This window comes from Cryptomeria japonica, chromosome 10 (assembly GCF_030272615.1).
Source record: "Cryptomeria japonica chromosome 10, Sugi_1.0, whole genome shotgun sequence".
Classification (NCBI taxonomy): Eukaryota; Viridiplantae; Streptophyta; class Pinopsida; order Cupressales; family Cupressaceae; genus Cryptomeria; species Cryptomeria japonica.
In genome coordinates this window covers 911,160,036-911,448,393 of record NC_081414.1, presented here as the reverse complement: position 1 = coordinate 911,448,393, position 288,358 = coordinate 911,160,036, and the positions used below count along the sequence as shown (strand labels likewise).

Below are 288,358 nucleotides of genomic sequence, written 5' to 3'. Positions count from 1 at the left end.
CTTAATGTAACATGTGGATTGGACCTCTAGATGTGTTTTCAGGATGTCTTATGAGTTGGATATTATTTGTTTGGTCTAAGGCCGACATATTTTGTAATTATGTAATTGGTTTATTGTCTGGTGGCCGACCTGATTGTTTATGGTCGAGGGTTTGTATATATATGATGTAAGATCTCATTGTAGATCATGGCCATGGAATGGGATATGGATATGTAATGTGCGAATAATGTAAACCTTAACACTACAGTAATAAATTCGAAAAATAAACTACTATCTTCGTTGAATTTTTAAAGTAACTATCATTATCATCTAGCTTAATGTATATAAAAATTTAAACAGAATTAAGCAAACCCTAACACTAAATCAAACTTAACTCTAACCCTAAACCTCAAACTAATTGAACCCTAACATTTATTAAATTACTAACAAGATGAAATCAATTAAACACTATCATAAATAGTGATCATAGAACAAACTCAATAATACTATAATTGTAATATTAAGAAAAATAGCATAAACTATATATTAAATCAATCATAAATTAACAAAATAAACCTAAGCCTTCTCGAGAAATATATGGTAGTTTATATATCCTAACCCTAAACGTAAAACAAAATCTACCCGAAACCAAATTGTAGTTTATATAATATTGTAATTAATCTTAACTTAATATAAAAATGTCAATTTAATTAAAAAAATATTAAAAGACAAATTTTTTAATTATTAATTTAGAGTATTTAGAGTATATAATACTAATATTAAAAATAACATAATACCTTATTTAACATATTTATATTAAATTAATATTAATACAGTTCTCTTACATATTTGAGGTGTCACTGCTATTAACATATATATCTTAATTTTAAGATATATAGATTACGCGGATATATATTGAGACATTTCATTCAAATTTAATATTGGAAGATCTTAAACCTTTCTGTCAAGATCTTGGTTTGTAATTAAACTATTTATTGGTCTCACACAGTCATGTTCTTTTGCAGGAGATGAGTGTCCTAACTCTCCCCTCCTTTGTTGCCAATGTTTGGATCTGGGTTGGGCATCGTGTTGAGGTTATTCATATAGTACAATGGAGCGTGTACACTAGTGTGAAAAAGGAAGATGATGTCTTCTGTTGGAAAGCTTGCCTTTCAAGTGTGGGGAGGTTCTCTGGGAATCTTGGTGAGCCTCCGTTCTCTTCCGGTCAAGTGAAGAGGCTTCTCTGGATCAAGTGAGAACATACACAGTACCATTATCTACAGTATATTGTTTCCCATGCATACAGTGGTCTAGCGTATTCATTCATGGTGTGCTGTAATACTTATGTTGCACTCTTAATGAAGCGTGTTGGGGGGTAATTGTAATTCTTAATGAAGCTTTATAAGGTTTTTAAATTAAACATGACCACTGACGAACCAGAATTTTTTTTTTCAAAGTGTTCCCAATTTTATTTCTTTGTTTTCTTTTATCATATTGCTTACCATTTAAAGAGTTTGAAGGTTTCATGTATAAATAAAAAAAAAAAAACTATAAACTTTATCAAGACCCATAATGAGATTTCTTTGCAGGTTATGTTGATGGAAGCATCCATGTAAGCATAGATGGACTACTCGTCAAGTTGCAAAAAAAACATGCAAGCATATTGACTTGGCGAGTAAACTTGCCATTAACTCGCCCAAAAACTCGCTGAACTCGACTCGCAAAAACTCGTTTGCATAGAAAAAGAGGCCCAAATGTATCAAAAAATAATGTAATTTTTTTTTTCTTCAAGTCAGTCTCATTCTCTTGATCATAATATATACATGAATTATAACATTTAAAGTATAAGAAAGGAAAAGGGCATATTCTTATACTTTAAGTTAAATTTAATGTATATATTGGCAAGATGTTTGAGAGTGGTTTCAGATCTCTAGGAGTTATAATGCAAATTCTAGGTTTTAAAGGATATTATAAATTTTTAAACTTAGTCAAATTTCAGTAATCAGTAGGCTCCTATCAACATTCTCTCGCTCTCTCTATCTCACTCATTTTATCTGCACTGAATTCTAGACCTATCCATCTTCTTATCACTCTTCCTCTATCCCCTCTCTCTACCGCTCTCTATCTCACTCTCTCCTCTCTCCCCCAAGATCTAGATCTATCCCTCTACCTCTCTCTCTCCCACCCTCAGACCCCGCGAGGGGTGCTACCCTCAACCTCGTTTTGGCGAGGAGGGGGAGCCACACCAAACTCCTAGGACTAGACCCTCTAATTCTACCTCTTCCCTTGTTTTCACTAGAGCTGGGAAGAGGAAGATGTAAGATGTTTTGATGTAGTATTTATATTTAGTTTTACAAAAGCAATTTGCTATTTTCATTTTGTTTTACATAAGGATGCCATTTTGTACCCAATCTGCATTTAAATCAATCAAATATATCTAGACTCGGCTTGTTTCTTTTGTGTACTCATTTATTGACTCAATGGATGCATCTTGTCATTGAATTTTGCCAAAAAAAAAATGCATTTCTAATTAAATTTAAATAAATTTTTAACTTTGCCAAGTTTTTTGCCAAATTTTCGCCGAATTTTTTTTCTGGATCTTAACGAGTTTTTGCTTTTGGCAAGTAGTTCAACTATGCATGTAAACATTTTTAAGGATTTTACAAGGAATTTCTAGCAAGAAACATCCAATCCCATTAACATTTCTACAAGGAAGCATAAACAAGAGGCAATTTCTTAGCTTCAGATCAATGCAAAGACTGGTTTTTAAATTATCATTTTGGCAATTAATATATAGGATGGAGATCCCATTAACATTTCTACAAGGAAGCATAAACAAGAGGCAATTTCTTAGCTTCAGATCAATGCAAAGACTGGTTTTTAAATTATCATTTTGGCAATTAATATATAGGATGGAGCTATTAACAGTATCATATCAATACTTCATGTTCTCATACACATTTGTGTAATCACGGATCACCCCTTCAAGCGTTGAATTGCACAAGAGAAATATAAAGTTCCTCCTAATAATGTTCCTCACCAGCTTGTATACAAATTGCAAAAACAGTCAACTACCATGTTCCTAAAACTTTGAATAGTTAAATAATTGTTGCTGTGAGACTCTTGAATGGGCATTCCACAGCTAATGTAAAGGGGAAAACTCTACTGCCTCTTTCACTCAATGTGGCCAAGAAAATTGCTTCTTGATTGAATAAAATCCTAGTGAAAAATTCACCAGGTACAAGACTCAGGCATTTCCTGAGTCTCAATGGAAACATTATTCTGAACCATACTATATGGTATAATTTTTTATCCTTAGATGAACATATTGGAAACAAAAGAATGTTTATAAATGTATAACTTTGACAAAGGATGAACGGTACATCCGAAGAGTTCCAAAAATTGAAGCAATGCCGTCTCTCAGCCAAACTTACCAATTTCAACCTTTTTCCTGATTGCACGTTGGCCATGGTAGACAAATGAATCTATAATACCGGAAACGGTGAATATTCCTGAACAGAACCACAGCAAATGGAGGTTAGCATTTAATAAATTTATGTATTTCGGTTTGTAAGAAAACATAGCTACTTTTATGTTTACATACACTACTGTAAGTTGAGGAACCAAAAGTACGGAAAAGACAAGAAGAATATATACTTAATAATGACACACACAGAGTAGATCGTCGAACAAAGATACAGGTTACAAACAAACCAAATAAACAGAGACCACATTATTCAATCTGGCAACAACTAAGGATAATCAAGCCTGGCAACAAATTGAGGTTAGCATTTAAGAAATTTATGTATTTCGGTTTGTAAGAAAACATAGCTACTTTTATGTTTACATACAGTACTGTAAGTTGAGGAACCAAAAGTACGGAAAAGACAAGAAAAATATATACTTAATAATGACACTAACACAGAGTAGATCGTCGAACGAAGATACAGGTTATAAACAGACCAAATAAACAGAGACCACATTATTCAATCTGGCAACAACTATGGATAATCAAGCCTAGCTAAAAACCAACCCCTGCCTAAGACCATTGATAAGCTTTTCAAATAATAATTACAAACAATAAATGGCAGGAAGAAGTAATATTGCATAAATTTTTCCTTTCAGGATGAACGGATAAAATAATAGCACATCCATAAATGACACAAATAACCAGCCTCATGGGCCTGCCTTTCAGGTCATAATTAATATCCTACGAAATTCCATGTTTAATGAGAAGAAATGGATTACCTCCAATTATTGCACAGATGTTTGTTAGAAAATGCAAGAATGATGCTCTTTCCTCTGTGAAAGTTACCTGCAACATTTATTGCCATTCAAAACCATCTCAAGTGGTGTACAAGCATATACAGCATTAATAATCATAGATACATATGTAGCACAACCTGATATATGCTGGAAGAGTAAATGAAATAAGTACGCTGGCATAACATTGGTAACATCTCTTGTCATCAATGTTGAGAGGAACATTGATTGTGTGTATAGAATAATGCAACTATCCAACTAAAGATTATGTGTATAGAATAATGCAAGGGTCTTGAGAATTATATGTAATGCTTAATGCCCTCTTGTTCGCATGAAGATAAAGAACAAATTTGTAAATATATTAATAATAAAATGAGTCTAAGAAGGATCGAGCATCGTTCTGAAATGGATAAAATTATCCACAAAAGGGTTCACAAAATAAGAATCAACACTTCTTAATCAACCATTTGATATCACAATAAGGAAAATAGAGATAAAGTGCACATGTCAGATCCCATTTAATTTGCATAGTTTAACTACTAAATTATTAATTGTTTAAAACAAACTATTAGGAAGACAATTTAATTATTATGATGAATAATTATGTGTTATGCTTCCATAAATATATTAGAGAGTGTATATTTGAGGAGAAGGTTCTAGCTGGTGGAAGGAACCTATAATTATGGAATAAACACACTCACTTAGTTAGGTTGCATGTGTGTCAATAAAATTATAATGCATGGATATAATTGGAACTTCACATTGGGGCAAAAGATTTTGAGAAGCCTTGTTTACATTTTGCCTCGCAAAACAATTCAATGTCCCATAAAGAAAGCATCATTGATACCATGATTAATGTCGTATATCCAAATTTGTTGGAAACCTCAACCAATCAAAATGATGTATATAGAATTTGGAATCACGAGTACGCAATTTCACCATCAAAATGGTCTGCGTGTATAACTGCATGGGAATAAGATCTTAAATTAAATAATCTGGAGAGCTCTAATCAACATTGGGCCACAAGCCAATTAGCAAAAGAGTACTATTTATTTGATATGTAGTTGTTATTAGACATTCCATCAAATAGGCCCCAAACTAAACAAGAATTTGCATGAGAATGCAAATTTCACCACTACAATCATATATGTATATGCATTGCCTAAAGTGGCTCAAGTTTTTTGTCAACATATTGTATGGAACTGTAGACATGCACTAACTTCTATAGCATGCATCCCAGACTTTATATGAAAGATCCCTGATAGATCTTTGCTGTTAACCTGCTGTAATTTTTTTATTTTTAATTTTGTTTTCCTGTTTATTTAAGTTTTTCTTACAGAACTAGACAGAAGTGCAGAAAGGGTTGTTTGTTTTTGTGTTTTTGATTGTTTAATAGCATAGGAAGGAATAGATAACAGCAAATATGAAGCAATACTGAAATAAATGAGGTATACAGCAAAAGTCAGAATTATTGCAAATCGTACCAGGCAGATTTGTCTGAATTACAAAGCCAAACAATGAATCCAATGTATTTCCCAAGCTCTCATACAAATTCAAAGTCAAACTGGAAGATGAAGAATGTTCTCCAACCCCACATACACTGGAAGTGAATACAAGCAATACCCTATACACCACGTGGTGTATTTGCTGCAAATGGCATTCCTCCAGCTGCAATGAACCACGTCTCCATTGGAAAGATGGTAGGCCACGCTGAAACCCTACTGAGAATTGATGCCTCTGTCCTTAATCACCACACACAATGCCTTATAAGTCCGGTGCCAAAGATTGCTGAGGGCTACGTCCCAGCCAATCCTAATCCTGGGGTTTGCGTCCCAGTCTAGAAATCGCTCTCCAGAGCAAATTCATACAAGTTGTCAAATATGCAAAAGATGATGATAGAATGAAGCTCCTATCCCCTTATAACCCCTCTCAATTGCAAATCGAACCCTAATTGTCTCCAAGTGGCATGGTCTAGTGGAAATGTTATAATTTCTTATTTTAAAGTGGTCATGTTACTAGAAAATGACCTTTTTCCTCATAGACAGAAATCCGCTCACTGAATTGCCCTGAGACCAAAGAGAAAGATTTAAAGAATTTCAAGATCTTTCCAACGAGCTATCACACAATAGGGTGCGCATCCAGATGAGGCCAAAAATCCCCTTATTACTCCAAAATGGCTAACAACTTAGCCTTATTTAATTATTAAACGCTAACTTAGGAAATATTAAAAATATAACCCAAATAGCCATAAAATGCCCAACTGACATTACAAACCCTAAAATCATCCTGTCACCTGTCTGTGACTGAAGTCGGAAATCAAGGATTCACTGGTAGTCTTATCCCTAAAATCTAGGGATGCTCCTAAAATTTAGGAAACAAGCCCAATCTCTCTGAAACTGAACCCAAAGAGGCATCTCATGGAGACCCAACCTTGGGCATGATCAAACCTCCTAAAAAGTAGGAACTGCCTCCTAAAAACAAGGAATGTCTCCCAACTGATCAATAACTGCTAGAATACCAAGTCTCCAACACTGAATAACCATACCGGGTCTCTGTCCAACCCTGTCAGCCTACAAGACCCCATAATAAGCTGACTCACATGTCTCTGCTAGACTGAGCTAGAGTGGGGACATGACAGTCCTCCCCTCTCGGAGATGCTTGCCCACAAGCAACTGTAATGCTGGATGCTGTAAAATGCTCTCACCTTCCCAAGTGGCATCCTCTATGGGAAGATCTCTCCATCGAACCAAATACTCTCGAATCACCCGGCTTCTCAGCCGTCGTTCCCTCACCTCAAGAATCTCATCAGGAACCAAAATCAATTTACCCTCCTCATCCATAGGAGGTAACTCGGGTGAAACTGTAATATGCAGTCCAAGGGCCTTTTTCAGGCAAGATACATGAAATACATTATGAATCCTGCTGCCAGGTGGTAACTCAACCTCATATGCAACCTCTCCCACTCGCCTGAGTACCCTGTATGGACCATAAAAACGTGGTTTGAGCTTCTCAGCTCCCCCCCTTTTTAGGGTGCTCTGCTGATATGGTTGTAAGCGCAGAAAGACCATATCATCCACCTCAAATGCTCTCTCAATCCTGTGCCTGTCTGCGTACATCTTTTGCTGATTTTGGGCCTGCTGTAAATTCTCCCTGAGAGATCTCATGACATCCTGGTTCTCCTGTAACCAACCCTGAGCCAAAGGAACTCTACTATCACTAATTGCCAAATCAGTGAAAGATAATGCCTCATATCCATAGAGAGCTCTGAAAGGCGTCATGCCAATGGACATATGGTGAGTGGTATTATAACAATACTCGCCCAAATACAACCAGCGTACCCATGCTTTTTGTTGCCCTGACACATAGTTACGCAAATATCCCTCAACCCACTTGTTGACTATTTCGGTTTGTCCATCAGTTTGAGGGTGGTAACTAGTACTAGGTGTCAACTCAGTGCCTGTAAGCCTGAAAAGTTCCTGCCAAAAGGAACTCATGAACCTGCTGTCCCTGTCACTCACAATGGTCTTGGGAAGACCATGGAGTCTAAATACCTCCCTGAAAAATAACTCAGCCACCTGTGATGCTGTGAAATCCAGTGCAATGGGAAAGAAGTGGGCATACTTTGTTAGCCTATCCACAACAACATAAATACAATCTTTCCCCTGAACCCGAGGAAGACCTGTAATGAAATCCATTGAGATCCCTGTCCACTTCTGTTCCGGTATAGGTAAAGGTTGCAACAACCCCGCTGGGTAGGTATGCTCCGACTTGTTCTGCTGACAAGTCATACACTCACGGACATGGCGTAAAACATCATCTTTGAGACCCTTCCAAGAGAATCTCTCACGAACCGCCCTGTAAGTCTTACCATATTCTGGATGTCCTGCTGTAGGAGTATCATGGAGAGCATGCAAAATTTGTTCCTTCAACTGAGAACTCGGAACAAGATAAACCCTACCCTTGTAGTAGATAATATCATCTACCACACTATATCTGTCATCCACTATCAAACCATCCATGATCTCACAAGCATGCTGATCCTTGGAATACTCAACTAAGAGTTGAGCCTTCCAATCTGCTGAAATCTCGCTCAATGAGCAAAGGGCAGCCAATGAAGGTTTCCTAGAGAGTGCATCAGCCACAGTATTATTCTTCCCCTTTATGAATTCGATATCGAAGTCATAAGCCTGAATTTTGCTAATCCATTTTTGTTGTCTATCATTAAGCTCTGTTTGATTTAGGAAGTATTTCAGACTGTTGTGATCAGTTCTTACCACAAATTTGCTGCCAACAAGATACTGTCTGAATTTGGCTAACGCATGCATGATAGCCAACATTTCCTTGTCGTAGGTAGAGTACAACCTCTCATTATTTTGCAACTTTCTGCTCTCATAGGCAATGGGATGTTTGTTCTGCATCAACACGGCTCCTATACCAAATCCTGAGGCATCACACTCTAGAACAAAGGGCTGCGAGAAATCAGGTAGTGCCAAGACAGGACAAGTGCTCATCACCTCCTTGAGTCTATCAAAGACCCCCTGCGCTTGTTCTGTCCATCTGAAGGCCCCCTTTTTTGTAAGATCTGTCAAAGGTGCCGCCAACTGAGAGAACCCCTTCACAAATCTCCTATAATAAGCACACAATCCAAGGAATCCACGTAACTCCGTAATGTTCTGAGGGACGGGCCAATTCTGAATTGCCTGAATCTTCTCCTCATGCACCTTCACTCCATCAGCACTGATCACATGTCCCAAATATAACACCTCCCTCAATCCAAACTCACATTTGGAAAGCTTAGCAAATAGAGACTGATCCTCCATTATGCCAAGTACCTCCTCAAGATGTCTGAGATGATCCTCCCAAGTACAACTGTAAATCAATATATCATCAAAGAACACTAGAACCGACTTCCTCAACTGCTTGTTGAAGATATGGTTCATACAGGACTGGAAAGTAGCTGGTGCATTGGTAAGGCCAAAAGGCATTACCAGGAACTCATAATGCCCATAGTGACAACGGAAAGCAGTCTTGTGTACATCCTCAGCGCGTACACGAATCTGATGGTAGCCTGAACGAAGATCAATCTTAGAGAAATAGACAGCCCCATGTAACTCATCCAACAACTCATCTATGCGCGGAATAGGATATCTGTTTTTTATTGTCTTCTTGTTCAAGGCTCTATAATCAATACACATCCGTAGAGTCCCATCCTTCTTCTTAACCAACACTACGGAAGAAGCAAACGGGCTAGAACTCGGTCGAATGAAACCCATATCTAATAGTTCATGAATTGTCTTCTCAATTTCATCCTTATAAGCTCTAGGATGACGATATGGGGTAGTAATCACTGGCTTTGCTCCCTCCTCCAACTCTATACCATGCTCAAAACCTCTATCTGGTGGCACTCCAGGAGGTATATCACCAAATACTCTACCATGGCGATCCATCACTGACTGAATGTCCACATGAAACACACGGCCATCCTGGGGTGTGGGTGTTTTGGACTTAACCAAACAATGCGTAGCCCAGAGTACATCATTATGCCTGAGGATAGTCTCCATCCTGCGAGAAGTCACTTCCCTAGGTCCACCATCTAAAGCTGCCCTCAAAATCACTTTCTTCCCTCCAGACAGAAACTCCAACTGCATACGTTGGTGATCAATAATGTAACGCCCAATACCCTGTAACCACTGCATGCCCAAAACCACATCATAATCCTCTATAGGAAGCACATAAAAATCATCAGTCAAAGTATAATTCCCCATCTGAATACTAAGCTGTGGAATCCGTTTGGTGCAACCCAAAACTGCACCATCTGCCACCTTCACTCCAAAACCACCAAACTCCTCATACTGCAAGCCACGCCTCTCAACTAATTTCTGATCAATAAAGTTATGCGTAGCACCTGTGTCTACCAAGCTGGTGACCCGCTTACCCTTAAGTGTACCTTTCAACCGGAAGGCATGAAACTTAGGATAACTGGAGAGAGTAGCCATAGCTACTTTGGCTGACGCCAACGGCTCAGGGATGTCTAGCTCCAACTGTGTCTAAACCTGCTCAACATCCTCTGTATCCTCCTCAATATCAATATCAAGAACCTCCTCATCTCCTAACTCAGAAGTCACCTCAATCAAATGAACCTTTCCTTTACCCATGCAACGGTGTCCTGGTTCCCAAGGTTCCTTGCAGGAAAAACATAACTTTTTCCTCCTCAATTCATTCCTCGTTTCCTGATTCATCCAAGGGGTTTTCGCTGAAGTCCCTTCTTTGTTCTGGGACGTATTGGCCTTCTGTGCAGGCCGTGAATCTCTAAATGGTTTCTTATCTGCCTGATAAGAAGTGGGAATAGTATCTAGTCTCAATGTCACCTCAATAGCCTCCTTAAGAGTTGCTGGTTGGAAAGCACGCACTAGTCCCTTTAGCCTATCCTGCAAGCCCTCAGTGAACAACATCACACTACGTCTCTGGGGCATATCCGGTACCATCACTGCAATACGTTGGAACTCATTAATATAGGCTTCTGCATGACCGGTTTGTCTAAGGTGAGCCAACTCCCTGTAATAAAGTTCTGTATCCTTACGGTCAAACCGTGCAATGAGACGCTCAGTGAACTCAGTATAGGAGTGAACTAAGGTGCGATCCTGGGTGACCAATCCATGGTGCCACCAATCATAGGCAATCCCCTCTAAATGCAATACAGCAAACTGAATAGCCTCACGCTCAGGCATGGGCCTCAATGAAAGATATATGTCCAGCTTGTGGACCCACGCTCGTGCGCTAGTGTCTCCTGTGCCATTATATGGGGCCAATGTAATCTTCCCAGTAGCTCTATTCAAATCATAATTCTGCTGCTGCTGGTGTGGTCTATTACCACGATCTCCCCTGAACCTGGTTGTATCTCTACACTGTGCACAATACTGGGGAAGAGGGAAAACGTCCCTAACCTCAGGGGGTAGAGCTCTCCACTCAGCTGTGGCTGCTAAAACTGACTCCTGGAACCCAACCTCCGGTGGTTCCACTTGTGCTGGTTGTTCACCTGGTATGAACTGAGGAAGCAATGGCCTATTCGTAGTAGGTGTACGATGGCGGTGCCTCCTGCTGGAATGATGGGAACTCCCAACTGAAGATTGGGACTGATGGCTGCGGTGACTACCAGCCACTGAAGGTGACCTACCACGCCTACCTCTGTGTCCATCCATATCCAAACGATCCAAGGTATCTTGTAACCTATCTAATGCCTGGACGATCCTGGGCTGAGTAGTGATAAGAGTCCTCATCATCTCTCTCTCTTCCTCATCCTGATTTCTTTTGTCGCCCACCTGTTCCTCAGCCATGACTGGATTCTGTTCTATCCCAAACTCACGCTCGTACTGAGCTCTTCTGCGTGTGTAATACCTATTTATATCCGCTCTAGCCGAATGCATAGAAATAAGGTCTGATTAACCCCACAGGCTGGCAGAATGCATGGCTCTGATACCACTGAAAGATCCCTGATAGATCTTTGCTGTTAACCTGCTGTAATTTTTTTATTTTTAATTTTGTTTTCTTGTTTATTTAAGTTTTTCTTACAGAACTAGACAGAAGTGCAGAAAGGGTTGTTTGTTTTTGTGTTTTTGATTGTTTAATAGCATAGGAAGGAATAGATAACAGCAAATATGAAGCAATACTGAAATAAATGAGGTATACAGCAAAAGTCAGAATTATTGCAAATCGTACCAGGCAGATTTGTCTGAATTACAAAGCCAAACAATGAATCCAATGTATTTCCCAAGCTCTCATACAAATTCAAAGTCAAACTGGAAGATGAAGAATGTTCTCCAACCCCACATACACTGGAAGTGAATACAAGCAATACCCTATACACCACGTGGTGTATTTGCTGCAAATGGCATTCCTCCAGCTGCAATGAACCACGTCTCCATTGGAAAGATGGTAGGCCACGCTGAAACCCTACTGAGAATTGATGCCTCTGTCCTTAATCACCACACACAATGCCTTATAAGTCCGGTGCCAAAGATTGCTGAGGGCTACGTCCCAGCCAATCCTAATCCTGGGGTTTGCGTCCCGGTCTAGAAATCGCTCTCCAGAGCAAATTCATACAAGTTGTCAAATATGCAAAAGATGATGATAGAATGAAGCTCCTATCCCCTTATAACCCCTCTCAATTGCAAATCGAACCCTAATTGTCTCCAAGTGGCATGGTCTAGTGGAAATGTTATAATTTCTTATTTTAAAGTGGTCATGTTACTAGAAAATGACCTTTTTCCTCATAGACAGAAATCCGCTCACTGAATTGCCCTGAGACCAAAGAGAAAGATTTAAAGAATTTCAAGATCTTTCCAACGAGCTATCACACAATAGGGTGCGCATCCAGATGAGGCCAAAAATCCCCTTATTACTCCAAAATGGCTAACAACTTAGCCTTATTTAATTATTAAACGCTAACTTAGGAAATATTAAAAATATAACCCAAATAGCCATAAAATGCCCAACTGACATTACAAACCCTAAAATCATCCTGTCACCTGTCTGTGACTGAAGTCGGAAATCAAGGATTCACTGGTAGTCTCATCCCTAAAATCTAGGGATGCTCCTAAAATTTAGGAAACAAGCCCAATCTCTCTGAAACTGAACCCAAAGAGGCATCTCATGGAGACCCAACCTTGGGCATGATCAAACCTCCTAAAAAGTAGGAACTGCCTCCTAAAAACAAGGAATGTCTCCCAACTGATCAATAACTGCTAGAATACCAAGTCTCCAACACTGAATAACCATACCGGGTCTCTGTCCAACCCTGTCAGCCTACAAGACCCCATAATAAGCTGACTCACATGTCTCTGCTAGACTGAGCTAGAGTGGGGACATGACATTATAAAATGAAACTACACCTTATGCTTTTGGAAATGAATTTGCATCTTATATGTGTGTGCGTGCATGTGTACGTGTGCGCGTTTGTGTAAGAAGGTATAGATATATGTGAATACGATATAGGATAAAAGTTTAAAGCTATCACCTTGTGTGGTGCTTACATGGCACAAGAAGTTTTAATTGAAAATGTTTTGTGTGTGCGCGTGTGCGCGTGTTTGGTAAGAACATATAGATATATATGAATATCAATATAGGATAAAAGTTTAAAGCTATCACCTTGTGTGGTGTAAGAAGTTTTAATTGAAAATGTTTATGCTAAAACATTTGAAACAAAACCCAAAAAAGGTCGATGCTTTCACATTTGCACGCATGGCTATCATGGCATTACCATTCAACATTGAACGAAGGCAAAGACTAACTTATGCACAGAAATAGGTGTTTGTGTTAAAAAAGAAGTTACAATCCTCCTACGATCACTATGAAAGGAGATGGACTGGCTATGTTATGGAGGCGAAGGCACTGGCAATAATATAATCAATCCAATCGGAGCCTCACAACAATTTAACTGTCATAGATGAAGCAGATGCTAAAAGGATTACAGATGGTCATGTCCAGTAATAGATCAGGTGTGTTCTGTTGACTCCATTGCATATACCTTGAGTTGAAACCGGTCTGGATTATAAAATCTGAGCAAGTTACTATCTATCTAATGTTTTATTAAAATTAGTCTAAGTGTTCTTTACTTTCCGACTCTTGAATTGTATGTGAAATTTGGGGTCTGTAATAGAAGTTTATTTTTTTGTGAATTTCATTTGGCACATTTGGGTTTTCAAGGTAGCAATCAGTCATAGTAGTAGAAGTGTGTAATGATTATAGTAACAGTTGCTTCTTTGAGTTGATGCATTAGGGTTGCCTACATTGTAAATTTCTGAGGCCTCCTAATCTGTTGAAGGCTTCCAAGTAATGCATTGGTTTCAAATCCTTTTGGGTCCGTCCTCCTTGAAGAGAGACAATTATAGAGTTTTGGTTGAGTACAAGGGCTTCTCCTTTGTCACAAGTTTTTATCATTTAATCGATAATGATAAGAAATTCATTTGCCCATTAACTTCAGGGTAATCTTACATAATTAACAATAAATATTACAAAGTTGTTTCGACTCTAAAAGCAACACATATATAGTGCCGTCCATTACTTCAAACAAATCTAGCAAGGGACTCTGCGAAGTGCTTCAACCATTGAATTTTAATTTATTTATATTTGTTACAATGCTGCTTTTTGATAATATATAATATATCTCATTTTGCAACACAAAACACCTCACCTTTAAATTAGAAGCAAAACTTACCTTACCATCCCCCATTACAAATGCTCTCGTAACCAAGATTTCAGTGCTTTAAAGAGCTTGTCAATCAAAGCTCATATGAAGTAATTATGATGGAAACTGTGACAAGAAGTCAGACTATTCAGGCTATAATACAAAAGTGTGGAAGACCATGAATTCATACGGTGATATGCTCTAAGGTTTATTTCTGATGTAATTTAAAGTCGACAAGTCTATGAGGACTAACAAATGCAAAGGCACCTTTTAAAGGATGACCATGCAAAATGCACCAGAGGTGTGAATACAGATTTTACAGACACTTTGCTTAAACATCAATATCTTTCTTTAAATAATATTTGTTATAGCCTGCATATTTGCTGTACAGCATGGACAGATCCAATTGTGTCACACTTTGCTAAATTGGTATAGCCAAATATTCATGGCACTGCCACTAGTTTGCCTATTCAAATAGCTGAATTTCTAGGACCATTGTTAAAATTATATGTATATATAAACATAGTTTAAGACTATCCCTTTTGTCCAGCTGTTGTTTCTGTAGGTTACTGGTCTTGGTACTGATTCAGGTTCGGGTTCAGAAGTTCAGTTGATGGATTCAATAAAAAAAAATATTGGTGTTGGGTTCATTTTGGGTTTGTATATATATACAAGTCTTATAAATATTAATAAAGTCCATATATTAAAGATAAAATTACAAATAAAGTAATAAAGTTAATCTTTATATATATATATATAAATTATCTTACATAACTACAATTTTTTTATTATTGATAATAATATTAATAATTTATTTAATTTATTTACATAAATTTTTATTATTATAAATTATTAAATACTATTTATCATTTTCAAATTTTGGACAAAATGAATTCAAACTATCATATATATTAAAAAATCTACATAAATTATGTCGAAAGATATGTGAAAATTTGATTAAATAATTATTATTATTTTAATTATATTTTATGTAATATTAATTATAATCTTAACTTTAGTAAAATAATATAATTAAACATTAGATTTACAATTCAAATTTATGTCTTCGACATGTAGTGTCGCGGTTAAAACACTTTGTTGTGCTCGTGGATTTGAACAAGTGAAATGTGAGGATGAAAAGTTTACCACGCATTTATAAAAAAATCAAATTTCTAATTTTAATTATAAATTATTATAGTAGTAAAATAATTCTAATATAATCCTGGTAGAGTACCCTAATTAAAATTCAATTAAAAAAAAAAAATGATAATTAAATATTAAACATAAGTTCTAACCTAAAACATAAAATAAAATACTTATAAAATAAAAAATAGAACCACTTAAAGTATAGGTGCGACAAGTTTATTCGAGCAAAGGATTTTTTTTACAAATGCATTACATCCGATTTGTGCTTGAATGGTGGATCAATATCAACCTCATGAAATATACTGATTGTTTTGTTTTTTTTTTATATTCAGAAAATTTGTGATACAAACGAACCCATAGTGATTTTCACCAGCCCTTCATGGACACCCTTCGGACTCAATCCGGATCCATATCTAGGTCAAATTGAATTCAAGGGGCCGAACCGATAACATAGTTTTCCTGTACAAATTTTAATGAACTGAATCACAAAGAGAACTACTCTTATATCGTTAGGATTCCTTAATAACACTCTCTAGGTTATATCCTTTGCTCTTTCACCTTTATAAAATATATTGAAGTTTTAAATTTGATCAAGTAATGAAAAAAATATGACTAGTTAAAGGTCGTTTTGCTCCAATTTACAAATCAGAAATTGTTAATTAAATTATATATTGTTATATTATTGAATTAATATCAGTGATGGATTTGTCTTCTGGGATATTTTATTATTCTTGTTGAATGTCAAGATATCATAGTGAGATGATCGTCGCATTTTAAACCATAGGCATTGATTGTCATTAATCTATATAACCAAATTTTATGAATCTATTAAAAAATGTATTGTTGAAAACTAGTGCACTTAGTACATCTTGTTTGATAACTTGAGGGATGAGTATGGACGAGTGGCATTTACGGGTACTTCGAGAATATCAGTTGTTCAACCAATGAAAAGATTCTATGACCATAGCATGAAATCAATCCCAAGTGTAGTGCTTTTTGATTTACATTCTCTTCGATAACATGTTTATCAATTAACATGCGCATTAGATATATTTTGCATGAGCATATAGGCATGCTACATTGTCAATGATTCCACTTAGCCCAACAGATTCCATCATGCATGTTGGCCACATATTGCTAGATCCTTTATGATGGGTTGTCCTTCTTCGATGGAATAGCACGTGGAAGCTTAATGCTTCATGATAGGATGAATATCTCCTTGATGATGCTCTCTCTCTTCTCTTTCGCTTTGCAGATCTTGAAAATGGTTTCAAGATGTATGAACCTATATTTGTAATACAAAACAATTTGAGTTTTGTAGTCATACCAAGTATTGTAAAATATTTTATACTGTTTGTAATGATTGTGGAACTATTTTATATTTTTGAAAAAAAAAATCAAATGCTTGACTCCTAAATTAGACCTACATTGTTTTCATTTTATTCATTAATGTCCCTACTTTATTAGTGATTAATTGGCCGGATCTTACACACCTATGGGAAAGGATATGGAAGATAGTGTCAACAACATTACCACATTCAGGGTTATACATGCTAGCATCCATTTGAGAAACCAAGTTAAAAGTCTAACATAAAGCCTTAGATTGCTGATTATCTAAGGATCCGCAAAAAACTAGGACTTCTCTAAAGGTCAACAAAGATAACATTAAAAATCTCTCTCCTCCAAAGCAACCTCATAAGACTAGTGTTATTACAAAAGTTCGCACCTTTGCTGAGCTATCAACTCAACAACCTTGTGAAACATGGAAACAACCCCAAAGTGTGGGACCTTGCGCAAGGGGGTTGAATCTCCGGAGAAGGCCGGCTTCCTTCTCAATCCATGTGTAGGTGTTGAACCAACTCAACACTTCAAAACTAACTCCTAGGCCTATCCTAATAAATTGCAGAGGTAAAGGGAAGAGAGAAATGCTTAAAACAAAAAGAGGTGATGCACCAAGAAGAGATTGTTTCTCTCCCTTACCCGAAATGACAAAAGAATCAACTGAAACACCCAGGAGATGCACAAACTTCAGTTGTATGAGTGACCCCAATGCATGTATGGAGGTTAGAATTCGTTGAATGTCAAGAGGGGAGAAGGTTTCCCACAAGTCACACTCAGAAATAAATTTAACACAACATATATGAGAGAAGAACCACAAAACATACACCTATGATGAAGGTAAGGAAACATACACAGCATATATAAGTTGAAAGAAGGCAAGAATGGTGATTTCAATTAATTATCAGGCCAATGGCCAACTTCTAGTTGCAAAATACAAAAAAATACAAGAGAAGTGAGAGAGCATAGAATAGCTCAAGCCAGCAAGAAGATAACCCTTTACAATGAGGCTTAACAACCTTTATATAGAAAAATGGTTACAAGAGTGATCATGACCCCTGTATGTCAGTTTGGGAGTGCAAGGAAGTGCATGCACTTGACTTCTGTACATGCAAGCAACCTAGCCATACCCTGAAAAGGCAACCCCTGAGAAGGGTGGATTGACTGACCTTCCAAAGTCAAAGCATGCAGGCATAACATAAGTCACCACAACAAGCATGGCCTCGTACCTCTCCTGATGGAAAGCCTACCAAAAACATTAAATGCACCCTTATAGCTCCACAAAAGAAGGTGCATAAGTTACAAAAGTTATCGAAGCATTTAAAGCTTTGAGTGTTGATAACGAAATCCGGAAGTGTCGCCAGTCGGAAAGAAGTCCGAGGACTTCGGAAACTAGGGTTCCTGAAGTGGGGAAGACAAGGAAAGAACTTCGAAACTTCGGGGTTCTAGGGTCCCGAGAAGGAGAAAAGAGAGCAGCAAAGAACTTCAGGACCTCGGGGTTCCTGTCATGTCCCCTCCTTAATCGTTATATATACATATGAAATGAAGCAATTATTATTATTAATTAATATAATACTTACCAATGAATAATTATTTAAAATTTATTAAATATCGATTGAATAAACATCGAAGGTTAACTATTAGTTATCAAATAAAAGAAGAAATAATTACCTTCATGAAGAGATACGATATTGATTAGTTACCAGCATGGGAATTAATCAATGGTCACAAGTTAATGGAATAATACAACTATATCAGATCATTTAGCATTACTCATAATAGCAATTAGTAATAAAGATGGTGCTAACACTAATCGATATCGTTAGTATAAGACGATTTAGTTATGAGGAGAATCGATTAGTAGGAGTTGTGTCTCCTCTAACATGAAAAGGTGCAATCTCCCTAAATACAAGATATAATGAGGAAGTCACGATGATTCCAAGAACGCGGGGGGGGGGGGGGGGGGGGGGGAGAAAAACCTCATCAAGGGATAACAAGGGAGAAGCTAGTAATAAGTGCCATCTCTGCAACGTATAACCCACGTGGAGGCTTCGTACTCCCTACAGACCATACTACAAGTATCATAGATTGATATTAGCCAGCCCCCGAGTTAGTAATGAGGAGTCAACACTAGCATCAAGCCATTGATAGTCGATGAAAGAATTACAATGAATACAATTATGGAGGTTGTGCGTAAATAATTACGTGGAAGGAATTGGATTAGAACATCTCTGCTATAAGCAACCTGTCGTCTAATACGACAATCTAGTAATATTCATATAGACCGCAGTATGTATGACAGATATATATATATATAATTAATGTTTGGTTAGACAAATAAAATTAGAGTATAATCAGAAAGAACTCCTAAGTTAATTAGTTAAGAAGAATAAGTTGTATATATGCAATGTCCCCATTTTGAAGCAAGATATAATAATAAATACTAATAATAAAATTAAAATATAAAAGAATAAAAATTAAAATAAAATAATTATAATTTAGTTAAGTTTAATGAATAGTTAAAAAGCATGAAATGAAAAGTTGTGACTCCCTCAAACATGAGATATAAAAGGGAGAAGAGAACCTCATTTGAGGGAAAAAAACATGGCAGATTTGTTTGTGAAAGTTTGTATCCCTTCAAAGGGCAGAATTAATGAAGAGTTGCACTCCTTCAAAGGGTGCTAATGGTGAAAGAGTGTATCTCTTGCCAAAGGGCATACATGATGAAAAGGTGTGTCCTCTCCCTCATATTGGGGGATATAAAAGGGAAGTGACGAAGACGTGAGGATGGAAAAATGGCAACTGCGAATTGCAACTGTGGGCTGCGGACTGCGAACAGGTAAGTGGTATTTACTGGCCACAGGGGTATATATGTGTGTGGGACGTGTGTGCCACACACACACATATATATTACTGAATATTCTGTCATACATAAATATATACCAATTCCTTTAACAAAGCTATAGTAGGATAGTGATATCATCTCATGTGTATGTAGCAATGAATATAGGTATGTATGCAGAATATTTATATGTATGTAGGATCATGTAAATGTAGGCATAAATTATGGATTGAAAAATGATAATGAATTGTAGAATGTTATGTGAATAATGTGGTTATATGATGGAGGCTATTGGGAGGAAATTCCCTTAGCCTAATTCAAGGATTATAATAATCCCTGGTAGGCAGTATATACTGTGTATGGATATGCATATATGTTATGGCTTGGATGTCAAAAGCTCACCCAAGAAGAGACGGATCTGGCTGGTCCTCTCTGGTAGACTTGGATGATAAGATGCATCATCCAAGGCAAGGAATTAATCATATATGATGGTCTACCTTGGTAGGCTTGGATGTAAGATGTTACATCCAAGATAGGAATCGAATTATCCCTCGTCTCCTGGTATGGCTTGGAACTAAGATGGGTTCCAAGGACGCGAGCATTACAATTGCCTAAGGGCATGTCCCAGTACTGCACTCGTGTCCTTTTTATTAAATAAGAATTGAGATTAGTTTTAATTAAGTAATTGAAGTTTAATTGCAAACTAGATTAGTTATATATATGTTTGTTGCATTCTAACAATCTGTTTTGCAAGACAATGATCTCTAACTAGTAGGGACATTACAGTTCCGGAGAATTGAGAAAAAGGGCCAAGGAAGGAACTTCGGAACCTCGGGGTTATGGAGTTCCTGGAAAGAATAAGGGAAGCAAAGGAAGAGAACTTCGGAACCTCGGGGTTCCGAAGTTCCAGAGAAAGAAAGGAAGAAAGGCTAGGAGGGACCTTTGGAACCTCGGGGTTCCGGAGTTCCAGAGAAGGCAAGGGAAAGGAACTTCGGAACCTCGGGGTTCCAGAGTTCTGGGGAACTGAAAAGGAGGCAAGGAAAAGGCAGGACTTAGCAAAGGAACTTCAGAACTTCGGGGTTCCGAAGTTCCGGGGAAGGGAAGAAGAAGAGAAAGGAACTTTGGAACCTCGAGGTTCCAGAGTTCCGAGGAAAGAAAGAGAGGAACTTCGAAAACTCGGGTTTCGAAGTTCCTGGAAAAGAAAGGAAACGAGGAGGGGGTTCCGAAGTTTTGGAGAAGGAAAACAAGAGAAGGCAAAGAGAAGGAACTTTGGAACCTCGGGGTTCCGGAGTTCTAGGGAAGGAAGAAAAGGCCAAGGGAGGAACTTTCTCCGGACAAGGCAACACCTTACACTTCATGATTCTTCTGCTTTCTCCTTGATCAACTAGGGCAGTGCTGGTCCATGGATCGTATCTCTGATCAGTTCTTACTGATGGACCAAGGGTGTCATAAAATGACAACAGCTAGGTTCCAAACTGTTTTCTTTGGTTATTGGTTTTGCTACAATCAATTTGGTCACAAAGCAATAGATTGTAGAATGTTTGCAATAAATAAGTTGGGTCAAAAGGCAATTGGATATAGGAACCACAAAATATATAATGTTTCACGGAAAAAAAGTGGAAATTCTTATGGAATAGTAAATAGAAACTACAATTCTTTTGCCCCTCTAGTAGACTACAATAATATATGCTATAAGTGCAATAATTTTGGGCACACAACACGCTTTTGTAGATCCTCACAAATAGTATAAGGAGGATACCATGGTAAAACAAAAGGAAGAAAATACAAAGATATGGAAATAAAACAAAAAATCCATGCTTGTGCAAATTGTCTTACATCCTCAAAATAAAAGAGACCAATGGTATATTGACAATGGTTACTCCAGCCACATGACTAGTGACAAGTGTAAATTTCTCACCTTGAAGAATGTGAATGGAGGAACAGTGAAATTTGGCAACAATGCTACGACAAAGATAGCTGGGAAAGGAACTCTTAGCCTGGACAATGGAAGAACCAAAAATGGAGAATGTTCTATATGTTGAAGGATTGAAGCACAATCTCCTAAGTGTGAATCAAATGTGTGACCAAGGGAACACTCTCACATTTCATGTTGAAGGATGTGACTTCAAAAAGGAAGGGAAATTGATAGTAGATGCAAGTAGAACAACCAATAATCTCTCCATCCTTAGTGAAACCAAAAGAGAAAAGTGCTATTTGGGAAAAGAAGATGGGAGTTGGCTATGGGATAAAAGGATAAGACTCATAAACTTTGACAATCTTGTCAAAATCAGCAACAAGCCAGTAGTGAGATATATGCCAAAAATTTCAAAGCCATTAAATAACGTTTACAAATAATGTCAATATGCGAAGAAAACGAGGGTAAGTTTCAAGAAAAATGAATATTCTACATCTAAATCTTTGGAACTCATTCGTATTGATTTATGTGGGCTAACCAAAACATATTAAAATAATGTAATGTTTCTCTAATGGTCATCTGAGTTAGTTTAGGTAGTTACTAATTTTGACTTCTGTTTATGTTTGTTTCTTCTAAAAACATCGTAATGTAATTACCTATATATGTAACTCCGTTTTTCTTTATTGAATATACATTTACCCAGAGTTCTGTGATTCGCGGCAAGTCATGCGAGTCAGCAGACCGGATGACCCCTGTCGGGTCATAGTGACCCTGACCCAAGCTTGGACGGGTCAAGAGGCGTGACTCGCCGAGTCCGAGGGTTGTGACCCGGTCGGCATCACTTAAAAAAGTGCAGTCAAAAAAAAAAAAAAATATAATATTTTTTAATGATTTTTTATGCCATTTCCCTTTCTTATAACCCTAAAAGGGATTGGCATTCACTTTTATGAGTGGAAGACATTAATGTTTTTTTCTTTTCCTTATCTCAAATAGATGGTGGCAAATGTTTGGGCCTTCAACCCCAAACCTTCAAAAAATTGCCATTTGCATATTGAGCCAGCCATCCAGCGCTTTTGGATGTGAGCGCAACTGGAGCATGTTCGAGCACATCCACTCGAAGAGGCAAAATAGATTGTCTGTGGAGAGGTTGAATGATCTAGTCTTTGTTCATTACAACCTCCGCCTCAGGACCAGACAGATTTTGGACTCTGAGTCCTCTCCGATCACTCTAGAGGAAGTCGACCTCGAGTCCGATTGGCTCACTGAGTCCACCAATCCAGTCTTCACTGATGAGGACCTTGAGTGGGTTGACCCGGCAGACAGAGAGGCTGGGGCTGTGTTGACGTGTATTTTGTACACTATCAAACACAGAATAAAATACCTAAAGGTACCTTATCCTCTCTTGAGTAAAGCCTCCGAATGCTGAAGATGTCGCGAAAAGGATCAATCGGGATAACTTCAAGGTTCTTGTATGTAGGGTCTCTACGTGTGGATAAGCTCTTTGTGGTATGATGTGATTTGCTGGAATCACAAGGGGACTTACACTTGATGCTTGAACTTCTGATTTGCTTTGAATATTGCTGGAACACAGGATTTCACTAGCTTTGATTTGAAAAAAGGAAAAAAGATGAGGGCGAGGAAAGGATCTAATCCTAACACTAAGAGTGTAAGAGCAATGATTAATCTTTGATGAAATTCTAACTAAGTCTTGTTTTGACATCACAGGACCATCTCTACAAGGCTAGTGCGATCTTCGAAGGAAAGCTTTATGATGTTCAAATCATCACTGCAGGCATAGACACCATCAGGTTGATGCATATCAATGAAGAAGCGACAATTGAAGTTAAGCTTAAGCTGAATGATTCCAGTTGACTACACAAGGCAAGTCTGCAATCAACAAACTGCTAGTAGTATGGATATACGAATTTCACCATCAATCAAGCACATTTCTTCCACTCATCTAATAACATGAAATCAAATACGAGAAGTATAAAGACCATGCAAATTGTCGAATCGACCCATAAATTTCACCATTTCTTCAATGATGTTACAAGTCTTTTACAACAATATCTTGGCAACAATCTTTGCCTTCTCTCTCTACTCTACTCTAATTGCTTCCAACTATATTCCAACTATTCTAACTCCTTTACAAAATGAAATGCCAGGGCTTATATAGTGCCCTCAATACAATTCGATGGCTTAGATCAATTCGAGATCAATGGCCAAGATTCAACAATGAAAACCCTAATTAGGGTTTGTTACAACCATTACATAACATTTAATGCTTGACCAATGATAAAATTGTATTGCTTGGACACATGTCCTCTCTAGAAAATTCCACCAATGGATAGCTGAGGTAGGTACATCGGAGTTTGTGCCACCTTCCATGAGTTAGGTACATTGAATCTGGACGTGCTGAGGTGGACCACACTGACTGGAGGAGTGATGACTGGGATGCCACCTCATCTGACACTTGTAACTTGGTAAATATTCAACTTGATGTTGTTGAGAAGCTAGCTTTAATTAATTCATCTGGAACTATCTGCTTCTTCAACGAACCCTTTGCTCTGACTTCTTGTGTCCTTGATTTGCAGGATGATGATGTACCTCGCCTTGGAATGCTGGATTGGAAGAGGTCGCCCTTATCTTGATGATGCTGGATCGAAGAAGGTCGTCCTTGTCAATGCTAGACTGGAGGAGGTCGCCCTTGTCCTTGCTTGATCGTCCTTGATGAGACCGTCCTTGATCTGGCTTGATTTTCCTTGATGAGAGCCTTCCGACTTGTAGATCCTTCGAGTTTGGGAGTCGCCATCTTGATACCTACACAACATTTCAAAATTAGTGATATATCTTGAAATCTAAAAATTAAACTTTAAAAGGAAGATTCAAGATTTTAATTTAGGAAACCTCATGATAAGTCTTGAGTTATCATTTCCTAATTTAGGATTTTCAAAGCAAAATTTAAATCTTCAAAAATGGTGCCAAGGTGATTACGCCATACCTCCACTCGGGAATTAATTCTTAAAAAATGATGCAAAAATAGGAGAATTCGCTAGGCAAAATGTAGATCAAGACTCCCTTTAGCAAAATGCGCCCCCTTTAGCTTGGAAAAGAACTCCATCTTCCACTAGCCTCTTCAAGATCTAGAAATTTGCCTTCAAATGTCTTCAAAAATCTGGAAATTATCCTCCAATCTAGCAAGAAATACGCCTCTCCAATGGCCTTCAAGATGAATTTCGCCTTCCTTAGTCTCCACACTTGGTAGAAATTTGCTCCACACAAGCCAGATTTCGCACCTCCTTCCTTGCTCCTCCAAATCGCATTTGAAATGATGAGTGAATGATGGATTAAAATTGCTCAACACACCTCTCTTATATAGGCGCTCACCATTTCATTATCCATCGGCCGACTTGGTAAAATAGAACCAAAAATAAACAAAATTAATAAAAGGAGAAGGCCGACTTTATAAAAACATTAAATAATACCCCAAGCGCCCCAATTTTGAATTTTAATTTAATAATTAATTTTAAATGCCTTTATAATTAAAATTTTGATTTTTTTAAAGGCATAAATTAATTACTAAATGTTTTGCGCACTTATTAAATGTCAATTTAATTTCAAAAATATTTCAAGGTTTTATCGAAATTGGCATTTAATGTGTCATAGATGATATTGGCGCCTAGGCATGGCAAGATAATGGACATCAACAAGATCGCTCTGGTCCTTGGGAGAGGGACATGAGCGCCCTTACACTTTAGCCTTGCAATTCTTGTTTTTCACATTCAACACTTCATCCTGGACGTCCAAAATGGCATTTTACTTGAAACCTTGAGTTTGATCTATTCAATTTTTGGAACGAATGCTCCTTAGAACCATTTTCGCCCTGGTCTCTGGGAGAGGGACAGGAGCGATTTTGCATTTATAAGCTCACTTGTGTTTTGCTAGCTTCGAAAATTATCTTCAACGGATCGATTGCGTCTTCCTTCACCCACCTCAAACGCGAAACTTGCCTTCCTTTTGCCAAAAACTTGTCTTGAGGGAAAATCGCTCTGGTCCCTTGGAGAGGGACAGGAGCGCCCTGGCCTTTATGAGCTCATTTATGCCTTGTTAACTTTCAAAACTATCTTCAATGGGTTGATTACGTCCTCCTTCATGCCTTTGATGTCTCAATTTGTCCAAACAAGGTCAGCAATGACTCCACTAAGCTTTTTCGCTCTGGACCCTTGGTGAGGGACATGAGCGATTCGCCTTGGACCCTTGGAGAGGGACAGGAGCGCTTTTCGCTCTGGAACCTCAGTGAAGGTCAGGAGCGAAATTTGACTTTTCGAACTCTCTATCAGGACAATTTTAATGGAATATAACATTTAAGTATAAGTGACATTTCCTTCTTATACTTTAAGTTATATTCCATATATACTTTCAGGATGTTTGAGAGTGGTTTCAGATCTCCAGGAGTTATATTGCAAAATCTAGTTTTTTGAGGTTTTTCAGTTTCCAGACTTAGTCAAATTTCAGGATCAGGACGTTCCAGACTTAGCCAAATTTTCAGAATCAAGACTTCACTCAAGCCAGACTTGCTATCCTATTGATCTCCCCGACAGCACTCAAAAATGCAAAAGCCAACTAACAAAACCCTAAAAGACCAAAAAACAAACCCTAAAAAGCAAAAAAAACATGGGTCCCCATTTGCAATGGGGCGATGTGTGAAAACGTCACAACAGGCTGTGGCTATGGCAAAGGAGGAGGATAGAGCACGATCAGGCACAACACCTATGGCTACTCAGACTGGCACATCATAGGCAGAGACTATGGCTACTCAGTCATCCAGGACCTACCTTAGACGCCTTTCTAGGAGGCAGATAGACGAGGCTGAGCCTGAGCCTGAGCCATAGACTTGTTTTTGTTTACACTTTACAATTACATATATTTTTGGGAAGATTTGAAGTCATGGATTTTATATACATTGGACGACATTTATAACTCTATATATCTATGTTTTCTAATTCCTTCAGCTACAATTTACATTTCTACGCATGTGATGGATGTATGTTTATGTATGTGATCAAATTAGCTTCTATTTGATGATGTTATAGTGTCTTTAAAATTAATTCAATAATGGGTGTATGAAACAAGTTTTAAATCGTTAAAAATCTCTAAATTTCAAGGGTTTTCTTATTTTCCCAAGTCATTGCCGAGTCCGAGCCGAGTCACGAGCTAAGTCAGCCTTGCCGAGTCAGAGTCGAGTCTGAGTTTGGGAACTTTGCATTTACCATTGCATGGTATGAGAGCGGGTCGTGGGGTTTTTAGAGTTTGGCAAAAAAATTTAAAAGAAATCAAGACTTCTACTTGGAATTCTTTCTAGAATTTTTTTCATTTTTTTATGAAAAAAATTGTTAGTACATTTTCGAAGAGGTTTCTTTCTACGTATTTCATCATTGGTTTTTGGCGAAAATTTTCGAGGGTTTCTCTCCAAAGGCACCATTTCTATGTTTTTCTACCCACACATCCACTTTTTTGGGCATTTTCTGCCCGCATTTTGCATCTGAGACTTTTGGCACCATTTTGCTACTTGCACAAAGGGCTTTATGTGTCCGTGGCATCATTTCTTATGACTCGCGTTTTTTCTTGGTTTTTGGGTGATGAGTGGTAGGCACAAAAATTTTCACACATTTTCGTCTATCTTCTTCAGTTTTGCGGTCTGTACGACCTGTTCATCTATGACCCGTGCAATTTCTGTCGATTTTATTTTCTACGCGACGGTGTTCAATCTATAGATGTTTTTCATGGTTGTTCTCCACGTATAGGGTCTTTCTGGGTCGTCTTGTAACTTTTTTCGCACATCGCCCCATTGATTATGACGACCCTCCCTTTTTTTGCTTTCTACAGTTTTTGTTAGAGCCTTGTGACCTTCCGGCATCAGTATTGCCAATTTTGTCATTTTTGAACGGTTTGAGTTTTGGAAGTCAAGAGTCAGTTTGTGCAAACCATGGTCAGAACAAAGTCTAGACGTCGTCAGAGTACCTAGAAAGGCCGAAGGACGAAGATTGCAATTGATTTGAATGGATTTGGACAACTTTCTATTTTTGGAAAGTTTCACCTTTTTTTGCTTTTCCTATTTTTTAGGAAGTTTTGTTTTTGGCACTTTAAGCACCATCCCCGAAATGGCTATTTTTAGAAAGATTTTCCTATTTTTTAGGGATGCTTGTTTTTTCTATTTTTGGAAAAGGGATTTAGGGTTTGCACTGTCAACTCTAAGTTACACTAGAAATGATCAACAAATTCCTACAAAATTCAAGTTTTGTTCGAAAAAGCCAAATTCCTAAATTTTAGGGATCATGAGGAATTCAAGAGATGATTGAAGTATGGTTTTCAAATTTCAAGGCAATCCGTGGAGTATTGTTCAAGTTATGAAGATTCGAAGTTTTGATCTCATGGTGCGTGGATTTCTTGAACTCCGCCCTCCTTGGTTCTTGAAATTCATGAAGTTCGTCTTGGAGGTGATAGCAATGGGTCATGAAGTTGAGAAAGTCCGCCCTTGTCTAAGTAAAGGTGCCTAAGATGATCCAACTTCACCCTCACCATGGTGTCAGGATTTATCCAGACTACCATCGAATTTCCCCTGGGAGTGCGGACTGGAGTGCCGACTGGAATGCAAGGATAATTCCATGCCTGGGTCGATTTTCCACTAGGATTTTTGTGACAACTAAGTGAGGGTTCTTGTCCGGATTTTTATCCGGACAGGGATCGAATTTCCCCTAAGAGCATTTGTAAGGATTTTTGTATGGATTTTTATCCAGACTGAGGTCGAAATTCCACTAGGGAGGTTTTTTCCAAGTTAAGTGAGTTTTGAGTGTGGATTTTTGTCCAGACTAATATCGAATTTCCCCTGGGGGTAATTTTGTACAAATAGAGTGGATTTTTGTCTGGATTTTTTGTCCAAGCTCATATTGATTTTCCCCTGGGAGGTTTTTGTGTGCATTTTGATGAAGTTATGCATGGATTTTTATCCAAGCATGGGTTGAATTTCCCTTATAGGGCAAATTTTGACATTTTAATGATTTTTGAAGGGATTTTTCAATCCCAACCTATATCGATTTTCCCTTGGAGGCTTATTTTGGGATTTAATTTGCAATATTTTAATAGATAACCCCCATTTAATTGCTTTTAAATAATTATTAATGATTATTTAAAATTTCAAAGCAAATTTAATAACTTGCAATAATCATTTAATATTTGAACCTTCTAGAAGCAATTTACGGTTTCACCAAGCAAGTATTTATACAAATGTTTTCTCCCACATTGCTTGTGTGGTGAAAGTGAGAGGTGAAAGCAAGTATATCGGAGGAGACTTAGCATTATTTTATTATTATTTCTATCAGGTGTCTCCATGAAAGCGAGTTTTGTCCAAGTTGGGCGAATTTTTTTAGCAAGGTGTTTTTGTGAAGTGTAGGATTGAGGATTTATTTTCCTCCATTTTTTCCAGTTTGTTGATCTATTCCTCTTGGCTGCCATTAAAAACCAGTTTCAAAATTTCGATTTTGCTAAGTTTGGCGATTTTTTCAAACTTTAGCATTTTTTGGTGAAAATTGGCAATTTCATGTTTGGAGACTTGGGCGATTTTTCCTCCACCATTTTTGTTTGTTGTTCAGACCTTCATTGCTGCAGATTGCTGCCATTAACAACATTTTTCAGAATTCTGAAAATTTCGATTTTTGCTAAGGCAATTTTTTGTGTTTGGGGTATCCAATCCCAACTTGGGCGAATTTTTAGATTGCTGCCATCCTTGCTACTGCAGATCAAGGCTGCCATTGACATCAATCTTCAGAATTCAGTTTAGCGCCATAGTCGGGAAAATTCAATTTTGCTAAGGAGGTGATTTGGTGCCACATTTCGATGATTTTCGTGCATGCTTGTTGGCTGCCATCATTTTCAGCTTGCTGATTCGCTCCAAATCTGAGGTTTGCTTCACATTTTGACCTCCATTAATGGTTGCCATTAATTTTCAGACTTAAGTTTTTATTGCCCAGCCAATTCCAACTTAGGCATTTAGCATTTGGAGGTGTTTTATGGAGTTTTCTGTGCATTTTTCAAACCATTTTATCGCTGTTGCAGATCTGAAACTCCATTGTTAGGCGGCTGTCCTCAAAAATTTTCATTTCCAGCCACCTAACCATTTTTGTCGAATTTGCTTGGGGCTGTTTCCTTAGCAAGTTTTCATCATTTTCAGGGATTTACACCACTTTGCAAAGTGCTGGTAAGTCTGAAGTATTCAATTTTCAAACTTGTCCTCAGAAAACTAAATTTTACCAGCCATACTTACATTTCAGAAAATGATTGTTTTGATCATTAGAACTGATTTTTATCAAGATTATGCACATTTTGAAGATTACAACATGTTTTAAAAGTCTGATTTTCAAGTTGTCTTCAGAATTGTTGACCTCCATTGTTGACTACGGAAGGTGTCTTCAAACATTCATTGTGTGAAAACACAACCTTTCACACTTTTCATTAGTCATCATCAATCCAGTACACTCCTTTGCATTTTAGCTTGCATATTTTCTAAGCATAAGGAGGTATTCAATGAATTTTATGGAAGGCTTCCATGCCTTAGTGTTGTCATATTTTGAACTTAATTGCTAAAATTTACCATGTGTATGGATTATTTTCCTAACTCCATGCTGTAAATCAGCTAAATCTTTAGAAAGTCGGGAATTTTATTACGAATATTTTCCTAAGTCTAACTTTGAGCTTCGTACAAGTGCGATGTCAAAGATCAGGTTCCTTCTTCAGCATATGCGAATATTATGAAGAGTGGCATTTTCCATGCCATTGGGTTTCCACAGTCCATACAGTGCAGTGAGTCTATCCTAGAGTGTGCACAATGTTACGATCCGCTCACAAGAATGATTAAGAGCCCCAAGGGTGTTGTCATCGCCTACCTTGCTGAGGATGCCATTGCTGAGGTGTTTGGAATTCCGCGCGGAACAGACATGAAGGATGTGACCAAGGAAGATTATGCAAACAGATACATGAAGAAGATGGGTGTATGTAAGAATTTAATTAACAAAGAGTGCATGATTGAGCCTAGGTCTCATCATTCCAAGGCTCCCAAGACACTCATGTGCATAGATTTTAAGGAGGAATATAGTGATTTGATATTCCTACTCAACAGAGTGATGGGGATGCCGCAGGGAGCAATATTTGATGGATGGATGTTCTACTTCATCCAGGATTGTCTTAGAGGAACACTAGTGAATTGGTCCAAGATTATAAGTGACAATCTGGATTTTCAGCTGAGGAATGTAGAGCGGTCCAAGTCATTCGCCATGACTTCTTACCTGGTGTACCTACTTGCACGATTTGTTTCATACAGAGGATTAATATGCAAAGGTGAAGTCAAGAATGGGCAAGGACAATTCAAGAGTTATGAATGCTACCCCCAGCTGAGCATGCACAGAATTGAAGACTATAAGAGAGTGAATGATGCATTCACTATGTAGATCACAGGGATGCTGCAAGGCAGAATCCACAGAAGATTGTCCAAGAAGGCAACAGAGTTGATAGAAAGATATAGATCGTGGTATTTACAGTTTCCCACTTTCACATACCTCAGGATTCATGGGTTTCAATCTGAACCCTACAGACTTCCTAGGTATCCGAACGACAAAATGATATTGTTGGAAGTGGTGAGACAGCTTCTAGAGTTCGATGTTATCCAGAGAGAGAAGCACATGACAAGAATGACATTCCCTATTTCAGTTGGGAAGACGTTAGAGATTTGCCAGTCCGCCATAGCCGCCAGCAATGCGAGTGAGGAGCTTGCATTCTATCGATTTGCTACCTATAAGAAGAGAGAAAGATTCGATCCAGACAAGAAGGTCGGAAGGATCAGAGGAGAGAAGTTCACTCATAAGATTGACAAAGAGGATTATTGGGCTAACCTGATGGACGAGCAAGCAGTGAAGAGAAGAATGTGGTCCAGAATGTCAGTGGGTTTCATGAGGAAGTGTGGACTTTTCCTCATTCCTGGTCAGGTATTAGATGATAGAGATCATACACATCCACAGTATGAGAGTGAAATGAAGAAGGCAATCATATTGCCTAATTGGTCAGAGTCAGAAGAGATTGACCTGAATATATTGATGAGAGAGGTCTTGAATTTCTCCCGCCTATGGGTGGATATACAGATGAATAAGTTAGTTGACATAGGTGTTCCCTTCACTTATGAAAAGATGAAGCCAGAAGAGTCTACTTCCGAAGATGATCAAAGGACTGTCAGTGATGTCAGGATTCATGCAGACGAGGAGAGTCAAGCTCCCAAGAGAAGGAAGAACACGCCAGGAGAAGTCAAGGCTAGAAGGAAGAGGATTGAGGAGGTGAAGAAGAAACAGAAGACTATCATTCCACTTATCATTCCTTCACCCCCTCTCAGTGTCTCATCAATCGAAGTGATTGAAGTAACAGAACAGAATAAGGAGACTCAGCAGTGTTCCAACACAGTGATACTACCAGAGAATATCCAAGAATTTCATGCCATAGCGACATCTGCACCTGCTGATGAGAATAATGATCAGTCGGAATCCCCTACTGTCCTTTTGGAAGTTAGCTTGGGAAATGAAATATATGATTGGACCAGGAATAATCCTGATGATAATGATGAAGTTATCTCGACATTAAAAAGGACTTGATCGAGAAGTATGTCTCGATGATGGTATGGAGATGGCCGCTATTCCTGAATGGCTGAGGAGTAGTATGGAGAAAAGTAAACAAACGATAGAGGTACAACCTATTGATGACATTGATAACTACCTAGCTAGGAGTACTAAGGGGAAGGAGCCCAAGAGAGCAGAGATTTTGTCGCACATAGCTAGAGATGAGACAGGAATGCGGATTGCGCAGATTGTTGTTCCTATTGCAGGCGTGACAGCGGACATTGCTACTCCTATGGATTTCCAAATCACTTCAGTTGCCCTTGGTCGTACATCCAGAGAACAAGAATTCTAGGAGATTGGTCACAACCTCCAGGCAATCAATTCAAGGTTAGATAGAGCAGTTGCAGAGAATGAAAGGTACAGAGAAGAAAATATTAGACTCAGAGAGTATATTGCAGGGACAAGGCGTGGAGATCCCACCCTTATTTCCCCTATTGCGGTTGACCATGGAATACATTCACACTGCGAGGTAGCGAGAGGTACACACTCAGAGGTGGAAAAATGGATTGAGAGCACAAGAAAGCAGGCAGATGATTTCCTTACTCAGTTTGTTCATGCATATGATAGGACAACAGGGCTTATATTAAAAATCCAGTATTTTGAGGGAGTTTGGGAAGAATTCCGGCCTATTCAAGACAAGACTATTCCACGCCTCCACGCATTGAAGAAGATTCCTAATTCCACCTTGGTTAGCGAGAACATTGTGCACAGTGGAGACAGATATGATATCCATGGCTGGTATTGTTCACTAGCCGTGAAGAAATCAACTTATGAGAACACCCAATCAAGTTGCATGGAGATGGAAGGATTAATTCAAGACATTCAGATGAAGATCCTTGCCTCGATTGAGGAATTATTGGGTGTTGATGTTAGTGATGCTAGTGGTTTACACTTAGCCGAATTAAGAGACAAGATGAAATTTATGTATTTTTGCCAGTTGGACTCTTTGAAGAAGAGTCAGATAGATGACTTGGTCTCTTTGTTGATTCATGTTCATAGTTTGCAGAAGCTCATGCCAGAATGGGAGAACACTTTGAATGCTTGCTCGGATTCACTGGACGTGATTGATTTACAACAGGATACCTTGCCTAGCATTTCCATGGAGAAGTTAGATTCAGTATTGGCTAGATTCTTGGAGTATGCTAGGAGAGAGAAAGAGATGCAGGGAGGAATCTTCTAGAAGATTCTCTATATGATGACTAGGTATCTTTTCATTGGGCCATATGTTGGTGGCGCCATTTTTGATGTAACCCTAATTAGGGCAATTCTAGGGTTTTGTTGGCATGATCTCGACCATTGATCTTAGATCAATCTGGGCCATCCATTTTTGTAAGAGACTCTATATATGCCTCCTTGTCTCTCATTTGTAAGACAGAGTTTTTGTAGAATTGTTGGTATATGCTGCAGCTATTTGAATCCTAATCATTGTTCAATTGTTGGTGATTTTGCTCTTCAAATGTTGTATTTGCATTCATGGTTCTCAATTCCTCCAAGTTAGATTAGAATTTAGATTAGAATTTATTTTCATGTATGTTAGATTGAAGTGGATGATTTGTTGAATTCATTTGTGTGGAATCCTTAGTCCATACCACTAGCCTCTTGCCGCTCGTAAGTGCGCCTTGTGTGGTCAACTGGAATTTGAGTAAGCATAACTTCAACTATTACGCGTTTGTTGACAAGCATCAACTTGGATGGTGTCTACGTTTGATGGTGATAGCCTAAAAATCTTTAAGTATACCTTAGATGATTGCACTAAGCTTGTGTCAATACCTGATTGTGAGACCTTGCCTGGTTTGATTCCACTAGATCCATTCATCATTTCCTACATTCCTAGGTTTAGAATAGATTTCCTGAACCCTATTCTTTTTCCCCCTTTTTAAGTAAGAAGTAAATCCAGAGCCATATTGATCAATCTTAAGTTGTCAGCACACCTATTCTGCATCATTCATGATAATCCAAACATTTGTGTAAGTCCCCCAAGTGAAACATAGCAATTCACATCAACCACTGAACTTACCCACTCGTCAAAACCTGACATGTAGAAACCTTGGAATCATTTTAGTTGATCTCATTCTTAGCATCTGAGGTGATTTTGTTCAAGAGAGGGTAAATTACTTTGGTAATTTATTTTGTATTGTTATGTGCATAAAAAACACATCAACAGGTATTAAGGTAGCATGAGAAAGGTTCCTAAATATCATGAAGTCTGCCTTAGGGTATGAAGCAATGTGGCATGAAGTAAGTAAAGTCCGCCCTCCTAAGATCATGAATGTGGCAAAGTCCGCCCTATCAAGAGGTTGAGTGCACAAACACAAGGAAGTCCTCCCTCCTTGGTCACATAAACAACAAAGTCCGCCTTCATGAAGCATAAGATCAATAAAGTCCACCATGAGTTTTGGTGCACAACCTTGGTGAAGTCAGCCCAAGAGAATAATCAAGGTGCACATTCTTCACCAAGTCTGCCCTACTTGATGCCTAACTTCAAGCAAGTCCGCCCTATGGATGATGAAGAAGTTCCTAAATGTGATGAAGTCAGCCCTACAACATATGAATTATGGTGCACAAGTTGTGCAAAGTCCGCCCAGCAACATTTTGCAAAGGGAAACAAAGTCAGTCAAGTCTGCCCTAGTGAGAAACATGCTAAATTTAGAGAGAAGGAATATTCCTATGTAATATCAGCACAATTTCTTGATCAAGTTCAAACTAAATGCAGATTTGGAAAGTTTTCGAAAGAATAATATGGAAGATCAAGTTCGATTTGCAGACTGAAAACCAAAATAGAAACTTCCATTCAGACTGAGATTTATAATTTAATTCAACTGAGATTTAATTTAGAAACTTTCTCTTGCACTTTGAAGAACTAAAGACTAAATAGAAACAAATTCAAGAGGATCTTCTATGTTTCTAAATGAAGAATTCAAACTCTATACAAATACTTCATTCATTTCTTTCATTTCAACAGTTCGAGTTTGGAGAGAAAGACACTTGAAGAGAAGATTATTTCAGGGCTTCAGGAACAGTTCAAGGATTTTTCTAAGGCATTTACAAGAGGGAGAAGTGAAGATTTTCACACCAAGCATCCTTTCCACTCATTCCTTGCCTAGATTCTCAAGCTGACAGGAGATTCAAGGCAGATTTATTGAGTTTTCAAACTGGTTTTCAAATTTTGGATGGAATTTTCAGGGACTTAGTCTGATTTTGACATATTTTCCAGGATTTGAATCTGATTTCAACTTTAATTCACATATTTTGGGGACTGAGTTTTTATTTTCAGGTTTCTTGAGGACCAATTTCAATTCCAAATTCTCAAATCAGATCAAGTTCTCTGAGTATTTCCAGATTTCTAAGAAAAAACTCTATTGGAAAATCAGAGCTCATCATGCCATCAAACCTTCGAAATTCACACTCAAAATGAGGATTCTAACTTGATTTCTTTTGGTTTTGCAGATCATGAATGACAGCCGAGGCGAGATCATCATAGAAAACACAAATGGAGTTTCAAGCCAAATTTAGAATTGAAGACAAGTCCACAAGCGAAGTTTGTTTGGGCATAGAGATGGCCAAAATTTGGCTAAGTATGAGAAAAACTTCACAAAGGGATTCTTCTCCAAATTTCAAGGCACTTGAATCTCAAAGCATCAAGAAAGAAAAGTTCTCAGACTTGGTGAAAATATAGAAAAGAATATCAGACTTCTTGGGAAATTTCATCTACAATCTTAGACCTATGGAAGCAATCAAGGCAACTTCTTGAAGGATTTCATCTCCTGAAGAAATTAAAGACAAACTCCCAATCGGATCAAATGGTGACAAGAAGAATCAAATTTCCATACTGAGACAATTTCTTCACACAAATTGGAGAATTGAGAGAGGACATCCAACACGCTGAGGTGACGCCTCGTCATCTTCCAACCAATCAGATTGTTCCAAGTCAACATGTCCAGGTTCAATGAACCTGACTTATCCACAGAAGCTTCTAGAGGGCACACTTCACAATGCAACAACCTTCTATTTTTATTGTTGGTTCATATTTAGCAAGAAGGACAAGTGTCCCCAAATGTAATTTTCTCATTGGTTGAGGGTTGGTTAGTTGTAACAAACCCTAATTAGGGTTTTGATCATTCAATCTGGGCCCTTGATCACTTTTCGATCTCGGCCATTCAAACTTTCAGTGTGCCTATATAAGGTTGTCTCCTCTCATTTGGAGAGTGTGAGGTTTTTGAAATATTGTTGCATGAAGGTCATTTTTCAGATAATATATTACATGTGTGCTTTCTCTTAAGGCTTTGTAATCCCTATTGTTTGAGTGATTAAGCAAGGTTTTCAATTTCTTCAACACATTAGTTAGAATTTATTTTACGTTGTTAGATGAATGAAATATCTGATAAGTACTAGTTTATAGTGTATCTCTGCTCCTACTTTTGGTGAATGGATGATTTCCATTCACTGTGCAAAGTTAGTCTGAGCTTTCCATTTTGTGTATGCTTAAACTTCCGATCATAAGCACATCCCTTGAAGATTGCATCCACTTTGCGTAAGTTGTCTTAAGTGAGGCGGAACAAAGTGTGGTTTATTGAGTTCACCGAATCAATACCGTCTCTGGAATTCATAGGAGTAGAGTAGATTTCTTAACCCTTATCCCTTTTGTCCTTTTTTTGAAAGTCTTAAACCCCGAAAATCCCAAATAGAAAGAAAGAGATAAAGCTTTAATTGATAAATCCATCTAAGTTCCAAAGTTGTTGACAATTCATTCAAGCATAAGTCCCTTTGTGTATTACCAGCAAATCACATTGCCCATTGAGCTTATCGACACGTCAAGACCTGACAAAAGAAACCTTGCAATCGCCATATGATCTTCTAGCAATCTTAGCATACGCGGTGATTTTGTTCAAGAGGGTAAATTATCTTTGGGTACTTTATTCTAATGTTTGGTAGATGATAAAACAGACACCAATAGGTCGCGACGTTCTCTTTCTGAGCGACGGTTGTCGTGATTTTCAGCGACCCGCGCGATTTTTTAATCTTATATGTGATCGCGGCCTTCCTGTTTCTTTGTTTCCTCTACATGCAATGTCTGTAACACAATTAGGGTTTTGGTGCAAATTGTATTTCCATTATTTTTTGGCTGAGGGTTTCAGATTTTGGTTTTTGCCCAATTTTTGAGAAAAAATGTGGGTTTTGTTTTTGACTAATTTTTTGTCTAAAAATCAGAGATTTCTTATGTGGGTTTTACCATTTTTTCCTCAAAAACGAAGCTTTGTATTTTGAGCAAATCTCTGCCTTAGATTGTGTGCTAGCTACTCGTCGAGGTTCTTTTTCCTGCACAATGTCTCTATTATGCCGTGCGCCATCTAAAGGGTTTTGCATGATTTTATCCTCAAAAAATCATGGTTATTTTTTCGTATTTTCCAAGAGGGTTTTTTTATTTTTTCCAAAAAAAATCATGATTGATGTTTTAGTGGTCTAGGTTTTGATCGATTTTCCTCCTTAAAAATCGTCTCGTTTTTTTTATTTTCTCCTTAAAAATCGTTTCTAGGTTTATAGCTTTTTCCTAAAAAATTATTAGTGGGTTTTTTTATTTTGCCCTAAAAAATTGTGGGTTCTTTGTTGGAGGGTTTTCTAATTTTTTCCACAAACAATTATGATGGGTGTTCCTGTTTTAGGGTGTTTATCGCTTTTTCCAAAAAAACAAAGATTTGTAACTTCATTTTTCAAGGTTTGACAGTTTTTTTTTCCACAAAAATCATGGTTTCTTGCAGTCTGTTTTGGGTCGCACCTAGAGTTGTTGGGGTGAACATCTGCAAAAGTTTTTGCAGTTTTTGACAAAATCGTGTATGTTGCTCTTTGGAGGGTTTGCTGATTTTAACTCAAAATTGTTTTTTCAGGTTTTTGTAGGTTTCGGTTTTATCCAACATCAAGTTGGACAAATTTTGGTACTCTTGGTCGTTAACATTATGCAGATTCAAGGAGGGTCTTAGCAACAGTAGAGTGTGTTATGCATATCGCACACACAGCCTAGTTTTTCAAACAGGGACCCCCCCCCCTTTTTCTATAGTCTTCCCGTGGGAGAAAGAGAGAGCAGAGGCTATGAATGCCGAAGAAAATACCACAGCTTGACCAACAGAAATCATAAACTTTGAGCCGCTTAGGGCATTTGTTGAGCAAAAGTTCGGTGTTTTGGAGTGGAATGTGTTTTTGTTATCTTGTTTTTTCCTCCAAATCCTCATGAAAATGCTAGTGGGGTCATGAAATCACAAGAAGTTTGGTGCTTTGTGAAAGGGAAAATCGTTTTTGTCCAAGGGCAAAAAACGTGATTTCCACATCACCCCTCTATATATTTCCTAAGAAAACCCCGATATTGGTGAGGCTTAGGCGTCAAAAGGGCTTTCTCGTGCCTGTGTGCCTAGAATCCCCTTGCATTCACCCGAAAAAACCCGAGCCTGCCAGTGAAAGAATATGAAAGGGGACCGATTAATTTAGAGTTTGAAGTCGTTTTCTCTCAGATGCTTGCAAAGGCCAATAAAAACCCCCGAAACAAATGCAGAGAGGGCAAACAAAGTATTAAATTCAAACTATTTCATAGCCCCCCTATTTCGTCGAGATTTTTGTCGAAGACTCCCACACTGTGTCCAAAGAGACGAAACAAAAGGAAGATGACGCTCGGGTATTCTAGGGACAAAACAATTTTTGCAAACCCTTTGTAATTGCCGAAAAGAACCAATGTTGCATTCAAAGCATTGAAGCTAGCACTTAAAATCAAATCAAAAGCAAAAGTCAACATTTTTATTAGTTTTACAAGAAATAAGAAAATCGCACATTTAGTCCAAAAAGGCTGTGAGACTTAAAAATTGTGCACTTTCTTTAGAAAGTCTGAATTTTCTTAAGGAAAAGGCGAAAGGGGGGGCAAAACTTAGCGATTTTGGAAGTTTTGCAAGAAGCAAGGGCATATAATCAAGTTCGCATTTCCTTCAAAAGGCCCGAGTTCCTCCATAAAGCAAACAAAGGACTTAGTGAAGGGCTAACAACTGAGAGTTCAACTCTTTTTTCAAATTCGCGAGTTTTGGCTATTGGTGTTGTCACAATTTTTTCCTAAGACCCAAGTTTCTTTCTCCCTTCTGTCGCGATGAGTCAAGTGAAAATTGAATTGCACAGATAGAAGAGTTTGGTGTTTTAGACGAGTTTGAAAATGTTTAGCAATAAGAGTATTTTTGTGCAATTCTCTTTATAAGCCCGAGTTCCTCCCAAAAGCAAGCAATAAAAGTGGAGGGGCGAAAACTGAAGTAGACGTTTTAAGTGAAAATCACTTTATGCCATATCTCACATTTTGCCTAAAATGGTCGAGCTTTTCCTTAGCATTTGACTTAAGAACGAAAAAAAAAAACATCTTCCACATTTGCCTCAAATGCCTAGCTTTTCCCCTTTAAAGTGGTATGATTTTTAAGTGAAAATGAAAAGAGGTAAAACAGTTCGAATTGTTTAAAAGGCAAACATCTTTCATTTACGAATCCCGACATTGCCTTGAAAAAATTTAATATTTGTTAAAATAATTTATATTTTTCGAGTTGATTGATTCGAGTCAAAATCGATTGTTTGCAGATCGACGTTGTTGGAAGGGATAAGGTGGCAACTTGAAGCGCAAATTGAAGATAGGGCTGCAATAGAGCCAGGTGATGAAGATGATAACTCACAAAGACTACCACAGGGCAGTGTCAATGAAGAACATGTTGTGGGGTAGAGGCAACCACAATGCAAAAGGACCAAGGAGATGATATTTCAAGTCTCTTGAGAGCAGTGGTATACACAGAATGCTACAAAGTTTGTGCCATCATGGACGAGTCAAGTTCATTGAATCCGTACATACTGATGTGGAATTCCTTGATTGGCGAGTGGTGATCGGGATGCCACCTTGATTTTGCACTTGTAAACTTGGTTCATCACCATGAAGGGATGTTGAGAAATATCTCTTGATATTCAACCTTTCAAGCTCGCTCAAAGTAGTGGTGAATGGAAACATTGAGGTAGCTGAGTCCTTCCTTCATCCTCGCTCGCTTGCCTTGGGATGATTGTATAACTTCTCCTTCAGCCTCCTTTGATCTCTTCATGTCTCCATAGTGTGGTAAGAGTTGAGATTCTTCCTTCCTTGATACGCTTGTGCTTGCTGATTAAGTTTTCTTCTTGAACTTGCATGGTGGCGGAGTCTTGCAATCTTCCCTCTCTCATTCCTTCAAGGTGTTGCTTTGCAATTTGCATCATCTTCCTTTCATATTTGCAAACCAAAACAAGTATGGCATCAAATACACATAATATATAACCTTGATAGTTCTTTTAACTTGATATATTCTTTGATTTTATGTGTTTTGCAGGTTTGCTAAGAGGATTTAGAGAAAATCCGCTCTCATGAAGGAGCGATTGAAGTGTTTTCGTTCCTAGAGAGGAGCTCTTGAAGTTCACTCCTAATGATGTGTACATGAAGTTCACTCCAACCTTGTTGTTCATGAAGTTCGCTCCAACCTTGTTGCTTATGAAGCTTGCTCCAACCTTGCTACTCATGAAGTGATCTTTGAACTTGCTTTAAACCATTCATTGATGAAAACATATCAAACTAACCTAACGGAAGGCCTATAGAAGAATTTCACTCAAGGAGTGGAACACATGAAGTTCGCTCCACAAGGTGAGCACATGAAGTAACTCTCTAACTTACCCTTCATCATCTCAAATTCAAAATTGTTCTCTCCTAAGCATGTTAAGACATCAAATCAGCTTAAGGAAATGATCTATTAGCAGTTTTGCATCTTATTTTGGGCAAATGAGACAAATTCGCTCCAAGGCTTATGCATATGAAGTTCGCTCCCATCACCTCAGCACATGAAATTCGCTCCAATATGGTGTTGAGACATGGACCAGCTAGGACTCGAACCTAGGACCTTCCATATGCTGCTAGAGTGCTCTACCACTGAGCTACTAGCCCCTCTTGGACCAATCCATCGTCGGTCCGGGTGTGGCTTATTTCTCACACCAACACCCCCCCTTAAGCCACACCCATCATGTGCTTGGGGCTCCTAGCCTGGACCTGGCTCTAATACCATGTTGAGACATGGACCAACTAGGACTCAAACCTAGGACCTTCCATACGTTGCTGGAGTGCTCTACCACTAAGCTACTAGCCCCTCTTGGACTAGTCCATCGTCGGTTCGGGTGTGGCTTATTTCCAACACCAACATATGGGAGCACATGAAGTAACCTTCTATCTTGCCTATTCATCTCCTTAACTCAAAATTACTCCTTCCAAGCATTAAATCGATTGAAAGCAATGTTCTCATAAACAATCTTGCAATTTCACTCTTGATCTCATGCACATGAAGTTCGCTCTACTTAGCTTCCACATGACGTTCACTCCCCTTGGCTTGAACATGAAGTTCGCTCCTCTACCTCAATTCATGAAGTTCGCTCCCCTTGCCTTGAACATGAAGTTCACTCTCCTTGCCTTGAACATGAAGTTCGCTCCCCTTGCCTTGGACATGAAGTTCCCTCTTCTTGTCTTACTCATGAAGTGAAAACTAAAATGAACTCTCCCTTCATTACTTCATTGTTTCAACAATTCAATCCTTAGGTTTCTCAAACTTTCATTCACAAAAACATGTCAAATTTTCCTCATGAAGGCTAAAAATGAAGCACTTGAGATGATCTCGAATCAAAATCATGCTCATTATCTTCATTCAAACGCTCTAATTCACATTCAAACAAGGCTTCTAAAGGAAATTTGCTCCAAAAGTGATGGTCATGAAGTTCGCTCCTGAGGCTAGGCACATGAAGGGAATTTCAAATCAGAACCCTAACTCGCCTTTGTTCACTTTCACTCACTCTCTCAACTCTAATGTGCTATATCATGTTCAACATGAGGTCTTAGGATGAACTTTCGCTCTGAAAGAGAGGCTCATGAAGTTAATTGAGATTTGGCAGTTAGTGTTTTCTCATTCATTCTTCGTTTGAACTCATAATGGGCTTTACTCCTCATGTGATCTAGACGTTACTAAAGGTTAACAAACTCACTCACTTCACCTCTCACACAAGGCTATCCACCTAACTCCTGGCTTCTTGACCATCTATACAACTCTAATGCAAAGGCTAATAGCTAAGGACTCTAACACTATCCTAGAAAGAAGAAAAGCGTGGGGGTCCCCATTTGCGATGGGGCGATGTGTGAACACCTCACAACAAGCCTGAACCCGACGAGTCCCGATGCTCAAAGTTGGCCGACAGACAACAATGAAAAAACATATAAAAAAAGTGTATTTAAGTTTGTTTTTTTCTTATATTGCCTCACTAACCCGAAAAGTGAGCTCATTTCATTGTATTGACAAACTAGGAGAAGAGTGAGTTGTGAGGAAAAGCAAGAGTGCATTGTAGGGCAACCGACAAGGAGGAAGACCAAATATTCATCAACAAATTGCATGGGAGCAACATAATACTCACATTTGATGCATCGAGAGCTCCATACAAGGATTGGAAAGAGGTTGCATTTTAGTTCAACTTTGTTCTAAGAGGTAAGAATGACTTATTTTGCTTTTTGTGTGTTTTCTAAGCAAAAATTTAATTTTTTTAATTTTTTTTTAAACATTTCTATTCATTTCCTTTCAAAGAAAGAGCAAACCCTACATTATTTTTTGAAACAAACCGTACAATTTTTTTTGTATTAGTTCATAAATGACAATGCACGAATGTTCATTTTTTTGTAATTATGTCATATTGCAGCAGCCTTCAACCTTTGAAAATCATATTTTTCACAACATCTAGTCTTAGAACAACCCCAGTTAAAACAGATCCAGCTTGGAAACATGCTGAAATTTTTCTCGGGCAAAAAAATGGGAGGTCAAATGTTAATAGCAAAACAATTTTTCATGGAGGCATAAGTAGATTGAAATACCATCTTGTCGGCATTTGTTGCCATGATGCTGAACCGTGCACCAAAGCACCTACTGAGGCTATTTGTGAGTGCCAAGTGCAACTACAAACATTTGAAGCACAAAAGGAAATGAAGAAGAGGCAAAGGGAGGAGTTGACGAGCATTGGTTGTGTTGGAGAGGCTTCTTCCATGCCTCCATATCGTCCTAGTGCTAATGCTATCGCTTCTACTAGTGGTTTTGTCAGTGGTAGTGGGAGTATTAGCATTGGTCTTAAAATTCGTAGATCAAGGATGGATTCATATGTTAAGCCACGCACTACTCCTGGTGCCCAACCATCGCTTAAGAGAATGGGTTGGAACAAGGAGGTACATAATACAACTAGACGTGCAATTGGCAAATTTTGGTACTATTGCACCATTCCATTCTTTGCAACCAAGTAGTTCTTTTTTATTTGATTGTTTTAAAATTTATAGCTTGCTTTGTCTAATGAATTTTTATTGGACATACTTATTTAATTTATTTTGACAGGTCTCCTTATTGGCAAACATGGTTGATGTCATCACTATTTGTGGGGCGGGGTTCAAAGCCCCTTCTAAATTTGACTTAAGTGGCCCAATTTTGACAGAATTGGTCACTGGTGTAAAAGCCACATTAAAGGACTGACATGAGATATGGAGCAAGAAGAGTTGCACCATCATGACCAATGGTTGGACCGATAGGAGAAATAGGATGCTCCTAAATTTTCTTGATTTTTCCATAGGTGATTGATCATTCTACTATCCTCAATGCGTTGAATAATTTGAATTTCATTTAGTGATTAATATTTTAAATTTATGATTTACTGAATGATCATTGATTATGCTTTATTTTCAAATTTTACGTGGCACCAAGTTCCTCAAGTCCATTGATGCTTTTGCACATTCAAAAAATGCAATATTCCTATGTGAGGCTATAAAAGAGGTCATACATGAGGTGGGTGAGGAGAATGTAGTTCAAGTGGTGATCGATAATGCAATAAATTATGTTGTTGCAGTAGACTTTTGATGGAGAGGCACCCATCTATATTTTGGTCGCCATGTGTCGCCCATTGCCTTGACCTCATATAGGAGGATATTGGCAAGCTTCCATGGATTATGACATGTGTAGATATGGCAAAAAATATTTGCAAATTTGTGTACAATCATTCAGGGGTCCTGTTGACGTGTATTTTGTACACCATCATACACAGAATAAAATACCTTAAGGCATCTTATCCTCTCTTGAAAAAAGTCTCTAACTGCTGAAGATTCGCATGAAGGATCAGTTAGGATGACTCCAATGTTCTGGTTAGTAGGGTCTCTACGTGTGGATAAGCACCAGTTGGTATGATGTGATTTGCTGTGTCCTCAAGGGGATCTTACACTCCGAAATTCCGAAATCTTACTAAACTAAGAAGCTTTTCAAAAAATAACAAAAGGGATAGGGTTTTGAAAGAAGTTTAATCTAGTCTAACCCTAAGAATGACTTCGTGTGAACAAGACTTGGCAAGATTCAACCAACTTCAATTTTGCCATAAGATAACAACTCAATTGAAATTGATGCGATCTTCTAAGGTAACAAAATGATTTTCAATGCATTAAAGATCAAAGACACCACCACGAAGGTACATATCCAAGACACAATAATGATTGAAGGTTAAGTGATTCAAGGTATTCTCCAGTCGACCACGCAAGGCGTTCCTACAATCAGCAAGAAGCTAGTGGTTTGGATTACGAATCCTACCAAAGATCAAGTCTCACACTATGTCCTTCAAATTAACACACTACTTTGATTGAGCATGATTCAAGTAAATTTAACAACCATGAAGATAACCAAGAAAGTTGCAACAAAACACCATAACTTCAATATTTCATTGATTTCAAAGTCATCATGTACAACAATTGCTTGAATTCCTCTCCTCAAACTCAATCTTGCTACAAAAGTAAAATTGCTTCTAATTTTAATCTCTCTAATCTCTCAACTATCTCTATTCTCTATTACTCTGGTTACAAATGAAATGAAAAATGAGGGTATAAATAGCATCCTCAATTACAATGAAAGGTCCAGATTGAAAGTAGATCAACGGTCAAGATCATGACACCTAAACCCTAATTAGGGTTTGTTACAAATGGCCTCCTTTTTACTGAACAATATTAAATGCATAGCCAAATATTAAATTTGGCACAAAAACCTAGGAGACATAAACCAATGACAAATAAGATGCCATGTCATCTATAACAACCTCTCATCTAGAATCTTATTCCCTTTCCAATTCTCTTTTTTAGCATATGCAATGAATCTTGATACGATTCCTTCGATCTCTGCAATTGGAATCTCGAGAAGATTCTTCATACTTTCTTCCAAATGGATGACTTGATCGAATGCATCTAGAAGAGCTGCGTCCCATGAAGATTCAAGTTCCTTTGTTCTTTCAATCAGGAGCATGGTAACAAACATCTGATCATATTGCTCATCTGTTACATTAGCGTCCTTGCAAAAGATGACCTTGATTCTATCCTCTAATTCCTGCATATCCACATCTGTCTCGACCTCGATCCTTCTGCCAAGAATGGTACGAAGTACCTCAAATACTCTGTCCTGGATAGGATTGATCACCTCCTCAACTTGGCTACATTTAGTACTGATGTCCTCGAAGAGAACACTCTTCATATGGAGTAAGGTTGACCACTGAAGCAAACTGTGAGGTCCTCCATCCATGATCTTTTCTTGCGCTAAGACCTTCCTTGATGTGTGTCTAATTACTTTCAAGACAGGAATGATAACATCTTTGGTATGGGCAAATGCGGCTACTGTTATCATCAAATTGTGGATTATCTCAAGAACCTGGATAGCTTGATGAATAATCTTCATCATCCTTGTTACAAACTCTATGGCCACTGTATGAGATTTATCCATCCAAGTACTTGTACGCTGGACCATATTCCTGAATCTTTCTGCCTCATTGATTGATTGAAGTGGAAGTGCCTGCACTGGTGATCTAGCTGGATCCTGACGTCCCAAAGGTTCATTGGTGTGACTGAAATATGTCCTCCATGCACCGACCTCTCTCTCAAGCTTTCTATTCTTCTCCATTTCTTCTCTAAGCTTGTCCTTCAATGCTTCAAATGAATCGGTGGCATCATCCAACGTCTGCTCTGTTGTGGATGGTCCTAGCTCAAAAGTCTGTATATCATATTCCTCTGCTAGGATCTCACCTTCATATTTGTCTACTGCCGGTGTAGCTATCTGCAGTTTTCTGGATCCAGTCTCATCTCGAATCATCTTGGACATCTTGGTAGCCTTTCTCTTCTCTGTTACTTCGTGAGAACGTCCAACAAGGCTCTCTAAATCAATTGCATTGTCCTCGTCCTCTACTACGATCACCTTGGTTAATCTTTCCTTCAACCAATCTGGGATAGCCGATCTTGTCTCTTGAACTTGAATTTCTTTATGCACTCTTTCCTCTTGTCTGGGAGGAGATGTCATTTCATTGTCTTCTTTATCTTCATCAAACTCATAATCTTGGAGAGATCCATCTGGTGACCCTTGCTGTGCCTGTCCTTCCTCCTGCTTGTCGTTCTGTACCATCGACTCCATGGATTCTTCCACTTGAAGTGTCCTTTTCTCCTGTTGAGAAGATGTGCCGGATGAACGATCTCGGTTGGCCTCTTGTTTCTTCTTGGAAAATTCCCTCTTTCCAGGTCTCTCTTTCCTCTTCGAACCTCTTGGATGGAGATTGCCCTCACTGGCACATCGAAGGTTACCTTCACTTGAATTTCTAGGATTAGGATTGCCTTCACTCACACTAGCTCCACCTTCGGCTGGTTTCTCTTCCAAAGTGAAAGTCATAGCTATACCTTGCTCTCTCAACTTCTGATGCTGTACGTCAACCCATCTGCGAGTACAAGACAAGACTGGAGCCATTGAAGCATCTAAATCCACGACCTCGGGCTCATTCCAATCTAACCTTATTGATTTGCTTTCTCGATCATAGGATGACTGGATATGTCTGCCACTGTCCTGTGCTTGGTCGGCCACTCTGTAAATCCTGCATTTCCTGATGAAATCCAAAGGCAATCTAGAATGCATTTTTCGTTTCACTTCAAGATCATCTAAGAGATTCATCATAAAATCTTCAATTTGGTACTCATGCTTAAATTTCCTACCGACTGTCTCCTCTAAATGTCCATGTGGATCAAAGCTTTCCCTCAAAGCAAAGGTTGAAAAAGAATACAAGGCTAACTCCTTCTCTGCGGCATCCATGGCTAAAGCATTAGGACATACCTCAACTGAATTGCCCAAAATGATAAGGTACTAGAACTCCATTCCCATGTCTGTGTCTGAATGCCTTCGCATACGCTGCCAACTGTCTTGTTACTTCAAGTAACACAATTCTGTCTGTCGGATATCTCGGCAACATGTATGGAGGTAAAGGACATCCATGCACTCTAATATAAGTAAACTTCAGAAATTGGATAAACCAAGCACCGTACCTCTTGACTAATTCCTGTGCATCTTGAGATAATCTGTTGTGAATCCCACCTTGCAACGTCCTTGTGATGTTCATCGTGAAGGTATCATTAACTAGCTTGTAGTTGCTTCCTGGCGGTTGATGCAAGTAGGCATAGGAATCACAAGCTCTGACCTCGCCGGGTCCTCTTCCAATCACTCCTCTGTGAGGTAGTCCTGCGTACTCAAAACTCCTGATCAAGGCATAGATGACGTATGAACTCATGTGGAAGGACTTGGTAGCCTTGAGTCTCCTCAACTGTACGTCTAAGCAATGGCTAATCATCCTAGCCCAATGTATCGTACCCTTTCCCTGAACAATCACCTGGATGAAGTAGAACATCCACTTCTCAAAGTAGAAGGCGTGAGGGGCTCCTGTAACTCGGTTGAGCATTGTAATCAAATCTCTGTACTCCTCCTGGAAATCAATCCTGTGCGGTGTGTTCGGGATCTTGCTCAGACGGGGACGGCTCTTAAGTAACCAGTTCTTATTGATAATGCTTAGACAAGCATCTGGATCATCTTCGTACATTGACCTGGCTCCTTCTATGCTCTTGTATATCATGTCCCTGTGTTCTGGAAGATGGAAAGCTTCACTTATAGCTTCCTCTGAAAGGTACGCCAAAGTGTTTCCTTCATTGGACACGATCGTTCTGGACTGAGGGTCATAATGACGAGCACACTCGATCATCAACTCATGGCACTGAACAGCTGGAGGAAAGCCGGCTGCCCTAATGATGCCACTCTCAATTATTCTCCGGGCGACAGGTGATGGCTTGCCAATGTAAGGGACCTCTCGAAACTTCCTCGTGCTGAAGTTACCCAAGTTAGTATCTCCAATGTTGCTCCACTTCGACACGATCTTAGTCTCCACTTCTTCGGTCTTCTGATCTTCTTTCATGAGAGCTGAACGACTGGTGGATGCTCCCGCCTTCGGGGTTGCCATACCTACACAACATTTCATAATGAGAAACTAGATCTTGCAATATATAACATAGATTAGAGAATATTTTAGGAAACTTCATGATAAGTCTTAGAGTTATCATTTCCTAAAAAAACGATTGAGCTAGGAATTCAAAATTCAAAATTCAAAATTTAAGCTATGACGATCTAAAACTTAAAACAATAAAACCAAATCGCCATACCTCACGAGAGAGCTAACTCTAGAATGCAAATGAATAAAATCGCCTAGGCAAAATTGACGTTAGATGGCCTTCAACGTGATTTTTTCTTCAAAATAGCAATTTCGCCACCTTTGGTATGTCCTTGACGTAGTCTTCCAATGCTTGACAGGTTCGCACAATTTAAACTTCAAGTTCGCACCTCCTCGGATAATATTTGCGCCTTCCTTTGGATATAAATTCGCACCTCCTAACTTGAAATGAAATTCGCACCACCTTGAACACAACTTCGCACTTCTCCCTTTGTCTTCCTTAAATCGCACTTGAGATGATAAAATGATAATGTGAAAATAAAAATCTTCACCACCCTTTATAGCGCCCACCTCATATTCACCTTGAGGCCGACTTGGTAATTAAATAAGGCAATTTAAACGATTTTTAAATAAATACAAGGGCCGACCTCCATAAAACAAATAAATACCAAGCGCTATATTTAATTTTTTATTAAAATAATTAATTAATTATTTGCCAACGTTTTTTAATTTAACAATTTTGATTTTTACAAGGCAAAAACAATTAATTAATACCAAGCGCAAATATTAAATGCCATTTTAATTGGATTTTCAAACTTATCGAATTTTCTAGCATTTGAATAATTTCAAAAATGTGTTTGAGCGCCAAAATTTGAAAATGAAATATACAAACCTCATCGCCCTGGTCCCTGACTGAGGGACAGGAGCGATCCATCATCTTGGTCTCGATCCTTGCACTTTTGACGTTCAAAGTCTTCATCTTCACGTTGAAGTTGGCATTTTCGTTGGGTCCTTCGATCTTAATTGACTTGCTTGTGCGAATGAATGCATCTCATGACCATTATCGCCCTGGTCCCTTGGAGAGGGACAGGAGCGATCCCTATTCTTTTACGTGAGATTCTTCGTTCTTGATATCAATTCCTCGTTCATTATCCTTCAAACAACGTTTTGAACCCTTTGCAAGTTTGTTTTGTCATGATCTTCGAAGGATGATAAGTGCTTTAGCAAATATCGCCCTGGTCCCTTGGAGAGGGACAGGAGCGATCCTCATAATTTCTCCTTGACCTTTGTAACTTTGAACTTCAATTTTTGTTGTGAAGGATAAACAATGCTATTCTTTCATTCCACTTTCGTTTTGCTTGAATTCCACAAGACACCTTGATGTTTTAGAAGATCATCGCCCTGGTCCCTTGGAGAGGGACAGGAGCGATCTTGAAGCTCTAGCTAGAATTTGCCACCTTTCAACCTTTGTACTTCGATCATCATCTTTCAAATGGCGTTCTCGATCTTGCCCATCCTTGTCTTGCCTTGATTTTAAAGGAATATGAGTGTTTTAATAAAAATCGCTTTGGTCCTTGTCCAAAGGACAGGAGCGATATAACTTTCTTATTCAAATTGGTATACTTTGACGTTCGACACCTTTGCATATCACCTTGTTAAGACGCCTTAGACCTTGTGTGATCCTACAAAACCTTGACTCGGCATGAATTTTACATGAATTGGCAAGTATAATAGATATCGCTCTGGTCCCTTGGAGAGGGACAGGAGCGAACTTTAAGATTTTGAGCTTGTCTTTGTTTCCATCCACTTGCCATCGCTTTCATAATGTAAGATGAAGTCCCTTGATCCTTCTTAATCACTTGATACTTGTTTGACTTTTGAAATCTATGCCTTTATGGAAATATCGCTCTGGTCCCTGCCTGAGGGACAGGAGCGAACCTAGGTGTCTTGGTGTAAATCCTTTAATGTTGCGACCTTTGATGCCTTGTGTTTGATTGAGATGCCTCGAAACGCCCTGTGCCACCTTGTTCTTCATCTTGGAGTGTCTTGAACTTAAAGAAAAGGCAACATTACCATTATATCGCCCTGGTCCCTTGGAGAGGGACAGGAGCGATCTTGCTCTTGTGGGCTTCATCTCACCTTGTTAACTTCAAAAATTATCTTCAACGTATTCGTAATGTTCCTTTCCACTCATCCATGCCTTGGGATCCATTGTAACTTGGCAAGAAAATCATCTAAGACAAAAATCGCTCTGGTCCCTGCCTGAGGGACAGGAGCGAACTTGGGCATTTAGGTCCCTTGTTGACGTTTCATAATCTTCAATTTATCTTCAACGGGTTTAACTCATATCTTTTCTTGCCTTCAAAACAAAAACTTGCTTGATCTTTGTCCAGAACATGCCCTATGAAGGACTTCGCTCTGGTCCCTGGGAGAGGGACAGGAGCTACAAAGAACTTCGCCCTGGTCCCTGACAGAGGGACAGGAGCGATTTTTACATTTTGAGTCATTCTCCTTCACGACGGCACTTCAAGTTATATTCATTTGGTAAAATGCATCTCCTTGGACCTCTTCAAATCATCAAGTCATTAAAATCCTGCAAGGACAAAGCAATATTTGATTTTAAGCCCCGGTCCTTCACTGAGCGACAGGAGCGATTTTCTTCCCTGAGGCATTTCCGTGTTCGTGAAATTCTTCAATTTATATTCAACGGAAAGATCACGCCTTCCTTCATCACTTTTAATTCGAAATTCATCTTGACTCTGCAGGGACAGTAAGATATTTGAAAACGAGCTCCGGTCCTTCACTGAGGGACAGGAGCGATTTTGCTCCTACAGGCCAAAATAACATGATTTCACAAGTTTAATCAATTCACGAGGCAAAAACAAATCATTCCCAATGCCCGGGATCAAAAATCAAAAAACTTCAAAATTTAGTCAAAATTACTCAATTGGACAAAAATTCACATTTCATCTTCAACACTTAGACAAATTTAAGCTCTGCACTCAAAATTTCCAATTGAAAATAGACCATTTTGGCGAATTCATTGCATTCAAAATCGCATCTTACGAAAGGAGGCTCAAAAAGCTCTCAAAACTGACTGGATTCTGGCCTGAAAAGACAGTAACGGAAACCCTAAGGCTTGACCCTAAATCCAGACAATTGACTGACTAACAAAACCCTAAAAAACGAAGCGAAAGGCGAGCGAAAAACGAGCAAAAAGAGGGGGTCCCCATTTCAAATGGGGCGATGTGTGAAATGGTCACAACAGGTCCTTAGCCTAATGAGGCAATACACTTGGAATCACTAGATTTGCCACCAATTTCATCATATTACAATCCTCGATTCGGATTAAGGTAAGCTTTGAGGCATATGTTTGTTGGTGAGGAGTGGACTTCCTCATCCTATGCTATGACCATTGCAAGCATTGATGTGGAAGATTGCATTTATGATGAGCCAAGCTTTTGGGCCTCTTGTGCAGAGATTGTGAAGGTAAATTTTTTATAAATTCTACATTATGTTTTGATTTTTATTCATACTTTTCTTTTATTTGCTTATTTTCATTCACATTTAAGTTAACTGATAATGTTACACAATATTTGTAGTTCATTGAGCCCTTTCTAGTTCTCCTACAAGTTGTTGATGAGGAGAAGCCCACATTGGGCTACATATATGAGGGCATGGATAGGGCAAAGGAGGCCATTAGATCAGTATATGGAGGTCATTGATAGGAGACGGCACCTCCAGCTTCACAAGTCCCTCCATGCATTTGCTTATTACCTCAATACGACATTCTATTTTTGCCTTGATTTCAAGATGGATGAGGAGGTTCTTAATGGGCTCTACTTAGTGATAGAGCAGATGTTGCCTAGTGATAGGAGCACTATAATCCACAAGATAGAGGATTATCTAATGCCCAAGGGGGCATCTTCTCTCATGAAAATTGCAAAGAAAATCAGACAAAAATGCAGCCAGGTAAAAATATATTTTAAGGGCATAATTTTAATTTTATATTATTCGATTTATTATTAAATGTATAAACTTGAAACTTAAAGTCTTAAAGTTGGAAAGGAGACTCTTGTTTTTTTTCCTCATCTCAAATAGGTGGTGGCAAATGTTTGATCCTAAAACACCAAATCTTCAAAGGATTGCCATTCACATTTTGAGCCAACCATGTAGTGTTTCCAGTTGTGAGTGCAACTAGAGTAAGTTTGAGCACATACAATCCAAGAGGCGCAATAGACTGTCTGTGGAGAGGTTGAAAGATCTAGTCTTTATTCATGACAACCTCCGTCTTAGATAGAGACAAGTTTTAGACCATGACTCCACCCCGATCACGTTAGAGGAGGTCAATCCAAAATTTGAGTGGATCACTCAGGCTACGGATCCTGTCTTTAGTGACGAGGACCTTGATTGGACAGACTAGGCAAATAGAGAGGCTGAGGCTGAAGCCATGGCCAAGGAGGAGATTAGAGCACGAGTAGACACAAGCACAACTGATGTTGGTGAGGGTGGCATGGAGTCACGGGAAGAGACTATAGTTGTTGAATCATCCAGGACCTCCCTTAGACGCCTTCGTAGGAGGGATGTAGGCTCCTCTAAGCCATAGACTTTTAGTTTTTGTTTTGATATATGTGTCAAACATTTGATGTCATGGATTTCATAGTCCATGAGTTTTGTATACATTTGACAATATTTATATATCTAAATTTGTTATTGCCTTCAACTGCAATTTGCGTTTATACTTGTGTGATTGATGTATATTTGTGTATGTGATCAAATTAGCTTCTATTTGATGGTGCTATTGTGTCTTTAAGGTTTCTTTAAAGAAGGGTGCATGAAACAAGTTTTAAATCCTTCAAAATCTCTAAATTTCTTGGGTATTTTACTTTGTCGAGTCTTGTCGAGTCCATGCCGAGTTTTTTTTCCAAGTCACAAGTCTCAAATCAAGTCACTCTTGCCAAGTCCGTGCTGAGTCCAAGTCTCATTTCTATGATCTTAATCAAATAAAAGAAAATTTATTTCACACACCAAGTACATGAAGGAAATGTTAAAGAAATTCAAAATAAAGAATTTTAATCCTGTGAGTACATCCATGCTGACAAGATGCAAGTTGAGTAAAGATGATGAATCTTTTGATGCTAATCATGTAGGACATTTTGTCATTGATGTCAAGTGTTATGAGCTAAGTTATATTGGATTGATTTAAAGTTCTTTTCAAGTTGCTGATTATTCATTAGATCTTCTTATTCTTGGTTGAGCTGGTTGGTCGTGTTCTCCAGCTGCCTACTTGCTTGCTTCAATTGCTTGAGGTGCCTAAGGGTCCACTTGAGCTATGTGAGTGTATGCTTAATTGCTTAAGCAGTGTGAGAGCTTGCTTGTCACTGTGTCAGTTGTTACATCAGCTTTCTTGCCAAATCATATGTCCAACTGGTCCTCTTTGGTTGACTCATCTTTGTTGAATATTTAATTTGATATTTGATGAATTTGTTTCATGGGTCTTATATTTTTTGTTATACACGTGTTCAACACGTGTTAAAAGGAGTTGTGAACCGATGCTAAATATATTTGGAGTAATGAACTTTGAAATAAATTGATTTATTCTTACTGATGGCTTCAGAATATTTCCTTGGATGTGGTGTTGGGTAGTATTGTAACATTTTGGGAGTTGTGGCCTTTGGTCAACGAATGTGAGTCGAATATGGAAGGTATGGACACACAATTATATTGAAGAAAGGTTAATATTGACAGGGACCTTAATGGTTTTGCCCTCTCTGTTCATGCTGGCAGGTAACGTTCTTGGCATGATATTCTTTAAAATCGTGGAGAGTATTTTTTCTGGAATGGACGATATATCTTTTTTACAAGGAGTTATGTGTATGGGCAGCTTCATATGGTGACGGTTTTTCCAGCACATAATCGCATTGTATATATTTATACAACAATGTGTTTCTTTTAAATCTCGGAGTGTTGAACGTGAAAAAGAGCTCTCAGTGGGTAACAAAAAGTATAAAAAGAAAAACCTTTAATCATGAGGACTATATATTTTCAGGCCGAGAAAATTAAATGTTTTTGACATATAGATTATCATGTGTGTGGATGCTAAAAATAAAAGCATCAGTTATTAATTCTGGAGCAGAACTTGGAATCGCATTTTTCAAAAACGTCGATTGCTCCAGTTTCTGAGCGAATATTATTCATTTTGTTGTTATCATGGAAGATTGGACCTGCCATCAAAATAATTCCAGCATGTATTGAGAGGTGTGTGGACATGAAAATTATCGCACACAGTCAGTGGTTGTTTCTTGTGAGTTGTAGTAGTGTGTGGATGGTATGAGTGGCTGAATTTTGTGCATAGTTTTTTTTTTGAGGGGGGGGAGGGGGGGCGGGGGGGAATTGTCAGATATTTTTGTGTGAGGTCGATTTTGAAGACTGCCGGCTACGAAAAATTATTATTTTGAGATTCCTTTGTGTGTGCGTAAAAAATCTCCTAGACCTCTAGCTCAGTTCTATTGAAAGAAAGTGGGCACATGCATCTTTGTATTTGAAAATCTGAAAATGTGTATGGAGGATATGTTTATTGGAATTCACATTACTTACTGCTAAGTATATTTGAAAATGGATCAGAATTATATCTTTGACGGGAGCAGGTCGATTTTGGCAACAGTTTAATTTTCTTTTTGAATTTCTGGGCGGTTAGGTGTTCTTCTATAAGAGAAGTGGTTATTCCTTGCATTTGGGATGTGGTTGTTGATATCAAAAAAGCATTTGAAATCTAAAAGTAATTTTGAATAAATATGTATGATGTCAAGTTATGAGGATACTCAGTCAAGATATAATTGAAGTTTAAGTGTATTTTGAGTTTGAGGATGGTGCCTCTTTTAGGTGGAATGGGTGCTTCATCTTGCAGGGTGTGCTCTTCAAAGAGTTGATGCTCTCAACAAACTGGTTGTTTTTGTAATTTGGGTTGGTGCCCATTTATGTTAATGAAAGATTTTTGAAGCAGTGGTTTTTTACCCGAAAGGGTTTTTCACAAGAAATCTTGGTGTTCGTGTCTTAATGGTTGCTCTCTTTATGCTTTATATGATAGATGCATTCATAGTTTTAAAAAGTTTTGAAATACTGATTCGCCCACCCCCTCTTAGTGTTTCCTATGTGCTTCTCAATTAATATCAGAGCCATTACCTTCAGAATAGAGCTTAAAAGCTTGGAGGTTAGTCCTGTTGAAATAGTAGCTAGCTCGGATACCTATCTATTGTATTTTAATGTTGTCAATGACAATTAAAATACACATGTATTATCTCTCATGTAATTCGAACTATTTAGGGTTGGGCCCAAACACATGTAACGTGAAGGCAAATGATCATGTATTATCTCTCATGTAATTCGAACTACTTAGGGCTGGGCCCAAACACATGTAACATGAAGGCAATGTAATCTGAATAAATTAATTAATTAATATGCAAGCCGACTTGGGTGTTTGGCGCCAAAGGTTCGATATAAATCAAACATCAAATGAAGTCATTATCATCATCTCATTCGAATGTAATCTTCTCTCCAATATTGGCGATTTCTCCTTCACTTGTGCGAACCTGTTCAAGTTCATTGTGCGAATTTATTAAGGCTGGTTGTGAGGCGAAGTTGTCAAGATCATCATGCGAATTTGATAAAGACTCTCCTTCTGTGAATCTGGTCAAGTCTTTCTCTGTCATCTGCTGCTGATCTTCCTTAGCTATCTGATGTTGATAAGGGCTGCAATCTTCATTGGTATGCAAAGAGAGATCATGATCTGCCAACTTGCTGATTGGACAGCAACCTGAGATAAGTTCATTGCCTTGTAATTGCCTACATTTGAGATAATACATATTGTATTTTGAGGTTGGATTTTTCACCTCCAAGAGGGAGGTTTTCTCAAGGTATTGGTGTGTTTTGTCTTGTGTTTTCATTGTTGTTACTGTTCATCTACAGTCTGTTATAATCTGATTGCTTAAAATTAACATCAGATTGCTTAAAATTAACAAGTCCTACCAGCACACAAGATTAATGCTCTTGAAGGACTTGCAACAAACAAATCACCTTTGTTTGATGGATCGAACTATGCCTTTTGGTATATTAGAATGCATGCCTACCTTATGTCACTTGGCTTTGATGTCTAGAACAACGTGGTGTTAGGCTTTATAGCTCCTCAAAATCATCCATCCACTGCTGAAGAAAAGAGAGCTTTTGTAAGCAATGCTAAGGCCATGAATGCAATATTGTGTGGATTGTCAGAATTTGAATTTGTAAAAGTCATGCATTGTGAGACTACTCAAGCAATGTGGGATAAGCTCAAGAATGTCTATGAAGGAGATGATAAGGTAAAGAAAGCCAAACTTCAAACTCACAGAATGTAGTTTGAGAGTTTGAGGATAAAAGATGAAGAAAATGTGATTGCTTATTTTCTAAGGGTGGATGAAACTGTAAACTCCCTTAAGGGTCTTGGAGAGAAGGTTGAAGATAGTGTAGTTATTTAGAAAAATTTAAGGTCTTCACCTTTAAGATTTGATGCAAAGATTTCAATAGAAGAGATGGTTGATCTTGATAAGGTGTCCATTGACAAGCTCCATGATATATTGACTGCATATGAGATGAGGACGAATACCGACTCTTCATTAAAGAAAGAAACTACCTTCAAAGCTTCAAAGAAAGGCAAACAAAAGGAGCAAGCTTCAAGTGACGGTTTGGATAAGAATTCTGATTCAGAAGAAGCCTCGTTTATGAGAAAGTTAAAGAAGGATTCTTTGCAAGCACAAGAAGAAGATGCCTCTCAAATGTTTTAACCATAGAAAGGCTAGACATTTTTCTACTAAATGTCCATTTGTTGATGGGATTAGTTATGAAAACAAGTTAAAAACAATGCCAAGAAGTATAAAGGAAAAGATAAGAAGTCTATACTCAAAAGAAGAAAGTGATTCATCAAAAGGAAGTGATGAAGAATCTCAGAGTGATGAAGTTCTATTTATTGCTATGGAAGAAGCACCTGCTGAAAATCAATCACTAGAGAATAAAGACCATGCTGGTGAAGAAGAGAAAGGAGTTGATTTTGAGATGGAACTGATAGTTGTTTTTGCTGAGATCAAGAAACTAAAGAAGAAAAAATAAGACTTGAAGTTTCTGCTCCCAAGAGAAAGTGAAGAAAAAACAAGAAAGTCCCATGCACTTGAAGACACTAAAAAACTTCTGAATGATTTAAAAATTCAGAATGAAGAAGCTAAGAAGATTAAAGAGGATCTTAAAAATCAGATCAAGCTGAAGAAAGAAAACTATGAGAAATTGGAATCTAAAATTGTCTCTCAGGAAGATAGGCAAGTCTTCAACATTGTTGAAGCATGAAAAGATAAATCAGAAAAGTTCTTTATCTTTGGATAATCTATTAGCCTTACAAAAACAGTCATCGGATAAAGGTGGAATTGCAGCCAAAGAAGGTCAATGTTCTAAGTTATCAAAAGAAGAACAGCAGGCTCTTAATGGTGGTGGCTAAAGGGATTCTCCTACAAAAATCAGAAATAATGGTTTCAAACAGCCTCCTACCTCCAGACAAGCACATTGTAATGATCCCCCTTAATTTTTTATTTTTTTTTTCCCAAATTACAATCAACACAACACTTGTTAGGGTTAGGAAATGAAAACCAAAAACTGTTGAAAGTATCCCTTCCACTTTCTGATCACCGAGAGCCCAATCTAGGAGTGTGAGAGCATACAGTGTTGAGGGGATCGTTAGATGCCAATAACTGAAATTGATTGCAATACTTGGGTGGCAAGCCAGCCCCTTCCACTTATACAGCGGGATATTGAAAACAATGCAATCACTTGGTGGTAAACCAACCAAGGAACTAAAGATGCAATCACTCAACCGCTTGTGCAACAGGAGGACTAGAAATGGAAATTACTATCAACTCCACCGCTTATTCAGCAGAAGGACAACATTACAATCAACTCAACCGCTTATGCAACAGGAGGACAGTATTACAAATTGCAGATATAGGCAGCAAGCTAGCCTCTTCCACACCTCTTCCACTTATGAAGTGGGAACAATGAGAAATCTAAGAGGATAGTTGTTAGTACTACTAATCAACTTTACAATTCATTACAAAGATTTCAAAATTTATGAAATATTGCTAATCTAAGATAGGCGGCCAAGCCAACCTCTTACACTCAAATAGTGGGACAGCAGAAATCCAAAATGTTGTTGTTAGTACTACTAACCGGCATTACAATGAATATAGAATTGGACAACCAAGTGTTGATTAAGAACTGACAGCTGTAACAAGAACTCCAAACATCCTCTAACAACCCAAACAATTCACACTCTCAAGAACTCACTCAAAATCCAACTTTCGAAAAATATGATATAAAGACAGGAGGCTAGAAATGCATAACCAACAACACCAATCCACACCAGAATGCTTCTAACTCATTAAAAACTCACTCAAATCTCCCCTCAACACACCCAAACTTACAATATGCATTAAGCGACCAAGTACAAACTGGAATACAGCAGCAACATGACCCCAGACAAACAACACGCATCCCAATGCACCCCCCTAAAAGTACAGCTAGGCTGAAAAGGTACGATTTGCATTTTAAAATTGAAGACTCAAAACTTGGGGCTGAAAACTTACAAATTCCATCGCCCAGTGCATAGAAATAATCAGAGCCAATACCCAGAATTAGCAGGAGCCCGCACAGAGACTTAGGAGTGAAAATATGCTTCAGCCATGACGCCATCCAGCAACCAAGAAACACACTCACACAGAAATCAGAAAACCAACTGATGCAATCCATTCTCAATATGATCTATCTATTCCTCTGAATGAGAAATAGTCTTCCACAGCTGGGTGTTATATCTCAAGCACGAAACTGACATAGGCTAGAAAGCTCGCAACTTCGAAGCACAAGTCGAGCAGGATTCCGGTAGCACTTCGTTATACAAAATTCACGGATGCTCAAAATGAGAGCCCAAGGCTCCAATTCATAACTTTTGCCAAGCCAAATTCAAATTCAAATCCCTTAACATGGCACCCAAATACAATTCATTTCATTTCACCTCCTACGCAAAGTTCGCCCAATGCAAATTTCACCACAAAATCGCCACTTTGGATAAATAATAGTTTATAACATAAAGTGTAAAATGGGCGCTCAAAAAAGACTTTAGAGGAATAATATAACTTAGGCACAAAATCGCCCCATTCACTTTAAGTTATATTTTTTGATTAAAATACCATGTCGAACCCCTTAAGTCAGAACACCAATTACACCTAGGCCAAAGATAATTAAAGTATTTTATTAAAAAATACTTTTTCCCTTCCAAATACTAATTACTGCCAAAAAAAGATGAGACTAAGTCAACTGACTTGAACAACTGAATCTGCCAAAAATAGAACTGTCTGATATAGTACTTACTAAAAATAGTAAGTCCAGGAAACTTCACCAAAAAGACTGTTCTTCGAACCCTGTGGCTCAGCTCGAGAAACCCAGTAATCATGACAACTGACATCAACTTACTAAAAATAGTAAGTTCTGCAAACTTCCCTAAACTAATTACATGTCATACCTCTGCGAAGCTTACATAAAACCCAGAAGGAAATCTCGATTCATCCTGCCAAACTCCAACCAAAACATCCCTTAAAACTGTGAGGAGCCCTCCTAGAAAATAGGAAACCCTAATTCTCCACTTCCAGTTAGCCTATGGGTCTCTGAGATAGGCTTATGGCCACTGACTTGCTTACTGCTGAGAAGGGGACATTACACACATTTTACGAGATCTAATAACACTTTCTTTTATGGTTATTGTTATACTTGTAATTACTTTGGACACAAGGCAACGAATTGTAGAGTGCTTATTAAAAATGATTTTAGATTTGTGAACAAGAACTCTTTTGCACCATTGAGGAATTATAATATTGTTTGTTATAAGTGTAATAACTTTGGACACAATGCAAGAGTTTGTTAAGGAAAGCACAAAAGTTTGGAGGAAGAAGGAGAAACATATGCAATGAAGTCTGTGATTGTGCAAACAGCCTTGCTTAAACAAAATGAGAAAGACATTTGGTATGTGGATAGTGGCTACTCCAGACACATGACTAGAGATGAGAGTAATTTCTTGACTCTCAAAAAATCTAGAGGAGGCAAGGTGAGGTTTGGAGGTAATTCATCTGCAAAGGTGGCAAGTAAAGGTACTTCTTTGTTGAATGATGGCAAAACAAAAGTTGAAAGTTTGTTGTTTGTAGAAGGTTTGAAACACAATTTGCTGAGTGTTAGTCAGTTATGTGATCAGGGACATTGTCTAACTTTCAGTTCAGATTGTTGTAAAATCAATAAAGATGGTGTTCATATTGTTGATGCTAGTAGGGCAACAAATAATTTATATATTCGTGATGATGTTAAGAGTGAGACTTGTTGTTTGAGTCAACTTGATGAATCATGGTTATGGCACAAGAGATTGGGCCACATCAATTTTGATAGTCTCGTTCAGATCAGCAAAAAGGAAATGGTTAGAGACATGCCTCAACTCACTAAACCTGTTGACACTGTATGCAAGGAATGTCAACTAGGCAAACAAACTCGGAGGAGCTTCAAGTCAAAGGAATATTCAAGCACAAAACCACTAAAGCTGATACACATTGATTTGTGTGGTCCCACAAGGACTGCAAATTTGCAAGGTGACAGATATTTTATACTTTTGATTAATGATTATTCACTTATGGCATGGGTTGCTGTTTTGAAGGAAAAATCAGAGGCTTTAAAAAAGTTCAAAGCTTTAAAGCTTTGGTTGAAAATGAGAAAGGTCTGAAAGTTAAGTGCCTACGTTCAGACAATAAAGGAGAGTTTACATGCAATGATTTCATAAGTTTTTGTGAGAAGTTTGGAATTAAGAGACAATATTCAGCTGCAAGAACACCTCAACAAAATGGTGTTGTTAAGAGGAAGAACAAATAAGTCCAAGAGATGGCACGAAGTATGATGAATGATTCCAAAGTGAGTGATTGTTTTTTGAAGGAAGCAGTTCATAGTCATACAACTGTCTACATTCAGAACAAAGGGGTGATTAGGACAAGACACCATATGAACTATGGAATGGTAAGACAACGACTATTAAGCATTTAAAATTTTTTGGCAGCCCTTGTTATATTAAAAGAGATGAAGACAAACTAGATAAATTTGATCCTAGAGCTGATGAAGGTATTTTTCTAGGATATTCTTCTAAGAGTAAAACTTATAAATTTTTTAACAAGAGATTGCATAAAATGGTTGAAAGTACAAATGTTAGAGTTCATGAGATTTCTAACTCCTCTGAAAAGTTGAAAGGTTGTGATGATGATTTTCAAAATGATGGAAGTTGAAAGTATTCATCAGCAACCTTCTTCTAGTATGCAAGTTGGAACAGCAAGTAATAATGCTAGAAATACTTCTTTAAATAGTCAAAATGAAGCAATTGATGCACATCTAGATAGTAAAGCAACAGATAATCAATTTGGAACAACAGATACATCAGTTGGACATACATAATCTCATGATCAAAATTGGACCACAATCAGAACATCTCTAAAGACTTCTTCAAGATATGTTCAAAAGAATCATCCAATCAACCAGATTTACAAAAGGACAAACCTAGAGCAACAAGAAGGAATGTCAATAATTATGAAGATGAAGACATCTCCTTGTTGTCGATGATTGAACCAAAAAGCTTTGAAGAAGCATGTTAATGGTGTTTTTTATGCACAATTGAACACAAAATAAAGTATTGAATACTCTATCCTCTCTTGAACAAAGACTTCTCAAATGTTGAAGATTAGCAAAGGATCACTTGAGACGACTTCAAGGTTCTCAATATCAGAAGAGGAAATGCTAAAGGTGCTCTTTGGAGGGGCCATTAGAAATGATCAAAATGCTTAGGTCATTGATTTGAGACCTCATTGGAAATTGTCATGCCTTAAGTCATGCTTTGGAGGGCTCACAGGAAGTGGAAATGCTTAGTTTTTTATTTAAGAGCTTCATCGAAAGTGATCAATTCCTTAGTTTGTGGATTTGGGGCATCAAACAAAATCCCATTCCTTAGTTTATGGATTTAAACCTTCATTGGAAGTGATCAATCGTTAGGTCATGGATTTAAGCCTTCATTGGAAGTGATCAATTCCTCTCCCTTGCTTGCTATCAATTAAGCTTTGTAACATCTTCTTAACAACGCACTTAGCAAGATCATGATCTCATTTCAAACAATGCAATGCACAAAGCTTAGTTCGCCGATTTGACAGGTCAAAGGAAGTCCCAAAGCTTAGTTCGTTCTTTTGATGCCATACTAGAAGTCTTAGTTCGTGTTTTTGAGGCCTCACTAGAAGTCCTCTAAAAAAGGCAATTTCATTGTCTTAATCCTTTCGTTCCAAGCTTCTCATGGTAATTTGAATTCTAGCCCTTTCTTTCCTTAGAATATTGACCCTTGAAACCAACTTGCCTTAGACAAATTTGCATTTCATCTCCATTAAAGTGAGTAAAAGATGTGAATCATTCATTCCCAAAATGTTGAGCATACAAATCAACTCAAACTTATTCATCCTAAAGGATCGCTTCTAGCAATCTAACCTAAAAACCCTAAAACTGAAAGCAAAAGAGGGGGTCCCCATTTGTGATGGGGCAATGTGTGAAATGGTCACAACAAAGCGGATGAAGATAAGCCTTGGGTAGCTACTATGAAGGAAGAGCTAGATCAGATTCAAAAGAGTGGAACTTGGGAACTTGTCCCAAGGCCTAAGGACAAGAATGTGATTGGTACAAAATGAGTTTTCAAGATCAAGTTGTGCAAAACAAGGCAAGGCTTGTGTGTAAAGGATATGCCCAGGTAGAAGGTATAGATTTCGATGAAACCTTTGCTCCTGTTGCTCATCTAGAAGCAATCAAAATGTTTTTAGCCTTTGCTTTTTGTTGATTTTATGGTAGTGCTTGTTAACCACAGGCAAACATCAGATCTGTTGCCTTCCCAACCATAGACAATAAGCTCTTATCGTCACCCCCGAGCACACTACATCTTCATGTTATTGAATTCATATCTATTGATGCAATCATGACCTTGCATATATATGAATCAATACCTCCTAATAGACCTCAAGTCGGCCATATACTTTTGGCGCCAAGGATAGGGTCAAATCTATATATCATAGTTGAAAATCTCGGACTCGCCTCGGACTCGGCAAACCAAAATTTTGGACTCGGACTCGGACTCGTGAAAGACTCGCGAAAGACTCGGCAAAGACTCGGCAAAAAAAAAAAACCGTAGTTTTACAAAAAAACATAAAGAAATTAATGCATTTAGAGAACATAAGTGCCATAATTGAAACATTACACATGTCATATGATCTACAAAGTACAAACACGCAATATTTGAAATTTCATCATTCATGGCAGCATATTCAAGTTTCAAGTTTCAACTCTAAAATGTATAATACTATAATGGCAGCATAAGTATATAAATGTTCACAAAATTACATATAATGATATGTCCAAGTCCAACTGCAAATGTGAAAAACAGCAATGTGAATGAACAAACCAAAGAGAAGACTACATCTTCCTCTTTGTATTTTTCCTAATATAGCTCAATTTTTCAGGCCTTGAGCTAGAAGTAGTAGCAGTGGGTGTTGTGGTATCTAAATGGTGAGATGAGTCTTCTTCAAAGTCATAGTCCTCATCATCATCCTCATCTTCATCCTCATCTTCATCCAATCTTGCTCCTTCTGCATCTTGTGCTGCTCCTCTCTCTATTTCTGCAATTTCTTCTTCGGTAAGGAGGACATCATCACCATCATTTTGTTCATTCATGGTCCAATCACCATATGGATCAATTTCATCCAAGTCAATGGCCTCATGTGAAACACCCTCCACCTGTCTAACTCGAAGGCGAAGGTTGTACCGAACAAATACTAGATCATTGAGCCGCTTTTGTGACAATCTATTTCTCTTCTTTGTGTGAATGCTTTCAAAGACACTCCAATTTCGTTCACACCCAGAAGCACTGCATGGCTGAGACAAAACAGGGATAGCTATCTTTTGAAGATTAGGCGTGCCGGCACCATAATTCTCCCACCATAAATCTACAAAAAACATTTAGAAATATTAGAATTGAGAAAAAAATGTAACAATCAAGTTTGTAGGTTTTTTCTTGCACTGTTGAACTAAGTTACTAAATGTTTTACCTGGTTGTTGTTTTCCTCTCCTATCAATTGCTAGTTGTGATGAGAAGAGTCTCCCCTCTGCACTTTTGTAGATCTTGAACAATGGAATGAACATTTCCAAATTCAGAAATAGATACTAGATAGTCAAAGTGTCAAACTCAAATTCAATAATGAACATTTCCGAATTCATAAATAAAGATAGAGCAATTGCAAATGTCAAATCTCACCTCCAACTCATCAAGAACCTTGTCTCTCAACTCAGGATCAGGTGTCATCTTATCAATGCATGTAATAACACCTGCCATGACCTCCTCATCAGCCCTAAATGAATCAGAGAAGTAGAATTTCGGGTTCAAAAAGTAGGCGAAGGCATGTATCGGTTGGTGGAGTTGGTTTGTCCACCTACGATCAATGATGCGCCAAAAGATTTCACATTTTCTTGCATTTCCACGATAGTAATGTGAAATGGCCTCTTTGGCCCTATCCATGGCCTCATAAATGAAACCCATTGGCATGCCCTCTCCATCCACCATACGAAGAACCCTCACCAAAGGTTCTGTCACCTAAAAAAATTAAAACAAATTTTAAATTAATACAAAATCAACCCCTAAAAAATAAAATCAGCAAATAGACAAGATTGTATAAACTTTACTTTTGTGTTTGTTACTTACCGCAGTCAACTCCTCTCCACTTTTATTGAACCCATCATCAAAAACAATGGTCACAATCTTCTCTGCTTCAGGTCTTTTGGAGTATGCAGACCCCAACCAAGCATCTGACACAAACATCTGCTTAAGATGAGGAATGGCACTAAGAATGCTCTGTAAAGTGATGAAGTGGCTAGCAAATCGTGTCACTCCAGGTCGCACAAGGTCCTTGCCATTTGTGTATTTTCTCATCAAAGCAAGCACCCAAGTATGGTTGTAGATGAATTTGGTGACACTTTTTGCATCTTCAACCACCTTCTTCACCCATCCAATCTTCCCAATGTCCTCTAGCACCAAGTCCAAGCAATGTGCAGCACAAGGACTCCATGTAATCGAAGGATGCCTCTGCATAAGCATTCTACCTGCAGATACATATGCAGCTGCGTTGTCCGTGATAATTTGGACAACATTCTCAACTCCAACTTCCCGAACCACACCATCCAACAGATTACACAAAGTCTCTGCATTTTTTATTTCATTTGAGGCATCAACAGACTTTATGAATACCATTGCACCATTTGAAGCCACCAAGAAGTTGAGAAGAGTCCTATTCCGTCCATCTGTCCATCCATCAGATAAAATGCTGCATCCTTTTCTCTTCCAATACCTTTTCTGATCATCAACCACACCTTCTGTATTTTTCACAGCTTTCTCTAGCAATGGCCCACTGAAGTCATGACCTGTTGGGGCCTTAAACCCCTTACCCGCCACTATACATGCATTAACAAAACTTTCCCAATACACATTGTTTGCTGCATTGAAAGATAGATTATTGTAAAACCAAAAGTTTGAAGCTGCTATCCGTGATTGTTCATGCTTCTCTTTATTCCATCCTGTACCTTCAAGTGAAGGTTGTGCACCTGGAACATTGCGTGGTACAAAAAAATTAGGGTCTGATCTAACAGGAGTGCCACTAGCCTCACCCTCATTGTCACCAAAAGATGAAAGTGACTGACGACCCCGACTATGACCAATGGGACCCGAAGTGGACAATGTGGGATTCATTGCAGCTGCTATGGCTTCTCTTGTTTTTTGCCTTTCTTCCTTATGCATATCATTCTCAGCAAGAATGGCCTTCATCTCTCTAATAATTTCAGGAGTTGATTTGGGGCATGCCTCCACACCATATCCAGGTATTTGTGCAAGGTGGTATTTTAATCTATTGATTCCACCAGTCATCCATCTTGTGCATTCGGTGCAAGTGACCTCCCCCTTTTTGCTTCCTGCAATCCCATATTTCCAAGCTTTATCTCTTTGTCTTCCTGACCTTGGGGTTGCCCTTGGAGTTGAACTTGCCATTGCTGATTTAACATGAAAAAAAAAAAATCAGCAGGGTTTTATGGAAAATCAACAAAAAAAATGACAATGAATCATTTGGGAAAAATAGCATTCAAAAACAAGAAAAAAAAAGAGGAAATAACTTAGGAAAGAAAATAGAAAAAAATTTGGCAGCATATCCCCTTGTTTTTCAAGATTTTTTTCAGTTTCAAAACAATGAAATGATTCAAATGAAAAAAAAAAAGAAGGAGAAAAATCCTTACCCAGATCTCTCTTGCTGATTTTTCCTTCTTCCCTCTACTCCTCCAAACCCTTCTAACCTGCTCCAGCCAAAAAAAACCCAAATTGAAGTCAAAAAATGAAAAAAAAATTGGTTTTAAGCCCCACGGGCGCGTTTTTTCTGGGCCCGCGAGTCCCTGTGAAAGACTCGCGAGTCCGAGTGAAAGACTCGCGCGAGTCTTTGCGAAAGACTCGCGAGTCTTTCGCAGGGACTCGCCTGGACTCGCCACGCGAGTCCTAGGCGAGTCGACTCGGCTCGCCAAAGGACTCGCGAGTCCGTGGCGAGTCCGAGGCGAGTCAAAGAGTTTTAAAACTATGCTATATATTACAAGTTACATATGAGTCTCCCTTAGTTGCAAGTTACATTTAACTTAATCACAAGTTACACACAAGTGGTTTGCCCAAATAGGGCCTACCCCAAATTAAACTCATACAACTGAGATATCCAAATGCCAAGGCTGACAGGCCACTTGGCATTTTGTGCACTAGGTCGGCCCTAGAAGGGATCTGACCTAGCTACACAACAACACTTCTTTTAAAGGTTTTAAAGTTTTCCAAATGGATGTCAAATCTACCTTTTTGAATGGTAATTTAAATGAAGAAGTTTATGTAGAACAGCCTGATGGATTTGTGTTATTAGAAAATCAAAACTATGTGTGCAAGATGAAAAAGGCTCTTTATGGCTTTAAACAAGTACCACGTGCTTGGTATGATAGGCTAGACTGTTATCTACAACAACAAGGTTTCAGAAGAGGAATAGATGACAACAACTTGCATGTGAAAGAAGGTAATCATATGCTAATTGTAGTTGTTTATGTTGATGATCTAATTTTTAGTAGTGACGGTCAAACAGATGAGTGAAGTTTTTGCTACCAACATGAAGATGGAGTTTGAAATGTCTATGTTGGGAGAGTTATCTTACTATCTTGGGCTGCAAATTCATCAATCTAAGGAAGGTGTCTTTGTTTCTCAAACAAAATACATTAGAGGAATGCTTAAAAGCTTTAGGATGGAAGATTGTAATCGTGTAAACACTCCTATGGCGATTGGTTGTAAACTTAGTAAGGATGATGAGTCTTCAGATGCTAATCGGACAATTTATAAGTCTATGATAGGAAGTTTATTGTATGTTACAGCCATTAGACCTCACATAATGCAAGTTGTTGGATTGTTGCTAGATTTCAGGCTACTCCTAAAGAAACACATGTTCATGCAATTAAAAGAATTTTCAAGTATCTCAAAGGTACTATGGGCTATGGGCTTTGGTTTCACACTTACAACCTATACGGATGCAAATTGGGGTGGCTCAGTTGATGATAGGAAGAGCGCAAGTGGAGGTGCTTTCTTCCTTGGAAATTGCTTAGTTTCTTGTCTAAGTAAAAAGCAAGCTTCTACTTCTTTATCTACAACGGAAGTGAAATATATTGCTGTTGTGTCTTGTTGTACACAAGTTCTTTGGATGAAGCAAACTTTGAGAGACATTAAAGTAGATTTCAATAACCCTATATCTATCTTTTGTGACAATACGAGTGCCATTAATATATCTAAAAATCTTGTTTTGCACTCTAAAACCAAGCATATTCCACTAAAGTATCATTTTTTAAGAGAACAGGTTAGTAATCAAGAGGTTAAACTTGAATATGTTTCTACTAAAGACCAGATTGCAGATTTGTTCACTAAGCCATGCCAAGAGATACATTTGAAAAATTGAGATAGAAGTTAGGAGTGGTTTCACTCCATCATTGAATAATTGTCCTATTCAGGGGGAGTGTTTATTGGTTTTATTTTATACCCCAAATTTCAATGTTTGCAGATTGGATTAGTCATTGATGTCAAAGGGAGAGCAGTATTGTTTTCTTTGTTTCAGAAGTTTGTAGTTAAAGATGGAGTTGCCATCAATGACAAAGGGAGAGTTTGTTGGACATTTTGTTATTCATGTCAAGTGATATGAGCTAAGTTATATTGGATTGATTTGAAGTGCTTTTCAAGTTGTTGATTATTCATTAGACCTTATTTCTTGGTTGATCTGGTTGGTTGTGTGCTCCAGCTGCCTACTTGCTTGCTTCAGCTGCTTGAGGTGACTAAGTGTCTACTTGAGCTGTGTAAGAGTTTGCTTAAGTAGTGTGAGAGCTTGCTTGTTACTGTGTCAGTTGTTACATCAGCTTTCTTGCCAAATCATCTGTCCAGCTGGTCCTCTTTGGTTGACTCATCTTTGATGAATATTTAATTTGACTTGTGATGAATTTGTTTCATGGATCTTATATCTTTGGTTCTACATGTGTTCAACGGATGTCTTAAAAGGAGATGTGAACCAATGCTAAATATATTTGGTGTAATGAACTTTTGGAGTAAATTGATTTATTCTTGCTAACGGCTTCAAAATATTTCCTTGTGTGTGGTGTTGAGTAATATTGTAACGGTTTGGGAGTTGTGGTCTTTGGTTAGCGAATATGAGTCAAATATGGAAGGCATGGACACGCAATTATATTGAAGAATGTTTAATATTGGTAGGTACCTGTTGTGACCATTTCACACATCGCCCCATTAAAATGGGGACCCCCTCTTTTTGCTCAGTTTTGCCTGTTTCTCTCTCTGCTTTTAGGGTTTTGAGTAGGTGAGTCAGTCGTCTGGACCAGGGTTAAGCCTTAGGGTTTCTGTTTCGATGATTTTGAGCCAGAGTCCAGTCCAATTTTGAGAGATTGTTGAGCTTCCTCTCATACGATGCAATTTTGAAATAAGATGAATCAGTCAGGAGGTCAAAAGAGTTTGTCTAGGTTCAGTCAGTTTTTTGGATGCAAGTCCGTTTTTTTGCCTAAGTGTTGATGATGGAATTTTGAAATTTTGTTTGAGTGATTTTGGCCAAATTTTGGAAATTTTGATAATTGATCCCAGGCATTGGAAATAACCTAATTTTGCCTTGTGAAGTGACTGAGGTCCTAAAAACTTGATATTTTGGCCTGTGGAAGCAAGTTCGCTCCTGTCCCTCAGTCAGGGACCAGGGCGAAAATGATATTTTATGCATCTTGGTTATTACTTTGTTTCATTTGTCTTGTGCAGGGTCGCTAGGAGATGCAGTTGAACGCGAATTGGAGGTTTTGAAAGATTTTTGAGACTCAAAATGGCAAATTTTTGAAGTTTAAAGTCAAATCGCTCCTATCCCTCAGTCAGGGACCAGGGCGAAATGACTTACCTAGACCATTTTGACCTCATTTTGATCAAATTGAAACGTCAAGGACGTAATGGAAGGTGAAATCAACATGATAGAGCGCCGGGATTTAGCCGTTTGCAACGAAAAGTTGAACTTTTGCCCTCAAGGACAAAAATCGCTCCTGTCCCTCACTGAAGGACCGGAGCTTGTTTCTCAAAATTTCACTGTCCTTGCAGGATCAAGGTGATTTTTGGATTGGAAGATATAAAGGAGGGCATGTTCTGTCCATTGAATATAATTTGAGGAAATTTGCAAACAAGGAAATGTGCCAGGGACAAAAATCGCTCCTGTCCCTCACTGAAGGACCGGAGCTTGAAATCCAAAATTGCCTTGTCCTTGAAAGATTTGAATGATTTCGCGATTTGAGAAGAACAAAGGAAGTACATCTTATCAGTTGAATATAACTTGAAAGTACCATAATGAGGAAAATTGGTCCTAGAAGCAAAATCGCTCCTGTCCCTCTGCCAGGGACCAGGGCGAATTTTAGTGATAGCTCCCGTCCCTCTCCCAGGGACTAGAGCGATTTTCCTTATAAAACAAGTTTTGGGCAAAGATCAAGTGAGTGTTAAGTTTGAGGCAAGCAAAGGAGGCGTAATGAACCCATTGAAGATAATTTTAAGATTGTAAAACGCCAAGTGAAGCCCATATTGTCCTAGGCGCTCCTGTCCCTCTCCAAGGGACCAGAGCGATTTCTTCCTTATACAAATTTCTTGCCAAGTTGAAACGAATTCCATGTCAAAGGTGAACGAAGAGGAGCATGGCGGATCCGTTGAAGATAGTTTTAAGTATTGGCAAAGAATGATTGGGCCTACAAACGCAAGTTCGCTCCTGTCCTTCAGTCAAGGACCAGGGCGAAATCTTAGTTATTTTGCCTTCCCTTCCGATTTTTGATGAATCCAGACCAAGGTACAAGGAGGCAATGATGTTTGGAATGCCTCGAAGAGAAGGTAAAGTGTCAAAGACCGCAAAAGTGATAGAAATGCCCAAGTTCGCTCCTGTCCCTCTCCAAGGGACCAGAGCGATTTCTTCCTTAGGCAAATTCCCCACGAAGTTAAAGTGAGTTTCATGTCGAAGATGAATGAAGGGGAGCATAATGAGTCCGTTGAAAACAAGTTTGAAGGTTGGCAAAGCACGAACAAGCCTACAAGTGAAAGTTCGCTCCTGTCCCTCTCCCAGGGACCAAAGAGAAATAGTCAAATATGCTTAAACTTTGAAGGCCACGTTCGTTTCAAATGTTCAAGAAGGAATAAAGAACATCATTTTACGCCTTGAAGACAATTTGATATCAATATGATGAAGGATTTGCACCATAGACTAAAAGTTCGCTCCTGTCCTCCAGTCAAGGACCAAGGCGATATTCACTAGACTGGTCATTTCTTTCAAGAAACCACGTCAAGGCAAGATCGCACAAGGTCGAAAATGTCTTTGAGAAGATGATAAGCAAGGAATCAAACGTCAAAAGTGACTAACTTGAGCAAAGAGGCAAGTTCGCTCCTATCCTTCAGTCAAGGACCAGGGCGATATTCATAAAATCAATCATTTTTCTTCCTAGATCACGTCAAGGCAAGGTTACACAAGGTCAAAAATGACTTTCGAAGGACGATGAACATGGAATTAACCTCAAGAATCAACAATTTTGAGCTCAAATGCAAAATCCGCTCCTATCCTTCAGTCAAGGACCAGGGCGAAAAATCCTTAGGAGGGCTCATTTGGTCTTGGAGAGACAAGTTTGGCATGCGTAGAACAAACAAGGATCATCAATTGCCCTCACAAGTTGATTTGACGATTTAAAAGACAAGGGCCAAGGAGGAAAAGCAAAAATCGCTCCTGTCCCTCACCAAGGGACCAGGGCGAAAATGGTTTAAAAGGCATTCATTCCAAAGATGGAATAGGTTAAACTCAAAATACCAAGCGAGAACCCCATTTTGGACGTAGAGGATGAAGTTTCAAACATGAAGAATGAAAGATGGAGGACCAAAATGCATGGGCGCTCCTGTCCCTCTCCCAGGGACCAGAGCGAATTTGATTAAAGTCCCAAATTCCTCCCATGCCTAGGCGCCAATAATTTTTTGAAATACATTAAATGCTAAATTCGATAAAAACTTTGAAATATTTAATTAAATTGGCATTTAAAAATAGCGCATAAGGTATTTAATTAATTAATTATCCTTTTAAAAATCGAAATTATTAATTACAAAGGCGTTTAAATTAATTAATTATTAAATTAAATAAAAAGGGAGAGCGCTTGGGGATACTATTTTAATGTTTTTTTTAACAAAAGTCGGCCTCCTTTTTATTTAAGTTTTGTTTATTATTTGCCTTATTTTCTAAGTCGGCCTATGGGCAATTAAAGAGATGAGCGCCTATATAAGAAGGGTATTTTGAAACATTTTAATCCATCATTCACTCATCATTTCAAATGCGATTTGGAAGGGCAAAGAAGAAGTGCGAAATCTAGCTGGAGTGGAGCAAGTTTCTACAAAATGTGGAGACTAAGGAAGGCGAAATTCATCTTGAAGGCCATTGGAGAGGCGTATTTCTTGCTAGATTGGAGGATAATTTCCAGATTTTTGAAGACATTTGAAGGCAAATTTCCAGATCTTGAAGAAGCTAGTGGAAGATGGAGTTCTTTTCCAAGCTAAAGGGGGCGCATTTTGCTAAAGGGAGTCTTGATCTACATTTTGCCTAGCGAATTCTCCTATTTTTGGCATCTTTTTTTAGAATTAATTTCCAAGTGAAGGTATGGCGTAATCACCTTGGCACCATTTTTGAAGATTTAAATTTTGCTTTGAAAATCCTAAATTAGGAAATGGTAACTCAAGATTTATCATGAAATTTCCTAATTAAAATCTTGAATCTTCCTTTTAAAGTTTAATTTTTAGATTTCAAGATATATTACTAATTTTGAAATGTTGTGTAGGTATCAAGATGGCGACTCCCAAACCTGAAGGATCTACAAGTCGGAAGGCTCTCATCAAGGAAAATCAAGCCAGAACAAGGACGATCAAGCAAGGACAAGGACGACCTTCTTCGATCCAGCCTAGCATTGACAAGGGCGACCTCCTCCAGCCTAGCATCGACAAGGACGACCTTCTTCGATCCAGCATCATCAAGATAAGGGCGACCTCTTCCAATCCAGTATTCCAAGGCGAGGTACAACAATCGTCCTGCACATCAAGGACACAAGAAGTTAGAGCAAAGGGTTCGTTGAAGGAGCAGATAATTTCAAAAGAGTTAATTAAAGATAGCTTCTCAACAACATCAAGTTGAATATCTACCAAGTTACAAGTGTTAGATGAGGTGGCATCCCAGTCATCACTCCTCTAGTCAATGTGGTCCACCTCAACATGTCCAGATTCAATGTACCTAACTCATGGAAGGAGGCACAAACTCCGATGTACCTACCCCAGCTATCCATTGGTGGAATTTTCTAGAGAGGACATGTGTCCAAGCAATACAATTTTATTATTGGTCAAGCATTAAATGTTATATAATGGTTGTAACAAACCCTAATTAGGGTTTTCATTGTAAAATCTTGGCCATTGATCTCGAATTGATCTAAGCCATCGAATTGTATTGAGGGCACTATATAAGCCCTGGCATTTCATTTTGCAAAGAAAATAGATAGAAAGAGTTAGAATAGTTAGTAAGCAGTTGGAAGTATTAGAATAGCAATTAGAGTAGAGTAGAGAGAGAAGGCAAAGATTGTTGCCAAGATGTTGTTGTAAAAGACTTGTAACTTCATTGAAGATATGGTGAAATTTATGGGTCGATTCGACAATTTGCATGGTCTTTATACTTCTCATATTTGATTTCATGTTAGTAGATGAGTGGAAGAAATGTGCTTGGTTGATGGTGGAATTCGTATATCCATACTACTAGCAGTTTGTTGATTGCAGACTTGCCTTGTGTAGTCAACTAGAATCATTCAGCTTAAGCTTAACTTCAATTGTCGCTTCTTCATTGATATGCATCAACCAGATGGTGTCTATGCCTGCAGTGATGATTTGAACATCATAAAGCTTTCCTTCGAAGATCGCACTAGCCTTGTGGAGATGGTCCTGAGATGTCAAAACAAGACTTAGTTAGAATTTCATCAAAGATCAATCATTGCTCTTACATTCTTAGTGTTAGGATTAGATCCTTTCCTCGCCCTCATCTTTTTTCCTTTTTTCAAATCAAAGCTAGCAAGAGCCTGTGTTCCAGCAAGATTCAAAGCAAATCAGAAGTTCAGGCATCAAATGTAAGTCCCCTTGTGATTCCAGCAAATCACATCATACCACAAAGAGCTTATCCACACGTAGAGACCTTACATAAAAGAACATTGGAGTCACCCTGATTGATCCTTTTTTGCGATATCTTCAGCAATCAGAGACTTTATTCAAGAGAGGATAAGGTACCCTTGGGTATTTTATTCTGTGTATGATTGTGTACAAAATACACGTCAACAGGACCTTAATAGTTCTGCAGTCTCTGTTCATGCTAGCAGGTTACATTCTTGGCATGATATTCTTTAAAATCATGGAGAGTAATTTTTCTAGAATGGACAATATAACTTTTTTTTAAAGGAGTTATGCGTATGGGCAGCTTCATATGGTAACAGTTTTCCAGCACATAATTGGGTTGTATATATTTCTACAACAATACGTTTCTTTTAAATCCCGGAGTGTTGAATGTGAAAAAGAGCTCTCAATGGGTAACGGAAAGTATAAAAAGGAAAACCTTTAATCGTGAGGACTATATTTTCAGGCTGAATAACTTAAATGTTTTCGACACACAGATTATTGCATTTGTGTGGAATTTGGATGCTAAAAATAAAGGCATTAGTTATTAATTCTGGAGCAAAACTTGGAATCGCATTTTTGAAAAACACTGTTGATTCCTCCAGTTTCTGAGCACATATTATTGGTGCTGCTATTATCGTGAAAGATTGGACATGTCTTCAAAATAATTCCAGCATGTATTGGGTGGTGTGTTGTGATGAACCCTTGCTGGTTCAACTCTTCAACCTGCTGTAATTTGTCGATCTTCTTTGTAATTTTTAATTATAAAGATGGTCTTTCATAAATAGACAGAAGTTGCAGAAGAGGGTTTCTTTAATTTGCAACACATATTGAATAATACATGAACTTAATCAATTGAAACAATGAATTGGAGAATTTAGAAGCATGCCCGTAGGTCCTTAGCCAATTTATTGAAAAGAAAGAATAAATCAGCAACTTACAAAGTTCTGATTATTATTCTGGAACAATTCAGATGTGCTCTTATTTAAATACTAAGACACCCAAACAATGAAAGATGGTGCCAATAATGAGCAAGCTGTGTGTTTGGGAAAAGAAGCCTCCAAACCATAGAAGAATCAATAACAAAACAGTAAATAGGAAAACCCTACAACAAATTTGCCTTGTAAGAAGCCAAATCTGCCCCAATTCAATTCAATTTGACTTCTGAATGAAGCCAACCAAGCTGCAACAATTCAATTGATCTTTCACAATCTCAAAGCTACTGAATTATGAAGAATGCACGCTCTCCAAAACAAGTCCAAACCCTAGCCGCCATAGCCAAGTGCTCAGAAGAAAATGTCAAATGCTCAATATCAAGAATGAGGTTTAATTTCCATCTTGGCTGCCTAAATACCCAAAAGGTGCGATTTTTGGCAATTAGGGATTAAAAAATAATAACTTGCTTTTAGGGTTCCCAACTTAACCCTAAAAGCAACGCCTAGCTTAGGAGAAAATAAATTTTAACTTAAATAAATTTAAGTGATGCACTTTATGATTTTATATTAATATTTCATTAAAATATTAATTGCCTGTGGAACCACTTAAAAATTCATCTCTCTCATTATTGCTCTGAAACTGAATCTATCAGAAGCTAGGGCCACGGTTCGCCATGCCAATGAAAATAGGACCATGTCTATTTTTAGCAATTTTTCCCTAAAAAATAGGAAATCCTCATAAAGTGTCAAAAACTGATGAAACGAAGACCAGAACTGAACTCAACACCGAATTAGAACAAATAGACAGACCACTCCTCAAGATACTACATTACTGACCCCTCCTCAAGATACTGCATTACTGACCCCTTTATCCATACTCTGTTAGCCTACAAGGGTCCAAAAATAGGCTAACTCCTCAATCCCAAGTCCCTGAATAGGATGGGGACATTACATGTGTGGACGTGAAAATTATTGCAAACAGTTAGTGGTTGTTTCTTGTGAATTGTAGTAGAGTGCGGATGGTATGAGGAGTGGCTAAATATCGTGCATGTTTTTATTTTTTATGGAGAAATTGTCAGATATTTTTGTGTGCGATTGATTCTAAAGAGTGCCAGCTACGAAAAATTATTAGTTCGCGATTCCTTTTGTGTGTGTAAAAAATCTCCTGTAGCGCTAGCTTTGTTCTATTGAAAGAAACTGGACCTATGTATCTTTGTATTTGAAAATCTGAAAATGTGTATGGAGGGTACGTTAATTGGAATTCACATTACTAACTGCTAAATATATTTGGAAATGTATTAGAATTATATCTTTGATAGTTGTAGATCAATTTTGGCAACAGTTTAATTTTCTTTCTGAATTTCTGCGTGGTTATGTGTTCTATAAGAGAAGTGGTTATTCCTTGCATTTGGGATGTGGTTGTTGACATGAAAGAAGCATTTGAAATCTGAAAGTGATTTTGAATAAAGATGTACGATGTCAACTTATGAAGATAATCAATCAAGATTTAATTGAAGTTTAAGTGTATTTTGAGTTTGACCAATTATGTTGATGTGTTTTTTGTACACATGCGAACACAGAATAAAATACCAAGGTATCTTATCCTCTCTTGAACAAAGTTTCCCAACTGCTGAAGATCTCGCCGAAGGATCAGTCGGAGAAACTCCAAGGTTTTGATATGTAGGTTCTCTACCTGTGGATAAGCTTCTCGTGGTAAGATGTGATTTTGCTGGAATCACAAGGGGACTTACATTCGACGACCTGAACGTCTGATTTGCTTTGGATATTGCTGGAATGTGGGATTTTACTGGTCCTAGATTTTAAAAAGGAAAAAAGGAGAAGGGTTGAAACGGGATCTATTTCTAATACTAAGAATGTAAGAGCAATGAATGACCTTTGATGAAATTCTAACTAAGTCTTGCTTTGACATCCCAGGACCATCTCCGCAAGGTTAGTGCGATCTTCTGAGGAAAGTTTTATAATATTCAGATCACCGCTACAGGCATGGACACCATCAGGCTGATGCATATCAATGAAGAAGCGACAATTGAAGTTAAGCTTAAGTTGAATGATTCCAGTTGACTACACAAGGCAAGTCTGCAATCAACAAACTGCTATTAGTATGGATATACAAATTTCACCATCGATCATACACATTTCTTCCACTGATCTAATAGCATGAAATCAAATTTGAGAAGTATAGAGACCATGCAAATTGTTGAATCGACCCATAGAATTCACCATTTCTTCAATGAAGTTTACAAGTCCTTTACAACAACATCTTGGCAACAATCTTTGCCTTCTCTTTCTACTCTACTCTAACTATTTCCTATTCTCTGACTATTCACTATTATCTATTCTCTAACAACCAACTATTAACCATTAACTAGCTATTAACCTTTACAAATGAGGAGCCAAGGCTTTATATAGAGAGTCCTTTACGAACAGACGACTCTGATTGACTTAGAATCAAAGGCTAGGATTACAAGATAGAAACCCTAATTAGGGTTTGTTACAACAAACTTCCTCTAGCCAATGAGAGAATTACATTCCAGGAGTGAGGACCACTAGGAAGCAGGGGTAGGTGCCTTGAAGTTTGTGTTGCCTCCGGTAAATTAGGTACATTGAATCTGGACACGCTGAGGTGGACCAATCCGACTGGAGGAGTGATGACTGGGATGCCACCTTGTCTAACACTTGTAACTTGGTTGATGTTCAATTTGATGATGCTGAGAAGCTAACTTTAATTAACTCTTCTGAAACTATCTGCTTCTTCAATGGACCCTTGCTTTGACCTCCTTTGTCTTTAATGTGCTGGATGGATGGTGTACCTTTCCTTGAAATGTTGGCATCGCCTTTCTTTGTCATCTTGTGGTTCCTTAGTGTGGCGAAGTGAAGGGCTTTGGAGATAGTTGGCAATTCCTTGAACACCTTGAGTCTTCCCTTTTGCATGTGGAACATCCTTGACGATGATGGACTAGAATTGGTCGTCCTTGATGATGCTGGACTGGAAGTGGTCGTCCTTGCCCTGGCCTGGTTTTCTCCATCTGCAAAATAAACCAAAAGGTGATTAAGTACATATGACATGTTCATTTCAACAAAGCATTTTCACCTTAAATCATCAACAAGAAGACTTTATAATAAAGTTCACTCAAAATCCTTCCCAGGGATAGGCCCTATAAGAATTTCGCCCTGGACCCTTTGGAAGGGTCAAGAGCGAAATTTGCTATTTTGCCCAATTTAGACTTCTTTTCATCATTATCTCACAACTAGCTCTTCGCTTGGCCTAAACAATGTGAAAAATAGGAGTTTCCAAGGATTTCGCCCTAGACCCTTTGGAAGGGTCAGGAGCAATTTCCTGGATTTTGTCTTAATTGCCTCATTTTTTCACTCCAAAATCCTCTTAAAGGTGAGCATATGCTAGTTTTAGTTCAACAAAGCCTAGGGATTCAATTCTTTAGCTTCTAACATGGTCAAATTAGGTGATGATGAGAATTTCGCTCTGGACCCTTTGGAAGGGTCGGGAGCGAAATTCACCTTTTAGGCTTAATTTTCCATCTCCTTCACTTCAACTCATCTTGCAAGGCTTAAATAACCTCACTCCAATCTCAACCACATTCTAGGAGTCAAAATCCTGACTTGACACAAGGAGGAAATAGTGGATTTGAAGAATTTCGCTCTGGACCCTTTGGAAGGGTCAGGAGCGAAATTCTTGTTTTGCTTGTCTTCTCCTAAATAGCTCCATTCTTTTCACTTTGTTTCCTCTAGGCTCCCTCATTTTGAATCTACTTCTTAACTTGGCAACATCTACTTAATCCTCAAAAGCCTTGAAAAGGAAAATTCGCTCAAAAACCTAGCCAAGGACAGGACCTATCCAGAATTTCGCTCTGGACCCTTTGGAAGGGTCAAGAGAGAATTTCATGTTTTGAGCTTAGTCCTCCATCCTTTCAACCTCAATCAAGTCCAAAAGGCAAGAAAACATTTCTTCACACTCACCCAAGCTATAAAAACCCAAAGTTTGACTTATCTTGCAAGGAAAGTAGGTGATTGTAGAATTTTCGCTCTAGACCCTTTGGAAGGGTTAGGAGCGAAAATCTTGGTTTTGCTCAATTCCTTCAAATTCATGGATTACTAGCAACTTTAAGTCATTCCTAAGGACTTCTCTAATCACAATTCACCTTAGTCTGCACTAGGCTTGGCATAAGATTGAGAAAAAAGGTAGTTCTAATCAAATTTCACCCTGGACCCTTTAGAAGGGTTAGGAGCGAATTTCCATTTCTAGGATAAAATCTCCACCTTTCATTGCTTTCAAACATTCCCAAAGGCAAAAACATATCCATTCTTCCTTTCAACATGCCTTGGATATTAAAATTTGATCAATCAAGGAAGAAAATGAGGGCTAGGTAGATTTTCGCTTTGGACCCTTTGGAAGGGTCAGGAGCGAAAATCTTGGTTTAGGCTTGATCACTCATCTTTTCAATCCCAATCTTGATTGCAAGGCAAAAATACATCACTCTTCACCTAAGGAACAAGGTTTGAAGCCCAAGCATGGAAGCAAATGAGGTTAATAAAGAATTTCTCTCTGGACCCTTTGGAAGGGTCAGGAGCGAAATTCTTGATTTAGGCAAAATCTTCATCTTTCAAAGCGTCCAACTACCTCTCAAGGCAAGAACATACCAATTCACCCTCCAACATACCAACGCCTAGCCAAAACAAGGAAGAAAATAAGAGCTATAAGGATTTTCGCTCTAGACCCTTTGGAAGTGTCAGGAGCGAAAATCATGTCTTGAGCTTGATTCTTGATTCTTCCAACTCCAATCCTCTTTGGGAGGAAAACATAGACCATTCTTCTTGTATCTCCACCAAGGTCCCAATCTTGTCTAAGGGGAAAATGAGTGTTTTCAAGAATTTCACTCTGGACCCTTTGGAAGGGTCAGGAGCGAAATTCAATTTTTAGGCTAAAATCCTCCATTTCCTCCACCTCTAGTCATTCCCTTAGGCAAAAAACATGTCAAACACTTCCATACATGCCTTAGAGACCAACACTTAGCCAAAATTAGGAAGGAAATGAGGGTTATGAGGATTTTCGCTCTGGACCCTTTGGAAGGGTCAGGAGCGAAAATCTTGATTTATCCAATTCTCTCTCAAACTTGATCAATTTCAAGATCCTTTCAAACTCTATTCATCATTTTAGGCAAGATAGAAGGTCAAATGGAAGATTTCGCTCTAGACCCTTTGGAAGGGTCAGGAGCGAAATTTCCATTCTAGGTTGATTTTAACCATTTTGTAGTCTTAAACCTTCTCTCCAAGGCAAACATGCATCCAAGTCTCCTCAACTATGCCTCAAAATCCAAAACTTGGCCATATGAAAGAGCAAAATAGAGGAGAAGGTGAATTTCGCTCTGGACCCTTTGGAAGGGTTAGGAGCGAAATTCATGCTTTAGACAAAATCCACACTTTCAAACATCTCAAATCACTTCCTAAGGCAAGAATATGTCAATTTGCCCTTACCATGCCCAAGGAATCAAGGTTTCCAGTGCAAACAAGGAGAAAAAAGGTGTCTAGGGAGAATTTTGCTCTAGACCCTTTGGAAGGATCAAGAGCGAAATTCACATTTAGGCTCAAATCTTGATTTCATTTCTCACATTTCTTCATCCAAACAAGTGTTTTGCCCTCAATAATGCCTGGGAATGAGTTAGTTCTAAGTTTGGGTCAAACTAGAATGTCTTATGGAGAATTTCGCTCTAGACCCTCTAGAAGGGTCAGAAGCAAAATTTGCTTTGGACCCTTTGGAAGGCTCAAGAGCGAAATTTGACATTTTGGTCTCTCCGTCAAGATTCATGTATGGAATATAACATTTAAGTACTTATACTTTAAGTTATATTCCATATATACTGTCAAGATGTTTGAGAGTGGTTTCGGACCTCCAGGAGTTATAATGCAAAATCTAGTTTTTGGAGGAATCTTCAGTTTTCCAGACTTAGTCAAATTTCAGGATCAACAAGACATTCCAGACTTAGCCAAATTTCAAGATCAGGAAGACATTCCAGACTTAGCCAAATTCCAAGTTTCAGGATCAGGAAGACATTCCAAACTTAGCCAAATTTCAGGGTATTTGAAGATCAGGATGACATTCCAGACTTCATCACTCACCAATTTGACCTAACTCAGACCTTCAAGGATGATACTCACTCACCAAGCAAGACACAATTAGCAACAAGAGCAAAACCAGGCCCTAAGGAAGACTCTCAAAGAAACCCTAATTTTGGGGCCCTGTGGACTCACACAGGCTCAAGCAGAGCCTGCCATCCTAGTGATCCCCCTGGTGACACTCAAAATGCAAAGGTTAACAGACAAAACCCTAAAAAACCTAGAAAACAAAGCCCAAAAAGCAAAAAGTAGGGGTCCCCATTTATAATGGGGCGATGTGTGAATACGTCACAACAGGTTGGTGCCTCTATCAAGTGGAGTGGGTGCTTCATCTTGCAGGGTGTGTTCTTCAAAGAGTTGATGCTCTCGGCAAACTAGTTGTTTTTGTAATCAAAGTTGGTGCCCATTTATGTTAATGAAAGCTTTTTGATGTCATGGTTTTTTACCGAAACAGGCTTTCCACGAGAATTCTTGGTGTTTGTGTCTTAATGGTTGCTCTCTTTATGCTTTATATAATTTTATGCATTCATAGTGTTGGTTGAAAATTTTGTACACCTGGGGAATGTACAAAATTGTGGTTTCAGCCATAGCGTGTGAGTATGCTACTCTCCTAATTAAGGGAAGACTCCCCTACCTATAAACTATTCTTAAACTAAAAACCCTCATTCCACGGGGATGCGTCCCCCCCCTTTTTGGGCGCGTCCCCCCGTCAGAAACGTCTCGGGGACGGGGGGACGGGGACGTGACGTCCCCTGCCATCCCGCCACCGCCACCCAAGTGCCGCCGGGACGCGGAGACGTCCCCGCGTCCCTGCGTCTCCCAGGGAGACGGGTAGATGTGGAGACGTCTCCTTGGGAGACGTCTAAGCGTCTCCCAAAGAGACATGGAGACGCCTCCACGTCTCCTTGGGAGACGTTTGGGCGTCTCCCCGAAACGTCTCCCCGTCCTTCGAGAGACATGCAGACGTCTCTCCAAGGACGAGGAGACGCCCAGACGTCTCCTGTCGCCCCCACATATATGCAATATTTAATATTAAAATTTTAAAAAAAAGTGACTTTTTAAGGTTTTTGAGGGTTAAGGGGTAACTCTAATTGGACGTGGGCCAAAAGAAAAATAACACCCGATGCCTTTAGAAAATAATAAAAGTATTTTTGGCCTCGCGGGGTGCTGCCCCTCAACCCCGCCCTATATCGCGACAGGGAACGCGCAAGGGGCGCTGCCCCTTGACCCCGCAAGGGGCGATGCCCTTTGACCCCAACTTGGGGGCGCTGCCCCCAAACCCCCGTTGAAAAATATAGGGGGAAACCACGCCGATAGAAGTAGGGAAAATCTAACCTCCGAGTCTGATTAGGCTCCATATTACAACACAACTTAGAAATCTTGGTATTTAGATTTAGTATTTCAAATTTCCTATAGTCTCATTTGAAATATAATTCTTACACTGTAATACTGTCATACATCTTTTCAAAACTAGTTTTTCAAGTACTATATGTATATGTATAACTATATCAGCACCACCACCCCCCCGCCACCATCCCCCCGCCGTCCCCAAACTTAGGCCCTTGGTCCCCCCGTCCCGGAAACGCGTCCCCGCGTCCCCTCGTCCCCAACGCCCGTGGAACACTGCTAAAAACGGATGAGACAACAGCTTTTTTTTCTTCCTTCAAGAAAAACTCTATCCTTTTTCTCTTCACAAAAAAGTGATAGCAATTGAAAATAATAGCAGTAACAACTTATAAAACAAAGTGAGAGAAAAGAAATGAAGTTTCCTGAAAGCACAAAGACTTCTGTCACTTCCTTCAGGACGCGACAGCAATATCAAGCTCAAAGTCTTGAATATGTGAAATCCTATCTACCCTTTTTTATATTAATGATAACAAGAACAAAGTATGGCAGCACAAAGTCTGAAATGTCTTCTTCTTCTCTACATAAAACAACAAGAACCAGTGTGAGCTCAAAGTCTCCCAACTATTTCTTATCACAAAATCTACTTCTACTGTCTCTCAAGAACAAGTGTAGACACAAAGTCCTACAGCTTCTCTCAGCAGAATATCTACTCTAACTGATATCAATCTCCAATACTTGCAACACAAAGTCTGCAAATCAAATTTGATTAAGCTCTTATAGAAACACTAGCAAGAAAGATAATATGTAATGTCCCTACTAGTTAGTGATCACTGGTCCTGGAGAACAGATTGTTAGAATACAACAAATATATATATATATATAATCTACTTGCAATTTAACTTTAAAATACTTAATTAACACTAATCACAATTCTTATCTAATAAAAAGGATACGAATGCCATACGGAGATATGTCCTTAGGCGGTTGTGAAGCTCGCCTTCTTGGAACCCATCTTGGTTCCAAGCCATCCAGGAAATCAAAGGTGAATTCGATTCCTGTCTTGGATGTAATTTCTTACACCCAAACCATCCTGGAGATCGAAGGTTAATTCGATTCCTGTCTTGGATGTAACTTCTTACACCCAAGTCATCCAGGAAATCGAAGGTTAATTCGATTCCTGTCTTTCTTACATCCAAGCAAGACCATATGTCAATTCCTTGCCTTGGATGATGCATCTCATCATCCAAGTCCATCAGGGGGACCGGCCAGATTCGTCTCTTATTGGATGAACTTAGTCAACCAAGCCATATATATGCATATAGATCTTCAGTATATACTGCCTTCCAGGGATTATCATAATCCCTCCATTAGGCTAAGGGAGTTTCCTCCCTATCATCACATTTATATTACATTTAACAATTCATAACTATTTTCCATTCCATAATCTACATTTACATATTCTTAGTATTCCATAACATATATTCAGAAAACTATTCATTAACATATATTCATATTTATTTATTAACGTATATTCCAAAATATTCATTACTTATATTCATTAACGTATATATTAAATATGCCTTAATTATATTCATTAACATATATATTAAATATACCTTAATTATATTCATTAGCATATATATTAAAATATTAACATATATATTAAATATGCCTTAATTATATTCATTAACATATATATTAAAGATACATTATATTCATTAATATATGTAATAACATGTTCATTATTTATATTTATTAACACATATAATAAAATATTCCTACATGACTTACCTGTGTGTAACCTGTTGTTGTAGCGTTCAGACCTTTCTCCTTAACTATGTAGCAGCCTTCTTATCCTCCCCCTTAAAACTGAAAGATATTCTAATAAAGATCTCTTCATTCACTCTACACGTACACCACTCTCACACAAGATCTTCTTTTATTATACACACACTTGGTGTATATCTCTAATCTGTCTTTCTTTTCAAACTCCGTACACCATATACACTTGTAGTTAATCTTCTCACAATTTTCAGTCCAATCTGCTGTTCATTTCCATATAAACTCTTCTTGTGGCTGATCTGTATGTGTTCAGTCTGGTCAACGCCTTTGTTCGAGTTCCCTTTGACTGCTTATTACCACTATCGGGTTGAATAGAATGCAGACGTGGCTGAGGCAGCTTACGTGGTCTCTTCCTATCTTCTCTTCCCTTTCTTTTCTTTCCTCCTCTTTTATCGTTCCCAAACCTTCCCTTTATTTCCCCTCCACGTCCTTAGTGGGGAGTCGTGTCCATTAGAATGGATTTGGGAATGGCGGTGACTCCTTGAGAAGTCACCGCTTCCCAATATTCATTACCAACCATTATTCCCCCCCCCCCCCCCCAGTCGCGTTTTACAAAGAGCGCTAAAGCTTATAATATTCGTTAATCGGTGTAAGTTAATAATGGCTTATTAATAATTTGTAAATTAACAATAAGTAAATATTATTATTTTATGGTTTATTATTATTTGTAAATTAATAATCTATAAATTAATAATTAGAAAAAATTATTTTCTTCTTTTGTATTTTAATTGTATTATTATTTATTATTGGATATATAAATTATGTTGATAATATATAATATTCAAATCATGTTCATAAATAATATTTAATTAATGAATTTTAAATAATCATTCATTGGTAATTATTATATTAACTAATAATAATAATTTCTTCATTTAGGGTCTCTCTCTTTCTCTCCGTATATATATAACGATCCAGGAGGGGGCATGACATAATATTGAACACAAGCTCAAGATATTTAGCACAAAGTCTCAATCCTTGAGCAATCTTCTTCTATTTCTTTCAACTTCAATTTACATATAAAAAGCACAAAGTCTTTCTTGCAGTAAATTTTAGCAGAGTTTACTTGCTTGCTTTTCAAAAGATAAAGATTACAATAGACCCCCTCAAGTATTTATAGGAGAGGAGTCTTGAGAAAAAGGTGGGAGGATCTCAACTAACTTGAGAAATTCTCTCAACCACCATGACTTATTCAAAATTACAAGTCCTATTCTAATTTGACTTGTAATCAGCCAACTTGTAATTACAAAAATGCAAGTAATGACTTAGCTTGCAATTTACAAAATTGCTTTTACAAGTAAGCTTGTCAACAAGAAAACTACAATACTGAAATTACAAATTTGAGACTACAACTAAGTGTTGAAAAACACTTATGTTACAACATGTTTGGCCATGAACCCTTCAAACTTCTGGATGATCATTTGCAGTTCATCAGGATTTGGTTCGTGAGTATTCTTCGCAACAATCATGGTTTTCACAACAACATCGTTGCAACGAAGGATTGTGATGTTGTTCTTCTCAAGAGAAGACTGGATTTCCTGCAATAAGATTTGGTATTTCACCAAAGCTTGAATCGATACAGCTGAAAATTGTTCATTCCTCCATTCATGGTGAATCTTCATCTGTAGATCTGAGAGAACTTCTTCTTCTGGCAACAATTCCCCATTCTGATCCATAATATTACAAGAGGCTTTCTCACAACAAGAAACAACATCTCGCAACGCTTCAGTGCGTAATTTCATGGTATCATCAATATCCTCAATGTTTTCCAAGAGTTCTTCAAATTCTAGATACATGACTCTGGAAGGAATAATGTCATGTTCTTGAAGAACATTCAACTTTTCTTAAGGCATCTTGTGCCAAACCGTCAAACATCAGAAGCCTGGTTCAATTTTTCTTCAATGGTCTCCAACTTGATCATCATTTAATACACATCTTTCAATACTTGAGTACATAAATCATGAAGCTGATTTACCCAAGAATCTAGCGCTTGTACCTTTTGAGCAGCTTTTTCAACTTGACGAAGTTGAAGGATTGTCCCCTTCATTAGAAGACTTGGTGATCCTTTGAATTGCGGCAACAAGTTGTACATTTTCCTCTTCTAGCTTATCCTTCTTCACTAGAAGTTCATCATATCGCTGCACCAATGAGGCTACAGAATGTTGAGCATCATGTTTGACCACTTCATGCGTTTGTTTGCCCAACTCCACCCTTGTGATCCTGTAATCAGCAGCTTGCATCTCTTCTTGTGGCTTGTCTACAATTGGCTCAACAATTTCAGCCACCTTCATTCTGTTACTATCCACTGTTACCCTTGAAATCATCTTAGCTCTTTTGGCAACTTTGGGTTTTGATTGCTTGAGATGTTGGAAATCAAAGATGTCAAGAGAAATTTCTTGCTTCTTTCTTTTAGGTGTAAAAGAACTAAGCCATGGAGGTAAAGCCATCAATTCTCCTTGAGCAATGGCTGAATGTGAGGGAGAAGCAGTTTCTGTTTGAACAACAGTCATCATCCTGGAAGAAGTTATTGTTTGAACAACAGTCATCATCCTGGGAGAAGTTATTGTTTGAACAACTATAGACTTCTCATTAACCAAAGGTCCTGATGATTGCATCATGAACTCATCAAAACTAGAAGTAGAAGTATCAATTTCTGACAAAGGGGCAAATGCAGGATTATCCTCAAAGATATTCATCAAATTCTCTTGAGGATGATCAAGAGATGGCTCTGCTGCTAAAATCGGAATGACTCTGTGAGGAGATTCACCTGCTGAAACAGGAACAATATGAAGTTATGAACAATGGAAAAAGCATCCACATTCGCGTCAAGAGAAGACATAGGTAATTCTAAAGGAATCTGAGGGGGAACTTCATGAGGTGACTTCGACTCAGGAGCATTATCTGATTGTAGTTCCTCCTCTGGATCTTCAACACCAATTACATAAATATGAAGCTAAGGCTTTTCTTTCCCTCGAACTGTCACTTCTTCAGGAGGAAGTACCATTGCTCTAATAACCTTCAACTTGATTCTCGTGCTTGAAGGTGATGCAACTTCCTTGTTGTCTACTTTGATTTCAGACTTGAGTTCGACAGGTCTTGTAGAATCATCTTCTTTTCCAATCTTGATCTTGATGAGTCTAACACCAATACCCTTGAGCCAAGTATTGGTATTAGCTAAGATAAGCTGAAATCTATCAAGAATGGAAATACATTCTTTATGTCACCATTGAATTGATGGAAGTGGTGCTTCATCAACTCTTTTTTCAACATTTTCAGGATCAAGTATCTCTACATCATCAATCATTCCTTCAGGAATGTTTACCAAGTTCTAGTCAACAATCTGCTCAAGACTGAGTTTGCAATAATCCATCTTACAAACCTCCTTTTCTGTACGGAGATCAACCCAAATGTCTTATATCCGATGCACATGCGTGAAGGACTTTTTGATCTTCTCCTTCATGCCTTGGTAATCAAAATCTACTCTTGGCTTGAATCTTTTGAGCTTCATTTCCTGCATTTCGATCTCCATGGCCTTGGCTTTGGTGGATGTAATGAGGGAATAATGGCCAATTTTCAATGGGTTATTTGTAGAAATTTTCATTCCAACCTTATGCTTAATAGATTGATGTGCATGAACAGCCATGATCTGTCTTCCCAACTCCATAAGAATGATCTTATCAGTTGGATATCTAGGAAGCATATATGGCTGGCCGCTATAACATCCAACTCTCATGTAAGTGAAAGTTGGGAATTGAAGGAATAAGCAGCCATATTCATTCACCTTCTCCCATGCGACATCTAACACTATTCTGTTTTTCAATGTCTTATCAAACAGGCACATATAATGACCAAAGGAGGCATCCTGGACCCTCCTGAAGTGCAATCTATTGGGTCTCAAAGGCAATTGGTCATAGTAATTGTTAAATTTGGATCAGATTTAATATGTGAGTAGTTTTAATTTTATTTTTATTACAGTTCACAACTAAGCTATATGACTATGAACTCTATGTGCAGGTTGCTACAAATATGAGGAGAACACAAATTAATTCACAAAGTATTTGTTGGACTCCAAATGAAGGATATCGATGTCTTATTGGCTTGCACTTTCGATTTTTGTACTTTTCTTTAAAATCGAAATCGATCATGATATATATAACATGGTTTAGGCATGTCGAGAATAGACATGCCTCCACGCACGTGGAGACATGTCTCTTCATCGAGATGCCTCTCTAAACAGCGATTCACGTAATCGTTTACTATTATTAACAGTAAGATAACGATTCACATAATCGTTTGTTATTATTAACAGCAAGGTAACGATTCACATAATCGTTTGATATTGATGATCGACCATAGTCGATTCAAATAGTAATTAATAATATCGAATTGTTTAATGTAGATGATCGATTATTATATTAATCATTCCATTTGATCAATATAATCGATACTTATGATCATTTAGCAAATGATAAATAATTCGGTGCTCATATTCAATTTGGTATAAACAGCATGATTATAAATTCAATTTGGTATAAACAGCATGATTATAAATTCAATTTAATCACTAGATTAATATAATCGATATTGCTTATCGGTTCAACATAAATTTAATCTCATTCATTTATCAACGACATGATTAATGATTTAATATTCCAATCATAAATTATGTATGTATAAATATTCATATATATAATAATAATAAGAACACTTATTATTATTACATATACTAATATGTATATTATATACATATTAACAAATCATTAATCATGCTGATGGTATAATCAGCATTACTTATACATATGATTTGATGGGATTACTCCGACTGAAGCTATAAATCATCAACACTCCCTCTTAGCTAGGGAGGAAGATCATAAGCTACTCATAGTAGAACTACACATAGTGTAGTAGATATCATCACATGATATCAGGAGCAATGGTCTACAAATATCAACACTTGTGATATTCACCAAAGGCTCACAATATCCATTATGGTATGTGCAATAGCATCAACCATATGATGCCTACCATAGGGATACAAAAGTTCATGGCATATCCACGGATATTAAGCACTTAATATCCACCATGACATATCTCAACAATCCAACCTATAGATATCAACCTTATGATATACAATCGATATTGTTTTAAGAGATATGGACTAGCATGACATTTTCACAGATATCAACCATATGATATCTATCGTGATAGACTATAGAGTGATTGTAAAGTCATCACCTTCCAATAACTAATAGAAGTACAAGTGATTATCATTCAGAAGTCGTCACTTCTCAATGATGCACACAAGGGCCCATAAAGTCATGAAATGACAAAAGGAGTTTATATTAAACATCTTTAGAATATATTAGTACAGTAATAATGCTGAGACTCAATCTCAGAATTTACATTTCAATCATACCAAGCTGACCTCTGAAAAGGTTCTACCTTTGTTTTGGCGAGAGGCTTGGTGAGAATGTTTGTTGTTTGATCTTCAGTACTAATATACCTCAATTGGATTACCTTTCTCTCCACCATGTCTCTAACATAGTGATAAGGTATTTCAATATGTTTGGATCTGTCATGAAATACTGGATTTACTGAAATCTTTATACAACTTTGGTTGTCACAGTGGATGATGGTAGGATCTAAGGATTGTCGTGCTCCCATAGATGCCGCAATGTACTCTGCTTCTGTGGAGCTCTAAGCAACTGAAGATTGTTTCCTGCTAAACCAGGATATCATAGCTGATCCTAAACTGAAGCAGCACCCTAATGTGCTTTTACGATTCACCACACTTTCAGCCCAATCTGAGTCTGTATATCCATATAAATTTAGATCTACATCTTTATACTTTAAGCCATATCCAATTGTTCCATGAAGATATCTCAAGATGTGTTTTGTTGCAACTATATGTAACTGCTTCGGTTCACACATGAACTGAGTGAGTGCATTCATAGCATAACAAATATCTGGTGTAGTATTGATCAAATGCATCAATGATCCAATCATCTACAGGTAGAGGTTGGAATCTACTGATTCAGAACTTGCAGCTGCCTCTCTTAACTTGTGTAAGTTTGTTTCCATGGGAGTGGACATAGGCTTACAATCCATCATTCCAAACCTTTTCAGAATGTCAATAGTGTATTTCCCTTGATTTAGGATAATCCCATCAGTTTGCTGCCATACTTCTAAACCGAGAAAATAGTGTAGAAGCCCTAAGTCCTTCATGTCAAATTTGGATGCAAGGTCTTGTTTACACTTGATGATGAGATGCTCTTCGCCTGTGATTAACAAGTCATCAACAAAAAGAATAAGAATTAACATATCTCCATTTATTACCTTGAAGTAAAGGTTCAGATCTGCATCATTCTTCGAGAAGCCAAGTCCTGATAGATAGTGATCTATCCTTTCATACCAGGCCTAAGGAGCCTATTTGAGTCCATACAAGGCTTTCTTCAATTTGCAAATATGAGAATGTTGTCCATGCACTACAAATCCTTCAGGTTGTTCCAAATAGACTTCCTCCTCTATTACGTCGTTTAGAAATGCAGTTTTTACATCCATTTGATGGATTTTCCATCCCTTTGATGCAGCAATAGCAATCACAGCTCTAACAGAAGTGTATCGGGCAACAGGAGCAAATGTCTCTTCATAATCAATTCCCTCTTTCTGAGAGAAACCTCTGGCGACAAACCTTGCTTTGTATTTTTCAATACTCCCATTTGCAGCATGTTTGATTTTGAAAAGCCACTTAGAACGAACTCGGGTTCTAAGGCAGCCACTGGAAAGGAAGAAGCATGGTGAATGTGGCTGTCCAACAGGCATTGCATATTGCTACCTTGGGATCCTCCACCCGTTTAACGAACTTTGACATGTCAACATGCCCTATTTCCGTATCTTTGATGTGCTTGATGGGAGTGGAAACTTGGGATGGAGAGATCTCGTTTTGGTACTTATCATATTTATATTTCATCTTCTTTTGAGAGGAAGATGACGATAAATCAGTCATTGAACAAGAACCTGGCACACTGTGACGAAGATCTAGAAGTGTCAAAGTAACATCAAGATCAGCCGAATGAAACATATCTCTTCTTTTCAATGGGAAAAAACTCTATCCCTTTTGAGAGGAAAATGGTGAATAAATAGAAACACTTGAAACTTGGCTTTTGGTCAATTTCGGATCTTGGGAGATGTGTTACAAGTATGCAAGTGGGGTAGAACATATTCGCAATCGGATTTGTAAAACCCAAATGCAAGTATACTTGTAATAAGAAAAATGGAAGAATGTATGAAAAATGGAATTTTGACATGGAAAAGATAATGGGAATGGAAAGTGTGAACAAGGGCAATGAATGCGGATGAATAAGGAAAGAATTTTGGATGATCATCTTCATTTTAACCTCAAGGGAATGGGAAAAACCTTCACTTGTAATTAGGTCTTTAAAACCCGAAATGGAAAAGACAAGTCTTTTACTACTTTGAAATTTGAACTTTTGGCAAAAGATGATGAAGTCTTTTCAGCCAAAGGGGAAAAACTCACTTTATTAATCTTACTTGCAATCAAATTTTAAAAACCTGAAGGCAAGTAAAGAGGGAAAAATGGAAGGGGAAAGACAATGCAATTTTTAAATTACATTCAAAACTTGGATAGAAATTGGAAGATCTCTCTCAAACCCGAATTGAAACAAAAACAAAACAAACAACTATCATGATCAATCAAGGAATTTCAAAACAACAAAAATAAAATAAAGACAAAACTGAAAAAAAAACATACCTTGCTTGATCAAGATGCCCTCCAAAGAGATGGAATAACTTTGAAAGAAACAATCAGCTCCTTAAATAGAAGGCAGAACCAAAAACGTTGAAACCTGTTGACGTGTATTTTGTACACAGCCTAACACAGAATAAAATACCCAAGGGTACCTTATCCTCTCTTGAGAAAATAGTCTCTAACTGCTGAAGATTCGCGTAAAGGATCAGTTAGGTAGACTCCAAGGTTCTTTGATGTAGGGTCTCTACGTGTGGACAAGCTCCAGTGGTATGATGTGATTTGCTGGAATCACAAGGGGACTTACATTGAACTTCCGATCTGCTTTGCTGGACACAGGCTCTTACTAACTTAGATTAAAAAAAATGGAAAAAGGATAAGGGCGAAGAGAGGATCTAATCCTAATACTAAGAATGTAGGAGCAATGATTGATTTTTGATGAAACTCTAACTAGGTCTTGTTTTGACATCAATGGAACATCTACACAAGACTAGTGCGATCTTCTATGGGAAGCTTTATGATGTTCAAATCATCACCGCAGGCATAGATACCATCCAAGTTGATGCATATCAATGAAGAAGCGTTGAAATTGAGCTTGAGCTGAACGATTCCAGTTGACTACACAAGGCAAGTCTGCAATCAACAAACTGCTAGTAGTATGGATATGCGAATTCCATCATCAATTAATCACATTTCCTCCATTCATCTAATCATCTACCATCTAAGATTGAAGACTTCAACAAGAAACCATGCAAATTGCAAGAAAACGACATATTTCACCATTACTTCAATGAAAATGGAGTTTGTTTACAATCAATGGCAACAATTTCTTGCCTTGTCCTCCTATTCTACTCTCTAACTACTTTCAACTATTTCTATACTATCTCTAATCCTCTAATCTCTCTAACTCTAATTCTAAATTATATTTTACAAATGAAATGTTTGGGCTTATATAGTGCCCACAATACAATTTGATGGCTTAGATCAATTCAAGATCAATGGCCTAGATTCAACAATGAAAAACCCTAATTAGGGTTTGTTACAACCATTACATAACATTTAATGTTTGACCAATGATAAAATTGTATTGCTTGGACACATGTCCCTTTTAGAAAAATTGACCAATGGATAGCCAGGGTAGGTACATCGGAGTTTGTGCCACCTTTCATGAGTTAAGTACATTGAATCTGGTCATGCTGAGGTGGAACACACTGACTGGAGAAATGATGACTAGGACGCCACCTCATCTAACACTTGTAACTTGGTAGATATTCATCTTGATGTTGTTGAGAAACTTGCTTTAATTAATTCCTCTAGATCTATTTTGCTTCTTCAACGAGCCCTTGTTCTAACTCCTTGCATCCTTGATGTGCAGGAAGATGATGTACCTCGCCTTGGAACACTGGATTGAAAGAGTTCACCCTTGTCCTGGCTTGATCGTCCTGGCGAAGACCGTCCTTGATCCGGCTTGATTTTCCTTGAAGAGATCTCCATTTGATGCCTCATCGCCCTGGTCCCTTGGAGAGGGACAGGAGCGATCCATGATTTTGTCATAATTCTTGCAACTTCAACGTTCAACTCCTTCATCTCCACGTTCAAAATTTGATCATTTTGTTAGGCTCTTCGAATTTGATTGCTTTGCATGTGTGCTTAAGTGCCTTTGAGTGTTCATCGCCCTGGTCCTTGTCCAAAGGACAGGAGCGATCTTCATATTTTCACGTTCACTATGCATCTTCGACCTCATTCTTTCATTGTAAAGTGAGTAACATCCTTGTTCGTTCCTTTTGCACTTGTTCCATTTGTTTGCATGAGGTGTTTGGACGTTTAAAGGGATCATCGCCCTTGTCCCTTGGAGAGGGACAGGAGCGATATGGTCTCTATGTTCAACTTGATGATCATTTTACGTTTGAAATCTTCGTGTATCACCTTCAAAAGACTCCATGGACCCTCTAAGACCTTGCAAAACCTTGACCTTACGTGATTCTTGCATGAGTTGATCAATATACCTAATATCGCTCTGGTCCCTTCCTGAGGGACAGGAGCGAAGTTCATCATTATGTGCTTGTTCTTGTTTTTACCAACTTGCAATCATCTTCATTACGTGAAATGATGTCCTTTTGACCCTCTTGGTTGCTCGAAACTTGTTTGTCCTTTGAAATTTATGCCATTCTGTAGATATCGCTCTGGTCCTTCAGTGAGGGACAGGAGCGAAATTGACCCTCTAGGCAAGAACTTCATCATTTCATGGTTTTTGATCAAGTCTGGATGTTCTATCATGCTCATTTCGTCCTTCACCATGCCTTTGATGTCTCGATTCGTCCAAACAAGGTCAGGAATGGCTCAACTAAGCATTTTCGCTCTGGACCCTTGGTGAGGGACACGAGCGATTCGCCTTGGTCCCTTGGAGAGGGACAGGAGCGCATTTCGCTCTGGACCCTTGGAGAAGGACACGAGCGAAATTTGACTTTTCGCACTCTCGATCAGGACAATTTTAATGGAATATAACATTTAAGTATAAGTGACATTTATACTTTAAGTTATATTCCATATATACTTTCAGGATGTTTGAGAGTGGTTTCAGACCTCTAGGAGTTATATTGCAAAATCTAGTTTGTGAAGGTTTTTTCAGTTTCCAGACTTAGTCAAATTTCAGGGTCAGGACATTCCAGACTTAGCCAAATTTCAGGATCAGGACCTCACTCAAGCCGGACTTGCTTATCCATGTGATCTCCCCGACAGCACTTCAAGTTATATTCATTTGATAAAATGTACCTCTTTGGACCTTTTCACATCGTCAAGACGTTAAAATCCTGCAAGGACAAAGCAATATTTGATTTTAAGCTCCGGTCCTTCACTGAGGGACAGGAGCGATTTTGCTCCTGGAGGCATTTCTGTGCTCATGAAAATCTTCAATTTATATTCAATGGAAAGATCTCGCCTTTCTCCATCACTTCCAATTCGTAATTCATCTTGACCCTGCAGGAATAGTAAGATATTTGAAAACGAGCTCCCGTCCTTCACTGAGGGACAGGAGCGATTTTGCTCCTACAGGCCAAAATATCATGATTTTACACATTTTATCACTTCACAAGGCGAAAACAAATCATTTGAAATGCCTAGGATCAAAATTCAAAAAAGTCAAAATTTGGTCACAAATATTCAATTGGACAAAAATTCACATTTCATCTTCAACACTTGGACAAATTTAAGCTCTGCATCAACATTCCAATTGAAAATTAGACCATTCTGGCGAATTCATTGCATTCAAAATTTGCATTCTAGAAAAGGAAATTCAAAAAGCTCTCAAAACTGACTGGATTTTGGTCCGAAAAGACGGTAATTAAAACCCTAAGGCTTGACCCTAAATCCAGACAACTAACAAACTAACAAAACCCTAAAAAAGCAAAGCGAAAACAAACAAAACGAGCAAAAAAAACATGGGTCCCCATTTGCAATGGGGCGATGTGTGAAAACGTCACAACAAAACCCTAGCCACGTTTTTAACAAACTCGGATTTCAAAAAAAATCACCAAAAAACAGCATCCAAGGAGGAGGAATGAGTCAAATCACCTAGTAGACCACGTGTTGAAGCAAGGAGAAGAAACGTTTAGGTTAATGAGACCAAAACGCCTCCATACAAGCTGCAAAAACGGTCATGAAGGGAAAAACGTGGCTCCAAAACCAGCAAAAACGCCTTGCAAAAAGGGAAATACGTGGCACATAAACCAGTAAAAGAGGGATAACAATCACCACTCCTCCTTCATGAATGCATTCTCCCGCAAAAATCGGTTTGCAATTCCTCGAAACTTCGAACTCCTTGGAGAAAAAACCAAGCCGGGTTCTTGGAGAGAAGGAGCAAGTTTAAATACAAGCAAAAGACATGAAATCGGGTTTTCAAATCCCCTTTACAAGTTTTCATTTACTTCACCTTTGAACTCATAAGGCAAAATCGGGTTTTTGAGAGAAAAGAACCAGAAAACATGTCAAAATTGTAAAGTTTTATTCAATTGCAATAAAAGAACATCTTATTTATGTGAGAATTTTATATGATTATATTGTCTAATAATCTGATTGTTTTGTTGCAGGCAGAAGGAGAGAGATCATTAATATTTTTATATGTCTTCTCCAAATGATTCATGTCGGGCTTTATATGTTTAGAAGACCTGTCAATAGATGTCTCGACCGGTCATGTCTTTTAGACATGACCGATCAAGGCACCTATTGATCGGTGCACATCCCGATTTCGGTTATGTTTGTTAACTAACATTTAATACTTAACACTCGGTTGAAACGGTGTTAGTTATGATGCTTTGTTAATGGCCCGAATAAATGTTTGTCCCGATAACAATAAGCATTACATATGCTATCGAGTTAATACCCCGATAGCATATTAATGCCGATTCATAAATGAATCGACATTAATATGCTATCGGGTTACTAGCCCGATACCATTTAGATCAACGCTTAACTATGTTAAGCAAGTCGTCAATCTTTATCCAATGTCAATATCATAATCATGATCAATGTTATAATCTGATAAACATATTCAGTTCGGAAAGCATAAATCAGATAATCTAATAACATAGATGAGTAAACCAAAATAGAATAGAGGAGATTAAAGGGTTAGGAAAGTCTTATCTTGCAGAAGCTACTAATGCATTAACACTCCCTCTTAGCTTTGGAAGATAGATAAGGGAACCTGCATCACATTTCTTTTCCATAATGTCAGTCTCCAAGAATATATATCATCTATACATATGATATGAAGTACCATCAGGACATAAGATACAAATATAAAACATCACTCTAAGTATGTGACATAGAGTATCACCTAACCATGTGATATAAAAGATTCATCATCTTATTATGACAAGATATCACCTAAACACGTGATATCAATATTGCCTAAACACGCAATACTAAGGATAAACATATGAGGATGGTTAGATTCTCATCTTATCCAGGTTGTGATATGTGCACAAACATTTTATACAAATGTTTTATCACAACACCATCATGGCACATCCATGACATACCAGAGATCCAACATGATAACTGGTTTAGAGAATCATAAAATCGTCACCTTATGATGTCTTCATACAAGTGTTCATAATCTAAGAGATCGTCACCTCTTAGATATGAATACAGGGGGTGAAACCCAGAATGTCCCAACATGACAAAAGAAGTTTACACATTAAACATCTTATTTACAAAGCAGATTACCTTTCTATCATACCTAAACCTTTTCTGAAGTGAGCAACCTTCACTCTGGAAAGTGGTTTGGTCAAAATATCTGCAGTCTGATCTCCTGTACTAACATATTCCAATTTGATCACATTTTTGTCTACCATGTCTCGTACATAATGGTATGGAATCTCAATATGCTTAGATCTATCATGAAATACTAGATTTATAGAAAGCTTTATGTAGCTCTGGTTGTCACAGTGGATAACAGTGGGTTTCATGGGTTCACCAAATAGTCCCACAAGCAACTTCCTAAGCCATACTGCCTCTCGAGCAGCCATGGAAGCTGCAATGTATTCGGCCTCGATGGAACTTTGTGCTACAGAAGACTGTTTTCTGTTGATCCAAGATATCATGGCTGATCCTAAACTGAAGGAACACCCTGAAGTGCTTTTCCTATCAGTCACACTCCCAGCCCAATCTGAGTTTGTAAATCCGTGTAGGTCTAGATCGACTTTCTCATATTTGAGACCAAGGTTTAGAGTACCTTGTAAATATCTCATAATGTGTTTTACTGCAATCAAGTGAATTTCCTTAGGCTCACACATAAACTGACTTAAGGCATTGACCACATAACAGATATCTGTACTTGTATTCACCAAATACATCAGGGACCCAATCATCTGTCTGTAGAGAGTAGGGTCAGTGGATTGTGACTCTGTTGATGCTTCCTTAAGTTTATGTAAATTTGTTTCCATGGAAGAGGTCATAGGTCTGCAGTTATGCATTCCGAATCTCTTCAAAATATCCAAGGTATACTTTCCTTGGTTTAGTAATGAAGGAGTCCCAAGTCCTTCATATCAAATTCTTTAGATAAATCATTCTTACATTGATCTATGAGGCGATCTTCTCCTGTGATTAGTAAGTCATCAACATATAGAATCAATATTAACATATCACCTTTATTTTGCTTGTAGTAGAGATTTGGATCTGCATCATTTTTAGAGAAGCCTAGTTTAGAGAGATAGGTGTCAATTCTTTCATACTAGGCCCTGGGAGCCTGTTTAAGCCCATAGAGAGCTTTCTTGAGTCTGCACACATGAGACTCTGCACCCTGAATTTCAAATCCTTCAGGTTGCTCTAGGTAGACTTCTTCTGAGATCTCACCATTAAGAAATGTTATCTTAACATCCATCTGGTGCACCTTCCACCCTTTTGCTGCTGCAATGGCTAGTACTGTTCTTACTGAGGTATATCTGGCTACAGGTGCAAAGGTTTCTTCATAATCTATTCCTTCGCTTTGAGAGAACCCTCTAGCTACAAATTTGGCCTTGTGCTTTTCAATACTGACATCTACAGCATGTTTGATTTTAAAAAGCCATTTAGATGAAACAACAGATTTCTTAGTAGGCCTAGGAACGATCTCCCAAACATCATTCTTCATAATGGACTGATACTCTTCAGACATGGCATCCTTCCATACTTGATGTTTAAGTGCATCTGATACATTGTTTGGTTCAGCTTTAGAGAGATCATTCATAAGAGCAACATAGCTGGTGAATTTATTAGGTCTTTTGCTTTCCCTGAAGGTTCCTGAAGGAGCAGCAAACTTCTGAGCTTCTGCTACAGTCTTGGTGGCCCATAGAGGTATTTTCTTGAGGTTTTCTCTAGGTGGGATTGGAGTTTCACATATAGTTTCCTCAAGATTGTCCCTCTAAAGCTCAGGAGTAGGATCTTCTTCTATGTTAGGAGTGGGGATATAGATTTCAGGCTCTATTGTACTTAGGGCTCTTTTGAAGGCTAAATCTTCTTCAAAGATTACATCCCTACTAAGTTCAATATTTCTCTGACCATGTATATATATTCTATAGGCCTTGGATGTTTCACTATATCCTACAAATATTCCCCTTTTTCCAGAAGGTTCTAATTTTAGTCTTTTCTCTTTAGGTACATGTATATAGACAGGACACCCAAATATCCTAAGGTGGCTGATATCTGGCTTTAGTTTGGTAAATACTTCCTCAGGAGATTTATTTTCAAGATGTGAGTGAGGACATCTGTTTTGTATATACACAGCAGTGTTAGTTGCTTCTGCCCAAAGATTGATATTTAGATTCTAATCAAGAATCATGGCTTTGGCAGCTTCTACAATTTTCCTATTTTTCCTCTCAGCTACCCCATTTTGTTGAGGATTATAAGGTATTGTTAGCTCCCTCTTAATCCCTGAGTTTTTACAAAAATCTCTAAATAATTTTGATGTGTATTCCCCCCCATTATCAGTCCTTAGGATTTTAATTTTATTTCCTGAGTAGTTCTCTGTCAGTGATTTAAACTCTTTAAACCTACTAAGGATCTCTTTTGATTTTTTACACTTCAGAAAGTAGATCCAAGTTTTCCTAGAGTTGTCATCAACAACTATTACATAATACAAACATCCTCCTAGAGAGGGAACGGACATGGGTCCACATATATCAAAATGAACTAACTCTAAAACTTTGCTTGTCTTCCTAGTACTATTATGGAAGGCACGCTCGATATTTTTACCTAGGGCACATCCCTTGCATGCCTCTGAATGATATTGCTGCAACTTAGGTAAACCTGTGACAATGTTTCCCATAGATGATAAAGCTCTATAATTCAGGTAGCCTAGTCTTCTATGCCAGACCTCATTTGCATTTGTTGCTTCATGAATTAGGGCTAGGTTGGGCTCTGTGCACAGCTCATACAAATAGCCTTGTCTTTGACAAATGACTTTAGCTTTCTTGATGGAAGAATTTCTTGGCCAAGCCAACACCTTGTTCTCCATGAACGTTACTCTGTATCAGTTATCTTCTAGGGCTGATATGGAGACTAGATTTCTCTTGATGTCGGGGACATATAGTACTCCTTCGAGTTGCAATGATATGCCTGTCTTCAGTTTGATGGTGCAGGAACCAATTCCTCTAACTGGATGTGAGGAATCATCTCCGATGGTTACTTCCTCATCATTATCCTATGTCATGGAGTTGTTGATGTGTATTTTGTACACGACCAAACACAGAATAAAATACCTAAAGGTACCTTATCCTCTCTTGAATAAAGTCTCCGAATGCTGAAGATGTCGCGAAAAGGATCAATCGGGATGACTTCAAGGTTCTTTGCTGTAGGATCTCTACGTGTGGATAAGCTCTTTGTGGTATGATGTGATTTGCTGGAATCACAAGGGGACTTACACTTGATGACTAAATGTCTGATTTGCTGGAATCACGAGCCCTACTAACTAACTGGAAGACAAACAAATGGCAAAAGATGCAAGGTTCAGGAAGTTTACTCTACTACCTAGAATGCGAAAAGATGGATGAATGACTAGGTGGAGTCCTACTGGGTTGGGTCTCACCATCAGGCTGAACAATTCAACACCAACTCAGTGCGATCTTCTAAGGGATGCTTCCAATATGTTTAAATCGTACACCATCTGACAATGATCACCATTCAAGAAAATGCATGAAATAATAGACGTGTAATGACTTATGATTAAGCTCATTTGTTCCAGTTGACCACGCAAGGTGCACTTACCATCAGCAAGAGGCTAGTGGTTTGGATTAGGCAGATTCCACATAGGTGCATTCAACAATTTTCTTCATTCAATCTAATCATCTACCATCTAGAATTGAAGATTCAACAAGAAACCATGCATATTGCAAGAAACGACACACTTCACCATAACTTCAATGAAAATGGAGTTTATTTACAATCAATGACAACAATTTCTTGCCTTGTCCTCCTATTCTATCCTAATTGCTATTCTACCCACTGACTACTCACCTTCTAACTATTGACTAACTATTTTCTATTTCCTATTAGCCTTTACAAATGAAGAGTCAGGGCTTATATAGTGCCCTTAATACAATTCAATGGCTAAGATCAATTTGAGATCAATGGCCAAGATTCTACAATGGAAACCCTAATTAGGGTTTGTTACAACAAACTCAATTCTGACCAATCAAATAATTGTATTAATTGGACACATGTCTTCTCTGAAAAATTCAACCAATGGATAGCTGGTGTAGGTACATCGAAGTTTGTGCCATCTCCCATGAGTTAGGTACATTGAATCTGGACATGCTAAGGTGGACCAACCCGACTGGAGGAGTGATGACTAGGATGCCACCTCGTCTGACACTTGTAATTTGGTAGATATTCAACTTGATGTTGCTGAGAAGCTAGCTTTAATTAACTCTTCTGAAATTATCTGCTTCCCCAACAAACCCTTGCTCTGACTTCTTTTGTCTTTGATGTGCAGGATGATGATGTACCTCGCCTTGGAATGCTGGATTGGAGAAGGTTATTCCTAATGATGTTTGTCCGAAGAAGGCCGTCCTTGTCGATGCTAGACTGGAGGAGGTCGCCCTTATCCTTGCTTGATCTTCTTGGAGGAGACCGTCCTTGATCTGGCTTGATTTTCCAACTCCGGGGTCTCCATTTGATGCCTACACAAAATATTAAAGTTAGTCTTTGAGCATCAAACCTTAAAACATGAAATTTAAGACCTTTCAAAGGTAAGATTCAAGATATTGATTAAGAAATTTCATGATAAATCTAGAATTCTTCATTTCCTAATTAATTAATCAACAAAATCAAACTCTCAAGTCTTAGACTTTTTTCAAAAATTGCTATGAAATTAAAACAAGCCTTGACAAAGAATATCAAAATGATTTCCATACCTTCTCTTGAGTACTTAACTCTAAGACCTTCGAAAATGATGAAAGAAGACTGGATTTTGCTAGACAAGGTTTAGATTATAGTCTTCCCTTGGATGAATTACGCCTCCATTAGTCTTCAAAAGAGCTCCACCTTCCACTAGCCTCTTCAAAATCTGGAAATTCGCCTTCAAATACCTTCAAAAATCTGGAAATTATCCTCCAATCTAGCAAGAAATTCGCCTCTCCAATTTGCTCCTCAATTTCGCACTTAGAAGGATGAATGAATGATTTGAAACTTAAAGCAATGCCCCCCTATTATATAGAGCGCTCACCTTCTTTCCTCCAAGGCCGACTTGGCAAAAGGGATAAATAAAAATTCTTAAAAAAAGGTGGCCGACTTGCCTATAAAGGCAAAATAATGCCCTTGAGCGCTCACTAACAAATTAATTTTAGATGCCTCTAAGGTAAAATTTCGATTTTTTCAAGGCTTAAAATTAATTTATTAAATGCAAAATGCCTTTTAATTAATGCGAATTTAAATTTAATTTTCCAAATGTCTCAAATTTAGCAATTTTGGCGATGTAATGCAAACTGGAGAATATCAATTTCTTGAACAAGGCTTAATGAAGCTTGCAAATAATTTCGCCCTGGACCCTCTCCAAGGGTCAGCAGTGATTTTCCAATTTTAGCCTTGAATATTTCGCATCTTGACTCCAAAATCTCCTGGAGGGTAAATTCATATCCAGTTAAGGTGTTGCACTTCAAATTTTGACATTTTGCATGAGGAATTTAGGTGGAAGTGTAGATTTCGCCCTGGACCCTCTCCAAGGGTCAGGAGCGATTTTTCAATTTTAAGTTGTAATCCACCTTGGCTTGATTGTTGAACCCTCAATGTTATCTCTAAGATCCATTTCCTTGCGCCACCAAGTTAATTCATCAACAATTTTGAAGGAAATAATGCCTTGTAGAGGAATTTCGCCCTGGACCCTCAGCAAGGGTCAGGAGCGATTTTTGCAAATTAGGCTCAATCCATTATCATTTTTCGTTGAAACTTTTACTCATCACTGGGCAATGTCCTTCCTTATCCATCCCATCCAAATTTGCTTTGTTGTTGCAAGGTAAAATGAGAGTTTTCAAAATTTTCGCCCTGGACCCTCAGCAAGGGTCAGGAGCGATTTTTCCTTCCTAGCTTAGAATCATCAAATTTTAGAGGCAAATCATTATTCATCATGTTTTTGAAGGTCTTTTCTACCTTAGCCTAACCTTGCCTTAGCACAATCTTGAAGGAAATATGTTGGTTTTATGATTTTCGCCCTGGACCCTCAGCAAGGGTCAGGAGCAACTTTTTGGTTTTAGGACAACTCCTTCATCCTTCTAACTTTGAATCACTTTCCAAGGCATTAGAACATCATCTCAAGCTTATTCATAGGCCTAGCTTTGCTCAATTCTGGAGGAAAAAGTCCAATTTTAGGTTTTTCGCCCTGGACCCTCTCCAAGGGTCAGGAGCGAATTTTTCTTATCTAGCTTGTTTGCTTCTTGTTCGCCATCCAAATTATCTTCAAAGGGTAAAACATGCCTTTTCACATCCATTCCAATCATAGAACATCATTTTGACTTTGCAAAAAAAGGTGTTTTTGAGAATTTCTCCCTGGGCCTTCAGAGAGGGTCAGGAGCGAATTTAGACCAAAATGTTTCAGTTTTTTGCCTTGAAACCCCTTTGACAGTCCAATACTAAGCAAAAACATCTCCCACAAGATTTTTGCCCTGGACCCTCAGCAAGGGTCAAGGGCGAATTTTGCATTTTCAACAAAATCCTTCACTTTTTCAAATTGACACTTTCTCAGGTGGGTAAAGGGAGATGTCCTTGTTTCATCTATGTCCAAAACTTGACTTTTTTCCATGCAAGATGAGAGCTATTCAAAATTTCGCCCTGGGCCCTCAACAAGGGTCAAGAGCGAATTTACCTTTGTTGCCCAAAATTCACCATTTTTCAAGCGTCCAAACCTTTGAATGATGTTCGACCTTCCTTCCAGGAGACCTTGCACATAAAAATTTAGCCAAAATTAGTGACAAATAGGCTCAAATAAGATTTTCTCTCTGGACCCTCAACAAGGGTCAGGAGCGAAATTCACAATCTAGGCTAAACTGCTCAATCCCCAAGTTTCAAATCACTCCACAGGGCAAGGTAAGATCGTTTTCAAGGCCAGGAACAAGGTTTCAAGCTCAAACAAGGTGGCAAATGAAGTTTATAATGAATTTCGCTCTGGACCCTCAGCAAGGGTCAGGAGCGAAATTCCTAATCTTGGCCAAAATTCTTCATTTACTCATTTTTCATCCAAACAAGTGTTTTGTCCTCAAAGATGCCTTGCAAGTCAAAATTTGGTCAAATAAGGCCAGGAATGAGTCCTAGGTTGATTTTCGCCTTGGACCCTCTGGAAGGGTTAGGGGTGAGATTCGCTTTGGACCTCCTGAGAGGGTCAGGAGCGAAATTCGCTTTGGACCCTCAGGAAGGGTCAGGAGCGAAATTTGACTTTTTGAACTCTCCGTCAAGATAATTTTATGGAATATAACATTTAAGTATAAGTTCTTATACTTTAAGTTATATTCCATATATACTTTCAGGATGTTTGAGAGTGGTTTCAAACCTCCAGGAGCTATATTGCAAAATCTAGTTTTTGGAGGATTTTCAGTTTCCAGACTTAGTCAAATTTCAGGATCAGGACATTCCAAACTTAGCCAAATTTCAGGATCAAGACATTCCAGACTTCATCACTCACCAACTTGACCTAACTCAAGCAGAGCCTGCTATCCAGGTGATCCCCTTGGCGACACTCGAAAGCTAAAGGCTAACAGACAAAACCCTAAAAGCCCTAAAAACAAACCCTAGAAAGCAAAAAGCAGGGGTCCCCATTTGCAATGGGGCGATGTGTGAATACGTCACAACAGGAGTCTAGCACTTCTCTCAACCCTGTAATGTGCCTGGATGAGCCACTGTCGATCACCCAGGAGTTAGACTTATTTGATGCATGGCTTGTAAGTGCTGAGTAGAGGACATAGTTCTGGGAGTCATCTTCTCTTTTAGATTTTCCTGCTTTGGCAAATGTGGCTTGTTTGGCTCTCTCTGGACATTTTGCAACAAAGTGCAAACCTCCAGGAGCTATATTGCAAAATCTAGTTTTTGGAGGATTTTCAGTTTCCAAACTTAGTCAAATTTCAGGATCAGGACATTCCAGACTTAGCCAAATTTCAGGATCAAGACATTCCAGACTTCATCACTCACCAACTTGACCTAACTCAAACAGAACCTGCTATCCAGGTGATCCCCTTGGCGACACTCGAAAGCTAAAGGCTAACAGACAAAACCCTAAAAGACCTAAAAACAAACCCTAGAAAGCAAAAAGTAGGGGTCCCCATTTGCAATGGGGCGATGTGTGAATACGTCACAACAAGAGTCTAGCACTTCTCTCAACCCTGTAATGTGTCTGGATGAGCCACTGTCGATCACCCAGGAGTTAGACTTATTTGATGCATGGCTTGTAAGTGCTGAGTAGAGGACATAGTTCTGGGAGTCATCTTCTCTTTTAGATTTTCCTGCTCTGGCAAATGTGGCTTGTTTGGCTCTCTCTGGACATTTTGCAACAAAGTGCTTGAACTTATCGCACCTATAGCATTGAATATGTGATAGGTCTCTCTTTGAAGTGTTCTTGCCTTGATGACCCTTCCTCTTCCTAAATTGCTTCTTCTTGGTTGTCTTATTTGTGTTAGTATTTAGAACATGAAGGCCTTCGTCTATGTTCTTTTGTTTTATTCCCATCTTGTTCAATCTTGATTCTTCTTGGAGACAATCGTCCCTTAATCTTTCAAACTTATGATACTTGGACCTTGCATTGATGCCTTGGACGAATGTACTCCATCCACTAGGCAACCCATCTAGAGCAATGAGTGTTAACTCTTTGCTTTAGATCTCGTAATCCAGAGTTGCTAGTTCATCTCTTAGAATTGATATCCGCATAAAGTAGGCGTTGATTGTCTCCCCCTTCTTCATGGTGATATGATTTATTTCTTGTTTTAATGCCAGAGTTCGACTTGCATTTGATATCTCAAATGTGCTTTCAAGTGCTTTGAACATTTTATAGGCTGTCTGATGTTTTCTTATGATGGGCATTATGTTGTTTCTCACCTCATCAACTATTATTTTGATGGCCTTTTCATTTCCCTCAATCCATGTTGTTTTGTCAGGTTCATTTTCAGGTTGATCATTTTTACTTTGAACAAATGAATCCACTTTGTTCTCCTTTAAGATCATCTGGATTCTGAACTTCTAGGCTGAAAAATCATCGCCACCTCCGAGTCTGTCTTCGAATCTGATAGCGCTGGCCGTTGGAGAAATGTGATGTAGTATATAACCTTGTTCTTAAATTATTCACAAAATTGAATAGCCTCAAGTTCGATCAATGTGGCTCTGATACCATGTAAAGTTTTATTCAATTGCAATAAAAGAACATATTATATATGTGAGAATTTTATATGATTATATTGTCTAATAATCTGATTGTTTTGTTGCAGGCAGAAGGAGAGAGATCATTAATATTTTTATATGTCTTCTCCAAATGATTCATGTCGGGCTTTATATGTTTAGAAGACCGGTCAATAGATGTCTTGACCGGTCATGTCTTTTTAGACATGACTGATCAAGGCACCTATTGATCGGTGCACATCCCGATTTTGGTTATGTTTGTTAACTAACATTTAATACTTAACACTCGGTTGAAACGGTGTTAGTTATGATGCTTTGTTAATGGCCCGAATAAATGTTTGTCCTGATAACAATAAGCATTACATATGCTATCGGGTTACTATCCCCGATAGCATTTAGATTGACGCTTAACTATGTTAAGCAAGTCGTCAATCTTTATCCAATGTCAATATCATAATCATGATCAATGTTATAATCTGATAAACATATTCAGTTCGGAAAGCATAAATCAGATAATCTAATAACATAGATGAGTAAACCAAAACAGAATAGAAGAGATTAAAGGGTTAGGAAAGTCTTATCTTGCAGAAGCTACTAATGCATTAACAAAAAATAACTTGTAATAGGGAAATAAAATCCCCTTTACAAGTTTTAATGACTTAACTTAAAAAAACAACTTGTCATAGGGAAATAAAATTCCCTTTACAAGAGACTAAAAATATTAAAACATGTAATTTTAAATCCACTTGTAATTTGTCCAAAAAGTTCCTACAACTTAAAAGACATAAAAAGAAAGGGGGAAATAAAAAGTAAGTTACAAGTTTTAAATAAAGTGCACTTCTAATTATTTTAAAATTTCCCTACAACACTAAAACAAGAGAAAAATAAAACTTGCAATCAAAGGAAAATTTTCCACCTGCAGTCAAACGAACTCAAAATGTGATGAAATTTGAAACGTAGATCGAGGATGGACTGAGGATTAAGCCAGTCCAAGGGCGAAGAAAAATGGTGCCTCGGAAAGCATACCTTAGAGTAATTTTTTCATTTTTTAACAAAAACTTAAAGGGGTTGTCTATTTTTGTGAATACAAAAATACAGACAACACAGTTTTAAAAAGTTCTGAAATACTAATTCACAGCCCCCCCCCCCCCTTCCCCCCCCTCTCAGTATTTCGTGTGTGCTTCTCAAATCAAACAATTTATAGATTAATGATTGGGAGTTTGTTATATGTAACAGTTTCAAGACCTAACATTATGCAAGCAGTTGGTATGGTGGCCAGATTTCAAGCTACACAAATGAAACTCATGTGTATGAGGTTAAAAGGATTTTTAAATATTTAAAAGGCTCTTTGGAGTTTGGACTGTGGTATCAAAGAGTTGAAGACTTCATGTTAGCAGCATACACTAATGCGGATTGGATTGGTAGTGTGGATGTCAAAAAGAGTACAAGTGGAGGTGCCTTCTTTCTACAAAATTGTTTGGTTTCATGGTTAAGTAAGAAATAAGCTTCAATTTCCTTATCTATAGCAAAGCCGGAGTATATTGTAGCAGCATCTTGTTGCACTTAGATTCTTTGGATGAAGCAAACATTGAAAAACATCAAGATAGAACATAATCATCCCATATCCATATTTTGTGATATTACAAGTGCAATCAATATATTAATGAATCCTGTGATGCATTCCTGAACCAAACAGATTCCAATTAAATATCATTTCTTAAGGAAGCAAGTGGTACACCAACAAATAAAGTTGAAATATATTGCTACACTAGAACAGATTGTAGACATCTTTACAAAACCTCTTCCAAAAGAGACTTTTGAGTATCTTAGATAGAGGCTAAGAGTGATAGCCTATTCAACAAGCCATTAATGAAATACATTATTCAAGGGGATCGTATTCAGGGGGAGCTCATCACTGCACTATCTTATAACTTTGAGGTTTCCTTTGCCATTGATGTCAAAGGGGGATAAGTAGAGAAAGGGGGAGCAATAAAGACAAATTATTTTATGTTGGGTTGTCATCAATGACAAAGAGGGAGATTGTTGGACATATTGGCATTGATGTCAAAAGAACTTAGATTTTTTATGGTAAAGATTGATGGCAAGCTCATTTCAATGCAATAAGCTGATTAAAGGAGTAATCAAGGGCATTGTAAGAGCAGACCTAAACCTCATTTTGGCACCTCTATTGTGTTAAAGGACTTCCATTAAATTTCTTTTATTTTGGGTTGAACCTCCTTAATTGTGGCACGCGTTTTTAGAAGATTAAAATAAATAAAACAATTTTATGTAGTGGGTCGAACCCTCTTTGTGTAGCACCCATGTTAGGAAATTTTAAAATAAAATAAAACTATATTTTGTAAGGGCCAACCTCCCTAATGGAGCGCCCAATTTTGATGTGAAAAGGTGCATATAAATTAAAAGTTGCTGCCCCTTCCAAATAGACATGTCCATTCACAAATTCACATCCTTTGAAAAAGAATAAATAAAGGTTGTGGAATGTGGAGAGGAGAAGTGTGTGAAATAAAAGAGATATCATACAAGCACAATCAGACTTTAAGAGTAGATAGAATAGAGGATATGTAGCAGATTTAAAGCGAGTTTACGAGTAATTGTTGGAGCATATTGCAGCTGACTTGTGAAAGAAAGCCATGAAGATGCATAAAGTGGCTGAATCCAACAAGAAGGTTGATCAAGAACCAGCAATAACTAAACCAGATGAAGTGTTTGATGATGAAGGAAATCCGGTTGCTGAACCTATCGACACTATTGATGTCGATGCTCTAGATGGAGAAGAAGTTGCTCAGATTACACCAGAGGAAGTTACAGGATAGGAGAAGCAGGCAGAAAAGGAAGTAAAGCTAAAGGAAACAAAGGACAAAAAGAAGGAAGCGAAGAAGCAAGCGGAGGAGAAGAAAGATGAAGAGGAGAAGAAGAAGAAAGATGAAGAGGAGGAGAAGAAGAAGAAGAAGAAGGAGGAGAAGAAGAAGAAGAAGAAGAAGGTAGAAGCAGAGAAGAAGAAAAAGGAAGAAGACGAGGAGAAATGGAAACAGGAAGAAAAGAGAAGAGTAGAAGAAAAGAAAAGAAAAGAAGAGGAAGAAGAGAAGAAGAAACAAGAAGATGCAAGGAAGAAGAAAGAGGATGAGGATGAGAAAAAGAGAAAGGAAGAAGAGAGGTGAAAGGAGGTAGTAAAGAAGAAGGAAGAGGAAGATAAGGAAGAGGAGAAGTGGAAGGAAACAGAGAAAAGGAAGAAGGAAGAGGAAGAGAAGGAAGAGGAAAAGAGAAGAGAAGCAGCAAAGAAGAAAACAGAGGAAGACAAGGTAGGAGAAGCGGCAAAAAGCACGCAGATGGAGACACCTAAGGCAACCGGTAGTCAAGCCAAACCAGCTGACCTTACCAGTCCTATTGACCTCTAGTCTGCAAGTGAAATGAACAAATAGAAGGCAGATTTTACGAAGGTTTACAAGCAGATACATGAGTAAATTTATGGCAGATCTATGAGTAGCATTATAGCAGATTTATAAGGAGATTTATAATAAATTTTTAGAAGATTTTTAGAGTTAGAGGTCTTTGCCTCTTATACAACAAGATTGGTGTCTTGTTGGGTTGGTGCTCAAATGTGGATATTGGTGTCTCCAATGGGTTGGTGCCTACAAATCATTAAAAAGGGGATGAGTGTCTCCTGCAGGTTGGTGCCTACAAATCATTAAAGAGGGGATGAGTGTCTCCTGTGGGTTGGTGCATACAAAATTTGTAAAAGTTTTATATAAGCAATATTTTGCCGTGGTTTTCTCCCGTAAGAGTTTCCACATAAATCGTGTATTCTACTTGTGTTGCATAATTGTTAGATCTTATGTGAATGATATTGTGCAATTGATATTAATGTGGTTTGTAGTTTGAAAAAAGTAAAGAATTGTCTTACACTGATTCACCACTGCCACCCCCACCCCTTTTCTTCTCAGTATAAACATGTGCTCATCAATAACAACAAAGTAGTCTTTAGGAAAAAAATTAGTATCATAATATTTTGCACCTATTATAGTGACAGTAAGCATATAAGATAATATGCATTATACAGTAAAAGGAAGGACTGGGTGACTTTTGGAACAAACATTGTCTAATGCCATGATGATCTGCTATGCAATGACATGAAATTATCACATTTTTATCTAAACTATATGGCATACAATCCCGAGTATTAAATTAGCTTTTAGTCCAAACTCATGTCCAGATTATGTTGACAGTCCCTCTCTCCCTGAGCGTGAGAATCCTTAGTGAATATACAAAGTATGCAGATGAGTTCAATTGCAAGTGCATTCAGTACTTAAATTGTTATCCTGCTATATTGATTCATAATATTTAAAGGTTGGTGGATATGGTAAGAGTTCTCAACTATAAGAAGACCATGCATGTTTTGTTTAACTTTTTCATAAAAAAAAACGAACCTTGATTGGTGAAAGGTCGTAAAAGAAGAATACTCCAGGCAGGGATCCACTCATACCAAATTCCATAGCTCTGAAGTGTTCAGTTACTGAGAACTGCACAAATTCATATTAAAATGGAAAATTTGCATTTAGCTACTACTTTGGCATGAACTATCATCATAATTATTGGGATTATAAACTGACCTGATTTGTCAGGATTTTATTCCCACCAATGTCACTATATACAGTGGGTACTACCTTAAGAAAATAACACAAGATACCGAAGTTAGATTACAGTATTTGCAAGGCAAACCAAAGAGCTTCTTTAGTTTGAGTAGCAATATTTTTCAACAGACTGCAAGACCTTAGAAGTTGTAATTATATGCTATAATAAAATCTTAACAGATGCCAGTCAGAAACGACTAATTTATTAGAAGCTTCTGTGTGCAAAGCTTTATTTTCTGACCTTAATAAAATATTGATACATGCCAGTTCTCATTTGCTGTGTCCACTGTACTCTGTAAGAGATTGGAACAAAATTAACCCTAAATTTGTCTAATCCTCCAATCAAGTCTCTTCATAAGCAGTACTCCTTTAAAAAACCTCCCTTCAATCAAGACAAGGCCCACTCACCCGTCAAGAGGATTTACAACTCCTGGGAAGTGTGCTCCAAATGTCAACTTGTGTATTGTATGACTCACCTGCAGTGAATTACCTCTCAATTATAAGTATCATTTAACTTTCAACGAGGAAAACTGTCATGGTATATTTTAAATAAAAGATCTGAACTCGATCGTTTTGTGCCTAATAAAATATCAAAACTACATTTAGATTGCCATTTCATTGTCTCCTAAAGACATGAGGAATTATTGGACAAATTTAGGTAAGCTTAAAATTATTTCTTACATTGATGTTTTCAGTCTGAAATGACATTAGATCATGCACATGCATTCCAGAATATTGAAAACTTCTACCAGGAGCAAAATGGAAATTCCCTGCCACTTTGTTTACTTCAAGCGATCCATATATGTTGCATCCTTCACCAGCTTCCTCTTTGATCTTGTTCAGAAATCCTTCCCTTTTGCACTATAGAAGAGATCAAAATGATCAACTGTTAAAACTACAATAGCAAATCTCCGCCCAATCTCTAGTTTAAAATTATCCAGCCTTTTATTTCCTACAAGATAATTTATAATGTCAGAAATATGTTTAAAATTTATTGATTAATGATTCAGTACCAGCAAATAGACCATGCTTATTTTTTATTTTACTACAAAAAATATGTAAAATTGCTTCTGTCCAAAATATTTGGAGGGATTGATGTGAAAAACATATACATTATTAACATATTCCTAGAGATATAGCAAAATTTCTTATTAAAAATCAAGAGAGGTGTGACAAACACATATTGGGTAAAAGTTGCTAATAAGAATTTTTCTGACCTTTGGAAATGCCTTAGGCATTTCTCTCTAAATACAACTAGCACAGCCTAAAACAAGAGCAATTAGGGACATGGCTAGCCAAATTTGTAAATAACACTAAGATATCTTAATAAATATGCAAGTAATTTATTACGTGATTTCTAAATGTTGAAGATTGGCAGCGTCGGTTATCACTTCCAGTCTAAGGAAGATGAAATGTTGATCAGATTCCTACAAGCTGACATAGATAACCTAAAGGTTGTGATAATTATTGTGATATAATAATTATATTGATAGGCATTATATTGGGATAATATTTGTGATAATATAATTATTATGACATAATAATATTAATATTATTATTATTATTATTATTATTGAGATTATATAATATAATATAATATAATTATCTTATATTATTGAAGATTATATTATATTATTATGATACAATAATATAATAATATAATTATGTTATATAATAACATAATATAATTATTAGGCCAAAAGTGGTGACCCTTAATGAAGGGACACCACCAACATATATATAATTGAAGTAATGAACACATACAACGTATGTATAGACAATATGTAGGTGAGCACCCAATTAACATATCTGATTGCTTACATCTCTGATCATCAAATTCAACATGGTATCAGAGCCAGGTCCAGACTAGGAGCCCCAAGCACACAAGAGGTGTGGCTTAAGGGGGGTTGTTGGTGGAAATAAGCCACACCCGAACCAACGATGGACGGGTGCAAGAGGGGCCAGTAGCTCAATGGTAGAGCACTCAAGTAGTGTATGGAAGGTCCTAGGTTCAAGTCCTAGCTGGTCCATGTCTCAACATGGTATCAGAGCCAAGTTGCGAAATTTGATCAGATTTGTTGAAGCAATCTAGACATCTCTTCATCTAAGTTGGAGCTTCTGTGGTGTTAGTTTCTTTCATCAAGTGGTAATCATGGATGTTTGGGAGTCATGGATGATACTCGAATTGTATCTTGGACCCTACATTAGACCTACATTCCATCATCCATGTGAAGGATTTTGAATGGCAGATTGGCATCCATCCATGACCCTCCCACCTGTGCCCTTGGTGATCAACAGACGGTGTTGTGCATCCACGCTGCGCATCTGACTGCTATTGTGTGCATTCACCCTCGACCCTCGACCCTCACCTTCATCTTTGTCATCGCTCATCCTCTAGGCGAGGTTTGCGTCTTAGCCGGCGGCTCTACGCAACAACGCATCACACCTCCTCCATGCAGGATACACAGAGAGGCGGAGGGGGTCTATGGGGGCTCCTCTGTGTGGCCTTTGCAGAGCGGCAATGAGCGAGGGTCTACAACACTCAAAAGAAACGCCTTGGCACGCATAGCCACCCTGCGGAAAACAAAAAGAAAAAAAAATCTCTCGGCCCGCCACAGGCAACGCAACACCCAGGGCTCCACGGCGGTCATGGGTCATGTTGTGACCTTTTCACACATCACCCCATTGCAAATGGGGACCCCCTACTTTTTAGGCCCTCCCGGTCTTTTGGCTTGCATTTTTGGGTCTTTTCGTAGCAGTCTCATCAGTCTCTCTCTAAGTTTGTGAGTGTTTGAGGGTCATATTGGTCAAGTATGCTTTTCGTTTGGGTGAATTTGATGAAGTCTAGGACTCGTTTTGCTAATTTTAGGGTTTCTGCCTTCAGTCCTAGATTTTAGGGATTTCTTTTAGGGTTTTGGAAAAACTGAACTGGGAACTGGGAACTGGGAACTGGAATCAGGACCCTTCAAGGAACCTCCCAATAAAATTTGAGAGAATTCTGAGCACTTACTATTTTTAGTAAGTTTCACTCCCTCCCGAATAGGTCTAATTTTGCCAAAAATCAAACTTACTATTTTTAGTAATTTCTAATTTTAGTAAGTTTCTGTTTTTAGTAAGTGTTTTCCTAACCTATTTTGTCCAAGCCCTAACATTTTGAAACACTTACTATTTGGGAAAATCTATTTTTGGCAGGTTCTTTACAGGAAAACACTGAAAAACTGAACATCCCTGAAGACGCTGAAGAGTGAACGTTCCTGAAGATAATTTCTAAATCCGGAAGAGTCAGAAGGCAGACAAGTTTGATCAAAAAAAAGGTTAAGTATGGAACTCATATTCTAGAAGAGGAAAGCACGCAAACTCATCCAAGTCTGGAAATTCACATCAATCCACCAATGTCATCCTAATCCGAAAATGGCCTGAAATTTCACTATCTGAAAATTATAAAGATCTTCCAAAATCCAGAATTTGCATTATGATTCTTAGGGACCTGAAACCACTCTCAAACATCTTGCCAATATATATGAAATATAACTTAAAGTATAAGAAAGGTCTTATACTTAAATGTTAAATTTCATATATATATTCTGGTAAAGGAAGATTCCTCCATGCTCAAAATTCCTTCCTCCTAGCAAAAATCTGCCCAAGACATTTGCATGGCGCCAAAGTAAGGTCAACGTGGAAAATAGAAAATATTGTGAATTCCATGACAAGGTAAAAAATCCGCCCAAGAATGTCATAGGGCGCCAGAATGAGGTGACCTTGGAATTCATTAAAATGCATTGAATCCTTGGCAAGCACAAAATTTTGCCCTACTCCTCAGGAGGGCGCCAAATGGAATTCATTGAAATTTCATATATATACATCACCTGAATTGGTAGAAAACATCAAATTCCTCTCCTTCATGGCCAAAATCCACCCAAAGCCAAGTGAGGGCGCCAAAATGGAGTCTCCTTGGAATGCATGAAATTTGATGAATTCCTTCCTCAAGCAAGAATGTCGCCCAAGCACTCAAGAGGGCGCCAAATTTGAAGTGTCATGGAAGGAAGGAAAAATAGAGAATTCCTTCCCCTAGGTAGATTTGCGCCCTAGCATGATGGAGGGCGCCAAAGTGGGGGTAGCATGGAAAGTGTGAAGAAAATCAAATTCCTCCTCCACTTGCAAATTTTGCCCAAGCATTGGTCAAAGCGCCAAAACCTAGTCAACATGGAGAGTGTTGAAATCATTGAATTCCATGGCAAGTGAAAAATGTCGCCCAAGCACTCAAGAAGGCGCCAAATTTGAAGGGTCAAGGATAGATAAAATTATGAATTCCTCCACCTAAGGGAAATTCCACCCAACACACAAGGAGGGCGCTAAAGAGGGGTAATGAAGGAAAATCCTCCAAATCATGAATTCCTCCTTCAATTCAAAAATCCGCCCAAGGAAATTGGCATGGCGCTAAAGGAAGGTCAACATGGAAGATGGAAGGAATTGTGAATTCCATGACAAGGTCAAAAATCCACCCCAAGCCAAGTCAAGGCGCCAAATGGAAGTAGGAATGGAAAGTATGAAAAAAGGATGAATTCCTTGCCTAATGAGAATTGTGCCCTAGGAAAGATTCAAACTCCAAAATTCCATTGTCATGGAAAATCAAAGAAAACCATAATGTAATGAAATCCACAGAGATGAGCCTCAAGACGACTAAGGCATGGAAGAAGTGCAAAATGATGAAATTCCACCGTACAAAGTGAATTCCCCCATGAATTCCATGCTTAAGCTGGAAAACTAAAAAAAATTGTCTAAGGCATGAAAATCCAAGGGTCGAGGAGGAATGAAAAGCAAAAAAATCCCCTCGAGAAATTTTTTGAAATTTCCATTTTTAGACACCAAATCTTATCAAAATCCAAGAAGTTTTGCAGATTTGGACTCTTGAGATAATTCTCTATCTCCTGGACCCAGGTCCTAAATTTTAGGAAAATTCCTAAAAAATAGGAAATGTGGCAAATTGGTCAAAAAGCTCCCTGCGGATGCGATGAATTCAAAGAGCACAAAAAAATTCCTTCCTCGAGAAAGAATTGTGCCCAAGAAAAAGAAATTCTTAAAAAATTGACTAAGTGATGGAAATTCCTTCCTTCACGACATAGTTCTTGGAAATCTAAGGCATGAAGATTTTCCTTCCTCAGGGGTAAGGAACAAATTTCTTTTCAAAGGAGAATTCTTTCACAACATGAATTCCATGCCGGAATGAATTGAAGGTGGAAAAAAAAAGGCAAGGAAGAAATCAAGGATGAATTGAACAAGAAATTTTCCCCCCAGGAAAAAATTTGAAAAATCCACTCTCGGGCATCAAGAATCATCCGAATTTCAAAATGATGGTAGACTTGGATTTGTGAGAGAATTCTCTCCCTCCTGGACCTGAAACCCTAATTTGTGGAGAATCCCTAAAAAATAGGAGATGATGAAAATTGATGAAAACCTTCTCCAAGCAAGGAAAGTTGAAGAGACTTCAAGAAAATTCTTCTTGAATCAAATTTTCTCTCTCCAACAATTCCAAATGTGCCGGAGTGGATATACGACAATGGGGTCCACTTGCATGGCGAGGATCTATTGAATGCATGGCAGTATGGTGGCACATTCATTGCCGGAATATTTGACGAAATGGCGACCCGGTCATTGCATGCTGAATTTATGGCACATTGTGCAAGAGCGGATATACGACAACGGGGTCCACTTGCATGGCGAGGATCTATTGAACGCATGGCAGTATGGTGGCGCATTCATTGCCGGAATATTTGACGAAATGGCGACCCAGTCATTGCATGTTGAATTTATGGCAGATTCCTTTTGCATGCAGCCACCGCATGTGGAAATGATGGAGCATTTATGACATAATGGGGTGATTTTTGCATGGATGAATATTCAACCCATGATGGGCGAATTTGAAAGAGGTGGTGCATTTAATGCTTTATGGGAGCCATTTTTGGCAAGATTGTAATTAATTGTATATGGGCTTTATGGGGTATTTATTGCTAATTCCCGCCTTGTTGCATCTTGAGTGGAGAATCTTTTGGGAAAACCCTAATTAGGGTTTTGCATGTAATCATGGCTTGAGGCCTATATAAAGGGGTGACCCCCTCATTTGTAAAAGGGGGGAGATTTGTATGAGATTGTTGTGATAAGTTTTTGAAATAATAACAGTGAAACATTGTTCTCTGATGGTGTCCACTTAAGTTATTTTCCAAAAGTTGCATGGTTTCACCTTCCTCACTTAGAGTAGAATTTTATTTTCTCACTTGTTAGATAAAGTGCTTTGATTTCAATAGAGAATGTAATGGTGTTCGATGAATTTTCATGGTTCATACTTTTTGCATCTTGCTGATTGTAAGTTGCAGTGTAAAGTTAGCTTGAACCCCCAAATTTGTGCTAAGTTCGATTGAGAATAGTTGTTTGGATTGCGTCGTGTTGGGTATTCAAATGCACATTCTCAATGTGAAAATCCTTCAACATACTCAAAAGATTGCACCGGTTCTTGCGGAGTTGTAGTTAAACTTGGCGAAGCACAGCTTGGTTGATTTGGAATTTGTCCACCAAAGCACTCTTCATCGTTATCATTGCCCTTGGGAGTAGATTTAGATCCTTCTAAACCCTTTTCCCCTTTACTTTCAATTCATTTTAGTCCATTCGAAGCAGCAGCATCGCAGAATTGCCATATCCGATGATGGAGTTCTAGCCACAACAAAGAAGTGAAAGAATGATGCAAACGTAAGGCCCCTTGGATTACCAACAATCACATCAGCCAACTGAGTCACGTCCGTAGCATAAAGGAACCTTGGAGTCGATTGTTTGAACTTCTTGCAATCTTAGCATGCAATCGCACTTTGATCAAGAGCGAGTGAAGTGACCATTAGGCAACTTTATTCTATGTTTGATGTAGTCATAAAAAACACGTCAACAGGTCATCCATGTCATGACATCCCTCAGCAGTGATAGAGATCGGATAGAGGTAGCAGCGGGGTGATCTACACAGAGCAACGAGCTCTCCTCCTGTTGATGTGTATTTTATACAGGACCAAACACAGAATAAAATACCCAGAGGTATCTTATCCTCTCTTGAGTAAAGTCTCTGAATGCTGAAGATATCGCAAAAAGGATCAATCGGAAGGACTTCAAGGTTCTGCTTTGTTGGATCTCTACTCGCGGATAACCACCAATGGTCGTTCTATTTACTGTTTTTTCAAGGGGCCTTACGTACTTTCAAAGAAAGCTTGCTCGTGCAACTACCTTCCCAATGAGGAAACAGGATTCTCCTGATACTAACAGATTTTCAAATAAGATCAATAGATAAAGGTTTCGAGGAAGAGATACTTAAACTAATCTTAAGAGTGACTTAATGAGGACTGGTCTTGATAAGATTTTACCAATTTCAGTATCGCCAAAAGATTACAACTCCACTGGAATTGGTGCGATCTTCTAAGGGGATTCAACGATTTTCAAATCACCAAGGAGATAGATACTATCAAGGAGATCCATATCAATACTTCTAATGATGATTGAACTCTTAATCAATCTTAATGTTTCCAATTGACACAAGGCTAGTGGTTTGGAATGTGAGTCTTATCGAAGATCAGGCACAACATTCATCCTTCAAACTTAAAATTTAAATGCTATCTCTACTAAGAGTGATTCAAGAAGATAAACAACCATGAAAGCAGCCACAAGGATTGCAACAAAACACCATAACTTCAATATTTCATTGATCTCATAGCCAAATAAACAACAATTGTTCAACTTTCTCTCTTCACTACTCAATTAGAAGTATATAGCACTCCAACTTTAAACTTGGTTCTCTCCAACTTTCTAATTTTTCTAACCCTTTTCTAACCCCTTAAAATGAAATGAGTGAGGGCTTATATAGCACTCTCAAATACAATGAACGGCCTGGATCAAAAGAAGATCGATGGCTGAGATTTTGACACCTAAACCCTAATTAGGGTTTGTTACAAAAAAAAAAGTCCCCATTTAGATAAACATTATCAATCCATAGCCGATAGGAATTGGCACAAATAACGAGGAGACATAGACCAATAGGAATTAAGTTGCCACATCATCTCATAATAACTTTTCATCTAGAACTTTGTTCCCCTTTCTATGCTCTTTTCTAGCATATTCAATGAATCTGGACGTGACCGCCTCAATCTCAGCAATGGGAATCTCAGGAATATTCTTCATTCGTTCTTCCAAGTGAAGAACTTGATCAAAGGCAGTGAGAAGAGTTGTCTCCCATCCAAGCTCCACCTCTTTTGTTTTCTCAATCAGGAACATAATAGCATGCATCTGATTTCGCTGCTCTTTGGTTACTGTGTTCTCTTTGCAAAAGATGATCCTGATCTTGTCTTCCAATTCTTGGATGTCTACATCCGTCTCGATCTCAATTCTTCTGCCAAGGATCGTACACAATACCTCAAATACCTTGTCTTGAATAGGGTGGATAGTTCCCTCAACTTGGCTGCACCTAGAACTGATATCTTCGAAAAGAACTTCCTTTATTTGGAGCAAAGTTAACCACTGCAGAAGACTATGGGCTTCTCCACTCATTATCTTCTCTTGTGCTAGAATTTGTCTTGGTGTCCTTCTTATCACTTGCAAGACCGGGATGACAACATCTCTAGTGTGAGCAAATGCATCCACAGTTACCAATAGATTATGGATACTCTCAAGAACTTGGATAGCACGGTGGACTGTCTTCATCATCCTTGTTGCAAATTCCATAGCTACCTTGTAAGATTCATCAATCCAAGAACTCATGAGTTGGACCAAGCTCTTTACCCTTTCCACTTCATTTATTGATTCAAGAGGAAGTGCATGCAAAGGAGATATTGCTGGATCCTGTCGTCTCAAAGGTTGATTAAGATGGCTAAAATAATTTCTCCAAGCACTGACCTCCTTTTCTAGTTTCTTATTCTTTTCCATTTCTTCTTTGAGTTTGTCATTAAGTGCTTTCAGTGAATCAGTTGCTTCTTCCATGGCTTGCACAGTGGTAAGTGGACCAAGATCAAATGTTTCCAGATCGTATTCTTCTGCTAAAATCTCATCTTCATACTTCTCTACCACTGGTGTAGCTATCTGCACTTTCCTAGAGCCTGTCTCATCTCTAATTACCTTTGACATCTTTGTGGCCTTCTTCTTTTCTATTTCTTCATGAGAATTTCCTATGAGGCTTTCCAAGTCAAATACTTGTTCTTCCTCTTCGACCACAACTACCCTTGTCAACCTCTCTTTTAGCCAATCTGGAATGATAGATCTCCTTTCTCTCACTTGTATTTCTTTAGGCAAAGGTCTATCTTCCCTGAAAGGAGATGTTGCTTCATCATCATTCTTTTCTTCTTGTTGCTCATTAGCACCAACCTGGGGAGATTGACTTGATGAATGCTGAGGCATCTGTCATTTTCCTTGTTTATCATTTTGTACCATGGATTCCATAGACTCATCAATTTCATACACTATCTGCCTCTGATCTTCTCCTTGACTTGCTTCCTTTTCATGCCTAGAAGATGTGCTTGGTGGGCGATCAGGATTCATTTTTTGCTTCTTCTTGGAAGGCTCTCTCTTCTCAGGTCCTTCTTTCCTCTTTGAACCTTTGGAATGAGAAGTATTCTCACTCACACTTGCCTCTCCTTCTTCTGGTCTTGTTTCCAAGGTGAATGTCATAGATACATTCTGCTCCTTCAACTTTTGATGTTGTATGTCCACCCATCTGCGAGTGCAAGATAAAACAGGAGCCATCAAAGCTCTTAGGTCTAAAACCTCGGGCTCATTCCAATCTACCTTCACTTCTTTATCTTCCTTCTCATAGGAGGATTGGAGGTATCTACCACTGTCTTGGGCTTGATCAGCTACTCTATAAATTTTGCATTTCCTGATGAGATCCAAGGGTAACCTGGAATGCATCTTTCTTTTGACCTCTACATCATCCTAGACATTCATCCAAAAGTCTTCCACTTGAAACTCATGTTTGTACATCTTCCCGACTGTCTCTTCTATATGACCATGAGGATCAAAATTCTCCCTTGAGGCAAAGGATGTGAATGAATATAGAGATAGTTCCTTCTCCGCATCTTCCACGGCCTGAGTATTAGGACACACTTCAACTGAATTCCCTAGTAGGATGGGTACGGGAATTCCATTTCCATGCTTGTGTCTTGATGCCTTTGCATAAGCTGCCAACTGCCTAGTCACCTCAAGTAGTATTATCCTGTCTGTAGGATATCTCGGCAACATGTAGGGAGGTGAAGGACATCCATGAACTCCGATGTATGTGAATTTTGGAAACTGAATCAACCATGCACCATGCTTCTTCACAAGCTCCTGTGCATCTAGAGACAGTCGATTGTGAATCCCTCCTTGCAATGTCCTGGTGATATACATCGTGAAGGTGTCATTGACTAGCTTGTAGTCACTTCCTAGTGGATGATGCAGTTGAACATAAGAATCACAAACTCTTATTTCTCCGGGTCCTCTTCCAACATCTCCTCTGTGAGGTAGTCCTACATACTCAAAACCTCTGATCAAGGCATATATAACATATGAACTCATGTGAAATGACTCGGTAGGCCTTAGTCTTCTCAATTGCACGTCTAGGGTGTTGCTAATGATTCTAGCCCAATTGAGCATTCCCTTTCCTTGGACGATCAGTTGTATGAAGAACATCCACTTGTCGAAGAAGAAAGCTTGAGAGGCACCCGTGGCCCGATTGAGCAAGGTTATCAAGTCCTTGAATTCTTCTTGGAAGTCGATTCTGTGTGGTGTATTGGGAATCTTGTTCAGGCGAGGTCTGCTCTTGAGTAGCCAATTCTTGTTAATGAAGTTCAAGCAGGAATCAAGATCATCCTCATAGATAGACCTAGCTCCTTCTAGACTTTTGTAGATCATGTCTCTATGTTCTGGGAGATGAAAGGCTTCACTTATAGCTTCCTCCAAAAGATAGGCTAAGATAGTTCCATCCTCGGCTACAATCGTCCTTGAGTGTGAATCATAGTACCAGGCACACTCGATCATCAACTCATGACACTTGACTGCGGGAGGGAAACCTGCAGCCTTGATGATGCCACTCTCAATTATCTTCTTTGCAACAGGTGATGGCTTGCCGATGTAGGGCTCCTCTCAAAACTTCTTCATATTGAAGTTTCCTAGGTTGGTGTCTTCGATATTGCTCCACTTGGACACGATCCTCGTCTCCAATTCATCATTCCTCTGATCCTCCTTGATGAGAGTCTGTCGAGTAGTGGATCCTCCGGCCTTGGGGGTCATCATTTGATACCTACACAAAAGCTTAAAGTTAGGGTTTGAGCATAATATCTTAGGGTATAGGATTTAAGACCTTTCAAGGAAATAACTAAATATTAATTTGAAAATGATATGATAAATCCTAGAATTATGAATTTTCAAATTAATATTAATTATGAATGGAAATCAGATTGCACAAGACTTAGATTTTCAAAGGATTGCTATGGAAATCAAACTAAAATCTTGAACAAACTTTCAAAAATCTGATTATTCATACCCATATGCGATGTTTTAACATATGCACGAACCTGTTGAACATATGTGCGAACCTGTGAACATATGCGCTAACCTGATTTATTTTCTGTCGTAAGTTTCTAAATATTTCGTCCAATTTAGGCATATTTAACATATGTGCGAACTTGTTGAACATATGTGCGAACCTGTTGAACATATGTGTGAACATGTTGAACATATGCGCGAACCTATTGACAAATGTGCTAATCTGTTGAACAGAAAAGCTAACTTGTTGAACAAAAGAGCTAACTTTTTGACAATAGCACGAACCTGCTGGGCAAATGCATGAACCTGTCTGATTTATGTGTTTTTCACAGTTTTGCTTATTTTAATTAATTTTCTCGAATTGATTTTTGTAGCAGAGGCTTTATTTGAGATCTGTTAATATTTTCCAAATTTGGCTTTTATCAGTTTGATGTATTTTGATGGTTTTACGTATATTTACTTCTCTACACCATCTTGGGTATTTTAGACTCTCTTCCATGTGGATAGGCCATGGATGATTGAGATAATTTCTATGTTGTTTTGGACCAGCAAGTGAGTAGGCCTTGTTGTGATGTTATCTTTTATTTGATGGCAGCATTTCATGGCTTGTTATGCCTTTGTTTATTGCTAGCCAAGAGGCTCGTTTTGTTATATTGATGTTGTTGTAGCCTTCCATATGTTGTAAGAGTATGTGTGGAAGTTTTTGGCTGCATTGAATATTATTCTCATGTATTTATGTTGGTAGAGCCTCTTGTGATTTATTGTTGGGCCATGTTAGGAGGAGTGGGCTTCCTTGTGATGACTGGGGTCACGAGAGATAGGCTTGCATGAGGTTCCTTGTAAGGATGCATGAAGTCTAGACCACCAGGGCACATTGGAGTTTTCCATGATTTGTAAACAAGTGATAACATTGAAAATGAATTAATTGGGATGGGTAATTATAACTCAATTAAACAAGATAATGAATAGTTTTGGAGCCTCATAGCTTAGTCCTAGGGAGGATGTTTTAGGATAACCATGAGAAGGCCGTGAAGACAGTAAGCTAATCTCCCTTAGTCTCTCATAGGTTGAGATGGCTCCACATGTCCATCAGGCTAGTGCCTTGTGTTATTATGTTATTATGTTATGAGGATGGCATGTGATGACACTCCACTCCTGCATGTGTTTCCCCTTTATGATTTATGATTATGCTTATTGGATGCATTTTTGTCCTGATGAGTTTTACGACTCTGGAAGTTTATTCTTGTGGTTCTGTGTGAGTTCTTGCTTGAGAGTCCTTGTGTGGTTAGTCTCATTGGTTATAGGTGCCAGCTTAGGTGTAGAGTGTGTGTTGGGACCTGTTGTGACGTATTCACACATCGCCCCATTGCAAATGGGGACCCTTACTTTTTTCCTTTCTAGGGTTTGCTTTCTAGCTTTTTAGGGTTTGTCTGTTAGCCTTTGCATGCTGAGTGTTGTCAGAGGGATCACTAGAATGGCAGGCTCTGCTTCAGCCAGGGTGAGTCCACGGGGCCCCAGAATTAGGGTTTCTTTGAGAGTCTTCCTTAGGGCCTAGTTTTGCTCTTGTTGCTAATTGTGTCTTGCTCAATGAGTGAGTATCATCCTTGAAGGTCTGAGCTAGGTCAAGTTGGTGAGTGATGAAGTCTGGAATGTCATCCTGATCTTCAAATGCCTTGAAATTTGGCCAAGTCTGGAATGTCTTCCTGATCCTGAAATTTGACTGTCTAGAAAACTGAAGAATCCTCCAAAAACTAGATTTTGCATTATAACTCCTGGAGGTCCGAAACCACTCTCAAACATCCTGACAGTATATATAGAATATAACTTAAAGTATAAGAAATATCTTTCTTCTTTCTTATACTTAAATGTTATATTCCATACATGAATCCTGACGAAGAGACCAAAATGTCAAATTTCGCTCCTGACCCTTCCAAAGGGTCCAGAGCAAAATTCTCAATAAGACATTCTACATTGCCCAAAGTCATGAACTAGCTCATTCCCAGGCATTTGTGAAGGCAAAACACTTCTTTGCAGTGAAGAAATGTGAAAATGAAGTTCGGATTTGAGCCCAAGGATGATTTTCGCTCCTGACCCTTCCAAAGGGTCCAGAGCAAAATTCCAAGAAGACACCAATTCTTCACCTTGTTTGCACTAAAAGTCTTGTTCCTTAGACATGTGGTGAAGGTTTTGATATGTTCTTGCCTAAGAAGTGTTTGAAAGCATTAAAGGATGAAGATTAGGACCCAAGACATGAATTTCGCTACTGACCCTTCCAAAGGGTCCAGAGCGAAATCCACTTTTCCTCCACTTTGTTCAAGGATATGACCAAGATTGTTGACTTTTGAGGCATAGTTGATAAAGTTTTGATGCATGTTTGCCTAAGAGAGGAGGTTGCAACTTTGAAATGGCGAAAATACACCTGGGAGGAGAATTTCGCTCCTGGCCCTTCCAAAGGGTCCAGAGCGAAATCCTCCATTTAGCCTTCTTTTGGCCTTAAAGACCTAGTTTGACCTTGCCTGGAGCCAGTTGGATGGTGGATTGTCTTGATTGCGATAGGAGGAAGTTGAATTGATCAAGTTTGAAGGAGAATGAGACAAACCTAGGTGAGAAACTAGCCAAGAATAGGGATTTCGCTCCTGACCCTTCCAAAGGGTCTAGAGCGAAATTCCCCTTAAACCTCAATTTCTCACTTGTCAAGACCAAATTCCTAGTTTCTAAGGCATGCTTGGAGGTGTTTTGAAATGTTCTAGCCTTAGGGGGTAATTAGAGTTGGGAAAGATGAAGGATTTTAGGCTAAAACAAGATTTTCGCTCCTGACCCTTCCAAAGGGTCCAGAGCGAAATTCTTGAAAACACTCATTTTCCCTTTAGTCAAAATCAACGGCCAGTAAAATCTCACGTTCCAGCAATATCCAAAGCAAATCAGACATTCAGGCAGTCAAACGTAAGTCCCCTTGTGATTCCAGCAAAATCACATCGTACTGCAAAGAGCTTATCCACACATAGAGAACCTACATATCAGAACCTTGGAGTTCCTCCGACTGATCCTTCGGCAAGATCTTCAGTAGTCGGGAAACTTTGTTCAAGAGAGGATAAGGTACCTTTAGGTATTTATTTTGTGTTTGGTCGTGTACAAAAGACACATCAACAGGACCTTGTGTCATCTCCTAGCACGGGGGGTGGTTCCTTTGGTTCCACATGGTCGGGTGGTTGGTGCTTTTAAACCATTGGGATGTTCCTAGCTTTGGATTCTTCTTGTGTGGTGAGGATGCTTCTTTAGATAGTTCATGGATAATAAGTACAAAAAGAATGTAAATGATGATGTGATTTATGTAATGAAATTCTTATGTAATGGTTGTAAAAGAAATCATGCTTATGAGAAATGATTATGTTGTTCTAGTTATAGTGATAGCTTTTGGTTATAGTATATGATTGTAATGATGAATCTTGAGTTGTATTGTAACGCATTTATATTAAATGAAATAGATGCACGAGATGTGAATAAGTATTGTGGGTTGGAATTAAATGATGCATTTGTATTCTTGATGAGCCATGTTAAAAGGAAGTAGTATAAATTTATGATAATGGTAATAGTTTAGAAATGATGTCTTTAATTAATTCTTTAAGTAGAAGAAATGCTATGCCTTGGTAGGTGTTGACGTGTATTTTGTACACTATCAAACACAGAATAAAATACCCAAGGGTACCTTATCCTCTCTTGAATAAAGCCTCTGATTGCTGAAGATATCGCGAAAAAGGATCAATCAGGATGACTCCAAGGTTCTTGTATGTAGGGTCTCTACGTGTGGATAAGCTCTCTGTGGTATGATGTGATTTGCTGAAATCACAAGGGGACTTACATTCGATGATTGAACGTCTGATCTGCTTTGAATATTGCTGGAACACAGGATTTCACTAGCTTTGATTTGCAAAAAAAGGAAACAAGACGAGGGCAAGGAGAGAATCTAATCCTAATACTAAGGAATGTAGGAGCAATGATTGATCTTTGATGAAATTCTAACTAAGTCTTGTTTTGACATCATAGGAACATCTCCACGAGGTTAGTGCGATCTTCGAAGGAAAGCTTTATGATGTTCAAATCATCACTGCAGGCATAGACACCATCAGGTTGATGCATATCAATGAAGAAGCGACAATTGAAGTTAAGCTTAAGCTGAATGATTCCAGTTGACTACGCAAGGCAAGTCTGCAATCAACAAACTGCTAGTAGTATGGATATACGAATTTCACCATCAATCAAGCACATTTCTTCCACTCGTCTAATCATAAAATCAAACATGAGAAGTATAAAGACCATGCAAATTGTCGAATCGACCCATAAATTTCACCATTTCTTCAATGAACTTACAAGTCTTTTACAACAACATCTTGGCAACAATCTTTGCCTTCTCTCTCTACTCTACTCTAATTGCTATTCTCTCTCTATCTTCTAACTGCTTCCAACTATTCCTAACTATTCTAACTATTGCTAAATTGCCTTTACAAAATGAAATGCCAGGGCTTATATAGTGCCCTCAATACAATTCGATAGCTTAGATCAATTCGAGATCAATGGCCAAGATTTTACAATGAAAACCCTAATTAGGGTTTGTTACAACCATTACATAACATTTAATGCTTGACCAATGATAAAATTGTATTGCTTGGACACATGTCCTCTCTAGAAAATTCCACCAATGGATAGCTGGGGTAGGTACATCGGATTTTGTGCCTCCTTCCATGAGTTAGGTACATTGAATCTGGACATGTTGAGGTGGACCACACTGACTGGAGGAGTGATGACTGGGATGCCACCTCATCTAACACTTGTAACTTGGTAGATATTCAACTTGATGTTGTTGAGAAGCTAGCTTTAATTAATTCATCTGGAACTATCTGCTTCTTCAACGAACCCTTGTTCTAACTTCTTGTGTCCTTGATTTGCAGGATGATTGTTGTACCTCGCCTTGGAACGCTGGATTGGAAGAGGTCGCCCTTGATGACGTTAGTCCAAAGAAGGCCGTCCTTGCCTATGCTAGGTTGGAGGAGGTCGCCCTTGTCCTTGCTTGATCGTCCTTGGAGGAGACCGTCCTTGATCTGGCTTGATTTTACAACTCTGGGATCTCCATTCGATGCCTACACAAAATATTAAAATTAGTAATATATCTTGAAATCTAAAAATTAAACTTTAAAAGGAAGATTCAAGATTTTAAATTAGGCAACCTCATGATAAATCTTGAGTTATCATTTCCTAATTTAGGATTTTCAAAGCAAAATTTAAATCTTCAAAAATGGTGCCAAGGTGATTACGCCATACCTCCACTTGGGAATTAATTCTAAAAAATGATGCAAAAATAGGAGAATTCGCTAGGCAAAATGTAGATCAAGACTCCCTTTAGCAAAATGCGCCCCCTTTAGCTTGGAAAAGAACTCCACCTTCCACTAGCTTCTTCAAGATCTGGAAATTCCCCTTCAAATGTCTTCAAAATCTGGAAATTATCCTCCAATCTAGCAAGAAATATGCCTCTCCCATAGCCTTCAAGATGAGTTTCGCCTTCCTTAGTCTCCACACTTGGTAGAAATTCGCTCCACACAAGCTAGATTTCGCACCTCCTTCCTTGCTTCTCCAAATCGCACTTGAAAGGATGATTGAATGATTTGAATTGTGAAACAACACCTCCAATATATAGAGCGCTCACCTTCCACTTACCCATGAGGCCGACCTTGCAAGTAAAGGCAAAAAAATAAATAAAATTAAAAAAAAAGAAGAGGCCGACTTGATAAAATGAATAAAAATAATACCTCAAGCGCTTCATCTTTTAATTTTAATTTAATAATAATTAATTTCAAATGCCTCAATAATTAAAATTTCGATTTTTTAAAGGCATAAATTAATTATTAAATGTTTTGCGCACTTATTAAATGTCAATTTAATTTCAAAAATATTTCAAGGTTTTATCGAAATTGGCATTTAATGTGTCATAGATGATATTGGCGCCTAGGCATGGCAAGATAATGGACATCAACAAGATCGCTCTGGTCCCTGGGAGAGGGACAGGAGCCCCCTTACACTTTAGCCTTGCAATTCTTGTTTTTCACGTTCAACACTTCATCCTGGACGTCCAAAATGGCATGTTACTTGAAACCTTGAGTTTGATCTATTCAATTTTTGGAACGAATGCTCCTTAGAACCATTTTCGCCCTGGTCCCTGGGAGAGGGACAGGAGCGATTTTGCATTTATAAGCTCACTTGTGTTTTGCTAGCTTCGAAAATTATCTTCAACGGATCGATTGCGTCTTCCTTCACCCACCTCAAACGCGAAACTTGCCTTCCTTTTGCCAAAAACTTGTCTTGAGGGAAAATCGCTCTGGTCCCTTGGAGAGGGACAGGAGCGCCCTGGCCTTTATGAGCTCATTTATGCCTTGTTAACTTTCAAAACTATCTTCAATGGGTTGATTACGTCCTCCTTCATGCCTTTGATGTCTCAATTTATCCAAACAAGGTCAGGAATGACTCCACTAAGCTTTTTCGCTCTGGACCCTTGGTGAGGGACATGAGCGATTCGCCTTGGACCCTTGGAGAGGGACAGGAGCACTTTTCGCTCTGGAACCTCAGTGAAGGTCAGGAGCGAAATTTGACTTTTCGAACTCTCTATCAGGACAATTTTAATGGAATATAACATTTAAGTATAAGTGACATTTCCTTCTTATACTTTAAGTTATATTCCATATATACTTTCAGGATGTTTGAGAGTGGTTTCAAACCTCCAGGAGTTATATTGCAAAATCTAGTTTTTTGAGGTTTTTCAGTTTCCAGACTTAGTCAAATTTCAGGATCAGGACATTCCAAACTTAGCCAAATTTCAGGATCAGGACATCACTCAAGCCGGACTTGCTATCCTATTGATCTCCCCGACAGCACTCAAAATGCAAAGGCTAACTAACAAAACCCTAAAAGACCTAGAAAACAAACCCTAAAAAGCAAAAAACATGGGTCCCCATTTGCAATGGGGCGATGTGTGAAAACGTCACAACAGTAGGATGTATGAGTATGAGTAATATTGGAAGATATCTTAGGACATGTTTATGAGTTGTGATTGAAGAATTTGAACTTATAGTATCATACTTCGTAGTCAGTGATCTAATGGTGGGATTGAAATCCAATAATGTTGGGGATGTAGTTGAATGTTCCTTATGAAAATATTGTATGGATGTTCTTAAAGAATGAATTACTAGTCTTATTAATGGAAATTACTAGTAAGTGTATGGTTAGACGGTAAATGAATGCTTGTCTTTTAGGAAAGGATTAGAATGTATCATGTGTTATGGTTTAAGATTATATATCCACTTGGTGGATGCTATTAGTTGTTATGGAATTAGGATATTGTATCTTAGTTTGTGTTGAGATGAATTACTGTAGTTACTTAATTTGTAATAAGATGATTGTTGGTTAATTGATATAGTGTAAGAGATTTTAGGAGTATAAAATGAGCTATGAGTTAAATGTTTAGGAAGACTGTGTGATTATTGCCTTTTGTACTTTAGGAATCATGATGAAGTAATAGGCATGCTAGGAGCATAGAAGCATAAATGATCATGTGGAAGTTAATTATAAATGGAAACTACGTTAATGCAATGTAAGGGTTAATCTTGGTATGTGAATGGTGATGTTAATAGTCGAAGGTTGGTTAATGGTAATAGGAACATTTGGACTTGGTGAATAAAATGAACCTAAGAGAAAAAGGGAAGTAGCTATGCATCGAAAGATAGAATCTCATATTAAATGAAAGATTAAGTAGGCTGCATATCATGAGTGTTAGGTATTGCTATGATGCACCCATGTGTGTATAATGATTAAGATTATGAGGTATTGATCTGGAAGAAAGTAAAAGCTTATTGCTTATGTAGGTAGACTAAGTAATGGCGTTGGGATACCCTAGGGAGTTAGTAATAATGATTTATTGTATTCCGCTTGCGTAATTGTTTGAATAGCTTGAGTGAAATTATTCTATGTTCATAACACTTAAATGTTGTTGTGTGCTTGCTGCATTGCTTAAGTGATGTTATGTGTTGTATTGTAAAAAAAAAAATTAAATTAGTGTGTATTTAGCTATATTTCTCTGGCGTATTTTGGCGGGCATTACATGTGACATGTGGCAGTATGTTTATCTCGAATTCGATCACGTCCAAGTCATCAGCATAGGTGGCAAATGAATTCTCCCAATCCAATTCTTGTTTCTAGAAGGCATCCCTAATGGAAAAGGAGGTGGCTGCCTTAGTCAAATGTTGCTTAAGGATCGATCCTATGAAAGTGAAGAATTTTCTTGAGCTTTGACCTTCATATTTTCCATGTTCATTTCATTTTCTCGAATTGCTTCTTTTCCAAGTGCATGAGCGGCCATAAGGAAAATCTTATTTTGAGTTTCTTTGATCATCTCTTCACTTTGAAACCATCAACCCTTACCTTTTCCAAAACTTCATTTCTTGCTATCAATGCCCAATACCACGTGTTAAAATCATAGATATCCCCAGCTACAATTACCTATCCATCTATTAATTCCTGCTTGGGAATTCCTTTCAACGCCTTCAAGCATGGGATTATTTTATCTTGAATATTTTGAAGATCCTCTCACATTTCTGCCATGTCTTGAACTCTAGATAGTAGTGAAGAATTTCCCCAGTGCCAATATCAATTCCTCTATGAATGTGACTACTTCATTATTGATGTTTGTCATTCATTCCTTAGTTTCTTTAGCTATCATCACCTTCATTTCTTCAAAGTCCCAATTGTTTCCTGTGGAAGAGTTAAGAGCGGAGGGGTTGTTGCATCTCCTTGAGCAATAGGATTGATCAAGTGCTGATATAATTCCTCAGCTGCTCATTTCTTTTTTAAATTCCTCTTTCTTTCCTATTTCTTTCTCTAGTCTTTTCTTGATTCTCTTAACTAGATCATCTAGTTCTTGAACTTCTTGCTCTTTAGTGGTTGGGCCCAAGTTGATAGTTGTTATTTCATAATCTCCGAGAGTAATATCTTCTATTGCCTTATCAACTTTTGGCACATCTACTTGAACTGAACGAAATCCTACATCATCCTTTTGGATCAAGGAATACTTCTTGGCTATTTTCTTTATTGTAACCTTTTCTAATCTGGTCAAGAAATTTGTTGTGTCATCTTCTTGCTAAATTTCAATAGGTGCTTTAACTTTCATCCTCTCTCTTAGCAAATCAGGAATTGTGGGTTGCTCAATACCTTCGTCTTCTTGATTGTTCTCATCACCTAGATTATCCTCAACTCCCCGAAGGGCGGAAATCATTCCCTCCTAAAATTCTCCATCTAGGATATCCATCTCATCATTTTCCAATTCTATTATTTCCGTATTTGAAACAAATGGTTGCTCTTGAACTTCCTATTGAATTGATTCCACGTTTCTTTCTTCACGAATTGAGGAAGGGATTTTCATCTCACCTAGTGGTTCATTCTCGGGAATTGATATATTATTCAAATTTCCAGCAGCTCCCTCTTTTACAATTTTCTTTCCTTTTAATTTTGCAAAACTTTCAGTTGTTTATTCTTTCAAGTGGTCCAACACTTTGAAATGCTTCATCATTATTGGAAGAATATGACTCCATAATGCCCATCGAATTGTAAGTAAGAGGCATATTTCTTCGTTTCAGCTCTTGGACTTGTTGATCAGCTCACCATTGTATATATTTAACAACTAGCCTCATCAGTGTGGCCAAATCTACAAGTTCAGGATTAGACCATCTTATTGTGGAAAGTGGTTAGTTCTCATCATATCGTGGTTGTGTATATTCTCCACCATCTTCTAACTAGTTAGGGACACGAAAAAGTTCAGTTGTCTTGATAAAACTCATAGATAATCTTGACCACATTCTTTCTCTGATGTCAAATTTATTCGTTGCATTGGCCCAAAAGTCTTCAAGATCCATTCTACATTTGTATTTTTCTCCATTCACTAATGCAATATAGTTATGAGGATAAAAATTAGCTCTGGATCATTAGAAGATAAACGGATACCACTGCATCTCTACCCTTGCACCTTCAACTACTTGTGTTGTTGAACAAGATTCTAGCATTTTTCCAATAGAAAATGGAAAAGGAATTCCAGCCTTGTTTTTTGTTCTCTGGAAGCTTTCGTATGTCTCTAACTATCTCAAAACTTCAAGCAGTGTCATTTTGTTGGTGGGATAAAGAGGAAGTCTGTAAGGACATCCAATAAATCCCCGAATTCTCAAATATGTGAATCTTAGATATTGAATAAACCAGGATCCAAATCTGCTTATCAAGTCGTTGGCTTCTTGAGTTAATCTCTGATGAGTTCCTCCTTGCAATATTCTAGTGATATACATCAAGAATGCATCATTTACTTGCTTGAAATGAGACTTCTCATGAAACTACAATTGAGGGTAACAATCATGTGCCTTGATTTGATTTTCACCACTACCCACTGTACCTCTACAAATCAATCATGTGTACTTATAATTTCTGGCAAGTAGGTAAATAATATAAGAACTCATGTAGAAACACTTTGTTCTTTCCAAGTTTCTTAATTGTTCATCTATAGCATTAATAATTATCCTAGCCCAATTGAAAATTTTAACTCCTGTAGTAATTTCATCAATGAAATAATACATCCAGGTTTCAAATGGCGCATCTTGAGCGCTACCCATTATTCTATTGAGTAGCAAGATAATATCTCCATAATCTTCTTAAAATTTGTGCGAAGAAATTTCTTTGACATCTTTTTGTAGGTAGGCCTTGTTTTCTCCAACCATAGCTTGTTGATAGTTGTTGCACAAGTTTCCAGTTGTGTTTCATAAAGCCTTGTGATTTCTTCTTTGGTTTTGAATGTGGTAGTATGGTAGTTGGGAATCCCAAATGCTTCTTGGATAGCAAGTTCTTCAAGATACGCCAACACTCTTCCATCAAGTGCAATAATCTGCCTTTCCTGGGCATTGTAGTGTATGGCACATTCTACAATTAATTCACTACACTCAACTGCCAGTGGAAATCCAGCTGCCTTGGACAATACCATTTCTCATCATCCTTCGAACCATTGTTGTAGGTAGATACCCGTCTTGCCCATACATCCTTCTCTTGAAGTCCTTGAAATCAATATGGCCAAGGTTGGAGTTTCTAACCTTCCTACATTTCGAAGTGATTTTAGATTTTGGTTGTGTTCCTTTGCTGGCACTTCATTTGAACTTTTCTTGAAAGTCCTCCTTGAGTGGTCATCTATTGCCTGAAAAAGACAAAAATTAAATTAATATCATTTTCAACATGCAAATTCTAAGTCCTATGGGAATTATTCCTAAGTTTGAACTTCGTTGTCTCAACTTTTCTCCTTCAGCCTGTCATAAGTTTAAAAATCTGTGGAAAAATCAGACTGTATGAAAAGAATTTTCTCTACACTAGTAAAATTTGTAAAAATTAGCCTTTGAGACAGAAGAAATGATGAAAAAATCAGTCTACAACGCAAATTCTGGACTGAAATTTTACTTTCAACTCTAAAATTTGATGGAAAATCTGTCTTCACTTCTGAAAGAAGATGAAATCATTTGGCCAATTCTTTCACAAAACTTAGAAATTTTCTTGTTGCTCTTCAAATATCTTCTTTCTTCTTGAATTTGATGGAGAGAGCTCTTCAATTTTGAACTTGAGAAGGAATGAAAATGAAATGATATGTTGAATTGAATATAAGGTTAAGAAGTTCGAACTTCTTTAGCATCTTTATGTTTTTCTTGTGGATTCAATGAACTTGGTCTCTTTCTCATCTTTCCTTGTTTTTCTCTCCTAAAGATGGCGACTTTATCCTTCTAGAAGATTCCCAAAAAAAATTCCATCCTTCTTCCTTAGCATGACTTGACACAACCAATTTTATCTTTATCTTGTCCATGTAGGTTGATGTGTTGGCAAGGAATCTTCCCTAGATTCTCTCTTCTTGGGCAAACTTGGCATGTGTTGAGAAATTTCCTAATTGTTGGGCGGATTTCATGTATTGCCAAGACATTTCCAACCTTTCCTAGGCAGGCTTGACCATGTCTCAAGACACTTTGCATTAGGCTTGGTGGACTTTAGCAGTGGTTAGGACATTTCATCACCTTGAGATGGCAAACTTAGGCATCCTCCAAGACATTTTCTTACCATGATGGGTGGATTTCATCATGTCTCAAGACGTTTCCTTACCTTGATGTGCGGACTTTATCATGGCTCGGGATGTTTTCTTCATGTGATAAGCGGACTATGCCATGTCTCAAGACATTTTATACAGGTGATGAGCAGACTTTGGCATGTCTCAAGACATTTTCTACAAGTGATAAGCGAACTTTGCCATGTCTCAAGACATTTCTACAACGTTGAGATGGCGGAGTTCATTTGCCAAGAAATTTTTCATGTTTACTTTGACATTGGAAATCCTTTTTCACTTTTTTTGTTTGAACACTTACTAAAATTTCTTGCTCCTCACCATGGATTCCTAGCATGTTCATTCTGGAACTTCTGGATCAACTTCTTGTCTAGAGAATTTTCTTGCTTTTCCATCTTGGAGATACAAACTTTTCATTTCGAAAACGTGAACCTCATTGTCATGACCTAAATGACCCAATCCTAGGTAAACATTAAAAAAATTGAAAAAAGCAAAAAGTAGGCGAAAAAGATGCTTCACCGATTGGTCCCAAAGTGCCAAAAATGAAAAAGGAAAAAAGCAAAATTCCACAAAAATAGGAAGTTGTCAGAATTGGCCCTAAATAGTTGTGTTTTTCATCCTTTGGCTTACCTTAGCACTTTTGAGATGTCAAAATACCCATTTGATCATGATTGGTCCAATCGACCTGAGGATTTTAGAAAAACTCTTTGGCGACCCAAAAACCCTAAAAAGCGAAAACAAACTAGGGGTCCCCATCTACAACGGGGCAATATGTGAAAAAGGTCACAACACCTCCCAAATGAGGTGACCCCAAATCAGCCACTAGGTGTAATAAAACCACATCATCTCACCAGCAATATTGTTGTAAGCAAAGAAAACCCAGCACTACCAAAAGCAGAAAAGACAAAAGCACAACCCCTGTTAGAAAGACAGCCAATTAGAAAAAGAAAAAGGCTATCACTAGAGGTTTGCATGAGATCACCATCCTCCATTTATGAGTGATTTTATTGCATAAAATACTAGTAACAAGCTATCCAATCAGCCCCACATAGAACTAATCATAAGCATCTATAGTAGTTCCTATCACAGCCTATCACCAAGGATACTACACAATACACAGCTCTTGTACCATTTATGAAGCAATCCATTTAAACAAAAAACTATCCTGTAACAACTTGATTTAGGCCTATAACACAGCTATAAGTCCAATCAATTTGAAACCAACAACCTTCCTGTAACAAACCTCTAAGAAAGCAAGTTGGTAAGATATCCACAGGACAACAACCCAGAACTCAAGAAAAACTGAAGAAATTACCTACTACTGTTTATGGTGACACTGGATTGCTTGTAGGCCCAGATGCTCCTGCATCAGTTATAATTAGTACCAGTGGGAGGTAGAGTGAATGATATATGGAAAGCAGTGGCTTTTTTCTGGCAGTGCCATTGAGATGTTGAATATTCTTCTTGTGCTGTGTAATACTCTAGGTTTTATAGGAGCGTGCTAGTTGATAGCCAGTAGAGGATTCAGTAGAAACATAATGAAAGTGATATATCCATGGAAAGGTATATTATTGCCATTTAATGACCATATTCAATTATACATTTCCTGGCATTCTCAAGGCTTTTAAAGCTATTCCGGATCCAGTGGGTTTATGTGATAATGGCAGTGTCCAGTCATGAGGATTTGGTATGTTAGATTTCAGGCAAAACTCAAGTTGGCAATGGCAAATAGTGAGAATGAGACAAGTCTTGAAGGGTTGCTTACAAACTCAAAAAAAGAGGAGGAAGAGGATACAGAGGAGATGATGCAAGTTCAGCCTTTGTCACATCATGGAAGGTGAAAGGTAAAGTGAGGCAAAAAGAGGTTGATAAAGGGTTCTCCATGCTCATGTATTAGCACTTATGAAGCATGTTCAATCATTGGATGCATACTGTAAGGATTAAATTTAGTCATGAAACATTTAGTTAGATCACACCACAAAGGCGCTTTAGATATTCCCAGCAGTTATACACTCCTAAAATCAGAAGAGGATCAGATAATCCATGCTGTCAGGCATTCTGAACTGCTTAGAAGGGTCAAGATCATGGGTTGGAGTCTGCTTCAGGCCTTAAAGTGCTGTCAACGGAGCCTATAAACGTTTTAGACAGTGGTATTTACAGCCATGCATTTGACTGTTGAAAGACACTGCCTCAGGATGCAGGATTAGATCAATGGGGTATTTATGAATTACAGTCAGTTTATTCTTCCAGTTTCTCTGTCTGGTTGCTGGTTTATCCTGGTTGTCTTTATGCCTTTTTTTAAGGTGTTCTGTATATGCTGTTTCAGCTGTATAACCTGCTACGCTTATTAATTGGATTGTTCATGCAGCTTTTATGTTACGTTGTCATACCCTAGCTCATGTGTCTATTTTGTATGGTGGTCCTCTATATGATGCTGATTCACCTATGATATGCGATGATCATGCAGCTTCTGTTATGTAGATTGCTTTTTGTTTCTAGCAGGAATGGAGCACCTTTATATAACCCCTATAAAATATTTGAGAAAATTGATTTACTAATTTAAAGAGTAAAACGATGGACAGCTCGTGAAAGGCAGAAACAGTAGCTCTGTATATTGAAATCAGTAGCATATATAGTGTAATAAGCATTAGCCATAAAGGATTTCTATTTTTTTGTCACTAACATTGTTCAATATTCAAGAGGAGGCACTGTTCAAATGCTATATATATAATATAGTAGGTATTTGTTACATTATTGCATTTTAAACACCTTTTTAAAATAATATAGAAAGTATTCTTTACTCTCTTGAACAACCATAGGGTATAGAGGAGATAATACTTAGGACAGCATCTCTTTGTAGATAGCATGCATTTATTCAATTAGTTGTGCACATAGTATTCATGTAGCTTGGATTAAATATTGAGTTGTGTGTTAAGTTATATAATTTATATACCTATATTCACAAAAGAATCACTTTAATTTTTTAGAAAAGTTGAATGTTTGAGAACTTACTTGCAGACACATCAGAACTTCTGCAGAGGATCAAGTATAAAAATTATGTTTCTAGCATGGAATCTAAAATGTACAACATTTGAACATAACTGAATTATGCTTAAAGATCTAAGATGAGTTCAAATTAAGATTGATTTACTAGTCTACAGAGAGATGATCAAAAACTCACGAAAGGCAGAAGCAATAGCTCTTGATATTTAAATGAGCAACATAGATAGTGTAATAAGCATTGCCATAAAAACGTTTTATTTGATTTGTTATTAATATCGGTAATTATTCAAGTAGAGGCATTATTCAAATTGGAAATAATAGATCTAATATTGAATTTACCAGCCTTGGACTTGGTATACAGTTTGCTTCGAGCTTGCAATTAATGTTAGGAAACATGATGTTTTATATATAATAATTTTTTTAAACATTGATTACTTAAAGTAAAATAAAAAATTGGTGTTCAATTAGTTACCTGATCTATCAAATCAGGATTTGTCAATCCCCAACCTTTAACACGGTAAGCATCCCGGACTTCCTCGCATGAATTACAGCAATCATCATCTGACTGTGAGACAGAACCAGCAACATCCACAATAAATCTTTTAACATCCCTAATGATAACTTTTAAACTTCTTTTCAAATAATGAATCAGCCACATAAATCCAAGAAAAATTGTCAATAAGACATCTAAAGAAACTCTGCAAGAAAAATTAAGCTAAGGATCTAACATTAATCTGCATTGATAAGCATTGTAGCTGTAGCACATCATGTTAGGATAGTATAAAAGTTACAAGCAAGGAAGCTCATCAATGCGAGGAGTTAAATCATTCACACACTTTCTATACATTATAGTGTTTAATGAATTACTTATCACAAATGCAGAGATACACCAGTGTTTATAATAACTCTAAAAAGATCGCACTAGCAGAAACGCAGACTTGATAATCAAATGGAATGTAATAGATCAGATCCGCACAAATATAGTGAAATAAGAGCACAATAGATGATTATTAGGAAAAACCATTTACAAGAAGGCAACCTCCTATTGGTGTACGTTATATCATATACCGAACATTAGAATGAAGTACCCAAAGATAATTTATCCTCTCTTGAACAAAATCACTGCGTATGCTAAGATTGCTAGAAGATCATATGGCAATTCCAAGGTTTCTTTTGTTAGGTCTTGACGTGTGGATAAGCTCTATGGGCGTTGTGATATGCTGGTAATACACAAAGGGACTTACACTTGAATTGTTCAATTCACAATGAAGGTTTAGACAATGAATCTCTATCATTTGGGACTTGGATCATGGAAAAACTGAAAAGGAGACAAGGGTTTAGAAGTTCTAATCTATTCCTAGGAATTCAAGAGACGGTATTGACTAGGTGAACTCAATAACCACACTTTGCTTCGCCTCACTTAGGACAACTACACAAAGCGGATGCAATCTTAAAGGGATGTGCTTATGATCGGAAGTTAAGCATACACAAAGGAAAGCTCAAACTAACTGTACACAATAAACAAAAATCATTTGTCCATCAAAAGTATGAGTGGAAATTCACCACAAATCAATACTTATCAAATCTTGCATTCATCTAACATACATGAAATAAAATCTAAACTATTGTGTTGAAGAAATTGAAAACCTTGCCAATCATTTAGATAAAAGAGATTGCAAAGCCTTAAGAGAAAGCACAAAAGTAATGTATTATCCAAAATGACCTTCTCGCAACAATGTTTCAAAAACTTCACACTCTCCAAATGAGAGGAGGTAACCTTATATAGGAGTCCAAAAATTTTGAATGGCCAAGATCAAACAGCGATCAAGGGACCAGATTGAAAGATCAAAACCCTAATTAGGGTTTCCTAAAACTAACTACCCCTCGACCAATGAGAAAATTACATTTAAAGACACTTGTCCTTCTTGCTAAATATGAACCAATAATAAAAATAGAAGGTTGTTGCATTGTGAAGTGTGCCCTCTAGAAGCTTTTGTGGATAAGTCAAGTTCATTGAACTTGGACATGTTGACTTGGAACAATCTGATTGGTTGGAAGATGGCGAGGCGCCACCTCAACGTGTTGGATGTCCTCTCTGAATTCTCCGATTTGTGTCAATGAAATTGTCTAAGTATGGAAATTTGTTTCTTCTTGTCACCATCTGATTCTAATTGGGAGCTTGTCTTTAATTTTTTAGGAGATAAAACCCTTCAAGAAGTTGTCCTGATTGCTTCAATAGGTCTGGTATTGTAGATGAAATCCCCCAAGAAATCTGAAAGTCTTTCTATATTTTCACCAAGTCTGAGAACTTTTCTTTCTTGATGCCTTGAGATTCTTTCAAGTGCCATCTCAATGCTCAGACGAACCTTGCTTGTAGACTTGTCTTCAATTTTGAATTTGGCTTAAAACTCCATTTGCGCTTTCTGCAATGATCCCGCCTCAGCCATCATCTATGATCTGCAAAACAAAAAGAAAATTAAGTTAAGATTCTAAATTTGAGTGTGAATTTCGAAGGTTTGATGGCAGAGTGTGCTTTGATTCTCCAATTCCTCAGAACTTTTAGCCTTTAACAAGCTGCAAACACTTAGAAATTTTAGAAACCCTTAGAACTCAATCTGATTTGAAGGTTTGGGAGTGAAATTTGTCTTTGATTAATCTGAAAATGAAAAACTTAGTCCCAAAATCTGTGAAATAAATGTTGAAATCAGATTCGAATACTGGAAAATATGTGAAAATTAGACTAAGTCTCTGAAAACTTCATCAAAATTTGAAAACCAGATTGAAAACTCAATAAATCTGCCTTGAATACCCCTGTCACCTTCAAAATCTAGACAAGAGAGAAGTAAGAAAATGCTGCTTGCCTCAGAAAATTTTGAATCTGCACTTGAAATGTCTTTGAAATGCTCTTGAAAACCCTTGAAATCTTTTGAAAACTCTTGAAATCTTTCTCTCCAAAAGTATTTTACTCTCCAAGTTCGAACCTTTCAAGAGGCAATAGGAAATTACTCTTTCATCGACAAAAGCGAAGTATCAAGGAATAGTAAAAGCAACATGTGAGGCAGCATGACTCAAAAGGATACTTTCAAACATGAAAATGCCTCGAGCAAGGCCTTCACCATTGTTTGTGACAATGAAGGGGTGCTAAAGATTTCCAAGAATCCAATATTCCACAAGCATACCAAAACATGTGGATCTTTATTGTCATTTCATGAGGCAACTTATAAAAGATGGATCGGTTATGTTACAATATTGTCCTTCTGAGAATCAAACTACAAGCATTCTTACCGAGTCATTGAAACTTGACAAATTTGTAAAATTTTGGAATAAACTTGGTGGAGTTAGTAGATTGACCATTAAGGGATGGTATTAAAATAATATATTAAGATTTAGTTTAAATGGTTAATTAAGTCTTTAGGGTAGACTAGGAATTTTCTTTAATCTTTTAGTTGTCGTTCTTATCCTCTTGCTTTATTAGTTGTTGGTCTTATCTTTTATGGATAAAGCTTTGGTAACTCTTATTTAAAGACACTTCCACTCCTTGATTTAATCATTCTCTGTGTTATGTTTTTCTTAATAACAACCACCTTGCAAATTGATGGTGAAGACCACAACTTCTATTGGTTTAACACACAATGATGATCAATTTGACAACTGTAATATCCCCAACAATTTTTTTTTATTTTTCAACATGATTAGAAGCACAACAACACCCGTTAGGGTTAGACAAATGAAATCCAAACCAACTGGAAAGAACCCAGCACATTTTGATCACTGAGAGCCCAAACTGGGAGGGTGAGAGCATACGCTAGCAAGGGATCGTTAGATGTAAACTGCTGAAAGTACTGATTACAATAATGGGCAGCAAGCCAGCCCCTTCCACTTAACAGCGGGTATAGGAAACTAGAAGGCTTGGCAGTAAACCAGCCAAGGAGAATAAGAACAAAACCAAGCACAAATCACTCTACCGCAATATTTCAGCGGCAAGACTGAACACTTACAGCAAAGCTCAACTCAACCGCTTCTGCAACGGGAGGACCATTACAACAAAATAACACTCTACCTCTTATGCAACGGGAAGACAGAATTACAAATATCAAATGTGGGCGGCAAGCCAGCCTCTTCCACTTTTCAGCAAGGTATGCTTTACAATCCAGAAGTGGTTCATACTACTACTATTCAACCTTACAATATAGAGCGAAATGATTAGAATAGAAGAACAATGTGATCACAAATGGAAGCTACCTCTAAAATCAACTCAAACATTAAGCAACTATTGCTGTTCTTAATTTTGAAAATGCATAACATGCAGACCAACCACTACCAGAAACACCAAAATGCTCATAACAAACACAAATCTACTCCAAATCACACCAAATCAAAAGCAAATGATTAAAATGGCATAAGCGACCATTTCCGAACCTCAAACCTGCAGCTCCGAAGCCCGTGGCCAGATGCACGCATCCCAAGACAGCTAGGGAAGGGTGTCCCAGCGGAAAAATTGATCAGCAATATAAAATTCAAAACAGAAAACTATCATCTCCCCTTTGGAGGACATCATCGCCTATGGGATAGGGAAAATCAGAGCCAATACCCATGTCGATACGCTCAGCAGACAAGGAGGTACGATCAAAATATTGGTTCAGCCACTATACGCCTAGCACACACCAAAAAACACAGCAGCAATCAGAAAACTGAAAATGTAATAGCAAACTCCATCACTTTGAAGTTCAATCTACTCCTCTGAATGAGAAATAGGCTCTCACAACTAGGTGCTATCTCTCAAGCACGAAATTGGTACAAGCTAGGAAGCACGCAACTTCGAAGCAAAGGTCTGGCACAATTTTGGCAGCACTTCGTTATGAAAATGTTCAAAGATGATAAATGAGAGACCAAGCTCTCATATTTATAGATTCTAAGACCCCAAATTCACCTCTAAATGGCATCCAAATTACACTTCCTCATTTGCATTTCATTTCAAGCATGACTTTGCCTTGGCATCCCCCTTCCTAGGCACAAAGTTTGAACTTTACCTTGGTCTCAACTTGCAACAAAAAAGAACATTACACATGAACGAATATTTCATCATTGGGCGCTGTTGTGACCATTTCACACATCGCCCCATTGAAAATGGGGACCCCCTCTTTTTGCTCGCCTTTCGCTTCGTTTTTTAGGATTTTGTTAGTCAGTCAGTTGTCTGGATTTAGGGTTAAGCCTTAGGGTTTTCGTTAACGTCTTTTCAAGCCAGAATCCAGTCAGTTTTGAGAGCTTTGAGCTTCTTTTCTAGGATGCAATTTTGAATGCAATGATTTCGCCAGATTGGTCTTTTTTTCAATTGGAATTTTGAATGCAGAGCTTAACTTTTTCTAAGTGTTGAAGATGAAATGTGAATTTTTGTCCAATTGAATATTTTGACCAAATTTTGACTTTTTTGATTTTTGATCCCGGGCATTGAGAATGATTTGTTTTCGCCTCGTGAATTGATTAAACTTGTAAAATCATGTTATTTTGGCCTGTAGGAGCAAAATCGCTCCTGTCCCTCAGTGAAGGACGGGAGCTTGTTTTCAAATATCTTGCTGTCCCTGCAGAGTCAAGATGAATTTCGAGTTGGAAGTGATAGAGAAAGGCGAGATCTTTCCATTGAATATAAATTGAAGATTTTCACTAACACAGAAATGCCTCCAGGAGAAAAATCGCTCCTGTCCCTCAGTGAAGGACTGGAGCTACAAATCAAATTTTGCTTTGTCCTTGCGGGATTTCGACGACTTGACGATTTGAAGAGGTCCAAAGGGAGATGTTTTATCAGATGAATATAATTTGAAATGCAAATATGAAGAAGAATGACTCAAAATGCTAAAATCGCTCCTGTCCCTCAGGAAGGGACCAGGGCGAAGTATGTTATAGCTCCCGTCCCTCTCCCAGGGACCAGAGCGATATTCTTCATAGAGTAAAATCCAGGCCAAGATCAAGTCAAGTTCACGTTTGTTGGCAAGGAAGACGGTGAAATGAACTCATTGAATATAAATTGAATATTTTAAAATGTCAACAAGGGTCCCAAAATGCCTAGTTCGCTCCTGTCCCTCAGGAAGGGACCAGAGCGATTTTTGTTATACATGATTTTCTTGTCCAGTTTCAATCGATCCCAAGGCATGGATGAATGGAAGGACGCATTACGAACCCGTTGAATATAAGTTTTGAAGGTGACAAGGTGAAATGAAGACCACAAGAACAAGTTCGCTCCTGTCCCTCTCCAAGGGACCAGGGCGATACAGTGGTTATGTTGCCTTTTCCTCAAGTTTAAAACCAATCCAAGTCAAAACGAAGGGTGGCAAGGACGTTTCAAGGCATTTCAATCAAGCACAAGTTACCAAGGTCATCACAGTAAAAGGGATTTGCACTCTAAGACCCAGTTCACTCCTGTCCCTCAGGAAGGGACCAGAGCGATATTAGGTATATTGGCCAGCTCATGCAAGAATCACGTAAGGTCAAAGTTTTTCAAGGTCATACAAGGTCCGTGGTATGATTAGAAGGTGATATGCAAAGGTTTTGAACGTCCGAATGTTGCCAAACAAGCTAAAGAGCTCATATCGCTCCTGTCCTTTGGACAAGGACCAAAGCGATTTCATTAAAAACACTCATACTCCTTCAAAGTCAAGGCAAGGCGAGGATGGACGAGGTAAAGGACGCTATTTGAAAGGCAATAAACGATGAACCAAGGTTAAATGTTACCAACTTGAGCTCAAAACGGAGAAAAAAACATGGATCGCTCCTGTCCCTCTCCAAGGGACAAGGGCGATGATCCTTATAACATCCAAACACCTCATGAAAGCAAGTGGGACGTGCGTGGAATGGACTAGCAATGATGTTATTTGCCTAGCGATGGAAGTTCGAAGATCAAAGATGCAAGATGAACGTGAAAACATGGAGATCGCTTCTGTCCCTCTCCAAGGGACAAGGGCGATGTTAGCCAAAACACATGATATCCTTTGACAATCACGTTAAGATAAAGACGCACAAGGTTTTAAATGGCATTTGGAAGATGATACAAGGAAAAATCCGTATTAAAATGGAGAATTTCAAGCGAAAACCTTAGGATCGCTCCTGTCCCTCTCCAAGGGACAAGGGCGATGATACATCTAAAGACACTCATGCGTACATGCAGGGCAATCTAATTCGAAGAACCCAACCAGATGATCGATTTGGAACGTGGAAATGAAGGAGTTGAATGTTGAAAACGCAAGAATCATGACAAAAATGGTGAATCGCTCCTGTCCCTCTCCAAGGGACCAGGGCGATGAGGTACGTCCACTTCATTTTCAAAATTTTTGGCGCCAAATAAACCTCTTTGAATTCATTTTAATGCTAAAGTTTGATGAAATTTAAAATTCTATTTAATTAGCATTTAAAAAATTGCGTTTGGCATTTATTAATTATTTTGCCTTGATTTAAAAAATCGAAATTTATTAATTAAAATAAAAGGCATTTAATTAATTAATTATTAATTAATTAAAAATCGAATGGAGCGCTCATACATGGAGGTCGGCCTTTATTATTTAATTAAAAAATCATTTTAAAATTGCTATATTTTCCAAGTCGGCCTTAATAAATGGAGAGGTGCAAGCGCTATATATATGGAGGGTGAAATTGTCATTTTTATATCATCATTTTACCTTTCCACATGCGAATTAAGGAAGACAAAGGGTAGTGCGAAGTGTGTTTGAAGAAGTGCGAATATCATCCAAAGGTGGCGCTAATACTTCCAAGGTGGTGCGATATTTGAAGATCTTCATTTGAGCAAATTTGCCAAGACTTGAGGGTCACGCCAAAGGCGAACTTGAAAGATCACGTCAAAGACAAAGGTGGCGAAATTGATTTTCTTTGAGGAGATAACGTTGAAGATCATTCATACCTCAATTTTGCCTAGGCGAATTTTCTCTTTTTGCATTCTAGAGTTAGCTCTCTATTGAGGTATGGCGATTTGATTTTTATTGCTTTATTTATTCATCATCATATTTTTAAGCTTTGAATTTTGAATTTTGAATTCCTAGCTCAATCGTTTTATTTTAGGAAATGATAACTCAAAGACTTATCATGAAGTTTCCTAAAATTTCTCCTCTAATCTATGTTATTTATTGCAAAATCTAGCTTCTCATTATGAAATGTTGTGTAGGTATGACGACCCCGAAGGTGGGAGCATCCACCAGTCGCTCAGCTCTCATGAAAGAAGATCAAAAGACCGAAGAGGTGGAGACCAAGATCGTGTCAAAGTGGAACAACATTGGAGATACCAACTTGGGGAACTTCAACACGAGGAAGTTTCGAGAGGTCCCTTACATTGGTAAGCCATCACCTGTCGCCCGGAGAATAATCGAGAGTGGTATCATTAAGGCGGCAGGCTTTCCTCCAGCTGTTCAGTGCCATGAATTGATGATCGAGTGTGCCCGTCACTATGATCCACAGTCCAGAACGATCGTGTCCAATGAGGGAAACACTTTGGCATACCTTTCAGAGGAAGCTATAAGTGAAGCTTTCCATCTTCCAGAGCACAGGGACATGATATACAAGAGCATAGAGGGAGCCAGATCAATGTATGAAGATGATCCAGATGCTTGTCTAAGCATTATCAATAAGAACTGGCTACTCAAAAGCCGTCCCCGTCTGAGCAAGGTCCCGAACACACCGCACAGGATTGATTTCCAGGAGGAGTACAGAGATTTGATTACCATGCTCAACCGAGTTACAGGAGCCCCTCATGCCTTCTATTTCGAGAAGTGGATGTTTTACTTCATCCAGGTGATTGTTCAAGGGAAAGGTACAATACATTGGGCTAGGATGATTAGCCATTGCTTAGACGTACAGTTGAGGAGACTCAAGGCTACTAAGTCCTTCCACATGAGTTCATATGTCATCTATGCCTTGATCAGGAGTGTTGAATACGCAGGACTACCTCACAGAGGAGTGATTGGAAGAGGACCCGGCGAGGTCAGAGCTTGTGATTCCTATGCCTACTTGCATCATCCGCCAGGGAGCAACTATAAGTTGGTTAATGATACTTTCACGATGAACATCACAAGGACGTTGCAAGGTGGGATTCACAACAGGTTATCTCAGGATGCCCAGGAATTCATAAAGAGGTACGATGCTTGGTTCATTCAGTTTCCGAAGTTCACTTATATTAGAGTGCATGGATGTCCTTTACCTCCATACATGTTGCCGAGATATCCGACAGACAGAATTGTGTTACTTGAAGTAACAAGACAGTTGGCAGCATATGTGAAGGCATTCAGACACAGACATCAGAATGGAGTTCCAGTACCTATCATTTTGGGTAATTTAGTTGAGGTATGTCCTAATGCTTTAGCCATGGATGATGCAGAGAAGGAGTTAGCCTTGTATTCTTTTTCATCTTTTGCTTTGAGAGAAAGCTTTGATCCGCATGGACATTTAGAGGAGACAGTCGGCAGAAGGTTTAGGCATGAGTACCAGATTGAAGATTTTATGATGAATCTCTTAGATGATCTTGAAGTGAAACGGAAAATGCATTCTAGATTGCCTTTGGATTTCATCAGGAAATGCAGGATTTACAGAGTGGCCGACCAAGCTCAGGACAGTGGCAGACATATCCAGTCTTCCTATGATCGAGAAAGCAAAACAGTAAGGTTAGATTGGAATGAACCCGAGGTCGTGGATTTAGATACTTTGATGGCACCAGTCTTGTCTTGTACTCGCAGATGGGTTGACATTCAGCATCAGAAGTTAAGGGAACAAGGCATAGCTATGTCTTTCACTTTGGAAGAGAAACCTGCCGAAGGTGGAGCTAGTGTGAGTGAAGGCAATCCTAATCCTAGAAATTCAGGTGAAGGTAACCTTCGATGTGCCAGTGAGGGCAATCTCCATCCAAGAGGTTCGAAGAGGAAAGAGAGACCTGGAAAGAGAGAGTCTTCCAAGAAGAAACAAGAGGCTAACAGAGATCGATCATCCGGTACTTCTTCTAGACCTGAGAAAAGAACAATTCAAGTGGAAGAATCCATGGAGTCGATGGTACAGAACGATAGACAGGAGGAAGGACAGGCACAGCATGGTTCACCAGATGGATCTCTCCAAGACTATGAGTTAGATGAAGACAAAGAAGACAATGAAATAACATCTCCTCGCAGACAAGAAGAAATAGTGCATAAAGAGATTCAAGTTCAAGAAACAAGATCGATTATCCCAGATTGGTTGAAGGAAAGATTAACCAAGGTGATCGTAATAGAGGACGAAGACAATGCAATTGATTTAGAGAGCCTTGTTGGACGTTCACACGAAGTAACAGAGAAGAGAAAGGCTACCAAGATGTCCAAGATGATTCGAGATGAGACTGGATCCAGGAAATTGCAGATAGCTACACCGGCAGCAGACAAATATGAGGGTGAGATCCTAGCAGAAGAATATGATATACAGACTTTTGAGTTAGGACCACCTACAGCAGAACAGACTCTAGATGATGCTACCGATTCATTTGAGGCATTGAAAGACAAGCTTAGAGAAGAAATGGAGAAGAACAGAAAGCTTGAGAGAGAGGTCAGTGCATGGAGGACATATTTCAGTCACATCAATGAACCTTTGGGACGTCAGGATCCAGTTAGATCACCAGTACAAGCATTACCGCTTCAATCAATCAATGAAGCAGAAAGATTCAGGAACATGGTCCAACGTACAAGTAATTGGATGGATAGATCTCATACAGTGGTGTTGTGCGTTGCACACGCCCCCTGTCGCCGACAGGGTCCCCCTTTCCAGTTTTGAGTTTTTTGATCGTCATCCCGAGAATTGAATCAGAGTTTCTCGTATCTCCTCGAGCGAGTTCGTGATCAGTCCGTAAGCTGATCAACGTTGGAGTAGTGAACCAATGAGCCCTTTTGACTGATCTGGCTTTCGGGCGTAAATACCGAGAGTTTGTTCCAAAATTTCAAAACTTAACATAATGCATCTCCTTTTCGGACCCCAGGTCCGAACTTGGCGAAAGTCAAGTTAAGGTAAAAAAACGTTATGCGCTCCTCTTTTTGGATTTAAGTGTCCGAAAGTGAAAATTCAAAATTTAAAAGCGTAAGGTGGAATTCCATTTTCGGACCCCAGGTCCGAAATGTCCAAAATCAAGTTATAACAAAACGCGCATCCATTTCGGACCTTAGGTCCGAACTTCAACAAAGTTAAAGTTTTTTTAAAAAAGCTACATAAACACCGTTTTCGGACCCTAAGCTCTGAAAAGGGCGAAATAAGTTTTAAAAAGCAAAAACGCACACCATACATACTTCGGACCCTAAGCTCTGAAAAGGGCGAAGTAAGTTTTAAAAAGCAAAAACGCACAACAAAACGCATACTTCGGACCCCAAGCTCCGAATAAAAAGGGCGAAGCAAGGCTTTAAAAGCAACCATATTAAACACGCGCTTCGGACCCTAAGCTCCGAAAAAGGCAAAGTTGGGTTTTTTAAACATAACAAAACGCGCATTTCGGACCCCCGCGTCCGAACTTAAACCAAGGCGAAGTTAAGTTTTAAAACATAGTGCGAACGACGCGCATTTCGGACCCCCGCGTCCGAACTTCAACAAAGGCAAATAAAGTTTTAAAAACATAGCGCAGCATCCATTTCGGACCCCCGCGTCCGAACTTAAACCAAGGCGAAGTTAAGTTTTAAAACATAGTGCGAACGACACGCATTTCGGACCCCCGCGTCCGAACTTCAACAAAGGCAAATAAAGTTTTAAAAACATAGCGCAGCATCCATTTCGGACCCCCGCGTCCGAGCTCCAACAAGGCGAAGTTAAGTAAAAACATAGTGCAAACAACGTTTTCGGACCCTAAGCGTCCGAAATTCCAAGATGAACGTTTAAAAGCAAAACATAGTGCGATTATCGTCTCCAGACCCTAAGCCTCGAGCGCTGGCAAAGGCGAGGAAATTAACCCTGTGAGATCGCATTTCGGACCCCAGGTCCGAACCTCGGCGGGGATGGAAGCTGAAGGCGACACAATCATTTTCGAACCTTAGGTCCGAACACAAAACGAAGGCAAAGTTAAAAGCCAATGCGATCATCTCTCCCGACTTAAGCTCCAAGCTTTAATGCAGAAAGCGAAGTCCAAAAGCAAGCGAAACTTTAACGCAAAAGGCACAGTTTGTAACGCGGAGGCCAGGGCGAGCACACCCGCGAAGGTTAGATTCGAAAACCTCCAATTCGAAATTCGAAAGGAACTCTTAAATCCGAAAGCAAGGAGGTAAGACACCGCATCATCCTCCCATCAACCATTTAAAATTCAGGTTGTTAGACACAGAACCATGTGAAATTAATAAATCCTCTTTCATCTTCCAAACTGCGAAAATTTAAACAGGAAGGATAACCGTTGGGATTCAAATTTTGCAGGGTCATCCGCTCGCCCCGCACGACAAGGTCGGGTAATCACCCATCATTCGCTCCAATCAGGTAAGTACGCCTTATCGCGTACGGTCATTTAAAATGTGTGAATCAAATAGGCAAAATACGCAAAATTTGAAATGCTTAGAGTCTGCATCTCCGTCATTCGAACATCCAAAATTTAGGACTTATTCCCGGAGTTTGGCCGAAAACTGCATCTCTTTTCAAAATTCTCATGTTCTGCCTTTGTTAAAATTAATCCAAAAAATTCGAGAGTAAGAATGCTTAGTCATAAATCTTCAGGAATATGATGCTGTAGAAGTTAATCAGATTGTTAGCCCAGAGTGACATTTAAGCTAATCTCGGTCTGTTGAAACACTTCTGTTATTTTCTAACCCGCATCGTCATTCTCGTGTCACCTTGTAATCCGTGTCTGGCTGTGCAGGATAAATGCCTAAATCAGCGGCAGAATCATCAAAAACACCCGCTGCAGCAGAAACCTCACGAGCATCCAAATCAGACATCCCACGGAAAGTTGAAAGAATGAAGTATCAGTATCAGAGGGGAGGGTTAAGAGAGTCAAAGGTCCAGAGTATCTGGGACAACATTGGTGACACCGACCTTGGCCACATTGATATTCAGGATTTCAGGGATCGGGTCTTCTCACCCAATGCATATGGCAGGCCTAGGCAAATGCTGGAAAGTGGCATCGCCCAAGCAGCAGGTTTTCCTCCAGCAATCCAGAACTATGAGTTAGTAGTGGAAGCTGCTCGGCATTACGAGCCAAAGTCCAGATTAGTGCTTCTGGAAGATATCACTATTGCCGACTTCTCCCCTGAGGCTATCGGCGATGCATTTGATATCCCCTTTCCAAATAATCCCATAGCTACAACAATGGACGAGGCACAGGGGGCGTATGATATGAACCCAGCTCGATGCAGGGCACTAATTAACGAAGAATGGTTCAAAGAAAAAAGGGCTTCAAGCACCAGGATTGTGAAAAAGACCCCCAGAAGTGACTTTCATAATGAACATGGCGATATGGTCACCTTACTTAGCCGAGTCATGGGACTCCCTAAGTCCAACTACTTTGAAGAATGGATGTTCTATTTTACAGAACAGGTCTTTGCCGGAAAGTCTAAGTTTGACTGGGCTCAGATCATAAGTGATAACATCCATGCTCAGCTGATTGAGCTTGAGACAAAGAAGTATTTCACCATGACCTCCTATTTGGTCTATATGTTCGCAAAGAACCAGCCACTGCCAGGATTAATAATGAAAGGTGAGATCGGGAATGGGCCTGGTCAGGTAAAGGTTTATGATTGCTACCCGCAGCTGCACTACCAGGATATAGCTCAAAGGGAAAAGAGCAGCCCGGCTTACGCAGTTGGACAGTACGAACGTGTCAACGACGCCTTCACAATGCGCCTAGTCAGGCTAATGCAGGGAGGGTTACACATAAGGCTCTCGGAGCAAGCTACCATTTTAGTGCAGAGGTATGGGGCCTGGTTTATTCAGTTCCCAAGATTCTCCTACATCCGAATTGCTGGCTTCGAAGGTGCCCCCCTTCGACTTCCGCGGTACCCAACCGATAAAGTAGTCCTCATGGAAGTGGCAAGGCAATCACGCCCTGCCGGCATATTATTACGAGAAAGCAAGCAGGCTGGATTCGCATTTCCAATGATCATAGGCAACCATGATGTCCAATTGAGAACTCCCACCCTAGCAGAAGAGTCCCTTGCAGAGCTAGCCTCTTATGGCCTACAGGAACATTTCCCAAGAAAATGTTTTGATCATGACAATTTGGCAAAGAGAGCTTACGGTAGGCGCTACAGAGCAAAGGAGTCAATTGAAGATTACTGGAAAAATTGCTCCGATGACTACGAAGTCAGGCGACGGGAATATTCTAGATTGAGTGTGCAGCAAATGCGACTCTTTGAGTACCGTCGGGTCCCGGATCAGCTCACAGACTCGGGGAATTGTCTCCAAGTCCGGGAATTCGAAGCAGTGAGGCATCTCTTGCCAGGCGTCGATTGGTCTCGAGACCCAATCACGGATTTCGAAGCAGTCATGACAGCCCCGGCAAGATACACAGATCAATGGTTACAACACCAGATCGAGAGGCTAGTCCATGAAGGGGTCCAGTTTACTTACCATCTGATGGGCAATTTCGACTCTCAGTCTTCCGAAGATGAAAGGACATCAGCTGAAAAACCAGAGAAAAGGAAGAAAACTAAGGCTTGCAGAGGGACTCGGACGTCCAAGAGAACGAGGAGGGAGAAGATTCCCATAAGAAGGCCAGAGACCGCTTCATCTTCAGACCCCAGTTCGCCCGATGGTGCCATAGATTTGGATTGCATACCTGCTCCGCCTTCCCAGAGCGACATAGAGGCATTCCAAGCCAATGATCCTCCTGCTCCAGATATGCCGGACACCGAGCAAAAGGGCCCCAATTCGACCAAGCCGGGTGACCAGATAGAGGAAGGAGAAATCCCATCCACCCAGGGGATCGAAGTGCATGAACCTACCCAGCAGAGCCGCCATGAATTACTACTCCTCCATGCAGCCAAGGACGACTCAACTGTCGAAGGGGAACAAAGAACAGACGAGATCCATGAGCTCGAGGGAACCAAGGAGCCACCATCACAGGAAGATATCAGACAATTATTCAGTGAGATAGGGGAGAACTCAGATGCAAACAAAGAGCTTCCTCCTTCTTCCACCCCTCCGATGGCGGGACAGCTGTTAATTTGTGATCAGCCAGTTGAAAGTATGGGAGCACAAGGTGCTAACTTAACCCTATCCTCAACCCAGACGGTGCCTCAAGAGTGGCTGATCGCCAGAGCTCAGCGTAGGGCCGCCACCAAGGCGCCCATCGACCTTGAAGACATCTTCTCACGAATGGATCAAACAAAAGTAAAAGGGAAGAAGAAACCGAGAACATACTCTAAGATAACCAAGGATGGGCAAAGGAACCGCACTCTTCATATTGCTACCCCGCCCGTAAACAAGCTAGCAGATCAAATAACCCTTGCAGATTATAGCATTACGACTGTCCCCATCGGACGAGCTACAAAAGAGCAAGAAAAGGAGGAATTTAAGGACTCGGTGCAAAACATACTCAGACAGCTCGAGGAAATCACGGCTGAAAAGGACATGTATCGAGCCCGTGCTGAACAAGCCGAGGGATACATCGATAAGCTCCTACGGCCACTACACAACCCCTCTGAATCCCATATTCCCCCAATGGCATTGGCGCAGAGGACCACAACTGAATTTGAAGGAATCCGGGATACCGCAAAGGCCGTTAAGGAATGGGTGCAAGACATCAAGAAAAGGGGAGAACAGATCCTCAAAGAAGTAAAGGAAATGGCTCTCCATCGAGAGCTCACTCTCGTCAGGTTGTTGGAAGTAAAGAGAGAATCCCTTCACATGCATGAAGTAGCGGCCTCTACCCTTCCCCTCCTAAGAGCTCTTTTCTGGACACATACACAAATTCCCACACTGCCTGACATCTTGAGTCCCCATAGCATCAGTGTTCTCAAGGAATGGTATTGGACCGTCACCATGAAGAACGATGCCCAGGAAATTATTGACAAAGAAAATGACGCGTGTGAGGCGATTCTGGGGAACATGCAAGAACTAGGCAAGACCATCCTCCGATCAATGGTTTCGGGGTGGATAAATGACCTGTCCGACAGTGTAATCCGGCCGGATTGGGAGGGAAGATTGGGAGCAGATAAGGCTTCTTATTCCATTGAAGACTTAAGTTTTGCTGGTCAGTTCCATTCAGACATATTATGCTTCGAGCGTAATCGCTCCAGCTGGAAGGACGGTTTAAGGCACGTGGACCAGTATCTCGAAGGCATGCAATACAAAATTCGCCACCCTCCCATGCCCCCTTTTAATCCCCTCTTCCAATTATGCATCAAGTTTCAGGAATATGTCCGCGAGGAACGAGCAGCAGGTCGTGATTTATGGCGAGAATACCTGCATGGCGAAGACCAGTTTCTGCAAAAGGAATGTGAAACCAGAATAGAGAAAGCGGTTTCTCAAAAATGCTTTTTTCCCCCCAAGTCTTAAAAAGTGCACTTTTGTCCCAAAAGGGTGACAGTTGACTTTTGGTCAACATATTGTAAAGTTTTTTGTGCACCTCCCCTTTTTGGATTATTTCAAAGTTGTAATTATCCTTTGGTAGTTATTGCTCCTTTTGAGTAATTGTAGATATTTATCTCCCTATTTATGAGTGTGGGTCCCTCCTTTTGTAAGGATGAATCTGGGCCACTTGTTTAGATTAGATCTTGGCCATTCATCCATTTTTGGAAACCTATTTAAGGGGACTGGTTTTCCCTCATTCAGGAGGAAGTTCTTGAATTGTTGCGAAAGCTCTGAAGAAATTTTGCAGGAATTAATACAATGGATTGAAATTACCTTCAAATTTCCTTGTGAGTGCATGGTCTCCTTCTTCATTTAAATTAGAAAGCTTTTAATTATGTCTGTTCATTTTATACAGCAGTTCTTACCAAGCATCTGATAGAATCTCCACAGTCCATACCATTAGAGGATAGCTGATTGCTTTTTTTCCTTTCTGCATGGTTAATCTGGGCTATTTTATGATTCAGTTCGATTATCAAAAGCACACATATCATGAATATAGAAGTTCTAATATTGTATTTGGTAATATGAAAATCTGGTTTCTCCTTTGAAGATTGCACTAAGTTTATGCAAACATTGTGTCTGAATGACTGATGATGCTTAACCTGGTTTCCTGGAGGTGTCTGTCTGCTTGGGTAAATCTGTTGTCCTAGTTAATATTTACTGTTCTCTCTCGCTACCCTTCCTTTCTTTCCTCCCAATTTTATCCTTTTTTTTAGAAATCCAGTCTTGCTAAGTCAGCTTCAAATAAATCAACATCACCTGAAAGAAAACCAAAAGAGGTCCCTGGGAATTCGCATATGAAATTACCAATCAAACGTAAGCCCCCTTGTGTTTCCAGCATAAACACATAAAGCCACTGAGAGATCCCGCAGTCAAGACCTGACAAAAGAAACCTTGAGGTAGTCTCCTTTGATCAAACTTAGAAAAACAGCATTAGAGACTTCCTTATCTCAAGAGAGAGTAGGATAATCAGTCGGCTATTCTATTCTGCGTTGGCCGTATGGAGTTTGCAGCAATGCGATTTCAGACACGTCAACAGAATTGGCGCTAGAAGGAGGGCTTGAACCTCCGAGCAGTCTAGCTCAAAGATCATATTAGACAACTCACGCTGGAACGAATTGGGTCTTTTTCTCCTAAAAGGTTCGAAAGAGTCCAAAAATCAAGCCCAGAACGGGAGAGATTTACTGGTTTTCAGTGCTATAGACGCAAGGGTTATCGCCAACCTTCAGACCCCAGTGAGTCCAGCTCGGCGAATCAGCAGTCCGCCGTTCCAGGGAGTTCAGTTTTTACGGTTCCAGTGGTTACAAATCTAGTTCCTACTACAACACAGATAACTCAGCCACGGATGGCGCACAATCCACCTGCTCCAAATGGTGCCACATGGTTGGTAGACAACCCGTCACCGCTGATTTTCCCGGCTTACCATGATATGCCCAAGAGCCCAGACAGATTCTGTTCCGTTTTTCATCCAAATGACCCAAACAGGACAGCGGAAGAGCATATCAAAATATTTGAGGATGCGTTGCGCAATAGGCGAATTGAATACGCGGATGTTGCATGCAGGCTTTTTCCTTATTCATTGGGGGAAGACGCATTTTACTGGTTCATACATTTACCGGTATCCTCTATCGACTCTTGGGAAAAGTTGAAGGCAGCCTTTACAGGAAAATATGGCATCCCTATAACCCCCACGGAGCTGTACAGGCAATTTGTGGAAGTCAAGAGACAGGAACACGAGCCTATAAGTTCTTTCAACAATAGGTTCCATAAGGCCTTCACCCGATTACAGGATCCGTATGTGGTGAGTGACGCTTCGGCAAGGGAAATCTACTATTCAGCGCTGGATTATTTAACAGCCATGTTCGTCCGACAATCACACCCTGCGCCAACTACACTGACTGAGGCCTATGCTAAGGCCATGGAAATTAGTAAGGGGCTAGGCCAAAATATCGCCGGGCCCTTGATGCAATTAGGCCCCCCTGCTGCATCCAGCCAACTCCAGGGAATTACTCAAGCTTTGACCCACCAAACGCCCATTTTAAACCCAATCCCACAACCGGCATATCAGCCTCAGCAGCCCACCAGCCAACTGGTACTTCATCCAGGACCACCTATAGCCCAAATCCTCCCTAAGCAGCCTATCTATCTGCAAAATACCACTGTGTCATCAAGAACCCAAGAGGAGAAGGATGAGATGCGGGAACTGACTGACCAAATGAAAAGGCTGTCCTCTGAAGTTACTCATCTGCGAAATCAGAATAATCAGTTGCAAAGTAATCAGAGGAACCAACACCAGGGCCAATATCAGAATCAAGGATATCAAAGACCCGCAAGGACATGGAACACCCGTCCCAACAACGGAGGAGTGCCTACTCCGCTCGACAATCCGCCAGCATCGGAAAACAGGCCAACGGATACGGTATTTTTGGCAGAGGCAGCACTTTCTAACTGGTGCAGGTTACACAACACTAATCGGCACTCAGAGTTACAATGCGACGAATTTCAGGTTGCTGCCAGCATATTCCAACGAGAGGTGGAAAACACAATGCCTCAACCAGTGCTCCCTCCCTCTGGATTTGAAATAGTGCCGTCACCAAGGTACGACACTGCACTTGTTCTAGAAACCTACATTCCCCCATTTTTCTTCCCCAATCAGGATGAAAACGAGGTGGCTGACCCGAATCAGCCCGTCGATGTGAATGCATTTCAGCAGTACCAGCGCGCAAATCGGGGGCATTATAACAATAACAACCAGAACAGCAACAGCAGCCCCTACACCACTTCCACACCTCCCAAAGACATCCAGGTCCCTCCAGATCAGAATGCTAGTAATAACCCAAGTTATCCAAAGGCATCGCAACAGTACGCGAGCCAAGGGCAGCCCCAGAAAACCCCACCCCAGACAAGGATGCTCATTCCGCAGAACCAGCCAATTACTGTCACAAATCCAGGCTCTAGTGATAGGTCATCCAGCAACATAGAAATTGCTAAGCTTGGCCAGTTGGTGGCAGATGAGTTCAAAAAAATGAAAGTCAACTTACCCTTTTTTGAACTAATGAAAGTCTCCGAAGTCAGGGACATGGTCTTGAATAGTCTTAAGGAACCCACACCTACTCAGTCCAAAGGGATGGACGATCACCCTGGACAAAGGATAGTACAAGGACAACCCCAGAAGATCAGTGGTGAGGTGAGAGGACCAACAACTCCCAGGGATGCGACAGTGAATTATTCTGCACCACCTGAGTTCCAAAATGATCCACCTATGGAGGCCGGCTTTGGAGCACGTGCACGGGGAAGGACTCAGGATATCTCAATCATGAACAATGATACCATACCATCAGAGCCTACAATAAGCTTGTTCACCGAAAAGCTAGAACCCCCCCCTTTTTTATTAACTCTCCGAATCTTTGGTAAGAACTTGCACAATTGCCTCATTGACTCGGGAGCTTCAGCAAATGTTATGCCCTTGTCAGTATGCAGTGCTTTAGGCTTGACCCCCACCAAGACTAACCGAAAGGTTACCCAGTTGGACAAATCTGAAGTAACTGTAGTGGGCGAGCTAAACAACATACACATGCAACTAACAGCTGATCCACGTATTCAGATGTACATCGACATTCAAGTGGTGGACATCCCAGGGGCCTATGGCATGTTACTCAGCCGAGATTGGACCCGCGTCCTCAACGGCTGGCTGCATTCTAGTTTCACTCACATGTGGCTACCATGGAGAGGGGTAGCAAATCAGATCCGGATCGAGTCCGAACCTCGGCTCAAGCTGATGATTACGGAATATAATCAGGCTAATGAAACCCTATTCTTAGAATCAGACCTGGGCACATATAGGGCAGACGTCGGGTCAATGAACGAAGTCCTATTGGTACAATGCTCAAACCCAGTCCAAAATTTCGGACAGATTGCGGAGAGTTATGATAAGGAGGCCCCATCGCCAGAAGAAGGGGAGTTATTTAGCAGCCTCAGGGAATTCTTCTGTAAATGTGAAAGACCAGCGTCCCAGCTCAACTATCAAGATTCTATTGCAAATCTGCTCCTAACCGGTTGGTGCAGAGTTCACAATGCTGCCCATTCAGAAACAACTTGTTCACTATGCAGGTCAGCGTTGAGTCAGGCACGCAAGAGGCATTCAGAGGTGCTACAAACTCATACTCTCAGACCGGAGGCCACCACACCCCCTGAGCGGCAAAAGTATGGAATTACAGGTTCGGCAACCGCGACCAGCAAGGTTACCAGCCCAAATCAGACTTGGACCTTAAGGTTCGATGGCTCTAAATCCAAGAGAGGGGCTGGAGCAGGGGTAGAACTGATAAGCCCCACTGGTGAAACCTATTTAGCTTCCTACAGACTACAGTTTCACTGCACCAACAATATAGCAGAATATGAGTCTTTAATTCACGGTTTGCTATTAGCCACTAAAAAGGGAGCCCAGATCCTGCATTGTTTCGGAGATTCCGAAGTAGTAGTCAGGCAAGTTCGAAGACAATACACTTGCCACGACAAGAGACTCAGCCTTTACCGTAATCGCGTGTGGGACATAATGGAAAGCTTCGATGCTTTTAACATCAAAACCATATTCAGGTCACAAAACCAGGTCGCTGATTCGTTGGCCCAGGCCGCAAGCACGCTTGAGCCACTATCAATGCAAAGTTTGAAGAAATTTACAGTAGAGTTAGCCTCAGTTCCATCAGTCCCAGACAACATTACCAATTTTCAGGTGTTTAATGATGACAAACACATCATCGACTTCATTACAAGCTCAGATGTATTTGCAACTCAGATCATAGATGAGGAAGAACCCCAAGAAGCCGAGATTGACATAGAGGGGGTCTTAAATCTCAGAACAAATACGATTCCCAAAGGTATGGTGCAGTTAGAACGAATTTTCGACTGGGACCAGCTTAAGTCTCGCAAAGAGGGCACTGCAGAAGGAGGCGCCTGTGATAAAATCAACATCGGCACGCAAGGAAATCAAAAGAACGTGCTGATTGGCAAAGTGTGTACGCCCCAAGAAAGAGACGGAATCCTCAAAAATATGAGGGAATTCCCAGATATCATCGCTTGGGGGTATGAGGATCTCAAAACCTATGATACATCTGTAATAACTCATACCATACCCCTCAAGCCAGATTCAAAACCTTTCAGGCAAAGACAGCGTCCAGTGAATGCCCTCCTCGAACCATTAATATATCAAGAGGTAAAGAAGTTGCTGGCTGCTCGCATCGTCTTTCCAGTACGACATTCTACCTGGGTCGCTAATCTAGTCCCAGTAAGAAAGAAGAGCGGGGAAATCAGACTGTGTGTCGATTTCCGTAATCTAAACAGAGCATCAGAAAAGGATAACTACCCGCTGCCCTCCCTTGATGAAGTCCTGCAAACAGTCAACGGATCCCAGATGATGTCCTTCTTGGACGGTTACTCTGGGTACAACCAAGTAATGGTCGAATACGAGGACCGACTTAAGACTGCGTTTACCACTAAGTGGGGGATATTTGCTTATCGGAGAATGCCCTTTGGTTTGATCAACGCAGGGGCTACATTTCAACGCGCCATGGACATTGCATTCAAAGACCTTGTAGGTCGCTGCATCATTGTCTATATGGACGACTTGACCGTTTTCTCCAAACAAAGGGCAGATCATGTGAATGATTTGCGAAAGGTTTTCCAACGCTGTCGTCGATTCGGGATATCCTTAAACCCAAGGAAATGTATGTTCGGAGTGACCGAAGGTAAGCTCCTCGGCCATGTTATCTCAGAAAAGGGCATAGCAATTGACCCTGATAGGATCAAGGCCATACTGCAAATCAACCTCCCTGCAAGTAAAAAGGAACTTAAGTCATATTTCGGAAAGATAAATTTTGTTCGGAAATTCATAACTGGGTTTGCTGAAATAGTTCGCCCTCTCAACGATATGTTGAAAAAGGACGCCAAGATAGAATGGACCCCAATAACCAAAAGGGCGTTCGAAGAGATCAAGCAAGCAATCGTCCAAGCGCCGGTTCTGGTAAGCCCTGACTACCTAAGGCCCTTTTACATTTATTCCTTCGCCTCCGAGCACACCTGTGCAGCAATCTTAACTCAGCGAAGGGAGGAAAAGGGTGAGCACCCGATAGCATTCATGAGTACTCCGTTGAAGGAGGCTGAACTAAGATACCCAAACATTGAAAAGCAGGCCTATGCGCTAGTCAAAGCCATCAGGAAGTTCCGGCATTATATACTTAGGAGTAAGATATATGCCATAGTACCAGATGTCGCAGTGAAGACATTATTGATGCAAAATGAGCTAGGCGAAAGGAGAGGCAAATGGGTGACCATCATTCAGGAATATGACGTTGAAATCCAGCCTATGAAGCTAGTGCGAGGTCAGGCCTTGACACAAACCCTCGCGTCTGAATGCTCAGGAATCGTACATCAACAGTATTTGATTGAACAGGTCTCCCCAGACAGTTGGTACGATGACATAATTTTCTACCTTCTTAATCAGAAATGCCCATCACACCTCAACCCAGTGCAGAAAAGGGCACTAAGGATGAAGAGTAGCCGTTTCATGCTGCAAGGTGCCGTCTTATACCGCAGGAATCATGAGGGCATTTACCTGAGGTGCGTAAATGAGGATGAAGCACGCCAGATTATAGAGCAGTTCCATACCAAGTTCGGAACCGGCCACGGATCAGGCTTAGCAACGGCTCACCAAATCCTCAGGGCAGGCTATTATTGGCCTTCCTTATTTCGAGACACCCACGAACATGTAAAGAAATGTCATGTGTGCCAAGTATCCGCAGCAAGGGAGCGTACCCCAGCTATGCCACTCCAACCAGTCATAGAGGTAAGACCATTTGGCCAATGGGCGCTCGACTTCATAGGTACAATCAACCCACCCTCCTCTGCGCAACACAGGTACATTCTAACCGCTTCCGATTATTGTACAAGGTGGTCTGAAGCTCAATCGTTGAAACAATGCAATGCTGATGCTGTTATTAAATTTTTAGAGGAGAATATTATTACACGTTTTTGCTGTCCTCATGCTCTAGTCTGTGATAATGGTTCTGCTTTCACGTCATTAAAATTTTCAAATTGGGCCTTCAATTACGGGATCACTTTAAAATTTTCATCTAATTACTATCCCCAAGGTAATGGTTTAGCGGAATCCACAAACAAAAACCTCCTGAGTGTGATTAAGAGACTCCTAGACAAGAACCCGAGAGATTGGCATACCCAACTCCGATTTGCCCTTTGGGCAGACCGTACCCGATGCAAGGCCGCCATTGGAACTTCTCCATACCACTTAGTATATGGTCTTGACCCCATCTTCCCGATACAATTGAGAATACCAACTTTGCAGTTCATGAGCAAATACCTAGGAATCGATAACGCTGCGGAAGCCAGGTTGTCCCAGCTGTTATACTTAGATGAAAAAAGAGACGACGCTATAAATAATTTTGCCAAACACCAAGAAGTAGTCAAGCGTTGGTTCGACAGACGGGCAAAAGTAAAGGCCTTTCGCATTTCCGATCTTGTTCTTTGTTGGGACAAAGCTCATGAAAGAAAGGGAGAGCACGACAAATTTGATAATCTGTGGCTCGGTCCTTTTCAAATTTCAGAAATTTTGGGAGAGAATGCATTCCGACTCAGGACCCTAACAGGCGAGGACGTTCCCTTGCCCGTGAATGGTCAATTCCTCAAGCATTATTTCCAGCCATAGGCTTCCCCAAGCCTTTTTCATTGTGAATAGCGGCTCCGTTTTCCTTCCTTGTCTTAGCTTAGTTTCTTGTTTTCCTGCTCCATTTTTGGGACCCCTGTCATTTTCTCGAAAGAGGCCTTCGCCATGTACAAACGCTGGTGCGACGCCAGATTACTGTTACCATCTGTTTTTGGAATCCAAGCTCGGGGAGACTTTTGATTAATGGAGCACCCCATGATCCGTCCGGTTAGATCTAGACGACCTTTCTCTACAAAATCTTGTCCTAGTCAAAACCTATCCACAATATCGCGATTACTGCACAGATACACATAAAAAAAAACTGCATACAATCAGTTGCTAATCAAAGGGACGCTATATCGATGAAAGGTCCGTGGCTACACTTCAGCGACCACTGTTATGCTCAATCCCGCGTAGGCTTCATTGCCTACTATTCCAAAAAAAAAAGAAAAAGAGAAAAGAAAAGAAAACTGATCAAGCGCTCTGAAATCAAGCGTTAAGCGTAAAATTGGCAAAAGGGAATGCAGGCATCTCTGCCGGTATAAAAAGAAAAAGGGATAAAACCTTCTTGCCGGAAACAGAGCAATCTCTGTGAGCTAACAGGCGATAACTCCGCCGGGGCTATAGACGCTTGCTGGCAGCGGGGCTCTATCCAGGTTGCTTTTGGAGTATTAGCCCGTTGGACATCTCGACACAGTGAAACATTGATGCCACAACTTTTTCTAGGCTGGAATGAACCCCATTTGCACACACTAGTTGATCCGACTTGCGTGTGATTTGATTTGACTATTCACATTATCTTATTTTGAAAGATTCTTCTCCTTCTCTCCTCTCGGTCGTGGTGGTTAACCAGAGATTCTAGGTTCGATCCGAACTTGCGTTCCCGAAATGACTGGGAGCATTTCTCCAGCAGAGTCGCCATTTGTTGTGCGTTGCACACGCCCCCTGTCGCCGACAGGGTCCCCCTTTCCAGTTTTGAGTTTTTTGATCGTCATCCCGAGAATTGAATCAGAGTTTCTCGTATCTCCTCGAGCGAGTTCGTGATCAGTCCGTAAGCTGATCAACGTTGGAGTAGTGAACCAATGAGCCCTTTTGACTGATCTGGCTTTCGGGCGTAAATACCGAGAGTTTGTTCCAAAATTTCAAAACTTAACATAATGCATCTCCTTTTCGGACCCCAGGTCCGAACTTGGCGAAAGTCAAGTTAAGGTAAAAAAACGTTATGCGCTCCTCTTTTTGGATTTAAGTGTCCGAAAGTGAAAATTCAAAATTTAAAAGCGTAAGGTGGAATTCCATTTTCGGACCCCAGGTCCGAAATGTCCAAAATCAAGTTATAACAAAACGCGCATCCATTTCGGACCTTAGGTCCGAACTTCAACAAAGTTAAAGTTTTTTTAAAAAAGCTACATAAACACCGTTTTCGGACCCTAAGCTCTGAAAAGGGCGAAATAAGTTTTAAAAAGCAAAAACGCACACCATACATACTTCGGACCCTAAGCTCTGAAAAGGGCGAAGTAAGTTTTAAAAAGCAAAAACGCACAACAAAACGCATACTTCGGACCCCAAGCTCCGAATAAAAAGGGCGAAGCAAGGCTTTAAAAGCAACCATATTAAACACGCGCTTCGGACCCTAAGCTCCGAAAAAGGCAAAGTTGGGTTTTTTAAACATAACAAAACGCGCATTTCGGACCCCCGCGTCCGAACTTAAACCAAGGCGAAGTTAAGTTTTAAAACATAGTGCGAACGACGCGCATTTCGGACCCCCGCGTCCGAACTTCAACAAAGGCAAATAAAGTTTTAAAAACATAGCGCAGCATCCATTTCGGACCCCCGCGTCCGAACTTAAACCAAGGCGAAGTTAAGTTTTAAAACATAGTGCGAACGACGCGCATTTCGGACCCCCGCGTCCGAACTTCAACAAAGGCAAATAAAGTTTTAAAAACATAGCGCAGCATCCATTTCGGACCCCCGCGTCCGAGCTCCAACAAGGCGAAGTTAAGTAAAAACATAGTGCAAACAACGTTTTCGGACCCTAAGCGTCCGAAATTCCAAGATGAACGTTTAAAAGCAAAACATAGTGCGATTATCGTCTCCAGACCCTAAGCCTCGAGCGCTGGCAAAGGCGAGGAAATTAACCCTGTGAGATCGCATTTCGGACCCCAGGTCCGAACCTCGGCGGGGATGGAAGCTGAAGGCGACACAATCATTTTCGAACCTTAGGTCCGAACACAAAACGAAGGCAAAGTTAAAAGCCAATGCGATCATCTCTCCCGACTTAAGCTCCAAGCTTTAATGCAGAAAGCGAAGTCCAAAAGCAAGCGAAACTTTAACGCAAAAGGCACAGTTTGTAACGCGGAGGCCAGGGCGAGCACACCCGCGAAGGTTAGATTCGAAAACCTCCAATTCGAAATTCGAAAGGAACTCTTAAATCCGAAAGCAAGGAGGTAAGACACCGCATCATCCTCCCATCAACCATTTAAAATTCAGGTTGTTAGACACAGAACCATGTGAAATTAATAAATCCTCTTTCATCTTCCAAACTGCGAAAATTTAAACAGGAAGGATAACCGTTGGGATTCAAATTTTGCAGGGTCATCCGCTCGCCCCGCACGACAAGGTCGGGTAATCACCCATCATTCGCTCCAATCAGGTAAGTACGCCTTATCGCGTACGGTCATTTAAAATGTGTGAATCAAATAGGCAAAATACGCAAAATTTGAAATGCTTAGAGTCTGCATCTCCGTCATTCGAACATCCAAAATTTAGGACTTATTCCCGGAGTTTGGCCGAAAACTGCATCTCTTTTCAAAATTCTCATGTTCTGCCTTTGTTAAAATTAATCCAAAAAATTCGAGAGTAAGAATGCTTAGTCATAAATCTTCAGGAATATGATGCTGTAGAAGTTAATCAGATTGTTAGCCCAGAGTGACATTTAAGCTAATCTCGGTCTGTTGAAACACTTCTGTTATTTTCTAACCCGCATCGTCATTCTCGTGTCACCTTGTAATCCGTGTCTGGCTGTGCAGGATAAATGCCTAAATCAGCGGCAGAATCATCAAAAACACCCGCTGCAGCAGAAACCTCACGAGCATCCAAATCAGACATCCCACGGAAAGTTGAAAGAATGAAGTATCAGTATCAGAGGGGAGGGTTAAGAGAGTCAAAGGTCCAGAGTATCTGGGACAACATTGGTGACACCGACCTTGGCCACATTGATATTCAGGATTTCAGGGATCGGGTCTTCTCACCCAATGCATATGGCAGGCCTAGGCAAATGCTGGAAAGTGGCATCGCCCAAGCAGCAGGTTTTCCTCCAGCAATCCAGAACTATGAGTTAGTAGTGGAAGCTGCTCGGCATTACGAGCCAAAGTCCAGATTAGTGCTTCTGGAAGATATCACTATTGCCGACTTCTCCCCTGAGGCTATCGGCGATGCATTTGATATCCCCTTTCCAAATAATCCCATAGCTACAACAATGGACGAGGCACAGGGGGCGTATGATATGAACCCAGCTCGATGCAGGGCACTAATTAACGAAGAATGGTTCAAAGAAAAAAGGGCTTCAAGCACCAGGATTGTGAAAAAGACCCCCAGAAGTGACTTTCATAATGAACATGGCGATATGGTCACCTTACTTAGCCGAGTCATGGGACTCCCTAAGTCCAACTACTTTGAAGAATGGATGTTCTATTTTACAGAACAGGTCTTTGCCGGAAAGTCTAAGTTTGACTGGGCTCAGATCATAAGTGATAACATCCATGCTCAGCTGATTGAGCTTGAGACAAAGAAGTATTTCACCATGACCTCCTATTTGGTCTATATGTTCGCAAAGAACCAGCCACTGCCAGGATTAATAATGAAAGGTGAGATCGGGAATGGGCCTGGTCAGGTAAAGGTTTATGATTGCTACCCGCAGCTGCACTACCAGGATATAGCTCAAAGGGAAAAGAGCAGCCCGGCTTACGCAGTTGGACAGTACGAACGTGTCAACGACGCCTTCACAATGCGCCTAGTCAGGCTAATGCAGGGAGGGTTACACATAAGGCTCTCGGAGCAAGCTACCATTTTAGTGCAGAGGTATGGGGCCTGGTTTATTCAGTTCCCAAGATTCTCCTACATCCGAATTGCTGGCTTCGAAGGTGCCCCCCTTCGACTTCCGCGGTACCCAACCGATAAAGTAGTCCTCATGGAAGTGGCAAGGCAATCACGCCCTGCCGGCATATTATTACGAGAAAGCAAGCAGGCTGGATTCGCATTTCCAATGATCATAGGCAACCATGATGTCCAATTGAGAACTCCCACCCTAGCAGAAGAGTCCCTTGCAGAGCTAGCCTCTTATGGCCTACAGGAACATTTCCCAAGAAAATGTTTTGATCATGACAATTTGGCAAAGAGAGCTTACGGTAGGCGCTACAGAGCAAAGGAGTCAATTGAAGATTACTGGAAAAATTGCTCCGATGACTACGAAGTCAGGCGACGGGAATATTCTAGATTGAGTGTGCAGCAAATGCGACTCTTTGAGTACCGTCGGGTCCCGGATCAGCTCACAGACTCGGGGAATTGTCTCCAAGTCCGGGAATTCGAAGCAGTGAGGCATCTCTTGCCAGGCGTCGATTGGTCTCGAGACCCAATCACGGATTTCGAAGCAGTCATGACAGCCCCGGCAAGATACACAGATCAATGGTTACAACACCAGATCGAGAGGCTAGTCCATGAAGGGGTCCAGTTTACTTACCATCTGATGGGCAATTTCGACTCTCAGTCTTCCGAAGATGAAAGGACATCAGCTGAAAAACCAGAGAAAAGGAAGAAAACTAAGGCTTGCAGAGGGACTCGGACGTCCAAGAGAACGAGGAGGGAGAAGATTCCCATAAGAAGGCCAGAGACCGCTTCATCTTCAGACCCCAGTTCGCCCGATGGTGCCATAGATTTGGATTGCATACCTGCTCCGCCTTCCCAGAGCGACATAGAGGCATTCCAAGCCAATGATCCTCCTGCTCCAGATATGCCGGACACCGAGCAAAAGGGCCCCAATTCGACCAAGCCGGGTGACCAGATAGAGGAAGGAGAAATCCCATCCACCCAGGGGATCGAAGTGCATGAACCTACCCAGCAGAGCCGCCATGAATTACTACTCCTCCATGCAGCCAAGGACGACTCAACTGTCGAAGGGGAACAAAGAACAGACGAGATCCATGAGCTCGAGGGAACCAAGGAGCCACCATCACAGGAAGATATCAGACAATTATTCAGTGAGATAGGGGAGAACTCAGATGCAAACAAAGAGCTTCCTCCTTCTTCCACCCCTCCGATGGCGGGACAGCTGTTAATTTGTGATCAGCCAGTTGAAAGTATGGGAGCACAAGGTGCTAACTTAACCCTATCCTCAACCCAGACGGTGCCTCAAGAGTGGCTGATCGCCAGAGCTCAGCGTAGGGCCGCCACCAAGGCGCCCATCGACCTTGAAGACATCTTCTCACGAATGGATCAAACAAAAGTAAAAGGGAAGAAGAAACCGAGAACATACTCTAAGATAACCAAGGATGGGCAAAGGAACCGCACTCTTCATATTGCTACCCCGCCCGTAAACAAGCTAGCAGATCAAATAACCCTTGCAGATTATAGCATTACGACTGTCCCCATCGGACGAGCTACAAAAGAGCAAGAAAAGGAGGAATTTAAGGACTCGGTGCAAAACATACTCAGACAGCTCGAGGAAATCACGGCTGAAAAGGACATGTATCGAGCCCGTGCTGAACAAGCCGAGGGATACATCGATAAGCTCCTACGGCCACTACACAACCCCTCTGAATCCCATATTCCCCCAATGGCATTGGCGCAGAGGACCACAACTGAATTTGAAGGAATCCGGGATACCGCAAAGGCCGTTAAGGAATGGGTGCAAGACATCAAGAAAAGGGGAGAACAGATCCTCAAAGAAGTAAAGGAAATGGCTCTCCATCGAGAGCTCACTCTCGTCAGGTTGTTGGAAGTAAAGAGAGAATCCCTTCACATGCATGAAGTAGCGGCCTCTACCCTTCCCCTCCTAAGAGCTCTTTTCTGGACACATACACAAATTCCCACACTGCCTGACATCTTGAGTCCCCATAGCATCAGTGTTCTCAAGGAATGGTATTGGACCGTCACCATGAAGAACGATGCCCAGGAAATTATTGACAAAGAAAATGACGCGTGTGAGGCGATTCTGGGGAACATGCAAGAACTAGGCAAGACCATCCTCCGATCAATGGTTTCGGGGTGGATAAATGACCTGTCCGACAGTGTAATCCGGCCGGATTGGGAGGGAAGATTGGGAGCAGATAAGGCTTCTTATTCCATTGAAGACTTAAGTTTTGCTGGTCAGTTCCATTCAGACATATTATGCTTCGAGCGTAATCGCTCCAGCTGGAAGGACGGTTTAAGGCACGTGGACCAGTATCTCGAAGGCATGCAATACAAAATTCGCCACCCTCCCATGCCCCCTTTTAATCCCCTCTTCCAATTATGCATCAAGTTTCAGGAATATGTCCGCGAGGAACGAGCAGCAGGTCGTGATTTATGGCGAGAATACCTGCATGGCGAAGACCAGTTTCTGCAAAAGGAATGTGAAACCAGAATAGAGAAAGCGGTTTCTCAAAAATGCTTTTTTCCCCCCAAGTCTTAAAAAGTGCACTTTTGTCCCAAAAGGGTGACAGTTGACTTTTGGTCAACATATTGTAAAGTTTTTTGTGCACCTCCCCTTTTTGGATTATTTCAAAGTTGTAATTATCCTTTGGTAGTTATTGCTCCTTTTGAGTAATTGTAGATATTTATCTCCCTATTTATGAGTGTGGGTCCCTCCTTTTGTAAGGATGAATCTGGGCCACTTGTTTAGATTAGATCTTGGCCATTCATCCATTTTTGGAAACCTATTTAAGGGGACTGGTTTTCCCTCATTCAGGAGGAAGTTCTTGAATTGTTGCGAAAGCTCTGAAGAAATTTTGCAGGAATTAATACAATGGATTGAAATTACCTTCAAATTTCCTTGTGAGTGCATGGTCTCCTTCTTCATTTAAATTAGAAAGCTTTTAATTATGTCTGTTCATTTTATACAGCAGTTCTTACCAAGCATCTGATAGAATCTCCACAGTCCATACCATTAGAGGATAGCTGATTGCTTTTTTTCCTTTCTGCATGGTTAATCTGGGCTATTTTATGATTCAGTTCGATTATCAAAAGCACACATATCATGAATATAGAAGTTCTAATATTGTATTTGGTAATATGAAAATCTGGTTTCTCCTTTGAAGATTGCACTAAGTTTATGCAAACATTGTGTCTGAATGACTGATGATGCTTAACCTGGTTTCCTGGAGGTGTCTGTCTGCTTGGGTAAATCTGTTGTCCTAGTTAATATTTACTGTTCTCTCTCGCTACCCTTCCTTTCTTTCCTCCCAATTTTATCCTTTTTTTTAGAAATCCAGTCTTGCTAAGTCAGCTTCAAATAAATCAACATCACCTGAAAGAAAACCAAAAGAGGTCCCTGGGAATTCGCATATGAAATTACCAATCAAACGTAAGCCCCCTTGTGTTTCCAGCATAAACACATAAAGCCACTGAGAGATCCCGCAGTCAAGACCTGACAAAAGAAACCTTGAGGTAGTCTCCTTTGATCAAACTTAGAAAAACAGCATTAGAGACTTCCTTATCTCAAGAGAGAGTAGGATAATCAGTCGGCTATTCTATTCTGCGTTGGCCGTATGGAGTTTGCAGCAATGCGATTTCAGACACGTCAACAAGTGGCCATAGAGTTTGTTACAAGGATGATGAAGTTTATTCATCAAGCTATCCAGGTTCTTGAGATGATCCACAATTTGATGATAACAGTAGCTGCATTCGCCCATACCAAGGACGTTATCATTCCTGTCTTGAAAGTTATTAGACACACATCAAGGAAGATTTTAGCGCAGGAGAAGATCTTGGATGGAGAACCTCACAGTTTGTTTCATTGGTCAACCTTACTCCATATGAAGAATGTTTTCTTTGAGGACATCAGTACTAGATGTAGCCAAGTTGAGGAGGTGATCAATCCGATCCAGGACAGAGTATTTGAGGTACTTCGTACCATTCTTGGCAAAAGGATCGAGGTCGAGACAGATGTGGATATGCAGGAACTAGAGGATAGAATCAAGGTCATCTTTTGCAAGGACGCAAATGTTACAGATGAGCAGTATGATCAGATGTTCGCCATCATGCTCCTGATTGAGAGGATGAAGGAACTTGAATCTACTTGGGACACAACTCTTCTAGATGCATTCGATCAGGTCATCCACTTAGAGGAGAGTATGAAGAATCTTCCCGAGATTCCAATCACAGAAATCGAAGGAATTGTGACAAAATTCATTACATATGCTAAGAAAGAGAATTGGAAAGGGAATAAGATTCTAGATGAAAGGTTGTTACAGATGACATGACATCTTATTTCTCATTGGTTTATGCCTCCTAGGTTTTTGTGCCAAATTTAATATTTGGCTATGTATTTAATATTGTTCAGTAAAAAGGAGGCCATTTGTAACAAACCCTAATTAGGTTTAGGTGTCATGATCTTATCCATTGATTTACTTTCAATCTGGACCTTTCATTGTAATTGGGGATGCTATTTATACCCCCATTTTTCATTTCATTGGATAATAGAGAAATAGTGAAATAGAGTGAGAGTTAATAGTTGATGTAAGAGAGATTAGAGTTAGAAGCAATTTTATTTTGTAGCAAGATTGAGTTTTGAAGAGAGAAATTCAAGCAATTGTTGTACATGATGACTTGGAAATCAATAAAATATTGAAGTTATGGTGTTTTGTTGCAAATTTCTTGAGTTATCTTCATGGTTGTTTGATCTACTTGAATCGTGCTCAATCAAAGTAGTTTGTTAATTTGAAAGACTAAGTGTGAGACTTGATATTTGGTAGGATTCGTACTCCAAACCACTAGCTTCTTGCTGATTGTAGGAACGCCTTGCGTGGTCGACTGGAAAAGACATTGAATCCTTAATCTTCAAACGTTATCGCATCTTGGATATGTACCTTCGTGGTAGTGTCCTTGATCTTTGATGCATTGAATATCATTTTATTACCTTAGAAGATCGCACTAATTTCAATTGAGTTGTTATCTTATGGCAAAATTGAAGTTGGTTGAATCTTGCCAAGTCTTGTCCATACTAAGTCATTCATAGGGTTAGACTAGATTAGACCTCTTTCAAACCCTACTCCTTTTGTTATTTTTTTTGAATAGTTTACTTAGTTTAGTAAAATCTTGAACTTTCGGAATACGTAAGGCCCCTTGGAGGAAACAGCAAATCACATCATACCACTAAAAAAGCTTGTCCACATGTAGAGACCCTACTAAAAGAACCTTGGAGTCTATCTAACTGATCCTTTATGCGTATCTTCAGCAGTTAGAGACTATTTTCTCAAGAGAGAATAAGATGCCTATTGGTATTTTATTCTGTGTATGATTGTGTATAAAATACACGTCAACAGGCGCCTGACTTAGGAGAATAAATCAATTTTGAATAAAATGCTCCTTCCATTTCCTAAGTCGTCCAGCAATATAATTAAATATTAAACTTTAGAGTAAAGTATTAATATTTAATAAATCACTAACAAAACAAGTACTGATCAGTACCAAATTGAGCTATGGACTTAAGTGCTGAAAACCATCAAACTGAGCTGGGTCTAAACTCACAACTGAGCTGCTAAAAATAGAACTACTTGAAATGACACTTACTAAAAATACTAAGTCCTAAAAATGTAATGTCCCCGATATAATTAAATAATAATAATTATTGTATGGCCCTAAATTTAATAACAAAATCTTTCGAGCCCCCTTTTTATTTTATTAGTTAAGTTATGTTTGTTGTGTCAGCCCGTTTGTAACCCTTCGAGAAACTTCCTAGAGCCCATATATATGGTCGAGTTAGTCATTGTTGTATGGATGCGAATTCGGTATTTTTCTTTGTATGTGCAAATTCCAGTTGGAGTTCAGCTTGTCTGTCATTTCGAAGGTGAGAGATCCTCCCTACTTGGCATCTGCAGTTTCGATCGAAGTTTCTCCTCACCCTATTCTGCTTTTGTTCGGAGTCTGTGTAATTTGCAATCATTATCAATATAATTTCTTGTGCATGTGCGAATATTCATCATCTACATCTAAGTCTCTTGTATCTGGAATGATAATAAACTCATTCCATTTTGCAACACCGAACTGTCTAAACATCTGGAGGGTTCAAGGGCGAAACTCGACAGTTAACTCACCCATTGTACGACCACTACCATACAACCCATTCAACCACTACAGTACAACCCTTCCAATGTACGATCGAGCCCCAAACTCACCGCACACTGACTACCAAAAGGGAGTATTCCATATGGTCACGACTGTACGACCCAAGGAGCAATCTTACCATACGCTGACTGCGCGAGGGAAGTATATCGTACGGTAACCACCGTACACTCTGAAGAAGACCATCCACCAGTTGCACCGTACGCTGACTGTGCGAGGGAAGTATATCATACGGTAACCACCATACACTCTGAGGAAGACCATCCACCAGTTGCATCGTACATGGAACAATTGAAGGAGACCGTACGGCGTACAGAACATTACAGAAAACAACTCCAAAAAGACTGTTCTTCGAACCCTGTAGCTCAACTTGAGAAACCCAGAAAGACCTAGTAATCAAGACAACTGACATCAACTTACTAAAAATAGTAAGTTCTACAAACTCCCCTAAACTGATTGCATGTCATACCAATGTGAAGCTTACAGAAAACCCAGAAGGAAACTTTGATTCATTCTGCCAAACTCCAATCAGAACATCCCTGAAAAACTGCAAAGAATCCTCCTAGAAAATTGGAAACCCTAATTCCTCATTCCAAACAGCACAGGTCTCCGGAATAGGCCATTGGACCTCTGATTACTCCTTACTGAGAAGGTGACATTACAGTCCACCCTCCCCAAGATTGCTTACTCTCAAGCAATCGCAATCCTGGATGCTACAGAATCTCCTCACTCTCCCAAGTAGCATCCTCAACAGGTAGGTTCTTCCATTTAATCAAGTACTCCTTGATCACCCTTTTTCTCAAAGAATGCTCCATGAAGTCAATGATAGCTTCAAGAATCAAAACCAACTCTCACTCCTCATCAAGTGGAGGCAACTCTTCTTAAGCTACAACATTATGCCCAAGAGCCTTCTTAAGGCAAGATACATGAAATACACTATGAATCTTGTTGCTCACCGGAAGTTCCAACTCATACACCACTTCCCCAACTCTCTGGATGACTCTAAAAGGCCCGTAGAAACGTGGCTTCAATTTCTCAACCCCACTCTTCTTGAGAGTAGATTGTCTGTAAGGCTGGAGCCTCAAGTAAACCATGTCGCCCACCTCAAAGGTGCGCTCAATCCGCTGCCAATCACCATACAACTTTTGTTGATTTTGTGCATGCTAGAGATTGTCCCTCAAAGACCTCAAAATGTGTTGACTCTGCTACATCATATCCTTCGCCTTAGGGTTTTTGTTGTCACCAAATATCAAATCAACGAAGCTAGGAGCTTTATAACCATATAGTGCCATGAATGGTGACATCTTAATGGACATGTGATATGAAGAGTTGTAACAATACTCTCCTAGGTGAAGCCATCTCACCCATGCATTTTGTTCGCTCTGAAACATAGTTTCCCGAGATAGCCTTCCAACCACTTATTCACTATCTCGGTCTACCCATCAGTCTGAGGGTAATAACTTGTGCTTGGAGTGAGCATTGTACCACATAATCTGAAGGCTTTCTGCCAAAGAGTGTTGAGGAACTTGATGTCCCTATCACTTACAATGTTCTTCGGAAATCCATGTAACCTGAACACCCCCTGAAAGAACACATCAGCAATTTGTGCTGCTGTAAATAAGCTAATGATGGCGAAAAAGTGAGCAAACTTAGTCAATCTATCCACCACAACATATACGCAATCCTTCCCCTGAGCCCGTGGCAACCCAATGATGAAGTCCATAGATATACTTTCCCATTTTTGACTGGGAATGGGCAAAGTTTGTAACAAACCAGCTGGTAGAGTGTTCTCATCTTTGTTCTTCTGACATGTATGGCACTCCTTAATGCATCTCAAGGCATCATTTTTCAATCCCTTCCAAGAAAATCTTTCTCGGATATGCCTGTAAGTCTTGAGATAACCTTGGCGACCAGCAAGGGGAATGTCATGGAAGGTCTGCAAAATCTTCTCCTTAAGCTTAGATTCAACCACAATGAAGATCCTTCCCTTGTATAAGATCAGCCCCTCAACCAATTTGTAATTTTCATCATGAAAAGTACCCTCAATAATGCTGGTTGCAAACTGATTTTTGGCATAATCAGCAAGCAACAACTCTCTCCAATCCACAGTAAGCTCGCACAAAGAGCTCAAGTGGGGTCTTCTAGATAGAGCATCAGCCACAACGTTATTCCTCCCTTTGACATACTCAATGTCAAAGTCGTCAGCCTGTAGCTTACTCACCCATTTTTGTTCTCTCATTCAAGTCCCTCTGATGCATGAAGTGCTTAAGACTGTTGTGATCAATCTTAACAACAAACTTACTCCCCACAAGGTACTGCCTTAATTTCGCAATAGCATGCATTATGGCAAGCATCTCTTTATCATATATAGAATATAATCTTTCAGCTCCTCTCAACTTTCCACTTTCAAAAGCAATAGGATGCTTGTCTTGCATAAGGACCGCATCAACACCTTCTCATGATGCATCACACTATAGTTTGAAAGGCTTGGTGAAATATGGTAAGGCCAAAACAGGGCATGAGCTCATAATCTCCTTGAACCAATCAAACACTGTTTGTGCCTTTTCTGACTACTCCAAAGTTCCTTTCCTAGTGAGATCTGTGAGGGCAACTAACTGAGAATATCCCTTCACAAACCTTCTGTAAAAACCACGTTTGTGCCTTTTCTGACTACTCCAAAGTTCCTTTCCTAGTGAGATCTGTGAGGGCAACTAACTGAGAATATCCCTTCACAAACCTTCTGTAAAAACCACATAGACCCAAGAATCCCTTCAAGTGTGTTATGTTCTTAGGTGGTGGCCAATTAATGATAGCTCTAATCTTTTTAGGATCCACCTTCACACCTTATGCACTGATGATGTGACCAAGATAGAGCAGCTCCCTCATTCCAAATTCACATTTGGACTCCTTAGCAAACAGGGATTTGGACTCTAGTATACTGAGCACTTCATCTAAGTGTTGCAAGTGCTCCGTCCAAGACTTGTTGAAGATGAGGATATCATCAAAAAATATGAGTACAAACTTCCTCAACTGTTTCTGAAATATCTTGTTCATGCAAGACTAGAATGTGGTAGGAGAGTTAGTCAAGCCAAAGGGCATGACTAGGAATTCAAAATGCCCAGAGTGGCATCTGAATTTGGTCTTCTCAACATCTGATGCTCTCATCCTGATTTGATGGTAGCCCGATCTGAGATCTATCTTTGAGAAGAACACTACACCATGTAGCTCGTCAATGAGCTCATCAATCCTCAGAATGGGGTACTGATTCTTGATGGTTTTCTGATTTACTGCTCGGTAATCCACGCACATACGCATGGTTCCATCCTTCTTTTTCACCAATACAACAGCCAAAGCAAAAGGGCTCTTGCTTGGCCTAATGTAACCCATGTCCAGCAGCTCATTAATAGCCTTTTCAATCTATTCCTTTTGCTTCTTGGGGTACCGGTAAAGAGTAGTCATGACAGGCTTAGCTCCTTCTTCAAGCTCAATGATGTGCTCGGTACCACACTCACGAGGCCTACCAGGGGGGGAATTCTCAAAAACCTTACTCCTTTTGGTGATTAGAGCTTGGATGTCTGTGGGGTAGCTCCTTTTTCCCTCAAGTGGATTTGATGGCATCACTAAGCACTTTGCTGCCCACTCCAATTGGCCATGGCGGATCAGCCTCTCCATCCTCTTCAATGATACAACTCTAAGACCACCATTGGGCATTCTTCTCAATACTACCTTCTTCCCATCAGACATGAATTTCAGCTCCATGGTTTGCAGATTTAATGTGATCTCACCAAGAGATCTCAACCACTGAATCCCAAGGACTGCATCATCAATCCCTCCAATGCTAACCACAAAGAAGTCATCCCTAATTTCATGATTTCCAACTTTAGAGACATGTTGGAAACCATTCAGTTGCATGATATAGTGGAGCCATCAGCTACCATGACTTTGAAGCCTTCTACTTCCTCAACCACTAGCCCCTCTTTGCAACAATCCTCTCATCAATGAAGTTATGAGTCGCTCTTGTGTCAATGAGAGCAATGACACGATGTTCTCCTATCACTCCCCGAACTCTAAAGGACTCATTTTTGTGAATGCTCGAGAGTTGAGCAACCACTCCTCTATCTTCTAGTTCACTTTTAGGCCCTTCTGGAGCCTCTTCATACTCACTGTCCTCAATTTCAGTCTGCTGTTCTGAAATTTCAGAATCTGATCCATCAACTAAATAGGACTCCATTTGGTGTAAATTGCCCTTCCCATGACATTTATGTCCTAGGGCCAAGGTTCTCTACAAGAATAGCAAAGATTCTTCCTCCAGAGCTCTTGACGGAGCTCATCATCTATCCGAGAAGGAAACTTCTTGGTCTGATTTGAAAACTTCTTCTTGTCCTTCCGGAAAGGAAAAGGCTTGGACTGAAATTTACTCTTTGGGGCAGCCAACTCCATACCCCTAGACTTCTTGATGGCCTCCACCAAGGTAGGCGGATTGAATGCTTTGACCCATCCTTTCAAGGGCTCTTCAAGACCTTCTGTAAATAGAACAACTAGCCTCTTCTCTGAAATGCTACTAACCATAACTGAGAGATTTTGGAACTCGGTTATGTAATTGTCCAAGGAGCCTTGCTGTTTGAGTTGAGCAAGCTCTCGAAACTTCACCTCCGGATCCTTAGAATCAAACCTTTCAATCAACTTGTTGGTGAATTCAACATAGGTGGTTATCAAGTTATGACCAAGGGTGACCAACCCATGGTACCACCATTCGTGGGCAACACCATCCAAGTGCAAGGTGGCGAACTTGATGGCTTCTTCTTCGAGCATAGGCCTCAAGGACAAATAATTGTCCAACTTTTGCACCCACGCTCTAGTTGTACCCTTACTGCTTCCATCAAAATGCGCAAGAGTAACCTTCCCACGAGCTTGTTGATAGACTCTTGGAGCAGATTATCGATTATCATATCCTCCTTCCCTCCTCTTCTTCTGATTCATGAACTGGTCAAGAGACAAGACATTTCGGATCTCTTGGGGAAGTGATGTATACTCCACAAAACTAGCCCGGATCTCATCAACCACAGGGACTTCGACTTCAGGAGGCGGCGCTTCCCTTGGAAGGAAAACTGGTTACAAAAGTCTTGTCGCCGATCCAACAGGCATTCCACCATTGTTGCTACTATTGTTGCTGCCATTCCCATTTCCACCAAAATTGTTGGAAGTGCTGGCATTATTTCCATTGGCATTATGATTCTGGACTTGACTATGACCTCCTCCAGCATTTTGTTTAAAAGTGGCCAACATCTGCGACATCGTGTCCATCATAGCATCAAACTTTTTCTCAAATCACTCCACAGCCACAGATGCATCATTCTGACCAAACATTCTCTCTCCCATTGAATCCACTGAATCTACTGAATCAAATTCTTGGTCTTTGTTTCTCAAAACTTCAAAAAAAGTTTCCTCTACTCGCACTAACGGTATCTAAAATTGCAGCCTTCTATGTTCCCGATTATAGTATCTGATATCTCTACCACTCATGGAACCCTTCTATCACAGGCTGGCAGGAAGAGTGGCTCTGATACCATTGTAATATCCACAACAACTTTTTATTTTATTTTTCAACAAGATTAGAAGCACAACAACACCTGTTAGGGTTAGACAAATGAAATCCAAACCAACTGGAAAGAACCCTACACCTTTTGATCACCGAGAGACCAAACTGGGATCGTTAGATGTAAACTGCTGAAAGTATTGATTACAATAATCGACAGCAAGCCAACCCCTTCCACTTTCCAGTGGGAATAGGAAACTAGAAAGCTTTGCGTTAAACCAGCCAAGGAGAACAAGAACAAAACCAAGCACAAATCACTCTACCACAATATTTCAGCAGCAGGACTAAACACTTACAGCAAAGCTCAACTCAACCACTTATGCAACGGGAGGACCATTACAACAAAATATCACTCTACCGCTTATGCAGCGGGAGGATAGAATTACAAATATCAAATATAGGCGGCAAGCTAGCCTCTTTCACTTTTCAGCGGAGTATGCTTTACAGTCCAAAAGTGGTTGATAATACTACTATTCAACCTTACAACATAGAGAGAAATGATTAGAATAAAAGAACAATGTGATCACAAATGGAAGCTGCCTCTAAAATCAACTCAAACATTAAGCAACTATTACTGTTCTTAATTTTGAAAGTGCATAACACGCAAACCAGCCACTACCGGAAACACCAAAATGCTCATGACTAACACAAATCTACTCCAAATCACACCAAATCAAAAGCAAATGATTAAAATGGCATAAGCGACCATTGCCGAACCTCAAACCTGCCACTCCGAAGTCCACGGCTAGATGCACGCATCCCAAGGCAGCTAGGGAAGGGTGTCCCAGCAGAAAAATTCGATCAGCAATATAAAATTCAAAACAGAAAACTATCATCTCCCCCTTGGAGGACATCATCGCCTATGGAATAGAGAAATTCAGAGCCAATACTCATGTTGATACGCTCAATAGACAAGGAGGTACGATCAAAATATTGGTTCAGCCACTATACACCCAACACACACCAAAAAACACAGTAGCAACCAAAAAACTGAAAATGTAATAGAAAACACCGTCACTTTGAAGTTCAATCTACTCCTCTGAATGAGAAATAGGCTCTCTCACAACTAGGTGCTATCTCTCAAGCACGAAACTGGTACAAGCTAGGAAGCACGCAACTTCGAAGGAAAGGTTTGGCACAATTTTGGTAGCATTTCGTTATGAAAATGTTCAAAGATGATAAATGAGAGAACAAGCTCTCATATTTATAGATTCTGAGACCCCAAATTCACCTCCAAATGGCGTCCAAATTACACTTCCTCATTTGCATTTCATTTCAAGCATGACTTTGCCTTGGCGTCCCCCTTCCTAGGCACAAAGTTCGAACTTTACCTTGGTCTCAACTTGCAACTTGTGCCAAACTTAGGAGAATAAATAAATTTTGAATAAAATGCTCCTTTCATTTCCTAAATCGTCCAGCAATATAATTAAATATTGAACTTTAGAGTAAAGTATTAATATTTAATAAATCACTAACAAAACAAGTACTGATCAGTACCAAATTGAGCTATGGACTGAAGTGTTGAAAACCATCAAACTGAGCTCGGTATAAACTCACAACTGAGTTGCTAAAAATAGAACTACCTGAAATGACACTTACTAAAAATAAAGTCCTAAAAACAACTCCAAAAAGACTATTCTTTGAACCCTGTAGCTCAACACGAGAAACCCAGAAAAACCCACTAATCAAGAAAACTGACATCAACTTACTAAAAATAGTAAGTTCTACAAAATCCTTTGAATTGATTGCATGTCATACCACTACGAAGCTTACAAAAAACCCAGAAGGAAACTTTGATTCATTCTGCCAAACTCCGATCAGAACATCCTTGTAAACTGCGAAGAATCCTCCTACAAAATAGGAAACCCTAATTCCTCATTCCAAACAGCCTACGAGTCTCCGGAATAGGCCATTGGACCTCTGATTACTCCTTATTGAGAAGGGGACATTACAACAACAAACACAAGCAAGTACTAACATTGAGTTTTCTATAGGTGTAACAATATACAAGGCTGAAAGGTATAGAGTAAAACCATCTTGTACCTATTGTGTCAAGGGAGCATGGAGACATCAAGGGAGTCACTTTGTGCCTATAATTGTCAAACGGTACTAACTATGGGATCTTTGATGGAAGGTTTGGGTTCGTAGTAATGTCATTCCTTAGCAATAAACACAAGAAGGATAAATACATGGCGCAGCTTGATAATTGCAATGCCCCATATTACTTGAGCAGGAATGCATGGCATAAACAACACATTCACAGAAGATAATTTTCCTTTGGTTGTATTTTACAAGAAAAATGGAGGAAGCTTAAACAAAGTTAGAAACTCTTATCCTTGCCATTATTTCATTCCATGTTGCAACTTAACACCATCTGGTCATGCTAATTTGACTTTTAAGTAAGAGTTTGAATTCAAGTAATATGAAAATGACAATAGGATTTTGGTGCGGAGGTTAAATGGATTTATTCTATGAGATCCTTTGAGATTCGATAGATACAATCATATTGCATGAGAATCATTAGTTTTATGTATTTCCTCTTCAATCCAAGAAAATTTTCTATGAATCAACTTTTATTCAATCATTATTTCCTATTTCAATGTAAATATAAATAAATTTAGGCATTTCAAATTAGCATACCCACACAACGATTTACACTTCTCACCAGCCACCTTTGTTATTCACGGGCAATAAGTTTTATTTTCCTTTAATTTTTCATGCATCGTACTTCAGATGCTACAAGATCTCCAATAGCCCCATTTTCCTTTAATTCTGGCTCCTATAAGTAGGCCCTGTTTGTCAATATGCCATGCTTGTCTAACATGTTATTCATGGCTATCAAGTTTCTTCTCCTTTAATTTTTCATACATCTTACTTAAGATGCTGCAAGATCTCTAATAGCTCCGTAATCTCTTTAACTCTACCTTCTGTAAGTACACCTTATTTGTCAATACCTCATGCTTGTCTAACATGAAAATATCATAGCTCATACAAACAAATAAAATTTATAAATGACTGTAGTAGATAGAACCAATTTTGAATTGAAGATAGGTGTTGATGTGTTTTTTATGCACATAACAATACAAAATAAATTACCAGAGTAATTTACCCTCTCTTGAACAAAATCACCTCAGATGTTAAGGATGAGATCAACTAATGTGATTCCAAGTTTCTACATGTCAGGTCTTGACGAGTGGGTAAGTTCAGTGGTTGATGTGAATTGCTGTGTTTCACTTTGGGGACTTACGCAAATGTTTGGATTATCATGAATGATGTGGAATAGGTGTGCTGACAACTTAAGATTTATCAATAAGGCTCTGGATTTACTTCTTACTAAAAAAGGGGGAAAAAGAATAGGGTTCAGGAAATCTATTCTAATCCTAGGAATGTAGGAAATGGTGAATGGATTTAGTGGAATCAAACCAGGCAAGGTCTCACAATCAGGTATTGACACAAGCTTAGTGCAATCATCTAAGGTATACTTAATGATTTTCAAACTATTACCATCAAACGAAGACACCATCCAAGTTGATGCTTGTCAACGGACGCGTAATAGTTGAAGTTATGCTTACTCAAACTCCAGTTGACCACACAAGGTGCACTTACCAGCGGAAAGAGGCTAGTGGTATGGATTAAGGATTCCACACAAATATACTCAACAAATCTTCCATTCAATCTAACATACATGAAAATAAATTCTAATCTAAATTCTAATCTAACTTGGAGGAATTGAGAACCATGAATGCAAATACAACACTTGAAGAGCAAAATCACCAACAATTGAACAATGATTAGGATTCAAATAGCTGTAGCATATACCAACAATTCTACAAAAATTCTCTCTTACAAATGAGAGACAAAGGGGCATATATAGAGTCTCTTACAAAATGGATGGCCCAGATTGATCTAAGATCAACGGCCGAGATCATGCCAACAAAACCCTAGAATTGCCCTAATTAGGGTTACATCAAAAATGGTGCCACCAACATATGGCCCAATAGAAAGATACCTAGTCATCATATAGAGAATCTTCTAGAAGATTCCTCCCTGCATCTCTCTCTCTCCTAGCATACTCCAAGAATCTAGCCAAAACTGAATCTAACTCCTCCATGGAAACGCTAGGCAAGGTATCCTGCTGTAAATCAATCACATCCAATGAATCCGAGCAAGCATTCAAAGTGTTCTCCCATTCAGGTATGAGCTTCTGCGAATTATGAACATGAATCAACAAAGAGACCAAGTCATCTATCTCACTCTTCTGCAAAAGGTCCAACTGGCAAAAATACATAAATTTTATCTTGTCTCTTAATTCGGCTAAGTGTAAACCACTAGCATCACTAACATCAACACCCAATAATTCCTCAATCGAGGCAAGGATTTTCATCTGAATGTCCCGAATTAATCCTTCCATCTCCATACAACTCGATTGGGCGTTCTCATAAGCTGATTTCTTCAAAGCTAGTGCACAATACCAGCCATGGAAATTATATATGTCTCCACTGTGCACAATGTTCTCGCTGACCAAAATGGAATTAGGAACCTTCTTCAATGCCAGGAGGCGTGGAATAGTCTTCTCTTGGATAGGCTGGAATTCTTCCCAAACTCCCTCCAAATACTGGATTCTGAATACAAGCGTTGTTGTCTTATCATATGCTTGGACAAACTGAGTAAGGAAATCATCTGCCTGCCTTCTTGTGGTTTCAATCCACTTTTCCACCTCGGAGTGTGTACCTCTCGCTACCTCGCAGTGTGAATGTATTCCATGGTCAACTGCAATAGGGGAAATAAGGGTGGGATCCCCACGCCTTGTCCCTGCAATATACTTGTTGTGACGTTTTCACACATCGCCCCATTGCAAATGGGGACCCTTGCTTTTTTTTGTTGTTTGTTTTTTTAGGGTTTGTTTTTTAGGTTTTTAGGGTTTTGTTAGTTAGCCTTTGCATTTTGAGCGTCGCCCAGGGGATCACACGGATAGCAAGTCCGGCTTGAGTGATGTCTTGATCCTAAAATTTGGCTAAGTCTGGAATGTCCTGAAAATTTGGCTAAGTCTGGAATGTCCTGAAAATTTGGCTAAGTCTGAAGGTCCTAATCCTGAAATTTGGCTAAGTCTGGAATGTCCTGATCCTGAATTTGACTAAGTCTGGAAACTGAAAAACCTCAAAAAGCTAGATTTTGGAATATAACTCCTGGAAGTCTGAAACCACTCTCAAACATCCTGAAAGTATATATGGAATATAACTTAAAGTATAAGAAAGAAGAAACATATAAGGAAATGTCACTTATACTTAAATGTTATATTCCATTAAAATTGTCCTGATAGAGAGTTCGAAAAGTCAAATTTCGCTCCTGTCCTTCACTAAGGATCCAAACCGAATTTCGCTCCTGTCCCTCCCAGGAGGACCAAGGCGAAGCGCTCCTGTCCCTCACCAAGGGTCCACAGCGAAAAAGCTTAGTTGAGCCATTCCTAACCTTGTTTGGACGAATTGAGACATCAAAGGCATGGTGAAGGGCAAAATGAGCATGATGGAGCATCCAGACTTGATCAAAAGCAATGAAATGATGAAGTTTTTGCCTAGAAGGTCAAATTCGCTCCTGTCCCTCACTGAAGGACCAGAGCGATTTTCTTTATATGCACAATTTTAGACCTTTTTTTGGACATTAACTTTTATTCATAGCATGAGGCAGGATGATATCTTCCCTAGCAAAGACATTTCATGGTGAAAAGTGAAGCATTTGGGCCTGGAAGACAAAAATCGCTCCTGTCCCTCACTGAAGGACCGGAGCTTGAAATCCAAAATTGCCTTGTCCTTGAAAGATTTGAACGATTTCGCGAATTGAGAGGATCAAAGGAGATACATTTTATCAATTGAATATAACTTGAAAGCGCAATCATGAGGAAAATTGACCCTAGAAGCAAAATCGCTCCTGTCCCTCACCAAGGGACCAGGGCGAATTTAAGTGATAGCTCCCGTCCCTCTCTCAGGGACCAGAGCGATTTTTCTTATAAGACAGGTTTTGGGCGAAGATCAAGTAAGTTTTAAGTTTGGGGCAAGCAAAAGGGGGCATAGCGAATCCATTGAAGATAATTTGAAGATTGCAAGACGCCAAGTGAAGGCCATATTGTCCTAGGCGCTCCTGTTCCTCTCCAAGGGACCAGAGCGATTTCTTCCTTAGACAAATTTCTCGCCAAGTCGAAACGAATTTCATGTCAAAGATAAGTGAAAGGGAGCATGACAAGTCCGTTGAAGACAAGTTTGAAGATTGGCAAAGCACGAATGGGCTTATAAATGGAAGTTCGCTCCTGTCCTCCAGTCGAGGACCAGAGCGAAATGTCTAAATGTGCTTAAATGTTGAATGTCACTCCCATTTCATACGTTCAAGAAGGAACAAAGGACATCATTTTACGCCTTGAAGACAATTTGACATCAATATGATGGAAGATTTGCACCATAAACCAAAGTTCGCTCCTGTCCTTCAGTCAAGGACCAGGACAATATTCATTAGACTAGTCATTTCTTTCAAAAACTATGTCAAGGCGAGGTCGCACAAGGTCGAAAATGCCTTTGAGAAGATGATAAGCAAGGAACCAAACGTCAAAAGATGACCAACTTGAGCAAAGAGGAAAGTTCGCTCCTGTCCTTCAGTTAGGGACCAGGGCGATATTCATAAAATCAATCATTCTTTCTAAAGGATCACATCAAATCAAAGTTACACAAGATTGAAAACGTCATTAGAAAGGTGATGAACAAGGAGTTGAGGTTAAAAAATGACAAATTTGAGCTAGGATTCAAAGTTCGCTCCTGTCCCTCACCAAGGGACCAGGGCGATGAACATTCAAATATCAAATTTGCCTTGTAAAAGACAAGTATGCGTGGAATGAAAGAACAAAGTCATTACTTGCCTTGTGATATAAATTGGTGATTAAAGAGGCGAAAGACCAAGGAAGAAAAAGCAAGTTCGCTCCTGTCCCTCACCAAGGGACCAGGGCGATAATGGTCTTAAGAGGCATCCATCTACAACATTGAATCGATCAAGCTCAAGATTCCCAATGAAGATGCCAGTTTCAACGTAGAGGAAGTGATTTTGAACGTAAAAAGCAAAAGAATCAAGACTAAAAGGATAGTTCGCTCCTGTCCCTCTTCCAGGGACCAGAGCGATGTGGTTTGTACCCCTTACATCTTCCATGTTTGGCGCCAACATCATTTTCAAATTACATTAAATGCTAAAAATCGATAAAGTTTGAAATATTCAATTAAAATTAGCATTTAAAAATAGCGCATGAAACATTTATTAATTAATTTTGCCTTTTTCAAAAAAATTGATCACGAAGGCATTTTAATTAATTATTAATTTTAATAAAATTGGTGCACTTGGATTATATTTTATAAAAGTCGGCCTTGATTTTCATTTGAAATTTGTTTTAATTGCCTTATTTTTACAAAGTCGGCCTAGAGGTAAATGAGAGGGTGAGCGCCTATAAAGGAGGGGTGAGTTATTTCATTTTCAAATCATCATTCAAACTTCCTTTGCATGCGATTTGGAGAAGACAAGGAGGAAGTGCGAATTTCATTGAGGAAAGTTGCGAAATTTCCATTCAAGGGGAGTGCGAACTTGGTTTGAAGTGGAGCGAATTTGCCATCAAGACGTTGTTCCTAAAATTAATCTTTAATCTAATCTATGTTATGCATTGCAATATCTATTACTAATTTTGAAATGTTGTGTAGGTACCAAGATGGCGACTCTCAAGGAAAATCAAGCCAGATCAAGGACGGTCTCCTCAAGGACGATCAAGCAAGGACAAGGGCGGCCTCTTCCAATCCAGCATTCCAAGGCGAGGTACATCATCATCCTGCAAATCAAGGACACAAGAAGTCAGAACAAAGGGTTCGTTGAAGAAGCAGATAATTTCAGAAGAGTTAATTAAAGATAGCTTCTCAACAACATCAAATTGAATATTTACCAAGTTACAAGTGTCAGATGAGGTGGCATCCCAGTCATCACTTCTCCAGTCAGTGTGGTCCACCTCAGCATGTCCAGATTCGATGTACCTAACTCATGGAAGGTGGCACAAACTCCGGTGTACCTACCCCGGCTATCCATTGGTCGATTTTTCCAGAGAGGACATGTGTCCAAGCAATACAATTTTATCATTGGTCAAGCATTAAATGTTATGTAATGGTTGTAACAAACCCTAATTAGGGTTTTCATTGTTGAATCTTGGCCATTGATCTTGAATTGATCAAAGCCATCAAATTGTATTGAGGGCACTATATAAGCCCTGGCATTTCATTTTGTAAAGGCTAATTAGCAATAAGTTAGAGATAGTATGTAAATAGTTGGAAGAGTTAGAATATAGTTGATAGAATAGCAATTAGAGTAGAGTAGAGAGAGAAGGCAAAGATTGTTGCCAAGAGGTTGTTGTAAAAGACTTGTAACTTCATTGAAGAAATGGTGAAATTTATGGGTCGATTCGACAATTTGCATGGTCTTTATACTTCTCGTATTTGATTTCATGTTATTAGATGAGTGGAAGAAATGTGCTTGATTGATGGTGGAATTCGTATATCCATACTACTAGCAGTTTGTTGATTGCAGACTTGCCTTGCGTAGTCAACTGGAATCATTCAGCTTAAGCCTAACTTCAATTGTCGCTTCTTCATTGATATGCATCAACCTGATGGTGTCTATGCCTGCAGTGATGATTTGAACATCATAAAGCTTCCCTTCGAAGATCGCACTAGCCTTGTGGAGATGGTCCTGCGATGTCAAAACAAGACCTAGTTAGAGTTTCACCAAAGATCAATCATTGCTCCTACATTCTTAGTATTAGGATTAGATCCTCTGTTCGCCCTCATCTTTTTTCCTTTTTTCAAGTCAAAGTTAGTAAAATCCTGTGTCCAGCAATATTCAAAGCAAATTAGAAGTTCAAGCATCAAATGTAAGTCCCCTTGTGATTCCAGCAAATCACATCATACCACTGGAGCTTATCCACACGTAGAGATCCTACATACAAGAACATTGGAGTCATCCTAACTGATCCTTCTTGCGATATCTTCAGCAGTTAGCAACTTTATTCAAGAGAGGATAAGGTACCCTTGGGTATTTTATTCTGTGTTTGATAGTGTACAAAATACACGTCAACAATACTCTCTGAGTCTAATATTTTCTTCTTTGTACCTTTCATTCTCCGCAATCGTTGTGTCTAACTTGGCATTGATTGCTTGGAGGTTGTCACCAATCTCCTGAAATTCCTGCCCTGCGGATGGACGACCAAGGGCAACTGAAGTGATCTGGAAATCCATGGGAGTAGCAGTGTCCGCTGTCACACCTGCTCTAGGAACAGCAATCTGCGCAATCCACATTCCTGTCTCATCTCTAGCTATGTGTGACAAAATCTCCGCTCTCTTGGGCTCTTTCTTCTTAGCAGTCCTAGCTAGGTAGTCATCAATATCCTCAATAGGCTGTACTTCTATCATTTGTTTACTTTTTTCCATACTCTTCCTCAACCATTCAAGAATAGCGGTCATCTCCATACCATCATCAAGACATATTTCTTGATCAAGGTCCTTCAGTGCCGAGATAACTTCATCATTATCATCAGGATTATTCCTGGTCCAATCATATACATCATTTCCCAAACTAACTTCCAAAAGGACACTAGGGGATCCCGGCTGGTCATCATTCTCATTAGGAGGTGCAGATGTTGCTGTGGCATGAAATTCCTGAGTATTCTCTGGTAGTATCACTGTGTTGGAACACTACTGAGTCTCCTTATTCTGTTCTGTTACTTCAATCACTTCGATTGATGAGACACTGGGAGGGGGTGAAGGAATGATAGTCTTCTGTTTCTTCTTCACATCCTCAATCTTCTTCTCTCTAGCCTTGACTTCTCCATGCATGTTCTTCCTTCTTTTGGGAGCTTGACTCTCTTCGTCTGCATGAATCCTGACATCACTGACAGTCCTCTGATTATCCTCGGAAGTAGACTCTTCCGTCTTCATCCTCTCATAAGTGAAGGGAACACCCATGTCAACTAATCTGTTCATCTGCATATCTACCCATGTGCGGGAGAAATTCAAGACTTCTCTCATCAATATATTCAGATCAGTCTCCTCTGACTCTGACCAATTTGGCAATAGGATTGCCTTCTTCATTTCATTCTCATAATGTGGGTGTGTATGATCTCTATCATCTAATACCTGATCAGGGATGAGGAAAAGTCCACACTTCCTCATGAAATCCACTGACATTCTGGACCACATTCTTCTCTTTACTGCTTGTTCATCCATTAAGTTAGCCCAATAATCCTCTATGTCAACCTTGTGAGTGAACTTCTCTCCTCTGATCCTTCCGACCTTCTTGTCTGGATCAAATCTTTCTCTTTTCTTGTAGGTAGCGAATCTGTAGAATGCAATCTCCTCACCTGCAGTGCTGGCAGCTATGGCGGATTGGCAGACCTCTGACGTCTTCCCAACTGAAATAGGGAATGTCATTCCTGCCCTGTGCTTCTCTCTCTGGATAACATCGAACTCTAGAAGCTCTCTTACCACTTCCAACAATATCATTCTATCAGTAGGATACCTAGGAAGTCTGTAGGGTTCAGATTGAAACCCATGAATCCTGAGGTATGTGAAAGTGGGAAACTGTATATACCACGATCCATATTTCTCTATTAACTCTGTTGCCTCCTTGGACAATCTTCTGTGGATTCCGCCCTGCAGCATCTGTGTGATGTACATAGTGAATGCATCATTCACTTTTTTTAGTCTTCAATTCTGTGCATACTCAACTGGGGGTAGCATTCATAACTCTTAAACTGTCCTTGCCCATTCCCGACTTCCCCTTTGCATATTAATCCTCTGTATGAAACAAACCGTGCAAGCAAGTACACCAGGTAAGAAGTCATGGCGAATGACTTGGACCTCTCTACATTCCTCAACTGAAAATCCAGATTGTCGCTTATGATCTTAGACCAATTCACTAGTGTCCCTTTAAGACAATCCTGGATGAAGTAGAACATCCATCCATGAAATATTGCTCCCTGCGGCATTCCCATCACTCTGTTGAGTAGGAATATCAAATCACTATATTCCTCCTTAAAATCTACGCACATAAGTGTCTTGGGAGCCTTGGAATGATGATTTCTAGGTTCAATCATCCATTCTTTATTAATTAAACTCTTGCATACACCCATCTTCTTCGTGTATCTGTCTGCATTATCTTCCTTAATCACATCCTTCATGTCTGTACTGCGTGGAATTTCGAATACCTCAGCAATGGCATCCTCAGCAAGGTAGGCGATGACAACACCCTTCGGACTCTTGATCATTCTTGTGAGCGGATCGTAACATCGTGCACACTCCAGGATCAACTCACTGCACTGTATGGATTGTGGAAACCCAGCGGCATGGAAAATGCCACTCTTCATAATATTCGCATATGCTGGAGAAGGAACCTGATCTCTGGATCCGAACATCCGACGCTGCATCTGGTCGAAGTCTAGGAAATGCATGTTGGTATCAGTGATCTCCCTCCATCTGGATGAAATCTTGAACTCTGGATAAAATCCAATCTCCAACGTCTTCAGCAGCTCTTTCCTTTCCTTGTATCCTGACTTCGACATCGCACCTGTACAAAACTGGAAGTTAGTCCTAGGATAAAAATAAATACTTGTAATAAAATTCCTGACTTTCTAGAGATTTAGCTAGTTTAGAGCATGAAGTCAGGAAAATAATCCATACACTTGGTAAATTTTAGCAATTACGTTCAATGTGTGACAACACTAAGGCATGGAAGCCTTCCATAAAAATTCATTTATACCTCCTTATGCTTAGAAAATATGCAAGCAAAGAATGCAAAGGAGCATACCGGATTGATGATGACTTAGGAAAGGTGTGAAAGGTTGTGTTTTCACACAATGAATGTCTGAAGACACCTTCCGCAGTCAACAATGGAGGTCAAAATTCTGAAGACAACCTGAAAATTCAGACTTTTAAAATATGTTGTAATCTTCAAAATGTGCATAAAATCAATAGAAATCAGTTTTATTGATGAAAACAATCATTTTCTGGAATGTAAGTATGGCTGGTAAAAATTAGTTTTCTGAGGACAAGTCTGAAAATCGAACACTTCAGACTTACCAGCACCTTGCAAAGTGGTTTAAATCCCTGAAAATGATGAAAAAAGGCTTAGGAAACAGCCCCAAGCAAATTCGCCAAAATTGGTTAGGTGGCTGGAAATGAAATTTCTGAGGACAACAGCCTAACAATGGAGTTTCAAACCTGCAACAGCGATAAAATGGTCTAAAAAGTGCACAGAAAACTCCACAAAATGTCTCCAAATGCTAAATATTTAAGTTAGAATTGGCTGGGCAATAAAAACTTAAGTCTGAAAATTAATGGCAGCCATTAATGGAGGTCAAAATCTGAAGCAAACCTCAGATCTGAAGCGAATCAGCAGGCTGGAAATGATGACAGCCAACAAACATGCATGAAAAATCCACCAAAATGTGGCCTCCAAGCAAAATCGAAATTTTCCCAAGTCTAGCGCTAAAATGGAAATCTGAAAATTGATGCCAATGGTAGCTCGGATCTGCAATAATGGAGGATGGCAATAATCTGGAAAAAATCGCCCAAGTTGGGATTGGAAACCCCAAACACAAAAATTTGCCTGCCTTCGCAAAAAATCGAAATTTTCAAAATTCTGAAAATTGTTGTCAATGGCAGCAATCTGCAAAAATGAAGGTCTGACCAGCAAGCAACAATGGTGGAGGAAAAATCGCCCAAGGTCTCCAAACACAAATTCGCCAACTTTCACCAAAAATTGCTAAATTTGGAAAAAATCGCCAAACTTAGCAAAATCGAAAATCTGAAACTAGTCTTTAATGGCAGCCAAGAGGAATAAATCAGCAAGCTGGAAAAAAATGGAGGAAAATAAATCCTCAATCCCAAACTTCACAAAATGCCTTGATAAAAAAAATTCGCCCAACTTGAAAAAAAAATCACTCTCATGGAGACCCCTGGCAGAAATAATAATAAAATAATGGTGAAGTTCCTCTCATATACTTGCTTTCAGCTCCAACTTTCACCACACAAGCAATGTGGGATAAAAAAAACACTTGTATAAATACTTGCTTGGTGAAACCCTAACTTGCTTCTAGAAGATTCAAACATTTAATAATTATTGCAAGTTATTAAATTTGCTTTTAAATTTTAAATAATCATTTAATAATTATTTAAAAGCAATCAAAATGGGGCTTTTATTTAAAATATTGCAATTTAAATCCAAAATAAAGCCTCCAGGGGAATATCGCTATAGGTTGGGATTAAAAAATCCCTTCAAAAATCGCTGAAGTGTCAAAATTTGCCTCATAGGGAAAATTCGACCCATGCTTGGATAAAAATCCATGCTCAAAATCATCAAAATGCACATAAATCACCCTCTAGGGGAAAATCGATAGGAATTTGGACAAAAACCCAGACAAAATTGCACTCAATTTGCAAAAATCACCCCCCAGGGGAAATTCGATGGGTGTCTGGACAAAAATCCACACTCAAAAATCACTTAACTTGAAAAAATACCTCCCTGGTGGAAATTCGACCCAGTCTGGACAAAAATCCGGAAAAAAATCCTAACTTAGTTGTCACAAAAATCCTGGTGGAAAAACGACCCAGGCATGGAATTATCCTTGCACTCCAATCCGCACTCCCAGGGGAAATTCAATGGGTGTCTGGATAAATCCTGACACTTAGCTAAATTTTAGCATTCCCAGGGGAAAATCGCTCCAGGTGTGGATAAACTGTGGGGGAAATTAGTGGCCAGTATGGATTCCAGGGGAAACCCATGTGTAGTATGGATTTTGAGTAGGGGAATGGGTTGGGTAGTCTGGAATGTGAGGGGAAAATCACCTCTAGCATGGATTTTGACCCTTTAACCCTTGGAATATGGATTTCCCTTAGGATTTTAACATTTTAACCACTCAAAATTACTCAGCGACTTTAAATTTAACTGGACTTAGACTAATTTTCCAAAAATATGAGCGAAACGCCAGGAAAATGTTGGAATAAAGTGCGAAACCAACTTAAATATTACCTTAGGAGCGAGAAAACAACTTCAAAAGGTTTGTGAATATCTTAGCACTTTAAAATTATTGATGCGCATGTTTAAAAACACGTTAACGTTCAAATGCTCAAACACTTAGCAAAACTTAGGATCATAAAAAAAATATCATCTTTTGCAACTTGATCCTAACACTTCAAAAACCCTAGACGGCACTAGGCATGATCAAAACTCTGAGACTCGGGCACGGAAAATGCAAAATTGCCCGCTAAGCAGCCAAAACCCTAACCTAACGAAGTAGGAAGCTAGCAAAGAGGGGGTCCCCGTTAGCAATGGGGCGATGTGTGAAAAGGTCACAACAATAGGCAACTCTCATTTCAAAAATGCTAAGTTATATATAAAGTGAGCAGTGAAAGAGAACAGCATGCATATCTTAAAACTTCTGGATTTAAATATAACCGAGAGAATGAGTATGATATGTCAAATTTTTTAACCCAACAAATTTGTAATAGCTTTATGATTCTATGAGCACATGCATGTTACTAAAACTGATAGCAACTTCTCATGTTCAGTATCCCTACTATAACATTATGTTATTGTGTAAGAGATGAACCAATACTTTTTCAGTGTAGATGGCTTCCAGCCCACCGTAGTCAGTTTTGATCCTTCAAGAAACATAGTTTCGTTTAACATATAAAGACTCTCAAACACAAAATTAGATAGCCATATCTATCATTCTGTGCAAAATGGGGAGAACAATGTTTATCATTCACATCTTTATACGTTAAGCATTAGTTTCCATTAAAATCTCCATATGTTGTTCAGATGTAAACTGAAAAAATCCAAAGAATTAATCTGAGATATTAGAGGGATTTCAATAAAAGAAGGTACTAATAACTACACTACATTAATAACTAATAACTACACTACATTAATAGAATACTGTCATGCAAATTACTATTTATGTAACATTCAAATGAAGTTGTCGAACAATAATAATAATTACTTCCCATTAATTAATTGAGAAAGACAGACTTTAAGAAAGAAAATAAAAAGCATACCGCTTCTGCCCCATAGCAAGATCCACAATATGTTTCATTGTGTTCCAACCTGCCACCATGTCGCTGTAAAGGTTTATCAATCTGCAAACATAATAATCCCATATATAAGTAACTTGTATATATTGACCCATTAAAATACAAATTTCATGCAACATCTCAATCTTACATTTATGACTTTAGATATCTATAGCATAGTTGCAGATATGTTTAAAAAATCATAATTTATTCTGATTAAACTCCACTCAGCCCTGATGCCAATTTTTTGCTGGAAAACTGCAGTTTTCTTAAATTAATTGGTCAAACCGATTTTTTAGTTTTTTATTACAGTTTATGGTTTCTGGGATATTGTAATAATTTCTGCAGCATTTTTTTCCTTAACTTCAACCCAACTTTTTCTAGAATACTTGAGAAAAAAAATTATCTTACAGTTTGCCAAGTTATGCCTACAAAAAAAATTGCTAGTATGATATGTATAACACAACCCTACACCTAATTTTTTTTATGGTTAAAGTGATGTTGTGACATTTTCACACATCGCCCCATTGCAAATGGAGACCCCATTTTTTACTTGGTAGCGTAGTTGTCTTAGCTTAGTCATCTAGCTTGGCAGTAGTTTCTTTAGTCTTTAACCTCTTGCTTGTGAGTGGATGCAATTCCTTTTCGTCAAGATGTGATCAAGTTAGGTAATCTAGCAGCAGGCAGGTCTCCCTTTGGATTGATTTGGAGTCTTTACAGCTCTAGGTGCTTAGGTGATAGGTGAGTGCCAAGATATTCATCAAATGATGCTTCACAATGTAGCTTCTAAGTCGAGTCAAGGTATGGCTCTCAAGATAGAAGAATAGTCAAGAGTATTATGCTAAGGAATGAGATGATAATCCTCAAGCAAATCTGCTAGAATCCTCTCAGGAATCAATGACAAGGAGCAATCAACAAACTCCGTGATTGGTAATCCCCAAAAAACATAAGTTGCTCAAGGTTACCCTAAATATTGTCAGTCTTGTCATGTTGTCAAAATAGTTGCTCAAGGTTGCTTAGGGGCTGTTAAAAGTAATCAAGGAAGGGATTCAATGGAGTCATGATCATATAGGGCTTAGGTGGAACAATCAAACATGTGAAGTAGTCTCAAAGGTGGATGATAAACGAAAATATAAGGGTGGATTTTGAGAAGATCATAAGTAAACTATAAGTTGCTTTCCTTGGATTTCTGCAAGGAAATTCAGGGATAAATCCATCAACACTCTGAGAGATGAAGTTTGAATGCAATTGAGAATTCCATGAAGCGGAGGAATCCACGACTTCAAGGAATCTACAACTTGGAGAAATTGTAATGAACCCTTACTGCACCTGCCTTGCCTTCTTGGGATTAGGAACAATTTCGTCACTCCCAAAGTTTGGTAAGGGCAATAAATCGGATCTAGGGCTTCCTGCAATATTTAGACATTATGATGAACCCATATCAGCAATGATATTAAATCAGTTACATGACTTCTGCATAAGAATAAACTTATTCGGAACGCTTACGGCTTTCGAAGGCTATCGGATGTTTATTTTGCATGAGGACAGCTCCAATCCCATCCCCGGAGGCATCCCACTGTACTTCAAAAGGAAGGGAAAAATCCGGAATAGCAAGAACGGCGCATGAGCTCATAGCTTCCTTTAGATTTTCGAAAGCTCTTTGGGCTGCCTCGCTCCAAGTGAAGGCCCCTTTCTTAGTGAGATTGGTGAGAGGAGCTGCCATTTTGGAGAACCCTCATACAAACCTTCTATAGTAACTATATAACCCCACGAACCCTCTTAATTGTGTGAGGGACTTAGGTCTAGGCCATTCTCTGATAGCGGCTATCTTCTCCTCATCCACGCTCACTCCTTCTGCATTAATCTTGTGCCCCAAGTATAAGATTTCCTCCAATCCAAACTCACATTTGGAAGCCTTTGCATACAATGATCCTTGCTCTAGGATCCTCAATGTTTCCTCAATATGTTTGAGGTACTCCTCCCAAGTCTTGCTGTAGATCAAAATGTCGTCAAAAAAAACTAGTAAGAATTGTCTTAGTTGCTTGCGAAAAATATGATTCATACATGACTGAAAAGTTGCTGGTACATTGGTTAGACCGAAAGGCATAACCAAGAATTCGAAGTGTCCATAGTGACACCAGAAAGTTGTTTTAAAGATGTCCTCTTCCCTCATCCCGATTTGGTGATATCCTGTTCGAAGGTCGATCTTGGAGAAATAGCTGGCCCCGTGTAGTTCATCTATCAATTCATCAATTCTCAAAATTGGGTACCTATTTTTGATGGTTTTTTTATTCAGTGCCCTGTAATCAATACACATTCTTAGAGTACCATCTTTCTTTTTAACAAGTACCACCGATGATGCGAAAGGGCTGGAGCTAGGTTGGACGTGTCCCATAACAAGTAATTCCTTAATGGTTTTCTCTATTTCTTCCTTGAATTTATGGGGGTGGCGGTAAGGGGTGGTGATGACCGGTTTTGCCCCCTCCTCCAACTCTATGGTGTGTTCAAATCCCTGTTTACGAGGCAAACCTTGGGGAATTTCTCCAAACACCCTTTTATATCTCTTCGTGATGGGTTGGATGTCCACGTGAATGGATTTCTCATGAGTATTGCTCTTATCTAGTATCATACATTGCGCCACCCATTCCCCTCAATTCTTTCTGAAAATCTGCTCCATTCTTTTACATGAAACCACCTTTGGACTGCCATCAGCTAAGCCCTTGAGAGTAACTTCCTTCCCTTCATGCTGAAATCGGATTGTTTGGTTTGGGAGGTCGAACATAAAACATCCCAGTGAATAAATCCATTGAGTCCCTAATATGATATTTGTGTCCAATGGTACCACGTAGAGATCTTCCTTAACTGGATGGCTACCTATTGTGAACTCCAACTCAAGCACCAACTTAGTGCATTGGATCTTTGCCCCTGTGGCTGTGGCTGCTTCGAACCCTTTGAAAGTTTGCGTGGGTAATTTGAGCTGCTTGACCAGTCTTTCATCGATGAAATTATGGGAAGCTCCACTATCCACAAGGGTGACTACGTTTTTCCCTTTAAGTGAGCTCTTGATCCTGAACAGGTTGTGTCTAGCAGCATGGGTGATAGTGGCAACTATGGCTTGATCCTCCTCACCCAACCTCATTCTTTTGTTGGGTGGTTCTTCTTCATCCTCATATGGTGGGACTTCTATCCTGTGAGCCCGGCTTTGGCATTTATGACTTCTTCCTTAATATGATTTTAGGCATGTAAAACACAGTCACTTTTTCTTAAGGTCCTCCAAGGCTGAGCACATATGTCCCTTCTCTCTTTTTCCTTGCAATAAGTACAAGACTTTACAATCCCTTCTTGGTTGTGTTTATTGTCCTTAGGTGGGGGTTTGGAGGAGCTACCGAAGGGTTTGGGCTTATCCTTGGGTGAGCTTTCCTCAAATTTCATAGCTTTTTTGTATAGCCTCATCTAATGTTTGGGGTTCATGAGTGCTCACCGTGCTTTTGATTAATCCCCTTAGCCCTTCTCTGAATAGGTAAGTAAGTCTTTCTTGTGTTAACCCTGGTACCAACACTGCTAATTTTTGGAATTTTGTGGCATAGTTTTCAATAGTTCCCTACTATCTTAATAGGGTGAGCTCTCGGAAATACCACTCGGGATGCTTTTGGTCAAATCTCTTTATGAGCTTCCGGGTGAACTCGTCATAGGTCTTTATAAGCTGATGTCCCTGGGTGATGAGGCCATGGTGCCACCACTCATGGGCCACTCCAGATAGGTGAAGTATAGCAAATTTAATGACATTGGATTGGGTCATGGGGCTAAGGGATAGATAGGTATCCAATTTTTGGACCCATGACCTGGCGGATACCTTCCCTTCCCCATCAAAGTTAGGGATGGCCACCTTACTTAACTTGTTTTGAAGTTCCTTATGGGTTGGAGGATGTCCTTCATTTCGATCGAGGGCCTTCAGTTTGGCATCACAATAGTCTCTAAAGGTTACAAGATCTCGTAGCTCGGGATCCAAGCTATGGTAGGCTGCAAGAATTTCATCTATATCTCCCATGGGTTTGTCATGGTTATCATCCCTTATTGGTACCTCCTCTCGTAGGAATGAAGGGCAAGTGGGCCTTGAGCCGGTGTCCTTAGATGGGGAGGGGTGTTGATTTTCGGAATGATTGGATTGGACTTCTATGGCATTATGGTTACTTATGTTTTGGAGGGCCTGCAGGGCAAGTCGGTTGTTCTTCTCATTCTGTTCAATGAAAGCCTGCATGGTTTTTTCAGTTTGTTCCCTTAGGGCTTGAGCAGTTTGCTCCATGAAAGCCCTAAGTTCATTACTCGCTTGTTCACTTATGTTGTTGGCCCCTTTTTTCCTTTCTCTTTCTAAGGCCCTAAGGTTCCTTTGGCTTTGTTGCATTAACTATTTCCATAGGGTGGCAAGAAGGAGGCTCTGATACCACTGTAATGAACCCTTACTGCACCTGCCTTGCCTTCCTAGGATTAGGAACAATTTCGTCACCCCCAAAGTTTGGTAAGGGCAATAAATCGGATCTAGGGCTTCCTGCAATATTTAGACATTATGATGAACCCATGTCAGCAATGATATTAAATCAGTTACATGACTTCTGCATAAGAATAAACTTATTCGGAACGCTAGGGTAATGCTCCAGGCTGGCCTGCCCATCCAAACCCATCCCATCTCTTAGGGCTCGTAGGGTTGCCTGAGGATGGGCCCGATATGATCTTGGCTGGCACTCCCTTGTTTCGAATATGTTAACAAACAGGGAACATAGAAAGATAATAAATGTTTACAGCAGACCTAGAATTAATAATTACAGAATTGGTGTTATTTAGCTATCATTTGTCCATCCTACTAATCGTGGAATTGATTCATCACAACTGGCTTAATTGCAAAATATGATTATTATCCATTAGTGTTCATTTCCTTTATTTATATTAATATACCTGTGAATACATAGCTCATGGTTTATTCCCTTTTTATCTGTTACTAGAGTGCATTTTAATGATTTACTAACTAAACCTGATGTTGCAGGTTGCATATTAAGCATGGGGGATAATTTCAATTTACTTTGATTGCTGTACTTTTGCTTATTATTGATACGAATAATTCCATTGACAAAGAGTCTTTATTTATCGATCTACAATTGTGATTTTTAGCAATTAAACTGTACAGTCACATATATTATGTTCATTCCAGATGATTTTAAAAATAAGTTACAGGAAAATAGAAAGAATACATTTTTGCATATGAAGACACTTCACAGAGCGATAAGAAAACATGGTTGCATTTTGACACCCAGACGAACTAGCCTGGGAATGTACCCAACTGCCAGCAATGGGAAGGGGGGGAGGCTCTGTACGATTTAAATGTTGGTTATTCATTGCTATGAAGAACTAGCGTCTCTCCCTCCTCACCGTGTCAACTTGATACAATCGCAGCCTATCCCGTAGGGTTCCATGCATAGTAATGAAACTGATATGATAATATTGCTGAGTAACAAAGGTTACCTGTTTGCGGATTCTCCTGGCAATTTCCTGCTTTCCACCTCTTACTTTCCCGTGCTGTCCCTGGACGGTCGTGGTTTATACTTACCATGAACCGTGCGACCTTTATGGAAAACATGGCATCTTTTATGAGTGGTTTTGGGAAAGGATACACCTTTCCATTCATGCTATTATTTAAGGAAAACATACTTAACCAAACGCATAGACTTTATCAATTTGAAATAAAATACATTTAACTAATCACATAAACTTTATTAATTCAAAATTTGAAAATGATACATTGCGTGTAAATCTGATTCGGTTATGCATTTTCTGTTTACACGGGAATATGACAGAAATCCACAACTTGGAGAAATCCACGACTTTGGGGTCATAGTGGGCAATTGTTAAGGTAAGTAACGGTATCCAAATGTCTTGATAGGTGATGAAGAGATACCTTTGATTGAACTGAGTGAGGAAATCAGCATGATGAAAGTGAAGTGAAATGAAGATTAAGTCAAGGTAAAGGTCACACTTGCAGTGCTTATCCTTGAGTTGCCAAAATCCACGCTTCAAGCATGGAGATGACAAGATTGAACCTTGAAGTGAAAATGAAACATTGAACCCTTGCTTGGAGCGAATTGAAGAAAGATCAACATCATATTAAAGGTTAAGAGAATTGATCAACTAAGTGATTGAAGTTGGCAAGCTTGAACAACGATGATGACTATCCTCCACTCACCAAAATCCACAAAGTAGAGAAATCCATGACTTGGAGGGGGGGGCGAGCAATTTCATCCTTCAGTTGATAAAATACACGACTTAGAGATGGAGGTGAGCAATTTCATCCTTGAGTTGATAAAATCCACGACTGTTATGCCTGGCCTGCAAATTAGGATTAGGGGTCTGTTGACATGTATTTTGTACACTGCCTAACACAGAATAAAATACCCAAGGGTACCTTATCCTCTCTTGAATAAAGCCTCTGATTGCTGAAGATGTCGCGAAGAAGGATCAATCAAGGTGACTCCAAGGTTCTGTAATGTAGGGTCTCTACGTGTGGATAAGCACCAGTGGTCGTTGTGAATGCTGTTTCATCAAGGGGCCTTACGTTTCCGTTCAAGAACAGATTTTCCTAAAACTAACAAGCTCTCAAAAGATCAAAAGGTAGGGTTTGTAAAGGATGAATTCTAATCTAATCCTAGGAATGACTCAATGTAGGCTAGCTTTGGTAGGATCCGACCAACTTCAGTATTGCCAAGGAATTACAACTCTACTGAGATTGATGCGATCTTCTAAGGTGATTATTGATTTTCAAATCATCAAGAATCATAAACACTACCATGAAGGTACATATCAATAGTTCAATGATGATTGAAGGTTTAAGCAATCCAAATATCTCCAGTTGACCACACAAGGCGTCCTTACAATCAGTAAGAAGCTAGTGGTTTGGAATGTGAATCTCACCAAAGATCAAGCTCAACACTTAGTCCTTCAAATTTAAACACTACTTCGACTGAGAATGATTCAAGAAAGTAAACAACCATGAAGATAACCACGAGAATTGCAATAAAACACCATAACTTCAATATTTTATTGATCTCAAAGTCAACATAGACAACAATTGCTTGAAATTCTTTCTTCAATGCTCAATCTTGCTACAAAATAACTTTCTTCTCTCCAAAAGCTCTAATTCTAGTTCTAATATCTCATTTCTAATTTCTAATTACAAAATGAAAATGAATGAGGGTATATATAGCATCCTCAATTACAATGAACGGCCCAGATCAAAAGAAGATCAACGGCTGAGATTTTGACAGCGAAACCCTAATTAGGGTTTTATTACAAAAAGTTCCCCTTTTATTGAACAATATTAAATGCATAGCCAAATATTTAATTGGCACAAAAATCTAGGAAACATAGACCAATGATAATTAAGGTGCCACATCATCTATAACAACCTTTCTTCTAGAACCTTGTTTCCTTTCCAATGCTCCTTCTTAGCGTATGCAGTGAATCTGGACACAATTCCTTCAATCTCAGCAATAGGAATCTCTAGAAGATTCCTCATTCGTTCCTCCAAGTGGATGATCTGATCGAAAGCCTTGAGAAGAGCTATGTCCCATCCAGGCTCGAGTTCCTTGACCTTCTCAATCAGGAGCATAGTGGCGAACATTTGATCTCCTTGCTCATCTGTGATAACATTCTCATCTTTGCAAAAGATGACCTTGACCTTCTCCTCCAACTCTTGAAGATTCACATCTGTCTCATCTTCAATCCTCCTGCCAAGAATAGAACATAACACCTCAAACACCTTGTCCTGAATCGGATGAATGACCTCCTCAACTTGATTGCATTTGGTACTAATGTCTTCGAAAAGAACTTCCTTCATCTGAAGTAGAGTTGACCACTGGAGCAAATTATGAGCTCCTCCATCCATTATCTTTTCTTGTGCTAAGATCTTCCTTGGTGTTTGTCTGATTACTTGCAGAACAGGAATGATAACATCTCTAGTCTGGGCAAAGGCGGCTACTGTTATCATCAGGTTGTGAATGATCTCAAGGACCTGGATAGCTCGATGGGTGGTCTGCATCATTCTTGTTGCGAACTCAATGGCAACGGTATGAGATTTGTCAATCCAAGAGCTCATAAGCTGAACCAAGCTCTTAACTCTTTCTGCCTCACCAACTGATTCAAGGGGAAGTGCTTGCACAGGAGATACTGTTGGATCCTGACGTCCCAAAGGCTGATTGAGATGGCTAAAGTAACCTCTCCAAGCACCGACCTCTCACTCAAGCTTTCTATTCTTTTCCATTTCTTCTTTAAGCTTGTCTTTAAGTGCCTCAAATGAATCAGTTGCCTCATCCAGTGTCTGCTCGGCTGTGAGTGGACCAAGCTCAAATGTTTCTACATCATACTCTTCTGCAAGGATTTCACCTTCATACTTGTCTACTGTCGGTGTAGCTATCTACAACTTCCTGGACCCTGTCTCATCTCTGATCATCTTGGACATCTTGGTAGCCTTCCTTCTCTCTGTCACTTCTTGAGAATTTCCAACAAGGCTTTCTAAATCAATTACATTATCTTCATCTTCGATCACAATCACCCTTGTTAGCCTCTCCTTTAACCAATCTGGAATGGCGGACCTTGTCTCTCTAACTTGTATTTCTTTGAGCACTGATCCTTCTTCTCGGAGAGGAGATGTCACTTCATCATCATTCTTGTCTTCATGTAGCTCATTGACTTGGGGAGATTGACTTGATGAACGTTGAGGTGCTTGCCTTTCTTCATGTTTATCATTCTGGACCATCGATTCCATAGATTCCTCAACTTCAAGTACCCTCTTCTCTTGTCCTTGACTTGTCCTTTTTTCATGTTGGGAAGATGTGCTAGATGAGTGACCTCGATGGGCCTCTTGCTTCTTCTTGGAGGGTTCCCTTTTCTCAGGTCTTTCTTTCCTCTTCGCGCTTCTAGGATGAGGATTGTCTTCACTTACGCATCTAGGGTGTGGATTGTCTTCATTTGTGCTCCTAGGATGAGGATTGCCTTCGCTTGTGCTTGCTCCTCCTTCCCCTGGCCTTTCCTCCAAAGTAAAAGTCATCAATGTGTTCTGTTCTCTCAACTTTTGATGTTGTATATCCACCCATCTGCGAGTACAAGACAAAACTGGAGCCATCAAAGTTCTCAAGTCTGTAATCTCAGGCTCGTTCCAATCTATCTTCACTGTTTTGTCCTCTCGGTCATAAGATGATTGGAGATGTCTGCCACTGTCCTGGGCTTGATCGGCCACTCTGTAAATTTTGCATTTCCTGATGAGATCTAAAGGTAATTTGGAATGCATCTTTCTTTTCACCTCTAAATCACTTGAGAGATTCATCAAAAAGTCCTCTATCTGAAATTCGTGTTTGTACTTTCTACCAACTGTTTCTTCTATATATCCATAAGGATCAAAATTCTCTCTCAAGGCAAAGAACGAAAATGAATATAAGGCCAACTCTTTCTCTGCGTCATCCATGGCTAGAGCATTAGGACATACCTCAACTGAATTCCCTAGTATGATAGGCACAGGAATTCCATTTCCATGTCTGTGTCTAAATGCCTTTGCATAAGCCGCCAACTGCCTAGTCACCTCAAGTAACACTATTCTGTCTGTCGGATATCTTGGCAACATATATGGAGGTGAAGGACACCCATGAACTCTAATATATGTGAACTTCTAGAATTGGATAAACCAAGCACCGTACCTCTTCACAAGCTCCTGTGCATCTTGAGATATCCGATTGTGAATCCCACCTTGCAATGTCCTGGTGATGTTCATCGTGAAGGTATCATTAACTAACTTGTAGTTACTTCCAGGTGGATGATGCAAATGAACATAAGATTCACAAACTCTGACTTCTCCTGGTCCTCTTCCAATCGCTCCTCTGTGAGGTAGTCCTGCATATTCAAAACTCCTGATCAAGGCATATATGATGTATGAGCTCATGTGGAATGACTTGGTAGCCTTCAGTCTTCTCAACTGTACGTCCAAGCAATGGCTAATAATTCTAGCCCAATGAATTGTTCCTTTCCCTTGAACTATCACTTGGATGAAGTAGAACATCCATTTCTCAAAATAGGAGGCTTGAGGAGCCCCTGTAACTCGATTGAGTAAGGTTATCAAATCTCTGTATTCCTCCTGGAAGTCAATCCTATGTGGTGTGTTTGGAATCTTGCTCAGGCGAGGACGACTTTTGAGTAACCAATTCTTATTGATGATGCTTAAGCAGGTGTCTGGATCATCTTCGTACATGGATCTAGCTCCTTCCAAGCTTTTGTAAATCATATCTTTATGTTCTGGCAGATGGAGAGCTTCACTGATAGCCTCCTCTGAAAGGTAAGCCAAAGTGTTTCCTTCCTTGGACACCATTGATCTTGATTGCGGGTCATAATGGCGAGCACACTCGATCATCAGCTCAGGGCACTGGACTGCTGGAGGGAAGCCGGCCGCCTTGATAATGCCACTTTCAATTACTCTCCTTGCGACAGGTGATGGCTTTCCAATGTAAGGGACCTCTCGGAACTTCTTCACACTGAAGTTTCCCAAGTTGGTATCTCCAACGTTGCTCCATTTTGACACGATCTTGGTCTCCAATTCTTCATTCCTTTGATCTTCCTTCATGAGAGCTGGACGACTAGTGCATGCTCCTGTCTTCGAGGTCGCCATCTTGATACCTACACAACATTTCATAATGAGCAATATACTTTGCAACGTAGAAATATAGACTGGATTTAAGTTTTAAATTTAGGAAACTTCATGATAAATCTTTGAATTATCATTTCCTAAATATAGCTATGCAATTGGAAATTCAAAATTTCAAAATTTGAACAAGGGAGATCTCGCCATACCTCTCTTTGAGAACTATGAAAGATCCCTGATAGATCTTTGCTGTTAACCTGCTGTAATTTTTTTTATTTTTAATTTTGTTTTCCTGTTTATTTAAGTTTTTCTTACAAAACTAGACAGAAGTGCAGAAAGGGTTGTTTGTTTTTGTGTTTTTGATTGTTTAATAGCATAGGAAGGAATAGATAACAGCAAATATGAAGCAATACTGAAATAAATGAGGTATACAGCAAAAATCAGAATTATTGCAAATCGTACCAGGCAGATTTGTCTGAATTACAAAGCCAAACAATGAATCCAATGTATTTCCCAAGCTCTCATACAAATTCAAAGTCAAACTGGAAGATGAAGAATGTTCTCCAACCCCACATACACTGGAAGTGAATACAAGCAATACCCTATACACCACGTGGTGTATTTGCTGCAAATGGCATTCCTCCAGCTGCAATGAACCACGTCTCCACTGGAAAGATGGTAGGCCACGCTGAAACCCTACTGAGAATTGATGCCTCTGTCCTTAATCACCACACACAATGCCTTATAAGTCCGGTGCCAAAGATTGCTGAGGGCTACGTCCCAGCCAATCCTAATCCTGGGGTTTGCGTCCCAATTGAGAAATCGCTCTCCAGAGCAAATTCATACAAGTTGTCAAATATGCAAAAGATGATGATAGAATGAAGCTCCTATCCCCTTATAACCCCTCTCAATTGCAAATCGAACCCTAATTGTCTCCAAGTGGCATGGTCTAGTGGAAATGTTATAATTTCTTATTTTAAAGTGGTCATGTTACTAGAAAATGACCTTTTTCCTCATAGACAGAAATCCGCTCACTGAATTGCCCTGAGACCAAAGAGAAAGATTTAAAGAATTTCAAGATCTTTCCAACGAGCTATCACACAATAGGGTGCGCATCCAGATGAGGCCAAAAATCCCCTTATTACTCCAAAATGGCTAACAACTTAGCCTTATTTAATTATTAAACGCTAACTTAGGAAATATTAAAAATATAACCCAAATAGCCATAAAATGCCCAACTGACATTACAAACCCTAAAATCATCCTGTCACCTGTCTGTGACTGAAGTCGGAAATCAAGGATTCACTGGTAGTCTCATCCCTAAAATCTAGGGATGCTCCTAAAATTTAGGAAACAAGCCCAATCTCTCTGAAACTGAACCCAAAGAGGCATCTCATGGAGACCCAACCTTGGGCATGATCAAACCTCCTAAAAAGTAGGAACTGCCTCCTAAAACAAGGAATGTCTCCCAACTGATCAATAACTGCTAGAACACCAAGTCTCCAACACTGAATAACCATACCGGGTCTCTGTCCAACCCTGTTAGCCTACAAGACCCCATAATAAGCTGACTCACATGTCTCTGCTAGACTGAGCTAGAGTGGGGACATGACAAACTAACTCTAAAAAATGATGCAAAAATTAAGAAATTCGCTAGGCAAAATGAAGATCGAAGTCCTCTAGCAAATGCGCCTCCTTCATCAACTTCACCACCCTTTGGGTCTTCAACGCCTTGAGGAAAACTCGCTCCACCTCTAACTTCCAACAAAGTTCGCACTCCTGCTTAGACCAGATTTCGCACTCTTCCTTGGACCAGATTTTGCACCTCTATTGCTTCTCCAAATCGCATTTGAATAAATGATTGAATGATGGATTAAAATGCTTCAAAATACCTCCCTTATATAGGCGCTCACTATTGCAATTGCCCATAGGCCGACTTGGAAAATAGGCCAAAATAAATAAAAATTCAATAAGAGAAGAGGCCGACTTTCAAAAAAAATATTAAAATAACATCCCCAAGCACTCCATTTTTGAATTTAATTTAATAATAATTAATTTTAAATGCCTTTACAATTAAAATTTTGATTTTTTAAAGGCCTAAATTAATTATTAAATGCCCATGCGCACTTATTAAATGCCAATTTAATTAAAATATTTTAAGTTTTTTAGCGAATTTGGCATTTTAATGTAATTTGAAGGATATTGGCGCCTAAGCATGAGAAGAATATCACTTTGTTAAGAACCTCGCTCTGGTCCCTAGGAGAGGGACAGGAGCGCCTTAGCATTTTGGCCTTGTATTTCTTGCTTTTTACGTTCAAAGTCTTATCTTGGACGTCCAAAATGGCATTTTCGTTTGGAATCTTGAGTTTGATTTATTCCATCTTTGGAAGGAGTGCACCTTAAAACATTTTCGCCCTAGTCCCTTGGTGAAGGACAGGAGCGATCTTACCTTTTGTCCTTGGTCCTTGTCTTTTCCAATCGCCAATTCATGTTGCAGGGCAATCAATGATCTTCTTTGTTCGTTCTATGCATGTTCATCTTGCTTTGTTAAGACAAAATGAGTTCCTCTTAAGATTTTCGCCCTGGTCCTCCAGTGAAGGACAGGAGCGATTTTTTATATTTGTGCTTGAGATAGTTGATTTTTTGGGGTCGATTCCTTGTTCATCGTCCTTTGAAAGGCATTTTTGACTTTGTGCAACCTTGCTTTGGCGTGGCTTTGGAAAGGAATGATTGATTTTATGAAAATCGCCTTGGTCCTTGAGTGAAGGACAAGAGCGCCTTTTGGTTTTTGGCACAAACGCTTGATCGTATCATCCTTAAATCACTTTCTAAACGTAGAACATCACTTCCCCTTTCCACCTTGAGTCTTGGACACAAGAAATAGTATTTCACCATGTTAGGCGTCTAGATATTTTGAAGATTTCGCTCTAGTCCCTTGGTGAGGGACAGGAGCGCCTTAGCCATTTTCATCAAGTCTTGTGGTCTTTGCAACTTCGTCCTTCCTTGTAGCACTTTAAATATCATCGCCATCTTGTGCCTTGGCCTGGATTCGTCTAAATTTAGAGGGGAAGACATGATAATATGTTTTTCGCCCTGGTCCCTGAGTGAGGGACAGGAGCGCCTTGGCCATCATGAGCTCACTTATGTTTTGCAAACTTTCAAAATTATCTTCAATTGGTTGACTACGCCTTCCTTCCTTCATCTCAAACTTGAAACTCGCTTTACCTTTGCCAAGAATTTGTCTTGTGAGAAAATCGCTCTGGTCCCTTGGAGAGGGATAGGAGCTTCCTTTGAAAAATCGCTCTGGTCCCTTGGAGAGGGACAGGAGCGCCTATTGCAACTTGGGTCGATTTTCTCCATTGTGGCCTATTCAAGTTATATTCAACGAGCAAAACATGCCTCTCTCGACCTCCTTAAATCGCGAAATCACTTAAATCTTGCAAGGATAATGCAAATTTGGAATTCAAGCTCCGGTCCTTCAGTGAGGGACAGGAGCGCCTTTATCTTTCTAGGCCAAAATTTCAACCTTTCATTGCTAACGACTAAGTCTGGATACTCCATTATGCTCGCTTCATCTTTCCTTGCGTCCCTGATGTTCCAGTTCGATCAACTAAGACCAAAATGATCTAAATAAGCCATTTCGCCTTGGTCCTTCAGTGAAGGATAGGAGCGAATTCACCCTAAACCTTAAAAACTTGTCATTTATGAGTCTTCAAAATCTTCAAAATCTTCAATTCACGTCCGATCATATCCCCTGGCGACCCTGCACAAAAACATTAAAACAAGTCAGTAACCAAGATGCATAAAATATCAATTTCGCCTTGGTCCCTGGGAGAGGGACAGGAGCGATTTTACCTTTATAAGCCAAAATATCCAAAATTTAGGTCTCCAGTCACTTCACAAGGCATAATTAGGTCATTTCCAAGGCCAGGAATCAGTTATCAAGCCATCAAAAATTTGGTCAAGAAATTACCCAGACAAAAATGCACAATTCCATCATTAAATGGCTAACACTTAGACATAGCTTGAATTTGCCCTCAAAATCCTGACTGGACCTAACTTGAGACCTATCTAACTTCCTGACAGACTCATCCTATTTCAAAAATTGCAATTCTCGGGAGGATGCTTAATACTCTACAAAATTTGACTGGACTCGGCTTGAAAATATCCAATAGAAACCCCTAAGGCTTAACCCTAGTCCAGACAACTCATTCACTCACTCAAAACCCTAAGAGCAGAGAGAAGAACAGGCAAAACAGAAGCAAAAAGAGGGGGCCCCCATTTTAATGGGGCGATGTGTGAAATGGTCACAACAGGGTCTTATATGCAGATCTGATTTCTTATAATTCTGATTTGATTGCTAAGTCTGAGTTCAAAACTTTAAGGCCTAATTTCAAATGTTTGGTGACTGAGTTTGATGCATTTCAGGTCTGACATCAATTGTTTGCTAGTCTGACCTATATCTTTTAATGTCTGATTTTTAGACCTGAGTTTATGATTTTGGCAGACTTGGTTACTATCCGATCAAGAAACGGGGAGCGCAAGTTAAGATAAAGACGTTTGCTCTCCTGGTCCTCCTTTCTCTCTGCTAACCGGAAGGAAGGAAGACTAGTTCGTTCAACTGATCGCTCATCTACGTAATATAGACCCTCGGATGGGACGGATGGGAGGCCCATAGACTATCTTCAACGAGGAAGGGAGAATAAAATAGATTGAGGGATTGAAGCCCGTCCAAAGGAGGTAGTTCCCAGTCCATCCTTCAGGTTGAGGAAGTTAAGCCAGCCCACAAACTATAGTGAGTTAGGCAGGACAGCCAACTGTGGGTGAAGGACAAGTAGAGGTAGGAAAGTGAGTTGGTCCATATCCAGCAGCCCGAGCGGAGAAAGCAGTTCCCCAGTGTTCCTTTCGAGTTAGTCGCCCTTCCTTCCCACCCCCGATAGATTAGTTGCCTGGGTAGGGTTGAACTAGCTAGAGTAGGCTCCATGACCAACGGCTAGATAGTTTAGCTCCATCGAGGGCAGAGAATACTTGCCTGGGGAACTATATAGTGGGGGATGGACAAAGCTAAAAAGGAATGGGGCACTGCACCTACTGGCTATTACTCCCGAAACCCGCTTTCTACACTTTCGCTCCCAACAATGGAGGACTTTAATGAAAGTCCTACATTATCTTCATCCATATGGCGGAGTTTGATCCTAGTCTTGTATTATTTACTTCAATCTATGGCAGACTTTAAGAGAACTCCGGTATTATCTTGGCTTTGTGCAATTTGGAAGGGCGCAGTTAGCAAGATGTTCAACATTTTATGCCCTTTACTATGGAAGACTTTGTAGCAAGTCCGGCATTGTAATGACTTAGTGCAATTTGAAAAATTTTATCAACATTTTAGGAGATCAGACCCTGAACAACTTTGAATGTCGGGAACAAAGGAGGTATCAACACTCCACCTTGGTGAACCTTCAATCCCAAATGCCACACTTAAATCATTTTGCAACCTAAACTTGTGGCGGGACTTTGATGAATGTCCTGCAATCCCATTGACTAAGTACATAATTTTGATGCAAAGACAAGTTTGAAATGCCTCAATCAATGGCGAAGTGGAGGCTAAGTCCAGCATTAGATGCAACACATGACGAGCTTTTCAATATTTCCCCTTAGTGCAAAAATCACTTGGCGGAAATCACAGGTAAATTAACATTTCTTTTTGCAAGTTGAAAGGTTGAGTTGGAAGCAAGTTTGCAATCAAGAAAATGCCACCCTCCAAATGAATGGCAGACTTTGGGTGATCTCCCGCATTGTGCCAAGCTCAATGGCAAAATCTGTTGAAAGTCTGGCAGAACTTTTTACTTAGTGTGAATTTTAACATTGTTCAACATTTTCCAGGCACAAACTTGGCAAATCTAGGAAGATATTCAACAATTTCAGGGCGGAGATCGGACTCTCAACAACATTGAATGGCAGAAATTAAGGGGGATCAACAATTTTAGCATTTGAAGGCCTCAATGGTTGGTGGAGTTTGAAGTCCTTTCAACAATTTTTCAACAATGTGCAACAACAATTTTCCTCCTCAATGGCGGACTTAGGAAGAAATCTGGCAATCTTTTGCCTTCCTGCAAATTCGAAGTGGAAAATCACCGGTGGAGTTAGATAGGTGTTCAACAATTTTGAGTGGAGATTCGACCCTCATCAACAATTTGATCAAAAATTGCATAAAGTTTAACATTTTGAATTAGAAATGCAACATTTTACCATTTTGGAACAAACATGCAACATATTTTCTTAATAGTTTCAAACAATTGATATCAAGGTTGCATGTAACACTTGCAAAACCTGACGGAATCGCAAGTAATTTTCTACTTAAATGTAACATTTCAACTTGCATTTTCACACTTTGCAATTTTGGTGATATTGGCAACTTTCCACCCTATAGACAACTTTGACAACATTGACAATTTTGACAATTTTTAACCATGTTTTGTATCTTCACAATCACGCCCTCAATTTACAATCCTGGACTCACAAGACATACCCCCTTCTCATGAGCAAAGGTTAAAAAACTACGATACTAGTGCAAAGCAAAACAACTACCCTAAAAAGAGAAAAATGAGGGGTCCTCACTTGCAATGGGGTGATGTCTAAAAACATCACAACACCCAATTTTTAAAAAAAAAAACATAACTTTAGATTGGTATAGAATTTAGTTTTGAAATTTTGACTAGGCTTCAACAAGGAGGGGGAAACCACAACCTAGAAAGATTTACTTGTGACGACATTTCTAGAGCAAAATTTTAATGTTTTTCGAACATAGGTTGACAAAAATGAAAGCATTAAAATCTCGCAAACGATGTAGTGGGTCATCACGAAAATTGGCCAGATTTGTAATGTCCCCTACCTGATTAACATAATTAATCTATTTCAATATACTTATGACTTAAACTAAGTTGATTAGGAGACAAATTTATTTTATCATGAATTAAATCTGTGCTATTCATAGTTCAATTAATTTATCAATTATTTATAAGTAAATCGTTCATCAACCATATTAGATAATCATCTTCCATAACTCTTAATGCAAAGTACCAACCTTTGTTACCACTTCGGTTTTAAGGAAGGAATAGGATATGTATGTTACCAAAGCGCTTAGAGACCAACTACAATAAGTTCCCTCAAAGTTTACAGATCCAAGCCCTTACCCTATCTTGGGACTATGCCCTCAAAGTTTACGGGACGCTGATCCCTACCCTATCTTGGGACTTAACCTATTGCTTGGATTTAGACTGCCCCTCTTTGGAACATCTCATCCCCGTCTCCTTAAATACTGACAGTGGTAGCAAGAATGAATATTATATTCATATTCTCTTTAATGTTTATTTAAGAGTTCTTTCTGATTTACAATCTATTATAGGTATTCTCTTCTAATCAAGACATATATATATATATATATTCTTTCTGATTTTCATTATTGAATTTTTTCTGATTTAGAAGACTGTTAAACTGTTTGTCTTAATTATTATATATATTAGTTTGCATTACATGTCAGATATTTCTGACTTATATTACTGTTTATATTGCTTAAAACAGACAACATATATACCTAATGACAGCATCATATTACATGGATCAGCCAACGTACCAGACTGTTCCCTTTACCAGGTTATAATCCTTGGCAAGCAGATCTCAAGTCTCAAATTGTAATTTTAATTTACTGAGGCACGATTCTCAGCCTTTCACTTTTATTTTCCTTCCATGCCTTTCCATGTTGGAATGCTCCCCTTATAAACTCCTTCAAGGGTCTTGTACGTGGCTCTTGGCTTATGACCTTTCCCTTGCACCGTTTTATTGTTAGGAGTCGTGCCTTTTCAAGTATGACAGCCGATACATTATGGCTGAATATTTATGCTTTGGGGTTTAGGATAGTATCGATCAAAAATTAATATTTAGTCATTAATTTATTAAATATTTAGACATTAAATTAATACTTAGACACTAAATTAATATTAATTTATTAAATATTAGACATTGATTAAATATAAAAATAGAAGTTGGTTATATAAGAAAAAAATTAATAAGATAAGAAATATTAATATTTATGTAGGGATATTACAGATTACTTGGAATGGTACCAAAGATATGCTCATAAAATGGTTTCTCTTAACGCTTAATTTTTAAAATTTACTTATTTTCATACTTTGACAAATACAAAAGACCAGTTCGGAGCACATATAAGGCATTTCTTGATTTGGCACCTAGAATTGAGCTTGACATTACCAACATGAGTTGATTACTTAAACTCAAGAATAAATTTGGAAGTTCGGCAAAAATAGGACACATGTTGACCAATGCATACCAGGACTTGAAAATTACACGCTTTTGGACTAGAATCACATACTCATCCAAAAAATTCTTGAAAAGAACGCATCACAAATAAGTGAGACATTATTTTCAACGCAAAAGTTTAAAATTTGGATGTTTAAAATTAGGGCAACAAGTCCACATCTAGCAATTCACAAGCTTGCAATGCTTGTATGTTTTTAATGTTAACAAGGAAGAGGCATGACTCTATGAGACCAAGTCCTCTAAGACGAGACATAACAACTGTGAATTTTTTAATAGATATATATAGCTATACTATATAGCATAGTTACACGACTCAAACTCTCGACATATTGAAAAACCATGAAATATAGAGATATTTTAAGGATTTAAAGCTTTTACTATGAACCCTTATATAAATCAATTTTAAAGACATAATAAGCTTATCAAATAGAAGTTAACTTGATCACATACACAATAATACATCAATTGAATGAGTACAAAAATGGATTTGAGTTGAAGGAAACAACATGTTTAGATATATAATTATTCTCAAGTGTTTTAGGTGTACAACATTCATGCATTTTGATATTCATAGCATCAAAAACAAAATATCAAATGGAGTCATCAACAATGGTAGAGAGGAGCATGTATCAATTGACCAAGCATCACTAGCTCAATGTGGGTTCAATGCTTGTATCTTCGACAAGTCTAATATAGAAATAGAAGCATTAATTAAGATAGTGTAATGTCCCCTTTTGGGAGAACACTAAATTTTGTCCAATATACTTGTAGAATTATTGCAGGTTGTCTATTTTCAGTCTGTTGTGCAAATTTGAACAGATTTAGTTTGATGTTGCTTCCCTCTTTAAATGCACAGATCTGCTGTTTATATCAATCTGATCTGCTGCCTATACTCAGATATATGTGTGTGTGTGTGTATGAGAATCCTTTATATTCCATCAAGTCTGATTCTCTGGTTATTGATTTAATATTTCCTCTGATTTTCCTTCGATGCGTGCTTTATTACTGTTTGCAGATTTGTGTTTGTGTTCTAATCTCTTTGATAAATGTCCATATCATTCTTCCAGATTTTCTTATAATTCTGACTTACGTCTGCTCCTAAATCTGCTTCTAATGCTTCATATATTTTTTTCTATTCCATGGATCACTACTTCTCAAATGAAAACTTCTCCACTTTATATCCTCCAATGTGAGGGAGAGTCACACCTCTTCATCATGTATGCCCTTTGGCAAGAGACACACCCGTTCTTTGAAAGGGACACAACCTTTCACAATCAGTTCTGCACTTCTTATTTAAACCAGATCTGCACCTCTGATTCCCAAATTCTACCCCTTCTCAAATGAGGTTCTCTTCTCCCTTTTATAAATTATGTTTGAGGGAGTCACAACTTTTCCTTCCATGTCTTTTGACCATTCATTAACTTAATTAAATTTTAATTATATTTAACCATAATATTTTATATTTTAATTTAAATTTTATTTTTATTCTTTTGTATTTTAATATTATTATCATTATTTATTATTAAATTATATTTCAAAGCGAGGACATTACGGTCTCCCCCACTCAAGATTGCTTGTCCTCAAGCAATGATCATGGAGCGCTCAAAATGATTCTTAATATGAAATGACTTTGGAAATACAGATGGAATAAACATGCTGAAAATACATCAGATATGAAACAGACACAGAGAATACAAACAAAACATGGAGCAAACATATGCAAACACGGAGCATACACAAGGAAACACATATTGTTAGGTTCTTGACACTCACTAAGAGTATCCTCTACATTCACTAAGAATGTCCTTAGCACTCACTAAGAATGCTCCTGGCACTTGTTAAGAGTGCCCCAAACATTCACTGAGAATGTTCCTAGCACTCAATAATAATGCTCCCTAGCACTCACTAAGAATGCTCTTGGCACTTGCTAAGAGTGCCCCCAAACATTCGCTGAGAATGTTCCTAGCACTCACTAAGAATGCTTCTGGCATTCACTAAGAATGCCTTGATTTCTTACTGGATGTTTCTCCATCACAGCCTTCTTCTATCATATGTATTTGTCCTCTTTTGCATTGATGGTTATAGCACCATGGTTCTTTACATTTGAAACACAAACTCTTCTTCTTTAATCCAAGCTAGAAGCCCTTTTCCCCAGGTGAGCAGGAACATGCTCTGATAACACTTGTAATGTCCCCTTTTGGGAGGACACTAAATTTTGCCCAATAAACTTGTAGAATTATTGCAGGTTGTCTAGTTTCAGTCTGTTGTGCTAATTTGGACAGATTTAGTTTGATGTTGTTTCCCTCTTTAAATGGACAGGTCTGCTGTTTATATCAATCTGATCTGCTGCCCATACTCAGATATATGTGTGTGTGTGTATGAGAATCATTTCTATTCCATCAAGTCTGATTCTCTGGTTATTGATTTAATATTTCCTCTTCTTTTCCTTCAATGCCTGCTTTATTACTGTTCGCAGATTTGTATTTGTGTTCTGATCTCTTTGATAAATGTTCATATCATTCTTCCAAATTTTCTTATAATTCTGACTTAGGTCTGCTCCTAAATCTGCTTCTAATGCTTCATATATTTTGTTCTATTCCATGGATCCCTACTTCTCAAATGAAAACTTCTCCACTTTATATCCTCCAATGTGAGGAAGAGTCACACCTCTTCATCATGTATGCCCTTTGGCAAGAGACACACCCTTTAAAAGAGTGTAACTCTTTATTATTTTTGTCCTTTGAAAGGGACACAACCTTTCACAATCAGTTCTGCACTTCTTATTTAAACCAGATCTGCACCTCTGGTTCCCAAATTCTCCCCCTTCTCAAATGAGGTTCTCTTATCCCTTTTATAAATTATGTTTGAGGGAGTCACAACTTTTCCTTCCATATCTTTTGACCATTCATTAACTTAATTAAATTTTAATTATATTTATCTATATTATTTTATATTCTAATTTAATTTTTTTTTTTTTTCTTTTGTATTTTAATATTATTATCACTATTTATTATTAAATTATATTTCAAAGTGGGGACATTACAGATAGAGGTTGAGTTGTCAATCAAAAAGTATAAATGTAATTTAATCTATTCATATTCAATTGAGAAAAAGTAGAAAGAAAAAATTGCTTAAGTTGCTTTTTCCATCCAACATGGCATCTTGACTTTCACGCTAACTCTCCCCTTCCTTCTTACCACACAGTCCTCTCTTCTTTTTAGATTTGTTTTCTTGCGCCTCTTTACATTATTCTCTACCTGGCGTAGTGTTTTGGCTTCTCATCTTTTATTTTCCAACGCATTTTACCCTGCAGCTTGCTTGACTTATTTCAAAATGTTTTAACTCGGTCACTAATTGATGCACAATTGCCTCTAAAATTATAAACTATTAATGCATAGTTGAAGGAAAACAACTAACTTTATCAACATAATTGAAATCTGAAAATTTATGTAGGATTGTTGGTGACTCCTCTCGGATGTTCCTGCATCAGACACACCTAGTAAATAGTTTGTGAGCATAGGCTCACGAAAGTGGAGTTAAGTAGTAGGACTACTCGTCTAGATAGTAAACTATCTATAGCATATTCCAATGCTATTATTGACACCATTCCTCTTCCATCTCTTCTTTTTCCTCTGCCAGCACCTTGCCAAAAGAATCATCACGTTTCTCCAACAATCCTGCTCTATATTTCTCTTCCTCTGCTGGATTCATATCCACCAAGAAGCGTCCTCCTCGAAAGGATTACTCCTCTCCTCTCCTCCTTCGTGGGTTTTGGCATCCTTTCACAACTTACACATAGAAATATGCAACATCTATACTCCACTATGTCACTAGAAAATCCTCTTTCTCACTCACTTCAACACACAAATCCATCTCAAACTCTACATTACAAAATTCATAAAAATTTACCTCTGTCACCACTGCAGCAAAATCCTCTATCTTCACCATTTTATCCCAATGCAGATTAACATTATAAAATGTAGAAAAATAAGCCATTAACTCTTCCAACCTTTCTATTGCAATATTTTTTTCTTCACTTCCTTCAAAATCTTATTTTTCATCATTTGCTACAACATTCATCTTCTCACCCCCAACGGCAAGTTTTGCAGGCCTTTCTTCAAGTTCTTCTAGCAAATTTCCTTCCAACAAATTATTTACTCTTTCTATCTCCTTTTTCAATAGGAGATCATCCTCATCTTCATCAATATTCTTGTCAAATTTAGGACTCTCAAAGTCCATTATCTCAGTTGTACCCTTGTCATTGCTCAATTCTGCACTCACTTCTTCAAACATGGGACCTCCACAATTCTTTGAGCTCTCATTCCTCTTCGCTATCTCAAATATTGTAATCTCATCCACTATTGCAACTCTTTCTTCCTCTTTAGTGCCATCTACTTGACACTCTGCTACAAAACTTTTTTCTTTATCCTCCAATATAAACATGTCTTCTTCACTAGTGCCACCCATGTGACACGAGGCTCGAACTTCTTTGCTACTTGTGTTATCAGCACCTTCATGGACTGCTCTCACATATTCCTCATTCCATGTTTCTTCTATTCGAGGGTTGTAACTTTCTCCTTTCAAGGGGCTTTTCTTCTTTCCAATCTTCTCTCTTCCACTTCAATCCTCTTTCCAATTCACCTAATCTGGCCTGGAGCTTTTCCAATTCTTCACAGAGCTTTCTATTTTCCTCTTCTTCCCAATACTCTTCCCAAAATGGGATTATCATGGGTCTTCTCATGACCCATTTCATCTTCCCTTTCAAACTAATTTTCTGTCACTTAGAGACTCTCACCTCCCTCTACAGTCACAAGTCGCCCCTGCAACAACCTTGCTCTTGTTTTCCTCTACCCAGCAGACTTTCTTGGAAGACACACTCCTCTGATGAAACTTCTACCCAGGCTTAGCCTCTGCTGGAGAAAAACAAACACACACACACTAACTTTCTTACTACTTTTCTCTTCTTCGTTCTTCTAGGCAACTAATTGCAACTCACTCATTCCTCGATATTCTCTATGCCAGCAATCTTCTGGCTCTGATACCAAAGGAAGCAGATCAAAATTGGGGAACGTTACCAATCAACCCAATTTCGCAGCTAACCAAACATACATTTCTCCTCCATTACAAACAAGTGAAATTCCATTTCCTCTAAACACAAATTACATAAATATAAGCAAAATTATGCAAAAACAATTATATGTAATGGCCAATCATATCCAAACTACTTCACCTTCCATTCATACTTCAAATTACATAAGCTTGTAATCAGAATTTTGACCCATCACATAAACCCAATTCCCCAGCCAGTTCAACACACACCTATTTTAATTGACCAAATGACTACAACATAACAAATATTTGCCAATTTCTTATTAAAATTGAATTCGAATTTACATCTGTGTGAGACAAAGTTTTCATGCTCTGTTTTCTTCAGAGCTCTCATACTCTACTCCAAAATTTCCTCCTGTCTGTAATACCCAAACTCTCATTCTTTCTATGTTCATTTAAACAACCAACACTCTACTCTTTTATCTCTCAACACCCATCTCAGCATATTCTTCTATTGCCTGCGCACTCTCTCTTCCCTCTGCACAATCTAAATCTACACTTTAAAATATGAAACTTCTTTTAATTTGCTACCATTTCCTTGTGCAATCACCTCTCTGTGTTGCCACTCTTTGTCTTTTCTCTCTGCTGCACATTGCTATCTCCTCTTTCCAGAATTCTTTGTAACCTCTGTTCCCCTATGTTAAATCTGCATTATTAGATTTCCATTTTCTTTTTCTTCTACCCACATCCTATATGCTCAACTTATCTCTACTTTCAATATGCCCTGTTGGTTTTGTTTTGATCAGCAATTAAAATCTATTTGGTGTTCCACCTCCATTCTTGCACTTTCCCCTTCAAGCTATCTCCTCTTTCATGGATGCTTTGTGCCATTGGTATTATCCATTGCCTCTCACTTGTGCACATTCGCTTTTTAACACTTGAAACTTGCAAAATAAAATTCTTTATTTTGTTTTATTTTGTTTGGACGCCTCTTTACTTCCTCTCACACTAACTCTCCCCTTCATTCTTACCACACAGTCCTTTCTTCTTTTTAGATTTATTTTCTTGTGCCTCTTTACATTCTTCTGTGCCTGGTGTGGTGTTTTGGCTTCTCATCTTTTATTTTCCAATGCATTTTGCCCTGCAGCTTGCTTGGTTTATTTCAAAATGATTTAACTGAGTCACTAATCAATGTGAGATTGCCTCTATAATTACAAAATAGTAATGCATACTTGAAGGAAAACATTAACTTTATCAATTTAACAGAAATCTGAAAAATTTTAGTAGGATTGCTGGTGACTCCTCTCAGATGCTCCTGCATCACAGTTTCATCTAATTCTTCAATTTTATTGTAATCTATAAAACATATGTCTTTCAAAGATTTATCACAAAAAGTTAGACTACCTGAATTATTGATAACAGTCAATCTGAATCTATCATCTCATTTATTTTCTTTAATTATTGATGAAAGGAAAAATGCACATATCAGCTATAAAATTACATGATCTTGAACATAAAATGTTTTGCTTTCCTAAATGATTGGATAAGGTTTTTTTCACAGGTTTTCTGTAGCCAAAAATCATTAGCGTAACAAACCAGATTAGCATGGATGATTTGACTAATGGGGACAAAATCAATTAAATTTCCCTTGGCATTTCAGTCCATCCTTACACTCTATTCAGTATATACTAAACTGGCATAAGTGGAGCAAAAAAGGGCATTGATAGCTTCCATTTTTATGTCCATCATGGTAAGCCTTATCATTATATGCAAACAATAAAGTAGTAGAAGACGAGTAAAAAAATGAAATACAAGTATAATAATCATATTAAATTTGGCCCACTTTTGACAAGTCTGGTTGCATTAATGTAATACAATTTAATTGTCGATTACCAAGAAACATGCACAGAAAGGAGCTCCGTAGGGACAATCCATGTATCTATACAAAGCTACAATTGGAGGAAAAAGTAATCCTATAAGCCAAAAGCAACCTCATTACACCTCGCATCTCACTTCTTCTAACCTATCAGTTACAGTCAGCTTAATGCATGATTCTACCTATATGATAGCTCCTAGATAACAGAAGCATCTAAAAAAGGACATCTTTGACCCTGAATCATATCAGTAGTATATGCTTTTTTCAAACTGAATGCATGCTTGTAAATGGAATTTATGTAGAGCTATATGACAAGTCAGGGTGGGGACTTGGGTTGGGCAGTTTGCTTAATTTTTTTTCTCTGGTTCAATATGGCTGGGGTTAGCCATAGTACTGCCATACACTATATATAATATATATATAAAACAAAATGGTTTATGACAGTGCAATTGCACATGGAAAGTCAATACAAACCATCATAATATCATATGCTCTTCATTGAGAGCATCTAAGTTGTCAGCTGGTTTATTAGCAGCACAAGCAGCACCAGTGCCACTCCCACTAGCTACACCATGCTAATCCTGTGTGGCGGCCTAGTGCCTCTCATACTCAATCAAGGCTAAGGAAAGATATTAATTTTCTTTTTTCTCTCTTTTTTGCTTTTTTCATTTAAAAATTACTTTTTTGCCAGACGGTTTCTCCCTGGATTTGTCCGGGGCCTTACCCCAAGGCTGTGGAACTGGCCAGGGTATATTTCAGCTGAATCCACAAGTGCAGGGAAGGACCCTGGCAAACAAATCTGTACCCTCTCTGGACCAATCTGGGTTCAACCAGGGCTCTTGTGAAGCCCAGTAACATAAACAAACAGTTCTAATTAAGATTGAACAAAAAATACTTATCCCAACAAACAACAGCAACATACATAAGTTTGTAAAATCTAATCTATAAAAAACGTTTGTCAAATCTAAACATATAATTATAGAAAGAAAAAATCTCAAAAAGTTGTGGCAAGAACAAACCTTGGGTCCACCAATTCCATCACTCCTCATCTCAATAACATTTCCAGAGGTATCAAGTCTTTTTTTAATTATATCATGCTTCTGCAAAATTAAAATGTTTGTAGTTCAAACCTCAAGTTACTCCTTAATACCTTATATTTCACTTAACTTGATTTCTGCAAGAAATATGCAAAGGTAAACTTTTATTGCTCCAACCATGATTGAAAACTTACAACATCAAGGTGTTGATCTCCACTAATATCCATGGCATCCAAACTAAGAAGAGAGCATGCAAGTGCAGGGAAAGTCACATCAAACTGTAAAACAACAGAAACAAAGATACTGTCAGTTATGTGCAAGTCCAGCTAGGTATCAAAAATACTATGCCTTTGGTGCGTGGTACTTTCCCAAATAACATATTCCCAACTGGTATATGACTATGCCTTTTGTGTATGGTACTTTCCCAAATAACATATTCTCAACTGGTATATTTTCCAATAGATTAATAAAGAAAATTCAGACATTGGTGACCGTGAAATTACTTAAAGTTACTGCATTCTGATTTTCAGGAATAAGGGAAGAATGAAATAAAACTCCAGAGTGTTGGAGTTATTACATCTATATTAGGTTGTTAGGTTTAGTAAATATCTAAATAAATATTATATGTTAGTAAATAGATAATTAAATAAAAGTTATTAGTCGGAAGTTTTCACATAAGTTAGTTTAGGCAGTTGAAAAGGCTTTATAAGCTAATGCAATATTATCTCACCCCAAATATCTAAATATCATGTCTTATGAATGGTGTAACTTGTAGTTTTTGGAGCTTACCATTTCAACATGTTATCAAAGCAATGGAGAAGATGAAGGCACCATGAGGGAGAAGAACCAAGTAGTTGGAGCAGTTGAAAGCATGGTGTTTTAGGGCTTCAAATTTTCAGCAACCCTATGCTTACCAACTGTCAAGTTTGAAAAGCTGTCAAGTTTCACAACATCGTGCTGCCGAGATTACCAACTGTTGTAGTTGTAGTACCATTTTCCATTTGAAAAGTCTTCATTAATAAAGCTTGCCGATTGCTGTCATGAAGATTCTTTGCATTTGCAAAGGTATCTTGTTGATTGCTGACCACAGATTCTCTGCAAGTCTCTAAAATCAACCCAAGGATTCCATAATGCATGTGTATTCTCATGTGAAGTCCTATATTTGCTCTATTGTATGTAATTTCTCTATCATAATTGTTGTCCTCATTTTTGTTTCCAAAAATGAAGGATCATTACATAAAAATTTTGTGAAAAAACGAAGAAAAAAATTACTCTATGGCACGCTTCCCGAGGCAGAATTTCTACTAATCCTTGGACAGGCTTAATCTTCAGTCCATCCTCGAACTACTTTTCGAATTTCGTCAAATTCTGGGTTCGTTTGCTATGTCTTTCCTTCAATTCCGGGTTTTAAAATCCCGACTGCAAGTGGAGAATTTTCTTCAAACTGCAAGTTTTAATGATGTCCATTATTTTGGTCTTTGTAGGGGAATTTTTGGCTTATTACATGTGCACTTTTATTAAAAGATGTTACTTGTAATTTGTTTTAAATTTCCCCTTTGTTGATTTTATTATTTTTATTGTTTTTGCTCTTGTTTAGTTAAAATAAGGACTTTTTGGCTAAATTACAAGTAAACTTGCAGTTTGGTCTAAAAACCCCTACTTTAATGGTTTTTACATGTAATAGGGATTTTAAACCCCCATTACATGTGTGCAAGCAATTCTAACTTGTTGTAGGGGTTTTATTTTCCCTTTACAAGTAATTAAAACTTGCATCTCTCTCCCAAAAACTCGATTTTATGCATAAAGTGCATTTTTGACAATTTTAAACTTGCAGTTTGTTCCAAAAAACCCAAATTTGCCTAGTAAGTGAAAAAGAGCAATTTTAAACTTGTCTTTCTCTCCAAAAAACCCGAATTTGGCTTTGTAAGTGAAAAAGTGAAAATTAGAACTTGTCATATGTTCTAAAAAACCCGATTTTCACATACATTTCGAACTTGTTCTTGTCTCCCAAAAACCCGAATTGCAAGGAAAAACGGTTTTTGAAGATTTCAAAGCAGATTTTTGTGGCGATCTTCTAGGAAGGAGAGGCGTTTTGGTTTCTACCCTATTCTTATGCATTTGAAACCACTTGTCACACCTTTTTGGGTTTGCATTTACTAGTTTTTGCCTCCAAATCAGCAACCACGTGTTTCCAAAACGCCACATTTTGGGGGACCAAATCTTCATCAAGTTGCAATCTCCTAGTTCGTTTTTGCCTTTCATGCCAAGGTGTTAAGGGTTAAAGAGGTTCCAAGCATTTTCCAAGCCACACTACACTCATTTGCTGCCACGTTTTTCCAAAAACGTGGCAAGGGTTTAATATTGCGGTTTGTCTCTATTTATTGTCTTAGCTTCTTCATTCCAAAGATTGTTGCATTTTCGGAGAAGCATTTTCAGTTTGAAGAAAGGTATGTTCTCTTTCCTTTCTTTCCTTCATTTTATTATTTTCTTGTTTTCTTAGTTTTCTTTCTTAGTTGCACTTTTGTAAATGTGTTGTTCTTCCCCCAAAAATCGGTTTTTGTGAGAGAGATCTTCCCCTTGGTATGCAATTTTTGAATTGCATTGTTCTTCCCAAAATTCTCTCTTTACTTGTATTCGGGATTTTTAATCCCGATTACAAGTTCGCTGGAAATTCTTGTTCTTCCCTTACGGTTAAGGAATTTAACCATTTTTGGTTAAAATTCCAAGTTGAAAAGTGTGAAATACCCCTCCCTTTCAAATTCGGGTTTTAAAAACCGGATTACATGTTGAAGAGTTCTTCCCATTTTCATGAAAATGACATTCCCGGATTTTCCCATTTCTATCCATTCATCTTTCCCATATCCGTACTTTCCATTTCCATCATTTTCCGCAAGTCAAAATCTTATTTTCCATCCATTTCTCCATTTGCAAATTTACAAGTGTACTTGCATTCGGGTTTTAAAACACTAATTGCATGTATGTTCTTTCCAACTTGTATACTTGCAAAAAATTTCCCAAAATTGGTCAAAGTCAAGATTTTCCCATATATTTCCCCTCTTCCTCTCACAAAATCATGAAGTTCAAGAATCAAAGTTTTTCCCATTTGAAGAAGGAAGAATGATATTTGCAGCTGACTATGATGTTGTCTTAACTCTTTTAAGTCTTCATCACAGTATTCCAGGTTCACAATCAATGTCAGATTTGTCGGCATCTCCAGCTCCAAAGAAGATGAAATACAAATATGACAAATATAAGAACGAGGTAGCACCTTCCCAAGTTTCTTCCCCTTTGGATCGTATCAGAGATACGGAAATAGGGCACGTGGATATGTTGGAATTCGTCAAGGGGGTAGAAGATCCACAGGATAATAACTTGCAGCGGCTGTTGGACAGCCATATCCATCATGCATCTTCTTTCTCGGTGGCTGCCCTAGAACTTGAATTTGTTCTCGCCTGTGCCCATCATTTTGACAAAGAGACAAGAGTCATCAAAAATGATGATGGTGAAGCTATAATTTGTCTCGATGCAGATACAATCGAGAAGGTCTTCAGAATACCTCCTGCACCTGTTTACATGGAAATTTCCAAAGAAGTGCAACAGAGTATTATGTGAAGAGGGAAAAAGATTGCAAGCAACATATCAACAGGTGGATCCAAGAGCCACAAGCCTCCTTCTCAAGGTGGGCGAAGTGGTACCACTGCGATTTCAAATGGGAAATAGGAGACACCATAACCCTTCTCAGCAGGATGATGGGTCTCGAGTATTCTAATGTCTTTGAGCCATGGATGTACCAATTCATCATGTTCATAAGGCAGTCTCATCACATTTCATGGGGAGAAGTCATCAACGATGCCCTGTGTGAACAACTTGCAGCAGTTCCGGTAAGAGAATCCTTCAGTACTAGACAAAGCAATCATCAAAAGAACAAGAAACCTCCGGTAAGACAGCCTAATGCCTATAAATTCAATGGTAAATGTTTTGTTTGCAGAAAATTCGGTCATATGGCAAGTCAATGCCGAAGTAGGATGATGAATAATGTGGTGAATAATGGTCCTACCTTTGTCAGTCAATGTTTCATATGCAACAACTTTGGTCATAAGGTGCAGAACAATGATGAACAATTTCCAAAATAAGAGATGTTATGCACGTGGAATGTTTGGACATATTTCTAACCAATGCAGGATGAGACCAAATTAGATGAACTTCAAGCCTATGCAAGGAAATATTGTTTGCCATGCATGCAACAAATCCAGTCACATAGCAAAATATTGCAGAAGCAAGAATGTGAGCAAGAATGCTCCGAAAGACAAGAACAGATCAGATGAGAAAGGCAAAGCGAAGGTTGAAGAGGTCAGAGAAGCATAAGAAGGTGTGGGTTAAGAAGGAAGATTCAAATGTTCAGAATGGCTCCACACTCGATTCCGGTGTTAGAACCTCATCCGGTAACTAAGGCATTTTGGCCTTTGGGGGAAGCTTTTCATGCAGAATTTTAAAACCCCCTTTCGTATATCTATAACCGGTCGAGGAAGGTTGCAGATGGAGAAGATTAGTTGTGCAGTTGATATACGGAAGATTACATACTTATCTGAGAGTCCGGTGAAGAATTCTTGAAGATGCAGGGTATCCGGAAAGCCTTTAAGGTTATGCATTTATTAAAACTTAAAGTTAGGTTTTCGATGCATAAAAAGGTGTTGTTGACCATTTCACAATCGCCCCATTGCAAATGGGGACCCCTACTTTTTATTGCTTTTTAGGGTTTGTTTTCTAGGTCTTTTAGGGTTTTGTTAGTTAGCCTTTGCATTTTGAGTGTCGCCAAGGGGATCACCTGGATAGCAAGTCCTGTTGGAGTGATGTCCTGATCCTGAAATTTGGCTAAGTCTGGAGTGATGTCCTGATCTTGAAATTTGACTAAGTCTGAAAACTGAAAATCCTCCAAAAACTAGATTTTGCAATATAGCTCCTGGAGGTCTGAAACCACTCTCAAACATCCTGAAAGTATATATGGAATATAACCTAAAGTATAAGTGCTTATACTTAAATGTTATATTCCATAAAATTATCCTGACAGAGAGTTCAAAAAGTCAAATTTTGCTCCTGACCCTTCCTGAGGGTCCAAAGCGAATTTCGCTCCTGACCCTCTCAGGAGGTCCAAAGCGAATCTCGCTCCTGACCCTTGCTGAGGGTCCAGAGCGAAATTCATTATAAACTTCGTTTGCCACCTTGATTGAACTTGAAACCTTTTCCCTGGCCTTGAAAACGATCTTACCTTGCCTTGTGAAGTGATTTGAAACTTGAAGATTGAGCAGTTTAGCCTAGATTGTGAAATTCGCTCCTGACCCTTGCTGAGGGTCCAGAGCGAAAATTTTATTTGAGCCTATTTGTCACTAATTTTGGCTAAATTTTTATGTGCAGGGTCTCCTGGAAGGAAGGTTGAACATCATTCAAAGGTTTGGACGCTTGCAAATTGATGAATTTTGGGCAATAAAAGCAAAATCGCTCCTGACCCTTGCTGAGGGCCCAGGGCGAAATTTTGAATAGCTCTCATCTTGCATGAAAAAAGTCAAGTTTTGGACATGAGTGAAACAAGAGCAACTTCCTTTTGCCTCCTGAAAGAGTTTTAGCTTGAAATAATGAAGGATTTTGTTGAAATCACCAAAATCGCTCATGACCCTTGCTGAGGGTCCAGAGCGAAATTCTTTACAGGCACATTTTTTAACCTTTCTTGGGCGTGAAATTCTATTCATAGCATGAAACGAGATGACATCTTCCTTAGCAAAGACACTCCAAGATGAAAAGTGATGCATTTTGGTCTAGATAGCAAAAATCGCTCTTGACCCTCTCTAAAGGTCCAGGGCGAAATTTCCAAGTATGCCCATTTTCCTTGCATTTCGAGATGATATTTTTGTTCTCAAGACTCAGTAGGGAGTGAAGTATGATGTTCTACGCCTTAAGAGTAATTTGAAGTTGGAATGATCAAGAATTTGTGCAAAAGACTCAAAATCGCCCCTGACCCTCTCTGAAGGTCCAGGGCGAAAATCACAAAACCAACATTTTCCTCCCAAGTTTGTGCTAAGGCAAGGTTGTGCTAAGGTAGAGAGGGTCTTCCAAAATGTGATGAACAAGGATTTGCCTCCAAAGCTTGATGATCCTAGCCTAATTTGCAAAAGTCGCTCCTGACCCTTATTGAGGGCCCAGGGCGAAAATCTTTGAAGCACCTATTTTGCCTTACAAAAACAAATCAAACATGCATAGAATGAATGAAGGAGATCATTGCTTACCCTTATAAGGTGGATTGACATTAGAAAGATGAAGGATTAAGAGCAAAATTGAAAAATCGCTCCTGACCCTCTCTGAGGGCCCAGGGCGAAAAAACCCTAAATACACTTTCCTCCTAAAGATCAAATGAAATCAAATTCAAAACTCCAATGAGAGATGCCATTTAAATGCCTAGATGAAGTTTTGGACAAGAAAAGTGAGGTATGCAAGGCCTAAATTGAAAGTTCGCTCCTGACCCTTGCCAAGGGTCCAGGGCGAAGTTAGTAGCATTCTTTATTTTTACCATATTTGAGAATTGATATTCCTCAAATTCCTCAAAACTGCTCACTTCGAAGCCTTTGGAAAGATTAAATCAAATTCGCATTAAATTAAAGGCATTTTAATTTAATAAATTAATTTTTTACCTTGAAATAATCAAAATAAGCATCTTAGAGGTATTAAAATTAATTTAAAAAAAATAAAAGATTACAAGTTGAGCGCACAAGGCATTATTTTGCCTTTATTTGACAAGTCGGCCTACTCTTTTGAGGTTTTATTTATTATTTCACCTTTTATTTGGCAAGTCGGCCTTGGAGAGAGGAAGGTGAGCGCTCTATATAATAGGAGGTGCTTTGTTCAAGTTTTAATCATTCATTCATCCTTTTTCAAATGCAAAGTTGAAGTGCGAATTGGAGGAGCGAAATATAGCATGTTGGAGGCGAAATTCTACTAATTGAGGAGGAATTTGAGAAGCGAAATCCAGAAGATAGGGAGCGAATTTCTTTCAAGTGTTGAAGGCTAGAAGGAAGTGGAGTTTATTCTTTTCAAGCTAGAGGAGGCGCAATTCATCCAAGAGAGGGCTTTGATCTACACTTTGCCTAGCGAAATCTATTTTTACATCATTTCTTAGAGTTTAATACTCAAGAGAAGGTATGGCGAAATCATCTTAACACCCTTGTTCAAGGTTTGATTTTTAGACTTTCTTTTTAGAAAAGTCTAAGTATTGCATGGTTAATTAGGAAATGATAACTCTAGATTTATCATGAAGTTTCCTAATTAAAATCTTAAATCTTCCTTTTAAGTCTAGATTTCTACACTTCAAGCTATAATGCTTGAGAACTAATTTTGAAATGTTGTGTAGGTATCAAGATGGTGACTCCTAAGGCTGAAAATCTACAGGTCGGCAAGCTCTCATCAAAGAAGATCAAGCAAGGATAAGGGCGACCTCCTCCAGTCTAGCATCGACAAGGACGGCCTTCTTCGGTCAAGCATCATCAGGAATAACTTCTTCCAATCCAGCATTCCAAGGCGAGGTACATCAATCATCTTGCACATCAAAGACAAAATAAGTCAGAGCAAGGGTTCGTTGAAGGAGCAGATAGTTTCAGAAGAGTTAATTAAAGCTAGCCTCTCAGCAACATCAAATTGGCATCAACCAAGTGTCAGACAAGGTGGCATCCCAGTCATCACTCCTCCAGTCGGGTTGGTCCACCTCAACGTGTCCAGATTCAATGTACCTAACTCATGGAAGGTGGCACAAACTTCAATGTACCTACCCCAGCTATCCATTGGTCGATTTTTCCAGAGAAGACATGTGTCCTAAAGATGTAATTTTATCATTGGTCAAGCATTAAATGTTATGTAATGGTTGTAACAAACCCTAATTAGGGTTTTCATTATTGAATCTTGGCCATTGATCTTAGCCATCGAATTGTATTGTGGGCACTATATAAGCCCCGACTCTTCATTTGTGAAAGGCTAATAATAGAAGATAGATAGAGAGTAGTTCGAAGGTGAATAGTCAGTTGATAGAGTAGCAATTAGAGTAGAATAGGAGGACAAGGCAAGAAATTGTTGCCATTGATTGTAAACAAACTCCATTTTCATTGAAGTAATGGTGAAGTGTGTCGTTTCTTGCAATATGCATGGTTTCTTGTTGAATCTTCAATTCTAGATGGTAGATGATTAGATCGAATGAAGGAAATTGTTGAATGCACCTGTGTGGAATCCGTTTAATCCATACCACTTGCCTCTTACTGATTGTAAGGACGCCTTGTGTGGTCAATTGGAATGAAATGAGCTTAATCATAAGTCGTTACACGTCTATTGTTTCATGCATTTTCTTGAATGGTGATCATTGTCAGATGGTGTACGATTTAAACATATTGGAAGCATCCCTTAGAAGATCGCACTGAGTTGGTGTTGAATTGTTCAGCCTAATGGTGAGACCCAGCCCATTAGGAATCCACCTAGTCATTCATCCATCTTCTCGCATTCTAGGTAGTAGAGTAGACTTCCTGAACCTTGTATCTTTTGCCATTTGTTTGTCTTCCAGTTAGTTAGTAAAATCCTATGTTCCAGCAATATTCAAAGCAAATCAGACGTTTAGGTCGTCAAGTGTAAGTCCCCTTGTGATTCCAGCAAATCACATCATACCACAAAGAGCTTATCCACACGTAGAGATCCTACAGCAAAGAACCTTGAAGTCATCCCGATTGATCCTTTTTGCGACATCTTCAGCATTCGGAGGCTTTATTCAAGAGAGGATAAGGTACCTTTAGGTATGTTATTCTGTGTTTGGTCGTGTACAAAATACACGTCAACAAAAGGGCATTCTATTGTTCATTCTTCACATTGTGAACAAAGAGAAAGAGCGAAAGAGCAAGGCGAACGAGATTTAGCAAAGTAAATTGAGCTTGAAGCGATTCAATAGCAATTCCTAGCATCCAAGTGAATTTGAAAAGGTATTTATCCGTGTTAGAGCTATCTGTTTGTAACCCTACTTTCGAAATGGCATCACAATTTGGTATTGCAACTCCATTGGTAGTTGAAATTACTAAAAGGCCAAGGCCGGTGTTTAAGAAACATCCATTCAAATCAGTCGAAGATGATCCGGAAGGAGCTTTTTCCTTTATGTCATATGGCATGTTGCACAATGAAGATATTAGGGCATACATTCACTGTAATATCGAAGAGCTTGGAAATGCAGACATGTTATTATTATACACCAAGCATATGATGGATGGAATGAGTGGAAAAAGTCTATATGAGCGAATGTGCAAAGTTTGGTGAATGTGATTGAAGGTTTTGGTGGTCCGGGTATGACAGAGCAGGAAAACAGAGCAAAGAGACAAATTAGTTGCAAAAGATAATCTAAGCCTAACCAGAACTGCTATTTGGCATATATAGATGCTATTCTTCATTTCATTCATTATTGTAATCAATTGTAATCGCATGTAAAGCAGTGAGCCTTCCTCCAAGTTGTAGCCCTTTTGTAATTGAGCAGTGAGCTCTAGGCAGTGTGCTTGAATGCAAGTGCATTCCCCTTCATGTAATATTATCATACTCCTGATCAAAGTATAATAATATTGTGGGTTCAAATCTCACTGTGGTTTTTCCCTTTCCGGGTTTCCACGTAAAAGTTCCGATGTTATGGTATTGTGGTTGGTTGGTTTATGTTTCTGTATTTTACTTTTATTCTTATGCATCTGGTGGTTTAAGAATCAAGTTAATAACTTTGTAAATTGCAGAACACTGATTCACCCCCCCCCCCCTCTCTGTGTTAATTGATTCTAACAAACGTTTTCAAAGTAAGTTAAGTGAAGAAATCTCGATGCTAAAGGTGAAGCAATGACTTAAACATTTTGTCCTCACACCCTAAAAAGTCTGGCCATCCTTTGCAAAATTCCCTCACCCACCAAAAATCCCAGCCATTCACCCTTCAATGTCTGCACCCATCCATATCCCCAACCATAACCTATCCGCAAACATTAAATCCCCCGCCGCTTTTCATTCACATCCCTTATCCCTCCAAATCCCCGGCCATCTCATGTCCTCACACCTCCAAAACCCCTGCCAATGATGGTGAAATAACATACGTTTGGCGCCAAAGAAAGGAGAAGTTGGCGTTAGACATAGCCGTTTTAATTTAAATTCAAATTCAATAAAGGAAATAAGTCAGCCCTAGCATAGGAAAAGAAAAATTGCAAACAATTAAATGAAAAAGCATGGAATAGAAGGTCGGCTTCATTGTAGCTTAAAAGCCAAGAGACATGCCTATATATGATGGTTGATCATTTCATTAGATCAACCATCACAAATGATTTGTCTCCTCCAACAGCAACGATTCTCCTCTAATAGCAGCAATTATCCTCCCAAAGAAGCGACCCTACAAAGGGAATAACTATTGATACTAGTGAAATTGGTGAAGATATCTCAAACTATTGAAACTAGTGAGATTGGTGAAGATTCCCTTGGGAGCCAATTTCACAACATAAATTTCGATATCTCCAACTAGTGAAACTGGTGAAGATATCTAATTATAGAGAAAGGGAAAAAACAAATACAAAGAGTATTTAGTCTAAATCTAAGCGTCTCGATCAAGGACGCCAGCGCGGTGCACAAACGTCTGTGCAGTGCACTGTAATCCTGTATGGACCGCAAACAAAAAAGACTCAAAAACACGAAAACCCAACTCCGTTCTTCAAATAACCTGCAAAACCTAGAAGTTAGAAATCTAGCAATGAATACTAGATAATAAATATAAAAATAAATGAATATAAATGAAATAAATAAAACACGAGCAAACCCTCGTGCGTTCGAATACTTCTAATAAACCCGCACACATGAAGAAGAGGAAAAATGTTTGGGGCTGTTTGGAGACTTGCCTCAATCAAGTCCCTTTTTTGGTGTTTCCACCTCCATAGCAGCCAGATAGATAGATAGATAAATATGTAAATAGAAAAGATAATGATTTGACAGATAAGGGATGTGATGAATCCTAAGATGCAAGAAGGATATTACCAACAAGGCTTGAAAAAGCTGAGAGAGTTGCAAAAGATTATTGTGAGAGCTTGAGAGTTTTGTAGCAACTAGGGACTATTGTAGCAAGTGAAAGAGCAAGAGAAAGTTGTGAGAGCCCAAAAAATGAGAGATCTTTCTTGAGAAAACCAAGGGAAATTTCTTGAAGAAGCAAAAGAGCTTAAATGGAGAAAAAAGATGGATTTTAAAAGAGAGGAGGGAAAAGTGGGCTAGCGAGCCGTTTAGAAGACTGAGAACCATTTCCACCAACCAAGATAGGTGACAAGTACCGAAATGCGCAGAACCGACATTTGAACGTTAAGATATCGCAGGACAAATGTGCGACACACAGCCGTCCACGCAGCGCGCTAGTGTCCAAACAAATCATGCTCAAAAACAACGAGTTGCAAGAGAACCCGCACCTAAGATGAAACAAAAAGCTGAAGGATAGCTACTGAAAAGGTGTCCTGAGCATCCTAAGAGAGAAAAGGCCGATGCAAGGGCTGAAATGAGCCTACTCAAATGCTAGGGAAATGGACACTAAAGTGGATACAAAATTGTAGGTGAACTTGCAAAGGGGTATGCAATTTTCAACTCTACAACTACTTTAGCCCAATACTTATTTTGAGCTTCCTTTCCCTTAAAATTCATAGTAGTCTGATTTCAATGCTGAGAAACGTCTAAGGCATATTTATCATCTTCATTCACAGACTCACTATTATAGGTTTGATCATGGACTTGAATTGTATTCTTATTTTCAACCCACATTTTCTTCCTAAAGCTTTTCTTTAGAGGCCCATCATACCACAAAAGTAAACCTTACCATTTTTTTTGGGTAGAATTCAATCATTTTCCATTTCAAGACTAAAACTACAATTTCTATTTCCCTTTGACTTCTGTAACAAGGGCACTTTCTAAAGATTAATTGTGCTTTCCAAATCGCTTTTTTAGCAAACATGTAACAACCCAACAAAAGTGATGTCATCTCCAAAAGTCAGATTAAAAGATTTCAACAGAACTTGCAAATCAAGGAGGTGGGCTTCTACGAGTGATCACAATCGAATCGTCTTCTTCTACCTGTTGTGACGTTTTCACACATCGCCCCATTGCAAATGGGGACCCCCACTTTTTTTGGCTTTCTAGGTTAGTTGTCTTAGTTTAGTCATCTAGCTTGTCAATGTCTTTAGCTATTAACCTTTTACTTGAGGAGGTGTAATGCCTTAGGTTGTCAAGAAGTGTTCAAGTCCTCTCTCTCTTTAGGTTGGAATGAGGTCAATGTAGCTTTCAATGCCTTGGTGATGAACGATTTGTGATGATCATTTCATTTGATCATCATCATCATGCCCCTTCAAAATCAGAGATGAAATGTCGAGTCTAATTGTGGGGAACTGTCGAACAAAGTGGAATGCTTGGTGAGAGAGTAGTCAAGGCATAAACAATGATGAATAAACCTTGTTAATGAAGGAAAATCCCTTGAGATGAATGAAGTAAGTGAATGAAGCAGCAAAATGGAATAAATGAAGTCACTTCCAGTGACCCTTCAAATCCCCGACCAGCTTCATTGTCACTTCCAGTGACACCCTAAATCTCCGACCAGCCTCTTCAAGTTATTTCCATTTGTTTGTCAAAAGCCCGATCAGGAAGAATGTATCCTTATTTTGGTGATTTATATGCTGATTGAGGTGAATGCTTAAGGTTTTGAAGGTTATTGCTGTCTTAGGTTGGTAAAGTTGCTAAGAATGAGTGGAAAGCCATTGAAATGCTAAATGAGCAGGTTATACTCATGCTTTGGAGTCACTTCCAGTGACCCTCAAAATCTCTGATCTGCCTGAGGTGACTTCCAGTTGGACCTCAGATCCATGACCTGCTTGATGGTTACTTCCAGTTAATGATAGAATCCACAACCTCCTTATGTGACTTCCGGTTAGCATTCAAATCCTCACCCAAGGACATGGAGATGATGTTTATGTTGTTGAAGAGATGAATGATTTTAAGGATCAAGCAAGAAGGTGATCAGATTGATGAAGAGATGCAAATGCTTTAGAGAAGAAGATGTCACTTCCAGTAAGGGGTAGAAACCACGACACCTTATGTGACTTCCACTTGCACCTAAAATCCATGACAACTTGTAGGCACTGTCAGTGCCCCTTCAAAAGCCCGATCACTTTGCAAGCACTTCCAGTTGAGCTTAAAACCCACGAACTTCATGATCACTGCCATTTGACTACCAACAGCCCACCTTAGATACACATGCCTTTCTTTTGCTAAGTTCAATGCTGGGTGAAGTTGAATACTTAAAGATTTGAAGGATAAACTTGCTTGAGATTGGTTAAGTCAGTTAAGAGGGAGTGGAAGCACCTTGAATGGTTCATTGAGCAAGCTATATTGAAATCTTAGGGTCACTTCCACTTACCTTCAAAATCCATGACAAGCTAATGCTCACTCCCACTTGCACCTGAAATCCACGACCATGCTTAGCATCACTTCCAGTTGGCATCAAAAAGTCTGACCTGTCTTGGAATCACTTCCAGTTGGCATCAAAATGTCCAACCTAAGAAGCTATGATGAATACATTGCTGTCATGCTACCTTAAGGAATATGAAGTTGCTCTCATAAAGAAAGTAGGGGCGATCTGCAAGTCTGATCAAACAAATGAAGAAATCAAAGAAAGCATAACGACAAGAAAGGAGAAAGTTGTCACTTCCACTTGCTAGTGAGATCCACGACAAGCTGATGGAGACTTCCAGTGCAAGTCCAAAACCCTGACCAAGTATATAGCACTTCCACTTGGGGGTGAAAATCACGACAGGCATACAACATTTCCACTTAGGGCTCAAAACTCTGACCTCCTATATGTCACTGTCAGTGACATCTAGAAACCAGGAACTTCTTGTTGTGACTTCTAGTAGGAGCCTAAAAGTCTGATCTGTTTGCTGATGATTTCCAATTGGTCACTAAAAGTCTGACCCTCTTGTAGCACTTCCAATAGGATACCAAATTCATGTCCAAGGGCAGAATAGAGAAAAATCAGACCTTGAAACAGTTCAAATCAGAATCAGGCCTTAAAACATTACATAATCAGACATGAGGTTGGAAATCAGAACTTCATTAAGATAAACATATCAGGTTAAAGAACTCTGAAAATGTATGAAATCTATATATACCATATGTGTTTAATGTTGTCTCGATTGTTGTTGCAGGTGATCAAATGAAGGACTGGCTGACAGCAACATCAAGGTCTGATACAAGAAACAAGCACATGGAAGAATGGAGAGAAGACAGTACAATTTGAAAGGATCAAAGACATTCACGGTAATAATTGTAGGACAGGGACATCACATCATGCAGGCATCAAAGAAACACACTATAAAGAAGGAGAAAGGGCAAACACATGTGAAGGAATCATGTTTCAAGGATGAATGATCAGCACCTTCAAGGATGCCGTTGAGGGAAAGATGAAGAAGGCAGCAAAGGGCACGCAAGATCAAGAGCTAACATATTCGAAGACTTCATATTGATGATGGAGGAAACGTTAAAGTAATCTTGAATTTCCTTCAGAAATCCAAGAATCATTGCCAGTATAGCAAGAAAGTAATCCAAGATGGAAGCTTTAAGGCGATGGTGATCAAGTCAGAGAGATGTTGCAATTTTGGAAAATCTCCCACCATTACCTCAATCAATGCAGGCACTTGGAAATGTTGAGTATCAAGAAATATTGCCTAAATCACTTACACTTGTGATGAGTTACAATGAGCAAGTAGCTGAGGTGGTGCCCAGTCATCACCAACTCACCTTCACACATCATTCCAATTCAAGGCATCTTGATTCAATGCACTTGACTCGTCCAATGAGGAGGATAACTACTATGTTAAGGCACAAAGTTCAATGTAACTACCCTCATCATCTATTGGTCAATTATTCAAGGAAAGACATGTGTCCCATAAAATGTAATTTTATCATCAGTCAAACATTAAATGCTATGTAATGGGTGTAACAAAACCTAATTAGGGTTTCTATCTTGTAATCTCGGCCATTGATTGTGAATCAATCTGAGCCACTCATTGTAAAGAGCTATCTATATAAGGCTCCACTTCTTCATTTGTAAAGGGTTAATAGTGTTAACTTTAGTACTTTCAGATTAGATGAAACTCAGAAAATTAGAATTTGTTTCTAACTAGGTTAATTAGATTTATTGATTCTCAGATTTAAGCATAGTAAGAACTGAATGCAAAAGAGACAAGACAAAAATTACCCTGGGAAAACCTCCTAGGAGGAAAAACCCAGCCAGAAAAGATCCTCAGATCTGATTATGGTTTTAGATTCAATTGACAATTACACACTTATCTGGAGTATAGAAGTTGCAGTCACAAGGAAGATGATATAGAAGACTACACAGCTAGTTTGTTGACTGTGATTATAATTTACAGTCCTTTGCTTGAGTCTTCAATGGAGATCCTTGTCTATGATGATAACTTGTGATCACCAATTAGATCTGCTGCACATACATGGAGTTCACTGTGATCATCAATTGGATCTGCTGCACATACATGAAGTTCGCTGTGATCTGTACCTACATGGAGTTCGCTGTAACCTAACTGATAATCTGCTACCTATGAATGAGGCTCGCTGTGATCTACTGCTTGTAAAGGAGTTCGCTCCACAAGAAGGATATATTTCGCATTTACTTGAGGACTGCCTTGAATGCTATTGTGATAGGTATGTGTCTTATTTATAGGAGAGCAAACACTCCTAATCAAGTCGGCTTAATCCTTTTAATTTCTTTAATTCATTTAATTTCTTTTGTGTGAAGAAGATAGGGTCGGCCCTATCAAGGTGTAGCGTGGGGATCTTTTGGAGAGCCGAAAGGTATAGGGCTTGGCCCTATATAATGGAGGAGGAGCTGGCCCCCCCTTAGGCAGATTCCAATGTTGCCCAAGGCAATTGGAATCCGCCAAGCCCTAATTATAAACAACACTCCCTCTTAATTAGGGCAGAGAATTGTAACCATAATCTTCCATCTTGCACACAAGCAAAGTATGGAACCACATAATCATAATCTTCCAGCTTGCACACATGCATAGACTGGATCCACCTTGCATTGCCCGCAGAGGGTGGAGAGGATCTTTTCTACCATCTTACATTGCCCACAGAGGATGGTCAACAATTACACTAATACCATATTACATTGCCCGCAGAGGATGGTTTAACAATTACACTTCTCCCTGAGAAGTTTTTACAATACCATCTTACATTGCCCGCAAAGGATGGTTACAAATTACACTTCTCCCTGAGAAGTTTACAATACCACCTTACATTGCCCGCAGAAGATGGTTAACTTTTACAATACCATCTTACATTGCCCACAGAGGATGGTTAATAATTACACTTCTCCCTAAGAAGTTTACAATACCACCTTACATTGCCCGCAGAGGGTGGTTTGATACAACACAACGTATCACTGAGATTGAGACTCCCTCTCAATTAGGGTTTCATTTTCCATAATATCAAGTTTGTCCCTGAAGTACGCAAACTTCACTTTGGATAGAGGTTTAGTAAGAATATATGCAACCTGCTCATCAGTGCTGACATACTTCAACTGAATAGCTCCTCTTTGCACCATGTCCCGAATGAAATGATAGTGGGTTTCCATATGTTTTGACCTATCATGAAACACTGGATTGATGGACATCTTAATACAACTCTGGTTATCACAGTGAATAACTGTAGGATCCCAAGCCTGACCAAACAGCCCTACAAGAAGCTTGCGAAGCCACACTGCTTCTCTAGAAGCTACACTTGCTGCAATATACTCAGCTTCAACAGTACTCATTGCTACTGAGGATTGTTTTCTCCAAGCCCAAGAGATCACTGCGGATCCCAAGCTAAAACAAATGTCGGAGGTGCTTTTCTTGTCTTTGACGCTTCCAGCCCAGTCTGCATCTGAATAACCTTCCAAGGTTATTGGAGTGTTAAGTGGATACTTCAGCCCAAAACCAACTGTGCCTCGCAAATATCTTAGGATGTGCTTGGCCACAACAAGATGAACATATTTGGGTATGCTCATAAACTGACTGAGAGCATTCACAGCAAAACATATGTCTGGTCTAGTGTTAACAAGATACATTAGTGAACCAATCAACTGTCGGTACTCTGATGGATCTGCAAAACCAGAGTTAGCTGCAAAAACACTTAACTTCTTTAAGTTAGATTCCATAGGAGTAGACATGGGTTTACAATCCATCATTCTAAATCTTTTCAAAATGTCAATAGTATATTTTCCTTGACTTAGAAAAATTTCGTTAGATCTTTGCCATACTTCTAGACTTAGAAAATAATGCATTAGACCTAAGTCTTTCATTTCAAATTCTGAAGCTAGTTCTTTCTTGCATCCAACAATAAGTTCATCTTTACCAGTAAGGAATAGATCATCCACATATAGAACTAGAATTAGCATTTCATCATTGGCTACCTTAAAGTATATGTTAGAGTTAGCATCATTTTTACAAAAACCTAGACTTAGCAAGTATTTATCAATTCTTTCATACCAGGCACGAGGAGCTTGTTTAAGGCCATATAGAGCTTTCTTTAACCTGCACACATGGGTTAATCTATCCTGAATCTCATAACCCTCTGGTTGCTCAATATAGACCTCTTCCTCAATGACACCATTGAGGAAGGCAGTCTTAACATCCATCTGATGTAGTTTCCAACCCCTAGCAGCAGCAATAGCTATTATCGTTCTAATAGAAGTATATCTAGCAACAGGAGCAAATGTTTCTTCATAGTCTATGCCTTCCTTTTGAGAAAAACCACGAGCTACAAATCTAGCCTTATATTTTTCAATACTACCATCAGCATTATGTTTAATTTTAAATAACCATTTAGAGGAAACAATAGATTTACCTTTGGGTCTGGGCACAATATCCCACACATCATTCTTGATGATTGACTAATACTCTTCATCCATAGCAAGCTTCCAGGCATGATGAGTCAAGGCTTCTTCAACATTGCAAGGTTCAGTTTCGATGAGATTGCACATCAATGTAACGTAGTTGGAGAAAACTTGAGGTCTCTTAGTTTCACGGAAGGTGCCACTGGGAGCTGCAAATCTTTCGGCTTCTTGAATGGTGTTTCTTACCCAAAGAGGCCTCTTTTTGGTAATGATAATGTCGCTAGGAATATCAGTGGGATTCATGGGCTCTGGTGGATCATGAAGATCATCTTGAGGAGGAGGATCAGCAGGCTCCCTTTGAATCTCAGGGTTAGTATCAACATTCATATCTTGATTGTCATTAGTTTCATTGATAACACAAGAACCTTTTGATTTCTTAAAAGCAATATCTTCTTCAAATGTAACATCCCTACTTACCTCAACGTACCTTTGACCTAAATGTATATCATGAATGCCTTGGAGGATTCACTGTAACCGACTAGCATGCCTTTCTTTCCAAAGGGTTCCAACTTGGTTCGCTTTTCTTTGGGCACATGAACATAAACAGGACTTCCAAAGATTTTGAGGTGACTGATGTCTGGTTTGGATCCTGTGAAGGCTTCTTCAGGGGTCATGTTCTTTAGAACACGGTGAGGGCATCTATTCTGGATATATACTACTGTTCTGGAGGCCTCTGCCCATAGGGAGGTCTGCAAGTCTTGATCGTGAATCATAGCCTTTGCAGCCTCCACAATAGTCATATTCTTTCTTTCAGCAACACCATTTTGTTGAGGATTGTATGGAACACAAAACTCCCTCTTAATTCCTGACTCAACATAAAAATCATAAAAGCTACCGAAGGTGTACTCACCTCCATTGTCAAATCTTAAACATTTAATTCTTTTACCAGAGGAGTTTTCAGTTAATGCTTTAAACTCTTTGAATTTACTTAAGACTTCATCAGATTCTTTAGATTTCAAGAAGTAGATCCAAGTTTTCCTAGAGAAATCATCTATGAAGATTACATAATAAAGAAATCCACTAGGAGATGCTATAGACATAGGACCACATAAATCAGAGTGAACAAGTTCTAGTTTGTCTTTAGCTCTATTTTCACTTTTATGAAATGGACTTTTAACATTTTTACCTATGGCACAACCTTTACAAGCATTATCATGGATTTGACTGAGTTTAGGCATACCTTTGACTAACTTTTCAAGGGATGGAAGAGCTTGATAATGCAAGTGTCCAAGTCTTCTATGCCATAACTCACAGGATTCAGGAACCTCATTAATGAGTGCTTGGATAGGGTTAGTAGAGAGCTTATAAAGACTATCATATCTATGACCAATTATGCGAGCAGATTTAAAACTAGATTTATTAGGCCACGCAAGAACTTTTCCCTCAGAAAATGCAATTTGATAACCTTTATCTTCTAGAGAAGAAATGGAAATTAGGTTTCTTTTAATTCCAGGAACAAACAAGATATCACTGAGGTGCAAGGAAATACCAGAATCTAAATTTAGAGAAGTAGAGCCAGAACCTCTTACCGAATAACGAGCATCATCACCAATTACTACATGAAGGCTGGTATCCTTTTCTACCAAGTCTGAAAGGTGATCACAGTAGCCTGTGATGTGTCTGGAGGCACCACTGTCAATCAACCAAGTATTGCTATCTGAGGGAATATTGCTAGATAGAGCGGAGATGAATAAGAAGTCATCATTTTGTTCTGATACTTCATTTAGGTTGGCTTCACTTTGGTTGGGGTTATACTGACATTCTTTAGCATAGTGACCAAATTTGTCACATCTAAAGCATCGGACACAAGAAGTATCTCTTGTTTTCTTCCAAGGGTGTTGGGAACTAAATGGTCTGAATTCCCTATTTCTTTTTGGATAAGGTTTCTTCCAATTTCCCCCTTTCTTGCATTGAGCTGCAAGCATGTGATGATCATCTAAGTGGGAACTTTTGGTTTGCCCTCTTGTGATGAGGCAAGACTCTTCTTGGATACAATCATTTTTAAGGCAATCAAAGGTAGGTAACTCAGTCCTGCCACTTATGGTTTGGATAAATAACTCCCATGAGTGAGGTAGACCATTTAAGGCAATCATGACAAGGTCTTTGTCTTCCATGTTATGGCCAATTAAACCTAGCTGATTCTTTAGTTCTGAAATTCTCATAAAGTAGGAAATAACAGAATCTTCTTTTGCCATTTTGATATTAAGTAGTTGTTGTCTTAAAGTAATTGCCCTACTGAGATTGTTAACTTCATATGTACCTTGTAAATGGCTGAACATTTCCCTTGCAGTGGTGAATGAGGCAATAGAGGTGACTAGGTGGTCTTTGACTGAATCAATGAGAATCTTCCTGGCCTTGACAGCATCCTTTTTGAATTGTTTTAGCTCGGCTGCATCCGTAGGTTCAGTTAGCTCTTTTGCTTTTATGAATTGGAGAAGATCTTCTTCCTCTAGAGCCAACTTGATTCGAACTTTCCATGCAGTAAAATTGAGATTCCCATCAAGCCTATCTTCAACTTTCAGCCCCATTGACCTAACCTGCAAATGCTACACCAATCTGAAAATAAAGGAGTACTGAATTCTGAATCTGAAAGTTTGATCTAGCCTATAGCTCTGATAACATGTTAACTTTAGTACTTTTAGATTAGATGAAACTCAGAAAATTAGAATTTGTTTCTAACTAGGTTAATTAGATTTATTGATTCTAAGATTTAAGCATAGTAAGAACTGAATGCAAAAAAGACAAGACAAAAATTACCCTAGGAAAACCTCCTAGGAGGAAAAACCCAGCCAGAAAAGATCCTCAGATCTGATTATGGTTTTAGATTCAATTGACAATTACACACTTATCTGGAGTATAGAAGTTGCAGTCACAAGGAAGATGATATAGAAGACTACACAGCTAGTTTGTTGACTGTGATTATAATTTACAGTCCTTTGCTTGAGTCTTCAATGGAGATCCCTATCTATGATGATAACTTGTGATCACCAATTAGATCTGCTGCACATACATGGAGTTCGCTGTGATCATCAATTGGATCTGTGCACATACATGAAGTTCGTTGTGATCTGCACCTACATGGAGTTCACTGTAACCTAACTGATAATCTGCTACCTATGAATGAGGCTCGTTGTGATCTGCTGCTTGTAAAGGAGTTCACTACACAAGAAGGATATATTTCGCATTTACTTGAGGACTGCCTTGAATGCTATTGTGATAGGTATGTGTCTTATTTATAGGAGAGCAAACACTCCTAATCAAGTCGGCTTAATCCTTTTAATTTCTTTAATTCATTTAATTTCTTTTGTGTGAAGAAGATAGGGTCGGCCCTATCAAGGTGTAGCGTGGGGATCTTTTGGAGAGCCGAAAGGTATAGGGCTTGGCCCTATATAATGGAGAAGGAGCTGGCCCCCCCTTAGGCGGATTCCAATGTTGCCCAAGGCAATTGGAATCCGCCAGGCCCTAATTATAAACAACATTAATAGACAATAGTCAATAGTCAATAGTCAATAGTTAGATAGTAAGTAGAGTAGAGTAGGAGAAAAGAAAGATTGTTGTCAAGACATTGTTGCAAGAAGCTGGTGAATTTCATACGTTGATTCAACATTTTGCATGGTCTCTAATTCTCATTTATTTTTATGTTGGTTAGATGGATAGAAGCTATTATGGATGATTAATGGTGAAATTCTTATGTTCATACTACTAGTATTTCACTAATTGTGAAGTATCTTGCGTGGTCAATTGAACTCTCTTCATGAACTTAACTTCGATTGCTACTCACTCATTGATATGCATTGCATTGATGGTGTCTATATTGTTGGTACAAAATTTTGCTCTCCTTAGAAGATTGCACTAAACTTTGTGGAGTTGTTGCATGGCAAAGCAAAGTCTAGTTGAGTTTCACTAAATCATTCATAGTCTCTTACATTCCTAGAATTAGACTAGTATTCTTAACCCTCAATGCTTTTTATCTTTTTTAAAGTCAAATAAACTTCCACGTTCTAGCTGCATTCTGGCATTCAAGTATCAACGTAAGTCCCCTTGTGATTCCAGCAAATCACATCACAATCACTGAGTCTATCCAAGAGCAAGTCAAGATCTAACTATCGGAACCTTGGAGTCAGACTTGTGATAATGGTATTTCCATGATTGATGAAGTTGTCAGTGCATTGGTTGTTAGAGTTTCAAGATTCTTTAGAAGGTCCACTATGTTTCAAAACAAAACTGCTATTTTCAAAAATTATCATTTTTAGCAATTGCTTTTTTGGACGTTCTAATTTGGACAGAGTAGTTGAGTGCCCATTTTTACAGTGTTTCATTGTTTTAGTCAACTTTTACTTAAGCTTTGTCTAGGCCCTAGGGTATTTGTTAATAGCCTTTACGCATTTTTCTTTAAAGACAATGGTTTTTGTGATAAATTAATTAGAATCCTAAATCCTTAAAATTGGGTTTTTGTCACCTTATAAATAAGTTCCCGGAGCACAAAACTGTTTATGATAGTTGATGCTATGCTCATGCTGCTGAAATTATTGTTCAATCTGTTATTTCTTGTGTCTGCATTTACTGCAGATATAATTTCATTAATTGGATCAAAAGTGGATTATAATGTCAAGCCTTGTATTGATGTTATGTGTCTACTTTAAGTTGTAGCTTTCTATTAAATGTAGTCTTTACTTAGGTTTACTGCTCCATTTTGTGTCACCTTGAAAAAGACAAATGAAAACACTAATACAACCTTCCTTCCCTTAGAGTCCCAGAAAAGTATCTGATCTGCTACAGGAATGTAAACTCAGAAAAATAGAACTGTCTTAAATCAATCACAATCATCTCTGAAAAGCAAAATTGTGTTCAGGTTTCCAGAATCTGTTTCTGCAGTAATGTGTGAGCCTCTTCTCATGTGTAGATGTCCTTGTCTGAACTGTTCTATGAACGCTTATTCCACAGATGACAAAACCCTAGGCTCTGTCATGCATCATCTCTGTCTCCTCAGATATTGGTAGGACTCCAACCTCAACCTTGAACTTCAACCCCAAAGATCCATGTACTTGGGAACTGATACCATCTAGGGAGAATGAAATATAACACTCGAGAGTTTAGAGAGAAAGAGAGAAGCAATGATTCTTTCATAATGTTAAAGCATGCAACAAATTTAAGTGTTCATCGTCAACCGATTTTGGACAATGCCAACTAAATCCTAACTGTCAAGTAAGGTATAACTACCAACAAACTAATAAGAGCCAACTAACTGACATCTGTTAAGGCCATTACATAGATACTAATGAGGAGAAAACTATCTATGTCAACTCTATTGGCTATTTGCTTCCAAAACCTTAGTTGCAGACTGAATTGAAAATTTAACCAATTTCTAAAAACCAGAGGCAAACATGAGCAATCTTGCAGCTAGCTATTAATTTATTTATACAGAAACAAGTCATTTGCAATTTTTCACTGCAGAAATGAATGGTATTTCATAGGAATGAATGAATTAAGTTCAGAAACTGAGAAAGATGAGCATGACCAGTTAAATGAAAATTCAAGTATCTTACATTGATTTGAAGTCTCTCTCCTCTTGATGTGTCCACAATAAGCTCATTCTCCGTAATACCGTGAAGGTATAAACCTGTAGCATAATCATGATTTGAAAACTCAATGCACTTCAAGCATTTAAAGCCTTCCTTCCAAAGTGAGCTTAACAGAAATGTAATAAAATTTCCAACACAAATAGAAGAACCATGGCATCCAAAAAAACAGTAATTTGCGCAGGACTTCAATGTCCAGCAGTTGAACGCCAAATAAGCCCACTAGAACAAGATATTCACTAAAAACAATAGTGATTCTGGACATAAGCATGATTTTATAAGATTAATTCCATGCAGGAATTAGAACAAAAAGGCATTAATTAATATTTCTAAATAAAAACATCCGTAAGAAATGGCTATTTACATAGCACAGACAGAAATAATAGTGAGAAGGCACGACATAATCAGATGCATAAACTGATTTTCAAACTAAAAATTATGGCAAACTTAAAAGTACAGAATTTTTGGGTAGTTCGGGCATTACTAAAACCTAAGTAAGTTTACCATGAACTGCAAACACTTCATCCAGAAAAGAGATTTATCCTAAACCCAGGAGGTTATGACTTTATGATCTGCATCCGGTAAATAACAAGCACAAACCACTCAACTATGTTTTCTTCTTCTATTACTTGATTTCATTCGTGTGATGGTGTTTAAGATTTTCCCATTTCCAAGATTAAGGATATGGTTTCAGGTAGGTCTTTAGTACTCTATGATTGTTCAAGATTACTGAATCCGGGACATTAAGTTGTATTTTTCTAAGTAACTAAATATTTAGAACTTAATAAAAGACTAAATAATTATGTTGCTAAGATTTTTTAACTTTATGGAAGATGAAATAATTATGTTGCTAAGATTTTTGATCGTTATGGAAGATTAAATAATAATGTTGCTAAGATTCTTGTTGTGTCACTGTGCTCTTTTCACACTGACTGTTTGCCAAAGTAGAAACCACTGTCTAAAGGCTTCCAAAATGTCATCTTCTGAACAAATTTTTGAATATTTATCCGCACAATCCTAAAAAAAATCAATTAACCTTGTCTTTGGTTTGGATAATGTACCGTTCAAGGGCCAGTCCCTTGAGGTGTAAAGCTCCTGTGAAAAAAATGTACCGTTCAAGGGCCAGTCCCTTGAGGTGTAAAGCTCCTGTGAAAAAAAATCTATCCTATTTACTAAGTTCACACAGTTGAAAAAACTACAAATTGACCAAAGGCAGTCTTGATGCGATGCATTGCTTTTACATCAAATTCTTGAAACTATGTAGTGTGTTGAATTGTTTCAGTCGCAGAGCAGAGAAGGGGAAATTATCATGCTTCAAACCACAGCCTACTCCATTCTTTGTTATTTCTTTCTAGGTCTTTTTCATATTTGAGAGTAGCTCGGAATTTGTAATTACACAGCTTCCATCATATTGAAGTCGTGTCTTGTCTTGTCAGCTTCCATCATAATGATGAATAACTAATCATGTAATTACCTAGGTATACACGTAATGTCCCCTACTAGGTTTAGGCCTGTTTTAACCATAATTAACCTATTTCAATGTACTTATGACTTAAACTAAATTGATTAGGAGACAATTCTATCTTAACATGAATCAAATCAGTGATATTCCATAGTTCAATCAATTATTTTCTTAACAAGTAACTTGCTCATCCATCATACATCCATAATTCTTAACGCAAGTGTCAAACTTTGTTACTACTTCAGTTTTAAGGAAGAAGAGGATGTGAATGTTACCAAAGCGCTTAGATACCAAATACAATAGGTTCCCTCAAAGTTTACAGATCCAAGCCCTTACCCTATCTTGGGACCCTGTCCCTCAAGGTTCTCGGGACGCTGACCCCCACCCTCTCTTGGGAGTCACCCTATTGTTTGGATTTAGACTGCTCCTCTTTGAAAACATCACAATTCCCAACTTCTTAAATACTGACAGTAGTAACAAGAATTATATATAAACAAATTCTTCTTACTGATTTACTATCTAGTATTGTTATTTATCTGATTAAGACATTATAAATATATATTATATATTCTTATTTATTTTAAGTGTTATTATAATATATAATAATTATAATTATTATATATATCATCAATATTTATAATACTAATAAATCCTCTATAAGAACATCAGCAGGCTTCATATATTAAGCATACATATTAAGTGCATACCATGCATACTACCCAGAACAAGAATGTTACTGCCTGTAACTTAATACCAGTTCCGATCTGATTTTATTAATATTATTTGTTTTATTTACTTTTTATATCCCTCCTTTTTCTTAACTTCCTCCATGCCTAATTATCCTATCGGGTCTTCTCTACTTATACCTTTATGTTCCTTTTGAGGAGAGAAAATATTTTAGATGTGGCTATCCCTTCAAAAGGGGTCACAGTCTTTCACCGCAGTTGTAATGTTTCTTTCTAACTCGGACTAATCATGTTTAAGTGCCTTTCCATAATGATTCGATTTGCTGTTGGAACGATGTCCTTTCATCATAAAACGGTGCCCTTGTATTCTAATAGTAATGTTTAGTTATTTAATTTTGACGGCAGTGATTACTTTCATATTTTTAACGGTAATGACTAATTATATGATGGGCACATATATAATACAATTTAACATTAATATAAGAACATTATTAATTCGAATAAGTATTTATGTAGGGGTATTACATCAGACAAACAAGTTTGTGTCAGATATTGTCAGAAGTTGTCCCCTCTTTCCCTTTTAGAGGTGTACGGCTGGCAATATAAAATACCACTCATTCATTTGATCATTTGCATTAATAGTTAAACTGCAGCGATGTCTTAGGATATAATGTTCTCAAATAAATCAGTAGAAGGTATAATGGAATATTCATGGAATATAATATTATATCTGCAGAAGCAACTCCACACAGCAGCCCTGATAAGTCTGAATATGCCAAATTCAGATATCTCTATTTCATAGCCTTTTGACCATTTCTATTATTATTATTACTATTATTATTTCTTCCTAAAAAATGGGGACATCACAATATAATAGACAAAGATGTGATGATTTCAACTTTTCAATGAAAATGACAATTTTGAACACAAACAATAATATTCACCTAATAACATAAACACAATTTTCACCAAATAACATAAACACAATCTTCACCAAACTATAATAACTTATACTCAAACAACACAAATAAACTTGCACAAATGATTCAAAGTCCAGCAGTAACTTAGATTAATTATGAACTAATATCTACAGTGAGGGACTGTTATGACAGTCATTTCAGAGCAACACACAACATTTACCAACAATGCACACACTAACTCGCTGAAATTTCTTGAAAATCCTTGAAGTTCCAATGCACACCCTGAGTGAGAATGCTCTCAAAGAACCAAAACGTTTTACTTTTCATCCTCTGATTCCAACGACCAATGGGTTTGTGTCCACTGATCACAGAGCAACATACAACATTAACCAACAATGCACACACTAACTCGCTGAATTTTCTTGCAAATCCTTGAAGCTCCAATGCACTTGCTAAGTGAGAATGCTCTCAAAGAACCAAATGGTTTTCGTCCTCTAATTCCAACAACCAATGGGTTTTCATCCACTGATCACAATCTCCTATGTGTTTCGGTCCACAAAAGATAGCTGGAAGACATAGTGCCCAAAAAATATAACAACATAACATGGATGCCCACAATTGAAATGTTTTCCTAGTTTTATACTCTACCCCTCAAAAGAAAAAACTAGTTGGCCCAAACCTAAAATGGTGCCAAGGCCCAAATTTGAATTATGCACGTGACATCACAGGTCAGCCTTATAGGCCTTACATTCTTCTCACAGAGGTTCAAAGTTTCTCCTCCCTCCTAACATGGCACAAGTTAGGCAGTAGCTTCAACCTCGGATCCCTGTTACGTCACTAAGCTCGTGCCATCCTTTCACTTTGGAATGCATCAAGCTGTGACCCCAAACCTCGACCTTTGATGGCTCTTTGACATGCATCGGGCTGCAACCCCAAACCCCAATCTCTGATGGCTGCTTATGGACATCCTCCTTCAAACCCTTTCATGAAACCCTCTCATGGTTCTGCCAGTATGTCTTATAATCCCTTTATGTCCAGCTATTGGAGTGTCATGAAAGGCTTTCAAAAACTTCTGCTTGATCTAAGACTCAAGCACCAAAAAGATTCTTTTTTGTAGAGGATTGGCCCCTCCTTCACAACATTCTTGTCATCTTTCACAACCTCATCAATTATGTCAGCAGATAACGAGAATAGAGTAAACCTCCTAGAAAGTGCATCAATTACCACATTCCTCTTACCCTTCATTTACTCTATTTGAAAATCATAAGCTTGCAGCTTGATTATCCATTTTTATTAGTGATCATTCAATTTTTTTTGATTCAAGAAGAACTTAAAACTATTATGATCAGTCTTCACAACAATTTTTCCACAAACTAAATACTATCTAAACTTCTCTATTCCATGCATCAACATGGAATATCCCTTCTCTAAATTGCTGAAATTTTTTGCTCTCAAAACCTGTTGGATGCCCACTTTGACTTAGGACAGCTCCAATGCCTTCTCTAGAAGCATCACATTCAACAACAAAGGGTAATCAAAATCAAAAATGACAAGTAAAGAGCACAAGCTCATTACCTCCTTCAACATATCAAAAATTTTATGACCATCTTCAAACCATACAAAAGCTCCCTTCTTTCTCAAATCAGTCAGGGGTGCAGCCATGAGAGAAACCCTTCACAAGTCTCCTATAATAACAACATAATCCAAGAAACCCCTTCAGATGAGTTACATTGGTAGGTGGAGGCCAATCAAGGATTGCCTAAATCTTTTGTTGATCTACCTAAAAACCTTTGGAATTTATGACATAACCCAAGTACAGAATCTCAGATAATCCAAACTCACATTTGGAGAACTTAGCATATAAGGATTGCTGCTCCAAAATGCCCTATAGTCAATACACATCCTCATAGTAGCATCCTTATTCTTCACAAGAACCACTGACAATGCAAATGGAATGGAGTTGGCTCTTATGAACCCCATGTCAAGAAGTTCTTTGATAGCCTTATCTATCTCCTCTTTATACCCCCTTGGATGATGATATGTGTCGTGATAACAAGTTTAGCCCCTTCTTATTCTATAGCATGTTGAAGCTCTCTATTCGACAGTAGTCCTAAAGGCATGTCACTGAAAACTACACAATGCTTGTCCGAAATGTTTTGGATATCAACATGATAAGTGCCTTTCTCACCTGATGGGGATTTTGAAAGAAGAATCGAGCAATCTGCTATCCATGCCACTTGGCCTCTACAAAAGATTCTCTCCACCCTCTTCATTGTCACCAACCATGGAGCTCCATTTGAGATCCCTCTAAGGAGGACCTTATTTCTATCTATTGTGAACTTAAATTCCATGGTTTGGTAGTTTTGCAATTACTAACCTAGAGAGTGCAACCATTGTACCCCAAAACCATATCAGTATCTCTCAAGCCAATCGAGCCATCACATACTTTATGGTCTCCCAAAGTGATATTGAGTTGCTTGATTACTTGATTGCACAAAATGGTGGATCCATCGACTACTACAACATTGAAGCCTTCAAATTCTTTTGCCTTCAATCCTCTCTTCATCACCAAATCTTTGTTGATAAAGTTGTGGGTGACCCCACTTTCGATAAGAACGATCATCCTTTGTCCTACAAGCACTCAACAAGCCTTCAAGGAAAGATATCTTGGGGCTCCAAAAGGAGCGGCAAATGTATTTTACCTTGTGCCTGTGGATTCTTCAGCAATATGATCACATGGTCTTCAAATACCTCTAGTTCATCCTATAACTCTGAATTTTTATCTAACACCACTTCTATGTAGTGTATTTGTCCTTTACCAAAGCATCTATGTCTAGGAGATCATGACACTTTGAGAAACACAACTTCTTCATCTCATCCATCTTGCTTGGTTTTGGGGGTAATGCCTTAGGTTGAGGAATGCTTACACAAGGAGGCTTTTGTTGTGGCATTGATGGTGCACTCTTGGAATAGGATTTTATTTTGGTCATTGAATCCTCCATACTCAAAGCTCTTTTGATGGCCTCTTGCAAGGAGTTTGAATCAAACACTTTTAGCAAACACTTGAGTGATTCGGAGAGCCCTTCTACAAAAAGAACTATGGGTCTCAATTTTCTCATGCCTAGAATCATCACCGATAGCCTCTAAAAGTTTGCAGCATAGTGCTCAATTCTAGCCTCTTGCCTCAATTGTACTAGTTCCCCAAAGTAAATCTCTAGATCCTTCCTGTCAAACCTCTCCATCAATCTTTGAATAAACTCTTCTATGGTATTGATTGAGCTATGTCATTGAATCATCATGTCATGGTACTACCATTCGTGGGCCACACCCTCAAGATGTAAAGTGGCGAACTTAATGGCTCCTTCAAACATGGGCTCAAGGAGAGATAGGTATCCAACTTCTGCAACCATGCGTTGGTTGAGCAACAGCCTGATCCATCATATATGGGTATATTGATCTTTCCCAAGCAATGTTGAATGTCCTTACGAGGTTTCTCCTCATAACTTCTCCCTCTATGTTCGTTCTTTTTCATCATCTCATAATACTCCACAAAAGACATGTCTTGATGGATGGAAAGATCCTAGTCATTGTATTAACATGACACTTCGCCACTTCCTCCTTTGGGCATATATGTTGTTCTCCTTCCAAGAATTCTATCTCATTTCTTCCTAGAAATTTGGTTCTACATGTCTTTGAAGTTGGGTTAACTGAATTCATTGAATTACTTTCTTCTACCCTATTTGGTGTAAATTTCCCAACAACCTATTGTTGATTCATCTCTTTCAAATTCCTCATCATCTTTACCATAAACTCCCCCGAGGTAGATTGAATTTCAGTCCTAGAACCTCCTTGAAGTGAGATTCCTCATTTATCACCCATAGCTACCTCTTTTCTCTTTTCCCTTCACAAGAACTTGATTTCCCTATCACCTTTTTGCATGAACCTGCATCACCATGCACTCATAGGCTAGCAGGAAAAGTGCTCTAATATCATTCTAATGTCCCTTCCCAAACTTTTCAATGAAAACAACAATTTGGAACACAAATGACAACATTCGCCAAATAAAATAAACGTAATCTTCACCAAATTATAATTACTTATACTCAAACACAAATAAACTTGCACAAATAATTCAAACTCCAACAATAACTTATATTGATTATGAAATGATCTCTATAACAAGGGATTGTTATGACAATCATTACAGAGCAACACACAAAATTAATTAACAATGCACACTAACTCACTGAACTTTCATATAAATCCTTGAAGCTCCAATGTACGCCCTGAGTGGGAATGCTCTCAAAGAGCCAAAGGGTTTTTGTCCTCCAACCAATGGGTTTTAATCCATTGATCATAGTATCCTATGGGGTTTCATCCATAAAAAATAGCTTGAACACAGTGCCCAAAAACTAAAATAAAACAAAATGTTTTCCTAGTTTATATGCTACTCCTCAAAGAACAAACTAGTTGGCCTAGACTGAAAATGGCACCAAGGCCCAAATTTGAATTATACACTTACATCATATGTTGACCTTATAGGCCTTACACTCTTCTCCATCGAAGGTTTGGAATTTCTACTCCCTCCCAACTTGGCATGGGTTAGGTGGTAGCTCCAACCCCCAATCCCCACTACATCCCTCAATCTGTGCCATCCTTTTGCTCTAGCATACGCGAGGCTGAAACCTCGAACCCCAATCTCCAATGGCTCTTTGACATGCGTTGATCTACAACCCTAAACCCCAATCTCTGATGGTTCTCTGGTATGCATCAAATCACAACCTCGAGCCCCAATCTTTGATGGCTCTCTGCTATGCATATTGATGATTCATGAAAAAATTTGAAGAGGAAGTTTGCATACATCTATTATATTGTACTTTGAAGGTTGGAGCCTTCTATTCTAAGAGATCAAGAGGTTCATGCCTACAAATTGAAGAGATTGGAATCTCTCACTAAGTTGGTGCTCAATTGTGGGGGTCCGTGCCTCCAATAGGTTGGTGCCTACATTGAAGAGATTGGTGTCTCTAAGTGGGGATTGGTGTCTTCCGTAGGTTGGTGCCTACAAAGTTTGTATGAAAATTTTATAATAAGCAATATTTTGTCGTGGTTTTCTTGCATAAGGGTTTCCACGTAAATATTGTGCGTTACTGTGTTCTTCTCATGTGCATGATTATTGATGTTGAGTTAATGATGTTATTGTGATTGATAAAGTTTGAAAAAGTAAATGATTGTTGTTTGATTCACCCCACCCCCCCTCTCAGTATAACTGTGTGCTCATCACAGCACTATCAATTAAGACAATCACCCCCCCCCCCCTCTTAGTAATAACCATGTGCTCATCATAGCACTATCAGCTAAGACAATCACCTTATGACCTTGTAAAACACCACGAATTCACAAAGGGTGATACTTGGGTGCCCTTGAAAGTGCTGCTAATGTTCCCCTTGTAAACTTCTCTTTGTTTCTCTAGTTCTTCTTCCTCCATAACATATTTGGGTTAAAGTTCTTCCTCAAATTCTTCATTTGTCATTGTTTCAATGTAACATACTTGTCCCTTCCATGAACATCTATGACCCGGCTCCCATGGTTACCTACAAGTAAAACACAAATTCTTTCTTCAGAGTTCATTCTTAATGATTTCTTCTTGGCTTTCCTTCTTAGGTTGTGAAAGTGATTTCTTAACTTGTTAAGGTGGTGCACTCTTGGAGTAGGACTTCCTCTTATTCATAGAAAATTCCAACCTCAGTGCCTTTTGAATTGCATCTTGTAGGGATGAACAATTAAGAGCCCTAACCAAGCCTTGGAGTGACTCCGTCAAACCTTCAATGAACAAGTATGTGAACCTTTCCTCAATAAAATCCATCACCATGACTAAAATTTTCTGAAATTCTACCACATAATCCTCTACTGATTCATGCTGCCTCAAACATGTTAATTCTTTGAAATTCCTCTTTAGATGCTTTTGATCAAATCTATCTATAAGTCTTTGTGTAAATTCGACATATGTTGTAATATTTTGGTGTCCTTGTGTGACGATTCCATGATGCCACCACTTATGTGCAATCCCATCCAAATGAAGAATAGCAAACTTCACGGCTTTCTCTTCTATCATAGTTCTAGGTGAGAGATATGTGTCTAATTTTTGGACCCAAGCTCTTGTTGTTGAAACATCAAATGTGGTAAGTGACATTTTTCTCAATCTTTGTTCCCGATCTCTATTGCCTTGCAGCACGGTTTGCCTTCCCCTAAATACAATGTGTTCCACGGAAACGCGTTTCCCCCCCCTAGGCCCAAGTCCCCCCGTCCCCGAAACCCGTCCCCCAAACATTTTCCCTTTGTCCCCCCGTCCCCGAAGCCCGTCCCCACGTCCCCCCGTCTCCCCGTCCCCAATGGCTGTGGAACACTGAAATACATTCATAGCACTGCAAAATTGTATGAAAAAAATATCACATCTAACATCATGATCACTCCTTGAATATTTATCTACGCAAGCCTCAAATACTTCTTGATTTAAGTCTTCTTCTTGGGGTGGTTCTAATCTAGGCAGAAATGTGAGTTGAGTAGGACATGGTGCTGATCCACTTCTATTGTTATTTACGGTTACTCTATTCAGATTATTGTTACTATCTTCTATCCCATTGTTTTGTGTGTGTCTGTTAGAGTTATTCATGTTTTGCATTATTTGGATAAGTAATTGGTTAGTTTCCTCATGTTGCTTCATTATTTGTTCATGTCTTTCAGCCATTTGTTCCATAAACATCTTCCACTCATCTTGATTGGCCATCTTGGTTTTACCACTGATTTGCTTGTTTTCCTCTTATAGTGCTGCCTTCCCTTTTTTCTCTCTCTCCAGAGCCTGTTGATCTCTTTGGCTCAACTACATAAACTAATTTTTAGACCTGCAGACTAGTAGGACAGCTGCTCTGATACCAATTGTAATGTCCCTTTCTAGGACATTTTATATTTTTGCCTTGAAACAATACTACAAATTCTAAATTATTAATTGAATTTATATTTATAAATATAACTTAAATAAAATCATGAATTTTATTATAATATTCAAAAAATTCTGAAAATGATCTTATTTTAATTTTTCTGCTATGTTTCCTCTTCCAATTTGCAGCTATTTCCTTAAAAGTTTAACTCTAATTTCTGGCCAAATAATGGGTTTTCATTCAATAACTTGATATGAGAAGTTAGGGGTTTTTGTCATTAAATCTCTTGATTTCCTCAAAGGGCTTTTTGTAATGTCCCCGTTTTTGGAGAGAAACTGATTAATTAATTTAATTAGTTAAGTTGTCCAAAATTATTATTATTTTTCATGGATAGCTTAATTAATTATTTTAATTAATAATATTAAGTTAATTATTTATAAAGTTATCAAATAAATTAAAAAATTAAAAGATGACTTTATATTCAATTAATTTAATAAAGTGACTAATTAAATATTATTTCATAAAGTCACTTCTAGAAGCTTCTGGATGTTGGGGTGAAAAAGTATTTAAGGAGATCAAGTTGAGCTTCAAGGCAGCCAGGAGTTGATAATTGAATTGATTTGGGTTTTGTGGAGCCGAGATGTGTCTACAAACTTTGTCTTTGGGAACGAAAACTCCCATAGATAGCATAACTGAGGGAGTGGAAGACCTTCTGAGGGGTTGCAGCTGAGAGTGGGAGACAAATCAGTCTTCCATATAGAGCCTATTGAGTTACTACATGATCACGGTGGTTGGGGTTCATGAAGTTCACAGACTTATCCTAGGGGAGCCCAAACCCATCACTCTCTATTGGAAGAGGAAGCCGATTTAATTGGAGGTCTTTGGGAGTGTTGTTTGGATGGATGCTGATCATATTTCAGATCTGAGATCAAATCGAACTTTATGCTTCAAACCCTGGATTTGATACATGTTACATCATTGCAGCATTGTATCACAGTTAAGAGGACAGCGCTGGATATAGGAGATAAAGGCGATTCTTTGAAGCACATCTTGGAGGAGTATTTAGGGGGAGATCAGCAACCGATCAGTCTGAAGCTAAATCGTGGCAGTCTATCTTTACCCTTGATTTTGCCCTAGTTTCTCTATATGAGCATCGAAGTTCACTTTGGAAGTCATCACTGGCCATAGAAGCACAAGGTGACTCTGTTTGGAGTATTTGGAAGGAGTAATAAGGAGAGTATTGCATGCATGTCAGGTCTGAAGACAAGGAGGATCAGACTGCTATTTTTATTCGTAACACTTATGGGAAAATGGCGAACATTTTAGGAGAGGAGTTTGTGAGCTAGTTGCTGCCCATTCATCATTAACAGACCACCCATATTGCAGCAGGGGTGATTTCTAAAGCAAAGGTTCGAACAGCTGATTTGAGGACTCTTTGACAACGGTATTGCTTGCCTCTTCAAGGCGCTGTAATCCAGGTTCACTTGCAATTGATAATCTATTGTAATCTCAGTCTGAATGTATGAGTTAGTAGCTGTCATTTGTCTTTAGAAGTCTGAAAGTGGTTAATGGATAACAGTCAATGTGTTTGATTATATCGCTGTCATTGTAATGTCTCATTTGATCATCATATCAATAAAGAAGGAAGGAATATTGATTGCATCTTCATTCATGAATTTTCTGAGGGTGTATGACAACTGTTTGTTAAAATGTCAGCTTGCTGTTAGCACATGATTCTTGAGCCTAGTCTTATATGATACATCATTAGATAGTTGTATATGCATTCCTAGTAAACTATCAATCAAGAAGAGTCATTAGAAGTTGTTAATTCATGAGGTATACATGTGTAATGACCTTCATATCAGACTGAAAAACTCTGTCAGCATAACACGCAAATCTCATAACAGCATAACACACAGTTTGGACAGTCAGCATTAGCAAAAATTCCTTGAAACCACTGCAGGGGATATTTCACTTTTGTCCTCTTTGGCTGTAGTATTTACTTGCCAAATCACTTCATATTTTCTTCCATATTGATCTCCTCTCCTCCTCATTTGGTGTTCTTTATATATGCTTATCCTTTAATAGTCACAACCTTTCATATGTACATTGATTGATAAAGGAAAAAACTGCACTTTATTCCTTAAGTGCTTCCATTGGTGTGATTTTATTTCTTAGTGTATTGTCTCTTTTTCTGGCGGCAATTTTATTCCCTTCATTTTAGGCAGGAGCATGACATTCATCCTTGCTGAACTTTCATTGTTGCTTGCCATTTCGTAACAGCAGTTGAATACTAATCTGTTAAGGTTCCAAAGTGGTTGGTTTTCTATTCCTATGCATTTGTAAAAGCCCATTTGTTGCCAAGGAGATCATAAAGGAAGATTTTTGTAATACAGGTACGTCTTTTTCAAGTCTCTTATTTTTTTTCAACATTTCCTTTTTCAAAAATGAACTCTTTTGTTTGTTTGTTTTTTCAATTCTTGTTTTGTTTTCATTCTTCTACGAATCTATACCACATGCTTAATTTTTTTAAATGAGTTAAGTTGTATACATAAATTTTTGTTTTCTGTTTTTTGAAAACAACATTCATTGAACTTATTGTAATAGGGATTACTATGGAAACTAGTTCTAACTCCATGGGCTGATGCCACTTCAAAATAAAACCAAATTCTCCTCTTTGAAATTATGTTGATATAGTACAACAACTTCCAGATGGTGAGGGTTATATATGGGTTTCCAATAGGTGTGGCGTTAGGTATTCAAGCTCATATATTTGGGTGAAAACCCATTTGTGCCACATCCCTTGATTAGACATCAAAGCTTGACGAAATTAAATAATGTACCCATTTCACAAGAGCAAATCATAGTATATTTAATAAGTAGGAAAAAATATATTAAGTAACAAGTCACAAATGAAATCATCCTTTGTTAAAAAAAGAATTTTGAGAATGAAGCCCCCTCCACTACCTTCTAATCTTCAACCTGTAGAGAGCCACCCATTTTTGGCTAAACCTAATGAACAACCCACAGCCTTTACAATAAGAAATTAAAGGGACCATTAAAAATGCCATATCAGAATGAATCTCAAGAGATTGTCATTCAACACATAACGAGATGTCTCTTTGCAAATAGATTATCTTTCAATGTTTTTCACTCACCATATTGGCAACAAATGGTGAAAGCAATTAATGAGGTTCCAAAAGGGTACAAGGACCTAGGTTTTGAGAAAGTGTATAGCACCTTATTGGAAAAAAGGGTGAAGTTTTTAGAGGAGTCATTGAAGCTCATAAGAGATTCATTGGTCAAGACAGGGGTGTCCATCATTTTCGATGGATGGAAAGATGCAAGAAATTGGCCATTGATCAATGTTATTGCAATGTGCCTTAAAGGGGCAATATTTTTTAAAGCAATGGATTGTGAAGAGGAGGTGATAGATGGTGCATTTATAGCCAACAATATCATGACAGCCATTGAGGAAGTGGGGCCTCAAAACGTTGTTCAAGTCATAATAGCCCACCAAAAATTGCAGTGCAATTGGTTTATTGGTTGAAGAGTGTTATTCACGCATCCTTTGGACACCTTGTGATGTCAAGTCCCCCAACCTTATGCTACAAAAAATTGGAACAAAAATTGATTAGATCAAACAAGTGTATGTTGAGGCCGATGATGTCTGATTCATTCTCAAAATTGGAGTTGTTGAAGGTAAGTGAAATGATAAAAAAATAATAAATATATTTAAATTTAGTAAAACATTATTTTATTTTAATTTCAATTTTAGTAAATTTTATTTTTTATTTTTATCCCCAAGCCCTAACCTAAAACTTTAATAATAGCAGACAAATTCCAAAAAAAATATGTGACATGGACTCTTAAGGGTACGAATGGCAGGAGAAGTTTCCAACACAGGCTAAAAAAATTCCCAACTGTCAGTCAGATATGCCTAGACCTCTACTTGTAGTAACTGACCCCTCAGGAGTTCCCTAATGAACTTAAAAAGAGTGTCTCTGAAAAAACACCAAGAGGGCACAGAACATCCTAATAGTGTCAAGGGTGCCCTGCCTAATGGTTGGGGACAGCATATGATATTTCATCCTGTCACCAAGTACCCAAAACAACAGGTGTGCTGGAACAGGACCTTTGGGAGCAAGGAATGAATCACATCTTGTATCACTGTTTTTCCCCAGTGTTGTGTGAGACTGAGTAATTATTCTATGCTCAAAAAGAAACAAGTGCACAAATCTCACCTACTATACAATCAGTAAATGGGCATGCGATGATGTTGTGAGGTAATAATTATACGGCACATTTAAGGATCACCTATATTCACATATATTAAGAATGCAGTCCAAGCATGCCCCCCACCAGGTTAACCTCGCTCAAGAATTACCAAGCCAAAAAAGCCCTTTAACTAATATTCTAAACTGTGGCCACTGGGACATATTCAGTGAGTTTTAGCATCAAAATTTGCTAATTCAGCAATCTTAATGACATCAACTAAATTCCCAATTGTTATTTTCCTCAGTAGTTTGTCAAAATACCCCAATGCTCAAAAAGACCAAGGACGGCTAAGATCACCCAATATCATCAAATGTCTTTATATGCACATTTACTATGTGAAAGATTCAGATGTTCGTGGTTAATTTCTATTAAAGAGGCATGAACAAGGTAAATAAAACAAATATGAAAATATAGAATCACGCAAAACAAGTCCACTAATACAAGAAAATGAATTTTCTGGATAATATTCCCATTGATTGCTCTCCATATTATCATGCAACATTATTTCAAATGTTGCTTCATTCTGATGTCAGGCAAAATTGAAAGCATTTCCAAACAAAAAGATCTCATAAGCTTTTTGAAAATGTAGATCCATGCTGTTGCCAGGCAAAATTGAAAGCATTTCCAAACAAAAAGATCTTGTACGAATATTAATTTTAGAGAATCATCCGCATAAATATAAAGTCAATCTTCATAATTCATGACCCATACATCATTAGCTGGTGAAGCACAAGACTTCCAGAGAGGTCACCCTTCCCATTACGCTCAAGCAGACTTAGCAAAGTAATTTCAACTACACTTAGGCCTGCTCAGGTTGCTACTCTATTTGCAAAACCCTCGGCTGGTATTTTGGCTTGACCTTCAAATCACATATCAAATGCTGAAAATTATATAATCATCATTCTTTTACTAAAAATGGCTTAAAATTTGTATCAAATTAGGTTTTCTCCAAAACAAGTTTAAGATAATACTAATTTCAGAACGGTTTGCAGTTACATATATTCTGGAAAACTTTTCCCAATTAAAAAATATATATTCTACGCATGCATACGAGTGTATTCCTCAAAATACATTGAATGCTTGACACTTTGCACAATTTAAAACATCTAATCATAGATGGTGAGACAAGTATCTGTTTGGAGGAATTATGCTGATCCAATGCTTATTGATAATGCTGGAAATTTAGATCTCGCCAAATATGATGGATCAAGCTAATGTAAATCAGACAAAGATACTTACTCAGCTCGGTGAAGAAGAGAAACACTATGACAGTAGATGATACAATTGTAATCACACCACCAGAAAAGCTTCTCTGGTAAAAATCTTCACTGATTTTTGGATATGCATCCAGCTGCCGAAGCTTGTTCAGTAACTCCATGTTCTGTAATTGTGGGAAAATCACCCACCAACCTAGTGCTTAATTTTAGCACAATGGAGTTCAAAATCGCCCTTCAAGTTCCACCTAAATATAAGAAAATTGAGACTATCAAACAGATCTCTGTGGTAAATCTCTCAAAATAATTTATTTGGTTTTCTCGCAAAAATTACCCACCCGTTGTGTATGCATTGTCTTATTGGATGGTTTGCCCTTGGAAAGTTTTGTGCGTATAAAAAAAAAACGAAACAATAGGAAGGAAACAAATTTTAGGATTTACGCTGGCGCTCGACAAATAATACAACACATAAACTCAAAAAAAAAAAATATAACGTTGTTATAGATTTTAATGAAACTTTTACATGTAATTTGATGGTCTAAATGGCCGTTTTTCCACTTTTAGGTAGTATACGATATCATATATATCATATTTTAAGTTATTAATATATTGTAAATATTTATTTTAGATATATATATATATATGAAAAATATAAAATTCATATAGAATATTTTGAAAATGTATATGATATAATTGATAAAATTTAATATTTTGATATTTATTATTAATAATTATTAATTAATGATCATTTAATATTAATATGTAATATATGTGATATGATAATGTTTATTATAAATATATTAATTTGGAATCTTTTCAAAATAGAATATAATTGTAAGTAAAATTATCTTGAATATTTTTTATTTCAATTTAAAAACTTAGTAAATTTAAGTTTTTTCTTCATATTATTTATTTATCATTACTTTAAATTAAAATATATGTATTTAATATGTATAATTGATAAAATTGATAAGATATTTAAATATAAAAGATTTTATATAATGTTCTTGCTTGCGAGTTGTGGATCCTACCCCCAGGGGGTCATGAGGATACCCTCAGTTTTATATAATTGTATTCATAAATTAAATATTTGTTTACAATTGATAGGCATTGAAAGGCCCGGTTGGTAGATGTTACTCCTTGTTAAAAGAAATTCAAATCATCTTATAGAAATGATGATGATAAAGAAAGAGGCCTTTTCATAGTGTGTTAAAGGAGCTTAGATATTTTGAATACTTGAAATTGTTATTAAGAATAGATATTTTTGTGCATCTTTCAAATCGATGTATCTAAGATATGTATACTAGTAGCCTCCTAGTGTAGTATATAAAATATTAATTTAAGATCTTTTTTTATGTTTGTATATAATATTATTATTCTTTGTAACTATGGAAGTTCATCATATTCATTGAGATGTATAATAGAAATTTCATTTATTGAACATTATTGAAGAATTTCATATTTTTCAAATGCACAATCAACATAATGAATGAGACGTTTCATATTTATCCAAAAAACATCAATGCTAAATAATTAGAATTAAATTAATAAATTATATTTAATAATTGTAGTGTCGTAAACTGTACACCATTGCTAGGGTGGTACAATTTCACACTTAGGTTAGCACCTGCCTTAGTGTATTTTGCATCTTGCATTTCTCATTCTCCTTTAAGCATTTTATTAATTAATTTAATTAAATTTAAGGTCATTTCTCCTCACTTTACATATTACAAAGTTGGGCTCTTTACCCTAAGTGTGCCCTTTTCATATTATTCCTCCAATGAATCATTTAATCGTAAACCCTAATTATGTCTTATTATGACCATTTAGGCCTGATTTCGCATATCAAAACATCTTGAAATTAGTTGTAACTTTGGTATGTGCTCTAATATCATCATATCTAACGGCCCTGAAAATTTGGTGAAAAGTTGGTCGGACTGTGGCAGGAATGCACATGGTTCGCGGCTTTTTTCCCGAAATTTTGGAAGCACAATCCTATGATATGATAATGCTTAACCCCAAAATATCAGCAGGAAATTCAAATCCTAGGTCGGCCTAAACATGAAATTAAGATCTAGGGTTTCATACTTAAGAGCTCTCTTTCTTCATTTGAAGGGGTCTTCTCCTAAGAATCTAAGGGCAAGTTTTTGGAGTGTTAGAGCCTTCTTTGCAGCAAAAGAGTAGATCTTTGAAGTCTTCAACAACATTCAACATTCATCCATCAAACATTCATCAAGCATCATTTTATCAATTGGGGGCTTTTGAAGATGTAGAAGAACAATAGGAGATCACCGACTGACGATTGGCTTGTACCTTTCCCTTGGGGTTGGGTATGGTTTTATGTTGTTTTTAGATCTTTGCATAAGATTCATTTTGATTCATATTCAGGCTTTAGATCACTTTGCATTATGGATTTAGGGCATTTACTTTATCAATTATAAGCAATTAGGGTTTACTCTTTAGGGTTGCTCTAAGTTATTTACTTGCATATACACAAGGTTCTTGCACACACATTTTCAGTACATTATCAGCTATTCGTGGAGGTGGAAATCACCAAAATGAGGGTTTGACTAAGGCAAAACCCTATATAGCCACCCCAAACCTTCCCTTTTCAATTGCAAGTGCAGAAACAGGAATCTGGAAACAGTTATAGGTCTGGAACAGGCATCTACACCACACAAAAACCTCAGAAGTGCATAAATATGTCAAGGACAGGGGCATGGCACTCTAGCCTTGCCTAAGACAAGGGCAATGCACCCTGGCCCTGCCCAGGATAGTGGCGTGGTGCCTTGCTCCTGCCCTCTATCAGCAAGACTTAGTAGATCAGCAACTTACAGATCTCAAAATCCCTCCTGTCAGTTGCAACTCCAAAATTGCAGAATCAAGACAGTGGTGTGGCACCCTGGTCCCAGGTATTTCTACTCAGATTTTAGACACGGGTGCACCTCTGATTTTGCCTTCTGATATGTACTTTTCAGCAATGTATCGGTTGTTTTTTGATCTGCATTCTCATATTAGGATTTGCTTGTTTATTTGCTTTCTAGGTTAGATTCCATTTTGCATCATTCCTCTCTCTCATTTACAACAAAGGAATAGAAAACCTAAGAGGTAATCCACAGCTCTCTCTTTCTCATAAGAAGTAGCCGACATGTGTTACCTTCCTAGACGCTTTCATATTCCATGAGTGTGTATGAGAGTGGGATTAGGGTTTCCATACTTAGTCTCACTTTTTCCCCTACACAATAATGTATACATTACATAATATTATTGTGTTTCCAAATATTTGATTCTTTCTTCCTAGACTTTCTTTAAAAGAGTTACTTCCCTAATTTCATTTTTTTATAACAATCATATGAAAATGGTAGCGAGATTTTGAGTCCACCCAAAGACTTCACGCATGATATAGTAACATATGTTAAGTATATTATTTCTCTCATTCTTATATCAATTGTTTCCTTGGAAAGAATCAATCATTTTGATTTGTTGATTGTTAGTGCCCAAGCTAATCATAAGGAAAATTTACATGTGTGTCCCTTTTGCATTGGTGAAATTGGAATCAAATTTGGAGATGCATCATCAAATGAAATTTCAAAGTAATGATCAAATTCAACCATAGCATATGTTGGTGCATCTAGTGGAACAATCCCATGTTTAGGGCAATTCATACATTGTCTTTTGTTATGGTTATGCACATTATCAATTGTCGCAAATAGATGAATAATATTATCAAATTTTTCTTTAATTGTTAGTTGTAATGCAATATTTGTTCTTATCGTCAATCATTTTTAATGAATAATCGTTAGATGTATATCTCTAATATTTATTCAAGTAGATGATGAAATCTTTGTTGGTCCTCACTTTCACTTTCTTTTTTTAATACCTTATCCAAAATAACAACTATCTTAAATTCTTCCCATAGTAATTTTCATTCAAAACTCAAGTTTTCTTTTTCAAGAAAAGCTTGATGGAGTCTTGAATCAATATTTGTAAAAGAAACTGTCTAATAAATCTCATTTCATCAATCAAAATGTATTTTTATTTTAGAATTCTTCTTGAAAACTTGTGAGTCTTGTCTCTTCTAATTCTACACACCAATGTTTAAAGTTGCAATTCTAGTTGGTGGTAGTAATAATAGGGGACAACATTATTGTGTTGTTACATCTTTAAGAGATTAACAAATTGTATAAATTAGATATGATTTACATATTTCAATTGCTCCTTGAATTATCATACATAGTAGCATGACTTTTTTATCATGATAATAATGTGACATAATAATATCAAATATTTGTTTTCTTACCACCTAAGGTTCCATTTATATATTTGGTATTATATCATCAAGTATTAGTAAGTCAATCTCTTTTATGGTGTTAATAAAATTTATTGTTTTATTTATGTTATCTCCTCCTTGATATTTGGTACTCTATAGAATTTGTCTATCAATATCTCTTCTAAGCAACATGTTTATTTATGTTACATTCATAACTTGTCCATGGTGTAATCTTAAGATGATCTCCTACTTATGTTCGATTGTATTTTGATCATTAGGTAAAACATCCACATCTTCAAAGTCATTATAATTTTCAATTTCATCTAAAATATTCTCTATTTTAAATGTCATAAATTATAATTGAGTTGCTCCAATTTGAAAGAATTGTAGCATCGTCAAGTATGATATATTTTTGTATATTGTGAAATGCTTCGCACAACCATAACTCTAACCAACAAAAATCAACCCATTTTTTTCATTGATGTGTAAATATTGTGATAAATCTTGGAAACATTTTCACAATAAACATCATAGTCCTTGTCTCCCATTTGTTACCTCTTCTTCACTTGGGATTATAAGTCTAAGATTCAACTACATCTAAGAGTGTAACACTTTTTCAGTATGTGTGATCTATGCACATATCCTTCAATAAAATATTTTAGGTGACTTTCATCATCATTTTTTTAGTTTTTTGTCATTAGCTTGAACACATCCCTTGAAACATTTAATGTGACAAATACTCTACCACTTTCTACTAATGACAACTCTAATTATGTATGACATATTTCTTATACTCCAATGTCTCATTTAATTAGGGTTTGTAATAGAAGTCTCATGTATTTCCTTGATGCTTTTTAACATTTAATGATATGTTTCTAAACTCTTTTATATTTTAATGCATACTTTTCAATATAATTCATTATTGCATGCCTCGACATAATTGATTGGCAATCTATAGTTGCTATTTATGACTAAAGTATGTTATGATTATGTGGATTTGTTTGATCATCATTTCCTATAAGTTAATATATTGTATCTCATGTGGTTGGGTCTTCAAATAATTTGATCCATTTAGGCACCATGGCCATGGTACATTGTACCTGCAAATAATAGGTAACTTGTTAGTTTATATAAACAATTTATTCTACTTTTTCTCGGCACAAAATATTTGAATATATGAACATCTTACCTATAAAAACATCCTTTCTCTTTTCTTTCATAGAAGAAAACACCCTATTTACACATTGTATGACATTCAACACAATTGAGTAACTCTTCATAGTCATGTTCTAAGTCTATTTGACTCAATTATTATGTATTTCAAAGATATAGGTATTGTGTACATTTTATAGGACCTATTGTGTCGACTTGAATTCCATCATCAAAATACTACCTACAACAAGTTAGTTTCACAAAATACAAAGGAAATGCTACAGGAAATCCAAATTCAACCAATGAAACTACATGGAATACATATTAAAATAAAACATTATTTTTACCTTCATGATTTAAGTCTCATTGTGTCCTAACTTCATTGTTCCTGGTTGCAGATGGTGTGCTCTCAGACAAGCACTGATAGCTTCCAAGATGACATATGAAGAATGGACCGATAACTGATAGTTAACTGATACTATGATATGCAATACTAAATGACTATGCTAAATGATTATGCTATTCGCTTCAAGATTAAAACTCACGAATGCATAAGTTTTCATAAATGATTAGCTTACAAATTCACTTGAAGTCTCACTCTCTCTCAACTCAAACTCCTGATTTTATAGACCTTGAGAGGATAAGATGATGTGGCTCAGATCAACGGTCATGATCACATCTGCAGATTTGGATGGTTGTGAGAAAAGGTCAAGGTTGAGAGAAAGGGGGAAGGAGAAGACAAGTGTCACTCATCTCACCTTGACTGGGTTGTTGTCTGAGGGAATCTAGGGATGGTTGGAGAAAATTTAGGCATGAGAGGACTAGTGGACTCAAGTCCTTCCTAAGATGTAGGGATGTTGGAGAGAATATAGGAGGTTATGAAATATGTGTACATACACAATATTTCATTAAATTTGGAGGTTGAAGATAAATGATGAATTAATATTTAAGAAATATTAATTTCTTTAGCCACATGTTGGATGAGTTGGCAAAGGGAAGATGAAGTGGAGATGGAAGGTGAGTTGGATAAGGGATTAAATAATTTAGAAATTATTTAATATTTGAGACTATAGGATAGAAGAATAATCATTAAACATTAGATATTCAAATGATTGAAGGAGATAATTAAATATTAGATATTTAATTAATTAGAGGAATATAATAGATGAATTAATTAATAAAATATTTTAATAAAATTAATTAATAGAAAGACACAAAATGAATTAAATAAATTAATCTTTTCAAATTAACTATTTAATAGAAGAATAATTATTAAATAAATATATTTATTTAATCGCTCATAGCCATTTTTATGTGTATACATTTTGCCCCTCTTTGAAATGATGTTGAGACAACATTGTTTCAAAGATTAAATCAAGTCTCGATAGTGCGCCTGATGAAGATAAAAATCTTGATTGTGTGCCCCCTCGGGAGATTGATCGTGAAATTGTTGAAAATTTTCGTTTGAACGATTGATCTCATGATAATTGAAAAGTTCCATCAATTAAATTCATTTGTAAAAAACAAATTAAATTGCCCCATTGAAAAGCATTAATTACCATTTCAAATAGTAATTATAAATTTAACCAAGGTTAATTTTAATTTCATTTTCATCATTGTCAGCTTGCGAAGAAAATTGTCTTGGTGAGGTGGTGAAATGGTGATTCCTTTAGAGAACCATCGATTTGAGCGCATTCAATGATATCAAAGACCTCTTGAGTATGGGTATCCAGTATGTATCTTATCCCAAGCTTTGTTTGCAACTTGTCGTAAAATTTTTCATGTTTTTTGGCACGTTTTTGGATTGTGAATTTTTTACGATTTTCTGTATTTGGTTAGTGCTTTTGCATTTAGGTTTAGCGCATTTGCATTTAGGTTTAGCGCATTTGCCAATGTTAGCGCATGTGTTCCAGATGAATGTTTGTGATAGATTTCATAGCCAATAATCATGTTGTTGATTAGATTTAGGCGTGTTTGATGTGCAATTATGATGAATAGGTACTTGATTAATTGATTGATAATGTTGATTGATAGAATAAACGATTGATCAATTTGATTTGATTTGATAGATTAGCTCTAAGAAACCGATTTAGTTTCTGATGTAAGAGCATAGAAGAGTTTTGATTGAACTCAGTGATTGATAGAAAACCATGTTGGATAGGTTTAAAATGATTTGATAGCCTGAGTTGCTTCATGTTGAAAAGATGGATATGATAGATTAGTGATCTCTTTGATTTGATAGATAAATGAGTGATGATTGATCAAATTCTCTTGGTAAACAGGAGAAACTTGATGATCTCCAGTGCCGGGAGAAATTTCTGGCGATGCGACACTTAGTGCCAGAGCTTACACAGGCAGAGGTGAGACATATAGATGCCTGCGGACTACGTAACTTATTATACATGCCTAATATTACCCATAATAGGGGATTGTTGACAGCGTTAGCTGAGAGATGGCATAGCGAGCATAACACTTTCCACCTGCCCACGGATTAGATTAGTGTGACCCTTGAGGATGTCTATAGGATTCTTCATATCCCAGTGACTCGCGAGCTAGTTCAGTATGATTTTCAGGATCGTGTAGGGATAGAGGCTTGCAGAGCCGTATTTGGTGATGAGAGCATCTCGAGAGGAGAGATCCGATGGGAGGATATGATTATGTATTACGAGACTCTCCCTGTGATTCTTGCAAGTTTGGTTGGGGGATTTATTTGTCCAGATAGGAGATCTCGAGGTTTTGTTGTTGGGTGGGGTGAGATTCTTCAGAGTATGATGCAGCATCGGACTCGATATGCATGGGGTGTTTGTATGCTTGTTCATTTGTATCATGATGTTCATCAGGTTGTTTATGATGAGAGTGCTAGTCTATCAGCATGATGTACACTTTTGCAGATCTGGTGCTGGGAGCTTATTGCTATCACTTGGCCTATCCATCATAGAGTTCGTGGAGAGAGACAACTATATGTTTATCTGTATGAAGGTATCCTTACTTAGCATAAGCTGGGTAAGTGGAGTATTAGCTTTGGGTTCTTGATTCATTGGATAGTGTTATTTGGAGACCATATGTTGATTGTGAGCCATGGATGGATGATGCACGAACATTACCATTTATTATGTAGAGTAGATATCTTATTGGTCAGACTCCATACATTGTTGAGAGACAGTTGATGAGTCGCATTCTTAGATAGTTTGGTATCATTCAGCTTATGCCTACTGGTGTCACGATATATGCTCGGTGGTACAGAGATAGGAGAGATCGGGGACCTTCTTTGTCATTTGAGATTACTCGTGCAGAGTTTCTTGCTACTCCTAGAGTGGCTTATGATATGAGATTGCACATTCTTGATCCTGGGGTTACTGCAGATTATGCTCAGTACATATTGGCACATCCATTTCCATGTATTACCGATCCAATAGATCCTCCTCCCAGCTCAGGAGATGAGGATGATGATTCAGATGATCTAGTTTTCAGGAGACATAGACAGAGACGAGAGCTTAGAGCTACTCAGGAGGCCGGGGGAGATGGAGATGAGGGTGGGGATGGAGGTCGTGGTGGTAGGAGACCCGAATGGAGAGGAGGTCGATTGAGAGTCTGTGGAGGACCGTTTGGACCAGTTGGCAAGATTGGGAAACTGCTTCCAATGGGTGGGAGAGAGGTTGGATGGATTGGGAGGGATACTAGCAGGGCAGGGATGAGATCACCGAGAGGGTTGCCATTGACAGGAGGAGGTGGGATGATTAGAATCGATGGGGGTTGCGGGAGATGCATTGATTTTGGTCAGATTCATCCAGACCCTAGGGTTATTGCAGCTCATGGTGGAGAGGATGAGGATCCAGAGGATCGTGTGCCACTCATTAGATGATGGGTTCTGAGAGCTACTCGGACTGAGATTCCAATAGGTGGAGAGGAGGGGATTGGGGTTCATGTGCCACAATGGGATTTACCAGAGCAAGATGCACTAGAGAACGATGTGCCAGAGTAGGAGACCATTGATAGTCTTAGAGCACAGATAGATCAGCTTAGAGCACAGATACAAATACTCAAGACAGAAAGAGATACAGCTGTTAGGAGATAGCAGGATACTCAGGGCCTTCTTGATCATATTCAACAAGTTGGATCGGGCACTCTCTCAGCTGATACTGTTATAGCATTAGTTTGGACCGGGAAGGAGACTTCCCGTTGGTGATGACTATATGAGGATTTAGTCGCAGAGAGCTAGAGAGCAGGTAGCTATCATACCACCATGTTGATGGATACTAGTAGTGGTGCAGTCATGGGGCCTCCTCAGAGGAATGGTGATCATGGGAGATAGGCATCTGGAGGATCTTCTCGCCCACAGCCACAGAGACGGACAAAGTTAGGTGGTAGTGGTATAGGACAACCTTGACTTGATTTTGTATTGATGAGGCATTTGTACTTTTGATCTGATATCATTGTATACTTCAACTTTTATTGTTTATGATGATCTATATGCAGACATGGACTCTATATGATGATCTTTATTATGCATGTTATTCTATATGATGATGTTCTATATGCATGTTATCCCATGTGATGATTTCTTTCTTTCTTTTCCTTATGATTATGATCTATATGATGTAATGATAAATATTTTTGGTTGTTGATTTTGATGACCTTGGAAGTAAATGAAAATTATTACTAACTTAAATGATGCGTAAATGAAATGATCTATATGGGAATGCAAATAAATGATTATTATTTTTGTTTTTGATGCGCATGGATGCAAATGAAAATGATGTGAAAATGCAAATGTTTTATTTTATTTGCAAATAACAATGAATGAATCTAAGTGCAAAGATGCAACTAAATGAGTTTAATGGATAATAATGCAAATAATGATGATGATACACTACATGATTAATGAAATGCACTTAATTGAATGCAAACTAATGCAATTTTTGAAATGGAACTAAATGAGTTGAAGTGATTCTAAAAATGAATGCACCTACAATGATCAAATGCAAATTGTTTTTTGTTTGTCCAAGTATACTCAATCTTTATTCATTGACCGTTGATCTTTGAATGAAATGAGATGCTTAGAATGCAACTGACAATGAATGCTTATAATGCAGATGAATAATGAGCTAATCTAAAATGATCTAACTAAAAATTATACTGCCATTCTTCATATGCTTGTCTTGTAATAGTGCTTGATTTCATCATTGAGATTTAAAATGTTGTAAGAAAATACAAGCAACTTGACATAATGATCCAAGGTGACCTGAGTATTTCTTACATGGATTTTGATATAGCAAGTTAATACAAGCAACTTGATATAATGAGTCAAGATGACCTAAGTATTTCTTGCAAAACAAACAAGGATTATCTCCTTTCATGCATGACTTGGAATGTCCTCCTTGATCTTTTGTCGATCATATCTTGAGACAAGTACATACTTTAATAAGAGATAAACCACAAACAACAATCAAAGAAAATAATCATGCCCCATCATAGCTTCTCTAGTCATGGACATCCTTGAGTCGCATAGAGTACATGATTAGCAATAAAATCAAGATATAAACATTGAATCTTGTATGTCATTCACATGTTCTTATGGTTATTAACTGATATAATCATCTTGATGAATGATCTTTGATAATCCTTTATTACTTGCTGGTTGATTCTTTGGTTTTAGAGTTTCACGATTCAATTGTCATAAGACGCCTTGATCTTCATTGCTTTGTTGCTCGTTATCTGTTTCAAAACCCTAGGTGTTTTTGGTTTTTCTAAGTTTTCCAAATGTTTTGGATTTTCAAAGATTCAAAAGATCACCTTAGCAAAAAGAATTAGGATTTTGCCCCCGGTGGAAACAAAAATTTATTATGGATGTATGAATTGATCAAGATCCAAACCATGGTGGGATACAAATGCAAATTGATTGATTCTGATAAAATCTTAGATAGTGACTACAACAAGTGTGTCAAAGATGGATAATTGTTGGTAAGCTGCATATTTTTTGCTAATGGTTTAGAGCAATGGATGTGAAAAATGGAATGGATAAGCTAGGATAGATGGAAGCGATAGATGCGATAGGATGGAGTGGATAGGCATGCAAAACGATCTCATAGATGGAGGAACTCACTTTTTAGATATCGCATGTTTACTAGGTTTTCACCATCTAAATTTATTGCATTTTGTTTTTTGATTTGTTTTGATTGATTTTTTTATTTTTCACTGTTTTTTTTTTGCTTTTATCTGTTTTATGCTTTTATGATTTTTACCGATTTCTTCAGAACTTTATATGCTTTTTATTGATTTTTTCCAGGACTTTATATCTCAAGCATAGAATTTCTTGAGATGAATAGAATTGATAGGTTCATCAAACCAATCACCTTTAGGGGTAGATAACTTGTATGCTCTTGATCCATATGCTGCTACTATGACAAAAGGTCCTAGCCAATTTGGTTCAAATTTTCCCTCCTTTTCTCGGTCTTGCTGATTTCTTGGATTCTCCCTTAGAACTATATCTCCAATCTGAAAAATGCGCTGCTTGACTATGTGGTTATAATTTCTTGCCATTCTTTGTTGATATACTTTCAAATGATCTATTGCATTTTGGCGACATTTCTAAATTAGTTCAAGTTCTTGGAGTTGAGAGACTCGTTGCTCTTCTTCTAGTATAAGACCTTTCAAGGATACTCGTAGAGAGGGTATCTCTACTTCTATAGATAATATGGCTTCTGATCTATAGACCAAACAATATGGAGTTGCCCCCATTGGAGTGCGGATGCTGGTTCGGTATGCCCAAAGAGCAGGATTCAGCTGAATGTGCCAATCTTTTCCAGCTTCATTGACTATTTTCTTCAAGATTTTCAAGATAGTTTTGTTTGATGCCTCAGCTTGACCATTTCCCTGTGGATACTATGGAGTAGAAAACCTATGTTGGATATGAAATTGTTCACATAGCTCCTTCACATCTTGATTCTTAAATGGTCTTCCATTATCAGTGATAATGGTCATAGGAACTCCATAGCGACATATTATATAATTCAAAATGAATGATGATATTTGTTTCCTGTCACTGTTGTTAGAGGCACTGCTTCAATCCATTTAGTGAAATATTTAGTAGCAATCAGAATGAACTTATGTCCATTAGAAGATGAGGGATTTATCTTTCCTACCAAATCAAGGCCCCATTGAGAAAATGGCCATGATCCTGTCATAGGATATGATTCTTGTGCTGGTGCATGAATGAGATTCCTATGGATCTGAAATTGTTTGCATTTCCTAGCATATGTGAATGAATCTCTCTCCATAGTAGGCCAATAGTAACCCATACGAAGAATTTTCTTAGCCAGTGTTAAGCCACTTGAGTGTGTGCCACAAATACCTACATGAACTTTGTTAAGAACTTTCTCAGATTCTTCTTGTTCAAGACATCTCAATAAAGTACTATCTAGACCTCACCTATATAGGATATCTACAATAATAGTATAACGAGAGGACTGACGGATAAAATTCCTTCTCTGATTGCGGGATAGGTCAAGAGGAAGGATATTCTTTTTTAAGTACTGATAAGTTTGACCGTATAAGGATTGACTGGTTCCTGATATATAGTAAATTCAGTAGATATGTTGGGATTGAATGGTAGGGGTTAAGATATCTTCCATGAGAAATTTGTAACGATGTTGATTCTTCTGACTTTGCAAGAGAGATGCTATTGTAGCCATTGCATCTGCTACTTTATTGTCATTTCTTGGAATCTGGGTGAATGATATTTCTTTAAAGGGTTCTTTAAAGTCCTCTACCAGCTATTTGTATGGCATGAGGTTGTCATCCTTAGTTTGATAATCATCATTTATTTGGTTGATGATAAGTTGTGAATCACCATAGACATGTAATTCTTTGACATTCCATTCAATGGCCATTTTAAGCCCAATAGTCAATGCTTCATATTCTGCAGTATTGTTGGTACATGGAAATCGCAATCTATATGATTTCAGAATTGTGTGTCCTTGAGGTGTGATGAAAAAGATTCATGTGCCTGATCCATATTATGTGTAATAACCATCAAAGTACAATTCCCAAAATTTTGTACTTACTGTCAGAATGTCTACATCAAGAAATTCAATGTGCAAAGGCATGTCGTGTTGTAAAGGTGCTTCAACCAATTGATCAGCAATGACCTATCCTTTGATAGCTTTTCGGTCAACATACTCTATATCAAATTCACTCAGTATCATAACCCATTTGGCTAGTCTTCCTATCAAGGTTGACTTGCTCAACAAATACTTTAGTGGATCTATCTTTGCTATTAGTTTCATGGAATGAGTCAACATATAATGTTGCAGCTTCTGAGTTGCAAACACAACTGCTAGACATGTATTCTCTATTGAGGATAATTTAGTTCATAGCCAACAAGTGTTCTACTGATATAATACACTGCTCTTTCTTTTCCTTCTTCATCATGTTGAGCTAGGAGAGCTCCTAATGATACATTTTTCATTGAGATATAGAGCAACAATGGTTTCCCTTTGGTTGGTGATACCAGTACTGGAGGATTCATGAGATATTCTTTGATTTGCAAAAAAGATTCTTCACATTTCTGATCCCATTTGAATGGAATATTCTTATGTAGAAGATGGGTGAATGGACGACATCTATCTACTAATTGAGAGACAAATCTTCTGATTGATTGCAATCTTCCTTGTAAAGATCTCAATTGACTTATGTTCCTAGGTGACTCCATTTCCATGATGGCTCTAACCTTTTCAAGATCTACTTCAATTCCGCGAGCTAATATAATGTACCCAAGAAGTTTTCTAGAAGTTACTCCTGTAGACGTATAAAAATGACTGTAGACACCTAAAATTGTCGTGTCTAATTAAATAAATATTTTTGTTTATTTAATTATCTAAGCCTAATTCTTCTATTAATTAAATAAATCTTTATTTATTTAATTCATTCATTTATCCTCTTCTAGCCTTATTTCTCATTTAAATAAATACATTTATTTATTTAAATTATCCTTTTTCTGAATTAAATAAATATCTTATTTATTTAATTGATCCCACTTCATCTATTAATTAAATAAATATTTATTTAATTAATTCATTAGCCTTTTCTACCTATGACACATGTAATTCATCTCTTAATTCATACAGTACCTACCCTTTCATTATTTTCTTATTTCTTCTACCTACCCTCTAATCATAGCCGACCATTTATCTTTTACACCTCTCAATCTTATCCCTCCATTTCATATAGTGTCTTCTATATAAGGAGATGCTTCCTTCATTATCAAAACCCTAACTAACTAACTTACTATGCATTCAACCCCGACTACGCTTTCGAACTTGCATATGCAATCAAGCCTACTTGCAACCACATTTTCATTCTTTGTTGAGCTCTTGTGCACATATAAAATCTGAGAGCAAATATATCAAGCAAGATCAATGGAGATAGGAAGAATGGAGATCCAAACCCTATTGGACATGTGATGGTATAATCTTTGTGATTTTATTTGATTTGCATTGTCTTAGGTAATCTTCATATGTTATGGTGGATTTTTGTTGTTGTTAGGCTAGGGTTTTGTGGTTGAATTTATTTAGCCTTTCAATATTGTTGTATCCATTTTCACCATAAACAATGACCATATTCCTAAATGAATATTTAATGTTCATTTTATTCTCATTCCTCTATTTAGTTAAATCTAAATTAATTAAATCATCCACATTCCTCTATTTGATTAAATAAATTATTCTATTTATTTATTTAAATTCACTTAAGCCTTTCACATCATTTAATTAAATAAATCATTTTATTTAATTAAATCCCTTCTCTCTACTTTTAATTAAATTTACATTTAATTAAATTGTTCACTCTAAATAAATAAATCTAATTTATTTAAATCCTCCACTTGCAAACACAATTGAAATAAAACAATTTATTTTAATTAATTATATTATCCCTCACCCACTTGCATTTTCCTACATCTACCACTTGCCTCCTAAACCCCCTTCCTAAATTCTTCTAGAACCTATCTAATCCTAATCAATTAGCCTAAACCTTTCAATTATCCCCTTTCCCTAAATTTGTGGATGTCACTTCTCAAATTTGGAGTAAAGTCTTCCAGAGGCATTAAAGCCTTTATGCCTTCAACAAGCTAACTTGTTGAATACCCCCAAATTTGGAAGGACTCTTACAAATTTGTCCCTAAAGTCTTCCAAACCATTAATGGTTAACTAACCCTTTGTGGCATGGTTAGAGACTTTTTGCCTAACTCAACCCTCATCTAACCATAGGGTCTCATCAAGCATTCATTGCTTTGACCATGGTTATTCCTTTAACCCTTGCATAAGAGTTTATCCTTTGGGTAAAAGCTTTATCCAATGGGTAATCTGAACCTAACCTTAACCCTTACCTCCTAAGGTAACCATGAGGTCTTCACAAACATTTAATGCTTCTTACATCTCCTCTCAAGCAGTCTTATGTTGACAATTGTCATCATTTCATTGGTGAGAATTGCAAACATGGATTACTAACTTTCAATGATGACCCTTGATAAGCTCATCCAATCTTGACCATCCATTGCCCTATTTTTCCTATAAATGGAGCCCATTCCTTCTTCAAAAGGATCCAAGTCTTTAGCATCACACTTATACTCATTTTTAGCAAAGCATTTAGTCTCTCTTTAGAATAGAAATATAATCTAATAATCATTTTTAGAAGCATTTCCATTATCTTAGTTAATCATATAAACTAGTATATCATGTTAGGATAGTATTTCACTAATCTTTTCATCTTAGCATCACTAGTTTAGTTCATTTGTTAAATCATGCATAGATAGGATGCATTCATACTAAGATTGATCAAAAGCATCCCTCATTCTCATGATTGTCATCCCTAAGTCACTTTTCTTAGTGATCTGAGAGCAAAGGCATTGGCTTGAGGGGTCTTGTGAGATAGAAAACAATAGGACAACCCTTGGGAAGTTGAGCTATTCCACATAACTCCATAACTTGCACCAAGAGTCCCATTGGTGTGTGGGCAAGTCTTTGAATTTTTGTAATTTCTGTTTCATTGCACTGCTTTTCCCGCATACATTTTTGGCACCCATCGTGGGGCATAACCCCATTTATCAAATCGGTTTTTGAATAGGACTAACTTTGCAGGTACGCGGGAAACGAGAATCGGCGTGTAGAGAACATCTCCTAGCTCATCCGGTTGATACTTCAACGCATCTGATCGACTGTTTAGCACGTGGAAACCACCTTTTAGCACTTTTAGGCTTAAAATTAGCACATAACCATCTTACTAATTCCTATAGGTTTCAGTGCTTGAATTAAACAGCCCAGCGCATCCAGCAAACAGTTTAGCATGTAAAGGTTTTTTGCTAGCACATCGCGGGTTTCCTGTAGCGCATCACAGGCATAAAGCATAAAACAAATTTGTAACATAGGCCTAAATAGACTTGTAGAAGTCCATGAAACATTTTTTTCTGCTAACTGGTTTTACTGCAGGTGACTAACAGTTTATTTGCAGGTTGGAGAGTTTATTTTACCTAAGTTAGGATTGAAGTAGTTTAACTTTGCTAAGTTAGTTAAGTCAAAATTTCCTTCATTTCCTTGTTAGATAAAATTTAACTCACACTTTACTTTGGGTATCTAAAAAGAACAATAACAAAAACATTTCTTGCTTTCCTAGGAGAAAACACATTTCACTTTGGATATCTAAAAAAAACCAACAACTTTATTTTCGCAAAAATGCTTTAAAAAGAACCTCACCATCCTTTGGTGTTTAAAAGGATAAATTTTAAAATTTTGCAAAGTAAAAGAACCTCACTTGTCAAAATTTTTGAAGTAGACCAAAAGAGGGAAGTTTTTCCCCTTTATCAATTTTCTTTTGTTGACCAAATCGAACTCTTTGCTTTGTTGACCAAATTTTTTTTAACTAGCTTAGAAAATCATTGATTTGAGACATAAAATAAACATCATGCTTTTTTTTTTAGCAACATCTCCAAATAGACTTTAGCAAATCATTGCAATGAAAGAATAAAAAGAACACTTGTGTGCCTTGCTTCAAAAGTGGAAGGTATATGCTCTCCCCTTAACTGGGTGATCAAAAAGTCAAACCACTCTTACGCTTTCCATGTTTTAAAGCATTTTAAATCCTTTAGCAGGCCTACCCTCCCGAGGAGCTAAAAAATATTAAAGTCATTCTTTGGCCGGTGTGAGGGGAACGACCTAAGTGGGGAATGACTTTGAGGCCAAGTGTTCCAACCCACTATAATCAAAAGTGGAGGGTGACGAAAGTCTCTTTCAACAGTTTCGCGCAGCGATTAGCCTTCCCCCAGTATCTTTACGATACGTAAAGCCTTTGTTATAAAGGTTGGGAAGCCTCCCGAGGGAGTTTATCACTGGCGACCGAATACGAAGCCTGATTACGAACTTTAGCCTTAAAAACTTTGAGCCGAGTCAGTATCCAAACATTCGCAATATCATAGTGTAAGGGTGGGGAAGAATCCGCCCCCAAGATTACTCACCATATATCTCCCAAGATAACTACTCAACTTTGAAGCAATTCACTTTGAGTTAATTTCTAGCAAAAGGCAAAAAAACGGGCACCCCCTAGGGGGTGACAAGGTTGTTTGAGCTAACGGAGTATCGAGACTAGTGGGCTATGGTATTGTCAATGACCCTTGAATAAAGAGTCTGATTGAATCGCATTATCTGTATCCAAACCTGTCAAAACACTAGGGATTTGAACACATCCTCACATAATATACACTCTTTGTTTAGACTAAGCAAAATGGTTATCTCTTTCATGCTGTGTTTTCATTTTATACTTCGGAAAATCATCCATCAGAATTGAGAAAAAGTTAAAAATCATAGAAAAACCAACAAGTCAAAACAAACAGGGTAGTTTAGCGTGTAGAAACAACATTTTAGCGCTTTGGAACCATCTTTTAGCGCGTGCAAGCTTTAAAATAGCACATCAATTCTGCAAATTAGCATATAAACAATTTATAAATTCCAACAACTAAAACTTAGCACTTTCCAAAAACAGCTTAGCGCTTTGGAGCAATAGCTTAGCATGTTGGAAGCAAACATTAGCGCGTTGAGCTCAAAAGTTAGTGCGTCGGTAGGACATATTAGTGCATAACTTTCTAGACCAAGTCAAAATTAAATAGTGCAAGTTAGCGCATCAAAGGTGCAGCTTAGCGCGTTGAGATCATTCTCTAGCACATTGACGACATTGGTTAGCACATTGGGTCTCTGGCTTAGTGCGTAGTCAAAACTGAGAAAACTGAGAGCAAACATAAACTTTTTTGAAATTTTTTTTAAAATAGTTTGGCAAGCCATTTTCAGTCCTCTCTCAACTCCCTCAGATAGAAATTCAAAATAGAGTATCAGAACTATTCCAAAAACCAACAAAACGGGATTTTCTTAGAACAAAGTTGTCAAGTCCAAAACTAGCTAAGGATTAACACATTTTCCTATCAAAATCAGATAACATCACCACAGGCATCAAAAGGTCTTCCAATCAAATGGATTTTATCCTCAAAACATACTTGTTTCAAACTAAAGTTGTTAGATCAACTTTCCATATCGGGAAAGTTCTTATTCCATAACATTTGATGCACTTTGTCGTGAAGGGGCATCTAAACCTTCATTTGATAAAGTAGACTTAAGTTTCTAAACAAGATATCTTGAATCCAAAACAAATCAAAGGAAACTATTGATCACCTGTGTATGACTAATCCTCATATTCTGAGAAGAGAAAGTATTCATCACAACACTAAGTTAAGGAAACAACAACCTAGTTCTCAGAAACTTGCTAAAAGGAATAGGTTTCTATACATTAATCGCCAACTCTTCAAATCTCATCATACATTTTTCTGTCATATGCGTTTATGTTAGGAATAAGGTGTCTCAACCTTGGATAATTCCTATTCTTATTATTTGTTTTGTAAAATGTATTTCTTGCAAATAATGTAATTAAGTGTGAGTGTACATGTCTAGTTGGCATGTTGATGTGTCGACATCTTGAATTGTGTGTAAGGAGATCATGGCTGAAACGGTTATGACGGATTCCTATGACACGTAAGAGCTATTTCTAGGAGATTTCAATGACGGGTGAAGACATGCAAGACATGTGGCAACTGATAAAGTTGAGTATTGTACACTCTTCCTCAATTGTGGGGTTCGGGGCATTGCCCCGAAATTTTTTTTAGGGTTCCTATTTTCTCGGAGAATGGTCAAACCCTAATATGGCTATCTTTGGAAGTTGCCCTAAAAAGGAAAGCGCATAAGCATTTTTTAGGGTTACAGACTATGATACGAAAAGAGTGTATTGTTGGTATTATATCGTGCTATTGGATTTGTCTTTAAGTGTCGATTGTCTCCTGAAAAACTTGCATTGCAAGTGTGTTGTAACCGTTGTGTTGAAGATAATACATTGTGCAGGTTTTGGAGTGCTGGGGTTTTTTACCAAAAGGTTTTCCCCAGGGTAAATCATTGTGTCATTCTCTATTTTCTGTATGCATGGTATATGGTTGCAATATCTTTGTTAAAGTAGTTAACGAATCTGAAATTGTAAGGATTTAAAAGAATTTGCACAATACTTTCCTCTATAGATTAGTGTAGGAAGCTGTTTCTGCACCTAAGTTTCCTTACAGTTTATACCTTCAAGACAAGTCAAACGAATTTGACAAAGAGCCATTGAGAACTAGAGCCTTTTGTCAAAAGGCAGCATTCAGCCAACGCCTAAATCGAGGAGGAAAGATCAATCCGGATTTCTTCCCAGAAGTTTGCATCACTTACAACATACCTCAAGTAGAACAACCAACTTCTGAGCAAAAAACAAAAGAGGAATTCATTCCCTTTATAACATAGAGTTTTTACTAGATGCCCATTGTCACTTGCTCTTAATGAAACAAACGAAGCGAAAAACAACTAGAGTCTAGTATGGGGTGAAGATTATCAAATCCCTTCGAATATCCAAATCTAGAAGACACGGAGATCACTAAAGAGCTCCTCTAGGAATGCCAAGAAAGTGCCTCGTTTCAAAGACTTATGGAACGCCTCATAGAAGCTAACAAAGAAAAATACCTACTCATGCTCACAAGCAAAGGAGTTAGGATTCCTGAAGACTTTGATACTAACACTTTTAGAACAAGGTCTCGACAGTATACTTATCAGGAGCAACAAAGAGAAGAAGACACATGTGACCCTGAGCAAAACATACCTAAGTCACACATACCACAACACATGCCTACCCAAACTAAAGATAATGAGAGGGAAGAACTCTTCCCTTGGCAAGCAAATGCACCCTTGGTTGCTCTCACACAACAAATGCAAATGCAGGACATGCAACAAGGATCAATAGTGCGGTATTCATTAAATGAAATTTGTCCTTATCCTTTTGATAGAAGGTTAAACATGGTACCTTTTCCCCCAAATTCAGACATTCCCAAATTTGACAAATATGATGGAAAAAGTGATCCTCATGATCATGTTCGCGAATTTTGTACCATGAGCCTAGAATTTGCCCATGATGACACCTATTTGATGAGGCTATTCCTAAGAAGCTTGGGAGGGCAAACAATGGAATGGTTATCCAAAATCACACCTCTTGTCAGATCCTTTGATGAATTAGTCAACAAATTTATCACTCAATACTCATACAACATTCAACATGCCATCACCATGCTAGATGTCTGCAATACTAAACAAAAAAACAATGAAACATTCATGGTGTTTCTTCAATGTTGGAGACAGATGGTTTTTTGATATCCTCGAGATGTACCTGAAAAGGAAAAGATGGAAATTTTCATCGATAATTTGAATAGCGAGATGAGTTATATACTCAAGCTCCAATGCATACCATATTTTGCTAAATTGATTGAAAATGGCATCCAAGTAGAGGAGGCATGTGTTAAGAAAGGAACGTTGAAATTCTTCAAAGAAGGAACAAATTCACCCACCTCTCATTACAATAACCAGAACAACAACAACAACTTAGACAAATCCAGGTTTTGGACCAGAAACAAAAATGCATAAATGAAGGAGGAAACAAAGCTAATGATGTGAAGTCCAAACAACCAATATTGGCCTTATCAGGTAATCCTCAGGCTACCAAGAATCAAAAAGGTGCTAACCAAGGCACTAACACTTATGCACCAAATACTAATCCAGAACTTTCAAATGCGAACAACACCAACAATACCCAGAATAATAATGCAAATCAAGGACCTAATACAAACTCACGAGGTAACGCCAATAACTTTCCTAAACACATTTACACACCATTAGGGCAATCATTGGAGTCAGCATTCACAGAGCTTATGGCAAACAAATTTATCTCCTTACCGACAATCAACAACTTTGAACCACAAGTCAAACCACCTTGGTGGAATGACTCACACTTTTGTGATTTTCATCAAAACAAAGGACATCAAACAAATGATTGCATGAGGCTGAAAAACATTGTTCAAGACATGATTGATAGAGGTGATTTAATAGTCGATGGTCTCAAAACAAATGGTGACCATGGGGCCTTTAAAAATCCTCTTCCAAACTACAACAAGGATGGAGCTTCAATATCAAACGATACATGCGGAGCTCGTATCAATCACATATACAATAACACCATCAATCATATATCAATAGATGACAATCAAATAAATGTTATTACAATAAAGGATAAACGCGAACATGAATTGATCAATGTAACTACCAGAGCTCAAGAATATGTCTTGAAGGGGCATATGTCAGCAGCAAACACTATCCCCAAAATTCAATATGATCTGGTCAATCAACTGTGCAAAAATCCCTCCCAAATATCTATACTTGAGTTGCTGAAACTTTCACCAAAACACAAGGACATCTTGGAACAAGCACTCTTGGAAACAAATGTACCTCAAGGTCTGAATATTGACAAATTCGAAGCCATGGTAGCTCATATGACAAGGGCTCATTATCTCACCTTTTCTGAGCATGATAATATTTCATAAAGCCATCCACACAATACTCCACTCCACATTGAAGTCTTGGTCTACAAACATCGAGTTAAAAGAGTATTAATAGGCGGAGGAGCTGGACTCAATATCTGTACCTTAAAACTTATCCATGCATTAGGCTTCTTTGAGCAGTCTATTGATCCATGCAAAAAGATCACTATCAAAGCATATGATGACGAAGAAAGATCATCCAAGGGAACAGTGGTGTTGCCAATTCAAGTAGGACCGATACAAAAGGACACTATGTGCCAAGTCTTAGACATAGACTTCACATACAATATTTTATTGGGTCGAACTTGGATACATGAAATGTAAGCAGTACCCTCAACTTACCACTAGTGTGTTAAGTTCACGTACAATGGACAGGAGATTTCTATATCAGCAGATCATAACCCTTTTCAACATTGTAATGCTATGGGGGCAGCCCAAGACAATTTGGTTCCACATAACAGAGAAAAACAAACTTCCTCAACACCAAATCTTCAGCAAGAAAAGCCTAAATCTTTATCTATGGATTTCAAACAGAAGATGAAAATCAAAGAACAAGGCATGGGAGAGTACTCTTTGGAACCCTTGTGTTTAATCAACTTGCCAGTATCACCTAAATTTCATGGGCTACTTTCAACATCAATACATCAAGCAACACAACCCATCACCAAGTTTGATGGCAAATTTATTCAACCAGGCACATTAGTTCATGAATCAGAAGAAAAGGACATCGTTAGTTGGCTATACAAGGATGAATAAGAAGTCAGAACAACTACCATGGAAGTAGCTATACCAACACATATGTATGGAAAAGGCTACTTGATCATGCAACAAATGGGATACAATGGCAAAGGACCTATCGACAAGTGTCAAGAAGGCATCACAGAACTATTAGATCCTCCTTTACAATTTTCTAAAGATAAAACGAGATTGGGCTATGAACACACTCTACCCACAAAGAAGACACCAAATATATATCAAAAACCTCAGTGGAAGGAAACGAAGAAATACAAGGAGGACACATGGCAGGAGGCACTATTTGAATCAGCAGAAAAAATACGAAAGGAACGTGAATACCATGAAAAAGAGAAACAACACGTGGAGTCAGCCATTCAAGAGGCACCTTGTGCAGAAGTACATCATGTTCAAGAACCTATTTCAAACAAAGAAGAATCACCCTCTAACAACATCACTACTCCCCGAGAAGAGACAATAAATGAGTAGATGCAAAGAGTAGAAGCAGAATCTGATACAAATCAGAGAAAACTATCAGACTAGTATCAATCATCAAGGACCTGTTTTCACCCTACAACACACCGGTCCACAACACTGAAAGAATCTAGGATAATACTTCTGAGACTGATTCAAATGATTATAAATGGGGTAGTTGTTCAAATGTTACTGAAGATATTGCTGAAAATGCTAGTCATACACCCCTTTCTCAAGAAGGACAAAGCACAGAGCCTAGACTACTTGAATTTGATCCACAAAATACCTATGACACCAAGGAGAAAGAGCAATGACATTACGAGCAAGTCTACATAGAAGATGATACCATCGAGGACCTCGACAAAATCATTAACATATTTAATATCCCCACCAAACTTGATGATACCTCCATCCTAACGCTTACAACAACCGAACTCGACCCACCCAATGATTCCTTACCACTCGTCTTTCCTGATCTTATAGACTGGGATGAACCTAAAAATCATGACAAACCAATTTTTCCCTAATGATGATTCCATTATCCATTACTTATGTACCGTCAACTCGAAAACAAACTCTACCAGTGAACAAAGTAATGACATCTGCAATCAGGGGAGTGCCAAGTCTCTTAGTTGCAAAAGTGAAAGAGATAAAGGATCTATTGCTGAAAACCAATCAATGGCAGCACTAGATCACAAAAAAGTAAAAATAAAGGACGCATCTACGGGTGAAAACCTTTTTGAGGCACCTAAAGATGGGAGACTTGACACTCTTCCTAAAGACTATCAGGAGCAATCACCCATATTGATTGAGCCCACTCAATCAATCAACATTGGTACAATGAAAGTAGCTAAAAACATACACCTCGCAGAATCTCCGACAGAGGTAGAAAAACAAGGGTTTATCAAATTTTTCAAAGAAAAACAAATCAATTTTGCTTGGTCATATGCAAATATGCCCGGGATTGATCCACACTTAATCATGCATCACTTATCCATTGCTCCAGGAGCTAAGCCAGTTAAGCAAAAATTGAGAAAGATGAATCCACATGTAGCACTCATGGTCAAAGCTGAGCTAAAGAAACTATTAGACGTTGGATTTATTCGACCTATAGACTATGTTGAATGGATTGCCAATATTGTGCCAATTTCAAACCCAGATGGCAGCATCATGATATGTACCGATTTTAGAGATGTCAATAAAGCTTGTCCAAAGGATGACTTTCCTTTACCCAGTATCGACATAATTATAGACCTCACAGCAGGCCATGCAATGCTATCATTAATGGATGGTTTTTTTAGATATAATCAAATAAAGATAGCTCTAGAGGATCAAGATAAAGCAACGTTTACCTATCCTTGGAGGATGTATTGTTGGAATGTCATGCCTTTTGGCTTAAAGAATGCTGGAGCAACTTATCAACGAGCAATGACGACAATATTTCATGACATGATGCATACCTTCATGGAAGACTATGTAGATGATTTACTAGCTAAGTCATTTACGTGAGCAGAACATCTAGGGATGTTAGAGAAAAGTTTTGACAGTTTGGAAAAATTTCAAGTCAGGCTCAACCCTAAGAAGTGTGTCTTTGGGGTAACATCAGGCAAGTTATTAGGCTACATCGTATCAGAAAAAGGCATTGAAGTAGATCCAACAAAGGTACAAGCCATCATGGAGATGCCACTGCCTAAGAACATCGGCCAACTTAGATCCTTGCAAGGACGGCTCCAGTCAATCAGGTGATTCATCACTCAACTAGTGGATAAAAGCCTACCATTCAATCATTTGCTACATAAGAATGTACCATTTAGATGGGAAGCCAAATGTGCACAATCATTCTATCAAATCAAGCAATATCTAATGAACCCACCAGTTTTGGTACCACCAATCGCAGGCAAGCCACTTATTCTCTACATATCAACAACAAACATATCATTGGGGGCACTATTAGCACAAGAAAATCAAGATTGTAAAGAATGAGCTATCTATTACATTAGTAGAACTTTGAATGGATATGAACTCAATTTTACATTCATTGAGAAGGTTTGTTTAACAATGGTATTCGCTTCTCAAAAGTTCCGACACTATATGCTAGCTCACAAAATCAAGCTAGTAGAAAAAATTGATCCTCTAAAGTACTTACTCAACAAAGCAACTCTCACAGGCAGATTGGACAAATGGGTAATGATTCTCAGTGAATTTTATATCCACTACACAGAGTGTCGAGCTATCAAAGGACAACTAATTGCAGATCAATTAGCTAATGCACCACTACCAGATAAACAACCAATGGAGATCGAATTTCCAGATAGGGATGCTCTTACTATTACCACCAAGCAATGGACCCTATGCTTTGATGGTTCCTACACTCAACATGGCTCAGGTGCCAACATCTTGTTCCTCACTCTCAAAGGACACACCATACCAAGATCATATAGACTCATGTTTCCATGCACAAATAACATTGTTGAGTATGAGGCACTAGTTACAGGGATCAAAATGGTCGTGGAATGGAGAATCACATAATTGAAATTCTACGAAGATTCACAACTAGTCATAAATTAGATCAATAATGACTATCAAACGAAAGATGACAACCTGCTACCATACAAACGAATGGTGGATGATTTCAAACAATATTTTGTACACATCACCGTCAACCAAATACCCAGGCTGGACAATAGAGCAGCCGATGCAATGGCTACTATTGCTTCACTGGTACAAATTCCAGAACAACATAGTCATTATGAGTTTCTGGTAGAACAAATGTTTTCCCTAGCCTATGATAATTCTGCATCCCATGTTATCTATGCCCTAACCGATTTAGACTCTCCATTATATGAAACGATATATGACTATCTCAAAACCAATACCCTACCCATTGACCTATCTTGAAATAAAAAATGCAACTTTATTTGGCAAGCCGCCCATTACACTCTAACTACTGATACTCTGTATCATCGAGGTCTAGATGGTACTCTTCTCCATTGCCTTGATCGTAATGAATATGACTCTGCTTTACAAGAGCTTCACAAAGGTATATGTGGCACACATTCCAGTGGTCCTGCTCTTGCTAAAAAAATTCTAAGAATGGGATATTACTGGCTAACAATGGAAAAGGATTCTTATCATTTTGCAAAGAAATGTCCTAAATGCCAAATCCATGGCAATCTCATACATGCACCAACACAGGATTTGTAACCCTTTACAACATCCTAGCCTTTTTGCCAGTGGAGATTGGACTTAGTCGGCAAAATGCACCCTTCATCTTCAAATGGACACAAGTTCATTATCACTACAACACAATATTTTACCAAATGGATTGAAGTGGTCCCCATGACCACATTAACTGGAAAACAAATTGCCTCTTTTATTCTTAATTATTTGATCTACAGATACAACATTCCAAGTTCCATCATCATAGATAATGGATGACCTTTCAAAAACTAGGATATGCGAGAACTATGTGAACGATTCCAAATCCAACATCGTTTCTCTACACCTTACTACACACAGGGGAATGGTCAAGCAAAGGCATCCAACAAAACAATATTGAAAATCCTCAAGAAAATAGTAAATGATGCAGGAAAAGATTGACACGTACAACTCAATCCAGCACTTTGGGCATACAGAACTAGCATCCGCACACCTACTGGAGCTACGCCATATTCATTAGTATATGGATCGGAAGCAATTTTACCCCTTGAGGTAGAAATCCCATCACTCAAAGTATCTTTGAAAGGCCTCATTCCAGATGAAGAGTATTGAGTAAACAGACTGCAAGAGCTAGAACTTCTAGATGAAAAGCAACAACATGCCTATACTAACCTCAAAGCATACCGGCAACGCATGTGCCGAAGCTACAACCACAAGGTCATCCCTAGGATTTTTAAAATTGGTGATCTCATACTCAAAGAAAATCCCAGAAATCAATAGGATCGAGAAAAGAAAGGGAAGTTTGAACCTAACTGGTTGGGTCCCTATGTCATCATATCAGCCTATGGATCAGGCGCCTATCAGCTAACAACTTCAGAAGGAGATGTGCTCGATGAACCAACCAACAAAATCCATTTGAAGAAATACCATACTTGAGCAATCTAATGCACGAAAAAAGTGAAAAATTAAAAATAAATAAATAAAAAAAAAAAAAAAAAAAGATGCAATAAAAACACTAGTGAAAACTTGGCAACATGCGCTACTTGTGAGAGGACATCTCTTCTATCTATCCTTACTCTCGAACCTATATCCACAATCAAGCACCACCGACCATTGCCCAACACTTTATCAAAATAACATTATCCAGGACATACTTAGCGTAGTCAATGTCCTTGTTTATCCAAATTTCATTTTGTCATATCCCACCATGGCTTGGTAATCACTGTACATATCCACGTCAGGTGCTAAATTTAGCTAGGGGCAACATTGATCAACATTTAGTCCTAAATCAAAACTTACAACAGACTAAGAGCATCATGTCCAAACACAAACATTCAACAATCAAGAGAACAAAACATTGACACACTTAACAAATTTGCAACACATAATGGATGGTTTTCTGAAGTATAAAATGTTTACATCTTGCATGAAGTTTTGACTATTTTTGCACTTGAACTTTTTTTTGAACTATTGGTTCCTCTAAATTTTCTCAACGATGCATCGAGCTAGAGAAAGTAATTGGAACTCCAATATTTTTTAGTTTTCTGTCTGTGAGGTGATCACTTGTACTCTGCAAATACTTGTCTCAAGACGTGATTCAGAGCATATCACTGAAGACATGATTCCACTTTGTGCATACAAATGGTTTAATCTTGTTTGTTTATATGCAAGCCACACTCAGGTTGTCTTGGTTCAATTACACCTTGACGCTGGTGCCATCTTGCAAAATAAAAAATCATGTAAATTTTTCTCAGGTCATTATGGTTCAATTATACCATTATGCTTGTATCAATTTTCAACATATCCAAACAG

The 288,358-nt window shown here is 38.5% G+C and overlaps 2 protein-coding genes across 2 annotated transcripts; both read right to left on the bottom strand.

The window, feature by feature from the left end:
* Positions 1-64,828: 64,828 nt before the first annotated feature.
* Positions 64,829-66,439, bottom strand: LOC131077168 (uncharacterized). Its single transcript, XM_059213616.1, has 3 exons — positions 65,611-66,439; positions 65,167-65,502; positions 64,829-65,033 (listed from the first exon to the last, which is right to left on the bottom strand). Exons 1-3 carry the CDS (start codon positions 66,154-66,156, stop codon positions 64,881-64,883), a joined length of 1,035 nt encoding a protein of 344 aa, XP_059069599.1. The 5' UTR covers positions 66,157-66,439; the 3' UTR covers positions 64,829-64,880.
* Positions 66,440-86,980: 20,541 nt separating this feature from the next.
* LOC131050652 (uncharacterized) lies at positions 86,981-260,238 on the bottom strand. Its single transcript, XM_057984863.2, has 15 exons — positions 260,123-260,238; positions 259,810-260,032; positions 244,257-244,330; positions 220,898-220,981; positions 220,686-220,766; positions 193,721-193,801; positions 138,908-139,000; positions 112,407-112,586; positions 112,134-112,201; positions 111,967-112,018; positions 111,705-111,758; positions 111,522-111,614; positions 109,683-109,746; positions 87,473-87,735; positions 86,981-87,325 (listed from the first exon to the last, which is right to left on the bottom strand). The coding sequence occupies exons 2-15, from the start codon at positions 259,946-259,948 to the stop codon at positions 86,981-86,983; spliced, it is 1,671 nt and encodes a 556-aa protein (XP_057840846.1). The 5' UTR covers positions 259,949-260,032; positions 260,123-260,238.
* Between the last annotated feature and the right edge of the window lie 28,120 nt (positions 260,239-288,358).

Bases quoted from the DNA above. Each gene is read 5' to 3' on its own strand.
- LOC131077168 (XM_059213616.1), bottom strand. From the start codon at position 66,156: ATGGTATTCATAAAGTCTGTTGATGCCTCAAATGAAATAAAAAATGCA. The intron at 65,503-65,610 runs GTAAGTAACAAA...TAATTTTTTTAG, and splicing joins GTGGAGAGGAGTTGACTGCG to GTGACAGAACCTTTGGTGAG. The intron at 65,034-65,166 runs GTGAGATTTGAC...CCATTGTTCAAG, and splicing joins AGGTTCTTGATGAGTTGGAG to ATCTACAAAAGTGCAGAGGG.
- LOC131050652 (XM_057984863.2), bottom strand. From the start codon at position 259,948: ATGGAGTTACTGAACAAGCTTCGGCAGCTGGATGCATATCCAAAAATC. The intron at 193,802-220,685 runs GTTTGTTCTTGC...TTATGTTTGCAG, and splicing joins ATGGAATTGGTGGACCCAAG to ATTGATAAACCTTTACAGCG. The intron at 111,759-111,966 runs GTCAGAAAATAA...TATTTTCTTAAG, and splicing joins TGTATCAATATTTTATTAAG to GTAGTACCCACTGTATATAG.